Genomic DNA, 276630 nt, shown 5'->3' with positions numbered 1-276630 from the left:
CGGCGTTTAGAGCTTTAGCTGGCACAGGGCACCTCCGACTGAGATGCTTAAAAATCCTCCAGGCTTGTGAGGGTCTCAGAACTCTGGCTATGGGGGGATGTGCAGGTGGAAGAGGTGGGGGTAGCTTCCCAAAGGGGGGCTCCACCCACTGCCCATCACCCTCCCTTGGGAAATGGTGGCAGTGATTAGTTCATAATGGCAGGTGAGATGTCACCCAGCCACATTAATGGGGAGAGCTCCGCAGCCAGCCAACATGATGGGCCCAGCCACTGACCTTTCTCGCTGGCCAGGGCAGATCGCAGGGTCTCTAGAGGGAGAGAAAAGGGCAAGAGGTGAGATGGCACCTTTGTGTTTGTTGTGTGGTTCCTTCTGTTAATGTACCTGGGCTGTAAGGCTGTGTCTACACTGTGCATTGTTGCACAATAAGATATGCAAATGAGGCGCAAGGATGAATATTTCTGTGCCTCATTTGCATACCTAATGAGCTACCATTTTTGCGGAAGAATTTTTTGTACAAGAAGGAGCTGTCTATACTGCCCCTTCTTGTGCAAAAAAACCCTCTTGAGCAAAGCTGTTTCACTGCTTATTTTCAGGAAGAACGGCTCTGTGCAAGAGGGTTTTTTGTGCAAGAAGGGTCAGTGTAGACAGAGCCTTCTTGTGCAAAAGCCCATGCCACAAAATGGCAGCTCATTAGGTATGCAAATGAGACACAGCAATATTCATCCCCTTGCCTCATTTGTATATCTTATTGCACAACAATGCTCAGTGTAGACACAGTCTAACTGTGGAAGCGAGGTTGACAGACTCAGTATTCATTAATTTAAACATTGTCCCTGTTCCTGTAGCAGGATCTCAGGCAGGCAAATCTCAGTATAGATAAGTGCTAACCTTTTCATCTGCACAGCCCCTGCCTTGCCCTGCCACAGCTCCTGCTCATTAGCCAAGACTGGGGGGCAGAATCGGGCCCTAAGAATCCCCCTTCTCTTCTCCTACTTTGTGTTCTGGTTTCCCTGCAAACAGCCAAGGTGGGTATGTTAGAGCCAAGCCCAGCTCACTGCGCCCCACAAGAGTGTTTCAAGCAGAGCCCTACTGATCCCCAGGGAACAGTTCAGCCTCGCTTGTGATTGGGAACTGAAAGGCAAAACCCCTTGACAGTTCTTGGTTCAGACATGATCATAATTTCTTCAGCTTCCCCTTTCATCCTCAGCCCAGCTCCTGCTGCTGACACTTCTCCCAACATTGAGCCAAACACCCCTTAATCCTGTGTCTTTGCTTCTGGTTTGGTTTTAAATCTCGTCGGTCCCCCATCGAGTTCCCCTCCCCCTTCTTGTCACATCACCTTTTCCTCGATGCTGCGTCCAGTAGCAGTAACTGGCCAGGGCAATGAGACCAGCCAGGAGAGGCAGGATCACCCCCAAAGCCACTATCCAGGGGTTGTCCTTCGGGAAAAACAGCTCTGCAAGAGAAAGAGCCATTGACATGAGAACAAACACACATGGCACAAAGGCAGGGCACTGACAGCAGGTCTCTGTGACTGGTTAGCAGGGAGACGTGGCTGCTTTGTAGGGTTGCCAAGTCTCCCTGACTGGATGCCATTTGCAGTAATGGTGTCCGGCCCGGGAGAGTTGGCAACCCTAGTGCTTTGTGCTTTATTATTAGGCCAATGAAAGCCCAAGCTCTTGTCTGGCTACTGAACATAGTTAATTAATAGGAGAAAGCATGTTGGGGTAGGATGCCACTCCATTATACTATACCTATCAGGTATTTAAAAGGGTGTCACGGAGAGAGAGGGGGCAATGGGCTTACACTGCAGCAAGGGAGGTTGAGGTTGGACGTTAGGAAAAACTTCCTGCCTGTCAGGGAGGTGAGACACTGGAATAAGTTGCCTGAGGAGGTTGTGGAGTCTCCATCCCTGGAGATATTGAAGAGCACGTCAGACAGACACCTGTCAGGGACGGTCTAGATGGTGCTTGGTCCTGCCGTGAAGGCAGGGGACTGGACCCGATGACCCCTCAAGGTTCCTTCCAGTTCTAGTGTTCTAGGATTCTATCTCCCCCTTCATCCACATAAATCCAAGCAATCCCTAGGTTACTCTAAGTCAGGGTGCAGAACCTAAAGCCCAGGGGTCAGATGTAGCTCCTGATTTGCCTGGATCCAGCCCCCATGGCTTGGGATTCCCTTAGCATTGGGGAGATCACATTGGTACTTCAGCCCCACCACCATCTTCCCATGGGGCTGGCACACACAAAATCTGCTAGGCTAGGACCTCCGAAAAATTCAACCAGAGTCCTCTTCCCTGAACCCTGACTAGAGAGTCCTTGTTATGCTATTAGTGGGTTGTATTGAAACTGTGTAAAAATTACAAGCTACCCTTGAAATCCTGAGGCGATGAATTCCTGGTCCTGCTTACAAGCTAGGGGACTCTGCAGGGAGCATGCATCTGGGTCCTCTGCAGTCAGTCTGCATAGAGCCAGCCTAGGGCAGGGTGGGCTGGGGTCTGCCTCTTTGCCTTAGGCTCTGTCTACACTGCAAGGTTATTTCAAAATAACTAAGTCTGGAAATAACTATTTCAAAATAGCCCGTCCACATTGCAGGGAAGCCTCAAAATTAGTCCGAGGAGGCTTCCCTAATGTGAATGTGATACCTTGATTTAAAGCCGCTGGGGAGTAATTACTCTGAATGGCCCTGGGGAGGAGCTATTTCGAAACAGCAGCAGTGGAGTGTCCACACTACTGCTATTTCGAAATAACTATTTTGCAATAAGTGTTATTCCTCGTGCAATGAGTGTTTATTAATTAAAAATAAAAGGCCCATTATTTTGAAATAATTTCGAAATAATGGGCTTGCTGTGTGGATGCTCGCCTTGTTACTTCAAAATACCCTTGGGCTATGTCTATATTGCGCTCTCTTGCACAAGAAGATATGCTGCTTATTTTCAGGCAGAAGGGCTCTTGTGCAAAAGGGGGTTTTGCACAAGAAGGAGCAGTGTGACCTGCTCCTTCTTGCGCAAAAGCCCCTTGTGCAAAATGGCAGCTCATTAAGTATGCAAATGAGGCATGGCAATATTCATCGCCACACCTCATTTGCATATGTTCTTGCACAATGTAGCTGTAGCCTTGTAGTGTAGACATACCCTTAGGAAGCAGCCTGCTTTGTTTCTCTCTGTATTTGGCTGTGGCATGTTAGAGGTCTGGAGTCTTAGAAATAAACTAGTGTTACATTGCAGCCTTTCGGGAAGAGTATATGTTTTGTGACTCTCTGTATGCACTGTGAACACCACAATCATGTAATAGTGAGCATCTCATAGACTAATCAGCAGGTGTAGCACTATGAGACCTCAGATGAACAGTGTTTTACAAATATAACACACTTATTATTATAGTGATGAAATACTCATTCGGTATTGGCCAAGTGATTTGGTAGAAAAAAAACACATAAAATCACAACCTTTTATTTTCTAAAATTTAAGATGCCTTCAGGTAAGATTTTGTTTCTGACTACATTGGGCTTCAACTTTTACTGCTGGTATTTTCCGATGTATTCTAACTAGCGATGCTCAGATCATACTCAGGGCTCTCTTCTGCTCTTCAGGAAAAATGACTGTTAATCAGATTCTTATATAAACACTCTGTGCCCAGGAACTCATTCTGAGAATGAAGGAGAATTTCCTTCCCCTCCCGCACTGAGGTCTGTGACCTTCACAGCACACACACCAAGGCATTACAAATGTAAGTAGTAACTGGCTGTGTGCACCCTGCTGCCAACTGACACATGTGCATTGGGCTCACACCTCCCACGGTCCTAAAGCCTGGTCTGCACACCAAGCCCAAACATCTACGGGCTGCCAGCAGGTGACTAACTGCGCTGTACAGAGATCCCAAGAAAACTGAGGTTGCTTAGGCAGGGGTGGCCCTAGACTAGCTGCCAGCAACTGGTGCCCTAGGCGAACCCTGCAATCAGTGCTCCCCCCCCAACCCCAAGGGCAGATATCGACTGAGGGTTTTGGTTCTGTGCTGGGGAGAGGGAGGCTGGGGATGGAGTTCTGGGGCTGGGGGCTGGGTGCCGGGGGCTGAGTGGCTGGGGATGGAGTTCTGTGGCTGGGGGCCAGGGAGAGGGAACAGGATGCTAGTTGGGGGAGTCCCCTACACCCGCCTCCTCCCAAGATCCCACCCCCCCAGAGAGAAGCTGGCATGTGCCTCTCCCAGGGCGACCCCCCCTCCCGCGGAGCAGGGAAACCACCCCCCCACATTCCTCCTCCCCCGGGGCCAACCGGCAGGGGAACCCCCCCTGCATTCCTTCTGCCCCGGGGCCAACCCCTTCCCTCCCATGGGGAAGGGGAAACCCCTCATTCCTCCTCCCTTGGGGCCGACACCTCCTCCCGCAGCACAGGGGAACCCCCCCCCATGTTCCTCCTCCCCTGGGACTGACTCTCCCCCCCACCCATGGCACAAGGGAAATCCCACCACATGCTGCCTTTCCCAGGACTTACCCCCTCCTGGCCGCAGGGAAGCTGTGCTCCAAGTAAGGCATGGGAAATGGAAGGGGCAGGGTTGGGAATTTGGCACCCCATGCAACTTGGCACCCTAGGTGGCTGCCTAGTTTGTCTATAGGCACGGGCCGCCCCTGTGCATAGGACTTTCCAAGGCTTGCTTAGCACCTAGAAGTTCCAGGCCAATGAATGGGAGACACGTTGATAAATACTTTCTCCCCATGTCTGCAGCATCTCAGTCTGTCCCTGTGCAGCACGGACGGGCACTGACCTGCTACGGTAACCGCTGACTCTCTGCCTTGGTCAAGTCGGGGGTTCCTGACATGGCAGGACACTTTCTGGTTGGACACGTCTGTTAAAACAGTGGCAATCTCTGTTTGAAACAGGCCACCAGCTGCTTGGGTGCTGCTTTCTGAGGCTGATGGTAAGAGCTGCCCTTGCTGGTCTCTCCACTCAACCTCGGGTTGTGGGTACCATCCAGATGATTGACACACCAGCCGGACTCCTCCATCCTGATGTCCCTCCAGAGAGATGTCAGGATCAGATCCCAGACCTACAGAAGAAATAAATGAACTGGTGATAATCCTACAATGCCCAGTAATGAGCCAAAAACTTTATTACACTGTTATCGAAAACCATTTCCTGTTAAACTAGTAAACAAATGTGAGTCCATGAATATGGTTGCTCATTTAATCTGATTAGTTTTATTTGACATACGGGAAAATTAATGTTAATGTTGCGACTTTTCTTTGCACAATTTTTCTCCAGTTTAGTTAAACTGATTTAGTTCTCATAGACTCATATACTCATAGACTTTAAGGTCAGAAGGGACCATTATGATCATCTAGTCTGGCCCCCTGCACAGTGCAGGCCACAAAATCTCACCCACCCCTCCTAGAATAATCCTCTCACCTATATCTCAGATATTGAAGCCTTCTAATACTTTGAAGACCCCAAGATGCAGAGAATCCTCTAGCTGTGATCTGTGCCCCATGCTACAGAGGAAGGCGAAAAACCTCCAGGGCCTCTGCCAATCTACCCTGGAGGAAAATTCCTTCCCAACCCCAAATATGGCGATCAGCTTAACCCTGAGCATGTGGGCAAGACTCATCAGCCAGACACCCAGAAAGTTCTCTATAGTGACTCCTATCATCCCTCCATTGACCTATTTCCCACTGATAATGAATGGTCAATTAGTTACCAAGATCATGTTATCTCATCAAACCATCCCCTTCATAAACCCATCTAGTTTAATCTTGAAACCAGATAGATCTTTTGCCCCCACTACTTCCCTTGGAAGGCTGTTCCAGAACTTCACTCCTCTAATGGTTAGAAACCTTCGTCTAATCTGAAGTCTAAACTTCCTTCTAGCCAGCTTATATCCATTTGTTCTTGTTAATGAAGTGCAGATTCCTTGGTGGACACTTTTAAATAAAGAAGCAATTGACTCAAGCTAAATCAATATAAGCCATTTCCAAACCCATTTAGGTGACCATACAGAGGTCTGCACTAGTTCATTGAAAGCAGTGCCCTTGTACGTGTAGACAAGCCTTGAATTCATTCACAAATCAATAGCCTTGTAATAGGAGATTTGGGGTTGCCTTGCATCTCCCAGATTGCTGAAGAGAGCAGCACAAACACACACATAAGAAAGAAGGAAATTAAGGGTTAAGGTCTTGTATCCCACACCACTTCACTCTTTGATTTTTTTAGTACTGATAAGCTAAATTGAAATAAAATGTTCCTAATCTGAAGCAAGTGACTTGTACCTTAACCAAAGATTTCATTATTGCAGGTTCTGTGTGTCTGCAGTGAGGCCCACAGGGCATTTGGAAATTTCATACAGACTGGCCTAGAGAGGGAAACAATCTCCCAGGAAAGACAGAGGAGGGATGGGTGTGTAGAGCCTGCCCTGCTTGGGATTCCTGACTAGAAGAGCCCAGGCTATGGAATTCTCTCCCAGAAGCAGAAATCCCCAGCCCCGCATTCCATCTAAATTACATTTGTAAGCATAGAAGTGGCAGGTTTGCAGTACTGACTCTGACCACCCGTTAGCCTCCTGTGTCTTCTAGTATCCCCGCCTGGGCGCCTTTATTTTCACACAGCACTGATGGGCCTTCCTGGTGTACCCTTTCTCCAGCTTCCCCTGTGTGATCTTGGCATTGATGTCAGCATTTATTTTGCTGCATTGCCTTAGAGCAGGCCTTATTCAGATCATCAAGCAAAACACCTTTCCTCGTCTTCTCTCCACTGTGATCTGGCATCAGACTCTCCTGCTTAGTCTGTGCATTTCAGCTGAAGGAGATGCCCTCAATCAGAACAGGGTAAGTACATTTCTGATGCCCTTTATTCACGCAGTAAGAGTAAGAACATTTTGTTACCTGGCATTCACTTGTTTTGTAACCCCACAGCAGATCACTTGGGAAACACCACATTCACATAATTTCTAATCCAGAACAGATCACTTGGGGGAACACACTGATATAACAAGTTGACAGCTGGAGAGGGGGACTGGGGAAATCTTTATTGGGCACTGCACACAAATTGGAGTGGACATAATGCTGAGCTGGAGGGACTTCTTACTCCCACTCCTGTAACCCTCATTTCACAAGGGCTGTGTCTAGACTGGCGCGATCTTGCACCAGAGCTATGCAAATGAGGCTCAGCGTGGAATATCGCCAAGCCTCATTTCTCATAGACTCATAGACTTTAAGGTCAGAAGGGACCATTATGATCATCTAGTCTGACCCCCTGCACAGTGCAGGCCACAGAATCTCAACCACCCCTCCTAGAATAATCCTCTCACCTATATCTCCGATATTGAAGCCTTCAAATACTTTGAAGGCCCCAAGATGCAGAGAATCCTCCAGCTGTGATCTGTGCCCCATGCTACAGAGGAAGGTGAAAAACCTCCAGGGCCTCTGCAAATCTACCCTGGAGGAAAATTCCTTCCCGACCCCAAATATGGAGATCAGCTAATCCCTGAGCATGTGGGCAAGACTTACCAGCCAGACACCCAGAAAGTTCTCTATAGTAACTCCTATCATCCCTCCATTGACCTATTTCCCACTGATAATGAATGGTCAATTAGTTACCAAGATCATGTTATTTCATCCAACCATCCCCTTATCATAGAATCATAGAACTGGAAGAGACCCCAGAAGGTCATCAAGTCCAGCCCCTCGCTCCAGGCAGGACCAATCCCATCTAAATCAACCCGGCCAGGGCTTTGTCAAGCCGAGACTTAAACACCTCTAGGGATGGAGACTCCACTACTTCCCTAGGTAACCCATTCCAATGCTTCACTACCCTCCTAGTAAAATAGTTTTTCCTAATATCCAACCTGGACCTCTCCCACCACAACTTGAGACCATCGCTCCTTGTTCTGCCATCCGTCACTACTGAGAACAGCCTCTCTCCATCCTCTTTGGAACCTCCCTTCAGGAAGTTGAAGACTGCTATCAAATCCCCCCTCACTCTTCGCTTCTGCAGACTAAACAGACCCAAGTCCCTCAGCCTCTCCTTGTAGGTCATATGCTCCAGCCCCCTAATCATTTTGGTTGCCCTCCGCTGGACCCTCTCCAATGCGTCTGCATCCTTTTTGTAGTGGGGGGCCCAGAACTGGACACAATACTCCAGATGTGGCCTCACCAAAGCCGAATAAAGGGGAAAAAATCACTTCTCTGGATCTGCTGGCAATGCTTCTCTTAATGCAACCTAATATGCTATTAGCCTTCTTGGCTACAAGGGCGCACTGTTGACTCATATCTAGCTTCTCATCCACCGTAACCCACAGGTCCTTTTCTGCAGAACTAATACTTAACTGGTTGGTCCCCAGCTTGTAACTATGCTTGGGATTCTTCCGTCCCAAGTGCAGGACTCTACACTTGTCCTTGTTGAACCTCATCAGATTTCTAGTGGCCCAATCCTCCAATTTGTCTAAGTAATGAGCCGCCATTTTGCGGAAGAGGGTCTTGGGCAAGACAGAGCTGTCTACACTGCCCCTTCTTGCGCAAGAAAAACCCTCTTGCGCAAAGCCGTTATGCCTGAAAATAATCAGCAGAACGGCTTTGCGCAAAAGGGTTTTTCTTGCGCAAGAAGGGGCAGTGTAGACAGCTCCGTCTTGCGCAAGACCCTCTTCCGCAAAATGGCGGCTCATTAGTTATGCAAATGAGGCTTGGCGATATTCCACACTTAGCCTCATTTGCATAGCTCTGGCTCAAGATCGCGCTAGTCTAGATGCAGCCAAGGAGTAAGGGAAGTGGACAGAAGAACACTCCCTGCTACATTTTCCTGTGATTTCCTAAGCAGGGACAAGGGACTGGTTGCCCCTTTCTGGAACACAAACGGTGCCTCTCAGCAGACACTGCGCAGCTCGGACAAAGGGTTGAAGCAAAAGAAGCATTTGAAGGATCTGAGCCCTGCAGCTCAACTGATGGGCGGGGAGGCCAAACTCTTCTACTGCTTTCACTTACAAAGGTCATTTTAGAAACACACAGGATCTCCATGGGGTTTAGAGAGCATGGCACCTTTAAACTTGTCCTGGAGCAGGGGAAGCACTGGGTGCTCCAGGAGGAGGAGAGCAGTACATGTCTATAGCTCCCAACAAACAAGAAGCCCTCATGCAGTGACTAAGGTTGCCAATTCTCCCAGACCAGATAGACTGGACCACATCACCACAAATAGCATCCTATCTGGGAGAGCAGGCAACCTTAATAGTGACAGTGTTTGAAAAATTGCCTAGAGCCCAGGAGGGACAGAGGAGCCCACTGAGTACATCCCAGGACAGGAGCCAGGAGGAGCACAGTTCCAGGGAGGAGTCCCCCAAGAAGAACAAACCGGAGCTGGTCCCACTATCCCTGTCCCCCAGAGCTGCATGGGGCTGGGAGTACTGGGACCTTGTGCTGGGAATAAAGAGAGAGGCTGTTAGCTAGCTATGTAGGTAAGTTGTTGCTTCATAGGTCTTAGAGAGAGGCAGTAGAGGGCATCAGAGGAGTTTGCTGGGGAAAGTTCACTGTCACTGAAGGCAAGCAGAAGTACCCCAGAACTCTGAGTCTAGATACAGTGGTTAGTTACTTCTGCCCTTTAACTTTGTGGTATCACTGGGCATGTGAGGCCTTGTGTTGGCTCTGTGTGTGTTTTATCACTCTTCCATCTTCTACCCTTTTGTTCCTCTACCTTCATTCCTCTGTAGATAAGCATTTCCCCATCCTCGCTTGTTGTACTATTCTGATGTGTGTGTTGACATTTGAGGATTTGGAACAGGCAGGGGCACCCTGTGCATGGTGGTGGAGGGTTGGGGGCCAGGCAGAGGGAGGGCAACTGGCTTCAACAGTACAATCCATACAGCAAATCTGGTGGAACATGTAACACTGTATGGCCTACTACCATCATCACCTGTGGCCTGAGGTGGAAGGCAATTACCTCACTGTGCTCCAGGTTGTGCCAGTTCTTGGCCAGAGCTGCTCTGCGGAGCAGACTCCATCTCAGCCACAAGGGCTTCTACAGTTACACACAACTGTCCACAAAGTACTTCCAGAGCAGAATTAAGGCTGGCCAGCGGGGCCTGGTGCCTTCCCAAATGCTGAGCTCGCACTGGGGAGTGACTGGGCATGGTTCAGTGGAGGTGGTGCCACACACTGCAGCTAACAAGGGATGTGAAGAGTAACAAGAAAGGTTTCTACAGGCATGTTAGCAATAAGAGGGTGATCAGAGAGGGTGTGGGGCCCTTAATGGATGAAGGAGGTAACCTAGTGACAGATGATGTTGGAAAAGCTGAAGTACTCAATGCTTTCTTTGCCTCTGTATTCACAGACAGGGTCAGCTCCCAGATTAATGCACTAGACAACGCAGTATGGGAAGGAGGTGGGCAGACATCAGTGGAGAAAGAACAGGTTAGGAACTATTTAGAAAATCTGGTAATGCATCCGAGGGTACTGAGGGAGTTGGCAAATGTCATTGCAGAGTCTGTGGCCATTATCTTTGAAAACTCATGGAGATTGGGAGAGATCCTGGATGACTGGAAAAAGGCAAATGTAGTGCCCATCTTTAAAAAAGGGAAGAAGGCAATCCAGGGAACTACAGACCAGTCAGCCTTCTTGAGTCTCCAGAAAAATCAAGGAGGGGATCTTCAAGGAATGCATTTTGAAGCACTTAGAAGAGGGGAAAGTGATCAGGAATAGTCAACATGAATTCATGAAGGGCAAGTCGTGCCTGACCAATTTGATTACCTTCTGTGATGAGGTAACTGGCTCTGTGGATATGGAGAAATCAATGAGGCTATGGCTGTGTCTACATTGGGCTACTTATTCTGGAAAAGCAGCTGCTTTTCCAGAATAAGCTGCGAGCTGTCTACACTGGCCCTTGAATTTCCGGAAAAGCAGTGATGCTTTACTGTAAGAAATCAGCTGCTTTTCCAGAAAAACTATGCTGCTCCCACTCGGGCAAAAGTCCTTTTTCCGGAAAACTGTTCCGGAAAGGGGCCAGTGTAGACAGCACAGTAGCCTTTTCCGCAAAAAAGCCACAATCGTGAAAATGATGATCGGGGCTTTTTTCCGGAAAAGCACGTCTACATTGGCCACGGACGCTTTTCCGGAAAAAGGGCTTTTCCGGAAAAGCATCCTGCCAATGTAGATGCTCTTTTTCCGGAAATACTTATAACGGAAAACTGTTCCGTTTTAAGCATTTCCGGAAAAAGATGCCAGTGTAGACACAGCCTGGCTACGTCTACACTGGCCCCTTTTCCGGAAGGGGCATGTTAATTTCAACTATCGTAGTAGGGAAATCCGCGGGGGATTTAAATATCCCCCGCGGCATTTAAATAAAAATGTCCGCCGCTTTTTTCCGGCTTTTAGAAAAGCCGGAAAAGAGCGTCTACACTGGCCCCGATCCTCCGGAAAAAGCACCCTTTTCCGGAGGCTCTTATTCCTACTTCAAAGTAGGAATAAGAGCCTCCGGAAAAGGGTACTTTTTCCGGAGGATCGGGGCCAGTGTAGACGCTCTTTTCCGGCTTTTCTAAAAGCCGGAAAAAAGCGGCGGACATTTTTATTTAAATGCCGCGGGGGATATTTAAATCCCCCGCGGATTTCCCTACTACGATAGTTGAAATTAACATGCCCCTTCCGGAAAAGGGGCCAGTGTAGACGAGCCCCCTATGTGTACACTGCAGTTCTTTTGGAATAAGCTCTTCCGGAATAGTTATTCTGAAATAACTTATTTCAAAATAGCAGGTCTACTCTGCTTTGAAGCCTCAAAATTAGCCCGAGGCAGGCTTCCCTAATGTAGACGCATTATCTTGATTTAGATCCTCAAGAGGCACTGGGGAGGAATAATGGCCCTGGGGAGGGGCTATTTCAAAATAGCATCAAAGGAGCATCTACACAGTCCCTATTCCCAAAGGACTATTTTGGAATAGACTTAATTCTTCATACAGTGAGGTTTACAGAAGTCAGAATAAGCCGTCCGTTATTCTAAAATTATTTCTGAATAATGCTATTGCTGTGTAGACGCTTGCATAGTTATTTTGGAGTAACAACCATTATTCCAAAATAACTTTGCTGTGTAGACACACCCTGAATGTGATATTATCTTGACTTTAGCAAAGCTTTTGATATAGTTTTCCACAATATTTGTGCCAGCAAGTTAAGGAAGTATGGATTGGATAAATGGACTGTAGGGTAGACAGAAAGCTGGCTAGACTGTCAGGCCCAATGGGTAGTGTTCAATGGCTTGATGTCATGTTGGCAGTTGGTTTCAAGCAGAGTGCCCCAAGGATCAGGTCTGGGGCTGGTTTTGTTCAATATCTTTATTAATGACCTGGATGAGGGGATGGATTGCACCCTCAGCAAGTTTGCAGATGACACTAAGCTGGGGAAGAAGTAGATATGATGGAGGGTAGAGATTGGCTCCAGAGTGGCCAAGAGAAATTGTAGGATTGAGCCAAAAGAAATCTGATGAGGTTCAACAAGGACAAATGTAGACTCCTGAATTGGGGCCGGAAGAATCCCAAGCATTGTTACAGGCTGGGGACCAACTGGCTAAGTAGCAGTTCTGCAGAAAAGGACCTGGGGATTACAGTGGACTCAGAAGCTAGATATGAATCAACAGTGTGCCCTTGTAGCCAAGAAGGCTAATGGCATACTGGGGTATGTGATGGGGCAGTCAAGCTCCGCACTTTTGCTGCATGGGGCAAGAGTCCAGTGCAGTGGACGCTAGTGGACGGCCTGAACCCAGGGGTGGCCAACACATTAGGAGTGGTCATGCTGGCTGGCGCCGAATGCGTAGGGGCGGAGCCTGCCATCAGGCAGTGTGCTCCCAGATGCTGGCATGGGATGAAAGGGGAGGCACGCCCCTTTTAAAAGGGCAAGAAGCCTCTAGAATGGGGGAGGAAGGAAGTGGGGAGGCGGAGGCACAAGCAGACCCCCAGCCACCAGGAGGAAAGGCTGCAGAAGGGGACCCTGGACGAGCCATCCAGTGGTGCCCCGCCGCAGAGGAATAGGGGGAAGGAAGTGGCCCAGGGCGGAACTAATTTGGGCTGGTGCATTGTGAGTGAAGGCCCCATCAGCCAAGACATCCCTGTCTGGGTGACTGAGTTGGGGCTGGTCCTGCTTTGGGCAGGGAGCTGGAGTTGATACCTCTTGAACTTTCTTCCAGCCCTGGGATTCTATGATACACAGGCTCTTAGACCAGGCTCAGGGCTACAGGACTTTGTATCAACCACTGTTACTTTGTAGGTGCCAGACACAAGCTGAGATCAATCCCAGCAGGTGACATCAGTGTGGGGAGGCCCAGCCATTGTCCCCAGGTGTGCCCAAAAAGGTGTAATAACAACCACATGCTGATATCACCTGACTTCTCAGGAGTATTTGTGTATCTTATTAATTCCTTGCACTAATGACCTGAAATGTAGCCCATCAAACTCCAATGTGTCACAGCAATTTTCAACACAATCTGAGTATGTTTTTGGATTGTAGAGCCCAAAGAAAAACCTGTTGATCAATAAACCAGAGTAAACTTGAACCAGAGCAGAGTTACTGCCTCACTATAATGAGACAAGTCAGCCTTCATCTCACAATGATCTTTCAGACTTCACTTTTTATGCTGTTGAAGATGTCAGAGTATCAGTAGAAGTTACTGACCTGCCACTTGTAGTTCCAATAAAGCTTCTTCAGAAGAGACACTGGACTGAAAAAGACACGTGTACTGCCCTTGGTCTGAGGGTCGGACACGGTATATTCTCAGGGAAATACTCCCAGTGGTGATGTTGCCCTTTAAGAGCTCAGTTCTCCCGTCATATTCCGGCATCTGCTCCCCGTAATGATCCTGCCCGTCGCGGTACAGGTGCACAAACTCAGAGAACTGGGACCGGAACCATCTCACCTCCATGTTCTCAGCACTCATGCTGGGGGAGAGGTGGCAGGACAGGACTGCCTCCCCATCCAGGGGGGCAGTGACTGGGCGGTCAGGTCCCCTCACTGTGAACTGTTCTGTGAAATGAGCCAGAGGGAGAAAAAAATTGAATTGGAGAAGAACCAAGGGAGACAAGAGTGTGAGTGTACAATTGGGGCTATTCTCTGCCTTCGGATTTCAGAATCTTTAAAAATTACTTGGAAATGTGACCCAAGCACTTATCTGTAACCAGGAGGGACAGAAGCTTGCTTTAAAAGAAAACTAAAGTCGAGATTCTCACCTAATCCCGGTGTGATGGACCTCCTTCCCATGCCTTATGAAATGGAGTTATGGACACAAATATGCATAACTCAAAGATGGTTGGGACAAATTCCCGCATGTAATCTAGGGCTGCGTCTAGACTGGCATGATTTTCCACAAATGCTTTTAATGGAAACGTTTTCTATTAAAAGCATTTGTGGAAAAGAGCATCTAGATTGGCACAGATGCTTTTCCGCAAAAGCACTTTTTGCGGAAAAGCGTCCGTGCCAATCTAGATGCGCTTTTCCACAAAAAAAGCCCCGATCGCCATTTTAGCCATCGGGGCTTTTTTGTCCAAAACAGTACTGTGCTGTCTACACTGGCCCTCTTGCGCAAATCATTTGCGCAAGAGGGCTTTTGCCCGAACGGGAGCAGCATAATATTTCCGCAAGAAGCACTGATTTCTTACAGTAGGAAGTCAGTGTTCTTGCGAAAATTCAAGCGGCCAGTGTAGACAGCTGGTAAGTTTTTCCACAAAAGCAGCTGATTTTGCAGAAAAACTTGCCAGTCTAGACACAGCCTATCAGTCTTCATGTGTGGGGCTATATGTCTTATATTGGTGAATGTATCATTCTTGGGTGTAAAGTTAGGGTAGGTCTACATTTGCTCTCTAGTTTGAACTAGGGATGCAAATGTAGTGTGCTGAAATTGCTAATGAAGTGTGGATTTAAATATCCCATGCTTCATTAGCATAATCTCACCGGCACGCTATTCCGCTTGCCAGCTGATTCGAACCAGGAAATGTGTGCTGGGATGTGTTAGTTTGAATCAAACCCCTTGGTTCAAACTAATGTTACTCCTCAAAAAATGAGGAATAGTGCATGGGCAAGATTATGCTAATGAAGTGTGGGATATTTAAATCTCCGCTCCATTAGCAATTTCGGTTGCCTACATTTGCATCCCTAGTTCGAACTAGGGAGCAAGTATAGATGTACCCCCACAGACTAACAACTATATAGAATCATGGGCTTTCATGGATAAAAGCCATCTGGGGATGAGAAGTTCATGCTCCTGTATATTTTGCACATTGCAGCTCATGATTCTGTATATTTATTTGTCAGTTTCTAAGGTGCCATGGGACTACTCATTGTGCACACCCAAGTGCAAATGAGCAGCGGACCAGGTTCCCTGTTCACGGCAAGTATTCTGATCATCCCAGTATGGGAATACATCTTGGAAATAGAGTGAATCCCTGGAGGGCACAAGGAGATTTCTGCTAGTGTTCATGTAACCAGGAAAAAGGCCGGGTTTGAGTGGGACGGAGCCACAAACTGCCTCCGAACAAGCCAAGGAGGCGATTTGCATATCCAGCCCCTTAGGGCCTATACACAAAGGACTGCCCTTTGATTGCATGTTTCTGTGGCTAAGGCTGGGGCCATGCAATGATTACTAACTCCTAAAATCCACTGGGACTTAGGTAGGAACAATTGAATATGTGTGTGGGGATGGGGGAGGATGATGGACAAAACAGAATGGAGAGTGGGTAGCATTCTGTGTCCATACCATTGTCCCTACCCCATTTTAGACCTCTGCTACAGAAAGGGTGTGGACACATTGGAGAGGATCCAGTGGAAGGCAGCCGAAATGAAGAGGGTGCTGGAGCACACGACCTATAAGGAGAGACAAAGGGTATGTCTACACTACCCCCCTAGTTCGAACTAGCGGGGATAACGTAGTCATATGGAGTTGCAAATGAAGCCCGGGATTTGAATTTCCCGGGCTTCATTTGCATGAAGCCGGCTGGCGCCTTTTAAATGCCGGCTAGTTCGGACTCCGTGCCCGCGGCTACACGCGGCATGGACTAGCTAGTTCGGATTAGGCTTCTATTCCGAACTAGCTATACGCCGCGTGGAACTAGCTGTACGCCTCCGAGACCCAAACTACATTTTCCTTGGACTGAAGAGGTTCAATGTCTGTACTGCTCCTTGGGGCGGAGGGAGGGGGGAAGGCAGGGATCTCAGATCTGTGCCTTGGCTGGAGAAACCAGGTGAGCTGGCCCAGCAGGATAGGGGAGTGGAGAAGCCCCAGGGAGTAAGAAGGTGAGTGGCAGTGACTTTGTTGGCATGATGGAAAGCCCCCTGAAGGGGTCTTCTGTGACCTCTCCCCATCACACACAGGCCTCCAAGAGCTGTGGTATTAAGAAACACATCTAATAACCTGAGACATATGATAAAATTATGTGAGCAAGTAACACTAAGGGCAGATCTACAGCTTGAGGTGCAGGTGTAACTGCACCCCCTAGCTTTGATTGAACTAGTGTGAGAAGGTGCAGCTGCTGTGATGTGAGTGGGGGACAGGTTAGCTCCCCAGATATGATTTTGCCCAGGACCCAAGATACATATTCAGGGAAGTTGCTCATGCCCCTGTAACTTCACTGCCATTCATAGCACAATAGCTTGATCAGAGCTAGTGCAGGGATGTCCACCCCATTAGGAGAGGGCACAGAACAGCATCTTATGTATAAAAGGGTTCTACAGCACTAAGTAATGGCCCCATGGTGAGAGAGGGGGAGGAAGCGCTGGACTGTTGGAGGAGGAAGCAGGGGCTACATGTTGCAATAGATGGTGGGGTAGGGATCAAACTCAGTAGTTTTCTCTCACACTTACAGCCACCATGAGAACCGTGGAACTGTCCAAATGCTGTATCTCAGGTTTCTCCCGCCCACCCAGTTAGCAGCTATACACTCCAAACCCTTCAAAACACAACCCCATTACTCCTATTGCACTGTAACAGAGTGTACAGGCTGGGGGAGGTATGCTAAGGAATGACCTAGCAACTGTGTAGTCTAGAATATGCCACTGGACTGGGACTAGTCCTGCCTCTGCCATTGGCCTGCTGAGTGACCTTGGGAAAGTCTCTTCACTGCTCTGTGCCTCAGTGTCCCCATCTATAAAATGGGGATAATTAATACATTTCCTTGAGTTCTACTGATGAGAAGCACTATACCAACCCTAGGACTTGGGGGTGGTATCAAGCCGCACTCATGTATCAATTACAAACCAAAATGAGAACTACAAGTGCATAACTGACACTGATGCAAAGAGTGCTCTTTTTGATCCAGACACTAGGAAAGTCACTGAAAAACTCTTTGTTAATGCGGAGCTAAAGTTCTCAGAAGTATCTGAGGCCTGGTCTACACTACACCCCCATTGATCTAAAATATACCACTTCAGCTACGTGAATGGCGTTAACTGAAGTCAACATACTTAGACCTACTAACTGTGATGTCTTCTATGCGGTAAAATTGGTGCTGACGCTTTCCTGTCAACTTCACCCAGGGTATGTCTACACTACAAAGTTAGTTCGAACTAACGGACGTTAGTTCGAACTAACTTTCATAGGCGCTACACTAGCGCTCCGCTAGTTTGAATTTAATTTGAACTAACGGAGCGCTTAGTTCGAATTAGGAAAACCTCATTTTACGAGGATTAAGCCTAGTTCGAACTAGCTAGTTCGAATTAAGGGGTGTGTAGCCCCTTAATTCGAACTAGTGGGAGGCTAGCCCTCCCCAGGTTTCCCTGGTGGCCACTCTGGCCAACACCAGGGAAACTCTATGCCCCCCTCCCGGCCCCGGACCCCTTAAAGGGGCACGGGCTGGCTACGGTGCCCGTGCCAGGTGCAAGCCTGCCAGCACCCAGCCAGCAGACCCTGCACCTGGCACGGCTCGAGCCACCCACCCGATGCCCCCCAGTCCTCCCCCTCTTCCCGGGACCAGGCTGGCGGCTCCCGGGAGCTTGCCCGGGATCACAAGAGGCGGGCACCCATCTGGGCTAGTGCAGACATCGTGGACCTTGTCCACGATCTCTGCACTAGGCACAGGAAAGTGGCCGTCTAGGGCAGGAGAGCTGCCAGCCTGGCCACCCAGGAGCAGGTGTGCAAGAGAATCAAGGGGGTCCACTGAGACCCCCGACCCTGAGCCCTGAGCTTACAATGGCCGTACTGAGTCAGACCAAAGGTCCATCTAGCCCAGTAGCCTGTCTGCCAACAGCGGCCAACCCTAGGGACCCTGGAGGGGATGGACTGAAGACAGTGACCAAGCCATTTGTCTTGTGCCATCCCTCTCCAGCCTTCCACAAACTTTGGGCAGGGACCCCACTCCTACCCCGTGGCTAATACCACTCCATGGACCCAACCTCCATGACTTGATCTCACTTCTCTTTAAACTCTGTTCTAGTTCTAACCTTCATAGCCTCCTGCAGCAAGGAGTTCCACAGGTTGACTATTTGCTTTGTGAAGAACAACTTTCTCTTACTAGTTTGAAGCCTGCTACCCATTCCTTTCCTTTGGTGTCCTCTAGTCCTTCTTTATGGGAACTAATGAAGAACTTTTCTGTATGCACCCTCTCCACCCCACTCATGCTTTTAGAGACCTCTATCCTGTCCCCCCTCCGTCTCCTCTTTTCTAAGCTGAAAAGTCCCAGTCTCTTTAGCCTCTCTTCATATGGGACCTGTTCCCAACCCCTGATCATTTTAGTTGCCCTCCCCTCTCCCAGCCTCTTTCTTCCCCTCTCCCACCTCCTTTTCCCAGTCTCCCCCAGTTTTGTTCAATAAAGACAGATTCCATTTTGGAAGACACGTTATCTTTATTTTATACATCAAGAAGAGGGGCTAGGGAGGGGTAAGTGGAAGGAGGTGAGGGAGGAATGGGGCACGAGCCCCCGATGGGGAGGACTGGGCTGGCTCTGCGGGCTTCTGGGGGTGGAAGCTCTCCTGCAGCCCCCCAATTGCCCCCTCTCCTCAGATGGCAGCTTGCGGCTAGTGCAGCAGGGCTGATGGCCGAGTGGTGTGATGTGCCCAGTGTGGGTAGTCCGGGCACTCCAAGCCAGGACTGCTTTGCAAGCGGGGCACCCCTGAGAACTGTCTGTCCGGGGTCGGGGTCGGGACCCTTTGGGTGTGTCTAGACTACCTAGTTTTGTCGACAAAAGTGCCCTTTTGTCGACAAAACAATACCAGCGTCTACACTACCGCGGAGTTCTGTCGACATAACGTCAACAGAACTCCGCGGTTTTGTCGACGCTGGTATACCTCATTTTATGAGGCAAAACACCTTCTGTCGACAGAAGGTGTTATTGCCTGTAACACTGCGTCCAGACTACGGAGTTCTGTCGACAAAGTGGCTGGCTTTGTCGACAGAACTCAATGTGTCTGGACGCTCTTTGTCGATGGAAGTTTTGTCAACAGATACTGTCGACAAAACTTCCGTCGACAGAACGCGGTAGTCTAGACGTACCCTTAAAGCACAGCCCTCGGCTAGCCTGAGACAGCATCTCCACGCTCTAAGTCCTCCTCTGATGCCCTGCCGGCACTGCTTCCGGCTATCCTTAAGCCCGGTTCAGGGTCCACTTAATGTGGACATGCTAGTTCGAATTAGAAAAACGTTAATTCGAACTAGTTTTTTAGTCTGGATGCGTTAGTTCGAATTAACGTTGTAGTGTAGACATACCCCCACTCTTCTCACCCTGATGGAGTGCCAGAGTGAATGGGAGAGTGCTTGGAGATTGATTTATTGCGTCTAAAGAAATCATTTGCTGAGGGATCAGTCACTGCAGTGTCAATCCACAGTGTAGTGGACACAAGCCCTCAGGTCCTTCCAGAAAGCAGTTCAGCAAAACTCATGGCTCTGAACACCAGCAAATGCAAAGTTAAGGGACAGGCCAAAGCAACCTTAACTCTGCCCTCTGTGAGAGCTGATTCCATACACTCACTGCACACAAACCTGCACTCTGCGTGTGCAGATTGTGCACATCAGGCAGGGATCAGGGCCCATAACTACTGCAGTACTGATGCAACCTCACTGATCAGTCCTGAAGCAAGGGATGCAGGATCCTCAAGGCACACACATAGATTTCTCTCCTTTCAGCACATGCTTGGAGAAGATCAGACCCAAATCTGCTCCCGAAATAGCCACAGCTCCACCCAGGTGCTCCAGCAAATGTCTCCACCGGTCAGTCCAGCCACACCTTGCACTGAGATGTAAAAACCAGATAGACGGGTGGCGCTTAACCGTTCCAGTACCTCTGTCAGGAGTCTGATTTGTCTTGCCTATTCTCAGGTATCACCTAACTTGAAAACAACTTGCTTACAAAACCAGACATAAAAATACTAAAGTTTCACAACCATATGCAGAATAAATTTTATGATGTGCACAAGGCACGTGCAGATGTGCACCACCAGTAGAAACACAAGCTTCTGGCTGTGAGTGTTTTGTGTGAGAACAGGCAGCAAACCCAGTGAGGAGGCCATACTCCTACCTGAGGCCAGTCTGTGAACTTGTAGAGCAAGGCAGAGCGTGAGGTATCCAGGCAGAGCAGAGCTCGTTACAGAGCCAGGGGAGAATGAGGGAATCTTCCCCATCATTGTCGCTGGGTCTGGGCACAGAAGAAAGAAACAAAATCAGATGTTAAGTGACTGGCACCAGAATCATGCTGGTGTGCAATGCATGGAATGGGGAAGGGATTGTCACCAGAGCTCTAGTTTGTACTAGCTCTGAGCAGGGTCAAACGTCACTGGGGCTAAGAGCAGCTCGTCTGTACTGGCGCTTGCCCCTTGGAGCTGCACCTGTGCTACAGCAGCCCTAGGAAATAAATCCATATGTGGACACACTAATTCTGGCGTAGGAGTGGCTTGTTTCTGTTAGCCCACTTCTGCCATGCACTGGTTCAACAGCGACATGGCAATCCTCTTCTGGAAGAAGATTGTTGTATTAATTCCACTGCAGTATAGGGTATGCCTTCACTTTCTGTTGACCCAGACTCAGGGTACGTCTACACTGCAGTGTTTTTCCAGAAAAACAATACTTACGTCCACAATTGCAATTGCGTTCTTTCAACAGAAAGTCGAAAGAGCACAGGGGGTTTTCTGATGGTGGTAAACTTCTTTCTACGAGGAAGAAGCCTTTTTCTGAAAAAGCTTTTTTGGAAAAGGGTGTGGGTGGACATGGAAGAGAGTGTTTTTTTGAAAGAGGCCTCCAGGAAAAAGCACAGGTGCCCCAGTGGCCACTCTGTCCACGGTAATGACAACTGAAATGCGAGATAGCGTCTACTCAATATGGATCTATCTTTCGAAAAAGCAGATGGTTTTTTGATGTGCTTTGGCAGTGTGGACACTCTCTTTTGAAAGTTTTTTCAGAAGATCTCTTCCGAAAAAAGCTTCTTCTGAAAGAAGCCTGCAGTCTAGACAGAGCCTCAGAGACTTACTGCTGCAAGTCTTTTTGCTGTGCCAATGTACCTATCGGGGCCCAAAAAGCCAAAGGTATTAACACAAGCCCGTCACTGTCTATCAATTCAATGTTAAAGAGGGCCTTTGGGGTACAGAGACCTGCTTAGCACCATGGTAAATACTCCATAACACAAGTTTTCAATCTTTTATTGAAGACCTCAAAAAAGAAGGAAAAACAGTTAAAGCATTTTAATATAAAATACAAAATTAGACTTTCATTTAGCAACATCCCTGTTTCCCTTCTCTCTAGCTGGAGAGATTTTAGAAGGAAAAGCCCTGTTACTTGACAGTATTTTAGACGGCAATACATTATTGTAATAAGAACCTGAAGAACAGCTCTGTGTGGCTCAAAAGCTTGTCTCTTTTGCCGACAGATATTGGTTTAATAAAAGATTCTGTCACCTGCTTGCTAAAGCCCTGAGACTGACACTACAAAATACATGGGAATAAGGGAAAGAGAAGCTGTTAGTCAAGAGGGGCTGAATCTGTTCTTCTTGCTCGTGTCAATAAAGCCCAGTGTTGGTTGAAGGAAAAACAAGACAAAGACACAAAGAAGGGGAGAGACAAGACCAGTAAAGATATAAAAGTCAGCTCCTGTCTCTGGTGCTGATCCTAGGGATGCTAAAGACTAATCAACTAGCCAACTATCCAATAAGCAAATGCTTATCAGATAGTCAGTCGACTAGTCGACTAGTAAATTCCCTCATCAGATAGAGGCAGCAAATGGGGAGGGGGAAGAAGGGGAACTTCCAAGTGGCTGCCTCCACGCATTTCAAAGGGGAAGCTGCTGTGGAGCCAGGGGTCAGCTGGGGACTCCCCAGATGATCTCGGGCTCTTAGCAGCATACAGCGCAGCATGGAGCTCGGGGTCAGCGCAGGACTCTGAGTCTCCCGCTGATCCCAGACTCCATGGCCCCTGCTGGGGACTCTTGTGCATTTCAAAGCAGGCACCTGCATGCAGCCCGGAGTCATTGGGACTTCCCGCTGGCCCTGGACTGTACAATGAGTTCCACAGGCCTTCTTTGAAATGAGCAAGAGCCCTGGGGGGGGAGGGGGACTCTTGTACATTTCAAAGGAGGAATGCAGAAGTGCCTATCAACTAGTCAATTAACCACATTTTAGCATCCCTTGCTGATCTTCACTTCCCATCTCACTGTGGCAGAAACACAGGCCCAGCACATGGTGGGCCTTAGGCTCTGAGACGTGGCAACTTGTCCCTGCAGCAGGCTGATTAGGGAATTGCTCTAAGGTGCCTCTTTCCTAAGCAGGGCTGCCCTTAGGATTATAAAATGATGCCCCACTGACCCCAGTGTGTCAAGGGGCACAGCCCCTCGACAAAACCTGATTGCTCCACACAACCCTGTCTGCTCACTTGCCCCACAGGCAAAGCCCCTCAGCTGCTGGCCTGGACCAGTCCCCCACAGCCTGTGCAGAGATAGCTAGGCTAGGTAAGTGGAGTGAACCCATCCTGCCCTGACTCACTGCCATGCTCCCCTCCTTCCTGGCCCAGCTCAGCTCCTCCACCCACTACCATCTACATGCTGACAGCTGGTAACCATTCCCAAAAAAGTAGTTATCAGTGGTTCACAGTCCTGCTGGAAGGGTTCTGTAGGGATCAGTTTTGGGACTGTTTCTGTTCAATTCTTCATCAGTGATGTAAATATTGGCATAGCAAGGATGCTTATTAAGTTTGCAGATGATCCCAAGCTGGGAGGGGTTGAGAGTGCTTTGGAGGATGGGTCTTAATTCAAAATGATCTGGACAAATTGGAGAAATGGTCGGAGGTCAATAGGATGAAGTTTAATAAGGACAAATGCAAACTACACCACTTAGGAAGGAACAATCAGTCTCTCACACACAGAATGGGAAGCAACGGTCTAGGAAGGAGTCCTGCAGAAAGGGATCTAGGGGTCAGAGTAGGCCACAAGCTAAATATAAGCCAACTGTGAGATGCCGTTGCAAAAAAAGCAAACATGATTCTGGGATGCATTAGCAGGAGCATTGTGAGCAAGACACGAGAAGTCATTCTTCTGCTCTACTCTGCACTGATTAGGCCTTAACTGGAGTATTGTGTCTAGTTCTAGGTACCACATTTCAAGAAAGATGTGGAGAAACTGGAAAGGGTCCAGAGAAGAACAACAAGAATGATGGAAGGTCTAGAGAACATAAGCTATGAAGGAAGATTTAAAGAATTGGGCTTGTTTTGTTTAGAAAAGAGAAGATTGACATGAGAGCGGTTTTCAGGTATCTAAAAGAGTGTCACAAAGAGGAGGGAGAAAAATTGTTCTCCTTGGCCTCTGAGGTTAGGACAAGAAGCAATGGGCTTAAACGGCACCAAAGGAGGTTTAGGCTGGTCATTAGGAAAAACTTCCTGTCAGGGCGGTTAAACACTGGAATAAGTTGCCTAGGGGGATGGTGGAATCTCCATCCCTGGAGATATTTCAGAGCAGGTTGGACAGACACCTGTCAGGTATGATCTAGATGTTGCTTAGTCCTGCTGTGAGGGCAGGGGACTGGATTTGATTACCCCTCAAGGTTCCTTCTAGTTCTAGTGTTCTAGGATTCTATAATTCAGAGCAGTTTCACATCTTCCCTCAGGTCTTCTCTTTTGGATGACTCTAGCAGGATGCATAGGGAGGAGGGGGTGTTCGTGGGCTTCTTTGTTCTCCTAATACCCTGAGGGCTGAAACAGACTAGGTCTACACTGCTTTGTTACATCAGAAAAAGATACACGAATTGCGAGATGCAAAAAGAGTCTTTCAAAATTTGGCACGTCTACATGGCACCAAAGTGAAAAAGAAAGTGCTCTTTCAAAACATCCCTTATTCCTCTTAGAACAAGGTTTACAGTGATGGTGAATGAGCATGTCCGCTTTTTTGAAAAAGCAGACACGTTCCATGGATGCGGCATGGCTTTTCCAGGATAACTCCAGTATCCTGGATAAGCAATGCAGTCTAGACATAGCCTGAGATGGGAATCTGCCACTACCCCTTCCCATTCATCTTTCAGAGAATGAGGAGTGCTCTGAACCCACCGTGCTCCATGTCAGCTGACTTGACTGCAGATTTGGGGTGTCTTTACCCTTATGTTGGGATAAGGAGTGACCCTTTGAGCACGTAGGACCCTCAAAGTAGGGAAAAGGCTTAGAAAAATACATGTCTGTATGCATTGCTGGGTTTGGCCACAGATGAGCAGGTTTTTGTGAAACCCAGTGTGTCCTGACTGGGATTTGGTTTAGGTACTGTGGCAGGGCATTGCCCTGCTCTGGCCCTTTAAGGGGCTGAGAGTAGGGAGTCAGGGGAAGCCCAACTGAAGCAAATGAGGAGGGTCCAGCTGGAGGTAATAAGAACAGCTCCTAGGAGAGGGAGATCTACCTGCCTGCTGCTCTGGAGGGAGAGCAGTGGAGTCCTGACTGCTGGGAAAGCAAGAGGCTCCCTGGAAGAAGGCAAGACTGGGGAGGCTATGGCAGGATGAACCCAGGCTACCCGGCCTGAGGCCCAGCGCTGCAAGGAGGCAGTCACGAAGGGCCGGGGGTAGCATGGAGGCATCCCTAAAAGGCTGGGCTGCAAAGGAGGCAGCTGTGGCTAGCATGGAGGCAGCTGCGGTAGACAGAGGGAGTTCAAGCCAGGGAAGCCCCAGGCCGTAAGACCAGGAGGCAGTGTTGCAGGAGGCAATCAGGCAGGCAGAGGCGCGCCCGTGGCCAGGGAGGAGGGGCCTGGAGATACTGTGGTCTGCCAGAAGGGGCTATTAAGGGACTGGCAGTGGATCACTGAGGCCAGGATGGCGTGGAGGGAACTGGGTGTTCCCAGGGCAGAAGAACTGGGGGTCCTAGGGAGGACCCTGAACTAAAGAACAGCAATGACTCCCCCCGGAAGGGGGCATGGACTAAGAATGGAGTGGTCACTGCTGAAGGGCAGTGCCCCGAAGACCAATACCACACCTAAAGGGGGTGCATCAGTGGCAGAACAGCCAGCTACTTCCCCCAAAAGCCACCCTGAGGGAAGAAGCCATGTGGAAAAAGTGAGCAAACACATTACAGTATTGAGAGTGGCAGGGACCTAAATCCTCTTATGAAGCCAGCCATGTTAAGGGAAAGGAGCCACCCACTGCCAAAAACATACTGGGCTCGTCTACACTGGCCCCTTTTCCGGAAGGGGCATGTAAATTTCACCAGTCGTCGTAGGGAAATCCGCGGGGGATTTAAATACCCCCCGAGGCATTTAAATAAAAATGTCCGCCGCTTTTTTCCGGCTTTTAAAAAAGCCGGAAAAGAGCGTCTACACTGGCCCCGATCCTCCGGAAAAAGTAGGAATAAGACCCTCCGGAAAAGGGCACTTTTTCCGGAGGATCGGGGCCAGTGTAGACGCTCTTTTCCGGCTTTTTTAAAAGCCGGAAAAAAACGGCGGACATTTTTATTTAAATGCCTCGGGGGGTATTTAAATCCCCCGCGGATTTCCCTACGACGACTGGTGAAATTTACATGCCCCTTCCGGAAAAGGGGCCAGTGTAGATGTAGCCACTGTGTGGAAGCTATTCACTAACTACAGCTCACATTACACAGCAAAAGCAAACGAGCTCTGTTGCAGTCCCTGGCTCTGCTGAAGTGCAATGGACTAGCCAAGGGAAAAACCTCCCCTCAGAGTTAGGTCAGCAGCTCTGTGGAGCGGAGACTGCCCCATTGTGTGATTGGAATGGGCTAAGCACACTATGCTGTTACCAAAACCAAACCCACACCAATCATCGTGTGTGTGTGTGGTTCTGCAGTAGGAGAGCAGCAGCTTATCCCTGACAACGTTGGGAGAAGGGTCCTGTGACACTAGTAGCTCCTCCGAGTAAGTGCGTGGACAAGAAAATATCAAACTAGCCTGTAATTCCGGGGATGGAAGCCCCTCTTACCTGCTGTATCCTGCAGAGGCACTTCCACACCTTGTCAGGGCTCCTGGAAAGCTCTCAGGTTCCCTACCATCCACAGCCATCCCCTAAGGAGAGATCCTCTTCTCTGTGAAACCTCCCTTTGCTGAGGTAGCTTTGTCCATTCAGCACCAGAGTCCCACAGGCCAGGAGCCTGACTTTGTCCAGTTCATTTCTGTTTGGTGTTGATTTGCTGCATTTTTCACTGAATGGAATCGCTGCCTGTTTCTGCCGCTCCCACCAGTCTCAGAAATGAAAGTAACAAAACTGCTGGGACGTTATTGGAGCAGGAATCCTTCTCACATGCTGAGTAACCTGCAAGGATCAAAGTCCTCTTAAAGAAACCTCCCCAGCAATGCCCGTGAGTGACAACTTTGGAGCTGACCCACTCGCTTTGGCAGGTGACACTCAGCTCGGCACTGTTTCTCCTGCTTTCTGAGAATCAGCAACCTAACAAGCAATTGCAGGTAAAGGCACCATTCTCCAAGGCTTCCATCCCCTGGTGCAGGAAGGAAAGTCTCCCACTTCCCGATTGTAAAAGGCATGGAAGGGCCAGGCCCTGAACCAACTCTCAGCTAGAGATCTGACAGTCGAAAAGGAAACCTGCAAAAAGTAAACAGAAGAATAGCACAGGCATGTTGGGACAAAATCAGAAAGGCTGAGGAACAAAGGGAGACACACCTGGCATGGGAAGATATAAAAGGCAATGAAAAGAAGTTCTATAAACAAGTCATATCAAGGGAAAGATGAAGGAAATGGAGATTCTCTACTTAGTGATGAAAAAGAGCTAAGAACAGATGACATCATGGAGGCTCGAGTTTTTAATGCCCATTTTACGACAACCTTGACTAAAAAAGGTTATTTGTGACCAGATGCTTAAAGTAATTCATATTACCAACGGCGGGGGGGGGGGGGGGGGGGGGGGGGGGAAGGAGTGCCAGCCAAAATAGGGAAAGGAGAGGTTAAAAATATTTAGATAATTTAGGTGCATTCCAGGAGGCAGGGGCTGACAACATTAACCCTAGATTACTTAAGGAACTAGCTGAATCATTCTCTGAACAACTGACAATTATCTTCAAGAATGAATGGCTGGCGTCCCAGAGAACTTGAGAGGGCAAACACTGTATCTATCTTTAAAAAGGGGGAAAGGACAATGCAGGGGATTATTGACCAGTCCACTAACTTTAGTACTCAGAAAGATAATGGAGTAAATAATCTGTTTGTAAGCACCAAGAAGAAAATAAATTGATAATGTGGCAGCGCTCTGCTAGTGCCCCCTGAGTCCTGCACTTTCTAGCAGATTTTAAGATGCCTCAGAGACTCAGGGTGACCCTCCCATTGCCTCCTGGTTCTTTCAGAGGCAAGTACCCTGCTTAATGAACCCTTTTCATCACTGGCCAGTCGCTAGTTTGGAGGGGAAAAACCCTTCCACATTCCAAAAGTCCCTCTCCCCCACCCGGTGGCAGCCCATTGCACATCACTCCCAATCACTTACTCTGGGTTCTGGCCCAGGGACCCAAGGTAGCAGCTAGTCGTGGGGCTCTTGCCCTTATCCCCCCCATATAGGGGCCTTTCCCTGAGCCACTTCCCCAACCACCCCCACAATATCTTCCCCCTGGCATCTTGGGAGAAACCTTTTCTCCTTGCCTCTCACAGTTTGTCCCTCTCTGTTACAGACAACATGGATTTTTCAAGAACAAGACAGGCCAAGCCAATCTATTTTTCCTCCTTTGACAGGGCTCCTGGCCTAGTGAATTGGGAGAAGGAGAAGACAAGACGTCTTGATTTCAGTATGGCACCTGACCACTAACACATGACATTCTGATAAGCAAACTAGGGAAATGTGTTCTAGATTAAATTACTGTAAAGTAGGTGCACAACAGATTGAAAAAACATAGTCAGAATAATTACGAATGGTTCACTGTCAAATTAGGAGGTGCATACCTAGTGGGGTTTTTCAGAGGCCCCCTTGCCCAGAGCCCCTCCTCACCCCAACGCTGATTCCTGCATCCTCATACCCACAGCTTTCTGCCCTAAGCTCCCCCACATTCCCAAGCCTGGGCCTGATTCCTGCACCCCCACATCTCCAACCCCTGCCCTGAGTTCCCATACACCCTGTCCCTCCCCATTTCCTTGTCTTGAGCTCCCTGCACTCCACCCCACATTTACAACAATATCTGTAAGAAATGTATCCCAACCACCACCCTCCAACTTCCTGCCTTGTGCCCCTCCAAAGGCATCACAATATGACAGTACCTATATGAAATCTAAATTACTTGCTCTCTTGGACTGAACCAAGACGAGCCAGAAAAATAAGATGGAGCTAAAATAGGATTTCTTCTCAATAAACCTTACAGAACAGAGATAAAACAGAAATTTGGAGGAGTGCTCTGCTATCACACAGCTACATCTATGCTTAAGATTTGAAAACTCTTCCTAAATCATAAGAGCTATTCAGTATACAGCTTAAAGCAAGGTAACAGTTTGGTTGTGCCAGGACAATGGGATGTGCCTGGAATGGGATTGTTTCTCATAAAACCAAACAGAAAAGAGACAGAATTGCCAAGTCAAATACAGTCCTCAAAACTGACATAACTGAGCGAATGTTGAAAGACACTGAACTAAGATGAGCCAGGAAAATAGGATGAACTTGAAATAGGATTATTGCTCAATAAACCTTACAAAAAAGAGAGAAAATTGAGAAATTCGGAATGGTGCTCTGTTTTGGCTAAATCAAGTTAATTTTTTTCACTAAAAAAACGAAATGGACAAATTTTAATAATCCCCTTTTTAGCAAAACCTGAAATAAGAATTAACTTCCTAAAAATAACATGGTATTTTTGAAAAAAATACAATTATTTAAATAAAGCATGTACATTTTCCTTTTATTTCTTCCCTCTCCAAAAGATACCTTAATTGATTTAAGGAGCTGAGCAACACTGGGTAAATCTGCTAGTGGAAAATATGGGTCATGAACTACTCATAGTATGATGGTTCTAGGGAAGAAGCAGAAGAAGAAGCAGAAGAATCTTCAGTGCACTTGTAACTTCATAGTGAATATGTGTTGTACATCCCATTAAACTTACATGTGATTATATTATTGGATTTGTGCATTGTTTTAATAAATGGTTATAGGATACTTTACTCTGTGTAAAGGCTGGAAGAATATGGCCTCACTTGAAAAAGCAGAAAAATCCCCCAACTGCACTTGTAATTCTCTGGTGAATGTGTGTTATGCAGCCACCTCTGGCTCCCAGCCACGGAGTATATCCATCTTTTACAGCTTTCCCTACTTGTAGCTCTCCCCACCACCTGCTCTCTCTCCCGCCATTAAACAGGGTCATAAATTGTCATTGGCTCATAAATCACCCAGGCTGAGGGGAAAGTTCAGTTTCCCTGATTCTTTGCCTTGGGTGGGGTCAGATCAATCAGGTAAATTATTTACCAGGCACTGGAAGAACTAGCTGCCGGAATTGGTCCTGCCTAGAGCAGGGGGCTGGACTTGATGACCTTCTGAGGTCTCTTCCAGTTCTGTGATTCTATGGTTCTATAAGGTCTCTTGTCTTCATCCTTGGTAATCAAGCTATTTCTACGTTGGGGAGTATCTTGTAAACACTCAGCTGTTATGCAGCCCCATTTAGTAACCAAGTTTCAAAGCCTTGTTCTGTCTTAGCAGCCCTATTGACGTCAACTAAGTTTATATTTTCACCCCATGAAAATGGGACTGGGATTCACGGGCTTGAAGCATTTAGCTCAGGGGTGGTAATAATTTTGGGGGGGGGGCACTCTAAAAATTTGGAAAGTGGTTGAGGGCTGTACTCTCCCATGATAGTAATGGAGAAGGTGCGGGTATGGGTGGAGGATTTGGTGCAGAGGGGAGCTTGGGTGAAAGGGAGGGAATTTGGGTGATGGAGACAGTTATGATTTGGGGTGCTGGGCTGGTGTGCAGAGGGTTGGATTGTGACCTAGAACAGGGAATTGAGGTACAGGAGGGGATGCAGGTGTTTGAGTTGTGAGCTAGGGAAGAGGGGACTGGGGTGCCGGATCTGGGTACAGGAGGGGGACAGAGAATTTGGGTATGTGGAGTAGTGAGCAGAGGTTTGGGGAATGGAGGGGCTGGGGTGCCAGAGACAGGCTCTTGCCAGGAAACTTACTAGCCAGAATCCCCAGCACATTCCTGAATCAGCCTCCCTTCCCGCCCCACCCCTGCACAGGCTGCAGCCATGTGCTCTGTGAACAACTACAAGCCCCTTGTGTTTCGTGGCTGCCTGTTATTGAAACAGGCAGCTCCCACTGGCCAGTTTCTGGCCAGAAGCCGGCCAATGGGATTTTGCTGGGAGTGGGAGCAGCTCCTAAAGCTTCCCCCCTCCCCTCCAGGCTCAGCTTTTAAAGTGAAACCATTCCATAACTGCATTTCTGAGTGTCATGTGGGGGACAAGGCAAGTGGGGAGCCAGCCTGAGGCTCCCTGCAGCATCTGCGGGCAGGATCCAGTGGCCTGGCAGACTGGATACAGCCCGGGGGCCGTATTTTTCTAGGCCTGATCCAGCTGAGAAGTGTTGACTCCTTCTCCCAGTATCAGGAACAGATTCATATCCTGGGGGTACTTTGAGACTGGATCTGCCAGGCAGAAGAAGAGAACAGGCTAAGACAAGAGGTGAAGACTGGGATACTAAAGAGGACATTAGGGGCAGGTGGGTGGGTGCAGTATGAGTGGGGTGATTAGGGCAGGGTGAGAGGGTGCTCATGGAGGGGTTCTTGGTGGGAGCCAGTATCTGCCACTATGGCTACACTGTTCAATATTAAATGAAGTTTTCTAGCTTCCCTTCTCTTCTTAAGAATGAGAGAGCCAGACAGGTAACGTGTGCCTGGCCAGCCAGCAACCGTTGCCCTGATAAGGGAACGTTTTATGGTGCTACCCACATGATTCATTGTGTAAAGTCTGAAGGTTACAGTAATTCCTGCCTCCAGAGTCAAGGAGCCTTTCAGCACAAACTGGGGTGAAGAAAAGTTACCAAATGCAGGGGTGACTCATGTCCCCATGCCCAGGTCTGCTCCCAGAGGAAACCTCTGCACCATGGTGGTCTCCTGTTCCCATGCAAATGGGGCTCAGAAATCTATGTGGTCCATTCCCATCCCATCCGCCAAGCACACTTCATGGATCCTACAGCAGATGATGAGAGGAATTTGCAGGTGCTTCCAGTGCAGCAGGAATTCTGGGCAAGAGGTGTTACATAAATATTATGTCCTTTATTACACCCTGTTCCTCAATCCTTAGGCTGCAGAATTCAGCAATTGCTCCAGAGTCTCCACCTGAATCTTTGGTAATCACGGGTGGGATGGCCAAAACCGTTGGAAGAGTGGGATGCCCAGTTCCCATGTGATATTAATGGGAACTTGGCACTTAGTTCATTCACTCACAGGCTTCAAGGGGAGAAGAGCTCATCATGGTCATCTAGGCTACATCTAGACTGCAGAGTTTTTACGTAAAAACTCGCAGAGTGTCCACATTGCAAGCACATTTTTGCACAAGGAAATGTATAGCAAATCAGAAGAAGAGAGGGGGTTTTGTGCAAGAGTTATTCCTCTTTCTATGAGGAATAACCCTTTTTGCATAAGAGCTCTTGTGCAAAACAGGGTGTGTGGATGGGAAATGGGGATTTTGTGCAAAAACAGCCTATTGAAAGAAGTAAGGGTGCTCTGTTGGCTATTCTGTAAATGGCAATCAGAGTTTCCTTTTGAGAGAGTGTCCATGCAGTCTGGATGCTCTCTTGTGCAAAAGCACATTGCTTTTTCAATGCTCGTTTGCAGTGTGGATGTGCTCTTGTGCAAGAAGCTTTTGTGGAGGATCTCTTTGGCAAAAAGCTTCTAGCAGAAGCCTGCAGTCTAGACATAGCCCTTCTGACCTCCTGCACATCACAGGCCACAGTAACTCCCCCACCCACTCCTGTAACTGGCGCTTAACCTTGGCCTGAGTCACTGAAGCTCTCACATCATTTTTTAAAGGCTTTTAAGCAATAGAGAACCCACTGTTTACTCTACTTTCAAGTAGACGGTGAGCCATGTCCTGTGCTGCAAAGGAAGAAAATAACAAAAACAGTCGGATGTGAGGGAACATTCCTTCTAAATCCTAAAAATGGTGGTCATTTACACCATGAACATGTGGGCAAGACCCATCAGGCAAACAGCTAGTTAAAAGTTCTCCAGCATCAGGCTACCCATCCTAGGTCATTGTTTTTAGCTTTCCCTTCTGGCCACAGGCACACAGCAGTGTTACAAAACAGAAGGCAAAAAGGAGAGGGTAGGCCATGATGGTGAAGTTCACTCTTTCCAGTCCACACAGCTCCCAATTAGATAGAAGCTGCTAATTTTTCTCCCAAATTCCTTTTTAGAGGTCCCCAAGAGGGAGCCATGGGAAATAGTCTCTCCCCCTGTTATTTTCTTCATCAGCAAGACCTAATTTCAGACACACTCAGGGCACGTCTACACAGCAGAGCTAAACTCGAAATAAGCTACACAATCTGAGTTATGTCAATTGTATTGCTGAGGTTGAAATCACTTAACTCAGCTTTTGGCACTGTCTACACAGCAGTTATTTCAAAACGGGGAACTCTTCCCCTGACTTCCCTTACTCCTCGGACAAAGAAGTTTACGGAAGTTATTTTGAAATAACAGGCTTTCTGTGTGGATGTGCACTACGTTATATTGGAATAACTGACATTACTCTGAAATAACGCTCCTGTGTAGATGTGCCCTAACTGTGCTCCATTGATTTCCCATCCCATGCTCCTTGGCTACGTCTACATTGCGCATTGTTGTGCAAAAGGATATGCAAATGAGGCACGGGGATGAATATTGCCACACCTCATGCATACCTAATGAGCTGCCATTTTTGCAGCACAGGCTTTTGTGCAAGAAGGAGCTGTCTACACTGCTCCTTCTTGTGCAAAAAAACCCCTCTTGTGCAGAGCCGTTCCGCTGCTTATTTTCAGGAAGAACAGCTTTGCACAAGAGGGGTTATTTTGCACTAGAAGGAGCAGTGTAGACAGCTCCTTCTTGCGCTAAAGCTCATGCGGCAAAAATGGCAGCTCATTAGGTATGCAAATGAGGCACAGTGATATTCATTCCCATACCTCATTTGCATATCTTATTGCACAACTATGTGTTGTGTAGACCTAGCCTTCATGTATACCAGGCATGATCTGAACACAGTCCGAGAGTTAAATCAGGAGCCTGTCTGCTGGGATTCATTCAATCAGCCTGTCTCCCACCAGAGCGAGGCAAAAGCAGATGAAGCAGGGGGATTTGCAGTTCAATTATGGCAGCAGTCCACAGTGAGGGAATGTAGCATTTTGCCAGTATTCAGGTGCTATCTTATATTTTCTCTCCCTGCCCTGCTGGGGCCCCTTTCTAGGAGAACAGCAGAGCAGCCACAACCCTCCAGTAAAGAGGCTGTGAGCCAGACTGTCTGCATAACATAGCAGGCATGGAGGCCCAGGGAGCAGAGTTGGGTCACTAGGCTTTGTCTACACTACGATTTTTTTAGGTAGAAAATATACTAATGTGGGACTCAGTAGCATAAAATGCAATCTCATTAGCATGTTTTCTGCCATTTCTTTTTGCGCAAAGGGTTTTTGTGCAAAAAGAAGCAGTGTGGATGGGATTTCTGTGTGCAAAAAAACCATTTTGTGCAAGATCCTTATGCCTGTCCAAGACAGGAAAAAAGCCCATGTCCACGCTGCTTTTTTTTGCACAAAAACCCCTTCCACAAAAAGAAATAGCAGAAAACATGCTAATGAGATTGCAACTTATGCTAATGAGTCCCTCATTAGCATATTTTCTGCAGGAAAAAACTTGTAGTGTAGACGTAGCCCTAGGGAGCACAGACCAAAACCCTAAAAGTGTGTCCTAAGGAGGAGGGAGACAAATTATTCTCCTTGGCCTCTGAGGACAGGACAAGGAGCAAGGGGCTTAAAGTGCAGCAAGGGAGGTTTAGGTTGGACATTAGGAAAAATTTCCTGCCTGTCTGGGTGGTGAAACACTGGAATAAGTTACCTAGGGAAGTTGTGGAGTCTCCATCCCTGGAGATATTGAAGAGCAGGTTGGACAGACACCTGTCAGGGATGGTCTAGAATGGTGCTTGGTCCTGCCATGAGGGCAGGGGACTGGACTTGATGACCCCTTGAGGTCCCTGACAGATCTAATGTTCTTTCCTCCAAATAATCCCTGGTAAATTTTACATCAGGGGACTGGAGTAAATTAACATGGTCACTGAGTCTAGGGGCTGAAGCAATTATAGAAATTCATAGAGCGCCGCTCAAAAAGCCTGCAGAACTAGCTGTCATCAGGCAAACTGCAGAGCTGAGTCTGCTGGCCCCAAAGCTGCCCTCTTGCTAGCCCTAGGGTGTGTCAGAGGAATTTGATCTTTGTGCCACAACCGTCCTGTGAGGCGGTTCCAGTCACAGGAAGGTCCCAGACCCTTTTCTGCTTTCGGTTTTGAAGCTGGTGGATGTGCCAAGACAGGACAGCGCTTCCATTTCATATAAAATGTGTTAACTTTATGCATGCTGGAGTTAACCCGGTAGCTGACAGACCCCCCTGGCGGGATGAATGCTGCAGGCCGGGAAAGGGACGCCGTGCCTGGGAGCCCTGCCTAGCGAGAGTGGCTCTGGGTGCCAGCAAGCCCCTCAGAGAATCTGGAATGGCTCAGACGTGGCACTGCAGGACTCGGCAGGTAGGGGTCACTCGGCACGTCCCTCTGCTCTGCTCTCTGCCAAGTTCCTGGCTCGTGGTGATGGTCACGCAAGGGCACTGCTGCTATGAAAAGGATTTGGGGATAAAGTGTCACCGTCCCACTGGGAATGCAGCGGTGGCTGTAGAAACGCTCCCATGGATTCAGAGACCTGTCTGGTCGCACTTCCCTTACCAGGTTCTCCTTTGCTCACTGCTCTACGCTAGCCACTGGTGGGTGTGGGAACCAAGCACCATTTTCAGCACATCCAGGGAACACTGCTGGATTTGCAGGAGTTTCACCATCCTCTTGCTGCCATGAAGATACAGAGCCAGGGGCAGGGCCTCACCATGAGGCAAACTGAGGCAGCCGCCTCAGGTGCCAGACTGTGGGGGGCGCCACTAGGACCCAGAGTGTAGAACATGGTGTCTGCTGCCAGTGCATATGTAGGTAGCAGAGCAGTACAGGAGAGGGGTAGAACAGGAAGAAGGCAGAATTGAGACCTTGCAAAGTTTTGGCCCAAGTGAAGGAGCCTGAGGGCGTCATTTGAGCTCCTGGACTCAGGTGCCAAAATGTTGTGGGTCAGCCCTGCCAGAGGGCAAAAAACGGAAGGGAAATGCCTTGGGGGCAGATTAGGTTCAACTGATGTAGTGAGGGGAGATTTTCTAAAACTCATCCGGGACTTAGGTGTTACAGAGCAACTGAAAAAATAAAGCTTAAAACACAGAGAATTGCTTTCCTGGGATTCAGTTTGGAAAGTTACAGTGTAAGGGGGCAGTTACAAATGCTCAGCACAGAAAAGTCCAACAAAGCCCACAATAAAATAACCTGATTGCATCTGACTAAAGATTTTCTACCGGGCTGGCGTGATTATTTGCAGGGCCTGTTTGAATGAGGTGGGATGCTCACATCTCTGATGTTCCAAGGGACATCCTTCCCTAGGCATGGATGTCGCTGGATTCTCCTTGCCCTGCTCTCTGGCTCAGTTCATGTCTCCTGGCTTAAGGTCATTGTTTCCAGTTAATCACATACACAAAAAGATTTTGGGGCTGGAGCAAATGCTACCTAGTAGGAGACTGCAGGTTAGTCAGTTCGGTCTAGAAAAGAGAAGAGTGAAAGGTGATTTTTCTGGCACGGATTCACAAGGTCTGGTCTGTGCCTGGCCTTCATCCAGGCCCTTGGGAGTGACCCCTTTATTGTGCTGGACCCCACGACCCACACCATTGCACAGAGGCAATTCCCTGGCTTCAGTGGTGCAGAAGCTAAGCCTTTGAGAACCAGTGATCCCTGGCTGTCTCCATGGTTCCCGGCAGCAATTCCAAGGAAGCCAGAGCTCTGCAGGGGATTTGTTTGATCCCTTCAGGGCTGAATGGTGTCCAGGAGTATCTGCAGTAACATCAGGCACCCTTTTCCAAACCAAGTAATGGATGAGTTAGTCCCCTGGCCTATAGAATGTGAAAGCTCTCAGCTCAGCACAGAAAAGAGAATTGTGAGAGAGGGTCTAGCAAGCCCAGAGGTGAGCTTCACTGATCTGTACTTTGATCACTTGCTCCCTGTCCCCTTTTTGTGTCTCAGTCCCCAGTGAGTTCCTGTAATACTGAGGGTGACAAATCATTGGAACAAGCTACCCAGGGAATTGGTGAATTGTCCATCTCTTGCTATCATCAAATGAAGCAGTGTTTTTTAAATTTTTTAAGACTGAGGACCTCCAAACAATAATCTTTTTTATGAGAAACACCAAGGATTTTTTGTTGAGGAAAAAAAAAGGTTGCCTGTCCCTTTAAGGGTGACCATTTTGAATTTGAATTCTGTTGTTCTCCACGGTACACCTCTAACTGCCTCATGGCACACCGGTGTGCCGTGGAACACAGTTGTTTAAGAAACACTGAAATAAAGACTTGGTGACTTGCTGGAAGATGCTTTAGTCAAATACAAGTTTGGTTCAGTACTGGGGTAAATGGCTGAGAGACTTGGGCCTGTGGTGCAGATCAGACTAGATGATCTAATGGTCCCTCTGCCCTTAGCTTATGAATATAGGGAAGTGTGGTAATGTAAACATAACTGAGCCATGGGCCAGCGCAGTGAAAGTCAGACAGCTCTGGCGCTGTCACTGTCTCCCCTTCACTCACTGTCTGGTTTGTTTTTCCTCCTGTTCCCAGGCCCAGCGATGATGATGGGGAAGGTTCCTTCATTCTCCCGCGGCTCCGCAGTGAGCTCCATTCTGTCTGGCTACCTCACACTCTGCCTCACTCTGCAAGTTCTCAGGCTGGCCTCAGGTAGGCGCTCCAGCCCTCTTGCTGAGTTTGTTGTTGTTGCTATGGCTGGTCATCCCTGTCCATCTCCTGTCACTGCCTTGTCTTGTGTAAATCACGTCTGCTCAACCTGCCACCAACATGGAGAACCAACAGGGCACAGCTGAGTCCCCAGTAACCATGGTTACTATCTGCACCATGCTGTTAGTCCTGGATACTACATCCACCCCTCTGCTCCGGGGGCATGTTTACACTAGGAAATTATTTTGAAATGGCTAAATTTGAAATAATAACTCCCAAAATATCAAAATGGAACAAGCATGCCCATGCTATGGGGGAAGTCTCACAATTAGTGCGAGGGAGGCTCCGTTATTGTGGATGAGCCACCTCAACTTAAAGCTCCCGGAAGCTCTTTGAAATAGCAGGAGAAGAGTGTCCACAGTAACACTATTTCAAAATAACTATTTTGAAATTAGCATTATTCCCAGAGGAAAGCAGGAGAACAGATTTCAAAATAACAGGCTTGGTAGTGTGGGGACACTGCTTATTACTTTGAAATAAGAGGGTTATATTAATATAACTCCCTAGTGTAGACTGTGGCTGGCTGATTCTGGCAACTTCTAAAAAGCAGAACACAAGTGACCACCACAACAGGGCTGGCAAACTATTTAGAAAGACACTATCAATTCCTAGACTGTGCACCGACAGACCATGTGCATCACAAATCAGCCTCTTTAGTCAGGAATGGGCCCTGAATCCCAGACTCTCCACTTTGGAAGAAACCCACAGATTGTTTATGGACACTAGCCATGTCCGATGGGCTGAGAACTAGACCTCGTCTCACAGTGCGGATGTGAGGCCATTTACTGGCTTCTTCTTTCTGCACCTTCTGTGGCCCCCTTCTGGAGTTCCACTCCACCCCGGGGCTGCCTTCATGGCCACTCGGGCAGTTTAGTTCCCACCTACTGTGGTTTGCATCCTGCTAATGTAACCAGCTCTCTCTGAATGCTCAGTCTTAGTTCTGAGGTTCCCCCCACCTCCCCCAACCCTGTGCTGTTCCACAGTGACTGGTTCTCTGCTTCCTTCATTTTTATCTGCCTCCTTCTCTCTTTCTATTATCTGACCTCTGACTTTTCCTTGAAAGCCATCACCTGCTTCCTGATGATCATCTGCTTTTCTATTGTCACACCTTGTCAGCCTTTACATCATCCTCACTGTAGATGAGGAGGCCCCTGTGCTGGAGCAGCATGAAAAGGCCTTGGGGTATCGAAAAGGCCTTTATTCTCAGGGTGCCTATGAGAAGTGTCCTTCCCTATTCAGAGATAATAGGGACTGTGAGAGAGTGTGATTGTCTCCCTGGTGTACTGATCATGTCATTGACACCCACTTTCCTCCCCTCTGGGGCTTCCCACTACCCTGTCCTACTGGGTCACAACCCTCTGGTCTCCCCAAGACAAAGCACAGAGTCAGGGTAACCATCCCCCCTCCCCCAGAGCAATGTAGAAGTTGAACCAGTTCAACTCTGGGAGGATGCAGTTCTATGGCTCAGCAGGAAACCAACCCCCAAATGGGACCAGCCCCCTCTCCAAAATAAATAAATAAATAAATAAAAGTTTTACAGAGAGAAAACTCTTTGGGTTAGCTCTTTATCAATGAAAGAGAGAGATGCACAGTGGTTACTCCACACAGGTAACAAATATTTACACTGGAACTGATAATAAATAAAACTGTTTTAATTAAGGACAAACAGTAGGATTTCAGTGTTTGCAAGTGAAAATAGGCAGATCAAAGTAAGTTACTAAATTAAAATGAATAGAAAATACTTAGCTAGTTCTAATCCACTAAGCAACATGTTATATGCAAATTCAAAGCTGTTCTTATCTCAGGTGTAAGCTTCAAATAAGTATTTTTTACTCTGACTGAGGTCTATGGCTTTCTTAAAGTTCTTTTGTATCCTCTTAGGATGGGACAGGCTATTCCAAAAAAGCCAGCTGAAGACAAAAAGCTAATTGCTTTCCCTTGCTTAAGTAGACCTCCCTCCTGGGCAAGAATTCTTTGTTTTGCATGTTCTCTCCTTATGGAAAATTGTCAGGTTCAAATGGATTCCAGTAGCAAGTGGTGTATGGTCACATGACTTTTCAGGACCAACCACAATCTGGACTCACAGGACAAAAATGGTCGTTGAGTTGATCACTGAGTCATTACGTTTTCAGGGCACCAGTAAGGGCCCTCACTAGCCCATTTCGCCCATAAACAGATTTGCACTTCATATTTCTGACTTCACATACCAAAATGATGCATTCACAAAAATAGGATATACATGTTCAGCAGATGGTAACTGCAAAATTGATGTTACATGAGACATTTTGGCTGTGTCTACACTGGCATCCCTTTCCGGAAAAGGGATGCTAATGTAGACTTTGGAATTGCAAATTCCGCGGGGGATTTAAATATCCCCCGCGGGATTTGCATTTACATGGCTGCCGCTTTTTTCCGGCTTGGAGATAAGCCGGAGAAAAGCGCCAGTCTAGACGGGATTCTCCGGAAAATAAGCCCTTTTCCGGAGGATTCCTTATTCCTACTTGAAAGCAAATACTTTCACGTTCCCGCTCGGGAAAAAGCCCTCTTGCGCAAGAATACTTGTGCAAGAATACTTGCGCAAGAGTTCCAGTGTAGACAGGGAAAAACTGTTTTGTGCAAAAAAGCCCCGATGGCTAAAATGGTGATTGGGGCTTTCTTGCGCAAAATCGCATCTAAACTGGCCACGGATGCTTTTGAGCAAAAGCACTTTTTGTGCAAAAGCATCCATGCCAATCTAGACGCGCTTTTGCGGAAATACTTTTAACGGAAAAACTTTTCCGTTAAAAGTATTTCCACAAAATCATGGCAGTCTAGACGCAGCCACCATGAGTAACTGCTGGGACAAGTAACAGCTCCAGAGAAATACCACCCCCACAGAGAATTGCTTAAACAGATTAGACAGGGTAGGACTTGCCTGTGGGGTGGATGGTCTGATAGAGGCAGCAGTGTGTGTGTGTGGGGGAAGGGGGTGAGGTGGTACTGTGGAGACCATGTTGGGTCTCCTTTTAAGTCAGCTCTCCCCAGGCACCAGCTCCTGCTCCCCCCCCCCCCCCCCCCCGCCACTACCTCTGATGCAGCCTAGGCTTATCTGTTTGTCAACTACATCAGAATGGCCAGGCTGGGTCAGACCAAAGGCCCCTCTAGCCCAGTGTCCTGTTTGCCCACAGTGGCCAGTGCAGGTGCCCCAGAGGGAGTGAACGGAACAGGGAACCACCCAGTGATCCACCCCCAGTTGCCCAATCCCAGCGTCCTGCAAACAGAGGCTCAGGACACCCTCCCTGCCCATCCTGGCTAAAAGCCATTGATGGATTTGTCCTTGAACCCCCTTGCCCAAAGCTAGAGCTTCCCCCTTCCCTCCATGCTGGACAGCCCCATGGCCCCTGTTCCTCCCCACCCCCAGTCCTGCTCCAGCCCCCAGAACAGACGGCAGCTCCAGCTCTCCCCCAGGATTGTTCCAATGCCCAGAGCAGCCGGACAGCCAGGTTGTATCCCCAGCTCATCCAGAGCAGCCAGGCAGCTGCACTGCAGTCCCATCTCCAGCCTTCGTAGCCAGACAAGCAGCCACATGGTCCTGGCTCTCCTCCGACCTCTAGAGCAGCCAGGCAACTGCATGATCTTGGCTCTACTCTGGCCCCTGGAGCAGCTACAGCTCCTGGACGATCTGGGCAGCAGGGCCACATCTTCAGTCTTCCTGGACAGCTGGGCAGCCATGTGGCCCCAGCCTTCCCAGCCAGAGAGACCATGAGATCTACCCTCTTAGTCTTTTAGGGAAGGCCTTCCCTTGCCTCTGTTACCTGTCACCCATGTCAGAAGCCTGTTATAATTTGGGCCTTTCCAACATCCCCGGCAAAGAGTTCCACAGCTTCACTGTGAGGAAATAATTCATTTTGCTTGTTTTAAACCTGCTGCCTATAGATTTCTTTGGGTGACCTTCCTGCGGGATGTGATGAAGTAAATAACATTTCCTTAGCCAGGTTTTCCACACCATTCATGATTTAATAGACCTTGAACATGCCCCCTTTACTCATCTCTCTTCCAGGCTGAGAAGTCCCAGTCTTTTAATCTCTCTTCATATGAAGCTGTTCCTTTTACCCCTAATCATTTCTGTCACCCTTTCTGTACCTTTTCTAAACCCAGCAGATCTTTTTTTAGATGGGTGACCAGATTTGTATGCAGTATTTAAGATGTAGGCGTACCATGGTTTTATACAGAGGCAATATGATGTTCTCTGGCTTATTCTCTATTACTTTCCTAACAATTTCTAACTTTCTATTTGCTTTTTTAACTACCGCTGCCCACTGAGTGGATGCTTGCAGAGAACGATCCACAGTGACTTCAAGATCACTTTCTGGAGGGGTAACAGTTAATTTAGACCCCTTCATTTTGTATGTGTACTTGGGATTATATTTTGCCATGTGATTACTTTGCATTTCTCTACACTGAATTCTATCTGCCTTTGTGGTTCCCAGTCACCCAGTTTTGTGAGATCCCTTTGTAACCTTTTGCAGCATCCCACATTGCAGAGGCCTTAAGGAGCCATTCCTTGAGCATGCCATAGAAGAGGTTAGAGCTGCAGTTACCCCAAGCCTGTGACTCTTTGTGCTCACAGACATAGTTAGGACATTACATGGAGATGGGGGGTGTTCACTTCTAATGCAGGATGCTCTCTTACTGTGTGTGCTACTGCTGAGCTAACGCCACCCATAGCCCATTGCCGATTCAACTTCCATTTTTCATTGTGCATGTCACAGCACAGTTCACAGTGAGGGGACCTGACCGTCCACTCGCTGCCTCCCTACGTGGGGTGGCCATCCTGTCCTGCCACCTCTCCCCCAGCATGAGCGCTGAGAACATGGAGGTGAGATGGTTCCGGTCCCAGTACTCTGCAGTCGTGCACCTGTACCGCGACGGGCAGGATCAGTACGTGCAGCAAATGCCAGAATATCGAGGGAGAACGGAGCTCTTGAAAGACGATATCAGCAGTGGGAGAGTTTCCCTGAGAATATACGACGTCCGACCCTCTGACCATGGGCAGTACACGTGTTATTTTCAGTCCAGTGTCTCTTACGAAGAAGCTTTATTGGAACTCCGGGTGGCAGGTCAGTAACTCGTTGTGATATGTAGATGTCCTCAATGGGATAAGGGGAATCAGGGTGTCACTGTGAGATGAGACCTGATTTTGCTCATTAAAGTTGGTCTTTTCTGGTTAAGGCTTATTCTAGTTTAGTGCTAAAACACAGGGTTTTTTTTCCCTCTAAGGGCTCTAAAATTCACACTCATACACAGATTCTCTTGAACATTTTTGTGGCTCATTGGAATCTAAGGTAGGGAGATTAGGCTAAATTTGAGGTCATTAGACTGAGCAATGGTTCTCAACCAAGAATACATATACCCATGTGGTATGCAGAGATCTTCCAGGGGGTGCATGAACTCCTGCCTAGTTTTACAATCAATACGTAGATTTTAGTGTGCATCTGTTTGTGTGTCCATTTGTTCAAGAACTCCTCCTAAATGGTAAGAGTGGGGAACACCACATTTGGGAGGCAGTTTCCTCTTCTCCTATTGTATAGCAAGGTCAGGGTTTGGTTGTGCCAGGACAACCAGAAGCCCCGGGAAAAGGACAGTTTCCCATAACAGGCAAAGGGAGGAGCTGCTGTTTGGAGGGGCATGAGATAAGAGTGGCCACTGGGGGCAGTGAACCCACAGGGGTAAGTTATCCACTGGTAGAGACGAACCACCAAAGGAGTGGTGAGCAGGGCTGGTTCCATCCTCTTACCTACCAGCACACCAGTAAGTAACCCCCTACCCAGAACCTCCCCTCCCCCCACCAGCCCTTGGCCACAGCACTAGAGAAGTGGTTAAAAAAGCCCCCTGGCAACCAAAGGGTGGGGGGCAAGGGGGAGGGGGAAAAGAAAATGTCCCTGGAGGTCAGGCGGAGCGGAGAAAGAAAAAACAGTCTAGTGGCCAGGGTGGAGCTATAGGGAGAGAAAAGGCCCATTGCAGATGGAACCCCCTGCCCTGAGCCCTCTCTCACCCCAAGCCCTCTCACACACCCCACCTCCAGGCTATGTCTAAACTACATCTCTCTTTCAACAGAGGGATATAGATTAGGCAGGTCGACATTGCAAATGAAGCCGGGATTTAAATGTCCCATGCTTCATTTGCATAATGGTAGCTGCCACTTTTTTCCAAAATGAGGCTTTTTTGAAAAAAAGTGGCAGTTTAGACGCAGATCTTTCAAAAATAAAACCTTTTTTTGAAAGATCCTGTAAACCTCATTTCCACCTAAGTCTCATTTTAGAGGTCTCTTCACAGGTCCAGCCTCCTGCCTTTACCAGTCCTGGGGGGCAGGGAGCTTTCCCACAGTTAAATCAAACTCTGGGGCTATGTCTGGACTACAAACTTATATAGGAGAAAGGTATGCAAAGTGTGCTACACAATTTGTGTACCTTTTTCTGATACTTTTATTGAAGTAGGCTTTTCCAAAATTTGGCCCATCTACACTGCTCCAAATTTTGGAAAAGCCTCCTGTGACGGACCGGGCCGTGTCTGGGCACAGCTGAGGGTGTCCGCTCAGGGTGAATTGCTCAAATCCGGGGCTCCTTACAGCCCCCCTGACTGGTGACCTCTCCAAACAGGCCACAAACCAGTCCCACAGAGCGCTTCAGCTTCACGAGCAAAACCCCTCCGACACCCCAGAAATATCTGTGCCCCAGATGGCCCCGGGCCTCATACACAGGTGGGGGGGTCCTAGCACCCAATCCCACCTACCCCGAACAAGTCCTGTCCGGATCCAAGAAACCAGCCACAGATCCCCGGTCAATTTACCCTCTGGATCTTACCCACAAATCACGCTGGGCCAATCCTTTAGAATCTATAACTAAAGGTTTATTATGACAAGAAAGAAAAGCATGAGAGTAAGGTTGTTAAAGTACAGTACGTTACATGCACCGAATCTCCCAGTTCTCGATGCAGGCTCTAGCAGAGATGTTACAGCTGCTGGTTTAAAAGTTCTTATTGCACATCCTAAGATCAGGATGGGTTCACAGGTCTTCCAGGCTCTTCGATCCCTGCAATGCTGCCTCTGGGATGAAGTGCTGAGCTGAGAACAAAATGGCATCGACCACATGGCCTCTTTATACCCCCTTCCTGGCCTCTTCTGGTATGCAGCAGGTCACTGGTCCTCAGCCTCTCTCTGCTGCAGCTCTTAGGTGTCCGTCCTCATGCTTTAGGTGTGTCGTTAGCCCATTGAGTGTCATTGTCCCACAGGGCCTCGCTAATTAGCATGTCCACAGGCCCGGGCTCTGCCCAATGCTCAGCCACATGCAGAGAAGTACCGTATATACTCGAGTATAAGCCGACCCGAATATAAGCCGAGGCACCTAATTTTACCCCAAAGAACTGGGAAAAAATATTGACTCGAGTATAAGCCTAGGGTAGGAAATGAGGCAGCTACTGGTAAATGTAAAAAATGAAGATAGATACCAATAAAATTATATGAATATTTATTTCAAAGAAAAACAATAACCTAGCTCTGTAAGTGGAAAAGGGGGTCAACAAAAACAATATGGTTCTGCAGGCACGGCCACAGCTCAGCCCCCGCCGCCCCCGCCCCCGCCCCGCAGCTCCCACGTTCCGGCCCCCTCGCCTGCCAACGAGCCCCCTCTAAACGAGCCAGCGGGGGGGGGGGGCTGTGAGAGACCAGAGCCGGGCATCGATGGGCCAATGAGCCAGCGGGGGGGGGGGGGCTGTGCGAGACCCGGGCCGGGCGTCGATGGGCCAATGAGCCAGCGGGGGGGGGGGAGGCTGTGCGAGACCCGGGCCGGGCGTCGATGGGCCAGTGAGCCAGGGGGGGAGCGGGTGCCAGTGCTGGCTGGATTTTACCACGGGAGGGGAGGGGAGGGGAGGGGGAGCAGGGAGCAGCGGCTGGTCCTTGTGCACCTGCCCCAGAATCAGGCCCAAGCTCGTGATCAGGGCTCCCGGGCGCTTCCAGAACAGACGCCCACGGTGCCGAGTTGGCTCCTGGCCCAGCTGTTCCCGAGCTCAGCGCTGCACCCGAGCCTCATGGCGAACGGCCCCAAACGCCCTTCCTCCCACGCGGCAAGGGCCAATGGTGCCGGGCAGGCAGGGGCTGGGGGCCAGGAGAGCCAGGAGGGCAGGGGCTGAGGGGCCGAGGGGGCAGGGACTGGGTGGGCCAGGAGGGCAGGGGCTCGGGGGGACAAGGGGACAGGGGGGCCGGGAGGGCCAGGAGGGCAGGGGCTGGGGGGGACAAGGGGACAGGGGGGCTGAGAGGGTCAGGAGGGCAGGGGCTGGGGGGGCCGGAGCTCCGGGCTCACGCGTCTAGACCCGGCCGGCGGCAGAGACGCGCTGAGCCCGCCCGCGAGCAGGAGGCTGACTCGAGTATAAGCCAAGGGGGGCATTTTTCAGCACAAAAACTGTGCTGAAAAACTCGGCTTATACTCGAGTATATACGGTAATCAGTATCCACACAGACTACAGATTCCTAACTACACACACAGACATTATACAACCACATAAATAGCTTACATAGGCTTATCAGATAATAAGCTTCTATTCAGCACCCCACATGGTTCCCTTTTATACCATTGTTGGGGCCAGCACCCCCACCTATGGGTGCAGCCATGATCTGGCTGCTTCCCTCCAATTCGGTAATGTGACACCTCCTCTTTTGGCAGAGCCCTTTTTCTTCATGACACAACGAACTCCTCTGCAAAATAAAGCAGACGAGCAGACGCGTTCCCTGGATACGGCAGAGTTTTTCAGGATACCTCTGGTATCCCAAAAGATTCCATAGTGTAAATGTACCCTGGATTATGGGACTCTGCGGACCTCTTTCAGGAACTGGATTCCTCCTTTATACCTCCTCAAGTTTCCCTTCAGTTAAAAACTACTTGCTTATAAAATCAGACAGAGACGTACAAAAGTGTCACAGACACTAGGACTGACAAATACTGACTTCTCATTTCTATCAGATAATTATAAAGTAAATCAGTTGAATATAAAGATTGAATTTTCATTTCAGTTTACAGTATATAGGGGTATGTCTACATTTGCACCTTCTCTTAAGTGGGTCTGACCCACGAAAGCTCATCACCTAATGAACCATCTTGTTAGTCTTCAAAGTGCTACATAGTCCTGTCTTTTGTTTCAGCTAGACCAGACTAACATGGCTGCATCTCTATCACTATTCTGGATGCAAATGTAGACATTTGAAATTGTAAATTAAGCTGGGATTTAAATATCCTGCACTTCATTTGCATATTTGCGGACAGGCGCTATTTCAAAATAAAAAATGTTGTTTAGATGCAGTTATTTCAGGAGAAAACCCTTCTTCCGAAATAACTGGTAAGCCTTGTTATATGAGGAATAAGGGTTATTTTGGAGGAAGGGTTTTCTCCCAAAATAACTGCATCTACACAATATTTTTTATTTCAAAATAAAGTATTGCAAATAGCACCCATTCACAAATATGTAGAAAAGTTTTTTATACGTAGAAAATCCCTGACAAAAAAATTAAATTTACTAGATATCAAATATGAATTTGGCCAGATTAACTGACCAACCACACTCATGGACTCACATTTGCTTGCTAGTTCACAAGAAATGTATGTAGCTAACAGGGTGATAAAACTTTTGGTGTTCTTACCAGGCACTGTGGGATTATCACAAGTTCCTTTTATTTCTTCTCTAGATTTGGGCTCTGATCCTGACATCTCTGTGGAGGGACATCAGGACGGAGGGATCCGGCTGGTGTGTCAGTCATCTGGATGGTACCCACAGCCTGAAGCTGAGTGGAGAGACCAGCAGGGGCAGCTCTTACCATCAGCCTCAGAAAGCAGCTCCCAAGCAGCTGGTGGCCTGTTTCAAACACAGACTGCCATGGTTCTAACAGACATGTCCATCCAGAAAGTGTCCTGCCGCATCAGAAACCCCCAACTCAGCAAGGAGAGAGAGTCAGCGATTTCCATAGCAGGTCGGTGCCTGTCCATGCTGCACAGGGACAGACATGGGCAGAGAGTGTTTATCACTCTGGGTGGCTGTGTCTAGACTGGCAAGTTTTTCCGTAAAAGCAGTTGCTTTTGTGGAAAAACTTGCCAGCTGTCTACACTGGCCGCTTGAATTTCTGCAAGAACATTGACTTCCTACTGTCTGAAATCAGTGCTTTTTGCGGAAATACTATGCTGCTCCCATTCGGGCAAAGTCCTTTTGCGCAAAGCTTCTGCGTAAAAGGGCCAGTGTAGACAGCTCAGATTTGTTTTGCACAAAAAAGCCCAGATCACGAAAATGGCGATCGGGGCTTTTTTGCGGAAAAGGGCGTCTAGATTGGCATGGACGCTTTTCCACAAAAAGTGCTTTTGAGGAAAAGCGTCCGTGCCAATCTAGACGCGCTTTTCCACAAATGCTTTTAACGGAAAACTTTTCCGGTATGTCTACACTAGTTCCCTAGTTCGATCTAGGGAGGCTAATGTAGGCATTCAAAGTTGCAAATGAAGCCCGGGATTTAAATAGCCCGGGCTTCATTTGCATCTTCCCGGGCGCCGCCATTTTTAAATGTCCCTTAGTCCGAACTCCATGCCTGCGGCTACACGCGGCACTGAGTAGGTAGTTTGAATTAGGATCTCTAATTCGAACTACCGTTACTCCTTGTGGCGGCGCCCAGGAAGATGCAAATGAAGCCCGGGATATTTAAATCCTGGGCTTCATTTGCAACTTCGAATGCCTACATTAGCCTCCCTAGTTCGAACTAGGGGGCTAGTGTAGACATACCCTCTGTCTCCCATTCATTGGCCTGGAACTTTAAGGGACTGAGCAGGTCTTGGAAAGTGCTGAGCAACCTCAGTTTTCTTGGGGTCTGTCTACTCTGCTATTAAACACCTACAAGTTTTTGCAGAAGAAAATATGTTAATGAGGGACTCATTTGCATGAGTTGTGATCTCATTTGCATATTTTCTGCTGTTTCTTTTTGTGCAAGGGGTTTTTGCGCAAAAAGAAGCCGTGTGGATGTTTCCTTTTTTGTGCAAAAACCCTCTCCTGTGCCACCTGGCTCAGGCTAAGGAGCTTGACCTAAAAGGCTGTTAAATTGTGGTGCAGATGCTCAGGCTCAGGCTGGAAACCAGGCTCTAGGAACCTCTGAGGGTCCCATAAGGTGGGTGCATAACTGGCTGGAAAACCATTCTCAGAGAGCAGTTATTAATGGTCCACAATCATGCTGGAAATGTATAACTAGTGGGGTTCTGCAGGGGTCTGTTTTGGGACCGGCTCTGTTCAATATCTTCATCAACGATTTAGATATCGGCATAGAGAGTACGCTTAGTAAGTTTGCAGATGATACCAAGCTGGGAGGGGTTGCAACTGCTCTGGAGGAGAGGGTCATAATTCAAAATGATCTGGTCAAATTGAAGAAATGGTCTGAGGTAAACAGGATGAAGTTTAATAAGGATAAATGCAGAGTGCTCCATTTAGGAAGGAACAATTTGTTCCACACATACCGAATAGGAAGAGACTGTCTAGGAAGGAGCACGGCAGAAAGGGATCTAGGGGTCAGAGTGGACCACAAGCTAAATATGAGTCAACAGTGTGATGCTGTTGCAAAAAAAAAAAAAAAAAAAAAAAAAAAGCAAACATGATTCTTCCGCTCTACTCTGCACTGATTAGACCTCAATTTAGTTCGGATTAACTTTTGACGGCCACGTGTAGCTGCGGGCAGTCAGTTCGGACTAAGGGGCATTTAAAAATGGCGTCCGCACGGGAAGATGCAAATCAAGCCCGGGATATTTGAATCCCGGGCTTCATTTACAACTTCGAATGCCTACATTAGCCTCCCTAGTTCTGACTAGGAGGCTAGTGTAGACATAGCCTAACAGATTTATTTAGGCATAAGCTTTAGTGGGTAAAAACACTTCATCAGATGCACACACAAGAAGTAGTTTTTAGCCATGAAAGCTCATGCCCAAATAAATCTGCTAGTTTATAAAGTACCATAAGACTCCTCATTGCTTTTGCAGATACCTGGTTACCCCTCGGAGACTGTTCATATACAAAAATGATACATGCATAAGAATAGGATAACCATATTTAGTAAATTATAACCTTTCCAATGATACTTTACAGGATCCATCTTGCATAAAGTTAATCTCAGTTATGTCTTATTCATATTATAAGTGGCTTTTCATAAAGAATATGGAGTGTACATCAGACCAGCAATCATCAATGTTCTCAGTAGGGATGGAAGAGGGAATTTTTCTTTGTCCCTGTGCTGTAGTAAGGACTGGGTTGGAATTGCAAGTTGTCATTTTAAGAGAGGGGGGTTTCCAGGTCCTGTTTGCAGACCAGTGGGCTCTGTAACAAAGTCTGCAAGCAGAATCAGGGCTTGTCTACACAAACAGTCTGTGGCAAGCTTGAGTGTATATCTGCTTCTCACTAGCCTGCCATTCATGTGCAGCAGGTTGGTGCATGATGGATTTACATCCCAGTCTGCCCCACACCTAATTGTTCCTATAGCCAAGCCAACTTAAAGCCAGATGGGGTGAGTTTTGCCCATTGCCCTAAGGAGAAGCCTTGCCTGTCTGGTTTGGGTTCTTATGTGTTATGGCTCTGGATTCTCAGAAGTAATGTTGTGTTTGTGACACCCCATAGGGTACCATCTGGACTGTTGAACCACTGTGTCCCTCTAACTCTCCAGCCCAGGGTGCCTTTTACACTGGTGAAAAGCAGCCTCTGCTCACACTCAGCCATTAGCATGTAAATTCATTCCCAAAAAAGTGACATGAATGCTCTCGCAGCCACTCATGGACTACATACAGGGTGACACTCACAAGTTCCCCAGCCTACACTCTGAAAACATTCATTGGGTACTGTCCAGCACACTTCTGAACAATGCAAACTCATTAAGAGTCAATCATTTCATCAAAGGAAATTATTCTGCTGGTGTCTCTGTTAACCTGAGTTGAGATTTCCTCAATACTTCAACCAAAACACGCTGGTTTAGGTAAAACAATATAACAAGTTTATTAACAAGAGATGTTAAGTGATACTAAGTGATACTGCATAAAGGTCAGAACTGGTTACAAAAGAAATAAAAACTGAAACCAAACCTAATTCCTAAACTTTATTAAGCTAAGTAAGATTTGAAAGCAAAAAGGTTTCTCACATCCAAAAACTTACTGCAGACCATACTAACTGGAAAACCTTTCAGCCAGGACCATCTCTCTCTCTCCTCCTACTCACACACAGTTCAATGACGCTCTCATATTGATTTCCAAGCAATCTTAGTGCAGTGAGAAGAGATGGAGGAGGAGAGGTAACACAACAGTCGTTGTCTCTTATTTTATACCCTCCTTTCTGGAAGGCTGCAATGTAACACCGCTTTCCCCTCAAGAATCCAGAAGTCTAACACACAGCACCCAAATACAGAGAGCCAAATCAGGCTGCTTCCTGGGGCAGAGGCAGAACTCAACCCATCTTACCCTAGGCTAGCTCTAGGTCAGCATTGCTCCAGGGTCCAGGGAAGAGGAATGTGGAGGGATTTTTATTCTGAATCTCCAGGCTCAAGGTTTGCATGTAATCAAACCCTGCGTTAATATCATTTGGGCCAGAGTCTCTGATGTAGCTGAGTCCCTGTGAGCACAGGAAAGTCAGGGTTTCAGGGAGCTTATAACAGCTCCCTGATTCTGAGGGCAAGTTTGAGCTGGCTGCAGCTTGGGGATCAGTCAGAGCAGTCCAGAGACAGCAGCAACTTATGACAGGGGGAGGGGAATAGGTATAGCACAGCAGAGCTCCACCCTGCCCCCTCCCTACTCTCAACATGCCCCTCCCATTAATTAACTTTATTCAATAAGAAAACTGAAGCCTGGATGTTGATTGACTTAATAATAAAGTACCCTTCTCCCTGTGTATTTCCTGGTGAGATTCTTTTAACTGGTCACAGTGTCGCCACATCACTGTCCTATCTTCATGCTCCATGTGTCAATGGCACTTTCTCTTGCAGGGCTGTTTTTCCCGAGGGTCAATGCCTGGATGGTGTCTGTGTGGGTGATCCTGGCTCTCCTGGCTGGTCTCATTGCTGTGGCCAGTTACTACTTCTGGAAGGTGTACAGAGCAAAAGGTGAAGTAACAAAAAGGGAAATTTGAGGTGTGGGGGGAAGGGAGAGATAAAAATGAAACACAACAGTAAAGATACTGGGATGAAGGGGTTTTGATTCCACGTTCACAAACATTTCAGGCTGTGGGCGTCAGAAGGAGAGTGAATAGTGATTTCATATTAGTGTCAGGTGGCTTCAAGCCTTCAAAGCTCACTATAGGATCCCAACCAAATGTGATTCTGAACCGTTCCCTGGGGATGAGCAAGGCTCTGTTTGAAACACCGTGTGGCATACAGTGAACTGAGCTTGGAGCACTGACATATGGAACCTGGCAAGAAAATATTAACAGGAGGTAGGAGGAGAGGGATTTTCTTTGGTTCCAGTTCTGCCCACTCCAGTCTGTGCAAGCACCCTCCCTCTCCCGTGTCTGACCAATCTCATTAGCTTCTATGATGAGGTAACTGGCTCTATGGACTTGGGGAAGTCAGTGGATTCTTGCCAGCAAGTTAAGGGAGTATGGATTGGATAAATGGACTGTAAGATGGACAGAAAGCTGGCTAGACTGTCGGGCCAAATGGGTAATGATCAAAGCTCCATGTCAGGTTGGTGGTCGGTTTCCAGCGAAGTGCCCCAAAGATCTGTTCTTGGACTGGTTTTGTTCAACATCTTTATTAATGACCTGGATGAGGGGATGGATTGCACCCTCAGCAAGGGTATGTCTACACTAGCCCCATAGTTCGAACTAGGGAGGCTAATGTAGGCATTTAAAGTTGCAAATGAAGCCCAGGATTTAAATATCCCGGGCTTCATTTGCATCTTCCCATGCGCTGCCATTTTTAAATCCTCCTTAGCACGGACTCCGTGCCCGCGGCTACATGCAGCACGGAGTAAGTAGTTCGAATTAGGATCTCTAATTTGAACTACCGTTACTTCTCGTGGAACCCCCAGAGGGGATGGTCAGCGGGGGAGGGAAGTGAGGGATGGTCAGTGCAGGGATGTTGAGACGGGTCGGTCCGTATGTCCTGTGTGTCAGTTGGCCTCACTTACAGCCCAGGTACATTAATAGTGGGAACCACACCACAAACACGACGGTACCATCTCACCTCTCACCCTTCCTCCCTCTAGAGACCCTGCGATCTGCCCGGGACAGCGAGAAAGGTCAGTGGCTGGGCCCAGCACATTAACTGTCCCTGTTAACGTGGCTGGGTGACATCTCATCTGCCATTATGAGCTAACTGGTGGAAGAATTTCCCAAGAGGGGGTTTCTCCAGCCCTGGTGGTTTGGAAATCAAGACTGGGCTGATACATGAATGAAACAATTTGCAGGAGGGATTATTGGGGGGCAGGCCACAGCCAGGCTTGTGTAATTCAGGGCTCAGATGGGCGGGTCACAATGGTCACTTCTGGCCCGAGAATCTACCAATAGATGAGTCACTCCTGTCCTTCTCTCTCTAGAGACCCTGCTGTCTGACTGGAAGGAGGAGAAAGGTCAGTGCCTGGGCCGGGTACAAAATCCCCATTCTCCCCCAAAGTGTCACAGGATACAATCTCACCTCTCCCTCTCTCCTCCCACAGAGAAACTGCGCTCTGCCATGAAGCAGCAGAAAGGTCAGTGGCTGGGCCGGTGGGACGGGCCGAATATTTCATGTCATGCCAGTCGTGTCGGCTCGGTCGATTTCTTTATATAGAAAATGCACCAGATTGAACACGACCTCGCCCCCCTCCCTTCCCCTCCATCCCCTTTCTCACCTCCTCCCACCTCTCCCTCTGCCCCCAGTCCCATCCCTGTTCTCCCTTCTTCCCTCTCATCCCACACTCACCTTCTCTTTCACTAGCCTGCGCCTCTGCTCCAGCCCTTCCCCTTCCCACTGCAACATGGCTTAGCACCAGCTCGGGGCTGCCCCACTGCCTGTGCCCCACCAGCTCTCTCCAGCCCCAGGGTCTCAGGGCTCTTCCCTCACCGCCTTGGCTTTGCTTCCTCACAATAAAACTCTTTATCCAGAGCTCAGCGTATCAGCCACGTCCTTTCCCTTGAGCTGGGCTCTTCTGCAGGCCCCTGGCCGCCACCACGAGGATCACCCCTCCCAGGCCACCCATGCGCTAGAGAACAAGTTTTTTAAATAACTGCTGCTGTGTAGTTGCGGACTAACTTATTACATGCAAATTGTGCCTACTTATAGGCTGTGTCTACACTGGCATGAATTTCCGGAAATGCTTAAAACAGAATAGTTTTCGTTATAAGTATTTCCAGAAAAAGAGCATCTACATTGGCAGGCTGCTTTTCCGGAAAAGCCCTTTTTCTGGAAAAGCATCTGTGGCCAATGTAGATGCGCTTTTCCGGAAAAGATCCCCGATCGTCATTTTCGCCATCGGGGCTTTTTTCCGGAAAAGACTACCGAGCTGTCTACACTGGCCCTTCTCCGGAACAGTGTTCCGGAATAAGGACTTATGCCCGAGCAGGAGCAGCGTAGGTTTTCCGGAATAGCGGCTGATTTTGTACAGTAGAGCGTTGTTGCTTTTCCAGAAATTCAAGGGCCAGTGTAGACAGCTCGCAGCTTATTCCGGAAAAGCGGCTGATTTTCCAGAATAAGTGGCCCAGTGTAGACACAGCCATAATGAAAACTATTCTGTTTTAAGCATTTCCGGAAATTCATGCCAGTGTAGACACAGCCGCTGTGTCTACATTGGCACCCTTTTCCGGAAATGCTTAAAATGGAACAGTTTTTCCGTTAAAAGTATTTCCGGAAAAGCGCGTCTACATTGGCAGGCTGCTTTTCCAGAAAAGCATTTTTTCCGGAAAAGCGCCCGTGGCCAATGTAGATGTGCTTTTCCGCAAAAAAGCCCCAATCGTCATTTTTGAGATCGGGACTTTCTTGCTGAAAAGACTACTGGGCTGTCTACACTGGCCCTTTTCTGGAACACTTTTTCCAGAGAAGGACTTTTGCCTGAACGGGAGCAGCATAGTTTTTCCAGAAAAAAACACTGACAATTTTACATTAGATCGTCAGTGCTTTTCCGGAAATTCAAGGGGCCAGTGTAGGCAGCTGGCAAGTTATTCCAGAAAAGCGGCTGCTTTTCTGGAATAAGTGGCCAGTGTAGACACAGCCGCAGTGTCTGAGGTGTATCACTCAGCACATGTAACAGCAGGGGCAGGACAGCCTGGGTCTCTGTCCCTGTAGCAAACTGACTCCTGTGCTGTGCTCTGCTTAGCGTCTATGGACAGACCTTGCAGCCCATTTGTATCCCCAGCGAGGGAGACGCTGCTCTTAGCTTGACTGTTTTCCTGTAAGTCATGACACTCAACCCTAACCCGCCATGTCTTTTACTTTCCAGCTGACTACGAGGCAATGAAAGGTGAGGGCATGTCGACTGGTTTCAATTATGTTTTAATTGGAAAAGGGCCACTCAGAACAGCGTTAGTTACAAACTGATGTGTTACCAAACAGGTGATATACAGGACAGCAGGGAATACCCAGAAATAATGAATGGAAAATTTGTGGAATTGTAACATGAATTTTAACTAGTTACCAACTTTCTAATGGCACAAAACCAAACACTTTGTCCTGCCTCTTCCCAAGGCCCCCGCCCCTTCTCTGAGGCTCCACCCCTATTCACTCCCTTTCCCCTCCCTCCATCACTTGCTCTCTCCAACCTTCACTCATTTTCACTAAGCCAGGGCAGGGGTTGGCAAGTGGGAGAGAAGACGGCTCTGTCTGGGAGTGCAGGCAAGACAAGAAATGAGGGGTTCAGTGGGGACTCCAAGCTGGGGCAGGATGTGAAAGGGGGTGAAGGCTCTGGCTGGGGTGTGGAGTCTGGGATGGGGCAGGAGATGAAAGGTTTGGGATGCAGGAGAAGAGTCCAAGCTGCAGCTGAGGGGTGTGAAGTGTAGTAGCAGGACCAGGGCTGCAGCAGGGCTTTGGGGTGTAGGAGGGGGTGCCAGATCTAGGAAGGAGTGTGGGTGAGGAGGGTTTCAGGACTGGATTTGGGGTGCAGGAGGAGGGGGTGTGGGCTTCAGGGGAGAGTTTGTGGGCAGATGTGAGCTCAGGGCTGGAACAGGTGGGGGTGTGGGCTCTGGGAGGGAGTTTGCGTGAGGAGATGGCTCCAACCTGGGGCCAGAGATTGGGGTGCAGGAGAGGGCTTCAGGTGCAGGCTCCAACCTGGTGGTGCTTACCTCAGGTGGCTCCCAGTCAGCGGCTCACCAGGGCTAAGGAAGGCTCCACGTAGCTCCCATAAGCAGCCAGCATGTCTGGCTTCTAGGGGCAGGGTTGGCCAGGTTCCCCTAGGCCTGCAGGCCCTGCCCCTACAGCTCCAATTGGCCTAGACTTATGGGCAATGGGAGCTGCAGAGCCACCCCTCAGGGCAGAGACAGGCGCAGTATATGGAGCTTCTCATTGCCCCTGTCCTAGAGCCATCAGGGTCCCTTTTGGACTGGATGCTCCAGTCAAAAACCAGATGCCCGTCACCTCTAATATTAGTAGTTTTATTTTTCACAGTAACCTTTGGAAATGCTGCCTGCAACACAAACAGACTTCACGTACTGACCTCAGGGTGCGTCTAGACTACAGGGTTTTGTTGACAAAAGTGGACTTTTGTTGACAAAACTATACCTGCGTCCACACTACCGCTGAGTTCTGTCGACATAACGTCCACAGAACTCAGCAGTTTTGTCGACGCTGGTAAACCTCATTTTACGAGGCATAACACCTTCTGTCGACAGAGTTCTGTCGACAGAAGGTGTTATTGCATGTAAACTGTCCTTTGCGTCCACACTACCATGTCGACAAAGCAGCTTGCTTTGTCGACAGAACTCAATGTAGTCTAGACGCTCTTTGTTGACAGAAGTTTTGTCGACAGTATCTGTCGACAAAACTTCTGTCGACAGAAGCCTGTAGTCTAGACGTACCCTCAGAGAGACTCTGTAGGAAGAACATAAGAACACAGGAGTGGCATAAGAGCGGCCAGGCTGGGTCAGACCAAAGTCCCCTCTAGCCCAGTGTCCTGTCTGCCCACGGTGGCCAATGCGGGTGCCCCAGAGGGAGGGTACAGAACAGGGAATTGTCACATGATCCCTCTTCTGTCTCCCATTCCCTGCTTCTGGAAAATGGATGCTCAGGACACCCTCCCTGCCCAGCCTGGCTAATAGCTCTTTTTTAACCCTGTTAAAGTCCTGGTCTTCCTGTTAAAGTCTGGCAAGGAGTTCCACAGGTTGACTGTGGGTTGTGTGAAGAAAATCTTCCTTTGGATTGTTTTAAACCTGCTGCCTATTCATTTCATTTGGTGACCCCCTAGTTCTTGAGTTATGGAGAGGAATAAATAACTTTCCTTTATTCCCTTTCTCCACACCAGACATGATTTTATAAACCTCTATACATTCCCCTTAGTCTCCGCGTTTCTAAGCTGAAGTCTCAGTCTTTTTCATCTCTCTTCATACGGCAGCCGTTCCAAACCCCTATCATTTTTGTTGCCCTTTTCTGAACCTTCTCCAATGCCCAGAGATCTTTTTTTAAGATGAGGTGACCACATCTGAATGCAGTATTCAAGATGTGGGTGTCCTATGGTTTTATATAGCGGCAATAAGGTATTCTCCATCCTATTCTCTATCCCGTTTTTAATTATTCCTAACATTCTGTTTACTTTTCTGACTGCCACTGCACAAGGAGTGGATGTTTTCAGAGAGCTATCCACACTGACTTCAAGATCTCACTGTTGAGTGGTTATAGCTAATTGAGACACCAACTTTTTGTGGATATAGCTAGGATTATATTTTATGCATTACTTTGCCTTTACTAGCATTGAATTTCATCTGCCATTTTGTTGCCCGGTCACCCAGTTTTGTGAGAATCTTTTGACCGTATGCTTTGGTCTTTTCTATCTTGACCAGTTTAGTATCATCTGCAAATTTTGCCACCTCACTGTTTACCCCTTTCTCCAGATCATTTATAAATAGGGTTGGTCCCAGGACAGACCCCACTCTGAAAACCAACCATTTATTCCTATCCTTCGTTTCTCATCTTGTAACCAGTTATCACTCCCTAAGAAGCCTTCCCTCTTTTCCCAAGGCAACTTATTTTACCATTTTTGGCAAAGGAACAAAGGCTTTCTGAAAAAAATCTAAGTATACTACTTCCACTGGATTCCCACCCCTACCCACAGGTGGGGGGGGGGAAGCTCTACACACAGTCCCCCTGCCCTTCCACAGCAAGCTGTACACTCCTGCCAGCTCTAGCCCTGAGGAGGTTGGCCACTCAATCTACTGACCCTCAGCTGGTTCCAGTTACCCAGCTGCAGGGTTCAAACCCATAGCCCCACATTTGGAGGTTGGTGCATTGGCCATTAGGTTACCAGAGGACCTGCTCCAAACTCAGACTTCTCAAGTTTGCCAATGTATTCTCAAATGTTCTCTGTGACAGACAGCATGATAAACACCTCTTCTTCTGTAATAGTAGCATAGAGATTATGATCACTATTTCCAAACCATCCAACTATATTTACCTCTTGGACCAGAGCCTTTGCTTCGCTGAGGACGAAATCAAGAACTGTCTCTCCTCTTGTGGGTTCCAGAACCAGCTGCTGCAAGAAGCCGTCATTTAAGGTGTCCGGAAAAAACTATCTCTGCCTCGGATCCTGAGGCAACGTGTACCCAGTAAAGAATGGAATAATTGAAATCCCCCATTATTTTTATTTTAGTAGCCTCCCTAATCTCCCTTAGCATTTCACAGTCACTATCACCATCCTGGCCAGGTGGTCGGTAATATATCCCTGCTGCTATATTCTTGTTATTAGTGAATGGAATTACTATCCATAGAGATTCTGTGGAACAGTTCATTTCATTTCAGATTCGTAATTCATTTGATTCTTGGCTTACTTTCACGTATAGTGCCACTCCCCCACGAGCACCACCTGCTCGGTCCTTCCCATATATTTTATACCTTGGTATGACTGTGTCCCATTGATTGTCTTCATTCCACCAAGTTTCCATGATGCCTATTATATCAATAGCTTCTCTTAATATGAGGCACTCTAGTTCACCCATCTGAGTATTTAGACATCTGGGCTGTCTACACACTGGGCCACTTATTCTGGAAAAGCAGATGCTTTTCCGGAATAAGCTGTGAGCTGTCTACACTGGCCCCTTGAATTTCTGGAAAAGCAGTGACGATTTACTGTAAGAAATCAGCTGCTTTTCTGGAAAAACTATGCTGCTCCCACTCGGGCAAAAGTCCTTTTTCCGGAAAATTGTTCCGGAAAAGGGCCAGTGTAGAAAGCACAGTAGTCTTTTCCAGAAAAAAGCCCCGATCGCGAAAATGACGATCGGGGCTTTTTTCCGGAAAAGCGCGTCTACATTGGCCACAGACGCTTTTCTGGAAAAAGGGCTTTTCCAGAAAAGCAGCCTGCCAGTGTAGACGCTCTTTTTCCGGAAATACTTATAACGGAAAACTATTCCGTTTTAAGCATTTCCGGAAATTCATGCCAGTGTAGACATAGCCCTGGAGTTTGAATATAATCACTTTAAAAAGTTGTCACTATTTAGTTGTCTGTCATTTCCTGATGTGATTGAATGAACCTGTTTTTCATTTCACAGTTTCTCCTCAGTGCTTGCCCTCATCTTCCATCCTCTCCTCTTGATTAGAACATGGAGAATATGTATTAATAGACCCTCAGCTAAGAGATGTCTCTGTCAGATCCACGTGTTCCTCCACACCCATCGGCTTTTTCCTAGCTCTTAGTTTAAAACTACGACCGTTTTAATGTTAAGTGCCAGCTGTCTGGTTCCATTTTCATTTAGGTGGAGCCCATCCTTCCTGTATAGGCTTCTTTCCCAAAAGTTTCCCCAGTTCCTAATAAATCTAAATCCCTCCTCTCTATACCATCATCTCATCCACACATTGAGACTCTGAAGTGCTGCCTCCCTACCTGGCCCTATGCATGGAACTGGAAGCATTTCAGAGAACTCTGCATTAAAGGTCCTGGATATCAATCTCTTTCCTAGCAGCCTAAATTTGGCCGCCAGGACATCTCTCCTACCCTTCCCTATATCATTGGTACCTACATCTACCACGACCACCAGCTCCTCCCCAGCACTGCACATAAGTCTATCTAGATGTTTCAAGAGATCCACAACCTTTGTACCAGGCAGGCAAGTCACCACCTGGTTCTCCCGGTCATCACAAACCCAGCTCTCTGTTTCTAATGATCGAATCCCCCATTACTAACAGCTGCTTTTTCCTAATGACTGGAGTTCCCTCCTCCACAGACGTATCCTCAGTGCGAGAGGACACCATGACATCACCTGGAAGGAGGGTCCCAACTATGGGATCACATCCCTCTGCTCCATTTGGATGTTCTCCATCCCTGAGCCTTTCACCCTCCTTAACAGCACAGGAGCTGCCTGACTGCGGGAGGAATTGTTCTATTGTATAGAACCTCTGTGTCTTGTCTACGTACCTCTCTGCCTCCCTTGGCTCCTCCAATTCAGCCACCCTGGCCGCCAAAGCCTATACATGGTCTTTGACGGCCAGGAGCTCCTTCCACCAAATGCACACATATACCCCCTACCTCCAGGGCAGGGAATCATACATGCTACACTGAGCACAATAAACAGGATAGCCCTCACTCTGCTGCTGGGCTTCTTCCTGCATTTTTTTTCCGGAGCTAATTCCTTTCTTGATTTTTTTTTACATCAGGTGATTTTCATTTTAGCTTAAAAATGCTAAATGTTAAGTGGATCTAATTCCATTCACTCTCCCCCTCTAAATTCTTGCAAAACCCCTTTTAGCTGCTCCTGTTTGCTAGCTCAGGTGTGATTAAAACAGTATTTAGCTGATATGGATGGGGCCCACCTCTGAGCCCTCAATGATGTGCACCCACATCCCTTGGGGCATGATGGGACCCTATGAGCCCTGCTGGCTTTCACACCGCACAGCTCTATGGTCAGGCACATGGTCTGAGCCACTGAACCTGGCAGGAGTTGCAGATGCTCAGCACCCTTCGGTGTCACCCGGCATCACCCCGATGATGGAGACACTGGGGAAGGAAAAGGTCTTAGAGCTGCAGGCCAGGGTCTCTGCTGGGCCAGGATCTGCTTGGGGTGCACTTTGGGGGCAGTGAGGGGGCTGGTTGTGGCTCCCTGGTTCTCAGGCTGCCCAGGGGCTGTTCTATTTCACTCCAAGAGGCAGTGGTACCCGAGAACTGGGGATGTGCCCTGCTCTGCCCCGATACCCAGCCCTTCCCTCCCTGATGTGCCCCCTTCAGCAGGCACCAGGGGAGAAGTTGGCACTGACGCCAGTGATGCTGCTTTCCCCCAGCTGGGCTCCCCTGCACCAGGGGAATTCTCTGATCTCCCTGCCCGTCTGCACCATCCTGGCACACACCTCTGCCTTTATCGCTGAGACCCCATTCTGCCCCCCACCCAGACTCACATGAGTGTCTCTCACAGCTGCAGTCCCACTGGTTTCTGCAGGGAGGGTTCGCAGGGTCAGGGGTCATAAAGCAGATGCTGTGACTTCAGGAACCCAATTCAGGTGTCCCTTCTTAGGCTAAATTCCCACTGAAGCCGGAGATTGGGGGCAGAGGGGGGGGGGGGTCAAAACTGGACAGTTTTATTATTGAGACTCTCCCTATTAATTCATTTTTGTTCTTTTTTTCCTTTTTATTCCCCCCTCTCATTCCCATGGGCCCTCCGGCAGAGCTGGGTAAGTCCCGTTTCTGGTTTGTGTGGTTTGTTTTTCAGTGTGTGTCTTGCTGAGGCTGAATTTCATTTGTATAAATTCTTGTCTCTGATTATTACAGGACTCATGAGAGCCCGAGGATACGCAGGTAACTAACTCTGCTACTGCTGCAGTCCCTTTGTCTCTTTCCTTGGGGTTCCATCCCTGCTCAGTCCCCTTATAGTTGTCACACTAAGGGGTAGACAAAACATCATTGTCTATCTGAAACTTTGAGGCACTTGGTATTCACACACCATATTCCCCCTGAATACCTGCTGTGGAGGGGTGCACATGGGCATTGGTGTGACTGCTCCATTGCTATTTTATGGCCTGTAGTTAGTAGATTGCTCCTTTCCCTGCTTCCTGTGCTTGGCAGAAATGTCCAGCCCAGGAGCTTGTCCAGCTGGATGTGAAGGCAGATCGGGAGGGGGGGCAGAGGGGCAGCGGGTGGCTTGGCCGGGCTGCTGGGGTGAGGAAGACGGAATTCAAACCTCCTCTCCCCACACGGGGCTTGTCAGCACTAGAGCCAGGAAGGCCAAATGCTCCTTGTGGGTTAGTGCCCCCCCCCACCTCATTGACGCAACCCCAGTCGATGGCCATTGGGCCCTGGGCAGGGCTGGGCTCTGGGACACTTCACACCCTGGTCCCCTGAGGCCTTCCGGAACCTGAGACCAGCATCTTGGTGCCTCATTCTAGGGAATGACCAGTCCCTGCCCCTTGCGCCCCAGAGCTGCCCCCTCCTGGCCAGGGTCCCAGACACGAGTCACTCCCTGATGTGCCACAAACACCAGGCCCAGGGTGTCCAGAAGGGCCATTGGCAGGGGTGGCAGAGTTGCAGAAATGTCAATGGAGCCTCGAGTGCACCCCTCCCCCCCGGATCCAGCCTGAGCTGGAAGGTCTGTGCAGCTACTTTTGTGCTGTAACAGGAGCCCCACAAACCTCAGTCTGCCCCCCCACCTCGCCCTCTGGCTCTGGGATGCCCTGCCTGGCTGTGTAGCCAAACCTGCTGTGTCTGCAGAGCCGGGTGTGAGACCACCAGCGTGTCTGTCCCAGGGCTGGGCGGGAGGAGCCGGGGAGTGGCTGGGGCAGTCACTAGCTGGGGCCACCTGCACCCCTGGGTTCTGTGAGAGGGGCTCTGTGGCCAGCTCCCGCGCTGGGAGACTCCAGGGCAGCGGCAGAGGGTCTGTGCCGCTCGCAGGGCCCAGGGGACACGTCGTTCTGGGCAGAGAGTTCAGGCTGGAGCCGAGTCTCCACTGGCAGCCGGGTCTGTGGGCTGAGATCAGGGCTGGGGGGATTTTCCTGGCCAGGGCACATTTCACAGCCGCTCTGGAGTGTCCAGCTGGTGCCCTGAGCCCGGCCTGCCTGTCACCGCACTCACTCACCAGTCACTGGTGCCTGGGCACTTAGACAGCGTTGCAGTGGGGTTGGGTGAAATGCAACCCATTTGTTCTCATTTATACCCCCAGAATCCTCTCCTGCCATGCCCCTTCATGACAGCCCCAACATCCTGCGCTTGCCATGGAGGAGGGACTGGGCCAGGGCAGCGGAGGGGCTGGCTGTGGGGTTTGCCTGGCTGGCAGCTGGTGATTGTGGGGCCGGCTGGCTGGCAGGGAGAGTCCCAGCTGTGTCCCTGCCAGTGTGTGGGGGGCCGACACTGGCCCGCTCCTAGCAACAAACCAGCCACACATAGCCGCTAAGCCAAAGATTCCCTGGGGTTGCCCTGCCCCTCCCCCCTTCCTGGCTCTTGCCCCGCCCCTTCCCCACCCCTCTGACCATGTGTCCCTCTGCCTCTGTCCTCCCCTCACCCTTTCGCTACACCTCTGATGGTTGTGTCCTTTGGTGTAGGCCCTTCTCTCCCCCCATGTCTGCTGCATGGGTGCCTGCATCTCCTCGCCCCTCTGCCTCCCTAGGGCCTGCCCTTCCCCACACCCCTCTGTCTGCCCCTGTGCCCCTCTGCTCCCTTCCTCCTGCTGTGCCTCCTGGTGCCTGCCCCTCCCTCTCTGCCCTCCTTGCATCTGCCCCTCTACCCAGCCCCCAGCCCTCCTGGGGACTGCCCCTTCCCTCATGCCGCCTCTCTTCCTGGCACCCACCTTCATGTCCCTCTCTCTCAATAACTGCCCTTCACTCACTGCCCCGGTGCCTCCTGGGGTCTGCCCCACCCTTTCCCCTCTGCCTCTTTCTCTGCCCCGGCCCCTCTGACTCAGGCTCCTGCCTCACTTTGTCCCACCTGTGGCTACCTGCTCTCTCCCCACGTGGCCCTGGCACCTGCCCCACTGCTCATATCCTGGACACCATCACCTGTCCCCCTCTTGGTTCCCCTCTGCCCCGTTAGAGCTCCCCCATTGCCTCTCACCTTTCTGCCCCCTGGTGCCTGCCCTTTATCTGGCTCCCTGTGCTCGTGGGGTCTGTTCCATTCTCCCTTGTTCCTGCTGCTGCCCTCACACCCTTCAGCCCCCTTTCTTCACCCCCCTGTCCTCATGGAGCCGACTCCTCTCCCCCCAATATTGTACTTGTACCTGCCCCTCCCCTCTGCCTTCCACCCCCTCTGCCCCATCTCCTGCCCCTTCCCTTTGCTCTCCCAGCATCAGCCTGTCCCTACCCATCCCCCACAATCTCATTCCCAGCACCTTCCGCACCCCTCCTGCCCTTCCCCTGCTCATAGGCAGAGGGGCCCCTGATGTCCCTCAGGCAACACCCGCTCCCTATCCCCATACACAGACAGTGATTAATTTCCCTCTGACCTCAGTGACTAACCCCTGCCTCTCTCTCCCCAGTGGACGTGACTCTGGATCCAGACACGGCTCATCCCAACCTCGTCCTGTCTGAGGGTCGGAAACGTGCGACGTACGGAAACACGCGCCAGGCTCTGCCCAACACCCCTGAGAGATTTGATCCTTCTCCCTGTGTGCTGGGCACCGAGGGGTTCACGGGTGGGAGGCGTTACTGGGAGGTGGAGGTGGGGGACAAGACTGAGTGGTACCTGGGGGTTTGCAGGGAATCTGTGAGCAGGAAGGCATCGTTCAGACCCACACCCAGTGATGGATACTGGGCCGTGTGGCAGAGCTATGGTACATATCAGGCCTGCACCTCTCCTTTGACCCCCCTCCCCGTGAGTGCTAAGCCTGCCCGGGTGGGGATTTTCCTGGACTACGAGGCAGGCGAGGTCTCGTTTTACAATGTGACTGACAGGTCCCAGCTCTTCATGTTCACCGACACCTTCTCTGAGACGCTCCGTCCCTATTTCCACACTGGTTACAATGCAGCTCCTCTGACCATCTATCTGGTCCCAGCACAGACCGGAGAGACTGGCAGTACCACGAGCTGAATCTCTCACCTCCAGCTGCCCTGGGTCACATTACCACAGAGCTGCACCATGAGACACTTGCCCATTGACTCCTCTTGGTCTTCCTGTTGGGGTAGAGCACTGGGAGCAGCTGTAGAGCAGCCTGCACTCAATTTGGAGGTGGGGGGGGGGCATCACAAAACACTAAATCCACTGCCGGGGGGTCGTTCTTAGAGCATGGGACCAGGCTGTCATGTAGCTGGACCCAGCGACCACCGGGGCAAAGACTGTCCCCTCCCCCCCACCAGCACCAATCCTAATTGTGTTCCACTGGGGATGATACAACGGACATCAACTGCCTGCCCTCTCCCTCTCAGTTCCCAGACTCGGACCTGTGAGCTGGGGAGAGGAGAGGGGAAGAGATTGGACTGGAGACAGCCAGATGCAGGGGCAGAGGGTGCAGGGGCAGAGGCTTCAGCTGCCTGCCTGAAGCCTCACGAGCAAAACCCCTCCGACACCCCAGCAATATCCGTGCCCCAGATAGCTCCGGGCCTCATACACAGGTGGGGGGTCCTAGCACCCAATCCCACCTACCCCGAACAAGTTCTGTCTGGTCCCCAGAAGCCAGCCACAGATCCCTGGTCAATTTACCCTTTGAACCTTACCCACAAATCACGCTGGGCCAATCCTTTAGCATCTAACATCTAAAGGTTTATTATTACAATAAAGAAAAGCATGAGAGTAAGGTTGTTAAAGGATAGTACATTACATGCATCGAATCTCCCAGTTCTCGATGCACGCTCTAGCAGAGATGTTACAGCTGCTGGTTTAAAAGTCCTTGTTGCGCATCCTAGGATCCGGATAGGTCCACAGGTCTTTCTGGCTCTTCGATCCCTGCATTGCTGCCTCTGGGATGAAGTGCTGAGCTGAAGAACAAGATGGAGTCCACCACATGGCCTCTTTATACCTCCTTCCTGGTCTCCTCTTGGCTACAGCAGGTCACCTGGCCCACGGCTCATTCCTGTGTTCCCTGCTGGTAGCCTTTAGGTATGAGTCACCACTCATTCTTTAGGTGTGTCCTTGGCCCATTGAGTGCCATTGTCCCACAGGGCCTCGCTGATTAGCATGTCAGTAGGCCGGGCTCTGCCCACTGCTCAACCACATGCAGAGAAATATTCAATATCTACACAGATTACAGATTCCTAACTACACACACAGATATTAAACAATCACATGACTAGCGTACACAGGATTATCAGACAGTAAGCTTGTATTCAACACCCCACATAGCCCCCTTTTATACCATTTTTGGGGCCACCACTCCCACCTATGGGTGCATCAGTGATCTGGCTGCTCCCATCAAAATCCAGTAATGTGACAAGAAGTCAGTGAAAACAGAGTATCTTTTTTTTAATGGGAAGCAGTGATCCTATGACAGTCTCTGAGGGTATGTCTACACTACCCTCCTAATTCGAAGTAGGAGGGTAATGTAGGCATACCGCACTTGCAAATGAAGCCCGGGATTTGAATTTCCCGGGCTTCATTTGCATGAAGCTGGCCGGCGCCATTTTTAAATGCCGGCAGTTCGAACCCTGTGCCGCGCGGCTACATGCGGCACGGGGTTCGATCTGCCGGCATTTAAAAATGGCGCCGGCCGGCTTCATGCAAATGAAGCCCGGGAAATTCAAATCCCGGGCTTCATTTGCAAGTGCGGTATGCCTACATTACCCTCCTACTTCGAATTAGGAGGGTAGAGTAGACATACCCTGAGTGACTAGAGGAGAGCTACAGATATGAATTATGCCAGAAAACAAGCCATGGAATATTCATCAACATCCATGCCCAGGAAAAGACTAAACCTTGGAACAACAGCTATGTCAATAGAACAGGGAATGTTTAGTTAGACATGATCTGGTTATTGTTTTTATTATTAGGTGTGTTGCACTCCTCTGTGTTGAGCCCATGTACTACTCCACCTCCCATGGGACAGTGTAACCTTTAAACTGAATCTTAGGGAAGCAATGCTCTGAGTTTTTAATCTCCCTTGTTTTCAGTTGCTCTGTAACACCTAGCCACCAAGTATGTTTTACCACATTTGTTTTCTTTGTTTTGTTAATAAAATCACTGTGTAAGTCTGTGATCTGATTCCTGTGACCTAGAAGGCAGGAGGACTGAAAGATCACCTACTAAGGGTATGTCTACACTGCAAAGTTAATTCGAACTAACAGCCGTTAGTTTGAATTAACTTTGATAGGTGCTACATATGCAAACCACTAGTTTGAATTTAAAACGAACTAGCTGAGTGCTTAATTCGAATTAGATAAACCTCATTCTATGAGGACTAACACCTAGTTCGAATTAAGTAGTTCGAATTAAGGGCTGTGTAGCCACTTATTCGAACTAGTTGGAGGCTAGCCCTTCCCAGGTTGCCCTGGTGGCCACTCTGGGCCAAACCAGGGAAACTCTTCTGCCTCCCCCTCTCGACCCCGGAGCCCTTAAAGGGCCATGGTCTGGCTACACTGCTTGTGCCAGTTGCAAGTCTGCCAGCACCCAGCCAGCAGACCCTACACCTGGCACAGCATGGACCCAGGAACAGGTCCGGATGAAAGTGAAGGAGCTTCGCCAGGACAAGGGAGCTCAGCTTCTGCTCCAGGATAAAGCCTCACTCCTGCCCCTATTATTAAGACCTGCACCACATCCTGGGGGGTGGTGCAGCCCCTTCCCCACTCCTGGTTGTTGACTCAGGGCTGGAGACACCCATCCTCGCCCACTCGGGGGTCAGAGACGGGGAGGAGGAGGAGGAGGACACTGATGTGGCCAGCACCATGACCTTGATGAACCTTGAGCTGGCTTCCCAGGACAAGGGCGCATGCCTGTCTGCATGCAGACTGCGGCCCCTCCCCCGGCCAGTGGGATCCCAGTGTGGCTCGACACTTCCCTTGCCTGCTTGTCCGTGGGAGGAGGGGTGCGTTTGTGGAAGCAAGGTCCCCTGGAGACCTCTGGGCCCCTGTGAGGCAGGGCCCACTGAGCAGGCCTTGCTCCCAGGACATCACCTTCCTCTGGCCCAGGAACTGTCAGTCTCAGCTCACTGATGAGGGCAAGACCTCAGGGACAGTGTCTCCAAGGATGACTGAACACCTCTTCACTATCCCCAGCTGGGCCAGCAGTGAAGGGGGGCGATTGACTGAAGCCGAGCCAGCCACCTGGCACTGGGGGTGCCACAGGTGCCAAAGGACCCAGGAACACCTGATGCAGGAGCATGTCTCCATATCCCGGGCTCTGCATGAGTCCCTGGCCCTATATGTTCGGGAGGACATGCAGTGGCAGAGACACATGGATGGAATTGCTGCAGCAGGGACACAACATGTGTGCAATAGTCCAGACTCTCCTCACCCACCTGGAGCCAGTTCCTGGTCCTGCCCCAGTCCCAGTTCCCAGTCCTTTCCTCCCATGCCTGCTCCTGCCCCCCTGTCACTGGGGTTCTTGAGAGAAGCTCTCCCTCAGGGCCACCCAGATGCACACCCCTGCCTGATGGGTCTGCTGGAGGGCATCTGTGCATGGCTGCTAAAAGGCCCATTGTCGGCCTCTGCACCCCACCCTGGAAGGAACTCCTCTCCCTTCCTCTCCACGATGCTGTGGAGCACACATGTGGACACCACCTGGGGGTGTTCTGCTCCCCCATGTCCAGGCAGGTCAGGAGGCACCTGAACCACACTGTAGGGTGGCCCTCAGAGAACGGAGGGCACGCCCCCTTTTCTGTTGCCCCACCTCAAAAGGGGAGGGCACTCACATGGGGTTTCCTATGTCGTCCTTACAATATAATTATATTCCCCTCACCAGTGTCCCAATGTTCCATGCAGCTCCCCACTCCCATGAGTTCTGTGGCCTTGACTCTTTTGGCCACCTTGCTGTCCTATATATGTCACCCCCTTACCTGTTCCTGGGGGTCGTCATACACAGCCTTCGAACCACAATTCACGCAGTATAAATGAGCCCCTATTGCCGCCCTCAGATGCCAGGGTAGGGGGACCAGGCCCACCCTCTCCACCAGGTCTCGGCTCAGGGCCCTGGGGGGAAAAATGCACTCTCCCTTTGGCCACTACCCGTAACGTGTCAACCCATGGGCTCTAAACAAGGCCCCATCCCGGGCCATTTCCTACCCCTTTCTCCATGCTCTCGGCCCACTACCTGTGTAGCCTGTTGTTGGGGTCCTTAATCCTTTTGTATGCATACCTTGGGGGGCGGAGGGGAGGGCTTCCACACAGTGTATCCACCCTGGGTCCTCTGCTGGTCCTGCTTACTGTCAAGACCTTCTTCGCAGCATACATCTTCCCCCTCCAAGCCTCTACAGCTGGGGCTTGTACTCCCTCCATTCTCTTCCTTTCCTTCCTCTCCTTGACTGTGTGGTGCACCTTTTTTAAAGGTCGCACTGCAACACCACCGTGGCTCCTCCCCTGCCCCTCACATACTCCCTGCCACCACATCCAGGCAGTCTGGAGTGCCAGCACATGCGCTGTCGGGTGGCTGCCATACTGTTTTTCCCTCTGCTTGAGGAAGCGGCACTCCCATGGGAGTGCGGGGCTCAAATGCCCCATCACACACGCCTTGAGATGGCTGAAGATGCACTCCTCCTGCATGTGGGCTCTGACCAGGTGGCCATTGAAGCAGTCCTTGCTGGGGTCAAGGAGTCCAGTATATGGCTTCCAAGCCAGAGCATGAAGGGATAGGCCATATCCCTGATGATGCACTGTGGCATCTCAATGTCCCCGGCCCTGATTTTACACTAGGGGAAGAAAGTGATGACCTCCAGCTTGTGGAAGAGGCTGGAGTTGTGGAAGATGCTGGCGTCATGTGCCTTCCCCAACCAGCTGACGAACATGTCCGTAAACGGGCCATAGTGCTTAACCAGGGCCTGCAGGACCATAGAAAATGTCCCATTCAGTGTGCAGGTTGCTTTTTCAATGTGCTTTGGCAGCACGAACACTCTTTCGGAAGACATTTTTCTGGAAGATCTCTTCTAGAAAAGCTTCTTCCAAAAGAAGCCTGCACTCCAGACATAGCCTGACAGATTTCAGTCAGCTGACCTGCAGCAGCTCACCCCTCTCTCCATTGCTCAGGGAGCAGCTCCCTCTTCATAGCAAAGTTTGCAAGGCAGAGAAGCCCTACAGCAAGTCCTCGGCACTCTCACTCCTGTCCCGGCCGTGGCCTTTCCCCGCCCCACCATGAGCAGAGGCTCCCCCAGGGCAGGAAAGGCCGGGACATTCCCATCACTATGTATTCTGAATAAATCTCCCAAGTTCAATTATTGCTCTGTAAATGTTCACACTTCTTAAGGCTGTTTCCCTTTCTGGCACTTTGAGTTGGGGGCAAGAGATTTTTAAATATCCTGACACTAAAAGCTTCTGCTTAAAAACTCCCCAAGGTCACAGATTCCCTGAGCGTGGTTTGGCATTGTGGCCACCAACCAAATACAAAAATATTTTCAGATCTCAGGAAAATGCACTTGGGAATTTCCTCTTGTGGGGTATCCTCAAGTTCTTTAGCCCTCGCTCAGGAGAAAGCTTGAAATCAAACTGTAATATCTTAGGTGATCTTTCAGTTTCAGGTCCATGAACGAAGAGCCTCCTGCCTTCTAGGCCACAGGAATCAGATCATAGATTTAAACAGTGATTTTATTAACAAAACAAATAAAACAGATGTAGTAAAACATACTTGGTGGTTAGGTGTTAAAAAGCAACTGAAAACAAGGGAGATTAAAAACTCAAAGCATTGCTTCCCCAGGATTCAGTTTTAAAGTTACATTGCCCTGCGGGAGGTGGGGTAGGGTAGTACATGGGCTCATCACAGAGGAGTGCAACACACCTGATAATAAAAACAATAGCCAGCTCGTGTCTAACTAAATATTCCCTGTTCTATTCACATATTTGTTGTTCCAAGGTTTAGTCTTTTCCTGGGCATGGATGTTGATGAAAATTCCATGCTTTGATCTCTGGCTTAATTCATATCTGTAGACTGCCACAAAGACTGCTGTCGGATCACTGCTTCCCATTAAAAAAAAAGAGACTCTGTTTTTACTGACTTCTTACCAACGTTTCCTGGAGACTGTCAAGGACCCACTGTCTCTGGGTTTAACCCTTGCAGGAAATTTAGTTAAGTGAATGGCTGTGATGTGTAGAAAAGGAAAGCACCTTTCCCATGCACCACATCACTATAGAAAACAAAACAGCAAGTAGTCCTACCAACACTGTGTTATGCGTCTCTCCTCATACTTTGCTTATTCAGTACCTAGTAACTCACTTGAGAAATTAGACCAATTGCTACTATGATAAAGCATTCCAGAGGGCAGTGGGTGAAACCCAGAGCAATCTGGTTCAATTTCTTTTAGATATTGTATTTTCTTGATGCTCCAGATAAGCAAGGTAAGTACAGGGCACTCTGCCAGAAATGGCCTATTGTCACAATCTTCAGAACTGAATTGAACATGTTCATATTGCATCCAGTTTACAACAAGCAATCCCAGCTGTGACAGGTCATGTATGCGCGCCTTGGGACAACACTGTTCTGTAAACTAGAACATTGGTATTTCTCTCTGTGTGTTACACGCAGATCTCACTGGGGTAGAACATTTTGACAGGAGGGATCCCTGTTTGTTACCTTTTGCTGCCCTGAACCAGTGGGTGAGGTAGGGAAACAGGAAGAAAACTTGAGACAGGGCAGAACAAAACAGCCTATGACAAGAGGGGAAGACAATCTGCTGGGGCTCTGTCCTATGAGTGGGGCCATCGCTCACTCAGCCCTGGGGCTGGGGTCCCCCTGCCTTTGCCAGCTCCCCTCATTCCCTCCCCCCATTGTGCTAAAACCAGCTCCCCCCACACAGTTGATTTGCAGCACAGAATGCCCCGTGTGGCAGGGCCTTGACACTCTCACTCCTGCCCCCACACTGCCCCCTGTGGCTGTTTGAGTCCCCTCCATGGGCAGAGACCCCCCCGAGGGAGGGTAATGCCAAAATCTTCCTGTTGCTCACTGGCCCCATCGCCCTCACTGGGGGTATGTCTACACTACCCCGCTAGTTCGAACTAGCGGGGTAATGTAGGCATACCACACTTGCAAATGAAGCCCGGGATTTGAATTTCCCGGGCTTCATTTGCATAAGCGGGGCTCCGCCATTTTTAAATCCCCGCTCGTTCGAACCCTGTGCCGCACAGCTACACGCGGCACGAACTAGGTAGTTCGAACTAGGCTTCCTAGTTCGAACTACCGTTACTCCTCGTGGAATGAGAAGTAATGGTAGTTCGAACTAGGAAGCCTAGTTTGAACTACCTAGTTCGTGCCGCGTGTAGCCGCGCGGCACAGGGTTCGAACGAGCGGGGATTTAAAAATGGCGGAGCCCCGCTTATGCAAATGAAGCCCAGGAAATTCAAATCCCGGGTTTCATTTGCAAGTGCGGTATGTCTACATTACCCCACTAGTTCGAACTAGGAGGGTAGTGTAGACATACCCTGGGCTTCTCTGCCCTGCTCTGTTTCTGCCAAGGGCTCTTATCTCCCTCCCCTCCTTTTCATTAACCCTCCATCCCCGTGTGACCTTGGAACTTCCCTTCCTGCTGCTGCACCCGCTCCCCACCCTGGCCACTGCAGCTACCCAGACATTGTATCCTCCCATCTGTTGTTTCTGCACCCCACAGCCCAAATGCCTGCACCCCTCTGCCCCTGCAGCTGGATGTCTCCAGTCTAATCTCTTGCCCTCTCCTCTCCCCAGCTCACAGGCCTGAGGTTGGGAACTGAGAGGGGGAGAGCAGAGGGCAGGCAGTTGATGTTCTTTGTATCATCCCCATGGGAACACAATTAGGGTCGGTGCTGGGAGGGGACAGTCTCTTCTGAGGGGGTCACTGTTTCCATCTACACAACAGCCTGGTCCCATGCTCTGAGAACAACCCCCCGGCAGTGGATTTAGTGGGTTTTGTGTGATGCCCCCCCACATTGAGTGCAGGCTGCTCTGCCGCCACTCCTGGTGCTCTACCCCAACAGGAAGATCAAGAGGAGTCAATGGGCAAGTGTGTCATGGTGCAGCTCTGTGGTAATGTGACCCAGGGCAGCTGGAGGTGAGAGACTCAGCTCGTGGTACTGCCAGTCCCTCCGGTTTGTGCTGGGACCAGGCAGATCGTCAGGGGAGCCGCATCATAACCAGTGCGGAAATAAGGGCGGATCATCTCGGAGAAGGTGTCGGTGAAGGTGAAGAGATGGGACCTGTCAGTCACATTGTAAAACGAGACCTCGCCCGCCTCGTAGTCCAGGAAAACTCCCACCCGGCTGGGCCTGACGCTCACAGGGAGGGGGGTCAAAGGGGAGGTGCAGGCCTGATATTTGCCATAACTCAGCCACACGGCCCAGTATCCATCACTGGGTGTGGTTCTGAACGATGCCTTCCTGCTCGCAGATTCCCTGCAAACCCCCAGGTACCACTCAGTCTTGTCCCCCACCTCCACCTCCCAGTAACGTCTCCCGCCCGCGAACCCCTCGGTGCCCAGGACACAGGCACAAGTGTCAAATCTCTGAGGGGTGTCGGGCAGAGCCTGGCGCGTGTTTCCGTATCTCACACGTTTCCGACCCTCAGACAGGATGAGGTTGGGATGAGCCGTGTCTGGATCCAGAGTCACAGTCGCTGGGAAGAGAGAGGCAGGGGTTAGTCACTGGGGTCAGAGGGAAATTAATCACTGTCTGTGTACGGAGGTGGGGAGCGGGTGTTGCCTGAGGGGCATCAGGGACCCCTCTGCCTGTGAGCAGGGGAAGGGCTGGAGAGGTGGGGAAGGTGTTGGGAATGAGACAGTGGGTGAGAGGAGGGGAGGGGACAGACTGGTGCTGGGAGAGCAGAGGGGGCAGAGGAGGTGGAAGGAAGAGGGGAAGTACAGGCAGAAGTACAATGGGGGACAAGAGCAGTTGTCTCCATGAGGATGGGGGGGTGAGGTAAAGGGGCTGAAGGGCGTGAGGGCAGCAGCAGGCAACAAGGAGAATGGGACAGACCCCACGGGCAGAGGGAGCCAGGGAAGAGGCAGGCACCAGGGGGCAGAAAGGTGAGAGGCAATGGGGGAGCTCTAATGGGGCAGAGGGGAGCCAAGGGAAGGACAGGTGATGGTGTCCAGGATATGAGCAGTGGGGCAGGTGCCAGGGCCACGTGGGGAGAGAGCAGGTAGCCACAGGTGGGACAGAGTGAGGCAGGAGCCTGGGTCAGAGGGGCTGGGGCAGGGAAAGAGGCAGAGGGGAAAGGGTGGGGCAGACCCCAGGAGGCACCAGGGCAGTGAGTGAAGGGCAGTTATCAAGAGAGAGGGACATCAGGGTGGGTGACAGGAAGAGAGGTGGCATGAGGGAAGGGGCAGTCCCCAGGAGGGCTGGGGGCTGGGTGGAGGGGCAGATGCAAGGAGGGAAGAGAGAAAGGGGCAGGCACCAGGAGGCACAGCAGGCGGGAGGGGAGCAGAGGGGCACAGGGGCAGACAGAGGGGTGTGGGGAAGGGCAGGCCCTAGGGAGGCAGAGGGGTGAGGAGATGTGGGCACCAATACAGCAGAGATGGGGGAAGAGAAGGGCCTACACCAAAGGACACAACCATCAGATGTGTAGCCAGGATTTTATGTGCACAGGGGCAAGGGCAAAATTCCTGCTCCCCTCCCCCACACTGCTGCCACTGCCACCACCATCACCACCACGGCTGCACGGCAGGGCCCCAAACCTGGTGCACGGCTCAGCCTGTCCCTGGGCGCAGGGAGGCATGTTCCACATCTTCCCCTGCCCGTCTAGTTTGGGGCCAGGCCCCTTCATGCACTAACCCACTGGGGGATATAGAGGAGGGTGGGGCTGGGTGCGGAGAGGCAGGAAGGAGGCTCCAGCTGGCAGTAATGGGAAGAGGAGCAGGTGAGCTGAGGGATGATGGGGGGAGTGGAGAGAGATTAAACTGGCACCCCCCTAGCATGGTGCCAAGGGGCAAATGACCCCCCTGCCTTCTCTTGCTACACCACTGACAAAGGGGGGCAAGGGAAGGGACATCAGGCAGACAGTGGGGCAAAGGAAGAGGCAGGTACCAGGAGGCAGATGGGGTGAGTGCAGAGATGGGGCTCAAAAGGACAGAGGAGGAGTGAGGGGCTGACACCAGCGGCTGGGGGTGGGGTGAGGGGTGTAAGTGTCAGGGAGGCAGACGGGAGGGGCAGGGGAGAACTAGGAGGATGGTGAAGGGGTGAAAGGGAAGGGGGCAGACACCAGTGGGTGGCAGTGGGGAAAAGGGACTTGTGCTCAGAGGAAAGGAAGGGGCAGGGCAGGCACTGAGGGGCAAAATGGGGTGATACAAATGCCGGGGGCAGTGATGGGTTTGGGATGCGGAAGGCGGTAGGGGAAGGGACCATCAGTGTGAGGGAGGGCAGGGAAAGGGGCGGGTGCCAAGGGCTATGAGGGGAGGGGTGAAAGCTGGGGGCAGAGGAGGAGCAGATGGGCAGACAGCAAAGGGGCAGGTGGAGGTGCAGGCACCAGGGGGAGAGTGGAGGGACGGACATGGAAAGGGGCAGGCAGCAGGGCCATCAAGGGGCAAGAGGAGGGAGATATTGGGGGAGGGGAGAGGCAAAAGGAGAGGCAGATCCAGAGTGGGAGGGGGAGGGGCAGGGTCAGGTGAGGGGAGGTTGAGGCAGACTAAAGGAAGGGGGAGGGGAGGAGTAGGTGCCAGGGCAGGGGCAGTGAAAAGAAGTCCGGGCGTGAGGGAGAGGAGGGTTGGAATGCGTCATGGCTGTGGGGAGTGAGGAGAGCCGGGTCACTGGGCAGAGGACTGTGAGGGGGAGGCACTAGGGCGGGGTGGGGGCCCTGCAGCCAGAGGGGAAGGAGGGGATGGAGAGGGGCGTGTGCCAGGAGGCAGGCCCAGCACCAGAGGAGGGGAGCAAGTGAACAGTCACCCTAGGGCCTGGCATTTAAAGGGGCTGGAGGTTCCTGGCTGCCCCTGCTGCTATTGTAGCAGCAGCCAGAGCCGCAGGCCCTTTGAATTGCTGTCACAGTGCCCCCTGCACTGGGGACCCGCACTCCGGGCTCTCTGGGCACCATTGAAATTTCTGCAAACCTACTGCCCCTGCCAATGGCCCTACTGGAGACCCTGGGCCTGGTGTTCATGGCTCATCAGGGAGTGACTCGTGTCTGGGACCCTGGCCAGGAGGGGGCAGCTCTGGGCACAGGGGCGGGACCGGTCATTCCCTAGAATGAGGCACCAAGGAGCTGGTCTCGGGTTCCCGACAGCCTCAGGGCACGGGGTGTGAAATGTCCCAGAGCCCAGCCCTGCCCAGGGCCCGATGGCCATCGACTGGGCTGGGGGCAGTGAGAGGGGAGGGGGCACTAACCCACAAGGAGCATTTGGCCTTCCTGGCTCTAGTGCTGACAAGCCCCCTGTGGGGACAGGAGGTTTGAATTCCTTCTTCCTCACCCCAGCAGCACCTGCTGCCCCTCTGCCCCCCCTCCCGATCGGCCTTCGCATCCAGCTGGACAAGCTCCTGGGCCAAGCACGGGAAGCAGGGAAAGGACCAATATATACTAACTACAGGCCATGAAATAGCAAAGGAGCAGTCACACAAGTGTCTGTGTGCACCCTACACAGCAGGCACCCTGGGGGGAAATGCTGTGTGAATACCAAGCACCTCAAAGCTTACATTTTGTCTACCCCTTAGTGTAAGAGCTGTAAGGGGACTGAGCAGGGACAGAGCCCCAGGGCAAAGGGCCAGCGGGACTGCAGCAGTAGCAGAGTTAGTTACCTGCGTATCCTCGGGCTCTCATGAGTCCTGTAATAATCAGAGACAAGAATTTACACAAATGAAATTCAGACTCAGCAAGACACACACTGAAAAACAAACCAGAAATGGGACTTACCCAGCTCTGCCGGAGGGTCCATGGGAATGAGAGGGGGGAATAAAAAGGAAAAAAAGAACAAAAATGAATTAATAGGGAGAGTCTCAATAATAAAACTGTCCAGTTTTGAACCCCGCCCTCCGGCTTCAGTGGGAATTTAGCCTGAGTAGGGACACCCGGATTGGGCTCCTATAGTCCCAGCATCTGCTTTATGACCCCTGACCCTGCGAACCCTCCCTGCAGAAATCAGTGGGACTGCAGCTGTGAGGATCACTCAGGTGAGTTGGGGTGGGGGAACAGAACGGGGTCTCCGCAATAAAGGCAGAGTCACTGTGTGCCGGGATGGTGCACAAATAAATAAGTTTCCTTTATTCACCCTCTCCACACTCATGATTTTATAGACCTCTATCATATCCCCCCTCAGTCTCCTCTTTTCAAGCTGAAAAGCCCCAGTCTCTTTAGCAATCGAGGTGTACCGGTAGTTCGGACTAGGAAGCCTAGTTCGAACTACCTAGTCCATATCACGTGTAGCCGCGCTGCACGGGGTTCGAACCAGCGGGGTTTTAAAAATGGCGGCTCCCACTTATGCAAATGAAGCCCGGGAAATTCAAATCCCGGGCTTCATTTGCAAGTGCGGTATGCCTACATTACCCTCCTAGTTCGAACTAGGAGGGTAGTGTAGACATACTCTGGGAGAGGAAGGATGATGATAAAATAAGGGCAAGCACTGATGACTGTGAAATGAAAAACAGGTTTATTCAATCACATCAGGAAATGACAAACAACTAAATAGAGATACATTTAAGTGCTTATATTCAAACTCCAGAAGTCTAAATAATAAGATGGGTAAACAAGAGTGACTCGTATTAACAGAGGGTACTGATATAATAGGCATCATGGAAACTTGGTAACCAGTTAAAATTCACGTTACAATTCCACAAATTTTCCATTCATTATTTCTGGGTATTCCCTGCTGTCATGTCTATCACCTGTTCGGTAACACATCAGTTTGTAACTAACGCTGCTCTGAGTGGCCCTTTTCCAATTAAAACATAATTGAAACCAGTCGACATGCCCTCACCTTTCATTGCCTCGTAGTCAGCTGGAAAGTAAAAGACATGGCGGGTTAGGGTTGAGTCTCATGACTTGCATCAAAACAGCCAAGCTAAGAGCAGCGTCTCCCTCGCTGGGAATACGAATGGGCTGCAAGGTCTGTCCATAGACGCTAAGCAGAGCACAGCACAGGAGTCAGTTTGCTACAGGGACAGAGACCCAGACTGTCCTGCCCCTGCTGTTACATGTGCTGAGTGATACACCTCAGACATTGCACAGGTAAACCCAGACCAGTGGGCAGGGCTTCCTGACACCACATCACTGCTCTCTGTCCCCCCCATATCAATCCCTGAAACCTTCCCACCTGCCCCTCTTCACCGCCCCTCCCCCCATCCACAGCACAGACACACGCACTGGGAAGTCCCACCCAGGGTCATACCCCCGTAACCCTTTACCAATCTCCTGCCCATTGCACGTTATTAATTGCATCCACTTGCATCTAGGGATCTCACACAGCATTGGGCTCCACACTCAGGGCCTGGGCCAAAGATGCTAGGCCCTGTACACACACACTCAGGGCTGAGTTCCATTTTGCTAGTTCCTGTTCACACACAGTCCAGACTATAAGGCTATGTCTACACTGGAGGCTTCTTGCACAAGAATTCTTCTGCGGAAGAGTTCTTGTGTAAAAAATCTTCCACAAGAGCATCCATGGCAGTGTGGACACTCTCTTGCGCAAAAAAGCTCTGATGGCCATTTTAACCATAGGGGCTTCTTGCACAAGAAATTCATGTTGTCTGTCTACGCTGGCTTCTTCTGGAAGAGCTCTTGCACAAGAGGGCTTATTCCTTTTTGGGAGAGGAATAACTCTTCCGAAAGAAGCCCTGTTTTACAACGCTGTACTGTAAATTTACTTGTGCAAGAACACTCGTGCAGTGTAGACAGCAGGCAAGTTTTTGTGCAAGAACAGCTGTTCTTGTGCAAGAAGCTGCCAGTGTAGACATAGCCTAAAAGAGGGAGACAGGAAGAGCTGGATCCAGCAGAACAGGCAATGAAGAAGCAAGTAGAGCAGCAGGAGGAAGGGAGCTCGGAAAACCAAGGATTTAATGGAGATGCCTGGACGGGTCGAGGGTGTCAGAAGGAGGAGGAGGAAGAAGATAGAATGAGGATCACAGCGAAGCCATTGGACCAGGCCAGGAAAAGGTTGTTGGAAACTTTGGTGAGACCGGTTTAAGAGGAGTGCAGGGGGCAGAAGCCGGATTGCAGAGGGTCTAGGATAGAATGAAAAGAGAGGAACTCCAGATAGCGACTGCAGACAGAGCATTCACTGAGGGTACGTCTAGACTACAGGCTTTTGTCTACAGAAGTTTTGTCGACAGATACTGTCGACAAAACTTCTGTCGACAAAGAGCGTCTACACTACATTCAGTTCTGTCGACAAAGCAAGCTGCTTTGCCCACATGGTAGTGTAGATGCGAAGGACAGTTTACATGCAATAACACCTTCTGTCGACAGAAGGCGTTATGCCTCGTAAAATGAGGTTTACCAGCGTCAACAAAACTGCTGAGTTCTGTCGACGTTATGTCGACAGAACTCAGCGGTAGTGTAGACGCAGGTATAGTTTTGTCGACAAAAGTCCACTTTTGTCGACAAAACTCTGTAGTCTAGACACACCCTGAGGGTACGTCTAGACTACATGCCTCTGTCGACAGAGGCATGTAGATTAGACTACCCGGCATAGGAAAATGAAGCGGCGATTTAAATAATCACCACTTCATTTAAATTTACATGGCTGCCGCGCTGAGCCAATCAGCTGTGTGTTGGCTCAGCGCGGTAGTCTGGACTCTCCACGGTCGACATCAAAGGCATTTGTCTACCTTCCAGGTATGCCTCCTGGGAACGAGGAGTAAAGGTAGTTCGAATTAGAGAGCCTAGCTCGAATTACCTACTCCGTGCCATGTGTAGCCACGGGCACGGAGTCTGCACCAACGGGGATTTAAAAATGGCGGCGCCCGGCAAGATGCAAATGAAGCCTGGGATATTTAAATCCCGGGCTTCATTTGCAACTTTGATTGCCTACATTAGCCACCCTAGTTTGAACTAGAGTGGCAGTGTAGGCATACCCAGAGAGACTGAAAGTATGTCTACACTTCAAAGTTAATTCGGAATAACAGCCATTATTCCGAATTAAATTTCATAATGTCTACATAGGCAAACCGCTATTTTGAAATAAATTCAAAATAGTGGGGCGCTTAATTTGAGTTTGGTAAACCTCATTCTACGAGGAGTAATGCCAAACTTGAAATAGCTAATTCAGAATAAGTGCTGTGTAGACGCTTATTTCGAAATAGGGGGCCTCCAGCCCTTCCCAGTTTCCCCTGGTGGCCACTCTGGCCACAAGGTAACTCCTGACCTTATGTCCTGCCAGACCTGGTTCCAGCTGGCCTTAAATCTGAATCAGTGTCCACTCAGTGTGGACGCGGTATTTCGAATTAGCAAAACGCTAATTCGAAATGCATTTTGTGTGTAGACAAGTTAATTCGAATTATCTTAATTCAAATGAACTATTTAAAATTAAGATATCTCGAATTAACGTTGTAGTGTAGACATTCCCTAAGTGTCACAGGATGGCTGGTCCTTTAAGGCGAGTTGAGCGCATCTGAGACTAATCAGCTGGTGCTGGGGCTAGGGATCAGGTGACGGCTTAAAGATCTGCTGGTTTCCACAAAAGCCTGTCCAGCAAGTCCCTTAGCTAAGGGAGGGCAGCAGGAAGATGCCTGCGGGGCACCCTGGGGCAGGGGAAAGAGCCCCGTTCATGTTTTTGCAGAGGCGACTGGTGAGGAGTGACATGTTGATGGGGGAGGACATGTGACTGCCCCACATGACGCCCATCTATCCTGGTCCCCACTTTGCCCCTCCCTGCCCCTGCCCTGCCTCTCCCCATCATTGTTCCATCCCATCCTATTTCTTTACCCAAGTCTCCTGCCCCCGGCCATGCTGCCCAGGGGACTATGCTGGCAGGGGGAAGGCTGGCAATCAGAACAGGGGTCAGCTCCCCAGTTGTGTTGCTCCACTTCCCACGGATGAGTGCGGGATGGGACTGGGGACAGGGGGAGAGGCAGAAGGAGGCAAGAAAGGGGATGAAGGTGAATGAGGGGGCAAGGTCATGTTCAATTTGGTGCATTTTCCATATAAAGAAATCGACCGAGCCGACGCGACTGGCATGACGTGAAATGTTCGGCCCGTCCCATCGGCCCAGCCACTGACCTTTCTGCTGCTTCATGGCAGAGCGCAGTTTCTCTGCGGGAGGAGAGAGGGAGAGGTGAGATTGTATCCTGTGGTGTTCAGGGGGGGAATGGGGAATTTTGTACCTGGCCCAGGCACTGACCTGTCTCCTCCTTCCAGTCAGACAGCAGGGTCTCTAGAGAGAGAAAAGGACGGGAGTGACTCATCTATTGGTAGATTCTCAGGCCAGAAGTGACCTCTGTGACCCGCCCGTCTGAGCTCTGCATTACACAAGCCTGGCTGTGGCCTGCCCCCCACTAATCCCTCCCGTAGATCGTTTGATTCATGTATCAGCCCAGTCTTGATTTCCAAACCACCAGGGCTGGAGAATCCCCCTCGGCCCTTGGGAAATTCTTCCACCAGTTAGTTCACAATGGCAGGCGAGATGTCACCCAGCCGCGTTCACGGGGACAGTCAATGTGACGGGCCCAGACACTGACCTTTCTCGCTGTCCAGGGCAGATCGCAGAGTCTCTAGAGGGAGGAAGGGTGAGAGGTGAGATGGCCCCATTGTGTTTGTGGTGCGGTTCCCACTATTAATGTACCTGGGCTGTAAGTGAGTCCGACAGACTGACACGCAGGACACACGGACTGATCCGTCTCAACATCCCTGCACTGACCCTCCTTCACCTCCCTCCCTCACTGACCAACCCCTCTAGGGGTTCCTCTGAGTGTCACCCCCCAGCCTGGGCCCTGTCACCCTCCTGTCTGCTCTGACTGTTGATGGGGAGGAGAGAAACTCGCCTTTCTATCCAGGTCTCTGTCGGCTCCCTTCTGTGCCTGAACTCCCCCCGCTCCTGCCTGTGGGGGTGGTAAAGGGAGATGAGTGATGGGAATGGGCCATTGACCTGGGCTGGATAAGGGACAGGGTCTCACTGGTGACATCCTAGGCCAACACCTGACCATGTATCACTAGGATCGTGCCTGTTCCCTGGTCCTAGTGGTTCACAGGAACAGCTCTCCCTAGGGCCTGGATAGATGGGGGTGCCCCAGCTAAGAATGGGGTGGAGGGGCCTTTCTTTAGCTGGGTGCTGCTCAGGTCAGCAGGGGTGCGTCTACACAGCACAGTTATTCCGAAATAACAGTCCAAGTATCTAACTGTAATTTAGTTATTTCAAAATAAATTCAAAATACTGAGCAGATTATTCTGACTTCTGTAAACCTTCATTGCAGGAGGGATAACGCCTTTCCCGAAATAGCTATTTCGCAATAGCAGAAGTGTGGACGCTCCACTGCTATTTCGAAATAGCTCCTCTTCAGGGCCATTCAAAGTAATTACTGCCCAGTGCCTTCTGGGGCTCTACGTCCAGGTAGCACATCTGCATTAGGGGAGCCTGCCCCGGACTCATTTTGAGGCTTCCCTCCAGCGTAGACGTGCTATTTCGAAATAAGCTATTTTGCAAGATTTCTTCCGGAATAACTTATTCCGAAATAAATGTGCTGTGTAGACGTAGCCCAGGAGCCAGGGAGCAGGTGCAGATGGGCACCTAGAGACATCGCCTCTAAGATTAATTCTTTGCTCTTTGGAGCTCGTCCCCTTGGCGTGTCACCCTGGGGTCCCACCGCTGCAGGCAATGGAGGTAGAGTCATGTGTTCCAGTCACAGCCTGCGCTGGACCGTCTTGTGTCCAGTGTGAGCAGTGCTCTAGGACAGCTGGGCCATTCCTGGGTGTGTTTGTGCTGTTACAGCAGCCCCAGCCATGCAGCTGGTGCCGGGGGTTCTCTGAAAGGCCCAGGGAATGAGACTGTTGCAGTTAATTGTTCAGATTGTTCAGCACTTGGAAATGAGCCCAGCCTGGTTCTCTCTGGGCACAGAGACAAACTTCACACGTGACTGAAAATGAGTTAATGCCTGTGTGAGGGGGGGGTCTCAGCCCTGCACTGGCCCAGCAAGTGTTGGACGTGGCCTGTGGGTGCAAGAGGCCAGGCCACCTCACCCCTCCAGTGCACACTCCTGCTGGATGCTGGCTGTGCAGGGTGTAGTTCAGCCAGTCTGGGCTGGCAGGAATAGAGCAAACACACGCTGTGAGCTCCTTCCAAGAGACTGATGGCAGCTGAACACAGCGAATCCATGGCAGGCCCTCTGCTGAACACAGAGACAGAGTAAGACAGCTGGCTGGTGCCGGCGGAGGAAACACCAGAGCTGGAATCACGGTTGGGAAACAGCCCAGAGGAGCATTTGTTGAGGTGGGAACTTCCACCTCAAACCAGGATCCTGGGCTGGGACAAAGAGGGTTAGAATAGGCCTGGATCCCCCTACCCTTTCTTGCACTTCCCACTGGATGCAGCAGTCAATCAAAGGTTTGGGTGCTACTGCCTGAGATGGTGACTATTGAGTACTGCTACTGGAGACTAGAATCCCAGATTGATTGACTCTGGCCACTAGGCATCGCTGCCCTGAGGACAGAGGGGCAGCCCGTATTAAGTCTGGCCATGGGCAATGTTCCCTTTAACTTTTTTCATCCGTATGGGGAATAAATTTTGTTCTGTGCACCAAGGCATTTGTTGATGTGCACCACCACTAGAAACACGCACTGCTAGCTTTGGGTGCTCTGCTAATCAGCTGGACAGCACCTGTATCTCTCCTGGGTGACTGCCAAAGTGCAAGGCTTACAGGGAACACTGGCCATGGGGCCTCGCTGCCCCACGAGCTGCCCTATAAATAATGGCCATACAGCTGCTCTGCCCTGAGAGCAAAGGCATGTCCCAGATCTCCCACTGCTAGGTCTTGCTACTCCAACCACAAGGAGCCACACTCATGGAAAAGGGACATTTTCCTTCCTCGATGGCCTGAAATCCTACTACACCCTGTCACCTAACCAAGAGCCAACCCTCATAATGTAGCTGTCAAAACCACAAAGTAAACCAGTTCACACCTGGTGGTGCAGTGTGTGTAAGGGCGTAAGCAGAGTCTCAGTGAGCTCTCCCCTGAGGCAATACCATTACACCGCTTATTTTCAGGAAGAACCGCATTGTGCAAGAGGGTTTTTTTGTGCAAGAAGGGACAGTGTAGACAGCTCCTTCTGGTGCAAGAGCGTCTTCTGCAAAAATGGCAGCTCATTAGGTATGCAAATAAGGCTCAGAGATATTCCATGCTTAGCCTCATTTGCATATCTCTTGCACAAGAACCGGCCAGTGTAAACATAGCCTTAGTGTAGATAAAGTAATTGCCAACCTTTCCATTAGCACTACTTTCCCACTCACAGCTCCTATTCCACTGGATGGGGAGGGAGGGCACATGCAGAGGCTGGAGGGGACAGACCCGGAAGGGAAGAAATCCCCTCTCCTACTTGCTGGTAGCTTTTTCTTGCCAAGTGCTTTGTGTTGGTGCTCCAAGTCTAGCTCGCTGGACTCCACACGGGTGTTTCCATGTAAGCTGTGCTGATCCCAAGGGACAGTTCAGAATCACATTTGTTTGGGATTTTTTAGGGAGCTTTGAAGGGGTGGAGCCATTTGACACTTACATGACGTCACCATTCACCCTCCTTCCCACTGCCTGAAACTTTGTAAACATGGAATCAACCCCCCTTAATCCCAGTATCTTTACTGTTGTGTTTCATTTTTATCTCTCTCCCCTGCCCAAATCCCCCAGCCTGTTACATCACCTTTTGCATGGTACTGCCTCCAGAAGCAGAAACTGGCCACAGCAATGACAGAGACCAGGAGAGCCACGCTCACCCACACAGACACCATCCAGGCATTGACCCTGGGGAAAAAAAGCTCTGCAAGAGAAAGTGCCATTGATTTGGGAGCGAACACGTGCAGCACGGAGGCAGGACACTACGACAATGGTGACACTCTGACTAGGTACAAGAATCACAGGGAGAAGTGGCTCCTGGGTGCTTTATTAATAAGTCAATGAAAGTCCAGACCTTAGTCTTCTTGCTGAGGATGGTTAATTAATGGAAAGATGTGTTGAGGGTAGGGAAGGGGTGGGACAGAGTTCTTTGGTGCTCCCCCCATATGTTCAGGCAGTCTCTAGGGCAGTGTTTCTTAACTATGTTCTGTGGTACACTGGTGTACCACGAGGCAGTCGGAGGTAAGCTGGGGAGAACAACAGAGTTCAAAATGGCTGTTCTTAAAGGAACAGGTGACTTTTTTTCCCCTCAATAACTTTCTCCCCAACCCTTTTTTTTTCTCAATAACTTTTCTCTGGCCTCTTTTTTTTCCTCAACAAAAAGTCCTGGGTGGTCCTCATAAAAAAGATTATTGTTTGGTGTTCCTCTGTCTTAAAAAGTTTAAGAAACACTGCTCTAGGGCTTCCTGACACTCCCTCACAGGGCTTAGCCACGTGAGAGAGCCAGGCCCAAAATATGTTAATGCACAATTTTAATATAAACAAAACTTGAGTCTGGAGAGTCAGAGTAAAAATTCCTCCACGTTCCTCTTCCCTGGGCTCTAAAAAGGGGTGATATTGACAAGAGGGTCCTTGCTATGTGATTAGTGTGACATATTGAAAACAGCGTTAAAATCACAGACTGCCTCTCTGAATCCTGAGGGTTTTTCTGGTGTTGCTTGCAGGCTTGGGCTGTGCTAGGAGCTTTGTCTGCTGCTGTATTTGGCTGTGGGGTGTTAGAGCTCAGGATCTGGGGGACTAAAGCAGTGTTACACTGCAACCTCGCAGGAAGAATTTTTGTTTTGTTTCTAACTCTCTCTGGGTATGCTGCTTATCAGCAGTGCAGCACTATGAAACCTCAGATGAATAGTCTTGACAAATGCAACATCATTATTATTACAGAGGTGGACTACTCATTCTGTATTAACAGAGCTATTTGGTAGATAATAATACAGCCGCTCTCCAAGTTACGAATGAGTTACGGACCAACACTTGGTCTGTAACTCGAACTGTTCGTAACTCGGATCCCATAGAGTTACATGGCAACTGCGCTGTTCGTAAGCGCGGATCGCCATTCGTAACTCGGATCCGCATTTATGACCGCTTTGGTCATAAGTGCGGATGGTCATAAGTGGAGGTGTCCGTAAGTCGAGGAGCGGCTGTACAGAAAAAAATATGAACTTTTTTCTAAAAATTAAGATGCTTTTTGTTGAGTGTATATTTTGGCTGATCCTTTATTGGCTGATTCTTTATTGTAATTGTTAGCAATGCAAAAACTCTCATAAACCTCATTATGCAGGAAAGGTAGTTTATGCCTCTGTGGGTGCATCTACACTGCACCCTTAGCTAGAAATAAGATACATAATTTGCTCTATGCAAATTGAGTATCTTACTTCAATTTTATTTCGAAATAGGCTATTTCAAAATTTCGTGCAGCCTCAGAGAGTGGCCATGTTATTCTGTACCTGCAAAAACAACAAGGAGTCCTGTGGTACCTTAGAGACAAATTTATTTGGGCATGAGTTTTTATGGGTAAAAGCCATTTCCGATGCATCTGATGAAGTGGTTTTTACCCACAAAAGCTTCTGCTCAAATAAATCTGTTAGTCTTTAAGGTGCCACGCGATTCATCGTTTTTGCATATGAAGTTAGGAATATTAACTAATATAGCTGTAGTTTAGCTATGCTATGCTAATTTTGGTGATGTCCACTGCTAAAATGTCAGGTACAACAATGGAAAAGCCAGACAGGGATTGTGGTCTATCACGGAGGACAATGGACAATGAAAAGGAGTGACCTGATACTACTCCTCCATTTTGGGCAGCCAAACTTCTCCTCTAGTTGTTGGGTAAATCAAACAAAAGATTCCCGCCTATGTAAGGCAGGGAGGGAAACAATCAGGGTCTTTAGTTTGCTTGTCCTCCGCATCCCCACCCAAAGAGACACTGAAAAACACCTGGAAACAAGAACAGAGAGGCAGTAAGGATGGAAGAACTGCTTGACTGAGACTGGAAAGATATTTGGCCTGTGAAAAAAATCTACCTAAGACCTATGTCTGTCTAGGGTGAGGAGGAATCACAATTTATAACCAATTTCTTTAGTGAATCTAGCTTAGTTTGTGTGCTTTGTTTTATTTTCTTATCAATCTGCTTTGTTCTATTTGCTTCCTCTTTGACTTCTTAAAATCCATCTTTTCTAGACTTAGTTAACATATTTTTTGTTTATAATTGTTTATAATATAAACCAGTTTGTGTAATTTCTAATGGGGGGGGGGAGGGAGAAGTTGTGCATACCTTCTCCCACACTGAGGGAGGGGATGAATTTCATATAGTTTTGGGTTTGCACTTCAAGAAAGGTGAACTCTTGGAGCAGTGGCAGGTCCCTTAAGATGAGCCTTCCTAGGGTATCTGATATCAGTGTCTGTATCATTCTGCAGCGGGGTGTGGTCCCGCCTGCATGCTTGTGAGCTAGGCCCAGCAAGACCAGGTAAAGGGGGCCCAGGCTGGCAGAATAAGTTGATTCAATTGCTTTCCAGTATAGCAGGTAACATCCTGAAGGAATCCAACGTATCACAGCTGGGTACTGAACTATTATAAAAATCTTTCCAATGATCTCCCAGCCTGCAATGTGCTAAACACCCTCAGCTCCTATTGTGGTCAGAGTTTATTTCTATATTGATATTAGACGCCCACAACTGTCCCATGCCAAGTGACTCAGGGCACCGACCTGCTATGGAAATCACTGACTCTGTCTCTTGGTTGAGTCGTGGGTTCCTGATGTGGCAGGACACCTTCCGGTTGGATTCTTCTGTTAGAACAATGGCAGTCTCTGTCTGAAACAAGCCACTGGCCTCCTGGGACGTCTTTTCAGAGGCCGATGGTAAACGCTGTCCCTGGTGATCTCTCCACACAGCCTCGGGCTGTGGGTACCACCCGGATGATTGACACACCACCTGGACCCCTCCATCCTGATGTCCCTCCATAGAGATGGCAGGAGCAGAGCCCAAACCTACAGATGAAATGAATGAAATTGTGCTAATGCTACAGTGCCTAGTAATGAGCCAAAAGTTTTATTACACTGAGCTAGTGGAGCAGGGAAAGAGCTCACGGCTTCACCCCCTCCTCTGTTGCAGCTGGACAAGCCCCACTTCCCCAGTACCACTGCCCCAGCCCCACTCTCCAGACGGAGTGCTGAGCAGACCAGGCCAAGCCCCCAACCACACTGTCTGGAGTTTATAATTGTTTAACTGGCTGGAGTTCTGGGGTAGGAGACACTACTCCATTTTTCCAGGGCCCCTGGCCAAAACATCTATCACCCCCTATTACAAGTATCAGAGGGGTAGCCGTGTTAGTCTGAATCTGCAAAAGCGGCGAGGAGTCCTGTGGCACCTTATAGACTAACTGAATTGTTGGAGCATAAGCTTTCGTGGGCAAAGACCCACTTGACATGCATCTGATGAAGTGGGTCTTTGCCCACGAAAGCTTATGCTCCAACACTTCCGTTAGTCTATAAGGTGCCACAGGACTCCTCGCCGCCCCTATTCCAAAAAAGTTGTGAAACATCACCTGACTTTTCATTGATGTATCTCATTAGCCCCTTGCTCTAATTCAGTGGCTCTTAACCTTTAAGACTACTGTACTCCTTTCAGAGGTCTGATTTGTCTTGCATACCCCATTTCATCTCACTTGAAAACTACTTGCTTACAAAATTAGATACAAAAATTGAACAGTGTCACAGCCACTCTTACTGAGAAACTTCTGATTTCCCATTTTTACCACATAATTATAAAATAAATCAATTGGAATATAAATATTAAACTAACATTTCAGTGTAGAGTACATAGAGCAGTACAAACAAGTCATGGTCTGAATACATTTTAGTTTGTACTTACTTCATTAGTGCTTGTTATGTAACTTGTTATAAACCTAGGCAAATATCTAGATCTCTAAAAAACAACAATGGTCTGGTAGCACTTTATAGACCAGAGGCTCTCAAACTTGTGATACTGTGACCCCCCCTCTTAGTTGCTCGCAACCCCCTTCTAAGCCGCTCACGACAACCCAGGGGATCGGGACCAATAGTTTGAGAAATGCTGTTATAGACTAACAAAACAGCTACATGTTTTGTTAGTCTATAAAGTGCTACCAGACCATTTGGATTTTTTTTCTGTACAGACTAACTTGGCTACCTCCTGAAGCATCTAGAACTCTGCATATCCCCAGGGGAACACCTACCCCTGATTGAGAGCCATTGCTCTAATAACCTCAAATTTAGCCCACTACACACACCCCAGATTCCAATGAATCACAACCATTTTCGAGACAATCTGAGTATGAGTGTAAATTTTAGAACCCTTAGGACAGTCATTCTCAACTTGTTTCAGTCCACGGACCACCAGGCCAATCAAAAAAATGTTGTGGACCACCTCCTTTTTGAGACATGATAAAAAAAGAGCAGACAACTAACATTTTGGTTTGAAATTTATTTCTTACTAACAGATTTTTGGTGCCTGCCCATGCCGTGTGACTTTGGACAATGTTCCTATGGACCATCGAAAAAGTCACCATGGACCACCAGTTGAGAACACAGCCTTAGGGGAAAAAGTAATTGTTAAACAGCGAGCTAGAATAAACCTTAACCAGAGCAGAGCTACTGCCCTGCTGTACTGAGACAAGTCAGCTGTCATCTCACAATGACCCCTCAGATTCCTCTTATTACCCTGTTGAGGACATCCGAGTATCAGAACAAGTTACTGACCTGCCACCCGGAGTTCCAATAAAGCTTCTTCATAAGAGACACTGGACTGAAAATAACATGTGTACTGCCCATTGTCAGAGGGACGGATATTGTGTATTCTCAGGAAAACTCTCCCATTGGTTATGTCGTCTTTCAAGAGCTCAGTTCTCCCTTGATATTCCACCATCTGCAGCCCATACTGATCCTTCCCGCCACGATACAGGTGCACAACTGAGGAGAACTTGCCTCGGAACCACCTCACCTCCATATTTTCTGCGCTCATGCTGGGGGAGAGGTGACAGGACAGGACGGCCTCCCCACCTAGGGAGGCAGCGACTGGACGCTCAGGTCCCCTCACTTTGAACTGTGCTGTGAAATGTACAATGAAAAATGGAAATGAAATAAGCGAGAGGCTGGGAGTGGCATTAACTCAGCAGTAACACACACAAGCTGGCTGTGTCTACATTGGCACCCTTTTCCAGAAAAGGGATGCTAATGAGACACTTCAGAATTGCAAATCCGCGGGGGATTTAAATATCCCCCGCGGCATTGGCATTTACATGGCTGCCGCTTTTTTCCAGCTTGGGGATAAGCCAGAGAAAAGCGCCAGTCTAGACGCATACACGAGGCATACAGGATCTGCCAACGAAGGGTTCTGGGGTCGGCAGATCCCTGTCTAGGCTGCCACGCTGAGTCGACAATCAGCTGATCAGCACAGCGCGGCGGCCATTTTGATTTAAATGAAGCGGTGATTATTTAAATCATGGCTTCATTTCCCTTTGCCGAGTAAACTAATCTACATGGCTCCATCAATGGAGCTATGTAGTTTAGACACACTCCCAGAGTTCACATGTGAGTGTTTAGACACTGTCCTGACTATCTCTGAATGAGGCTCAACATTTCTCATGGGCACCCTGGGGCTAATGATATGGACAGGCCTGGCTCTCTGATATACCAAGGCCTTTCCATGCTGCTCCAGCACAGCGGCTTCCTCATCTGCAGGAGCAAAGGGTGTAACGCAGACAACGTGTGAAGACAGGAAAGCAGATGATCATCAGTATGCAGGTGGTGATTTCAGGGTAAAGTCAGAGGTCAGATAATAGAGAGGGAAGAGGCAGATAAAGTGAAGGAAGCAGAGAATGGGTATCTGTGGGCATGTCTACACTACAGAGAAGATTGAAGCTGCCACTGTCAATCTTCCAAGCTACGTCTACACTGCAGGCTTTTTGCACAAGAACAGCTGTTCTTGTGCAAAAATTTGCAGAGCGTCTCCACTGCACGTGCGTTCTTGCGCAAGTAAATTTACAATAAAGCGTCAGAACAGAGGGCTTCTTGTGCAAGAGTTATTTCTCTCCCCATGAGGAATAAGCCCTTTTGGGCAGGAGCTCTTGTGCAAGAGGGCAGTGTGGATGGGTGGCAGGGGTTTCTTGTGCAAGAAAGCCCTATGGCTAAAATGGCCATCAGAGCTTTCTTGTGCAAGAGAGCATCCACACTGCCATGGATGCTCTTGCGCAAAAGCACATGGAAGTGTGGATGGACTCTTGCACAAGTACTTTTGTGCAAAAACAGTTCTTGCTCAAGACGCCTGCAGTGTAGATGTAGCCCCAGGGTTTGAATTAGTGGGTCTAGTGAAGACAGCTAATTCAAAGTGAGAATTAGTCGACGCTGGAAGTCCTGCTTCCACAAGGAGTAAGGGACGTTAAAGAAAGTGTGTTCTCCCTTCAACTTCCTGCAGTGTGAACAGTGCCAGAAGTTGAGTTAAGATGTGTGACAGGGCGTTTTCCATGCACTGGCCCTTTAAACGTAAAACCCCAGCCCTGACCTAGGGCTGAGAGCAAAGCCCCAGCTGAGGCAGTTCTGGCTAATGAGGGCCCAGCAGGGGGCTATATAAAGAAGGACTCCTGGGCTATGTCTACACTGGCAAGTTCTTGCACAAGAATGGCCTTTCTTCCACAGAGCATCCACACTGCCCTCCCACTCTTGCGCAAAAAGATTTACAGTACGGTGTCAGAAGACAGGGCTTCGGAAGAGAGGGCTTGCGCAAGAGCTACCCTCTTTTCTAACAGGTGTAACCACTTTTGCGCAACAGCTCTTGCGCAAGAGGACAGTGTGAACACGCGGCAGGGGTTTCTTGCACAAGAAAGCCCAATGGCCATCAGAGCTTTCTTGCACAAGAGAGCATCCACGCTGCCATGCCTGCTGTTGCACAAAAGTGCATGGCAGTGTGGACGTGTTCTTGTGCAAGAACCCGCCAGTGTACACATAGCCCTGGAGGGAGAGGGGGAGCTGACTGCTGCTCTGGACAGAGAGCAGGAGGGACCTGGCTGCCAGGGAAAGCAGGAGGCTTCCTGGAGGTAGAGCAGGGCTGGAGAAGGCAGGCAGAGCTGGGGAGGCTCTGTCCAAGCAAGCCCCCAGACTGTAGGGCCTGAAGCAAGGCTGGAGGCCACTAGGGTTGTAGAGAGGCAGCCATGGTGGGTAGGGCCAGCAGGTCCACACCCCTTTGTTGGTGATGAGTGGCCATTACCAACTGCAGTTTGCCCCTGAGGCAGGGGCTCGATGAAGACTGTCAGGGGGTCACTGAGGCAAGGTGGGGACAGGGGAACGGGGTGTTCCCTGGGAGAACAGGGTGCCCTGGGGAAGGGAGGACCCTGAGTGCAAGCAGGATAAACACCAACCCCCTGCAGGGGGGCTCAGACACTGGTGTGGGCCCTGCCAGAGGGCAGTGTCCTGAAGAGGATGCTGTGGTCAAAGAGAAACATGGGTAGACGCCAGCTAGAGGGAGACGTCCAGCGAATCATCAAGCGAATTCCCAGGATTGCCAGCTGATGGTGAGTCTGCCCCATGACAAGGTACTTTGACTTCAGCTACGCAATTAATGTAGCTGAAGTTGCATATCTTAATTCGATATGAGTATCTTATCCTGTAGTGTAGACATGCTGTGTGTTTCCACATGGCAGGGGTGGGTGGGGAGAACCACAGAGCTAAGACTGAGCATTCAGAGAGAGCTGGTTACATTAGCAGGATGCAGACCACAGCAGGTGGGAACTAAAATGCCTGAGTGTCCGTGAAGGCAGCCCTGGGGTGGAGTGAAACTCCAGAAGGGGGGTCACAGAAGGCACAGAAAGAAGCAGCCAGCAAATAGCCTCACATCCGCACAGTGGGATGAGGTCTAGTTCTTAGCCCATCAGACGTGGCTAGTGCTTCATGAACAATCTGTGGGTTGTTCCTTCTAAAGTGGAGAGTCTGGGATTCAGGACCCCTTCCTGGCTCAAGAGTCTGATTTGTGAGGCAGACGGTCTGTCGGTGCCCTCTCTAGGAATTCATAGTGTCCTAAATAGCTTGTGACCCCTGTGGCGGTGCTCACTTGTGTTCTGTGTTTTGGAAGCTGCCAGAAATAGCCAGAGCAGTAGCATGGATGTGGTGTCCAGGCCTGACATGATGATGCAGATTGTAACCGTGGTTACTGGGTACCCAGCCGTGCCCTGTGGTTTTCCACATTATTGGCAGGCAGAGCACAAGTGGTTTACAACGCAAGGCAGTGAGGGGAGATGGCTGGGGATGACCAGCCATAGCAACAGCAGCAAACCCAGTGAGGAGGCCGGAGCGCCTACCTGAGGCCAGCCTGTGAACCAGCAGAGCGAGGCAGAGTGTGAGGTAGCCAGGTAGAGCCGAGCTCACTGTGGAGCTGCGGGAGAAGGTGGGAAACTTCCCCATCATTGTCGCTGGGCCTGGGAAACAGGAGACATAACAACAAACCAGACAATGAGTGAGTGGGAGGCAGCAACAGCACCACAGCTGTCTGGCTTTCACAGCCTTGGCCCATGGCTCAGTTATGTTTGTATTACCATGGGACGGGGTGTATCAACCCCGCACTGAAGTTTAGGGAGTTGCATTGGCCTACTTGGCTGAGAGCTACAGAAGGACTGGAGCTTGAGGGCGGAGAAGACTTCCCCCCCATACCTCCATGTGTGGAGGTTTTTCACTGACATATTGACTAAGGCCACTAGGCCGTAACACTCAGGTTAGAGGGACTTCCATATTGATTGAGGTCATTGGGCCATTTTGTACATCGACTTGGTGGCTGTCAAGTCACTCCATCAAAGCAAATAAGTTCAAGAGGCCTATGAGGGCCGCTCGCCCCTCAACATACCACACTTACCTGTAATCACAGACTAAGGGCAGAGGGACCATTAGATCATCTAGTCTGATCTGTGCCGCAAGTCAAAGGCTCTCACCCATTTACCCCAGTACTGAGTCAGACTTGTGTTTGACTAAAGCATCTTAAGAACATAAGAACAGCCGTACTAGGTCAGACCAAAGGTCCATTTAGTCCTGTGTCCTGTCTGCCAACAGTGCCCAGTGCCAGGTGCCCCAGGAGGGGTGGATTGAAGACAATGATCAAGCAATTTGTCTCCTGACATCCATCTCCAGCCTCTGACAAACAGAGGCCAGGGGCACCATTCCTTACCCCCTGGCTAATAGCCTTTTATGGACCTAACCTCCATGAATTTATCTAGCTCTTTTTTAAACTCTGTTATAGTCCTAGCCTTCACAGCCTCCTCTGGCAAGGAGTTCCACAGGTTGACAGTGTGCTGTGTGAAGAAGAACTTTCTTTTATTAGTTTTAAACCTTCTACCCACTAATTTCATTTGGCATCTTCTAGTTCTTATATTATGGGAACAAATAAGTTTTCTTTATTCACCCTCTCCACACCATTCATGATTTTATAGACCTCTATCATATTCCCCCTCAGTCTCCTCTTTTTCAAGCTGAAAAGCCCCAATCTCTTTAGCCTCTTCTCACATGGGACCTGTTCCAAACCCCTCATCATTTTAGCCGGCCTTTTCTGAACCTTTTCTAATGCCAAAATATCTTTTTTTGAGGTGAAGAGACCACGTCTTCCAGCAAGTTACCAAGAATTTATTTTACAATAGCAAGAGATGGACAGTTTATCTCTTCCTGGGATAATTTGTTCCAGTGATTTATCATCTTCATTGTTACAATTCTGTGCCTTAATTCTATTTACAATTTATCCAGTTTTAGCTTTGAGCCAATGGTGCTTGTTAAGCCTTTCTCTACTGTATTAAAGAGACTTTCAGTGTAGTGTATTTTATCCATAAGGTGACAGATGGGGAACTCCACTGTAAGGGTATGTCTACACTAGAAAGTTAGTTCGAACTAACGGACGTTAGTTCGAACTAACTTTCCTATGCGCTACACTAGCGCTCCGCTAGTTCGAATTTGAATCGAACTAGCGGAGCGCTTAGTTCGAACTAGGTAAACCTCATTTTACGAGGACTAACGCCTAGTTCGAACTAGCTAGTTCGAACTAAGGGCTGTGTAGCCCTTTAGTTCGAACTAGTGGGAGGCTAGCCCTCCCCAGGTTTCCCTGGTGGCCACTCTGGCCAACACCAGGGAAACTCTATGCCCCCCTCCCGGCCCCGGACCCCTTAAAGGGGCACGGGCTGGCTACGGTGCCCGTGCCAGGTGCAAGCCTGCCAGCACCCAGCTAGCAGACCCTGCACCTGGCACGGCACAGAGCCACCCACCCGATGCCCCCCAGCCCACCCCCTCTTGCCGGGACCAGGCTGGCGGCTCCCGGGAGCTTGCCCTGGACCGCAAGAGGCGGGCACCTTCCTGGGCTAGTGCGGACATCGTGGACCTCGTCCACGATCTCCGCACTAGGCACAGGAAAGTGGCCGTCTAGGGCAGGAGAGCTGCCAGCCTGGCCACCCAGGACCAGGTGTGCATGAAAATCAAGGGGGTCCACTGAGACCCCCGACACTGAGCCCTGAGCTTACAATGGCCGTACTGGGTCAGACCAAAGGTCCATCTAGCCCAGTAGCCTGTCTGCCAACAGCGGCCAACCCTAGGGACCCTGGAGGGGATGGACCGAAGACAATGACCAAGCCATTTGTCTCGTGCCATCCCTCTCCAGCCTTCCACAAACTTTGGGCAGGGATACCACTCCTACCCTCTGGCTAATAGGACTCCATGGACCCAACCTCCATCACTTTATCTCACTTCCCTTTCAACTCTGTTCTAGTTCTAGCCTTCACAGCCTCCTGCAGCAAGGAGTTCCACAGGTTAACTATTTGCTTTGTCAAGAACAACAACTTTCTCTTACTAGTTTCAAGCCTGCTACCCATTCCTTTCCTTTGGTGTCCTCTAGTCCTTCTTTATGGGAACTCAGGAAGAACTTTTCTGAATGCACCCTCTCCACCCAACCCCTGCTTTTAGAGACCTCTATCCTGTCCCCCCTCCGTCTCCTCTTTTCTAAGCTGAACAGTCCCAGTCTCTGTAGCCTCTCTTCATCTGGGACCTGTTCCCAACCCCTGATCATGTTAGTTGCCCTCCCCTCTCCCAGCCTTTCTCTTCCCCTCTCCCACCTCCTTTTCCCAGTCTCCCCCAGTTTTGTTCAATAAAGACAGAGTCAATGTTGGAAGAAACGTTATCTTTATTTTGTACATCAATAAGAAGGGGGGCTAGGGAAGGGCAAGTGGAAGGAGGTGAGGGAGGAATGGGGTACGAGCCCCCGATGGGGAGGACTGGGCTGGCTCTGCGGGCTTCTGGGGGTGGAAGCTCTCCTGCAGCCCCCCAATTACTCCCTCTCCCCAGATGGCAGCCTGCGGCAAGTGCAGCCGGGCTGATGGCCGAGTGGTGTGATGTGCCCAGTGTGGGCACTCAGGGCACTCCAAGCCAGAACTTCTTTGCAAGCGGGGCACCCCTGAGAACTGTGTGTCCGGGGTGGGGGTCGGGACCCTTTAAGCGCAGCCCTCGGCTAGCCTGAGACAGCATCTCCATGCTCTAAGTCCTCCTTTTATGCCCTGCCGGCACTGCTTCCGGCCATCCTTAAGCCCTGTTCAGAGTCCACTCAATGTGGACTTACTAGTTCGAACTAGCAAAACGCTAGTTCGAACTAGTTTTTAGTTCTAGATGCGTTAGTTCGAACTAGCTTAGTTCGAATTAACTAATTCGAACTAAGTTAGTTCGAACTAGCGCTGTAGTGTAGACGTACCCTAATATATTTATAAACTATTGTAGTGATTCCCTTGGCAAGTGTCTTAATATAAGAACATAAGAGCAACCAGGCTGGGTCAGACCAAAGGCCCTTCCAGCCCAGTGTCCTGTCTGCCCACTGTAGCCAATGCAGGTGCCCCAGAGGGAGGGATCACAACAGGTAATCCTCATGTCATCCCTCCCCTGTCACCCAATTCCAGATAAGCAGAGCCTAGGGACACCATCCCTACCCATCCTGGCTAATAGCCATTGTTGGGCCTAACTTCCATGAATCTTGCTCTTTTTTGAACCTTGTTATGCTCCTGGTCTTCACAACCTTCTGTGGCAAGGAGTTCCACGGGTTGACTGTGCACTCAGCGAAGAAAAACGTCCTTTGATTTGTTTGAAATGAGCTACCTATTCATTTCATTTGGTGACCCCTAGTTCTTACATTATGGGAATAAATAAATAACTTTTTCTTAGTCACTTTTTCCACACCACTCACGATTTTATAGACCTCTGTCCTATCCCCCCTTAGTCTCCTCTTTTCTAAGCTGAAAAGTTCTAGTCTTTTTAATCTTCCCCCACCTTTCTGTGGGGAAGAGGAGCAGCAGCCCAGAACTGGAGAGTAAAGGGAGAAGGTGGCAGGTGTCTGCGAAAGAAAGAACTGGGCTGACAGTCACAGGAACTTACGTGGGATGAAGACAAAGGAAGAGGAGAGAGGGAGCCAAATTGGGCCTTCTATTAATTGTTGCTGCTCTGTGTTGAACTAAGGTCTTTCAGGTTCTAGAGGCAGGGGACTAACACATTGCTACTTTGGAAAGGGCTGCCTGGTATCAGTGAAGATACTCATGGAGAGCATTCAGCTCTGAAGGGGTAGAACTTGCCACAGGGCACCATAGAGGCAGCTGGGGATCGCTGGTGCTCAAAGGCCCAGTTACTGCAACACTGAAACCAGGGACTCACCGCTGTGCAATGGTGTGGAGTGTGGGGACCAGCACAAGAAAAGGGGCCTGGCTGAAGGCCGGGCACAGACCAGACCAGGTGCACCCATGACAGGAAGTCACCTCTCACGCTGCTCTTTGCTGAACGGAACAGATTGACCTGCAGTCTCCTACTGTGCGGTGTTCGTTGCAGCCCCCAAATCGCGTTTGTGGCCCTTTTCAGTACTGTCTGGGCTATTTTGGGTGCAGTCCAGACCAGTGAGGGGTTGTATCACTGCCCTCCTGAGTGTGGCTGCTCAGAAACCTGCCCACGTCTGTAACCTGCTTCAGGCCAGGATGGCCAAGGAAACCAGAACAGCCCAAGGAGCAGCCACACTGGGGAGGAAGTAATTGAGAACAGGGCTGGTGTGTGAGTCATTCACTGAGGTAAAGCTACTCCAGCCCTGCCAGAAACCCCTGAGGACAGCAGTAACCTCACCTACCCTCCCTTGGGGTAGCCACCGGGGGGCATAGACAGGAGCAATTGCTACTCTGAGGGAGAGATGAGGGTCAACAGGGCTTGTGCTCCTAAATCCCTTCGTAACTTTAGAAAATCTCCCTCTCCCTGCCCCACTTGCACCCAGCCTGGACCATCTTCACTCTCTCATGTTGGAGCTTCACAGCAGAGAGCTGATGAAAACCCCTGATTCCCAACAGCACCTCTCCATCCTCCTCCCCTTCCAGGAGAGCTGCAGCTGGTGATTGGTTCCAATGCCTCTCAGCCCTGGTCTACACTAGGACTTTACTTTGAAATAACCCTCCCAAGGTCAAATTTATAAGCGGAGCATCCACACTGCCAAACCCGTTATTTCGAAATAATGGGCTGCGGAATTGGAACTCTGTGCTCCGGCTTTTCATCGGGAGTAACACTAATTCTGAAAGAGTTATTTAAAAGTATTGGTACTTGTACCCTCCACTGCTGCTATTTCAAAATAACCACTCCCCAGAGTCATTTGAACTAATTACTCCCCAGCGCTTCCTGGGGCACTAAGCTGAGGTAGCGTGTCCATATTAACGGAGCCTGCCTCGGACTCGTTTCAAGGCTTCCCTGTAGTTTGAATGCTAGTTTGCTAGTTTGAATTTTTTAAAATCTGGAGTGATTAAGTCAAATTTACTAATTTTGAAATAGTTTCCTAAAGTAAACAAGGCCTCTGTGACTAGAGCAGAGCAGCAAACAAAAGGGAAGCTGGCAGGGGAGCAGTGACTGGACAGCTCTCTACATCCGTGGGAGAGTTTTTACAGCCAGTGCTTAGATCCCAGTGGGAAAGTGACACTTTATCCCCAAATCCCAGGAGTAAGACTATTTCACAGCAGCAGCTTCCCTACTGGATTAGTGCCATGGGTTAGCAACCAGCCTGGGAGCAATGCAATGGGGCTTGCCAAGTGACCCCTACCTGCAGAGTCCTGTGGAGTCGTGTTTGCACCGTTCCGGTCTCTCCAGCGGGCCCCCTGCTTCCCTGGCGCCCAGAGCCATTCTCCCTAGGCAGAGCTCCCAGGAGCGGCTTCTCTTTCTCGGGCTTCAGCATCCATCCTGCCGGAGGGGACAGGAGCCACTGGGGGTAACCCCAAGCCTGCCCCTGCGCTCTGCAGGGTGCTAGCACATTTATATGAAATGGAAGCGCTGTCCGGTCTTGGCACATCCACCAGCTTCAAAACCGAAAGCAGAAAAGGGGCTGGAACGTTCCTGGGACTGGATCCGCCTCAGGACGGTTGTGGCACAGAGATCAAATTCCTCTGACACACCCTAGGGCTAGCAAGAGGGCGGCTTTGGGGCCAGCAGACTCAGCTCTGCAGTTTGCCTGGTGACGGCAGGTTCTGCAGGCTCGTTGAGCAGCGCTCTGCAAATCTCTGTAATTACTTCAGCCCCTGTGTAACGAATGGGACCAAACCCTGATGCAGTCGCTGCTAGACTCAGTGGCCATGTTAATTTACTACATTTCCCTGATGTAAAATTAACCAGCAATTATTTGGGGAGAGGGTTTTTATAGAATCATAGAACTGGAGGGGACTTTGAGAGGTCCTCAAGTCCAGTCCCCTGACTGCATGGTAGGACCCAGTACTGTCTAGATCAATGGTGCGCAACCTTTTTTGATCTGTGACCTCCACACCACTGGGGCCGCCAACTGCTGGGTCCAGCCCCTGGCCAGCTGGACCTTAGTGCCACGAGCTCCCAGGAAGACATCTGTGACCCTCTTGGGGATCGTGACCCATGGATTGCGCTGGTCTAGACCATCCCTGACAGGTGTCTGTCTAAACTTCTTTTAAATATCTCCAGAGATGGAGATTCCCAAGCCTCCCTGGGCAACTTATTCCAGTGTTTCATCCCCCTGACAAGCAGGAAGTTTTTCCTAATGTCCAACCTCAACCTTCCTGGCTGCAGTTTAAGCCCATTGCTGCTTGTCCTGTCCTCAGAGGCCCAGGAGAACAATTTTCCTTCCTTCTTCTTGTAACAGTCTTTCAGGTTTTGCCTTTTGCTGTCCAGTGGCCCAGCCCTACTCCCTGGGCCTCTATGTTGTTCAGATAGCCTGGCCCAGATCCTCTTTCTTGAGTCCTGACTGCTCCGCTCTGCTCCTAGGCACTGTCTAGATGGGGCCAAATGGCAGAAAAGCCTCCTTTTTTAGAGGAGTCCTTTTTCCTCGGAGCTGCAGGAGCGGTGTCTGCAGGCAAGGGCAGCATGTGGAGACCCCCTGCTCTGCCTCTCTCAGGGGCTGCAGGGCCATGCCAGCCTCTTCCAGGAGCAGCAATTACCATGGGGATTGTGACTCCAGCCACGACAGGTTCGGTATTTGAGAACTCACTGCTCAAAGAATTAAATGTGAGCGTAAGAGAGAACTGAAAATGATGCAATGCACAGACCAGTCAGAAATCAAAAATAACCCACTTTGCAAGCAGCAAAAGGAGACCCTGACATCAGCATCCTCCCCTCTTCTCCCTCTCACACCCTACACAGAAAGCAGGAGGCTCCCAAGGTCAGGAGCAGCATGTCAGTGGGTGGAGGGGCAACTGAAGTGCCAGCACTTGAGAGCTCCCTGGCCAAACTGGTCAGGATCCTCTGTCAAAGGCTCCAAGATCGACCAGTAGATCCCAATCGACTGGTTGGTGACCACTGATCTAGATGGTACCGGGTCCTACTATAAGGGCAGGGGATGGGACTTGACAACCTCTTGAGCTCCCTTCCAGTTCTGCAATTCTATAAGTTTGCTCTGTCCTCAGAGTCGTTGATCAGACTAGTGTCGATTGCTTTGCCCATGTTGATTACTGCTGAAGAATCGGGGTTTCTCTTATGAGTAAATCAAATATGAGGTTAGAATAGAAAAGTTATGGTGTTATATCTATAGTTACTGCTGTTCCCTTTTGAATATGTCACCTTCTTATGCTAGCCTAGTTTTTAAGAGATGTTCTTTTGTTGAAACCAAACCAAACTAAACACTGTGTATTTTTGTACCTGAATCACTCTTGGAAATAAAACATGGGTTTAAAATACATGAAAAAATGGGTTCCCATCCTGACTTTGTTTTGCAAAGCCTCTGAACCTCTGACCTCCCTCACCCAACAAGTTTGCAACACCTCTGATTCTTCAGGATTCAGCTATCCCTAATTAAAAAGATGATTTTTGATTGTTTTCACTGAACCAACACATTTAAACTTATTTGCATAATTTGAAGAGACTTAAATATGTGAAGTGCTATATTCTTTCACTAATGCCACACCCAACATGTCCCGGCATCAACCTGAAAGCAGTTAAAAGGAAGTGTATCAGTCAAATAAATGCCAAAGTCAATCTTTTGTAGCATAAGACGCTATCAGTGAATCAGGAAAAAAAATACAAGAACTATGCCAAGGAGGAGACATATGAGGGGTGCAGCTGTCTATGAGAGAGCAGCACAGATGAATGGAGCAGGGTGCTGGGTCACTCCAGATCCTGCTGCCATTGTGAGTGCAGTGTGTGTGTGTGTCGGGGGGAGAACAACCCCTGCTGCCATCCTGTGCCTGGCTCCCATAACCCCCTGGTTCCCTCCTATTCATAGGATGGTTGAGGCAGCTGGTGTGGGGCCCCCCAAAGTATGGGAGCTGGGGTGGCTGCCCCGGATCATACTTTGGTGGGGATGGCGCTGCACCCCACACAGTCTGATCAGCTGGGGGATGGAGTGGGGATCCCTACCATGAATAGGAATGTGCTGAAAATGTCATCCAGCCCCACGTGATGCTGCCTTTCCAAGGAACCTGTACTGGGCTGAGAGGGGAACGATGGGTGCCCCCTGCTGTGGCCCACCCATTCCCTTCACCATCGGCTGTAGGACCTCATGGAGTCTGCTGAGGCGGCAGGAATGGGAGCATGAGAACCTTCACATGGCAGCAGGAGACTTTGGTGCAGAGGTTTCCTGAGAGAGCAGATCTGGACAGGGGCACATGAGTCACCCCTGTATTAATTTCTCTTCACCCCCATTTGTGCTGAAAGGCTCCTTGTCTCAGGAGGCAGGAATTGTTGTAACCTTCAGACTTTACACAATACATCCAGTGGATAGCACCATAAATCGTTCCCTTATCAGGGCAAAGTTGCTGGCTGGCCAGACACTTTAAGGCTGAGTCTAGACTGGCAAGCTTTTGCACAAAAACTTGCCAGCTGTCTACACTTGAATTTGCGCAAGAACACTGATGATCTAATGTATGATCATCAGTGTTCTTGCGCAAATACAATGACTCTCCCGTTCGGGCAAAAGCCATTTTGCGCAAATGCTTTTGCGCAAGAGGGCCAGTGTAGACAACGCGGTATTGTTTTGCGCAAAAAAGCCCCTATGGTGAAAATGGCGATCGGGGCTTTTTTGTGCAAAACCGCGTCTAGATTGGCCATGGATGCTTTTGTGCAAAAGCACTTTTGCGCAAAAGCATCCATGCCAATCTAGATGCTCTTTTCCGCAAATGCTTTTAACAGAAAAACTTTTCTGTTAAAAGCATTTGTGGAAAATCATGCCAGTCTAGACATAGCCCAACTGTCTGGCTCTTTCATAATTAAGAGAAGGAAGGAAAGTTAGAAAACTTCATCTAACACTGAACAGTGCAGCAATAGTGGCAGATACTTACTCCTACAGGGGACAGAGATAAAAGGTCAGAACCCCTCTCCCTAAGGGTAACCTCTCAACCTGACCTAATCACTCCACTCCTGCTGCCACCCACCCATTTGATCCCTATGTCCCTCCAAATATCCCACCCTTCTCCTCTCATCTTAGCCTGTTCCCTTCTTTCCCTGGCAGATCCAGCTTTCTGATCCAATACCCTTCCTCAACACACATACATGGTTTGTCTGATCCTGATGCCAGAAGAGGGAATCAATACTCCTCAGATAGATGTTTCACACCTGCAAGCAGAGTAATGGTTGAAGTCTCCACTGATTCAGTGGGGCTGCAGCTGGGCCCCATGTGGTTGCCAGTGGCTCAGTATCACACTTGGCATCAGAGAGATGTTGGGGCAAAATCCAGTCCCCAAACTCCTCCCCAACTTTTAGGGCACAACCAAGCTTTAACATGTGGAATAGACAATGATATTTGCTCCACACCATGTTTAAAGTATGTTAGCAGTGACATGCAGGCTACTTTCCCCTGTAGAAATTCCCCAATTGCCAAGCTGGAGGACGGAAACTGCCATTGCTCCTGGTGTCTGGTAAATAATTTGCCTGACTGATCTAACCCCACCCAGCGCAAAGAAACAGGCAGACTGAACTTTCCCCTCAGCCTGGATCATTTATGACCCAACGACAATTTATGACCCTGTTTAATTGCAGAAGAGAGAAGAAGGTGGTTAGGAGAGCCAAAGGTGTGGAAAGCTGTAAAACAGGGGTAGCCAACCCATTTAAAAAAGAGTCAAAACTGCAGTGAAAAAAATGTGAAGAGCCGCACCAGAACTATCAAGGGGGGAAAAAGCCCCCCAGAACAGAATTGTCGAGCAAACAAATTTTTTTTATTTTTTTTTAAAGGTGGCTGCCCCTTTAAGATGGCTACCATCTTGGGTGCCATTTTTAAAACCCTGAACTTCTGACATGGTAAGCACAGGGAAGCTGGGGGCAGGGGGAGGGGAGCCAGCAGGAGCCGTGGAGGCGGAGGCAGGAGTGGCTGTGTGAGCCGCACTTTTGAGGGTCAAGAGCTGCATGTGGCTCATGTGCCGTGGGTTGGCCACGGCTTCTGTAAAAGATGGATGTACTCTGTGGCTGGGAGCCAGAGAGGGCTGCATGATACACATTCACACATACAAGTGCACAGAGGGGATTTTTCTGTTTCTTCAAGAGAGGCAGGGGTGTCACAAAGCTTCTGGCAGCAGCCAGGGGAGTGTAAGTGCTGGACATTTTTGTGACTATAAATCAGGCGTGGGCAAAATATGGCCTCTGGGCTGGATCACCTGCCAAGCCACCAGATCCGGCCCGCGGATGCTGTGGGGAGCCCTAGGCAGGCTCCCTGCTCACTTCACCCAACCTGCAATCACTCAGAAACGTGGCTGTGGGACAATTTTTCATTAAAAACTGTGAGTCCAGAGGAGAAGGAAAAATGCTTTAGGGGCTGCTCCTGCCCCCAGCACAATCCCATTGGCTGCTTTCTGGCCAGAAAGTGGACAATGGGAGCTGCCTGTTTCAATAACAAGCAGCCACAAAGCACAAGAAACTCCCGAGCACATGGCTACAACCTGTGTGGGGGTGGAGCAGGCAGCAGTGTTCCCTCCAAGCTGCATGGCAGCCCAGCTTCCCATGTGATTAATCAGCCCCACCCAGTCAGAGACTCAGGGCTCTGTGTATGGGGCTGACTGACTGGGGCAGGCCTCTTACCCAGGAGACAGCAGGACAAGGTCTTTCCTTCAAGGGGGAGGGAGCTGGGAGAGATGTTAGACTGGCTGTGTGGGGCCTGCAGCCATTACCAGGGGCGGACTTAAAGCCAAGAGTCAGACGAGCTTCTCCACACCTCAGAAGTAGGAGGGAGGAGTGAGGGCTGGGAACAAGGACTAACATCTCTCCCAGCACCCCCTTGAACACTGGCTGGCCGGGAGGCTGATTCAGGAATGGGCTGCTGGCTGGTAACTCTCCTGGCCGGACTCTGCCTCTGGCCCCCTCAGGCACCCTACTTCCCCAAACTTCTGCCCCCACTCCTGCTTCCTACTCCTCATATCCAAATCCTTTGCCCCCGATATCCCCTTCCAGATCTGGCACCCCAATCCTCTGCCCCAGATCACAGTCTCTTCCTACCCTAGCTCACAACCCAAATCTCCGCACCCCCTCTAATAACCCAATTCCCCGCTGTCAAGGCTATTCCTCATGCTGGCATGACAAATGCAGAAGTGGGGGCCCGCAAGACCACTCCAACACTTTGTCTCTACAGGCTTTAGTTCAAAAACTTCCCCGCAAAATCCTACTACCTGGACTTTGGGGAATCTGCTGCCACCATCAAGTGCTTTTGAACCCACAAACAGGGGTGGACACTTGAAACCAACCCATGGGGCACCCCAAGCTCTTTTCCCCCAAAAAGAGCTTGAAAAAGAGAAAAACAAGCTGCAGTCTGTGATAGCTGACTCCTCAGTCAGACAAACAGGCAGACCTTCCAGGACACAGAAATCAACCACTGCTGGTTAATTAAAAAAAAGAAAACAAACTTTTATTATCAAAACAAAACTACAGTTGAAGTGTAGTTGAAGTGGCTAGATGGAAAAGAGCCACCAATAGATACTCAGGGGAAAAGGCCCTGGGTTAAACTTAGTTACAGAGGAGAAAAAAACACTTAAAGAAAGCAAAAACATTTTTAACAGCACAGACCTCAGTTCCAAATTCCCAAACCAGAAAACAATAAAATCTGACGGGCTATCTAAACTTTGCACGACTTACACTCTATAAGAAGTCTTTTCTTGGAGAGAGATGGGCCTCCCATCTTCCTGTAACTTGGAAGAAACTGCTCTAACCCAGACAAAGAAGGGAAAAGATTAAAATCCATTTGTCCCAGTTTGAAATCCCTACCTGAATTGTTACTGGCTGACTAGATACCTGGCTAGGGTCAGAGTTAACCCCTTAGTCTCCAGGTGCTGGTCAGCCCTCCTGGTTATGACAACAGCCCTAGGTCACAATCCAACCTCCTGTACCCCAGTCCAGTGCTCCAGGTCACAACTGCCTTTCACCCAAACTCCCTCCGGGTACGTCTACACTGCAACATTATTTTGAAATAACTTAGTCTGTGTCTACACAGCAGGCAGTTATTTTGAAATAGTGTCAAAATACTGTTGAGCTGGAGGCTTTCTTACTCCGACTCCTGTAACCTCCATTATATGAGGAATAAGGGGGGTCGGAGGAAGAGTGCTCTATTTTGAAATAAGTGCTCTGTAGACGTTCCCTATTTTGAAATAAGATACACAATTGTCAACCTGTGGAACTCCTTGCCAGAGGAGGCTGTGAAGGCTAGGACTATAAGGGTACGTCTACACTACAATGTTAATTCGAACTAACTTAGTTCAAATTAGTTATTTCGAACTAAGCTAATTCGAACTAACGCATCTAGAACTAAAAACTAGTTCGAATTAGCGTTTTGCTAATTCGAACTAGCGCGTCCACATTAAGTGGACCCTGAACCAGGCTTAAGGATGGCCGGAAGCAGTGCCGGCAGGGCATCAGAGGAGGACTTAGAGCGTGGAGATGCTGTCTCAGGCTAGCCGAGGGCTGTGCTTAAAGAGTACCGACCCCCACCCCGGACAGACAGTTCTCAGGGTGCCCCACTTGCAAAGCAGTCCTGGCTTGGATTGCCCTGAGTACCCACACTGGGCACATCACAGCACTCGGCCATCATAGACTCATAGACTCATAGACTTTAAGGTCAGAAGGGACCATTATGATCATCTAGTCTGACCCCCTGCACCGTGCAGGCCACAGAATCTCGCCCACCCCTCTTAGAATAATCCTCTCACCTATGTCTCAGATATTGAAGCCTTCCAATACTTTGAAGGCCCCAACATGCAGAGAGTCCTTCAGCTGTGATCTGTGCCCAATGCTACAGAGGAAGGCAAAAAACCTCCAGGGCCTCTGCCAATCTACCCTGGAGGAAAATTCCTTCCTGACCCCAAATATGGCGATCAGCTAAACCCTGAGCATGTGGGCAAGACTCACCAGCCAGACACACAGAAAGTTCCCTATAGCAACTCCTATCATCCCTCCATTGACCTATTTCCAACTGGAAATGAATGGTCAATTAGTTACCAAAATCATGTTATTTCATCCAATCATCCCCTTATCATAGAATCAGAACTGGAAGAGACCTCAGAAGGTCGTCAAGTCCAGCACTCCGCTCTAGGCAGGACCAATCCCATCTAAATCAACCCGGCCAGGGCTTTGTCAAGCCGAGACTTAAACACCTCTAGGGATGGAGACTCCACTACTTCCCTAGGTAACCCATTCCAATGCTTCACTACCCTCCTAGTAAAATAGTTTTTCCTAATATCCAATCTGGACCTCTCCCACCACAACTTGAGACCATTGCTCCTTGTTCTGCCATCTGTCACTACTGAGAACAGCCTCTCTCCATCCTCTTTGGAACCTCCCTTCAGGAAGTTGAAGGCTGCTATCAAGTCCCCCCTCACTCTTCGCTTCTGCAGACTAAACAGACCCAAGTCCCTCAGCCTCTCCTCGTAGGTCATATGCTCCAGACCCCTAATCATTTTGGTTGCCCTCCGCTGGACCCTCTCCAATGCGTCCGCATCCTTTTTGTAGTGGGGGGCCCAGAACTGGACACAGTACTCCAGATGTGGCCTCACCAAAGCCGAATAAAGGGGAATAATGACGTCTCTGGATCTGCTGGCAATGCTCCTCTTAATGCATCCTAATATGCCATTAGCCTTCTTGGCTACAAGGGCACACTGTTGACTCATATCTAGCTTCTCATCCACTGTAACCCCCAGGTCCTTTTCTGCAGAACTACTACTTAACTGGTTGGTCCCCAGCCTGTAACTATGCTTGGGATTCTTCCGTCCCAAGTGCAGGACTCTACACTTGTCTTTGTTGAATCTCATGAGATTTCTAGTGGCCCAATCCTCCAATTTGTCCAAGTCACTCTGGACCCTATCTCTGCCCTTAAGCGTATCTACCTCTCCCCCTAGCTTAGTGTCATCTGCAAACTTGCTGAGGGTGCAATCTATCCCCTCATCCAGGTCATTAATAAAGATATTGAACAAAACCGGTCCTAGAACCAAACCTTGGGGCACTCCACTAGAAACTGACCTCCATCCTGACATCGAACCGTTGATCACTACCCGCTGGGCCCGGCCTTCTAGCCATCTTTCTATCCATCTTACCGTCCATTTATCCAATCCGCATTCCCTTAACTTGCTGGCAAGAATATTGTGGGAGACCGTATCAAAAGCCTTGCTAAAGTCAAGGTATATAACATCCACTGACTTTCCCATGTCCACTGAGCCAGTTACCTCATCATAGAAGCTAATCAGATTGGTCAAGCACGACTTGCCCTTTGTGAATCCATGCTGACTATTCCTGATCACTTTCCTCTCATTCAAGTGTCTCAAAATGGACTCCTTTATGATCCCTTCCATGATTTTTCCAGGAACCGAGGTAAGACTGACCGGCCTATAGTTCCCTGGATCGTCCTTCTTCCCTTTTTTGAAGATGGGCACTACATTTGCCTTTTTCCAATCATCCGGGATTTCGCCCGATCTCCACGACTTTTCAAAGATAATGGCCAAAGGCTCCTCAATGACATTTGCCAACTCCTTCAGTACCCTTGGGTGCATTAAGTCTGGACCCATGGATTTGTGTACGTTTAGTTTTTCTAAATAGTTCCTAACCTGTTCTTTACCCACCAAGGGCTGTCCATCTTCTTCCCATCTTGCGTCGCTTAGCACAGAAGTCCAGGAGCCGACCTTGTCCGTGAATACAGAGGCAAAGAAAGCATTGAGTACTTCAGCTTTCCCCACATCCTCTGTCACTAGGTTACCTCCTTCATCCATTAGGGACTGCACACCCTCTCTGATCACCTTCTTCTTGTTGACATGCCTGTAGAAACCTTTCTTGTTATCCTTCACATCCTTAGCCAGTCGCAACTCCATTTGCGCTTTCGCCTTCCTGATAACCCCCCGGCATTCTCGAACTATACATTTAAGCTCCTCCCTAGTCATTTGTCCAAGTTTCCACTTTCTGTAAGCTTCCTTTTTGTGCTTAAGTACACCAAGGATTTCCCCTGTAAGCCAATCCGGTCTCCTACCAGGTTTGCCTCTCTTGCTACGTGTCGGGATGGTTTCTTTCTGTGCCTTCAATAAGGCTTCTTTAAAATACTGCCAGCTGTCCTGGACTCCTTTCCCCTTCATGTTAACATCCCAGGGGATTCTTTCCATCAGATCTCTGAGGGAGTCAAAATCTGCTTTTTTGAAGTCCAAGGTGTGTATTTTACTACTCTCTTTCCTTCCTTTGGTCAGGATCCTGAAATCTACCATCTCATGATCACTGCTTCCCAGGTTGTCACCCACCTCTACGTCCCCTATTAGTTCCTCCCTGTTTGTGAGGAGAAGGTCAAGCTGTGCACGGCCCCTGGTCGGATCCTTCAGCACTTGTACCAAGAAGTTATCCCCAACATTCTCCAAAAACTTCCTGGATTGCCTGTGTACTGCCGTATTGGTTTCCCAACAGATGTCAGGGTGATTAAAGTCCCCCATGAGAACCAGGGCCTGCGATCTGGAAGCTTCGCTCAGTTGTTCGAAGAAAGCCTCATCTACCTCATCCACCTGGTTCGGTGGCCTGTAGCAGACACCAACCACAACATCACTGCTGTTTGCTCCTTTAAACCTGACCCATAGACTTTCAACAAGTTTTTCTCCCTCTTTATACTGGAGTTCAGAGCAATCATAGTGCTCTCTTACATATAGCAGGCTGCCATCTGGGGAGAGGGAGCAATTGGGGGGCTGCAGGAGAGCTTCCACCCCCAGAAGCCCGCAGAGCCAGCCCCGTCCTCCCCATCGGGGGCGCGTACCCCATTCCTCCCTCACCTCCTTCCACTTACCCTTCCCTAGCCCCTTTTCTTGATGTACAAAATAAAGATAACATGTCTTCCAAAATGGAATCTGTCTTTATTGAACAAAACTGGGGGAGACTGGGAAAAGGAGGTGGGAGAGGGGAAGAGAGAGGGTGGGAGAGGGGAGGGCAACTAAAATGATCAGGGGTTGGGAACAGGTCCCATATGAAGAGAGGCTAAAGAGACTGGGACTTTTCAGCTTAGAAAAGAGGAGACGGAGGGGGGACAGGATAGAGGTCTCTAAAAGCAGAAGTTCGGTGGAGAGGGTGCATACAGAAAAGTTCTTCATTAGTTCCCATAAAGAAGGACTAGAGGACACCAAAGGAAAGGAATGGGTAGCAGGCTTCAAACTAGTAACAGAAAGTTGTTCTTCACAAAGCAAAGAGTCAACTTGTGGAACTCCTTGCTGCAGGAGGCTGTGAAGGCTACAACTAGAACAGAGTTTAAAGGGAAGTGAGATCAAGTCATGGAGGTTGGGTCCATGGAGTGCTATTAGCCAGGGGGTAGGAGTGGTGTCCCTGCCCAAGGTTTGTGGAAGGCTGGAGAGGGATGGCACGAGACAAATGGCTTGGTCACTGTCTTCAGTCCATCCCCTCCAGAGTCCCTAGGGTTGGCCACTGTCGGCAGACAGGCTACTGGGCTAGATGGACCTTTGGTCTGACCCAGGACGGCCATTGTAAGCTCAGGGCTCAGGGTTGGGGGTCTCAGTGGACCCCCTTGATTTTCATGCACACCTGCTCCTGGGTGACCAGGCTGGCAGCTCTCCTGCCCAAGCCGGCCACTTTCCTGTGCCTAGTGCGGAGATCGTGGACGAGGTCCACGATGTCTGCACTAGCCCAGGCGGGTGCCCGCCTCTTGCGGTCCCGGGCAAGCTCCCGGGAGCCGCCAGCCTGGTCCTGGGAAGAGGGGGAGGGCTGGGGGGCATCGGGTGGGTGGCTCGATCCGTGCCAGGTGCAGGGTCTGCTGTCTGGGTGCTGACAGGCTTGCACCTGGCACGGGCACCATATCCAGCCCGTGCCCCTTTAAGGGGTCTGGGGCCGGGAGGGGGGCAGACGAGTTTCCCTGGTGTTGGCCAGCGTGGCCACCAGGGAAACCTGGGGAGGGCTAGCCTCCCACTAGTTCGAATTAAGGGTCTACACAGCCCTTAATTCGAACTAGTTAATTCGAACTAGGCTTAATCCTCGTGGAATGAGGATTACCTAGTTCGAACTAAGCGCTCCGTTAGTTCGAATTAAATTCGAACTAGCAGAGCGCTAGTGTAGCGCCTATGAAAGTTAGTTCGAACTAACGTCCGTTAGTTCAAACTAACTTTGTAGTGTAGACATACCCTAACAGAGTTTAAAGAGGAGCTAGATAAATTCATGGAGGTTAGGTCCATAAAAGGCTGTCAGCCAGGGGGTAGGAATGGTGTCCCTAGCCTCTGTTTATCAAAGGCTGGAGAAGGATGGCACGAGACAAATCACCATTGTCTTCGGTCCACCCCCTCTGGGGCACCTGGTGCTGGCCACTGTCGGTAGACAGGATACTGGGCTAGATGGACCTTTGGTCTGACCCAGTATGGCCGTTCTTATGTTCTTATTGATGTCGCTCAATTTGCGTAGCTTATTTTGAGTTAAGCCCTGCAGTGTAGATGCACCCTTCCTCACCACAAGTTCCCTTCTGCACTCAATCTCTATTCCAGATGTTGCTCCTCCTCCATTAATATGGAAGAGTGTGGCCTGGCCCTTCCATACTGTTGTCAGATGCTGCCATCGGTGCTCTGGTATCTGTTCTGCTTCCTTTAGCATTGATAACCATTTGGCTGTGTGAGGTGCATGTGCTCTTTCTGAATACTTGTGCTCTTTCCGAATGCTGTGCAGGCTCTGTGCAGGTAGCCAACACCTCAGACTTCTAAGAGTCCCCAATGACCACATATCAGACAAGGTGCAAAGGCATTGGAGCCAGGTTTATTGTCAAATAACTTACAGTCTCTAGAACCCTGGGCATCTAGACCAGATGTCAACACTTTACACTAGTACATATGCAAGCCCTGGCAATGAACTCAGCTCAGTTAGTGGCCAGGAGTTTCCCCTATCCCCTAGGCTGACAAGACAGCCCCTCTGAGACACACTTTTATACACAAACAAGTTACACATCACTTCTTACATATCAAGGTGCCACCTTTACACGTGTTTGGTTGACACCTCCAATGTACCGAGATACCTCCCATTACCTTGTACATGGTGGTTCAATCAAAACATCCCTGTCCATCAGGCTGTCATCCCGACCCGGTACTGAACCTGGGTCAGTACGTCCCTGTTAGCTATGGGAGTGTGCTGGTACCGAGCTGTTTCTGCAGTGAGATGTTCTGTGACCATCCTTCTGGAATGTTTATGTGCATGGCCTGTGCCTAGTATCTCCTAGGTCTGTGTGTTTCTGCAATACCAGCAGCCCTGTCCTTGCCAAGTTTCTGTGAGCAGGACCTGACTTTTGGTCACAACTTAGTTTTGCTTTAGGTAGCAAACCATCGACTGACGCTCAGGCCTTAGGCCTCACACCAGACTTCCTTTGTCAGGACCTCTTATTACTACACATTCGTCCCACAATAAGGAAAGTGGGAGACTTTCCTTCCTTCACCTGAAGAGGGAAGCCTTGGAGAACGGAGCCTTTACCTGCAATGGCTTGTTAGGTTGCTGATTCTCAGAGAGCAGGAGAAACAGTGCCTAGCTGAGTGTCACCTGCCAAAGCAGGCAGGTTGGCTCCCAAGCTGTCACTCACAGGCATTGCTGGGGAGGTTTCTTTAAGAGGACTTTTATCCTTGCAGGTTACTCAGCACGTGACCAGGATTCCTGTTCCGATAACGTCCCAGCCACCTTGTTACTTTCATTTCTGACACTGGTGGGAGCGACAGAAACAGGCAGCGATTCCATTCAGTGAAAAACACAACAAATCAACACCACACAGAAATGAACTGGACAAAGTCAAGCTCCTTGGCTGTGGGACTCAGGTGCTGAATGGACCTCAGCAAGGGAGGTTTCACAGAGAAGAGGAACTCCTCTTAGGAAATGGCTGTGGATAGTAGAGAACCTAAGAACTTCCCAGGACCCTGATGCTGCATGGAAGTGCCTCCGCAGGATTCAGCAGGTAAGCGGCTTCCATCCCAGGAACTACAGGCTAGTTTGATATTTCCTCACCCACAACTAACCCAGATGAGCTACTGGTGTTGCACAACCCCACTAACCCCCTCCCCATGCTCTGAATGCAAATTTGGCTGCAGAAGTCCACTTTTGTTGACAAAACCCTGTAGTCTAGACACACCCTAAGATTCTGTGCCTTGGCACGGAGGGAATGAATTGATTTTCCCCCTGGGACATGGGAGATTAAAGTAAGAAGCCCAGACGGAGCTGGTAGGACTTTCTGAGTGGGAATCACCACTTGGGAATGGCCGACCCTAGAGAGACAATGGAAACCCCAATGTCTAAATAACACCTGGCTGCTGGAGCTGCAGAACACAGGAGCACAGCATGACTCTCCCTGGAGAGGAGAGGAGACGTGTCAGGGTTGGGTTAGGAAGACTAGAGTACGTAGACTCACTGCACTGCTGGAATGGGGAGACAAAGGAGACAGGGTATGGAAGAATGGGCCTGGTGACAGCCTGGCTCCCACCCAGAGGACCCATTCTCTAGGCCTGCCTCTCTGCTCCTAACCCAAAGACTTTCAAAGTTTGCGTAACTGATGAATAAATAGTTCCCTTGTTTTGCCAAGGTGGCCTGTGTCACCAGAAATACTCACTGAGAGCTCTGAGCCCCGAAGGGGTCATGTACAAGCCTCCAGCAGGAGTCTGGCTGGGCTGGATTCACTGCAGCGAGGCACACAAAGAGGCAGGGATCACGGCTGCCCTACAGTCCAGCCTTGGAGCCTTGGAGGACATGAGACTGTGCCAGTAGAAGAGAGTGGGTGATTGGGAGACCTTGTAAGGACTCTGCCAGGAGACTGGTTACAGGCGGAGCATCTGTGGATCCCCAGTGATGCTTCCAGGTCTGTGCAAGAGTTTCTGCCCATATCTGGGTGTTTAATCTCCATGTCACTGCATTGAGCTAACAACAAGGCAGCAGCAGGTGATGAGGGAGAATCTTTGAACCAGGGAGTGCATGGAGTGATTACAAGCAATGAGGCAAAAAACTCTCAACTGGTTACAAGAAAATAAAAATAAAATGCAACTAATGCCTAGCTGAACCACCTAAGTGGATTCTCTCTTGCCACAAATGCCAGCAGTCTGACAGACTGAATTCCTATTAGTCAGGAGCCCTCCCTCCAGTCTAGGCTGCTTCTTTTGTTTTTGTCTGTTGAGGGTGTGGGTAGAGAAGGAAGGGTGCAGAGGAAGGAAGCACAAATGGCCAGGTTCTCTCTGATTTTGCTGGTGCCTGACCAACCCATTGGCTTGCCTTTTGTCCTCGGAGAACTAGTTTGTGACCTCCCTCCAGATTTGGACTATGTCTCAGTAATATCATAGAATAGAATCTTATAACCTTACATACAATCTTGTCAAAAGACATCTCACAAAGGATAGCCAGTACAAGTTTTGTTGTAGGCCTATGAAAGGAGCGAACACAGTGGTGGAGACTCTTACAGGTACCACTGGTGCAGTGAACTCGAGAGACAGCCTGGGTCACGGAGTGACTGACAGAGACATGGGCTATGTGTACACTGCAGGCTTCTTGCGCAAGAACTTTTTGTGGAGGAGATCTTTCACAAACTGTTCTTGCGCAAGAGCGCGTCCAAACTGTCATGTGCTTTTGTGAAAGAGCATCCACATTGCACAAGAGTGAATGGCCATCAGAGCACCTGTGCTTTTCCTGATAGGAAAGTCCACACTTTCCTTTTTGCTCAAGAACTCTTGCACAAAAAGGAGCTATTCCTCATCGAAAGAGGAATAACTCTTGCGCAAAAAGCCCTGTGTTCTGACCATCTACTATACTTGAGCAAAAAACGCACTTGTAGTGTGGATGCTCCGTGAGTTTTTGCACAAAAACTTTGCAGTGTAGATGTAGTCATGGAGGATGTGACAGGGCAGCCTCGCCCTGCACGGCGACTTCCACCGAGCAGGCGTTGCTCGGCATCAGGAGAGAGGCAGCCTGGCGGTGCGCAGCCTGTTTCTTTGCCACACCTTGGCTGACGGAGCCAACTAGCCCACTTTCGGCACATGATAGCATAGATTATATGGACCTATGGACCTAACCAAGTGAGTTATAAGATCAAGAACACATATTCCTGCGCATCCAGAAATATAATCTACGCTATCATGTGCCGAAAGTGTCCATCTGCTATGTACATTGGACAAACATCTCAGACACTTCGCCAAAGGATTAATGCCCACAAAACAGATATCAGACAAGATCACAAAGAAAAAACAGTTTCTTGCCACTTTAACCAGAAAGGACACTCTCTCAATGACTTAGCCACCTGCATTCTGCTACAAAGACCTTTTACATCTGCACTTGAAAGGGAATCCTCTGAACTGTCATTCATGTTAAAATTCGACACTTGCCAACAAGGACTTAATAAGAATTTGAACTATCTCACCCATTACCAAGACAGTTTCCCCAATTATCACCTGTAATACCATTAACTCACAAACATCCCACTCTCCCTACCTTTAATATCAGCAATTCACAGACACTTACCTTCCTTCCTCCCCCTCCCCCCCCCCCCCCCCGCATCCCCCTTCTGTTCTGCAACGTGATTTGTCCTTTTCATATTTGTTCATTTTTTTAATTGTATCCTTTGGTATATATGGTTGTGACTACTTTCTTCCACTATTTGATCTGAGGAAGTGGGTCTGGCCCACGAAAGCTCATCATTTAATAAACCATCCTGTTAGTCTTTAAAGTGCTACATTGTCCTGCATTTTGCTTCAACAGATCTTACAGAACTATTTGGGGCGGGGGGGGGGATAGAAATTGGCCAGTGGACTGAGCCACACCATCATAGCTGCTACCCCCAGTATCTCTTAGGATGCCAGACCTGTTTCATCTCAATCCTGAGAGAAGTTCTGACCAGAACAGAGTAGAGAGGGATCTTCATCTCCAGCTGAATCCCAAATACCACCTGGGATGTGTCTCTCACTTTGGCTGCCCCTTTTTCTTCCCTGCTTCATTTTTAATTGCTTTAGCGCTCTCCTTTTTCCTTCTGTTTCTGAAGAATTTGACTCAGCTGACCAACATTGCATCTTTTGCAATACTCTTGTGTGTCTGTTGTGAGCAGGGCAGGCCTTAGGCATATGTGAAATAACATAGCTGTGTAGGGCACCCAAAATATTGGGGGACTCCTATTCAGCCTGTGTGCTGTGTGTGCCTAGGGCTCAGAGGCTGCTCTGGGCTGGTGGAAGGGCATACCTGCCTCCTCCTTATCCCCCTGCCTCTCATTCCTTTTGGCCGGCAGCAGATCTGCCCTCTGTACCCCACTATCTTCTGCCCCTCCTGCTCCCCTTAGGCAGCTGTAGGGGGCAGCCTCTGCTTCTCTGCTCTGCTCCAGCCCCACCTCCTTCTCCCCAGAGTATTGTACCTCTTGGTGATGTGACTTGGAGAGGAGGGGATCTCACAGTGGCAGGACCAGAGGGTTCTGGGTGCTGGGCTTCCCATAAGAACATAAGAACATAAGAACGGCTATACAGGGTCAGACCAAAGGTCCATCTAGCCCAGTATCCTGTCTACCGACAGTGGCCAGCACCAGGTGCCCCAGAGAGGGTGGACCGAAGACAATGATCAAGCCATTTGTCTCCTGCCATCTCTCTCCAGCCTCTGACAAGCAGAGGCCAAGGACACCATTTTATCCCCTGGCTAATAGACTTTTATGGACCTAACCTCTATGAAATTATCTAGCTTCTCTTTAAACTCTATTATAGTCCTAGCCTTCACAGCCTCCTCTGGCAAGAAGTTCCACAGGTTGACTACACGCTGTGTGAAGAACTTTCTTATATTAGTTTTAAACCTGCTACCCATTAATTTCATTTGGTGTCCTCTAGTTCTTCTATTTAGTGAACTATTAAATAACTTTTCTTTATTGGCCCTCTCCGCACCACTCATATACCTCTATCATATCCCCCCTCAGTCTCCTCTTTTCTAAACTGAAAAGTCCCATTCGCTTTAACCTCTCCTCATATGGGACCCGTTCCAAACCCCTAATCATTTTAGTTGCCCTTTTCTGAACCCTTTCCAAGGCCAAAATATCTTTTTTGAAGTGAGGAGACCACATCTGTACCCAATATTCAAGATGTGGGCGTACCATAGTTTTATACAGGGGCAGTAAGATAATCTGGGTCTTATTTTCTATCCCTTTCCTAATAATTCCTAGCATCCTATTTGCCTTTTTGACCACCGCTGCACACTGTGTGGAAGTTTTCAGAGAACTGTTCACGATAACTCCAAGATCTCTTTCCTGATTTGTCGTAGCCAAATTAGTCCCCATCATACTGTACGTATAGTTGGGGTTATTTTTCCCGATGTGCATTACTTTACACTTATCCATATTACATTTCATTTGCCATTTTGTTGCCCAATCACTCAGTTTGGTGAGATCTTCTTGGAGTCCCTCACAGTCTGCTTCTGTCTTGACTATCCTAAACAGTTTGGTATCATCCGCAAACTTTACTACCTCGCTGCTTACCCCTTTCTCCAGATCATTTATGAATAGATTGAAAAGGATTGGTCCCAGGACTGACCCTTGGGGGACACCACTAGTTACCCCTCTCCAATCTGAAAATTTACCATTTATTCCTACCCTTTGTTTCCTCTCTTTTAACCAGTTCTCAATCCAAGAAAGGACCTTCCCTCTTATCCCATGGCCATGTAATTTACACAAGAGCCTTTGGTGAGGGACCTTGTCAAAGGCTTTCTGAAAATCCAAGTGTACTATATCTACTGGATCCCCCTTATCCGCATGCTTGTTAACCCCTTCAAAGAACTCTAATAGATTAGTAAGACAGGATTTCCCTTTACAGACACCATGTTGACTTTTGTCCAACAAATTATGTTCTTCTACATGCTTCACAATTTTATTCTTTACTATTGTTTCGACTAATTTGCCCGGTACTGAAGTTAGACTTACCGGTCTGTAATTGCCAGGATCGCATCTAGAGCCCTTTTTAAATATTGGTGTCACGTTGGCTACCTTCCAGGCATTAGGTACGGAAGCCGATTTAAAGGATAGGTTACAAACCACAGATAATTTGATGTTATGAGTAGTGGCAAACTAGCACTATGGGGAGAATCCCTTCCCAACTCCAGGGTGGACTCACCCTTGTGCCAGTCACTGCACATCTGATTTTGTTTGTTTCTCCTGTTCCCCAGGCTCAGTGACGATGATGAGGAAGGTTCCCACGTTCTCCCCCGGTTCTGCAACGAGCTCTGCTCTGCCCAGCTACCTTGCACTCTGCTTCACTCTGCTGGTTCACAGGTTGACATTAGGTAGGAACTCTGGCCTCCTCGCTGGGTTACCAGCACACAGTTTTCTTATATGTCTCATGCTATTTGATGTGTTTCTTAAAGCCATAGCTCCAGGAGGCCTGTAATAGGTGAGAATCTCAGCTTCCATTTTCTTTTCAAGTAAGTATCTAACCCCTATGATTACAGATAAACGCTTGGAAATGTGACACAAGTCAACTCTACAGGTTCTGAAATCAGAAGGCAAAATCCCACCCCAAGTGTGATATTTTTAAAAAAACAATCTCTTTGTTTTTAAACCAATCTCTTGATTTGGATGAGGGGCCTGATTCCTGATTTTTGAACACTTCAAGTTGTCAATATGCGTAGAATCATAGAATCATAGAGTTGGAAGAGACTTCAGAAGGTCATCAAGTTCAGCCCCCTGCCCAAGACAGGACCAATCCCAACCAAATCAACCCAGCCAGGGCTTTGTCAAGTCGAGACTTAAACACCTCTAGGGATGGAGATTCCACCACCTCCCTAGCTAACCCATTCCACTGCTCCACCACCCTCCCAGTGAAATAGTTTTTTCCAATATCCAACCTGGACCTCCCCCACTGTAACTTGAGACCATTGCTCCTTGTTCTGCCATCCGTCACTACTGAGAACAGCCTCTCTCCATCCTCTTTGGAACCTCCCTTCAGGAAGTTGAAGGCTGCTACCAAATCCCCCCTCACTCTTCTCTTCTGCAGACTAAACAAACCCAAATCCCTGAGCCTCTCCTCATAGGTCATGTGCTCCAGCCCCCTCATCATTTTGGTTGCCCTCCGCCGGACCCTCTTCAATGCGTCCTCATCCTTTCTGTAGTGGGGGGCCCAGAACTGGACACAATACTCCAGATGTGGCCTCACCTGTGCTGAATAAAGGAGAATAATCACATCTCTGGATCTGCTGGCAATGTTCCTCCTAATGCACCCTAATAGGCAATTAGCCTTCTTGGCTACAAGGGCACACTGTTGACCTTATGCAATTTCTCATCCACTGTAACCCCCAGGTCCTTTTTTGCAGAACTGCTACTTAGCCAGTTGGCCCCCATCCTGTAACAGTGCTTGGGATTCTGCACTTACATTCCTGTCTCTCTTGGTTCCTCTCCAATTTAATTTTCTTTTTCCCTGACTCATTTCACAGCACAGTTCACAGTGCAGGGACCTGACCAACCAGTTGCTGCCTCCCTAGGTGGGGTGGCCGACCTGTCCTGCCACCTCTCCCCCAGCATGAGCGCTGAGAACATGGAGGTGAGGTGGCTCCGATCCCAGGACTCCTCAGTCGTGCACCTGTACCGCGATGGACAGGATCAGTATGCGGAGCAGATGCCAGAATATCAAGGGAGAACAGAGCTTTTGAAAGACGAGATCACTGTTGGGAGAGTTTCTCTGAGAATACGCGACATCCAACCCCCTGACCATGGGCAGTACACATGTCTTGTTCAGTCCAGTGTCTCTTATGCAGAAGCTTTACTGGAACTCCAGGTGGCAGGTCAGTAATTTGTTCTGATATTTTGACATCTTCAACAGGGTAATAAGTGGAGTCCAAAGAGTCATTGTCAGATGCCAGTTGGTTTTTCTCAATATAGCGGGGCAGTAGCTCTGCTCTAGTTAAGGTTTATTCTAGCTCACTGTTTAACAATGACTTTTTCCTTAGGGTTCTAAAATCCAGAAACATATCTGGAGTATCTTGAAAGTTGCTGCAACACAGTGAAGTTTAGGATGGGATTAGTGAGCAAAATTTGAGGTTATTAGAACAAGGAATTAATGAGGCACACAGAGACCCCTAAAAGGCAGGTGATAATAGTTGTGGTTATTTCAACTTTTTTGTGAACATCTGGAGCTAGACAATGGCTGATCTTCCCCACGTTGATGTCACCAGCTGGGATTTATTTTGGCTTATGTCTGGCGTCTTGTATCCCCAGAGTCCTCTATTCCCAGGTATGGTGCAAGAGTGGGGAAACTGAGGCATTCACTCCAGCCCAGGGACTGGTAAAGCCAGAGGCCTGACCCCCCAAAGGTGCTGCCAGGCAGACCAGCCAAGGAACAGCTGTAGCTAGTTCTGCAGCCTGGACATGAGTGTCAAGTTAGGTGCAGCAAACACTAGCACACTGACAATCATGAAAGCTAGAGAACGCCTCTGTGCAGGTCATCGACACAACCTGCAACCCTCAGCACTGAAATGAGGCATGTGTGATGATCCCTCAGGGTGCATGCATTTTCTTCCTCATTTTTTCAGGCAGAACGGCTCTTGTGTAAGGGGGGAGCGGTTGTACAAAAAGGAGCCGTTTACACAGCTCCTTTTTGCGCAAAAGCCTCTTGCGCAAAGATGCTCCCTAATTAATTATGCAAATGAAGCATAGCAATATTCCACTCCACGCTTCATTTGCATAAGCTTTTGCGGATGAAGGCTACAGTATAGACGTAGCCCCAAAGCCCAGATGGCAGGGCTGAGCCAGCGTGTGCTGTTACTTTGTACATCTTGGGCTTCAGGCATTTGAGTTTAGCCGCTCTCTGCATTTTGGGAAGGAACCAGAATGTGCTGGGAAACCTCATTTCTGATCTTACAAATATTTTGTGTCTTGAAGGGGGAGCTGTGTTAGTCTGTGTGACACAGTGGGGGTGCAGTCTGCTCTGTAACCCAGGGTTCCCCTGCATTGTGATGTGTGACTCCCACTGACTCACCCACATGTGGATTGGCCCAGACACCTAGGCCCAGCCTGAGCAGATAACAAAGCTCTTCCTGGGGGAGATGGCCACCTGGTTGGGGGGCAGGGCCTGGGAACTGGGCAGTTTTTGGCTCGGATGCCATGAAGAGAACAGACTAAGCAGAGTGCTGGGAGGTTAGGGGCCTAGGCACCCCACCCCCAGGGGTCTACAGCTGCCTGTCCCTGACTCCTTATACCTACATCACTCCTACACTATCCTGTACCTCACAGAAGCAAAAAACCCTCTGGCTGTGTTTACATTGGTGTGATCTTGCACAAAAGCCGTCGTTTTTGCGCCAAAACTTGCTGCCTGTCTACACTGGCGGGGAGTTCTTGCTCAAGAACACTGACGTTCTAATGTATGAAATCAGGGCTTCTTGCGCAAGAACTATGATGCTCCTGCTCAGGAAGAAGCCCTCTTGTGCAACTGTTCTTGTGCAAGAGGCCAGTGTAGACAAACACCATGAATTTCTTGTGCAAGAAAGCCCTATGATTAAAATGGCCATCAGAGCTTTCTTGCTCAAGAGCATCTACACTGGCACGGATGCTCTTTTGCAAAAGCACATCTCTTGCGCAAAAGTACATGCCAGTGTAGATGCTCTCTTCTAGAAGAGTTTTTTCACAAGAACTCTTCCACAAAAGAGTTCTTGCGCAAAATCATGCCAGTGTAGATGCATCTCTGTTCTACTGACTGGAGGAGTCTCATAGTGTTGCAGACAGGGTGCAAGATCGGGGGATCAGTCTGTAACTAAAAAATGTCAAAAACAACAATGGTCCTATAGCTTAGACTAACAGAAATATGTAAATAGTATCATGAGTTTTGTGGGCACAACCGACTTCCTCAGATGACAAATACCAAGTATGTGATGATGACAAGTCTCTTGTGGGCATTAGTATGTAACTGTAGAGCTCTTCTGGCTGAGATAGTGTCTGCTCTGCAGAGCATCTGTGGCAATAACAGGCACAAACTGGAGCAGAGCGAAGTAACTCCCTTCCACCCGGGGGGATAGGTGCTGGCGGACAGAAAAATGAGAGGGGAGAAGACAGGTGCAGTGATCAAACACACTCAGGGTATGTCTACATTTGCGCCCTCTTTCAACAGAGGGATGCAAATGTAGACATTCAAAATTGTAAATGAAGCCGGGATTTAAATATCCTGCGCTTCATTTGCATAATTGCATTATGGCAATTACATTATGGCTATTTTGAAATAAAAACTTGCACAAAAACTAGCATTGTAGACAGATCCATTTTGCACAAACCCCCCCTTTTGCACAAGATCTGTCTACCTCCTTTTTTGGGCATAAGGATCTTGTGCAAAAGGGTTATTTTGCACAAAACTGATCCATCTATACGCCTAGTTTTTGTGCAAAAACCTCTTGTGCAAAAAGCCTCGGGCAGAGATTATTCAAATGAAGTGTGAGAAGTTGCTAATGAGCAGTTCATTAGCATGCTCTCTGCCAGCAAAAGCCAGAAGGGTAGACAGAGATTTGCCGTTGATTAACTAAACCAGTTTAGTTAAATTGGAGTGGCTACGTCTACAATGGCCCCTTCTCCGGAAGGGGCATGTTAATTTCACAAGTCGTAATAGGGAAATCCGCGGGGGATTTAAATATCCCCAGCGGCATTTAAATAAAAATGTCCGCCGCTTTTTTCCAGCTTTTAGAAAAGCCGGAAAAGAGCGTCTACACTGGCCCCGATCCTCCGGAAAAAAAGCCCTTTTCTGGAGGCTCTTATTCCTACTTTGAAGGATTTCCCTATTACGACTTGTGAAATTAACATGCCCCTTCCGAAGAAGGGGCCAATGTAGATGTAGCCGAGCAAGTTTGTGCCTAGAAAAGCCATAACATTAACATTAGTCTTACTGTGTAACAAATAAGAATATGATCAGCTGCGTTCATGGACTCACATTTGATTTTTTATTTAACAGGAAATGTATGTGTAACAAAACTCTTGGCTCATTACTGGACACTGTGGGATTATCACAATTTCATTTATTTCTTCTGTAGGTTTGGGCTCTGTTCCTGCCATCTCTGTGGAGGGACATCAGGATGGAGGGATCCAGGTGCTGTGTCGATCAGCCGGGTGGCACCTGCAGCCTGAGGCTGAGTGGAGAGATCATCAGGGGAAGCTTTTACCATCGGCCTCTGAAAAGATGTCCCAGGAGGCTGGGGGCCTGTTTCAGACAGAGATTGCCATCGTTCTAACAGAAGAGTCCAGCCAGAAAGTGTCCTGCCTCATCAGGAACCCCCGACTCGACCAGGAGAAAGAGTCAACGATTTCCATAGCAGGTCAGTGCCCATCTGTGCTGCACAGAGACAAACCAAAATGCTGCAGACACGGGCAGAGAGTATTTACCAACGTGTCTCCTGTTCATTGGCCTGAACCTTCCAGGTTCTGAGCAAGTCTTGGAAAGTCCTGAGCAGCCTCAGCTGTCTTGGGATCTCTCTACACTGCAGTTAGACACCTCTGGCGGCCCGTACCAGCAGCCTCTGGCTGAGGAGCTCGGGCAGAGGGACTGTTGAATTATGGTATAGATGTTCAGGTCTGGGGTGAAGACCAGGCTCTAGGACCCTGTGAGGTGGAGCGCCATAGGCCAGATTTTCATAACAGCTCGGTGCCCAGCAATCAGCTGTTCTTAGTCAGGGTGGGGAGGGAATGCTCCTTGTGGCACAGCGAGGAGGGGGTTGGAATTACAAGCGGCCCCTTAAGAGAGGGTAGGACTACTGTCTCCTTTCTAACAGGACAGTCCCTTATTCCCTCTTAAGCCCTCTTCCAGGCATCCCACCTTTTTCTGAAAAACAGACACATTGCCCCATATTTCCCTTGAGATCTGGTTAGGCTGAAGTGAGCTCAATGGCAGCCCCTGGCTAGGAAGGTAAAACCCCAGTTGCTGCCCACTCCCATGTGACTAAATCCCTGATCACTGGCACGGTTCACTTCCATTCCCAATGCCTGCTCCTTTTGCAGCATCAGGGAACGTTGCTTTTGTGCAAAAACTTGCCAGCTGTCTACACTGGCCACTTGAATTTGCCCAAGAACACTGACGATCTAATGTAAGATTGTCAGTGTTCTTGCGCAAATACTGACTCTCCCGTTTGGGCAAAAGCCCTCTTGCACAAATGCTTTTGCGCAAGAGGACCAGTGTAGACAACACGGTATTGTTTTGCGCAAAAAAGCCACGATGGCTAAAATGGCGATCGGGGATTTTTTGTGCAAAACCGCATCTAGATTGGCCAGGGATGCTTTTGTGCAAAAGCATCTGTTCCAATCTAGACGCGCTTTTGCGCAAATACTTTTAACGGAAAAATTTTTCCATTAAAAGTATTTGCACAAAATCATTCCAGTCTAGATGCAGCCTAATTGTGTAGCTTAAGTCAAAATAGCTGATTTTGCCTTTGGGCACGTCTATGTCACTAGAGGGCACTGTGATCCGGTTGATTAAGCCGCATCACAATACGAATATGGTTTAGAATTCACAGAACAAAAGAGTCTTTCACAGTATTTTAAACATACCTTTAACAAGTTTTATTGCACGCAATTCAGGAGCAGTTTTAAAAGCACTATATGTATATGTATATTTAGTACTAAGCAATTAAAACAACATTAAAAGACATTAAAAGGCATCACAAGCATTAAAAGCAATAATTAAATGGAATACTTAACAATTTAAATCCAATTCTTAGCCCAGTTTAGCAGCCTAATTCTTAATCCAATTTAACACATACTTACTCACACTCACACACACTCACCCTGTGGGGCTGGCCAGAGCCCAGATAATGTTGGTTAATTTGGTTGAGGTGGAAGTCCTATGTGCATGTCATCCCAATATGCCAAATCGATGGACTCCAACTTGTGGTGCAAAATGATGTGATATATATCCCTTTGGCAGGGGCCAGTCCAGTGAATTGCCATCCACTGGTAGCACACAGTCCAGGTGGAGTGATATCCGTTAGTGACACCCCCTTCTTCTTACTGGTGTGTCCATGACTGATCCAGAAATATCCGGGTTTTGCACTTCTTGCCTCACCAAGAGTGAGAAACAATGGTCTGTCCTTGTTTAGATTCTTCCCTTGTTACTTTTTCTTATCTAGAAATGCTGCCTCAGCACACATACACAGTTATTTTATTTCACACAGTCCTTCTTCTTCAAGTTGTAAACAAGTCGATGATCCTCCGGGGTTTTTGCCTGGACCAAACAAGTCCATAATCTTCTCTTCAGCTCACTTTCTGTTGATTTACTCATGCACTCGTGCTAACCATTCACACTACCCAGGATTCGTGACATCTACATAGCACTTATTTTGAAATAGAGCTGTCTTCCCCCTACTTCCTTACACCGCGTGCAGTGAGGTTTATAGAAGTCAGAGTAAGAAGCCTGTTTTTTCAAATTTATTTCAAAATAACGGGCTTGCTGTATAGACGCACAATACGTTATTTTGGAATAACAGACGTTATTCCAAAACACGCTCTTGTGTAGCCGTGCCCTCAGTGAAAGCTGCTGTGTGCTGAGTGTTTATGAAAATCTGGCTAGTGAAGTCATTTTTCCTGAAGAACAGAAGAGAGCTCTGGATATGGTCTGAGTACCGCTACTTAGATTATATCTGAAAATACCAGCAATGAAAATTAAAACCTCAAATAGGCAGAAACAAAAATATGACCTTATTAAAAAAATTTTAAAAATGTGATTTTATGTGTTCTTCTCTACCACATCACTTGGTTAATACTGAACAAATAATTCTTCACTATAAGTGTAAGAATTTTGTATTTGTAAAACACAGTTCATCTGAGATCTCCTAGTGCTACACCTGCTGATCAGTCTGTACTATGCCCAGTACTACATGAGTGTAATGTTCACCACACACATACAGAGAGTTACAGACAAAACATACATACTGCAATGTAATGCTGCTTTATTCCTAAGCAGTGTTGGGAATACAGCCAAATACAGCAAGAGACAAAGCAGGTTGCTCCCTAAGGCAGGGAGGCAGAGCCCTGTTCTAAGACGGCTCTTAACACACTGACTGCAGATGACCCAGATGCAAGCTCTCTACAGAGCCCTTTGGTCTGCAGGCAGAACCAGGAATTCATCTCTTGGAATTCCAAGTGTCAGCTTCTAATTTTACAGTTTTCAATAAACCCCCATAATCACATAACAATGACCCTCTAATTCATTATTTCCCCTGTTCCTTCTCCTCCCCCATACCCTATTTATTTTGGAACTGGACTTTTCATACTCCAGTCATCTGAAGAAGAGGGTTGTACCTATGAAAGCTCATGTTTTGTTAGTCCTTAAGGTGCTGCCAGACTAGTCACTGTGGGTATGTCTACACTAGCTCATTAGTTGGAGCTAGGTAGGCAAATGAGGGCAACCGGAGTTGCAAATGAAGCCCGGGATTTAAATATCCCAGGCTTCATTTGCATATTCCCGGGCACCACCATTAGTCCGAACTAACTGTCCGCGGCTAGACATGGCAGTTAAACATTAATTCAAACTAACTCCTTAGTTTGAATTAACTGTTACTCCTCGTGGAATTTTGGGCCGGATTCTCATGTAACTGAGCTCCAGAGATCACAGAGCATCTGGTCACAACTGTCAGCACCCTCCCTTCATGCTGCACATGGTTGCTCTCAAGTCAATGGCTCTTTCTCTTGCAGAGCTGTTTTTCCCAAAGGACAATCCCTGGATGGTGCCCATGGGGGTGATCCCAACTCTCCTGGTTGGTTTCATTGCCCTCTTCAGTTATGGCATCTGGAGGCAAAACCGAGCAAAAGGTGATGTAACAGGAGGGGGGAGGGGAACTTGATGGGGGACAGACAGATTTACTGGTTCCAACACCAGAAGCAAAGACACAGGATTAAGGGGTGTTGGGTTCAATGTTGGGGGAAGTGTCATCAGTGGGAGCTGGGCTGAGGGGGAAGGGGGAACTGATGAAATTATGATCATGTCTGAACCAAGAACTGTTCCTTGGGGATCAGCAGGGCTCTGCTTGAAATGCCCGGGTGAGGCGCAGTGAGCTGGGCTTGGCTCTAACATACCCAACTTGGCTGCTTGTAGGGAAACCAGAATGCAAAGTAGGAGAAGAGAGGGGGGTTTCTTAGGGCCCGATTCTGCCCCCCAGTCTGGGCTCATGAGCAGGATCTGTGGCAGGGCAAGGCAGGGGCTGTGCAAATGCAAAGGTTAGCACTTATCTACACTGAGATTTGCCCTGCCTGAGACCCTGGTGTACTTACACTGCTCCATTGCAGTATCAGTGCTCAGCTGTAGGGTTTTCTCCTGTTGCAAAGGACAGAACCGCCCTTGGCCAGGGTTCCCTGTAAGCTGAGTGCTTGTGCTGCTGCTCAGGAGAGATTCCAAGCTGCCTAGCTGAGTAGCAGAGTGCCCACAGCTGGGTTTGTGTTTCTCCTAGTGGTGCACCTCCACACGTCCCCAGTGCACATAAAAATTATATTCAGCACATGGATGGAAAAAATTAAAGGAACGTTGTCCTGCAGTGATCTACACGTTTATAGTGATGCTGGAATTTTCACAGCTGTGTAAGGGGTATGAATGTCCAATGCCTACCTTCTCAACGCAGATGTGACAGTCCCACCCAGAGGATTTTGTCACCTGAAGGACTGTGAAAATTACGTAGAAATGTGCAAGTGTCAAAGGGCTGGGAAGGGGAAATGCCTGTTATAGTGGTTTCCCAGATGGGATGGGAGCAGGTAATTCAGAGGAGCAGTGTGTTGTCCTTGTGAACATTGGAACTGGGCATTGCACCTTTAGAAGTGCCACCTTCACACTCTCCACACCGGGTGTGAACTGGGTTAGTTCATGGCTTTAACCAGGGGTCTCAAACTCAATTTATCTGACTGCTAGCTTCACACTGTTGCCAGCACAACCCTAGGGCCCAGGAGAGTGTGTGCAGAGCCACCCCAACTGTCATATGGAAGGGTCAGTGCCCCATCGTCAGCAGGCTGGGGCCAGTAGCAGGGGTCTCCCCACCACTGCAGCAGAAGCCACCTGGGCCCCTGGGGCTCATGCACGGGAAGCCACACGTGGTCTGGATTGTGGAAGTGCTTGGGCCATAGCTGGCCCTCAGGCCGGGAGTTTGAGAGGGTTGGTTTAACAGGTGCATGATGTGGGTTCAGTCCATGCTTAGATGACAGGGATACGCCTGTCTGAGTTGTATGTCAAAGGCATGTCTCAGCCCACAGAACGGAGAGTGCTGGTGGGCTCGTTTCCAAGCACTAAAAGTCAGAACAATTAACTGCCACTGTCTTGGTCCCTGGGCCTTTCAGAGAACCCACCGCACCAGCTACCCGGCTATGCTGCATGGCTGGGGCTGCTGAAATAACACAAACACAGCAAGGAACTACCCAGCTGGCCTGGGATGCTGCTGGCACTGGGCACAAGGTGGCTGTGCTCAGGCTGTGCTCAGTGGGGTTTGGCAGGCATGACGCTACCTCCGTTGCCTGAGGAAAGGTAGGGAAGTGAGAGATGGGAATGCGGCATTGACCCAGGCTAAGAAAGAGACAGAATTTAACTGGCTCCGTTCGAGGCCAGCTCCCAGCCTTGTGGCTGGTGTCTGTCTCCTGGTCCTAGCGATACCTGGGGCCAGTTCCCTCTAGGGCGTGGGTAAATGAGGGTGCCACAGCTAAGAACAGCGGGAAGGAGAGACCGTTCTTTAGCTGGGTGCACAGATCAGCATGAGCCAGGTGGTGGGCGGGGAGTGTAACTAGCCCCTCCAGGGTGGCTGAGTGGTTAAGGTGTTGGACTTGAGTTTCGATGGATGTGTGTTTGTCTGGGTTCAAACCCCACTCCTGCTATCTGCCTGTTTTGAAAGAATTGGGCTTGTTTAGTTTGGAAAAGAGAAGACTGAGAGGGGACATGAGAGAGGTTTTCAGGTATCTAAAAGGGTGTTATAAGGAGGAAGGAGAAAACTTGTTCTTCTTGGCCTCTGAGGCTGTCTACACTGGCGGCTTCTTGCACAATAACAGCTGTTCTTGCACAAAAACTTGCCAGTTGTCTACACTGAACATTCGTTCTTGCACAATTAAATTTACAGTCTAGCGTCGCAAAACAGGGCTTCTTCCAGAAGAGTTATTCCTCTCCCCACAAGGAATAAGCCCTCTTGCACAAGAGCTCTTCCACAAGAGGGCAGTGTAGACTGGCAACGTGAATTTCTTGCGCAAGAAACCCCTATGGCTAAAATGGCCATTAGAGCTTTCTTGCGCAAGAGAGCAACCACACTGTCATAGATGCTCTTGCGCAAAAGCACATGGCAGTGTGGACACTCTTGTGGAAGACTTTTTGCGCAAGAACTCTTCCGCAAAACAGTCCTTGCACAAGAAGCTGCCAGTGTAGACATAGCCACTGGAGGGTAGAACCAGAAGCAATGAGCTTAAATTGCAGCAAGGGAGGTTTAGGTTGGACATTAGGAAAAAGTTCCTGCCTATCAGGGTGGTCAAACACTGGAATAAATTGACCAGGGAGTTTTTGGAATCTCCATCTGTGGAGATATTTAAGAGCAGGTTAGATAAATGTCTATCAGGGATAGCTAGACGGTATTTGGTCCTGCCATGAGGGCAGGGGACTGGACTCGATGACCTCTTGAGGTCCCTTCCAGTCAAAGTATTCTTTGATTCTAAGATGGTCCCCTATAAATATCACCTCTAAGATCAGTTGTTTCCCATTGGAGCTTGTCCCCTTGGTGGCCAGTCAGTCTTGTTTCCACAGTAACCACCCAGGTACATGAATAGCGGGAACCGTACCACAAACACAACGGCGCCATCTCACCTGTCACTCTTCCTCCCTCTAGAGACCCTGCGATCTGCCCGGGTCAGCGAGAAAGGTCAGTGGCGGAGCCTGTCACGTTGGCTGGCCGCGGAGCTCTCCTTGTTAATGCAGCTGGGTGACATCTCACCTGCCATTATGAACTAATCACTGCCACCATTTCCCAAGGGAGGGTGATGAGAAGTGGGTGGAGCCCCCCTTTTGGGGAAGTTACCCCAACCTTTACCTCTTCCACCTGCACATCCCCCCATAGCCAGAGCTCTGAGACTCCCCCCCCCCCATGCCTGGAGGAGCTTCAAGCATCTCAATCGGAGGAGCCCTGTGCCAGCTAAAGCTGTAAACATCGACCCCCGACACCAGCCCAGATCTGTCCCAGACACCTGCAGCTGTTCAGTGGCTCCCCTCCCCCGTCCCCAAGCTGCCTGGGGGAAAACGTCTCTTGGATCTGGCCTGTTTTGCTAGCCCCCCCCCCCCCCATGCAGGTTCTGGGCTGCTGAGGAGGTGGCATGTGCTGCTCAGCTTCCTGGGGTCACTAATGCCCCGGGGTCCCCAGCCTTTGCCCCAGTCCTGGGAGAACAGTGAGGAACCCAGGAAGTGACTAGTACGAGCCATCTCCTCAGCCACCTGCAACCTGCCTGGAGCATAATAAACCACCAACTTCCCCCAAATCCCAGCAATCGCGGGTCCAATGGCTGCAGCAGAGCAAGGGGAAACTGAGCCAGCCCTGGCCTGTTGTACCTCCTGCTCATGCCCAGGGCCTTGGTGTGTCCTCTGGCCCTGGCCGTTGGGCAGTTTGTAAATCAAGCCTGGCTGTTCTTCTAAATCAGGGTTTCCCAACGTATGGGTCCTGACCCAAATACGGATCACCATTACATTTCAAAAAGGTTGCCAGGTGTCTCCTCAGGTGGCTCTGCCCCCCACTTCCCCCCGTTTTAGAATTGCCCTGGGTCACCAAGTCTTCCTGAATTGTCAAAATGGGTCCCATCTGGAAAAGGTTGGGAACCGCTGGTCTAAATGATCAGCTGTGGGAATTACTGTGGGGCAGCCCATGGGCCTGTGTTTTACAGGGGGCAGGTGGGGTGATCACAGGGGTTCCCTCTGGCCTTGGAACCCATGAACGGATGAATCACTCCCCCCTTTTCTCTCTATAGAGACCCTGCTGTCTGACCGGGACAGAGAGAAAGGTCAGTGCCTGGGCCAGGTACAGTAACTGATAGTAACGTTCTGCCCACGAACATGCCAGGATGAAATCTCACCTCTCCCTCGTTTCTCCCTCTAGAGGCCCTGCAGGCAGCGATGGAGAGGCAGACAGGTCAGTGTCCGGCACCGGGGGATGGGTTCAACGTTCTATGTCATGTCCATCGAGTCTGCACAGATGAGCCAATTTACCTCAGTAAAAAGTCACATTTAATGCCAGTGCAGTCGCTGGTTTCCACCTGGACATCAGCATTAGCGGGTGGAGTTACTGCCTGTGTGACGAGTGACGGGGAGCTCAGGGGCTATTAACAGGCTCTGAAGGGGAAGGGACCATTAATAAACCCCACAGGTATTACAGAAACAACACCCTGAGCCCTGGGCCCTACATACACCGGCTCAGCTCAGTCAGTCGTACTACCGGACAGCGAGTACGTCTGCAGTGCAAACAACCACCCATAGCAGCAACCCTCGGAGCCTGGGTCAGCTGGCTGGAGGTCTCACTGCAGGGCTAAATCTAGCAGCATGGACATCCCTGCTTGGACACGTCTCCTCACCGGGTGTTAGAGCCCAGCTTCCTGTCTGAGAGGGAACATCTGTCTTGTGGGAGCCCCCAAGCCTGTCAAGTGGGGCCTGGCCCTGAGTGTGTGTGTACAGGGCCTAGCGCTGTGGGACCCAGACTGGTCCTGAGCTGTGCTCTGCTAAAGTGTCTTATGGACAAATGGTTCACACCGTTGGTATCCCCAGCGAGGGACACACTTCCCTTAGCTTGACGTTTGTGCTTTACATTTTGAGACTCGACCTTAACTCAGCATGTCTGTTACTTTCCAGCGGAATACGAGGCAGCGAAAGGTAAGGGCAGTTCGACTGGTTCGATTATGAATTAAATAGGCAAATGAGCACTCAGAGCTGTGTTTGCAAGGACATGTTAGTGCCAAAAGAATTGTGTTGCTGAGACAGGTACCCCACATGCCAAGGGAAAATCCAGCTATTACACAAACAAAAAATGGATGGGAAATGTTGGCATTGAAATCTGAATAGTAACAGTTTGATATTTCACAGTTGGGACCCCAGGAAATAGCACTAAAAGGCAAACCAGCCTCACTCCGGGTATGTCTACACTAGAAAGTTAGTTCGAACTAACGGACGTTAGTTCGAACTAACTTTCCTATGCGCTACACTAGCGCTCCGCTAGTTCGAATTTGAATCGAACTAGCGGAGCGCTTAGTTCGAACTAGGAAAACCTCATTTTACGAGGACTAACGCCTAGTTCGAACTAGCTAGTTCGAACTAAGGGCTGTGTAGCCCTTTAGTTCGAACTAGTGGGAGGCTAGCCCTCCCCAGGTTTCCCTGGTGGCCACTCTGGCCAACACCAGGGAAACTCTATGCCCCCCTCCCGGCCCCGGACCCCTTAAAGGGGCACGGGCTGGCTACGGTGCCCGTGCCAGGTGCAAGCCTGCCAGCACCCAGCTAGCAGACCCTGCACCTGGCACGGCACAGAGCCACCCACCCGATGCCTCCCAGCCCACCCCCTCTTGCCGGGACCAGGCTGGCGGCTCCCGGGAGCTTGCCCTGGACCGCAAGAGGCGGGCACCTTCCTGGGCTAGTGCGGACATCGTGGACCTCGTCCACGATCTCCGCACTAGGCACAGGAAAGTGGCCGGCTAGGGCAGGAGAGCTGCCAGCCTGGCCACCCAGGAGCAGGTGTGCATGAAAATCAAGGGGGTCCACTGAGACCCCCGACCCTGAGCCCTGAGCTTACAATGGCCGTCCTGGGTCAGACCAAAGGTCCATCTAGCCCAGTAGCCTCTCTGCCAACAGCGGCCAACCCTAGGGACCCTGGAGGGGATGGACCGAAGACAATGACCAAGCCATTTGTCTCGTGCCATCCCTCTCCAGCCTTCCACAAACGTTGGGCAGGGACACCACTCCTACCCTCTGGCTAATAGGACTCCATGGACCCAACCTCCATCACTTGATCTCACTTCCCTTTAAACTCTGTTCTAGCTGTAGCCTTCACAGCCTCCTGCAGCAAGGAGTTCCGCAGGTTAACTATTTGCTTTGTCAAGAAGAACAACTTTCTCTTACTAGTTTCAAGCCTGCTACCCATTCCTTTCCTTTGGTGTCCTCTAGTCCTTCTTTATGGGAACTCAGGAAGAACTTTTCTGAATGCACCCTCTCCACCCAACTCCTGCTTTTAGAGACCTCTATCCTGTCCCCCCTCCGTCTCCTCTTTTCTAAGCTGAACAGTCCCAGTCTCTGTAGCCTCTCTTCGTCTGGGACCTGTTCCCAACCCCTGATCATGTTAGTTGCCCTCCCCTCTCCCAGCCTTTCTCTTCCCCTCTCCCACCTCCTTTTCCCAGTCTCCCCCAGTTTTTTTCAATAAAGACAGAGTCAATGTTGGAAGAAACGTTATCTTTATTTTGTACATCAATAAGAAGGGGGGCTAGGGAAGGGCAAGTGGAAGAAGGTGAGGGAGGAATGGGGCACGAGCCCCCGATGGGGAGGACTGGGCTGGCTCTGCGGGCTTCTGGGGGTGGAAGCTCTCCTGCAGCCCCCCAATTACTCCCTCTCCCCAGATGGCAGCCTGCGGCAAGTGCAGCCGGGCTGATGGCCGAGTGGTGTGATGTGCCCAGTGTGGGCACTCAGGGCACTCCAAGCCAGAACTTCTTTGCAAGCGGGGCACCCCTTAGAACTGTGTGTCCGGGGTGGGGGTCGGGACCCTTTAAGCGCAGCCCTCGGCTAGCCTGAGACAGTATCTCCACGCTCTAAGTCCTCCTTTTATGCCCTGCCGGCACTGCTTCCGGCCATCATTAAGCCCTGTTCAGAGTCCACTCAATGTGGACTTACTAGTTCGAACTAGCAAAACGCTAGTTCGAACTAGTTTTTAGTTCTAGATGCGTTAGTTCGAACTAGCTTAGTTCGAATTAACTAATTCGAACTAAGTTAGTTCGAACTAGCGCTGTAGTGTAGACGTACCCTCCCTGACACCAGAGACGCCCTGTAACAAGAACCACAAGTATTTTATACGAAGGGGGCCCGCACTGCTGAGTTCTCCATGGATGTTCACCTGCATCCCTAAGCTGTGTCTAGACTGGCATGATTTTGCGCAAATACTTTTAACGGAAAAGTTTTTCCATTAAAATGATTTGCACAAGAGAGTGTCTACACTGGCACGGATGCTTTTGCACAAAGCACATCTTTTGCGCAAAAGCATCCATGCCAGTGTAGACTCTCTCTTCCACAAGAAAGCTCCAATGGCCATTTTAGCCTTCGGGCTTTCTTGCGCAAGAAATTAACATTGCTTTCTACACTGGCCCTCTTGTGCAAGTATCCTTGCACAAGAGGGCTTATCCCTGAGCGGGAGCATCAGCGTATTTGCGCAAGAAGCACTGATTTTGTACAGTACAAGGTCACTGTTCTTGCGCAAATACTCGCGGCCAGTGTAGACAGGCAGCAAGATTTTGCGCAAAAGCGGCCACTTTTGCGCAAAATCTTGCCAGTCTAGATGCAGCCCTAGTGTCTTTGGAATAGGATTGCACCCTCTTGCCTGACACACACCATTGCTCTGGATCAGGCGCAGGCTCTGATTGCACTGAAGCCCCATGGATCCCCAGGGGAGGGTCTGCAAAATCTGAAGTCATAACTAGCAGTTAGGAGCCCGATACTACTGTCCTTACTCAGGCTAAATTCCCACTGAAGCCAGTGTAAGGGGGGTTCAGAACTGGGCAGTTTTGCTATTGAGAATCTCTCCTATTGATTCATTTCTCTTCTTTGTTCCCCTTTCTCCCCCCTCCCATTCCCATGGACCCTCCGGCAGAGCTGGGTAAGCCCCGTTCCTGGTTTGTTTTTCAGTGTGTGTCTTGCTGAGTCTGAATTTCGTTTGTGTAAAATCTTGTGTCTGATTATTTCAGGACTCACCAGAGCCCAAGGATACGCAGGTAACTAACTCTGCTGCTGCCGCAGTCCCACTGGCCCTTTGCCCTGGGGCTCTGTCCCTGCTCAGTCCCCACATTCCCCTCACACCCCAGAGCCTGGGGGGCCCAGGCTGGTAGATTTTGTGAGCTCCAGTCCCATGGGGGGACAGTGGGGAAGGGAGGAGGGACGGAGCACCAGCTCGGGCTCCCCACTGCTGAGGGGAGCTCTGAGACTTGGGCAAGCCAACGGTCACATCTGGCCTGTGGCCTTAGGTTCCCTACCCCTGGACTAAGGGGAAAGGTAAAGTGTCATTGTCTGCAGGAAACTTTCAGGAGTTTGTTTCTTCACAAACCCTTAGGGTATCCGCAGGGCAGAGGGGAGGGGAGGTGGCGCTGGTGCACACAGACCCTTGTGTAACTGCTCCCTTGATCTTTTATGGCCTCCAGTTAGTTGATTGGTCCTTTCCCATCTGGCAAAGTTTGGCAGAACATCCAGCCAAGGAGCTTGTCCAGTTGAATGTGAAGGCAGATCAGGATGGGGGGCAGAGGGGCAGTGGGTGGCTTGGCTGGGCTGCTGGGGTGATGAAGAAGGAATTCAAACCTCCTGCCCCACACGGAGCTTGTCAGTGGGTGGGAGGGGGAATCAGGGGAGAGCCCAGCGTCACTAGGGTGGAACAGCTGTTCTGCAGCTTAGCGGTGAGGGTGTGAATTTAAACCTGTTCCGCTCTCGCTCCTAGTGTGGACACTGTCCCTGCGCTCGTGTCCTTCCCACGCGGGTAACCCAGCCCCGGCACCCGTAGCGTGGAATGAGAGTGTCCACACGGGCAGCCTGAGCCAACTCGCTGCTCTGTACCAGCTCCTCCGGCCTCTCCCCGCGTAGACAGGTCTTAAAGTCACTTCCCAGGGAAAGAAAGGACAGTAAATAACCCCCTGGCCATTCCTGGGGCTCCCAAGCCCTGACAACCCGAACCTGGGCTCTTCTCCCACACTCGGGCCCAGGGTTAGTCCAGTTATGGCAGATCTGGGGACCCCACATGCCCAGCTGGGAGGATCCCCCTGCGGGACCCGTTCCTAGCAACAGACGGTTGATTAACCCCGTTAGTAGAGTCACCCGCCCAGCGCGGTGCAGTGGCCAGAGATGCAGAGAACTTCCCTCAGCTCAGCTAGGGACTTACATCGGTTTTGTAAAACAGGCTAAAACCTTCCCCTCTGTTCTATGTGATGGGCCAGAGACACGGGGGCGGGGGCTGGGAGGCAGGGTGGAGGGCTGTGGGGGCAGGGATCAGGGCAGAGCGGCAGGGCCAGGCTTGAGCCAGGAAGGCCAAATGCTCCTTGTGGGTTAGTTCAGACCCTCCCCGCCCTGCCCCCTCCCCCTCAATTGCCCCCAGCCCAGCCATTGGACCCCGGCCAGGGTCCCAGACAGGAGTCACTCCCTGATGCTCTATGGTGGCCGGGCACAGGGTCTCCAGCGGGGCCATTGGCAGGGGCAGAAGGTTTGCAGAAATTTTGCCCAGAATGCCCAGAGCTGTCCTCTTCCCCTCCCCCACTCCACCAGCCTAAGGCTCTGGGAGTTTTGGTGGGGGATGGGTGCAGGCTGGGAGGGGAGAAGGGTTAAATTGCCCGGAGGGAGGGGGTTACCCATGTGGGATTGCTCCTCCCCAGCTCCAGCCTTTTTGTGCAGCTTTTTTTGTGCTGTAGCGGGAACCCCACAAACCTCAGTCTTCCCCCACACCCGGCTCTGGGAGGTGCTGCCTGGCTATGTGGCCAGACCTACCGTGTCTGCAGAGCCGGGTGTGAGACCCCCAGCGGGTCTGCCCCAGGGATGGGCAATGGGAGCCATGGGGGGGTGGGCTGGGGCAGTCACTAGCTGGGGACACCTGTGCCCCTGGGGCTCTGGAGGGGCTCTGTGGCCAGTGCCCGCGCTGGGAGACGCCGGGGCAGCGGCAGAGGGTCTGTGCCGCTCGCAGGGCCCAGGGGACACGTCGCTCTGGGCAGAGAGTTCAGGCTGGAGCTGAGTCTCCACTGGCAGCCGGGTCTGTGGGCTGAGATCAGGGCTGGGGGGATTTTCCTGGTCAGGGCACATTTCACAGCCGCTCTGGAGTGTCCAGCTGGTGCCCTGAGCCCGGCCGGCCTGTCACCGTCTGGGGCTGGGGCTGGGGACAGTCCCTCGCTGCCAGTCACTGGGGCCTGGGCGCCTCAGCTGCTCAGGCAGGTTTGCAGAGGGGCTGGGCAATCGGGTGCTAATGGTTCATCGGCAGAACAATTCGATTTGGGGTCCAGTGAAACTGCTCCCGGCCCCAGGCTGAGTTTGCTGGCGAGTGTCCATGGACAGAGCCAGGTGCCGCCGCTTCCCCCGCAGCCTGTAGCCCAGGGGCGGGGACCCAGCTGGGAGCCCCAGGTCCCTTCCCTGTGTGGGGCGGGGCAGGGATGGGAATGTGGGGCCCCCCTCAGGTGGGGGCTGGGACCGCTGGGCTCCGGGGGTCTGACGTGGGGTCCCTCAGTCTCTGCTGCTAGAGATGCTCCCCATCTCCAAGCACAGCCCTGAGCAGAGCGTGGGGGTGAGACTGGCTCTGCAGCACAACCCCTTGCCCCAGTGACCTGCAGTTACTGACCCATAACTCAGTGAGGGGAGGGGCACGGCCCCGGCACAGCAGTGTCTGAGGCCGTGGGAGCCGGGTTCCCTTGCACCGATGCACCTGCCCCCGTGCAAACCCCCAGCGCAGCCACATGGGTGTGAACTGGGATTGGCCCCCAGGGCAGCTTCTCCCAGGTGGAGGGGGCAGGAAATGGGGAATTGCCCCCTTTCCTCCTCCGTACTGCTCTCATTAGCAACAGCCCATTGGCTTGTGTTTACTCCCCCTTCCCATCCTCCACTGCCCTGCCCCTCCTAAAAGCCCGGGAGGAGGGGCTGGTCCAGGGAAATAGAGGCCTGTCCCTCTGCTCCCTCCCTCCGTCTGTCCTGACGCTTCACCCCTCAATCCCCCTGGCACCTGCCCTTCCCTCACTGCCCTCTATTGCCTGTCCCCTGCCACCTTCTTCTCTGTGCCCACCCCTCACTGCCCTCTGCCCCAGTTCTCCTCACGTTCCTCTGCGCCCTCACATGTGACTTGTATCATTCCCCTCCTTCAGCCCCTCTGCCCCAGCATCCACCCCTCTCTCCCCTCCCCTCCCTTTTGTCTGCCCCTCCCTTCCCCCTTCTGTCCCCTGGCACCTGCCCCTCCCCCTGCCCTCTGGTGCCCTCCCTTCCCTTGCCCCCTTCAGCCTCCTGCTTCACACCTGGCCCCTTGTTGACTCTGGTGCCTGTCGCACTCCTGCTTGTACCCTGTAGCCCCTGGCATCAACCCCTTCGTCCTCCCGCACCTTGGCACCTGCCCCTTCTCCCACCCGTTGTGCCCTCTAGCTCCTGGCATGAGCCCTTCCCTCACCCTCCCTGTGCCTGCCCCTTCCCTCACACTCCCTCCCCCTTCTACCGTCCCCTTGGTTCTGCCCCAACATTTCCTGACCCCACATGGCACCTTGGTGGTTTGTGCCCAGCCCCAGGCAGAACGGATCCCGGGCAGCCCAGCTCTGTGGGCCGGGCCCCAGGCAGGGCAGGCGTGTCCCTGGCAATACAAGCTAGGCCTGGCGCCTCCCACACCCGGCTCCTCATGAGCTGTCAGGAGTAGGGGGGTGCTCCCTCAGACCCTGCTTACACACTAGTGGGTTGGCAAGGGCAGCCGGAGCAGCCCCATTGACACCGGCACAGACAGCAGCTGAGAGACCTTGTCCGGCCCTGCTGTCACACCTCTCAGGGGAGAGTCAGAAGCCTCCTAGCGGATTAGCAGAGTGTTCACGTGGCCACAGCCCGTGTGTCTCCTGGGCGCGCCTCAGTGCACGTCATAAAATGTATTCCGCACACGGCTAGGAACAACTGGAGGGAGCACTGGTGTACACCCCCACCCCTCAGAGTCCTAGGGAAACCTCGGCTGGAACCTGCCCCTCCCCTCACCCCCCTCTGTCCTCATGGTACCTGCTCCTCTTGCCCCCATGACCCCACTTCTGCTCCTCTCATCTGCCCCTCCCCTTCCCTCTCCCAGCATCAGCCTGTCCCCTCCCCCCCACCCCACTGACACCTTCCCACCCCTCCCCCACTCCTCCTGCCCTTTCCCTTCACTGTCTCCCCCTTGATCCCTGTTAGCCCTGGTGCCTGCCCCTCCCCCTACCCCATTGCTGCCATCCCACCTGCTTACCTCTGCCCCCTGCCTTTAACCCCTCCCCCAGTACCTCTCTAGCTCCCTGGCACCCTCCCTTCCCACCCACTGAGAATAAAAACTTCCCCCCCCACATCTGCCCTGGTGCCTTCCCCATCCCTGTCCCCCGGCATTTGTCTCTCCCCCACTCTGCCCTTCTTGCTTCCCCTTTGTCCTCCTGCCCTGCCCCCTCCCCTCAGCACAAGCCCCTTTCCTCACCCCCACCTCCATCCTGGTACCTGCCCCCTCCCCACACATTCCCTCCTCCTTCCCCTTAGTTCTCCCTGCCCCTCTCCCTCTGCCCCCCTGACCCTGCATCCCTCATCCCCCTCCAGCCTCTGGTACCAGCCCCTCTGGTCACTGCTCCTCTGCCTCCCTGAGGCCCCTCTCTGCCTTCACCTCCGTCAGAATCACAGAACTGGCAGGGACCTCGAGAGCCATCGAGTCCAGTCCCCGGCCCTCACGGCAGGGCCAAGCACCATCCAGACCATCCCTGACAGGTGTCTGTCCAACCCGCTCTTCAATAGCCCCAGGGATGGAGACTCCACAACCCCCCCCCCCCCCCAGGCAACTTATTCCAGTGTCTCACCACCCGGTCAGGCAGGAAGTTTTTCCTAATGTCCAACCTCAACCTCCCTTGCTGCAGTTTGAGCCCCTTGCTGCTTGTCCTGCCCTCAGAGGCCAAGGAGAACAATTTGTCTCCCTCCTCCTTGTGACACCCTTTCAGGTACCTGAAAACCGCTCTCATGTCCCCTCTCAGTCTGCTCCTTTCCAAACTAAACAAGCCCAATTCCTCCAGCCTCCCCTCCTAGCTCATGTTCTCTCGACCTTTCATCATTCTTGTTGCTCTTCTCTGGACCTTCTCCAATTTCTCCTCCTCTCTCCTGAAATGTGGGGCCCAGAACTGGACACAAGACTCCAGCTGAGGCCTGATCAGCGCAGAGCAGAGCGGAAGGACGACTCCTCGTGTCTCGCTCACAGCGCTCCTGGGAATCTGCCTCCCTGGCGCCTGCTCTTCCCTTTGCCCCTCGGCCTGCCTGGGGTCTCCTCCCTGGGCCCCCCTTTGGGTCCTGTGGTGTAGGCCCCACCCCATCTCTGCCCCCTGGTGCCCACATCTCCTCCCCACTCTGCCTCCCTAGGGCCTGCCCTTCCCCACACCCCTCTGTCTGCCCCTCTGCTCCCTTCCTCCCCCTCTGCCCCCTGGTGTCCACCCCTCCCTCTCTGCCCTCCTTGCATCTGCCCCTCCACCCAGCCCCCCAGGGGACTGCCCCTTCCCTCACCCCTCTGTCCCCTTGTGCCTGCTCCTCTTGCCCCACATTGGCCCTATGGTGGCTCCCTCTGCTCCACCCCTCCCCCTCTGCCCCATCATCTGCCCCTCCCCCTTCCTCTCCCAGCATTACCCTGCCCCTCCCCCACTGTCAGCTTGCCGCCCCTCCCCCGCTCCTCCTGCCCTTTTCCTGCTCTGTGTCTCCTCACGGGCAGAGGGGCCTGACTCCCCTCAGGTAATAAGCCCCCCCCCCCCCGCACAGCGATTAACGGGGGGGAGGAGGGTTAATTTCCCGCTGGCCCCAGGGACCCGCCCCTGCCCCTGGCCCTGACTCTGTGACTCTCCCCAGTGGACGTGACGCTGGATCCAGACACGGCAAATCGCTACCTCGTCCTGTCTGAGGATCGGAAACGTGTGAGAGACGGAGACACGAGCCAGGATCTGCCCGACAACCCCCAGAGATTTGAGAAAGATCCCATTGTCCTGGGCACCGAGGGGTTCGCGGGCGGGAGGCGTTACTGGGAGGTGGAGGTGGGAGACAAGCCTGAGTGGGAACTGGGGGTTTGCAGGGAATCTGCGAGCAGGAAGGGGTGGGTCACACTCACACCTGAGGGTGGATACTGGGTCGTGGTGCTGAGGTACAGGGGATACGAGGCCCTCACCTCCCCCCCGACCCCCCTCCCCGTGAGCGCCAGGCCCAGCCGGGTGGGGGTTTTCCTGGACTACGAGGCGGGCGAGGTCTCGTTTTACAATGTGACTGACAGGTCCCATCTCTTCACCTTCACTGGCACCTTCTCCGGGACGCTCCGCCCCTATTTCTACACTGGTTATGATGCGGCTCCCCTGACCATCTGCCCGGTGCCGGCCCAGGCGGGGGGGAATCCCTGCCCCTGACAGTGACCCCGCGGCACCGACTGGCCCCTCCCAGCGCTGCGGCTCTTCCCCCAGGGCAGGGCCGGTTACTGCAGGTACCTGGATGTTTTGTGCCAACCGGTCGCTGCCCCTTTCCCTTTGCAACTGGAGCCTCCAGTGGGAAACCGGACACCTGGCAGCCCAGCCCAAGCCGGGTGAATGGGACCCCCTGGTTGGAAAGGGCCCAGGCTGCCTTTCCCCCCCACCCCGGGTTTGCTCCACCCCAGCACAGGGTGATGCTGGTACGAAACACGGCCAGACAGTAGGTGAGGTTTGCTGCTCTCACCTTCCCTCGTCTCCTGCCCCAGGGGGAGCAGATGGTGGGGGAGGGAGAAGGGGACTTTCACACCTGTCAGAGTTTTCTAACACTGTGACATCTCAATGTCAAATATGAAAGAAAAAGAAGTCTTCTAATTTAAAAACTGTTGTTGTTGTAACCAGGTGGCGGCCCAACAACTTTTCCTTTATGTTTCAACAGCTTTTTATTAAAAATCTATTTTTAGAAATGGAATGATTGACCTTTATTCTTCCCTCACGTCAATATGGACATTTGTATACATCCTTTGCAATTTTCAACTTTCTACCATATATCGTTGGTAATCAAGATATGACCCCTCCCTGCCTGCTCCTGCATCAGTTAACACCGCTCTGCCCCATAATGTAAGAACTAGGAGTCACCAAATGAAATTAATAAGTAGCAGGTTTAAAACAAACCAAAGGAAGTTTTTCTTCATGCAGCACAGTCAACATGTGGAACTCCTCGCCGGAGGATGTTGTGAAGACCAGGATTTTAACATGGTTCAAGAAAGAGCTTAATAGATTCTTGGAGGTTAGACCCAGGAATGACTATTAGCCAGGATGGGCAGGGAGGGTGTCTTGGCCTCTGTTTGTTTGAGGCTGGGAATGGGCCACAGGGGGTGGGTCACTTGGGGATTCCCTGTTCTGTTCATTCCCTCTGGGGCACCCAAATTGGCCACTGTGGGCAGACAGGACACTGGGCTGGAGGGGCCTTTGGCCTAACCCTTGTTGCCATTCTGATGTTCTGTAGAGCAGTTAATCATAGAAATGCAGGGGAGGGCGACAGGTTTATTGCAGAGCAGGGACGTGCTCTCCTTGGTGAGGAAATGCTGCTGCCTGGTACCTGAGCCCTGCAGGAGGGACCGTCTCAGCTGTGCCTCATTGGCACTGATGGCCCAGCTCTCTCCTCCCTGAGCTGTGTTCGCTCCCAGCCTGCTGGCAGCTGTGAGAGCCCTGGGGCATGCTGGGGGGGCCTGGCCCACTCCAGCAGGGATCAGAGAGCCCAGGGGCCATGCACACACGTTGCAGCACCACCCGCCCAGGGTCCGCGCTCTCCGGGGTCTCTTACTGCCCAGAGCCCGGCACCCAGGGCACTTCACAAACACCAGCGGGGGGCCTGTGAGGGTCACCACCTTAGAGAGGAAAAAAAATCTGACTGCTCCAGGCACCTGCCTGCCCCCCGCCCCCCCGGGCTCTGTGTTTGCATCCCACACGGGCTCCTGTTCCTAGGGCTGCCTCAGGCCCCATCCTTGCCCCCACTTCCCTTCCACCCTCCACTGCCCTGCCCCCTCCTAGGGAGCCCTGGGGGAGGGGCTGGGCTGGGGAAGTGGAGGCCTGTCCCTTCCTTCTGTCTGTCCTTACACTCCACCCTCTCAATCTCCCTGGCACCTGCCCTTTTTCCTCCCCTCCCCACACCTCCTGGTGCCTCCCCCCCTTCCCTCACTGCCTTCTCAAGGCCTGCCCCCTGCCTCCTTCTCTGTGCCCACCTCCTCACTGCCCTCTGCCTCAGTTCTCCTCATGCCTGTCTGTGCCCCCACATGTGACTTACCCCCCCACCTTCCTTATGCCCCCCCTTTAATTCCTTCTGCCCCGGCGACCACTGCTCCCTCTCCTCCCCCTCCCTTTTGTCTGCCCCTGGCACTTGCCTCTTCTCCCACCCCTTGTGCCCTCTAGCCCCCGGCATCCACCCCTTCCCTTGTCCTCCCACCCCCTGATGCCCAGCCCCCCTCAGCCCAATTTGTCCCTTGTGCCTGTCCAATCCCTCACCCCACCACTGTCCTGCTGGCATTTCTCTCTCCCCCGCTCTGAGCCCCCCGCCACCAGCCACTCCCTTCCCCTTCCTTCTCTTGCCCTGGGTCCCACCTAGGCCTCAGCATGAGCCCTTCCCTCGCCCCCTGCCTCTGCCTGCCCCTTCCCTCACTCCCTCCCCCTGCCACCTTCCCCTTAGTTCTGCCCCTCCCCTCTCCTCTGCCTCCCTGTCACCTGCACCCTCCCCCTCCCCAAACCACTGGTGCCAGCTCCTTTGCGCTCCCCTCCCCTGCCCCCTGGGCCCATTTCTCCCAGCTACCTGCCCAATGCAAGTCTCCCCTCTTGGCCCCCTTTCGGCCCCCTGATGTTTGCCCCTTCCCGTCCCCCCTCCTCTAGCCCACTGGTGCCCTCTCCTCCCCTCTGGGCCCTGCCCCTCCACTCACCTTTCCTCTGCCTCCCTTATGCCCTCCCTTCTCCACACCCAACTGTCTGCCCCCTCCTGTGCTCCCCTGTTCCCTTGTCTCCACTCTGCCCCCTGGCGCCTGCCCCTCTGCTCTCCGCCCTGCTTGCCTCTGACCCCATCCTTCCCTAGGGACTGCTCCTTGCCTTGCCCATCTCTGTTCTCCTGGCACCCAACCCTCATGCCCCTCCCCCCTTGATAATCACCCTCCCCTTTCTGCCCTTTTGCCCCCTGGGGTCTGCCCCCCATCCCCCTCTCACCTCTCTCTTCCCCCTTGTCACCTGCCCCCTCTCCCACCCCCTCCTTGCCCCTGGTGCCACGTGAGGCCTGGAGAATGTGGGCAGGTGAGGAGAACGTGAGTCAGGAAATGTCATTTCCCCTTCACCGCACACAGGAGCCAGGGGCACCCAGTGATGTGACCAGGCAGCGAGACTGACCCTCCCACCCGGCAGCGTTTCCTCATGCAGCGCAGTCGGCCGGCGGGGCTCTGCTGGGGGTGGGGTGAAGGCCAAAGTGACAGCATGGTCAGAAAGGGCAAGATCCGTTCACGGAGGGTCGCTCCGTCAGTGGCTCTGAGCCAGGACGGGCAGGGATGCGCCAGCCTGATCTGAGTGTCCCCGACCTCTGTGCGCCGGACGCTGGGAGTGGGTCACAGGTTGGATAGTGGGGGAGGTCAGGGTTGGAGATGAGGAAAAACAATTTCCCTAGGTGGGTAGGGAAGCGCTGGGCTGGGTTCCCTAGGGAGAGGATGGAATCTCCATCCCTAGAGGTGTTTCAGTCCCACCTGGACCAAGCCCTGGCTGGGATGATTGAGTTGGGTGGGTCCTGCTTTGGGCCGGGGGCTGGACACGATGCCTCCTGAGGTCTCTTCCCACCCTAGGATTCTATAATTCTATGATCACTAGACGATTCCCTCCTCTGCTCATTCCCTCTGGCTGCTCCAGGCGCTGCAGTGGCAGGAGGCAGGACACTGGGCAGAGGGACCAGGGGTCTGGCCCAATATGGCTGATTTTGCATAAATATTAGTTATAATAATAACAACACAGTTGTAAAAACTGTAGAAACCATTTCATATTTAGCTAGAAGCCATCTTGTATAACAGAAACCATTTCAGGTTTTTGCTTTTGCACGTAGACCAGAGTGAACTTTCTATCACCCCATGTGCCAGGCCAAGACAGATGTGCTATTGGAATGTGTTCATTGGGCAGTTTCAAGGGAAGCCTTACTCCCTGCTACCTGCCTCCATCTTCTGCTGCTAAGGCTTTGCTTTTCCTAGTTTAATTGATGATTTCTGTAATTGGATGCCCCAAAGTCAGACTGTTTGGTTAATGGTATAAAGATACTAAGATCGATTGTATTAGCAGCCTCGCTGGGCCCAGCTCTGCTGGGATCACGTTTGGCTCACTTTGCTTTTATTGTCCAATCAAACCATCTGTTTAGCCACGTAAACTGAGTGAGGTTTTTGCTTCAACACAGTTAAAACAGAAACTCCCCCAGATACTGGCCTGTCATGCTGGTGATGTTGTCACACAACGACCTTGGGAAATGATGGATTTTCAAAGTCTTGGTCTCCTAGGAAACATGTTTTTGTATCCGGTTCCCAGGCACAAAGCAGGGCGCTGGAGTGAAGTCTTTGAAACACAGTCCCAGACCCGTGTTCTGGCTGCTGCTGTTTGCTGTGCAGCCATTCCTTCTACTGCTCCGTCCCCAAGGACCTGGCACCAGCAACTTCTGCTGCCCCTTCCCCGGTGCCCTCGGCCTGTCCCTCCAGGTCCCACCAGCTCTGGGCAAAGGCAGCTCCGAGTGGGGAACCTCACAGCTAGTGCAGGCCGGGCTGCCTCCCCCCCCCCACACACACACCCTGTCCCCAGCAGGGCTCAGCCCTGAGAGCTCCGTGACTGCAGCTCCAGCCGTCACTGACCCAAGCCAAGGGATCTGTCTGGCCCAGGCAGCTCTATCTGCTCGGGAGAGAGGGGCCAGCAAACGGGGTCTGTGGGGCTAGCAAACCCCTGGGCCACCCACCCTCTCTTCACCAGCACCTGGCAGCCCCACCCCTCCTCCCCAGTGCAGGGCGTGTCACGGGAGAGGTGCCGGACTCCAGCACGTTTGTTACTTTCCCAGCTGATGGGCCGAGCCCAGATAGGCTGGAGGTCCTGGGGCTGGGAATCGCCGGGCCCAGAGGTTCCAGAGGGCACCACGTGCAGTTGTATCTTAAAAAACCCTCAAAAACCAACGAGTGTTCCTATAGCGCCTGAGAGACCAACAACAAATGTATTGTTAGTCTGTGGAGCTGCAGGACTTTGTGAGCCGAGAGGTGCCGGGGCTGGGAATGGACACAGATTCGGTGCTGAGGGTCCCTCCCCCAGGCAGACCCAGCCCAGCTCTGCTGCTGCCCGTCACTCAGACACTAAAAGGGTCTCGGCATTTCCTGACCCCACATGGCACCTCAGTGGTTTGTGCCCAGCCCCAGGCAGAACGGATCCCCGGGCAGCCCAGCTCTGTGGGCCGGGCCCCAGGCAGGGCAGGCGTGTCCCTGGCAATACAAGCTAGGCCTGGCGCCTCCCCCACCCGGCTCCTCATGAGCTGTCGGGAATGGGGGTGCTCCCTCAGACCCTGCTGACAAACTAGTGGGTCAGCTAGAGGAGCCCCACCAGCACTACCATAGACACCAGCCATGAAAGCTCATCCAGGCCCTGCTGTCTCACCCGCCCTGCGCGCTCAGAGGAGATTCAGGAGCCTCCCAGCGGATCAGCAGAGCGTTCACATGGCCACAGCCTGTGTGTCTCCTGGGCGCACCGCAGTACACGTCATAAAATGTATTCCACACACGGATAGAGACAGTTGGAGGGCAGTGGTGTACACCTCCCCCCCGGGGGTCCTAGGGAAATCCTGGCTGGAATCTGCCCCTCCCTTCACCCCCCTCTGTCCTCATGGTACCTGCTCCTCTTGATCCCCCCCGCAATAATCCCCTTCTTCCGCTCCCGCTACCTCTCCCAGCATCAGTCTGTCCCATCCTTCCCACACCCACTGTTGTCTTCCCTCCCCGCCCTTGCATCTCCTGCTTTTCCCCCTAATTGTCTGCCCTTGCCCCCTGTTAGCTCCGGTGCCTGCCCCTCCTCCTGCCCCATTGCTGCCAGCCCATCTGCTCCTCCTCTGCCCCCTGCCTTTAACCTCTCCCCTGGTACCTCTCTAGCCCCCTGGAACCCACCCTTCCCTCACCTCCCCACCCACTGAGGATCAAACCTTCCCTCCCCCTCATCTGCTCTGGTGCCTTCCCCATCCCTGTCCCCCAGTATATGTCTCCCTCCCCCACCCCTAGGTGCTTCCCTTTTCTCCTCCTGCCCCACCCTTCTCCCTGCAGCACAAGCCCCTTTCCTTTTCCCACCCTCACCCCAGCTGCCTTCCCCCTCCCCTCACACTCCTTCCACCTTCCCCTTAGTTCTCCCCTGCCCCTTCCCTCTGCTTCCCTCATCCTGCACCGCACACCCCCACTAGTCTCTGGTACGAGCCCCTCTGGTCACCTCTCTGCCTTCACTTCCATCAGAACCACAGAACTGGCAGGGACCTCAAGAGTCATCGAGTCCAGTCCCCGGCCCTCACAGCAGGGCCAAGCACCATCCAGACCATCCCTGACAGGTGTGTGTCCAACCCGCTCTTCAATAGCCCCAGGGATGGAGATTCCACAACCCTCCTAGGCAACTTATTCCAGTGTCTCACCACCTGGACAGGTGGGAAGTTTTTCCTCATGTCCAGCCTCAACCTCCCTTGCTTCAGTTTGAGCCCCTTGCTGCTTGTCCTGCCCTCAGAGGCCAAGGAGAACAATTTCCCCCCTTCCTCCTTGTGACGCCCTTTTGGGTATGTCTAGACTACAGGCGTACAGATAGATCGGAATGGCTACATAGTTCGAACTATCTAGCCCGTGCCGCGTGTAGCCGCGCGGCACGGGGTTCGAACAAGCCGGCTTTTAAAAATGGCGGAGCCGGCTTTATGCTAATGAAGCCTGGGAAATTCAAATCCCGGGCTTCATTAGCAAGTTCGGTATGCATACATTACCCCACTAGTTCGAACTAGGGGGGTAGTGTAGACATACCCTGACTGGGAGACACTCCCAGCAGCCAAGCACAGAGAATTACAGGCCACACAGGCCAGAAAGCACTGCATCCAGCAGCCAAACTAGCTTAGTGGGGAGAGTGTTAGACTGAAGATCTAGGTCCCTGGTTCAATTCCAGGCTTTGGTATGCTCCAATAGGGGCTAATTGCTGCAAGTCGATGGTTTTGCTTAGAGCTGTTATCACAACCTGCACTGCAGGGGAAAAGGGGAGATGAGCTGCATCCTGGGGCTCTTCCTGCTTTCTCTTGGCCCTGGGTCTCTATCCTGCCACAGGGCAGGTACAAGGGCTACAGTTGGGGGGAATCAGGTGACACCACAAAAAACACTCCCTGTTGGCAGTGCTGGAACATGGCACCACATGAGCATGTTGCTAACACCCATGTCTCCCCCGCTCAGGACCACTAGAGATGTCCAACAGCTCTGTCCTTGCACCCTGGGGCTGTCTGTCTGGGCCATGCACTCACACACACTGGCCCCTCCCTTTCTAGGGCAGGGTTCCTGTTGTTCCTTGCTTTACTCAGCCTGGGAGTTGGGCTTATCCCAAGCAGCAGGGGCTGTGTTTACCTGGGGAGCCACAAATAGCAGCAGAACCCCCTGTTCCCACTTTTTGCTTGACTTTGAACCAGGAGCCTTTTGCACATTAAGCAAACATGATAACCACCACCCCACAGAAACATTCTTGTCAGTTTTTTTCTGTACATAAACTTGGACAATATTCTGTTACTAATTCTTTGCCCAAGGCAGAGCAAGAGCAGGGAACAAGACCCCCCCCCCCCCCCAATACTTCTCTAGACCCTTTCCTCCCAACATGGGGGGGGGGGCTGTGCGCCTCGGGAGGAGTGACCCACATCATATCCCCAACATTTCTGCCCTTCATGGATGGACCTTTGGGGGACGCCCAGACGCTCCATCCTCTCACTCAACTCCTATCACACACTGGAGCAGGGCAGCCCCCAAGGGTAGGGCTGAGCCATGGGCAGAGGCTGCAGGAGTTGAGCGTTTCCCTAGAGCCCAGGGACCCATAACGAGGCACCATGCGCCGTGTCTCTCTCGGAGAGGTGCAGAAAGGGATTGACTGGGGACAGGGAGAGTGGCTCAGGGGTTGTGCAGCTTGTTGCCTGGTTAGGGGTGTGGCCAAAACACAGGCCTCGCTGTGCGCAGGATTTGAACCTGCGCAGGGAAACCCTATTGGATTTCAAGTCCAACACCATAACCACTCGGCCACCACAGCTGTGGAGTCAGCAGTGTCCCAGGATCAGGGAAAGTGGTAAATAATCCCAGTGCCCAGGCCTGACCTCACCCGCCCCACAGAATTCACACAGCAAACCTGGCTTCCAGCGCACAGGGCAAGCTTGGGGGCTCATTGCTGGGCCCTGGGGTGAAGCATTAAACCAGCCCCCTCCTGCGGGGCCTGTGAGTGTTGCTGTCCCTGCTGTACAGACAGGGCCATAGAGCCAGGGAGAGATTCACTGAATGGGCCAAGGTCACCTAGCTAGTTAGAGTCAAAATCTGCCCCCAGATCCCTGCCCCAGCCACCGACGTGCTGACTCCCTCGCTGCCAGGGGGCTGTTTGCATTGGCCTCTTTTGCTGTCTTTTCTGCTGGGAGACATTGGGACAGTTGGCCAGAGCGTCCCACAGTTGCCATCTCCCTCTGTGCAGGTGCTGTCCAGAGCCCCGACTAGCAAACGCTGACACTGCTGTTAGGTCCAGACCAGAGGGGAGTTTTTAAGGGTAATTTCAGAAGAAGGGTTTTCTCCCCAAATAACTGCATCTAAACGTTGTTTTTTATTTCATAATAAAGTATTTTGAAACAGCACCTGGACACGATTATGCAAATGTAGCGCAGGATATTTAAATCCCGGTTTCATTTACAATTTTGAATGTCTCCATTTGCATCCCTCTCCTGAAGGAGACTGCAAGTGTCAACATGTCCTGGGTGTTGCAACCTCCCAGAACTCACCTGATGTTCCCTCCCCGCTGCCTGAAGCCGTTTGGGAGTCCTCCTGCATCCCCTGGAGCTGCAGGTCATCAGCGTTGTCATCCTGAAGCTGCAGCCGCTGCTTCCCAGGTGTCTCCATCCCAGACTCCACAACTCTCCCTGGAGACAGGGGCTCCCCACACCCCAGGATTCGGTCCAGTTCCTCACAGTATGCACAGTCCTGCGGTGCTTCCCTAGAGCGGGACCTGCCCTCACGGGCCCTCACACACCCCTCCCGCAATTCGTTGACCTTGGGTCTGACTTGGGCTAGGATGCTGGAGCGGGGAGGTGGCCTTTCTCTGCAAGGCCATCAGCCATTGGGCCATATGTTAGATAATTTCATGGAGGTTAGGTCCATAAAAGGCTAATAGCCAGGGGATAAAATGGTGTCCCTGGCCTCTGTTTGTCAGAGGCTGGAGAGGGATGGCAGGAGACAAATCGCTTGATCATTGTCTTCGGTCCACCCCCTCCGGGGCACCTGGTGCTGGCCACTGTTGGCAGACAGGACACTGGGCTAGACGGACCTTTGATCTGACCCAGTACGGCCGTTCTGATGTTCATATGTTCACAAATGTCCTGGACTGCCGGGCCTGCAGAGACTCCCCCTCGGATCACAGCTCCAAGAGGGTCTTTATCTCTGGCCCAGACACTGACAGTGCCCAGTGTTTCTGTCCCTTGCTTGGTCCTGTGACCAGGGCTGGATTAAGGCCTGGGCTAGCCGGGCAGCCGCCCTTTATAGCTGCCATCAGGTGCCGCATGCCCGACTCCTGGATTGCGGGCTGCAGTAGCTCCCAGCAGCCACCCTGCAGCGGCTGCCCGGGGCGGGGGCCACGTTAACCCCTGCAGCGCTGGCCAGCAGCGCCCTCCCCCCATGGCTGCGGGGCCCTGCATGGCCAAGCTCAGCCTGCCCCAGGTGCCCTAAGGATGCCCACCAGCAGCGGTAGCCGGGCTGGGCCAGGCATGTGCATCCTGCCACCGCCAGCTACATGCATGCGCCCTCCTCCAACCCGGGGCGCAATTGAACTGTCAGCCCGGGGCACCGGAATGGCTCGGTCCGGCCCTGCCTGTGATATGTCCCTGAAGGGGTCTCTGGGGGCTTGTGCCTGTGACATGGCTCTCCGGAAGGCAGAAGTGCTCCATCTTAGGCAAATGACCCAGAAACAACACTTTACAGCAGCAAACACGAGAACAGCTCTTGGTCCTCATCCCTGAGCCACACAGAGTATCCAGAAGCCACTTCCCCACCTCTCCCTTGGCTGCTCTAGAGCTTAGCCCAAAGTCCGATAAACTCTGCTCTCCCACCCAACAACCTCTGGGACTCCTCTCCCACCCAGCTCCTCATGCCACGGAGAGCACAGGGCAGCCACTACCCCAGAGTCACCACTTCTGGTCTCTGCCAAATGGCCAAGAAGTTCTGCTTTACCCAAACCACACAGGCACCCTCTCACCTCTGGCCTCTGGCCAGCCTCATGGCAGAAATGGGCTTCCCTCACTAATTTTCCCAGCATCTCTGCAGGTAGGCATTGGTGGTATAGTGGTGAGCATAGCTGCCTTCTAAGCAGTTGGCCTGGGTTTAATTCCCAGCCAATGCAATGTAAAGAGGGAGCATCAAAACTCCTTGCTTGGTTTTTACTTGAACCCTGAAAAAACAGGCACAAATGGGTCCTGCAGCTGTGGGCTTCCTCTCACAGCTCTTTATCCTCTCCGAGAGCATGCACAGTAATGTGGTTCCTCCCTCACATACCTCTGCTGTGATTCCTTGACCTTGGCTCTAGGATGCTCAGGGAGGTGGCCTTTCTTTGCTAGACCATTGGCCATTCTGCCATAAATGTCCACATTTCTCCGCATGGACTGCAGAGACTCCTCCTCGGACCACAGCTCCAAGACGGTCCATCCCAGACAATGACAGTGCCTGGCGTTTGCTGCCCCTTGCTTGATTTGATTCCCAGCCAATGCAAGGTGGGAAGGGAACAGGCAACCTCCTGGGGGAGATCTTATTTAACCCTGAACCACAGGCACAGGTGGGTCCCACAGCCAAGGGCTCCCTCTCACTGCTTTTCGTGGGGAGCAGCTCAAACAAAACTAATTCAGCTGTTGTAGGGTCTGCATGGGGCTTGTACCCGTGACATGGGCATTATTAGCATCAAGCTCTAAACAGCTGAGCCAGCAGGCCCATGAGTGGCCCCACAATAGAGGGAAGAGAAGAGTTTTCCCTGCTATTGGGGAAAGCCGGCCAGGTCAAAGGCCTTTCAGCCACTCAGTCTGGAGCCTCCTCCTACCAATTTTCTGGACTGTTTCCTGAAAAGCTCTCAGCCTTTTGCCTGTTTCTGCTTCCCTGTGCATAGCAGGCAGCTAAAGTAGAGGGGCAGGGGTAGAACAGTCACCCCAGCAAATATATCTGTGGCCAGCACAAGGATTGAACCCATGACCTTGCTAGTACCATGCACTAACCAACTGAGCTAGCCAGCCAACCGAAATATAGGTTCCAAATAGCCCTTTCAGAAAGGCACGTCCGGCAGCTGAAGGGCTGTCTCTGCAGCTGCCAATGGCTCTTCTCTGACAGGGCCACTGTGATGTGAGCTGGCTCATCCAGCTGGTTTGAGGGTTGGTCAAGGTGGCTGGCGGCTGGCATGGTGCACTGAGACCCAGGGCAAAGAGGCAGCTGGAATCTCTTGCTGCCAACACCTTGCCTCCCAGCTTCTTCCCTGTCGGCAGCAGCCGCAGCCCCTTTCGGCCCCTGGGTCAGCCCAGGAAGGGAGGCAGGAATGGGGCCAAGTAGGGAGTCAGGCTGAGGGGGGCAGGCAAAGCTCATCTTGCCTTCAAGGGCCAGTGGCAACAGCTTCTCTCTTGTGCGCTGCTGAGGAGAAAAATGCCCTGAGCAGGACCATAAAGACCAATTTAAAAGAGAATTTAGACGGGGGCACCAAGGGGACAAGAGTCAGAGTCTGGCAGCTTCTGGGACACAGGAGAGGCCTCCCCTGGCCACCCATGGAACTGCTGGCTCAGGAAAAGGCTGATTGGGGAGGAGCAGTGGGAAGAAGGAAACCACAAGCCTGGAGCAGGTGCAGAGGCTGCTGTGACTGGCACTGGCAAGGCAGGGCTCTGACTGCAATTGCTGGGACAGGAGAGCCAGCACCACATGCCCTTGTTATTCCCTGGGGGTGTCCGTGCTCAGAGAGTCTGAGGGTGCAACCTCTGCAGCTCCTGCAGCCATGGAGAGTGAGGGTCTGTGGGCATCAGGTGCTTAACCCGCAGTTCCATGGGTGGCCAGAGGAGGCCTCTTCTGTGCCCCAGAAGGACATAGGAAAATGCAAGCACGGGCTGCAATAAGACACCACCTGGCATAGAACCCAGGACCTTCTGTTTACAAAACAAACACTTTAGCCAGCTGAGCCATGGTGCCCTTCTCAGGGTGTTGGGTGAATCTCCTTTATGGTCCCAGACAACACCTTTGACTCCCAAAGTGCAGCAATTTCCTTCCAGCCCTGGCAGTGTCTGCGGCTGAGTTGCACAAAGGAAGATACAAGATCCCTGGGGGGGTCTTTGCCGGATGAACGTGCCTGAGGAAAGACGCCGGAAGCGCAACAGACACACAAAAGGGGACGTGGGACAGTTTGAGTCACACACACGGCAGGTGGTGCAGCTCAGCCAGGGACCTTATCCACTCACAGAGCTTCACAGCTTCTCCACCCCCCAAATCCCACCAGGCAAACTGCCCCATGGGCCTCGCCCGCACCATGCTCAGGGCCTGGGGATTGTCTGTCAGTTTGCCAGAGCAAATAACTAGCCCCCCACTGCTCTGGAGTCTCTGCCTCTCATGGGCCTTCTCATCCTCAGGCTCCGCTTTGTCTCCAGACAGACCCTTCTACAGCCACCTCCATCTGGCTGTCACTCCTGGGCCTTCTAGAGCAAAATGTGCCCCTTCATTCTGACTTTGGATACCTGGGCTTTTAGCAACCAGATCTGCACCTAACACCAGCACTTGCTAGTGAGGGGTCTGAACAGTTTCTGTAGACAAGGAGACAGCAACTGCCCATCACCCTTGCCAACTACTTCAGAGAGCAGAAGAACTCTTTGCCAGTGAAAGGAAACTGTCACCCCAGCTGGGAATTGAACCCACAATACCTGACTCAGGAAGCCAGTGCCTTGTCCATTAGGCCCATGCATCACACAGAAAAAACTGCCAGGGAAAGAAATTCACCCTCCTAAATGGCCCTTCTTCAACTTTTAGCTCCTGATTAAGCCCCTGTGAAGAAGCCAGATACACAGGAAGGACTGATCACACCCCTCTGAAAATCAGCTTTCCATGGGTATCTGTAGCTGGCTCCAAGTCATGGGCCTTGACGTCTCGTCTCCCTCCCGAAACCAGGGAAGTGTCTCCCACGGCTACAGCCTCCTGAGGCTCTATGGCCGTGTCTGTACAGCAGGACAGCAACACTCACAGGCCCCAATATGTCCCCGTGAGCAGCCTCTGATGTTCCCTGGTTGAGCCCCAGAACCAGCCCTGAGTGACGGGGGCTGAGGGGGAGCAGCTCACACATGCCAAGGGGCTGGCCAGGGGCAGGACATGAGCCCTGGGAGGCAGCAGTGACATCACAAGGGCCTTGTGCAGCACCTCAGCTCATTGGTTGGGAGGCAGTGACCTCACAGAGGGACCATGGCAACAGCCAGGTGGGACAGGCTGCAGGGCTGGGGCATCTCAGAGACCCCCATGGCCTGGCTGCCTGGAATCTCCTCTGTGAGGTTTCCCCTGAGCCTCAGTCCTGGCTGAAGCCTGGCTACAGAGAGAGGAGGCCAATGCGAACAGCCCTATGGAAAGCGGGAGTCAGTACATCGGTGGGTGGAGCAGGGAGCTGCGGGCAGAGTTCAGCTCTAACTCACTAGGGGTGCATCCCATAGTTCAAAATAATCAATGCGCCTATTTTGAAATAGCTTATTTTGTAATTTGGGGCTGGCTACACAGCACTTACTTCGAAATAAATCACAAGTGGCCCTTTCCGAAAGAAGCCTTGGGCATCTGCAGGAACCTTGTGGGCTCTGGAACAATGTGCATGGAGCAGGAGAGCTTTTTTTTTTTGTCCCAGCAGGGGAATTAGCTCAAGTGGTAGAGCGCTCGCTTAGCATGTGAGAGGCAGTGGGATCGATGCCCACATTCTCCAACTGCAGCTCAGTTCTTATCCCTTACTTTAAGGGTCAGGGGCTCAGTGGCCCCCTCCCTCTTCCTACCTGCTCTCCCAAATAGACGGACTTGGCTGCCCCTTTCTTTCCCCCCAGCAATTGCCATGCTGCAAAGCAGAGAGTGGAGATTTCAGATTCAGCTAACCAGCAGGCTCTGTGGTGCAATAGAAAGCATGTTGGACTTTTAAGCTGTAGTGGTTAACCTGAGCCCAGCAAGACATTTAAAGGCTTTGGGTTCAAGTCCCACCAGAGTCAGTTTAGCTGCTTTCTCATTTCCAGGGCACCTTTTACAGACCAGGCAGACCCCAGTTCCCAGCAGACCCCAGTGAGGGTGGAGGGAAGGGCTGGTTCTTGGGGCTGGGCTGAGGGTTGTTCTGAAAGGCTGCAGGTGCCGTTAGACCATTTTGTCCCTCCCTGTCTCCTACCAGTGCTGAGCAACACTCAGGCTGTGTCTACACTGCACTGCTCTTCTGGAAAAAGCTACGCACATTTCAAAACCCAATTTGTGCAGCTTTTTCTTCTGCTTTTTTTGGAAGAAGCTTTTCTGACATTTGGCCTGTTACAATGGGCAAGTCACACAAGGGAGGCAGCAGGCAGAACCTGCCCAATGCACCAGCCTTCCAGGGCAGGGGAGGCCAAGCCACAAGCCTCCAGTTGCTGCCTGGCCTGATTCATCTCCCTTCCCCAGGCTGGCACCAAGGGGCATTCTCAGCTGATGTCACTCCCCTGTCACGTGGGTGTTGGGCTCAGAAACAGGCTAGTAAGCAGCAGTTGCACTTACCTGGGCACCCAGGGGAGCAGCAATAAGAGCAGAGCCTGTCTTTCAACCAGGGACCTTTTGCATGTTAGGCAACAGCGAAAATCACTACATCACAGAAACACACTTTGGCTTTGGGGGAACTTGTCTGACTGTTACTCAGTCCTTTGAACACCCTGCTCTGTGGGGGAGGGGAATGCACCTTGTGAACACTCCACCACTTTTTCTCAGGGAAGCCACTAACTGGAACTGCCAGCTCCTCATTTCCTCACCAGCCCCTTGAGATTTGTAGCTCAAAGCTGGAGCTGCTGTGGAAGGAGGTGAAGCTACAGAAGCTGACAGGGGACAATCAGCAGGCCAAAGGTTATTTTTTCTCCTCCCTGGGCTGATGTGGAGAAGAAAATCCTCTTCCCTTCTCCTCAGAAAATGGAACTTGCAGCTTGTTTTTTCCTTGCTTCTACTAAAGCTGGACCCCAGGACTAGACTTTTTCTTTCTAAAACCCTGGTAAAAGCTGAGAGTGAATTGCTTGTAGGCTGAGAATGTGAGTTAAAGAAGGGCATCACCCAGCATGGGGATTGAACCCATAAACCTGAGATTAAGAGTCTCATGCTTTATCAATTGAGCTAGCCAGGCTGTGTGCAGCAGCTTTCCTTATATGCCATCATAGGGTAACAGGAACTGAGAGTTCTCAAGTGCCTGACTCAAGGCTCTTTCTTGCCCCTAATGGAGGGTTCTGGTCTGTGGGGAGGTTTGAGCACAAATCCCCCTCCTGACACACCCACTTCTTTCCCCACAAGGAACGGCTCCATTTCCATCTCTCCAGCGACAGGAGAAGGGGACGGTTTCAGGATTTCTTTTACCACTGCAGCATGGGGAGATGGAGGGAATTCAAACTCCTTTGCAAGCTTTGTTCTTCTGGCACCAAGTGTGACAGGAGGGTGACATGCCATGCTGACCGCCAGCAACCATGACCAAACCTCTGAGAAGGAAAATGTATTTTGTTAAAAGGAACAATGTGAAGTGTGTATGCAACTGACTGAACGTGACCTTGCGTTGTGTGTGAGGGTGTGTCTAGACTACTGAGTTTTGTTGACAAAAGTGGACTTTTGTCGACAAAACTATACCAACGTCTACACTACCGCTGAGTTCTGTCAACATAACGTCGACAGAACTCAGCAGTTTTGTCAACGCTGGTATACTTCATTTTACGAGGCATAACACCTTCGGTCGACAGAGTTCTGTCGACAGAAGGTGTTATTGCCTGTAGGGTTGCGTCTAGACTACAGGGTTCTGTCAACAAAGCAGCTTGCTTTGTTGACAGAACTCAATGTGCAAACTTCTGTCGACAAAACCCGGTAGTCTAGACGTACCTACTAAAACCAGCCTGATCTAGCTTTTCTGCTGCAAGGATGAGACTAACACCCATGTAACTAAGTTTATCTCTGCATATTGAGATAAAAGTAGCTTTAAGCATTAAGCCAATTGTAACGCTGTCACTAGCTTATGTGATGTCTATTCTATTTTGTGTGCAACCATGAATGTATATAAGGTTACCATGGACATTTGATTTTGGAAGTCTTTCTTTTGAAACTTCCCACAGCTCTTAATAAAAGTGTTTCTCTCCTTCCAACCCTGAGTCTGGATTTCCGTGACACCTCAAACCAGCTGGACTAGCCAGCCCACGTCACAGTGAGTCACTAGTGGCACTGTCAGAGAAGAGCCATTGGCAGCTCCAGTCATCCCGGCAACTGCTGGAGGTGCCTTTCTGAAAGGGCCATTTGTGAGCTGATTCTTGGCAGGCCGGCTAGCTCAGTTGGTTAGAGCGTGGTGCTAATAACACCAAGGTTGTGGGTTCAAGCCCCATGCTGGCCACTGAGATGTTTGCTCTGGTGATTGTCCTCACCAACCCTTTAGCTGCCTGCTATGGACAGGGAAGCAGAGACAGACAAGAGGCTGAGACCTTTGCAGGAAGCAGAGCAGAGAGCTCATAGGAGGAGGCTCCAGCCTGCACAGCCCCAGTGGCTAAAAGGGCCTTGGCCTGGCCTGCTTTCCCTAATGGCAGGGAAAACTCTTCTCTTCCCTCCATTGCCCCAGTGGGGTGACATGATTCCCAAATTCCTGCTGCTGCAGTGGCTGCCCTGAGGCTCCCTGCAGCCCAAGCCACAGAGGGAGGCTCTATATGTCCAGGAGGCCTGGGGCATGTGCCTGGCCCACAACACTGCAGCCAACCACCTGGTCACCTGCGTCAGCAGCCCACTGTGGCCGTGTTCCTGTGCAAGAAGCCACCAGTGCAGACAGAGCCTTTGTGTTTAGAGCCGTTCGGCTGCTTATTGTCATGGGGGTTCCTTGTGCATGAAGGAGCAGTGTGATAGTCCACGCTTAGCCTCATTGGCATATTGCTTGCTCAAGAACCCGTCAGTGTAAACATGGCCCCTGTGCTTTCTGTCTAAGCTTAAAAAATGTTGTGCAAAGCAGGAAGATTCTAGAGCCTTCCTCGGCAAGTGAGTCTGAATTCTGCACCACGACCTCAGTGGGACCCGCTGGCGAAATACTGGTTTGCTGCAAATCCTTGGTAATGCCAGTGTTTGGCTTCCTTGGCTATGTCTGCACCGCACATTGTTGTGCAATAAGATACGCAAATGAGGTGTGGGGATGAATATTGCCACACCTCATTTGCATACCTAATGAGCCATCATTTTTGCAGCAGAGACTTTTGTGCAAGAAGAAGCTGTCTACACTGCTCCTTCTTGCACAAAAAAATCGTCTTATGCAGAGCTGTTCCGCCGCTTATTTTCAGGAATCCTCGTGCCAGTTGGCAGAAAAACCCAGTTCTGAGCAATCTCTGAGTGGCCGGTGCCTGAGGGGATCCAACATGGATCCCTAGGTTACAGGTCACAAGCACCATTTAGTGGCCCCAGTTACTGACCTAAACACCATCATAACACGACGGCTACGTCAACACTGCAGCCTTCTTGTGTAAGAACTGTTTTGCGTAAGCGTTCTTGTGCAAAAGGTCTTCCACAAGAACACGTCCACACTGCCAAGTGCTTTGCACAAGAGATGTGCTTTTGTGCAAGAGCGTCCATGGCAGTGTGGTTGCTCTCTTGTGCAAGAAAACTCTGATGGGCATTTTAGCCATACAGGTTTATTGCACAAGAAATTCATGTTGCCTGTCTACACTGCCCTCTTGTGGAAGAGCTCTTGTGCAAGAGGGCTTATTCCTCATGGGGAGAGGAATAACTCTTCTGGAAGAAGCCCTGTTTTCCAACGCTGTAGTGCAAATTTACTTATGCAAGAACACTCATGCTGTGCTCTGCATGTTTTTGTGCAAGAACATTGAGCAAAAACCCTGCCATGTAGAGGTAGCCTACAGGTTTGTATTCATTCAAAGAGTTCACATACAAAGGAAGTGTCTCTATTAAATAGACACTCTTGCAGGGGGCACTTGGATTTGAACCAAGGACCATGTGATCTGCAGTCAAACACTCTGCCACTGAGCTACACCCCCATATGAAAAAAAGTGTCTGCAGCCAGTATTGAGAAGTGGGTGGGGAACAGGAGGCTTTTGTAGAACACACATCTCAGGTGGGACGGACCCTCACTGACCCCAGATTGTGACTGGTCCTAACATGGAGTTTGTCCAGAAAGCATCAGAACTGGGGTAGGACAGAGGTTCTGTCCACACAGAAAAGTTATTTTGAAACAATGGCCGTTATTCCAAAATAACAAGGCAAGAGTCTAGACAGCAATTCCGTTATTTTGAAATAACTCTGAAATAACGGACGGCTAATTCCAACTTCTGTAGACCTCGCTGTACACAGAAAAATGCCTATTCTGAAATAGCTATTTCAAAATGAGGTGCGTGTACATGCTCACTTCTGCTATTTCAAAATATCCCCCCCCCCCCGAGGGCCATTCTAAGTTATTCAACCTGGGGCTCTAAATCAAGGTAGCACGTCTACATTAGGGAAGCTTCCTCAGACTCATTTTGAGGTTTCCCTGCAGTGTAGACGTGCTATTTTGAAATAACTGTTCCAGAATAGCTTATTCCAAAATAAACGTGCCGTGTAGACGTAGCCAGAGAGTCCTGAGAGATGAAGCAGCCGGAGGGAAGCCAGGAGAGCAGAGGCCAGAATGAGAACTGAGTGTCCCAGGTGTCTACCCCAGACCTTCTGTCTAGGTCCCAGGTGTAAGGGGCAGCACTAATGACTCTGAATTCTCCACTCTGAGTTTAAATCTCAGTGGGACGGGCTGGGGTGGTTGCTGGGAGGTCCTTGTGCTTTTTGGCTTCCTTGCCCTGAGGTTCACTAAGGGGGGTTTTGCTTGTCTGAGGCCCATTAGAGTTTCGTGAGCAGACTTGTGCTCAGGTGCCTGATGCCATCACAGCTGCAGGGCAGGTCGCCCATCTGACCCCTGAGCTCAGCCCATGCTGGAGGCAGCCAGAGAGCGTGAGCAGAACGGGGGCGGGGGACTTGTATACTTTGGGAAGGGTCCTGGCTCCCAGCCACATGCCTTGCAATAAAGACCAACGGCCCCTGCACAAAGTGCATTGTGGGAATGAGAGTTGGGGCAGCAGGAAAGGGGCCAGCCCCTCAGCACCAGCGAGCAGGTGGGAGAAGATGGGAGTGAATCCTGCTACCTCTCACGTGCAAAGGGAGCACTAACCCACTTACAACTGATCTCTCGTGCTCTGGCCTCCAGCAGCTTTGTGCCCCACTAGGGTGGGTTATTTCAGAGAGCAGAGAGGAAGAGGGAGGGGTCTCTGGATGTGCGGAGTCCCCCGGCTCTGCCTGTGAAAAGAAAGAACAAGGGCTCAGCAGAAACTTCAATTCCACTTTGTGCATCTTGACTTTTTCAATCTAAGGACTTTGAAGAAGCACTGCAAATATCTGCTCCAGTGGCGCAATAGGTCAGCACACAGTACTTATAAGGCAGTACTTGTAGGAGACATGCTGAGGTTGTGAGTTCAAACCTCACCTGGAGCACTCACTTTTAGTCCCTGCTGGGTTGTCCCCTTGCAGTGGTTCCCAAACTTTTCGGCATCACTCCTCCCCGCTTTTTGATTTGTGAAAACCTTCATGCCCCCCCTGGAATTTCTTCACACCCTCTCTCCTCCCCGCTCCCCCCCCAGGCTGTCCCCATAGCCCAGGGCCTGGGAGTCTGGTCAGCAAGTGAGACTCACCCGTCAGTCCAAGCTGCTCTGTCCCAGCTGGCATTCCTGCCTGTCCCGTGCCAGCGCCGCACGCAGGCCAGTGGGGCAGGACGGGGGGTGTCAGTGGGGCCCTGCTCTCAGTCCGTCCCTCACAGGCCCTGTGGGCTACTGGAGGGCTGAGCCCGTCGCCCAGGCCTGGCGCGGGGATGGAACATGGGGCACGTTTCCCCCTGTGAGCGTGTGCGGGGGCAGGAGGGAGCCACACGGGCCCGGCTGAAGGTTTTGTGCTGGGGCTAGAGGCTTAAGCCCGAGCTGTCGGCCTCAGCGGGACTTGCTCCTCCCCCCTCTCCTGCCTTGCTGCCTCCTTTGGCCAGCAGCGCTCAGGGGGCAGCCGGGAGAGCCGGCACCAAGGGCAGAGGAGGCCGAGGCACAAGCCCCTCAGAGGGGACCGGCCTGAGGCCTCTGGCTTGCCCAGGCTCACGCCAAGGGGCTTTCTGTGGTGCCGGGCGGGGGAGGGAGGCCAGGCCCAGGCCGGTGGGAGAAGGGGCAGCGCCTGCCAGGGCAGCAAGGGGAGCTGCAGGGAGCGAGACGCGGCGTTTCTGCCTGGATCACTCAAGGGTCCTTCTGCGAGTGAAGCGCCTGTGACACCCCTGTGCTGCTGGGTTCTCCTGCCCCTCCCCTGGGAGGCCGTCCCCTTCGGGGGGCTCTTGCCCTGGCACTCGTCCAAGGGCCACCTGGGCAAAGCAGCCTGCCTCAGGCACCTTCCATAGCTCAGATGGCAGAGCAGAGGCCTGTAGCAGGAGAGATTCTTCTCCCTCCCCCTGGCTGCAGGCCCGGCATTAGGACCAGGCGGCTGCTTTGGGTCTGTCCCTTTGGGGCCTTATTCCTCTTAAAATAAGGAATAAGGGATCTTTCAGAAAAGGTTTTATTTTCCAAAAGATCCGCCTCTAGACTGGTGCTTTTTTCCAGCAAAGCTTCGAGCCTGCCTGCCTGTTGCACAGCACTGGTAGGAGACAGGGAGGATCTATCAGCACCTGCAGCCTCTCAGAACAACCCGCGTCCAGACCCCCAAGTCCTAGCCCAGCCCTTTCCTCCACCCTTAATGGGGTCTGTTGGGGATTGCCTGCATGCCAGCCCACCCCAGTGTCAGCCTAAGGATTGACTGGTCTGTAAAAGCAGCATCCTGGAAACGAGGAAGCAGCTAAGGCATCTCTGGTGGGACTTGAACCCACAGCCTTTGACTGTCTAGATGGGTTTATATTAACCAGTGCCACTTCAAAGTCCAACGTGCTTTCCACTGCACCACACAGCCTGATAGACTGCTAGGATTGATATCTCCACTCTGCTTTTCAGCATGGCAATTGCTGGGGGAAAAGAAAGGGGAGCCAGGTCTGTCTCTTTTGGGAGAGCAGGTAGGAAGAGGGAGGGGCCACTGAGCCCCCAACAGTGAAAACTAGGAACCAAGACAAAGCTGCAGCTGGAGAAAAGGGGCATCAATCCCACTACTCTTTGCATATAAAGCAAGGGGTTTCCCATTTGAGCTAAATCCTCTGCATGTGAGCAGCTCCTCTACCCCACCCACCTTGTTGTAGACCCTACAAGGGCTCTGTGGCGAACTGAGGCTCCTTTCCGAAAGGGCCACTTGTGGGACTGACACCCGTGGGCCGGCTAGCTCGGAGGTTTAGGACGTGGTGCTTGTATCACACTGACGCATCTTAAGAGCAAGCCCCTTGTTTCAAACCATAACGGGCTCCCTATTCTGACGTCCCTGCAAACCTCATGGAGTGAGGAGAGTTTCAGAACAGCCATTTATTTGCAACTAAGTGCTGTGTAGCCAGCACCGAATTACAAAATAAGCTATTTCAAAATTGACTTGAAATAAGCTACCCAATTGCATCGCTTATTCTGAGCTATGGGACGCACCCTAGTGAGTTAGAGCCCAGCTCTGCCCCCAGCTCCCTGCTCCACGCACCCACGTACTGACTCCCTCACTGCCATGGGGCTGTTTGCATTGGCCTCTTCTCTCTGTAGCCAGGCTTCAGCCAGGACTGAGACTCAGGTAGGAGAATGTGACCCGGCTCCCTGCACCTGGGCCCTGCATGTCTCATCCCTTCAGACACACTTGTTAGTGGAGGAATAAATCACAGTCACATGAGTGTAGATTATGAAACTTTGTAGTTGTTGTTGCCTTGGAAACTCCCCACAGACCTTCCTCTGGGGTCCTGGGCAGCCGCTCACACTGCACAGCTCACTTCGAGGTGAGGGTGCTGTGTAGATGCACCCAGCCTACTGAGGACCAGCCTGCTGGGGGGAGGTTCTGGCCACTTCCTTTCCTTGTCTGTCTCAGACTGTGTCTACATTCCAGGGCTACATCTACACTGCAGGCTTTTTGTGCAAGAGCAGATGTTCTTGCGCAAAAACTTGCAGAGCGTCTACACTGCAGGCACGTTCTTGCACATGTAAATGTATAGTACAGCATCAGAAAACAGGGCTTCTTGCACAAGAGTTATTCCTCTCCCCACGAGAAATAAGGCCCCTTGCCCAATAACTCATCCACAAGGAGGCAGTGTAGACAGGCAACAGGGGTTTCTTGCTCAAGAAAGCCCGATGGCTAAAATGCCCATCAGAGGTTTCCTGCGCAGGAGAACGTCCACACTGCCATGGGCGCTCTTACAGAAAAGCACTTCTCTTGTGCAAAAGCACATGGGAGTGTGGACACACTGTTGTGCAAGACCTTTTGCACAAAACAGTTCTTGAGCAAGAAGTCTGCAGGGTAGGTGTAGCCAGCCCCTCTCTCCAGGGAACTGCAGCCCCTCGACCCAGGCGGCTCCTCCCGGCATTCAGGAGGCACCAGGCTGAGAAGAAACCGTCTGACACGGTGCTGCCAGGGAGGGGCCTCACTGCTAGTTACTGTTCCTGTTCCAGGAGCAGAGCAAGTTTTGCCCTGGGCACCGATATTGAGGGAGTGTGCCCCTGTTTGTGTGTGAGCCCCCATGGCACCCATTGGTGCCTGCTGGGGGGTGGAGGGTCCCCTGGTGCCATAGCTCCTCCTGGGGAGGGGTGGATGGACCCCATACCCAGTATTTCCTGCTGGGGAGAAGTAGAGGTAGCCCATTCCCTATAGCTCCTGCCAGGAGGGACCGTGACCCCTTATCTCCTGATACAGTTTCAGTTTTTCCCTGGCGGATGCTGCAGACATGAGGGATGCCAGCGCACTGGCCCAGCCCGGGCCGGCAGTGATGGTTTTTACACATGCAGGGAAATTCCCCGGCTTCTCCCCCTCACAGAGTTGCCGCCTCTCCGGGAGGCGGATGAACTGCAGGTGCGGGACAGCTCCCTGCCAGCAGGGACAGCAGCCAAGGCACCAAATATCGCTGGGTCTGCAGCCAGGGTTGGGAACTGGGCAGGGAACAGGAGGCTTTTGTGTCACACATGTCTCAGGTAGGACGGACCCTCACTGAGCCCAGACTGTGACTGGTCCTAGCCAGGAATGTGTCTGGGGCTGGTTTGTGACACTCTAAGGCCGTGTCTACACTGGGCGTAAGAGCGATGCTGCCGCGATCGATGTTCCGGGCTCTAGGGAAGACCGGCTGATTGGAACTGAGATGTGCAGAGTCTTGTAAAGGGAACCACAACTTCTCTGGAGATTTGCTGAGTTTTATATGAGGGTTTATCACAAGTAACGTTGTGGGCTCTGGAACAAGGGGGGTGGGGCAGGAAAACTGCTCACAGGCAGGGGAATTAGCTCAAGTGGTAGAGCGCTTGCTTCGCATGGGAGAAGCAGTGGGATTGATACCCACATTCTCCAGTGATAGGTGTTTGCTGCTTCCTCTTTTTCACAGTCAAAGCCAGCCAGGGGCTAAGTGCTTCCCAGGGGCTTCTTCCATAAGGCAATGGGCTGGTTTCCGCAGTGCAGGTGGTGTCACATTTGCCTCACAGGGAGCAGTTCCCTGGCTAAAAGTCAGGCAGGCAAAGTCCAGCCTGTAACACCCAGTGGAGAGGATTTGCCAGCCTGGGGAGGGCAGGAACAGACCAGCACTTGGGAGCTTGGCTGCCAGCTGCTTAGCACATCTGGACACAGAAGAATCCCAAGACTTGGTTCTGCCAGGCTCCAGTTTCCCCTCTTCTGTTTCTTTTCAGCTCCCTGCAAACTTCCTCCCAGCTGTGGGTGAGGCTGAGTGTGTGTGAAACCAGCTGCGCTTTGGATGATTTTGTTAATTGTTTCAAAAGCCTCAGGCACCTCTTCTGCCTGGGGAGGTGACTGTAACCATCCTTCCCGTGTGTCTATACCAGAGTCTAAGGGTATGTCTAGACTACATGCCTCTGGCAACAGAGGCATGTAGATTAGGCTACCGGACATAGTAAAATGAAGCGGCGATTTAAATAATCGCCGCTTCATTTAAATTTACATGGCTGCCGCGCTGAGCCGACAAACAGCTGATCAGCTGTTTATCGGCTCAGCGCGATAGTCTGGACGCTCCCCTGCCAACATCAAAGGTATTTGTCAACCACCCAGGTATGCCTCATCCCAGGAGATCCTGGGTTCAAATCCCAGTGGTGCCTTGCTGTAGCCTTTGCTCAAGTTTTCCTGTCACCTTCTGGGACACAGAAGAGGCCTCCCCTGGCCACCCATGGAACTGCTGGTTCAGGAAAAGGCTGATTAGGGAGGAGTGTTGGGAAGAAGGAAACCACAAGCCTGGAGCAGGTGCAGAGGGTGCTGTGCCTGGCCCTGGCAAGGCAGGGCTCTGACTGCAATTGCTGGGACAGGAGAGCTTAGGTCCAAGTGCTCTTGTGATTCCCTGGGAGTCAGTGCCCAGAAAATCTGCGAGAGATGCAAGTGTAAACACTCAAAATTGTAAATGAAGCTGGGATTTAAATATCCTGCACTTCATTTGCATATTCTCATACTGGTGCTATTTCGAAATACTTTATTTTGAAATAAAAAACGCTGTTGAGATACGCTTATTTCGGGAGAAAACCCTTCATCAGAAATAACCCTTAAACCTCATGTCATAAGGCGTAAGGGTGATTTAGAATGAAAGGTTTTCTTTTGAAAGAACTGTGTCTAGACAGTGCCTGTTAGTTCAAAATAGGGTATTTCAAAATAGCGGCCAGATGTGATTATGCAAATCTCCGCTTCATTTGCACTTTCACTCAGCTGAATTTGAATTTCTGTCGCGAAAGAGGAATGACGTGTAAACAAACCCTTACATAGGGGAGATGCAAAGATCAGAATTTTCCTGCCTCCCTCAGCTTGTCTGGCTACTTTGCCCATTTCCTGAGTCCCTGCCTGAGCTGACCCAATGGCTAAAAGGAACAGCACCTGCCGCTGCTGCTGGGTGAGGGGAGAAGATGGGCAACAAGACCCTGGAAGCCACTTGGCCTTAGATCCTGGCCACCCACCATTCACTCTGATGAGGCCATAATACTTGAAGGAGGAATTTTGAGTTAGAGCCTCCTCTGAGCTGGAATCCCAGCTCCTACAGAGTTCACTGGAAGGGGACATCTCAGTAGGGACTGAAAACCACTGCTCCGGGTGACATTTGAACTCACAACCTCAGCATGTCTCCTATGCGCACTGCCTTATAAGTACTATGTACTCACCCATTGCACCACTGGGATAGTTTTATGTGAGTTTTCTCCAAAGTCCTTAAATTGAGAAAGTAGAATTGAGTGAGATCAATTCTCAAGGATTGACACAAACCAACATTTCACTAGCAGGTCCTACTGAGATTTGAACTCAGCTGGTAGGACTCAAAATCCAGAACCCTGCCCCTTATACTATGGGACCATCATGCTTCCACATGCTTGAGGTTCTCAGCTGGTAGCTGATACGCTGTTCTCCTTGCTTTTTCTATTCAGCTGTGTCACCTCTCCCGGCCCTTCCCCATCTGTATGTGGGCTCATGGGAATGAGCTGGCACCCTCTACAGCACAGGAAGAAGAAACATTGCCATGTCCCTCCTGCTTAGCTGGCTGGCCCCAGCTAACATCACATGAGATTGTTGCATAAATTGCAAGGTTTCGTCCCCTTGGAGGCTAGTCTGATTTACCCCAAGAAGAGAGTCACACTTTCAGGCTGGGTCCAACTCAAGTTTATTGGTTGCAACCACGGTACGGCTAAGGAACTCAATGTTCAAATCAGAGCCGACCCCCAACATCTCATATGCAGGGGTTTTTATAGGGTTAACATCCTTCCTGGTTTAGGTGCCTTAACATGATAGGTTACTTCATTTTTGACGTTTAGCATTCCTATAGGTCAGGTTAATTTTCCAAACGAGGTTAAATACAGTGCCTACTTGCTGACTTTGCGGTTACAGCTGTCTTACAGTCATTCACTTTTGCTGAACAATGGGCGAGCCATACTTCCCTTTTCCCTTTCCTGCTTGAGCCGGTCACAAGTTTAAAGGATGTGGAATCTATCCATATCTCTACTTAACAGAAGACTGGTTTCACTTCCCCTCGTCTCCTTATTATAAGTTATTACCTGTGACAGGCCTTGACCTTTGTCATGTCTTACTCCTATACAAATAGCAAATATATCTAAGCATTAGCAATGTATGTATATTGTACGTGCCCCTCATAGGGGAATCAATGGCTCCGCGGGATTTGACTTCCCTTTTACACATCAGGGTCTGTGGGCATCAGGTGCTTCTCACTTGTGGTTTCCTTCATCCGAACACTCCTCCCATATCAGCCTTTTCCTGAACCCGCAGTTCTATGGGTGGCCAGAGGAGGCCTCTTTTGTGCCCCAGAAGGACATAGGAAAATGCAAGCACAGGCTGCAATAAGGCACCACCAGGCATAGAACCCAGGATCTTCTCTTTACAAAACAAGCACTTTAGCCAGCTGAGCCATGGTGCCCCCCTCAAGCTTTTGGGTGAAACTGCCCTATGGTCCCAGACAACACCTTTGACTCCCAAAGTGCAGCAATTTCCTTCCAGCCCTGGCAGTGTCTGCGGCTGAGCTGCACAAAGGAAGATACAAGATCGCTGGGGGGGGTCTTTGCCGGATGAACGTGCCTGAGGAAAGATGCCGGAAGCGCAACAGACACACAAAAGGGGACGAGGGACAGTTTGAGTCACACACACGGCAGGTGGCGCAGCTCAGCCAGGGACCTTATCCACTCACAGAGCTTCACAGCTTCTCCACCCCCCAAACCCCACCAGGCAAACTGCCCCATGGGCCTTGCCCGCACCATGCTCAGGGCCTGGGGATTGTCTGTCAGTTTGCCAGAGCAAATAACTAGCCCCCCACTGCTCTGGAGTCTCTGCCTCTCATGGGCCTTCTCATCCTCAGGCTCCCCTTTGTCTCCAGACAGACCCTGCTACAGCCACCTCCATCTGGCTGTCACTCCTGGGCCTTCTAGAGCAAAATGTGCCCCTTCATTCAGGCTTTTAGCAACCAGATCTGCACCTAACACCAGCACTTGCTAGTGAGGGGTCTGAACAGTTTCTGTAGAGAAGGAGACAGCAACTGCCGATTATCCTTGCCAACTACTTCAGAGAGCACAGGAACTGTTTGTCAGTGAAAGGAAACTGTCACCCCAGCTGGGACTTGAACCCACAATACCTGACTCAGGAGGCCAGTGCCTTGTCCATTAGGCCAATGCAGCACACAGGAATAACTGCCAGGGAAAGAAATTCACCCTTCTAAATGGCCCTTCTTCAACTTTTAGCTCCTGATTAAGCCCCTGTGAAGAAGCCAGATACACAGGAAGGGCTGATCACACCCCTCTGAAAATCAGCTTTCCATGGGTATCGGTAGCTGGCTCCGAGTCATGGGCCCTGACGTCTCGTCTCCCTCCCGAAACCAGGGAAGTGTCTCCCACGGCTACAGCCTCCTGAGGCTCTATGGCCCTGTCTGTACAGCAGGGACAGCAACACTCACAGGCCCCAATATGTCCCTCTGAGCAGCCTCTGATGTTCCCTGTGTGAGCCCCAGAACCAGCCCTGAGTGACGGGGGCAGAGGGGGAGCAGCTCACACATGCCAAGGGGCTGGCCAGGGGCAGGACATGAGCCTGCAAGGCAGCAGTGACATCACAAGGGCCTTGTGCAGCACCTCAGCTCATTGGTTGGGAGGCAGTGACCTCACAGAGGGACCATGGCAACAGCCAGGTGGGACAGGCTGCAGGGCTGTGGCATCTCAGAGACCCCCATGGCCTGGCTGCCTGGAATCTCCTTTGCCAGGTTTCCCCTGAGCCTCAGTCCTGGCTGAAGCCTGGCTACAGAGAGAGGAGGCCAATGCAAACAGCCCCATGGCAGCGAGGGAGTCAGTACATGGGTGGGTGGAGTAGGGAGCTGGGAGCAGAGTTCAGCTCTAACTCACTAGGGGTGCGTCCCATAGTTCAAAATAATCAATGCGCCTATTTTGAAATAGCTTATTTTGTAATTTGGGGCTGGCTACACAGCACTTACTTCGAAATAAATCACAAGTGGCCCTTTCCGAAAGAAGCCTTGGGCATCTGCAGGAACCTTGTGGGCTCTGGAACAATGTACGTGGGTCAGGAGAGCTTTCTTTTTGTCCCAGCAAGGGAACTGGCTCAAGTGGTAGAGAACTGGCTTAGCATGTGAGAGGCAGTGGGATTGATGCCCACATTCTCCAGCTCAGTTCTTATCTCTTACTTTAAGGGTCAGGGGCTCAGTGGCCCCCTCCCTCTTCCTACCTGCTCTCCCAAAAGAGACAGACTTGGCTCCCTCTTTCTTTCCCCCCAGCAATTGCCATGCTGCAAAGCAGAGAGTGGAGATTTCAGACTCAGCTAGCTAGCAGGCTCTATGGTGCAATGGAAAGCATGTTGGACTTTTAAGCTGTAGTGGTTAATATGAGCCCAACAAGCCATTCAAAGGCTGTGGGTTCAAGTCCCACCAGAGTCACTTCAGCTGCTTTCTCATTTCCAGGGCACCTTTTACAGACCAGGCACCTTTTCTCCTCCCTGGGCTGATGTGGAGAAGAAAATCCTCGTCCCTTCTCCTCAGAAGATGGAACTTGCAGCTTGTTTTCTCTCTGGTTCTACTAAAGCTGGACCTCAGGACTAGACTTTTTCTTTCTAAAACCCTGGTGAAAGCTGAGAGTGAATTGCTTGTAGGCTCAGAATGTGAGTTAAAGAAGGGCATTGCCCAGCATAGGGCTTGAACCCATAACCCTAAAATTAAGGGTTGCATGCGCTACCAACTGAGCTAGCCAGGCTACTGCAATAGCTTTCCTAATATGCCATCATAGGGTAGCAGGAACCGAGAGTTCTCAAGTGCCCGACTCAAGGCTCTTTCTTGCCCCCAATGGGGGGTTCGGGTCTGTGGGGAGGTTTGAGCACAAATCCCCCTCCTGACACACCCACTTCTTTCCCCACAAGGAACGGCTCCATTTCCATCTCTCCAGCGACAGGAGAAGGGGACGGTTTCAGGATTTCTTTTACCGCTGCAGCATGGGGAGATGGAGGGAATTCAAACTCCTTTGCAAGCTTTGTTCTTCTGGCACCAAGTGTAACAGGAGGGTGACATGCCATGCTGACTGCCAGCAACCCTGACCAAACCTCTGAGAAGGAAAATGTATTTTGTTAAAAGGAACAATGTGAAGTGTGTATGCAACTGACTGAACGTGACCTTGCGTTGTGTGTGAGAGATAGTGAACCTACTAAAACCAGCCTGATCTAGCTTTTCTGCTGCAAGGATGAGACTAACACCCATGTAACTAAGTTTATCTCTGCATATTGAGATAAAAGTAGCTTTAAGCATTAAGCCAATCAACTCTGTTACTAGCTTATGTAACGTCTATTCTATTTTGTGTGCAACCATGAATGTATATAAGGTTTCCACGGACATTTGATTTTGGAAGTCTTTCTTTTGAAACTTCCCACAGCTCTTAATAAAAGTGTTTCTCTCCTTCCAACCCTGAGTCTGGATTTCCGTGACACCTCAAACCAGCTGGACTAGCCAGCCCACATCACAGTGAGTGACTAGTGGCCCCTCAGAGAAGAGCCTTTGGCAGCTCCAGTCATCCCTGATGCTGCTGGAGGCACCTTTCCAAAAGGGCCATTTGTAAGCTCATTTCTGTCAGGCCAGCTAGCTCAGTTGGTTAGAGTGTGTTGCTCATAACTGCAAGGTCATGGGTTCAAGTCCCATCTTGGCTGCTGTGGTGATTGCTCCCACCCACACTGTAGTTACCTGCTATGGACAGGAAAGAGCATGAGACCTTTGCAGGAAGTTTTCCAGAGAGCTGGTAGGAGGAGGTTCCAGCCTACACAGCCCCAGTGGCTAAACTGGCCTTGGCCTGGCCTGCTTTCCCTAATGGCAGGGAAAACTCTTCTTGTCCCTCCATTATCCCCAGTGGGGTGACCTGATGCCCAAATTCCTGCTACTGCAGTGGCTGGCCCAAGGCTCCCTTCAGGGGGCAGGTTCTGCCAGCCCAAGCCACAGAGGGAGGCAGAGGGAGGCATCATATGTCCTGGAGCATGTGCCCAGCCCACAGGGCTGCTGCCAACCTGGTCACCTGTGTCAGCGGCTCAGCTGCCCAGTGTGGCTGTGTTCTTAAGCAAGAAGCCACCAGTGTAGTGTAGACAGAGCCTTCGTGTGCAGAGCTGTTCTGCTACTTATTGTCAAGGGGGTTTCTTGTGCATGAAGGAGCAGTGTGATAGTCCATGCTTCATTTGCATATTGCTTGCGCAAGAGCCCACTAGTGTAAACATGGCCCCTCTGCTTTCTGCCTAAGCTTAAAAAAAAAAAATTGTGTGAAGCAGGGAGATTCTAGCATCTTCCTAGGCAAGTGAGTCTGAATCCTGCACCACGACCTCAGTGGGACCCGCTGGGGAGATGTTGGTTTGCTGCAAATCCTTGGTAATGCCAGTATTTGGCTTCCTTCGCTGTGTCTACACTGCGCATTGCTGCGCAATAAGATATGCAAATGAAATGTGGGGATGAATATTTCCACACCTCATTTGCATACCTAATGAGCCATCATTTTGCAGCACAGGCTTTTGTGCAACAAGAAGCTGTCTACACTGCTCCTTCTTGCACAAAAAAACCCTCTTGAGCAGAGCCGTTCCACCGCTTATTGTCAGGAACCCTCATGCCACTTGGCAGGAAAATCCAGTTCTGACCAGTCTCTGAGCGGCCAGTGCCTGAGGGGATCCAACATGGATCCCTAGGTCACAGGTCACAGGCTCCATTTAGTGGCCCCAGTTACTGACCTAAACACCATCATAACACGACGGCTACAGCTACACTGCAGCCTTCTTGTGTAAGAACTGTTTTGCGCAAGCATTCTTGTGCGAAAGGTCTTCCACAAGAGCACGTCCACACTGCCAAGTGCTTTGCACAAGAGATGTGCTTTTGTGCAAGAGCGTCCATGGCAGTGTGGTTGCTCTCTTGCACAAGAAAACTCTGATGGGCATTTTAGCCATACGGGTTTCTTGCACAGGAAATTCATGTTGCCGGTCTACACTGCCCTCTTGTGGAAGAGCTCTTGTGCAGGAGGGCTTATTCCTCATGGGGAGAGGAATAACTCTTCTGGAAGAAGCCCTGTTTTCCAACACTGTAGTGCAAATTTACTTGTGCAAGAATCCTCGTGCAGTGTAGATGCTCTGCACATTTTTCTGCAAGAACAATTGTTCTTGCATAGAAAGCCTGCAGTGTAGATGTCGCCTTAGGGTTTGTATGCATTTAAACAGTTCACATATAATGGAAATCCAAGAAAGGTGAATGTCTGCATTAAATCAACACTCTCTCAGGGGGCACTTGGATTTGAACCAAGGACCACTTGATCTGCAGTCAAACACTCTGCCACTGAGCTACACCCCCATGTGAGAGTTGGGTTTGCAGCCAGTATGGAGAAGTGGGTAGGGAACAAGAGACTTTTGTGTATCACACATCTCAGCTGGGATGGACCCTCACTGACCCTAGATTGTGACTGGTCCTAACAAGGAGTTTGTCCTGAAAGCAGCAGAACTGGGGCAGGACAGAGGTTCTGTCCACACGGAAAAGTTCTTTTGGAACAATGGCCGTTATTCCAAAATAACAATGCAAGAGTCTACACAGCAATTCCGTTAGTTTGAAATAACTCTGAAATAACGGACGGCTAATTCTAACTTCTGTAGACCTCACTGTACGCAGAAAAATGCCTATTCTGAAATAGCTATTTCAAAATGAGGTGTGTGTACATGCTCCATTTCTGCTATTTCAAAATATCCCCCCCCCCCTCCCCCAGGGCCATTCTAAGTTATTCAACCTGGGGCTCTAAATCAAGGTAGCAAGTCTACATTAGGGAAGCCTCCTTGGACTCATTTTGAGGTTTCCCTGCAGTGTAGACGTGCTATCTTGGAATAACTATTCCTGAAAAGCTTATTCCTAAATAAACGTGCCGTGTAGACGTAGCCAGAGAGTCCTGAGAGATGAAGCAGCCGGAGGGAAGCCAGGAGAGCAGAGGCCAGTCTGAGAGCTGAGTGCCCCAGGTGTCTACCCCAGGCCTTCTGTCTAGGTCCTAGGTGTAAGGGGCAGCACTAATGACTCTGAATCCTCCAATCTGAGTTTAAATCTCAGTGGGACGGGCTGGGGCGGTTGCTGGGAGGTCCTTGTGCTCCAGGCTTTTCGGCTTCCTTGCCCTGAGGTTCACTAAGGGGGGGTTTGCTTGTCTGAAGCCCATTAGAGCTTCGTGAGCAGACTTGTGGTCAAGTGCCTGAGGCCCATCTCACCCCCGAGCTCAGCCCATGCTGGAGGCAGCCAGAGAGTGTGAGCAGAACGGGGGCGGGGGAGTTGTATACTTTGGGAAGGGTCCTGGCTCCCAGCCACACACCTTGGAACAAAGACCAATGGTTCCTGCACAAAGTGCATTGTGGGAATAAGAGTTGGGGCAGCAGGAAAGGGGCTGGCCCCTCAGCACCAGCGAGCAGGTGGGAGAAGATGGGAGTGAATCCTGCTACCTCTCATGTGCAAAGGGAGCACTAACCCACGTGCAACTCATCTCTAGTGCTCTGGCCCCCAGCAGCTTTGTGCCCCGCTAGGGTGGGTTATTTCAGAGACCAGGGAGGAAGAGGGAGGGGTCTCTGGATGCACGGAGCCCCCTGGCTCTGCCTGTGAAAAAAAGAACAAGGGCACAGGCAGAAACTTCAATTCCACTTTGTGCGTCTTGACTTTTTCAATCTAAGGACTTTGAAGAAATGCTTCAAATGTCTGCTCTAGTGGCACAATGGGTCAGTGCACAGTACTTATAAGGCAGTACTTGTAGGAGACATGCTGAGGTTGTGAGTTCAAACCTCACCTGGAGCACTCACTTTTAGTCCCTGCTGGGTCGTCCTCTTGCAGTGGTTCCCAGACTTTTCAGCATCACTCCCCCCCCTTTTTGATTTGTGAAAAACCCTCATGCCCCCCCCCCCCAAATAGCAGCACAACTTGTTGAGCAAAAAAGAAAAAAAAATGATGAGGGGAGGGCTGGGTTACCTCTTCCCCCTCCCCTGGAATTTCTTCACACCCCCTCTCCCACCCCCTCCGGGCTGGCCCCAGAGCCCAGGGCCTGGGGGTCTGGTCAGCAAGTGAGACTCGCCCGTCAGTCCAAGCTGCTTTCTCCCCGGCTGCCGTTCCTGCCTGTCCCGTGCCACCGCCACACGCAGGCCAGTGGGGCAGGACGGGGGGTGTCAGTGGGGCCCTGCTCTCAGTCCGTCCCTCACAGGCCCTGTGGGCTGCTGGAGGGCTGAGCCCGTCGCCCAGGCCTGGAGCGGGGATGGAACATGGGGCACGTTTCCCCCTGTGAGCGTGTGCGGGGGCAGGAGGGAGCCACACGGGCCCGGCTGAAGGTTTTGTGCTGGGGCTGGAGGCTTGAGCCCGAGCTGTCGGCCTCAGCGGGACTTGCTCCTCCCCCCTCTCCTGCCTTGCTGCCCCCTTTGGCCAGCAGCGCTCAGGGGCAGCCGGGAGAGCCGGCACCAAGGGCAGAGGAGGCCGAGGCACAAGCCCCTCAGAGGGGACAGGCCTGAGGCCTCTGGCTTGCCCAGGCTCACGCCAAGGGGCTTTCTGTGGTGCCGGGCGGGGGAGGGAGGCCAGGCCCAGGCCGGTGGGAGAAGGGGCAGCGCCTGCCAGGGCAGCAAGGGGAGCTGCAGGGAGCGAGACGCGGCGTTTCTGCCTGGATCACTCAAGGGTCCCTTTGCGTGTGATGCACCTGTGACACCCCTGTGCTTCTGCCAGAAGGGGCTCTCCTGCCCCTCCTGTTTGGGCAGGGCCTCTTGCCCTGGCCAACATAAGCAAAGCAGCCTACCTCAGGCAACTTCCATAGCTCAGCTGGCAGAGCAGAGGCCTGTAGCAGGTGCTGGGCAAGTGTCCTTAGGTGGCTGATTCAATTCCAGCTGAAAGGAGAGATTCTTCTCCTTCCCCCTGGCTGCAGGCCCGGCCTTAGGACCAGGCGGCTGCCTTGGGTCTGTCCCTTTGGGGCCTGCTGCTACAATTGACAAAAAGGCTTTGGGTACCAGCTGCCAATCAAGTGTCTTAGGCTGCGCAGGCCTTGAGTCATGGCAAGAGCTGGAGGGGAATGGGGAACGGCTGCACTTTGGAATGGGAAGGGGGTGTCTGGAACCATAAAGTAGAACAGTTTTAAGGTTTGCTCCCAAGGAGGGCATCATGGCTTAGTTGGCTAACGTGCTTCCCTAGTAAGCAGGAGATCCTGGGTTCAACTCCCAGTGGTGCCTTGTTGCCAGGTCAATGGGTCTTTTCTTCCCACCATTCTTCAACATGTACCTGGAGTTGGTTTTACCTTCAGTTGAGCTTGGTGGTGCCCTCACAGTGGGAGTAGATTAGTAGCAAAGAGCAGGAGGTTCTCTAGGGGTTTGGTTTAGTGAGGCTTAGCTAGACTTGCTAAATCAAGCTCTGGAAGATGGATTGCAGCAGCCATCTCCACCTGAGTGAAGAGATGGCCTAATGGTGCAATTAGTTATGTGCCCACACTACCAGCCCCACTGCTGGTAACTCTCCTGCGGTGTCTACACTGGCCCCTTGAATTTCCGGAAAAGCACTGATGATCTACTGTATAATCATCAGTGCTTTTCCAGAAAAACTATGCTGCTCCTGTTCAGGCAAAAGTCCTTTCCTAGAAAACTGTTCCGCAAAAGGGCCAGTGTAGACAGCACAGATTTCTTTTCCGCAAAAAAGCCCCGATCACGAAAATGATGATCGGGGCTTTTTTGCGGAAAAGCACATCTACATTGGCACAGACGCTTTTCCGGAAAAAGTCCTTTTCCAGAAAAGCATCCTGCTAATGTAGGCACGCTTGTTCCAGAAATACTTATAATGGAAAACTTTTCTGTTTTAAGCATTTCCGGAAAATCATGCCAGTGTAGACGTAGCCACAGAGGCTACATCTAAACAAGAAGTTTTCTCCTTAAAAAAATATGTTAATGAGGGACTCGGTTGCATGAGTCACAATCTCATTTGCATATTTTCTGCCAATGGGATTTTTCTGCAAAAACAAACAGTGTGAACGTTTTTTTTGCACAAAACCCTCTTTCCCCACAAGATTCTTATGTCCTCCAAAAGAGGTATCCTGATTTTGCAGAAAAAGGGGGTTTTGCACAGAAAGAAAACTTCCATACTGCTTGTTTTTGCACAACAACACCAGCGCAAAATCAGTTTGGCAGAAAATATGCAAATAAGACCATGACTCATGCAAATAAGACCCTCATTAGCACATTTTTTTTGCCAAGAAAACACATAGGCATGTTCTTCTCAGGGGTTAGGTACCTTTCTGCCCTAGGACGACGTGTGGCCAAAACACAGGCCTCGCTGTGAGCAGGATTTGAACCTTGGTAAGTCATCCTTAGGTTGCTGGCTTGAAGAAGAGCCTTTTCCCTAGAGTTCACCTTTTGCACAAGCTGCTTGCCTGGAGTCCATGTTTTCAGAGCCCTGCACTCAATTGACAATAAGATTCTGCGTACCAGTTGCCAATCACGTTTCTTGGGCTGCACAGGCCTTGAGACCCTGGAAGGCTGGAGGGAAATGGGGAATGGCTGCACTTTGTTAGCTGCAACCATAAATTAGTTTTAGAGACACTTTTCTTTTTTCAGAAGAGGCTTTTCCGACATTTGGCCCATCTACAGGGATCCAAATGTGGGGATAACCTCCTCTTTTAGAAGAGTCCTTATTCCTAATAAAGTGAGGAATACAGGCCTTCCGCAAAAACATGCCCACTTTTTTGGAAAGTGGTGGGGAAAAGTGGACCGGTTCCTTGGATGTGGCACAGTTTTTCCAGGACACGAGAGTTATCCTGGAAAAACTTAGCAGTAGAGACATAGCCCCGTAGGGCGCCATGGTTCAGCTGGCTAAAACACCTACCTCATACATAGGAAATCCTGTGTTCAACTCCCATTGTTCCCTTGTTGTAGCCTTTGCTCACATTTTCCTATGCCCTGCTGGGACACAGAAGAGGCCTCCCCTGGCCACCCATGGAACTGCTGGTTCAGGAAAAGGCTGATTGGAGAGGAACGTTGGGAAGAAGGAAACCACAAGGCTGGAGCGGGTACAGAGGTTGCTGTGACTGATACTGATACTCTGACTTCCACTCTGAGCCCCTGGGTACCACAAACTGGCAACTGAATCCTGCTCCATGGTCGTCCCAGCGCTCTGGGAGCAAGCGATGTGCCTGTAACTGCCTGCTGGGATGTGGGCCCTACGCTGCCTGGTGGGGGAGGGAACAAACACAGTGGGACCGTCCAGCCCTTCCACTGGATTCAAACCAGGCCAGTCGGAGCCTCTCGTGCTCACCGAGGGGGATTCCCCACTTGCTGCCTTGGAAGCTGCAGTCACATCACAGAGCCGGAGGCATCTTTCTGAAAGGGCCGGTTGTAAAAGTGCCTCTTATAGGCCGGCTAGCTCAGTTGGTTAGAGCATGGTGCTAATAACGCCAAGGTCATGGGTTCAAGCCCCATGCTGGCCACAAGGGTGCTTGCTGTGGCAACAGCCCCCCTTTAGCTGCCTGCTATGGACAGGGAAGTAGAAACAAATGCAAGGAAAAGGCTGAAAACTTGGAAGCAGGCCAGAGAGCTGGTAGGAGAAGGCTCCAGCCTGCACAGACCTAGTGGCTAAAAGGGCCTTGGCCTGGCCTGCTTCCCCCAATAGCAGGAAAACTCTTCTCTTCCCTCCATTGTCCCCAATGGGGTGACCTGATCCCAAATTCCTGCTGCTGCGCTGGCTGGCCCAAGGCTCCCTGCAGGCAGCAGGTTCCTCCAGCCCAAGCCACAAAGGGAGGCTCCATATGTCCAGGAGGCCTGGAGCAGGTGCCCAGCACATAGAGCTGCTGCTGGTCACCTGCTTTAGCAGCCCTTCCCCTGATCCCCTGAACCCACAAAGACTCCTGCTCTTCTGACTTCAGAACGAGCCAGAACTAGCCAGCCCACATCTCAGTGAGTCGCCCGTGGCCCCATCAGAGACGAGCTCTGGGCAGCGGCAGAGACGTCCCTGCAGCTGCCTGTGGGGTCTTTCCCAAAGGGCCCCTCGTGGGCTGCTGGCTCAGCTGTTTAGAGCTTGATGCTGATAACGCCCAGGTCGTGGGTGCAAGCCCCATGCTGGCCACAGGGGTGTCTGGTTTGGTGACCTGCCTTTGTGTAGCTGCCTGCTATGGACAGAGAAGGAGAAAGAAGCCCTGGGAGGTGAAGCAGCGGGAGGGAAGCAAGGAGCAGAGTGTCAGCTGCCAGATGAGAGTCACAGGTGCCCTCTGCCTCCTGGGACCGCCCCTCCCTGAGCCGCCAGCCCCCTGACTCTCACCGTGCGCCCCTTGGGGAGTCCACTCGCTCTGGGCTCCGGGGGCCTCCCGCTCCCACAGGGAATGACACAGCCCTGTGCCCTAGCCCAGAGCCACTCCCAGCCCGTGTGAAACAGGAGGGTTCATTGAGCGTCTGACACAGCACAGGGACCCAGGCAGGCAGCAGGGGCTGCGGGTGAGGAGTGAGGGCACCAGAGGGGGCAGGGAAACAAGTAGCACCAAGACTCTTGCCACCAGGGTCTGGCCACCCGACTCCCTGCCCAGGGTCCTGGGCCCCCGACCACTTCAGTGCCTAGGTCAGTCCGTGTCACTGGCTCAGGGGTTTCTCCCCCCAGCATGCTGCAGAGAAAGCCCTTGTGTGTGAAAGGGTCTCACGGATCCCAGAAACCAAGTTAAAAATAAACCAAAAGGAAACATTTTTGCGCCCAGTGGAACTCCTTGCCAGAGGATGTTGAGAAGGTGAAATCTACAAGAAGGTCCAAAACAGAACTGGATAATTTAATGCAGGAAAGGTCAATCAATGGCATTGAACCAGGATGGACAGGGCAGGTGTCCCTAGCTGGTGTATTCTAGAAGCTGGAAATGGGCAACAGGAGGGATCACTTGACAAGTGTCTGTCCTGAGGATTCCCACTGGGCAATGAGATTGGCTGCTGTTGTGAGACAGGATCCTGGGCTAGTTGGGCAACTGGCATGGCCCAGTCTGTTTGCTTTGATGTTCTGTTTGGTTTCTGTTCTTGTCCCCTCTGGGCAAGGGAGAATGGACCTGCCACCCAATCATGAAGTGGACAGAAAATGGCCTGTGAAAGGCTAGTGTAGGTGAGCAAAGAGGTATGTTCCATGTGTCCCTGATGGTCTAGTGGTTAGGATCCAGCACTCTCACTGCTGTCGTCTGGGTTCGATTCCCACTCAGGGAAACCAGCCTACTGTTTCATGTGACAGCTGCCTTGTCACTTTTCTCACCTCAGTGTCACATGTGACAGCAGCTGTGACCCAAGAGGTTACCTTAGGCTCCTTCCCCCCTCTCTGGCACTGCTAAGACAACACTTGCCATTTTCAGAAGGAGCAGAACTGGGTGACTCAAATTGCCCCTCTCCTCTGCCATGTGGGCAGCACTGGAGGAAGTTCTGTGGCACACACAGCACTAGCCCAGCGGTTCAACTTTAGTTGTTGAAGGAGACAACACAGAACTGGCTCCAGCCCCCACTCAGTAACCAGGCCTGGGCCCCTCGGAGAGGCAACGATTCCCCACTGGTCACTGGCCAGGGCAAAGCCTCCCTCTCACACAGTCATGGAGCCTTCTCCCCCTGTTTTTACCTCTCCCCCCAACTCAGCTCTCACTGCTCGTTGCTTCCGGGGATGGGCCTCACCGCTAGTCAGTGTTCCTGTTCCAGGAGCAGGTGAGTTTTGTCTTGTGCCCCAATATTGCGGTCGTGTGTCTCTGTTCGGGGGTGAGCCCCCGCGGCACCTGCCAGTTACTAACAAATATCTTAGCTACACGTTATGGGAGAAAGACACTAACCCAAGGGATAATTAACACTGGGCTGCGGCTAGTCTCTGCCTCCCGCAGGGCCACTAGGGAACAGATGGGGGACAAGGCATGAGGCAGATCCAAGGGGCTGACTAAATCCAGTGTGAGAAGCACATGAAAAAGACCCAGCAGCAGGTGAGATAAAAGCATGAAAACATCAGGATCAGGACCAGAGCAGTTCGGCTATGTCTACATTGGCAAAATTTTGCGCAAAATCTTACCGCCTGTCTACACTGGCTGCGAGTATTTGAGCAAGAACACTGAGTTTGTAATGTACAAAATCAGTGGTTCTTGCGCAAATACTCTGACGCGCCCACTCACGGATAAGCCCTCTTGTCAAGTATTCTTGTGCAAGAGGCCAGTCTAGACAGCAACGTTAATTTCTTGCGCAACAAAGCCCAATGGCTAAAATGGCCATCAGAGCTTTCTTAAACAAGAGAGCATCTACACTGGCACAAATGCTTTTGCGCAAAAGCACATCTCTTGCGCAAAAGCACATGCCAGTGTAGGTGCTCTCCTGTACAAATGCTTTAACGCAAAAATCCTTGCATTAAAAGTATCTGTACAAAATTATACCAGTGTAGATGTAGCCAACAAGTAAATCCAGAAATTAAACAAAAGCCAAGACAAAACAATAAAATGAAATCCCCATTCTTCTCTACTGCAAAACTAATTTTGAACTGTTTCACAGTAGCCAATCACTCAGCCTGTGTTCTCTTCTTCCAGCTTCCCAACAGGAAAGAAGGAACAATCATCAACAACAAACAGCAATGACATTAAAGAAACACTGTCTGCTTGCTTCATGCTTAGAAGAGAACACTGTCATTCATTCTCATGGGTAGCAAGACCAACCACTTTCAGCTGCATTTCTCTAGTTACCAACTAGAGAAATGATTCCGGAAAGTACAGTCTTATTAGCACCTGCTTCCCTACACACCCACACTCATGTGCATTCACTTTCTCCTCATGGGGAATGTTTTCACACAACACTTGTGTGAAACAGAAATAATCTCAGCAAAATGCTTGTCCCATTCAAACACACTCCACCAGGTTTAGAAATCTGCATATTAGAATATAGAAGTGTGACCTGAGGGTTGATTAGGAACCACTGTCTTGATTTTCCCCCCATGGGAACTGAGAGATGGTTCCCCAAGAAGTGTCACATCCCATAGGACAGCAGCTGTCTAGTCCCACCAGCTCCAGGAGTGACTCAGACAGAGGGAGGGGGCTGGAGCAGGGTCTGTCTGGTGACAAGGCAGAGCCTGAGGAGGGGCAGCTCTGGCAGAGGCTCAGTAGGAGCAAGGGGGGAGCTACTTTGGCCTGGCCCTTTTACAAAGCCCTTGAGCATGGGGCTGGCATTGGGGGAAAGTTCCCTCAGCGATGGGATGGGGGGGCAGACTGGGCTAGGAAGGCGCCGTTCTCCCTGCTCTTGCCCCCAGATGACATGGCTGCCGGCAGACTGGCAGTTGCTGCACCAACACGGGCAGGAGGCCCGGCTGATGGGGAGAGGCAGCCCCAGCAGCAGGCACAAGGCTGGACCAGCATATGCGGGGAGCTGTTCGACTGCGTTTCCCTGCTGACATGGAGCTGGGTTGCCAGGTGTCTGGTTTTGAACCAGACAGTCCAGAATTTGAGCTTTCTGTTCAGGAAACAAACTGAGAAAATAGAAATAGAAATGTCCGGTATTTTCTAAATAACAATAATGTCGATTGTGATGTCATGTCAAGTGTCTCTGGTATTTTTGTAGAAACCATCTGGCAACCCTACATGGAGCCCAGGTGACAGGACACCTCCTAGTACTCACTGCTGCCAGCAACACCCTCACACCACTCCTCACAGCTCCCCCCACCATGGGGCAAGCAGGAGGGGATTGTTCCCCCCAACTGGCAGAGGGAAGGACAAAGGCTGAGAAGGGCAAAGGGCCTTGTCTGACCTCACACAGCCAGTCTGGGGCAATGCTGGGCACAGGACCCAGATGCTGAAACTCCCCCTCAGTCTGGAGTTTCACACCCTGACTGATCAGAATAACGTGACCTCCAGTGAGATACAGCCCCACAGCCCAGCCTAGGGATGGCTCAGCCAGTGGGTTAGAAGCACCGGGACACAGAGAGACTCAGGAGCTGCTCAGAGACAACCACTGGCGAGAAACAGAACAATTCCCCGAGCAGACAAGACGTTCTGGCTCATTTGCTGGGACTTAAGGAGAACAAGGAAGTCCTGAGTCTCCTCCCTGTGACTTCCTCCCAGCTCAGCCAATCAGAACTGGGACTAGAACTGGAAGGCTGTGTCCACACTGATGGGCTATGTCTACACTGGCGGGTTATTGTGCAAGAAGGGCCGTTCTTCCGCAGAGCATCCACACTGCCCACTCGCTCTTGTGTAAGAAGTTTTACACTAAAGCGTGGTAAGAAAGGGCTTCTTGCACAAGAGCTACGCTCTTTTCTAACAGGTGTAAGTCCTCTTGCGCAAGAGGGCAGTGTGGATGCAGGACAAGGGTTTCTTGCCCTATAGCTAAAATGGCCATCAGAGCTTTCTTGCAGAGGAGAGCAGCCACACTGCCATGGATCCTCTTGCACAAAAGCACATCTCAAGATGCTGCCAGACATAGGGTCCAGTGCTCATAGCAAGGTAAATCACCCTCTATATCAATGTCTCTCCAAAGCAGGGAGCTACCAGGAAGAGGGTTTGAACCCACCCAGGCAATCATCTATTGGATCTTAAGGCCAACACCTTAACCACTCGGCCATTCTGGTGACAGAGGAAAGGGCAGACGTGTGCAAGTTCTCTCCCCAAATAGTCCAGGGACTCACTCTCAGAATATCTGCCTATCCCATCTCTGTGCCAGGGCTTCCCACCAAAAGTGTGAGAGAGCTGCCCCCTCCTCCCCCCCCAGTGAGGAGGGAAGCAGGGAAAAGGGAAACTAAACAAGACAAAACCCAACGTCCCCAGGGATTCCGAGGGACAAAGGCCTGGTGGGAAAAATCCCCCCCACACACACATTCACCTAGGCTACGTCTACACTCCCAGTTTCTTGCATGAGAAATATGCAAATGAGCCTAAGTGTGGAATACCATGGAGCCTCATTTGCATACCTAATGAGACGCCATTTTTGCAGAAGACGCTCTTGCTCCAGAAGGAACTGTCTACACTGCCCCGTCTTGTGCGAGAAAACCCCTCTTGTGCAATGCCACTATTCCTGAAAATAATCGTCGAAGCGGCATTGCACAAGAGCTTCTTCTGGAGCAAGAGCCTCTTCTGCAAAAATGGCGTCTCATTAGGTATCTGCATATCCATTATGCAAATAACAAATCTGCAAATATGGAAATAAACTGTTGCCGGTCCCTAACAGATCAGTGTTTGCAGGTATCTACACTTAAAAATTCACAGAAACAATTCCCCTCAGGCTGCTGGGGGGGGGCAGCTCCTCCCCCAGGGGGACTGGAGCCTGCAGAGGGAGGGGCGCAGGGAGAGGCACCCACAGAGGCAGGGGGCATTTGGGACACCCTGGTTATAAACTTCAGAAATTTTGTCAGGGGCAGAGGAGTTGGTGCCCCCAAGTGCCACCACCAGGCACCTCTGCCCCCCCTCCTGCCCGATGGGGGTGGGGGAGCTGCCATTGTATCTCCCCCCTTCCTTCTGTACAAGCCCTGCCCTGTGTCTCCCCCTCCCTCAGCCAGGCAGCTCTTGCTCCCCCAGTCTCCTCCCAACCTCCCCTGCCCCCTTTCCCTTCCTGTGACCCCCCCCCCAGTTTCCCTCCATTGCACCCCTGCTCCCAGCCACCCCATGCCTGGCATGATCCAGCCAACCTCCCTTCAGCGCCTCCTGCCTCCCCTTCCTGCCCCACCTCCCTGTTCCCCTTCACCTCTCCTATCTGCCCCCATCTCTCTTGATCCCCCTCCCCACCCTCTCTGGGATGGCTCCCCCCGCCCCACACGAGCTGGTAGCAGCTTCCCTGGCCCCAGGCTGGGATCACAGCCCCCTCTGCTGAGAGCAGCCCTGGGCCAGATCCCCACACTGCCACCGTGGGGGGGGGGGGGGTCTGCTCTCTGGGAAGGGAACGGGGGGCCTCTCCTACCTACCCCCACAAATGCTGCCCACCCTGGGGTGGGGGCTGGGCTGGGCAGGGACTGGCCAGGCTGGGGGCGCTGCCGTGGGAAAGGTTCCCAGAGAGCAGCATTCTACATCCCACCGACCCTGCGGGAGATTCCCCCTCCTGGCTGCAGCCCAGGCTCCGGGGGCCCAGCAGTGCTGCACCCAATGCTGGGGCTCAGGGATCCGCCCGGAGCTGGCACCAGGGGCCCCGCAAGCAGAGGGCAGGAAAGGAGCCAGGCTGAGGCTTTGCAGGGAGCAGGCCGGGGACCTGGCAGGAGGAGGCTCCAGCGAGCACAGAGCCTGCGCAGGGCCAGCCTGCTGGGAGGGGAGCAGGAGCATCCAGCACCATTCAGGCCAGTGGCAGCCGACACTGGGGGAGCTCTGAGACTCCAGGGTAAAGGCCTCCGGCCCCCCAGCCCCTGGGGTTAGGTGGCCCTGGAACCAGGCCCCCTGGAGTAGCATTGTGGCCAGGGGGCTCTGACCCACAGGGGGGCTGGCCCCAGAGCCCAGGGCCTGGGAGTCTGGTCAGCAAGTGAGACTCGCCCGTCAGTCCAAGCTGCTTTCTCCCCGGCTGCCGTTCCTGCCTGTCCCGTGCCAGCGCCGCACGCAGGCCAGTGGGGCAGGACGGGGGTGTCAGTGGGGCCCTGCTCTCAGTCCGTCCCTCACAGGCCCTGTGGGCTGCTCGAGGGCTGAGCCCGTCGCCCAGGCCTGGCGCGGGGATGGAACATGGGGCACGTTTCCCCCTGTGAGCGTGTATGGGGGCAGGAGGGAGCCACACGGGCCCGGCTGAAGGTTTTGTGCTGGGGCTGGAGGCTTGAGCCCGAGCTGTCGGCCTCAGCGGGACTTGCTCCTCCCCCCTCTCCTGCCTTGCTGCCTCCTTTGGCCAGCAGCGCTCAGGGGCAGCCGGGAGAGCCGGCACCAAGGGCAGAGGAGGCCAAGGCACAAGCCCCTCAGAGGGGACAGGCCTGAGGCCTCTGGCTTGCCCAGGCTCACGCCAAGGGGCTTTCTGTGGTTCCGGGCGGGGAGGGAGGCCAGGCCCAGGCCGGTGGGAGAAGGGGCAGCGCCTGCCAGGGCAGCAAGGGGAGCTGCAGGGAGCGAGACGCGGCGTTTCTGCCTGGATCACTCAAGGGTCCTTCTGCGGGTGAAGCGCCTGTGACACCCCTGAGCTGCTGGGTTCTCCTGCTCCTCCTCTGGGAGGCCAGACCCTTCGGGGGGCTCTTGTCCTGACACTCGTCCAAGGGCCACCTGGGCAAAGCAGCCTGCCCCAGGCACCTTCCATAGCTCAGCTGGCAGAGCAGAGTCCTGTAGCGGGTGCTCGGCAAGTGTCCTTAGGTGGCTGATTCAACTCCAGCTGAAAGGAGAGATTCTTCTCCCTCCCCTGGCTGCAGGCCCGGCCTTAGGACCAGGCGGCTGCCTTGGGTCTGTCCCTTTGGGGCCTGGTGCTACAATTGACGCAAAGGTTTTGCGTACCAGCTGCTAATCAAATGTCTTGGGCTGCGCAGGCCTTGAGTCATGGCAAGAGCTGGAGGGGAATGGGGAACGGCTGCACTTAGGAATGGGAAGGGGGTGTCTGGAACCATAACATAGAACAGTTTTAAGGCTGCTTCCAAGGAGGGCACCATGGCTTAGTTGGCTAAAGCACCTGCCTAGTAAGCAGGAGATCCTGGGTTCAACTCCCAGTGGTGCCTTCTTGCCAGGTCAATGTGTCTTTTCTTCCCACCATCTTCAACATGTATCTGGAGTTGGTTTTACCTTCAGTTGAGCTTGGTGGTGCCCTCACAGTGGGAGTAGGATAGTAGCAAAGAGCAAGACGTGTCCTAGGGGTTTGATTTAGTGAGGCTTAGCTAGACTTGCTAAATCAAGCTGTGGAAGATGGATTGCAGCAGCGATCTCCACCTGAGTGAAGACATGGCCTAATGGTGCAATTAGTTAGATGCCGACACTAACAGCGCCACTCCTGGTGACTCACAGAGGCTACATCTACACTAGAAGTTTTCTCCTTAAAAAAATATGTTAATGAGGGATTCAATTGCATGAGTCACAATCTCATTTGCATATTTTCAGCCAATGGGATTGTTGTGCAAAAACAAGCCGTGTGAACATTTTTTTTGCACAAAGCCCCTTTTTTTCACAAGATTCTTATGCCCTCCCAAAAGAGGTATCCTGATCTTGCAGAAAATGGGGATTTTGCACAAAAAGAAAACTTCCATACTGCTTGTTTTTGCACAGCAACTCCAGCACAAAATCAGTTTGCCAGAAAATATGCAAATAAGATCATGACTCATGCAAATGAGACCCTCGGTAGCACCTTTTTTGCTGAGAAGCTTTGTAGCGTAGCCATAACTGGAGATTCTGGTGCTGATCATGCAATAGAAGCACATTATGTTTAAACAGCTGCCGTATGAATGTACCTGAAAGTCACAAGGATCAATGATCTGTGTGAAAGGCAGGTGGCCAGTAATTAGAGCCCCAGGTATGTTGTGTGCACAAGGGAAGGTAGGAATGTGCACCAGGCAGTCTGATAATGGTGTTTAGTGTGTGTTTGTAACAGGCTCCTGCCCATCTCCGGTAGATTTGGGCAACTCCTCCACCAATTGCAATACACACTAGGCCGTTCCTCCCCAGCTGGGTGTGGTTCTTGTTCTTCTGCACAGCACAGCCCATGGAGACCAAGGACCTGCTATTGGGCTTCCAAATCACACCCTTGTTGAAAGGATGGAAACAGAAACCAGACACACAGCGGGTTTGAGCTGGCTCCAGCTGAGGGACGGGTTTGCCTGGTTTACGTGCATTGGCACAGGACAGCAGTAAGGGTTCGTATTCATTTATAGAATCCAAAAAATAGAAACCTAGAATGTAATGGAATTGGAGAGAGAAATGTTTCCATTGAATGGTCAGTTGGATTCGAAGTAACGTTCATATAATTTGTAGTCTATCACTGAGCTACTCTCCCTGATGTTTGCACTGATAGGAGTTGAGAAGGGAACAAGAGTCTTTTGTAGCCCACACACCCATGGGCCTGTCTCCATCACTTCTGCCTCTGCCAGGTGAAGGGAGGCCGCTGGGCCCAGCATCTTTCTGCCCAACCAGGGCTGGCTTTTTGGGAGGTGGAGGCACTTGGTCCCCTGGCTGTGTCCATGGGGAGGTTGGCTCTGCTGAAAGCCAGACTGGTTTTCCTGTTGTTAGGCAGGACCCTGCAATCCATGTTCTCTCCTGCTTTTGTAGCCTCTGTAGGTGTCCCTTCTTGTCCTAGGAAGGGGTGTGGCCAAAACAGGTCTTGCTGTGAGCAGGATTTGAACCTGTGCAGGGAAACCCTATTGGATTTCTAGTCCAACACCTTAACCACTCAGCCATCACAGCTCTAAGTATCAACAGGCCACGGAAACTGGTAATTAAACCCAGTGCCAAGGCCTGACATCTCAACCGCAGAATTCCCACAGCAAAGCATTTCACAGGTCATACAAAGGAGTCCTGGGCGCTCTGGTCTGAGACTGGCTTAGAGGTGAGTTCAAGGGAAAACCTCACAAAGGAGATTCCAGGCAGCCAGGCCATGGGGGTCTCTGAGATTGCGGCTTTCCCACCTGGCTGTTGCCATGGTTGCTCTGTGACATCACTGCATCCCAGCCAATGAGCTGAGGTGCTGTAAAAGTTCCTTGTGATGTCACTGCTGCCTTGCAGGCTCATGTCCTGCCCCTGGCCAGCCCCTTGGCATGTGTGAGCTGCTCCCCCTGTTCCCCCCTCACTCAGGGCTGGTTCTGGGGCTCACACAGGGAACATCAGAGGCTGCTCAGGGGGCCACATTGCTAGGCCAGGGGCCCTCCTGTGGGGCTGTGAGTGTTGCTGTCCCTGCTGTACAGACAGGGCCATAGAGCCTCAGGAGGCTGCAGCGGTGGGAGACACTTCCCTGGTTTCGGGAGGGAGACGAGATGTCAAGTCCCATGACTTGGAGCCAGCTACAGATACCCATGGAAAGCTGATTTTCAGAGGGGTGTGATCAGACCTTCCTGTGTATCTGGCTTCTTCAAAGGGGCTTCATTAGGAGCTAAAAGTTGAAGAAGGGACATTTAGAAGGGCAAATTTCTTTCCCTGGCAGAGTTTTCTGTGTGCCCCAGTGGCCTAATGGACAAGGTACTGGCCTTCTAAGCCAGGGATTGTGGGTTCAAGTCCCACCTGGGGTGACAGTTTCTCTCATTGACAAAGAGTTTACTATGCTTTCTGAAACAGTTAGCAAGGATGCTGCACAGTTGCTGTTTTCCTCTCTACAGAAGTTGTTCAGACCCCTCCCTAGCCAATGCTGGTGTTTAGATGCAGCTCTGAGTGCTAAAAGCTCAGGTATCCACGGTCAGAGTGAAGGGGCACATTTTGCTCTAGAAGGCCCAGGAGTGACAGCCAGAGGGAGGTGGCTGTAGTAGAGCAGGGTCTGTCTGGAGACAAAGCGGAGCCTGAGGATGAGAAGGCCCCTGAGAGGCAGAGACTCCAGAGCAGTGGCAGGAGGACTAGTTATTTGGTCTGGCAAAAGGACAGAAAATCCCCAGGCCCTGAGCATGGTGTGGGCAAGGCCCATGGGGCAGTTTGCCTGGTGGGGTTTGGGGGGTGGAGAAGCTGTGAAGCTCTGTGAGTGGATAAGGTCCCTGGCTGAGCTGCGCCACCGGCCGTGTGTGTGACTCAAACTGTCCCTCGTCCCCTTTTGTGTGTCTGTTGCGCTTCCAGCGTCTTTCCTCAGGCACGTTCATCCGGCAAAGAACCCCCCCCCCCCAGGAATCTTGTATCTTCCTTTGTGCAGCTCAGCCACAGACACTGCCAGGGCTGAAAGGAAATTGCTGCACTTTGGAAGTCAAAGGTGTTGTCTGGGACCACAGAGCAGTTTCACCCAGCAGTCTGAGGTGGGCATCATGGGGCTCATGGGGTTAAAGCGCTTCCCTTATAAACTGAAGAGCCTGGGTTCAACTCCCAGTGGTGCCTTGTTGCGTCCTTTGCTCACATTTTCCTATTTCCTTCTGGGACACAGAAGAGGCCTCCCTGGCCACCCATAGAACTGCTGGGTTGACCCAGTGGCCAAAAGGGGCTGCGGCTGCTGCCGACAGAGCAGAAGCTGGGAGGCTAATAATGCCCAGGTCATGGGTACAAGCCCCATGCAGACCCCACAACAGCCAAATTAGTTTTATTTGAGCTTCTCCCCATGAAAAGCAGTGAGAGGGAGCCCTTGGCTGTGGGACCCACTTGTGCCTGTTGTTCAGGGTTAAATAAGATCTCCCCCAGGAGATCGCCTGTTCCCTTCTCACCTCGCATTGGCTGGGAATCAAATCAAGCAAGGGGCAGCAAACGCCAGGCACTGTCATTGTCTGGGCCACAGCTAAAGAACCTCTTGGAGCAGTCCATGCAGAGGAATGTGGACATTTATGGCCAAATGGCCAATGGTCTTTCAAAGAAAGGCCACCTCCCTCCTACCCCCGCATCCTAGACCAAGTCAGAGCCAAGGTCAAGGAATTGCAGCAGAGGTATGTGAGGGAGGAACCGCATTACTGTGCATGCTCTCAGAGAGGATGAAGAGCGGTGAGAGGCAGCCCCAAGCTGCAGAACCCATTTGTGCCTGTTTTTCAGGGTTCAAGTAAAACTTTAGTAGGGAGATTTGATGCACCCTCTTTACATTGCATTGGCTGGGAATTGAACCCAGGTCAACTGTTTGGAAGGCAGCTATGCTCACCACTATACCACCAATGCCTGCCTGTAAAGTTGATGGGAAAATTAGTGAGGGAAGCCCATGTCTGCCATGAGGCTGGCCAGAGGCGAGAGGGTGCCTGTGTGGTTTGGGTAAAGCAGAACTTCATGGCTACTAGGCAAAGACCAGAATTGGTGACGCTGGAGTAGTGGCTGCCCTGCACTCTCCATGGTGTGAGGAGCCGGGCAGGAGAGGAGTCCCAGAGCTTGTTGGGTGGGAGAGTTGAGTTTATCGGCCTTTGGGCTAAGCTCTAGAGCAGGCAAGGGAGAGGTGGGGAAGTGACTTCTGGATACTCTTTGTGGCCCAGGGATGCGGTTGCTTTGTGAGGTCACCTCCAGTTTCCCCTCTTCTGTTTCTTTTCAGCTCCCTGCAAACTGCCTCCCAGGTGTGGGTGAGGCTGAGTGTGTGTCCATCTCCACCTCAGGCCAAGTGTTCGCATGTTTCATATCTAAGGAACCATCCTCCTCCCTTTTTCCCTGCCAGTCCTTCCTGAGCGAGCTGAACCCTTCTGTGCCAAAATTCCAGTCTTGTATTATCCCACCAAGTCCCTGTGATACCAACTTCTTCCTGCTCATTACCCATAGTCCTGTGTGTCTATACCAGCATCTAAGACACAGATTAGATTTTGTTTCCCAGTGGTCCTGCGTCCCTACTTTATCTCTGCTGTTACAGCCCCTGCTCTCTCCCATTTCTGGCCCATCCCCCAGGTTTCCATGTTGTTCAGTTACCTGTGGGCTTTGGGCATCTGCCCCCATCAAACCTAGTTTAAAGCCTCCTCACTAGGTTAGCCAGTCTGCACCCAAATACTCTTCCCTTCCTCGACAGGTGAACCCCGTCCCTGCTGAGCAGCCCTTCCTGCAACAGCATCCCATGGGCAAGGAAGCCAAAGCCCCCTGCAGATGGAGCTGTAGCTTTCTGTGCCCAGGGGGCCAGACATGGCCTGGGCTCTATGGCTGGAGGGAAGTGGGGAATGGCTACATTTTGGGAGTCAAAAGTGTTGTCTGGAAACATAAAGAGCCATTTTAAAGACACTTTGGAGGAGGGCACCATGGCTTAGCTGGCTAAAGCACCTGCCTCATAAACAGGAGATGCTGGGTTCAACTCCCAGTGGTGCCTTGTGGCCTTTGCTCACATTTTCCTATGCCCTGCTGGGACACAGAAGTGGCCTCCCCTGGCCACCCATGGAACTGCTGGTTCAGGAAAAGGCTGACTGGGGAGGAGTGTTGCGAAGAAGGAAACCACAAGCCTGGAGCAGGTGCAGAGGCTGCTGTGACTGGCACTGGCAAGTCAGGGCTCTTGCTGCAATTGCTGGGACTGCAGAGCCAGTGCCAAGTGCCCTTGTGATTCCCTGGGGGTGTCAGCACCTAGAGAGCCTGAGGGTGCAACCTCGGCAGCTCCTGCAGCCATGGAGAGTCAGGGTATGTGGGCATCAGGAGCTTCTCACCTGTCAGGGAGAAACCTCTTGGGGCTTGTGGTTTCCTTCTTCCCCACACACCTCCCCAATCAGCCTTTTCCTGAGCCAGCAGTTCCATGGGCCAGCAGGCCTCTTCTGTGTCCCGGAGCATAAGTAACTGAACTGAGGAGCTGCTGTTTATTAGGCAAGTGCTTTACCCAGCTAAGCCACGGTGCCCTACTCAGATCCACCTGTAAACTGTTCTACTGTATGGTCCCAGACAACACCATTGTCTCGCAAAGTTCGGCCATTCCCCATTTCCCTCCTGCCTTCCCACCCTGGCAGTGTCTGGCTCCCTGGGCACAGAAAGCTACAGCTCAGTGGGCAGAGGCTCTAACATGCACATCTCCCCCAGCCGCTGGGACTGTAGAGTTGCCTTTGAGGTTTTGCAAGGTTTGGGGAGGGCAAAATGGATCAAACGTTGATCTGGCTTGTAAACCCCTTGGTGTCAGGGTTTAGGTTGGAGTCCCCAGGCCCGGCCTCCTTCAGTTTGGTCCCTTCCTGAGGGCACAAAATTGACAACAGAGAATTCCTTTGCCCCGCAGCAATCTCTGTTGGACAAAGGGTTAGGAATCTAATATTTGCCCAAGCTTAAGTGCAGTAGCAGAAAATATTTTTATGTGTGTTTCTGTGGTGTAGTGGTTATCACATTTGCTTAACACGCAAAAGGTTCCTGGATCAAAGCCAGACAGAAACACAGGGTCTTCTCTTATTGCCGTTCCCCTGGGTGCCCACAAGGCAGTTCCAGGGCCTGCCACCTGGTGCAGGGTTTGCCAGCATGTGTGCTGGCTTTCAGGAGCATGTGGGAGACAGCTCAGCAGGTTAAGCTGAGATAGGAGGATGCGGGGCTGGGGCTGAGACTTCTCAGTGGTGCCTTGCCTGAGACCAGGTCATTGCAGCCACACAGTGCAGGGCCCACCCTGGAAGTGCCGCTACTGTGGCTGTGCACCTTCTGGGCAGTGTGGCTCTTGCCTTTGGTGCAAGTGGACACAAAGCCACATAATGTCCTGCCTCATGCCAGACCCCAGCCACCCCATTCCCCTTGCTTTCTTCCCACCCAGCACCCCCAGCTTCCTTTGACACCCTCCCTTCTTCCTGCTCCGCCGCCCTGCTCCTTCATCCACATTCCTTCTGCACCCTTTTTCCTTCTGCACCCTTTCTCCTGGCCACACACGGCTCCTTGTTGCTTCTCAAGCCAGGCCCTGCAAGGAGCCACCAGGCAGGAACCAGCCTTGGAGCTCGGCTTGCACCGGATCTGGTAGTTTCCCACCACATCTCACCTGGGAAGAGGTGACTTGTTCTCCTTCCTTCTGACCTTACGTCTCCGCTCCCTTCAAAGGTCTCCGCTGCCTCGGGACCCGCCTCCTCAGGGCGCTGCCCCTCTGCCACTGGGCTGGGAGCGGGAGACTCCACAGTCTCTGCACTTGGGCTGAGAAGTCTCATGGGGACTCGTCTGTTGATGGGTTAGTCAGCCCGATGGCCAGCCGGATCCATTCTGTAGCGCTGCCCGAGAGGGAGCTTTACAAGCGCCCAGTGTCCATTGGTATTTTCTGGGGCTCTGTGTAGGGGATTGGTCTTGGGAAATTGGTCCACGGGAAATGCCTCTTCTTCGGAACAGCAGCTCACACGAGTTCATGGAACTTCTTCTTCTCAGCTTGGGAAAGGGACGACTAGGGTGATGGGAAAGATATTTGTGCTGTGAAAACAGCAGGGCCCCCAGGGAAACTGGTAAATAATCCCAGTGCCCAGGCCTGATGTTACCTGCCCCCACACAATTCCCTCAGCAAACCTGGCTTCCAGAGCACAGGGCGAGTCTGGGGGCTCATTGCTGGGCCGTGGGGTGAAGCAGCAAACCAGCCTCCTCCTGTGGGGCCTGTGAGTGTTGCTGAATCTGGGCCCCTGCACCTGGGGAAAGGCAAACAAAAGGTCTGGGGGCCACACAGAGACCCCGCTGGGCTTAGCAGGAAGTGGCTGGGACTTTGCTTTGTCTTTGCCTGTGGGCTTGTCTGTCTGCAGCCTGGAAACCTCCTGGCTCCTCAGACCACTGGTCTGGATGGAGCGTTACAGACGTCGGAATAATGGGATTGCTGTGTAGACGCTCCCATTGTTATTGCAGAGTAATGGCCGTTATGCCCAAATAACACTGCTGTGTAGATGCAGCCTGAGAAATGTTTTCATGAGCATGTGGGAGGAGCAAGGGCTCCTACAATGTCAGGGGAGATGGGGAAATGAGGTCACCTCTCTAGATATAAAACAGAAGATATGTCAGGAGTGGGATTTGAAGCCACATCTCCATTTGGGGACCAGAACACCCAACTGAGGGAAAGACAAGTCCTTGAGTCTGGCGAAGTGGTAGCCTCACAAGGGGGAATGGGGGGGCGGGGCTGTTAAGTGCCAAAGTAGCTCAGTGGGGAGAGCATTAGACTGAAGATCTAAAGGTCCCTGGTTCAATCCCAGGCTTTGGCAAAAGCCTTTGTCCTTGAGGCTTATCCCTTGTTTGGCTTCTCTGTGAAGAGCCCAGCTGTGCCTCCTGGAAGGGCTTTGTCTGCCCTGCAGCTCCACCTTGGAGCCAGCAAGTCCTGCCCCTCCTCTGCCAGGGAAGGAAAAAGCTCACTTTTGAGCAGCATCAAATCAAACCAGCCCCCTAAGAAGGCCAGCTGAGCTCCTCTCTCCTGCTGCTTTGTCCACCTTGGCAGGAACAGAATCCGGGACTCACCCAATCAGGCCAGTGCCCAGTAACCCCAGACAGACGTGCACATCCGCACGCTGGCAGCAGCTGTTGTGGGACTCTGCAAATCCACCACTGGACCTGAGTCCCCACATGCCAAGCAGCCCAAGGGAGGGCTCTGGGGTCTCAAGCAAACAGAGTCGGTGGGGGAGGGGCTCTCAAAGCAGGGGAAGTTCGGGGGCTTGTTGCTGGGCCGTGGGGTGAAGCATCAAACCAGCCCCCTCCTGTGAGTGTTGCTGAATCTGGGCCCCTGCGCCTAGGCATTGGGAAACAAAAGGTCTGGGGGCCACCCAGAGACCCTGCTGGGCTGAGCAGGAAGTGGCTCTGGGACTTCTCTTTGTCTTTGTCTGTGGGCTTGTCTGTCTGCAGCCTGGAAACCTCCTGGCTCCTCAGACCACTGGTCTGGATGGAGCGTTACCGAAGTCGGAATAATGGAATTGCTGTGTAGATGCTCCATTGTTATTGCAGTATAATGGCCGTTATGCCCAAGGAACGCTGCTGTGTAGATGCAGCCTCAGAGAAATCCTAAGCAAGCGCTTCTACAATGGCAGGGGAGACCCACATCTCCATTCAGAGACCATAGTACCACACTGAGGGAAAAACAGTAGCTTGAGTCTGGCGCCTTAGACCACTTGGCCATCCTGACACACACACTGGCTTTTTTAACTTTAGTTTTCTTATATGTGTGAGTTGCTCGGTGAGGCCAAGGGGGCCCCTCTCTTTCCCCATCTAACAGCTTCTCTGCAGCACAGCTGGGTTTATCCACTCTCACCCTCACTCACCGGTGTAAGGTGTTTTGCAGGGAGCTGACAAGGAGGCTATGGCTACACTTGCGGCTTCTTGCATGAGTAATATGCAAATGAGGCTAAACGTGGAATATCGCTAATGAGCCACCATATTTGTGGAAGAAGGTCTTGCACCAGAAGAAGCTGTCTACACTGCCCCTTCTAGTGCAAGGAAAACACTCCTGCGGAATGTCGTTACGCCGATTATTTTCAGGACGTCACAAGGGCCTTTTGCAGCCCCTCAGCTTATTGGCTAAAGGAGGTTGGGAGGCAATGACCTCACAGAGAGTCCATGACAATGTCCAGGTGGGACAGGCTGCAGGGCTGGGGCCATCTCAGAAATGCCCCCCTGACTTTGCTGCAGGGAGTCTCCTTCTTGAGATTTGCCCTTGAGGCCAGATAGAGAATGAGGGTCACAAGCACGAGTGTGAGGAGGAGCCTCGTTGGAGCCTTCTCCTTTCCCACGACTAACTGACCTAGAAGACAGACGTCCCTGTGGAGAAGGGAAGAGTCACCAAGAAGTTTGGCCTTTGTACACTAGGGGAATTAACTCAAGTGGTAGAGCGCTTACTTAGTATGCGAGAGACAGAGGGATCAAGACCCACATTCTGCAGCGTTGCGTGGTCCCTGTTTTTTTCACAATCAGAGCCATCCAGAGGGCAAAGAGCCTCCAGTCACCTCTCTCTCTTCCTACTCATTCACCTCAAAAGCCAGCCACGGCTTAGTTCCAAATCTGTAAACCTCATCGCACAAGGGATAACGCCTCTTCCGAAATAACTAGTTGAAATAGTGGTAGTGTGGATGCTCCACTGCTGCTATTTCAAAATAGCTCCTGCCCAGGGCCATTCAGAGTAATTACTCCCCAGCGCCTCCTGGGGATCTAAGTCAAAGTAGAGTGTCATTTTAACCATAGGGGCTTCTTGCGTAAGAAATTCATGTTGCCTGTCTACACTGCGCTCTTGTGGGGAGAGGAATAACCCTTCCAGACGAAGCCCTGTTTTCTGACGCTCTACTGTCAATTTACTTGTGCAAGAATGTGTGTGCAGTGTAGACACACTGCAAGTTTTTGCGCAAAAAGCCTGCAGTGTAGACATAGCCCCCAAGATGGATTGTGGCAGAAATCTCTACCTCAGTTAGATACTGACACTAACAGCCACACTGCTGGTAACTCAGCTGTTGCCCTAGGAAGGGGTGCGGCCAAAACACAGGGCTTGCTGTGAGCAGGATTTGAAACTACACAGGGTAACCCTATTGGATTTCAAGTCCAACACCTTAACCACTCGGCCATCACAGCTTTGGGCAATACTGAGACAGGGAAACTGGTAAATAATTGTTACATAGGACCTAATGTCAGCTGCCATAGAATTCACACAGCAAACCATTTCAACAACTGTGCAGAGGAGTCCCGGTTGTTCTGCTCTTAGGCTGCCTTGGAGGTGAGTTCTGCTTCAAGGTCTTCTCTCCTCCTTCTTGGTCTTCCTTTCCCTTTTCCTTCCTCTTCTCTTCTCCCCTTTTCTTCTTCTTGCTGGTCTCCTTCTGGGACCCAGGTTTATATAGAGAAACTCAATACTGCTTAGTTCTTCCTTAACCAATTATTTTAGTAAAATTTCACTAACCAATCTGAACATACTGTAACAGAATGACTTAACCAATCAGACCTCACCGCCTTAGTTGATTTACACCACACAAAGTCAATCACACAGCAGTCAGAAACAGACCCAAACCAGACTATCACACAGACAAACAATAGGAAAGTGAGGACAAGAATCATAGAATACCAATTGCACAAACACAGCTATTGGTAAGCAGTCTTATGCCAGACAAAACGCTGGTAATTAAGTTTTCTCTACCCACCTTGAGATCTCCTTCTTGCCTGGTGACAGTGGGTGCCACTAGGATAAGAGCCCTTCTCACAGCCTAGTGTGACACTATTTCAATGTCATTTAGATGGAATGTGAGCATGTGACTCCAGGCTTTACAGCTAATTGCTGCTGCTCTTCAGTCTGGCTGCAGAAGAAGGCTTTAGTTTAGAGCTACTGAATAGCTACAGGCCTTACCATAGGGTTACAGAAAAAACACATTGTTACATAGGACCTTTCCAGGCCAAAGACAGCAGGATCCACAAGCACCAATAAAGGAAGGTAAATGCAACTGTGAAGGGACTTGAACCCTCAATCTTCTGATCCGAAGTCAGACGCCTTATCCATTAGGCCACACAGTCTTGCTTTACATAGAACTGGACTTCCTGAAATGTGTGGGTAGGTAAAAGTCTCCCTGGTCCATCAGGTTTTATTATTTTCCTTGTTTGAAGGTTTAGAAATCACGTCTGAGCTGGTGAATTATTCTTATTTTGTGTAACTAAGGATTGCAGCCCAGGGATTTTTCCTGAGTCTATGTTAGTTCACGGCTATCTACCACCTAGGCTATCTCCATACTGCATCTTTCTTCCCCAAAAGCTCATGCAAATGAAGTACAGATTATCTTATTGCCATGCTCATTTGCATAATTAATTGGGACCCGTTTTTGCCCCCCCTCCCCCACCAGCAGCAGAAGAAAGCCAAAGGGAACAAAGAGCAGAAGTGCCGGAAGCTGGTGGGGGAGCCCTCTCCCTCTGAGTTTGATTTGGCGAGTCTCAGATGGACTTGCTAAATCAAACTCCAAAAGATGGATTGTGGCCATTCCTCCCCAGCTGGACGTGGTTCTTGTTCTTCTGCACAGCACAGACCATGGAGCACAGGCAGCACTTTTCCAATGCAGCTAATTCTGCTCCACCTGCAAGTTGTCTCTGGGATGTGGCCCAGGAGCTTTCTGCCCCAGTGGAGAGATCAAGTAGGAGAGGGAGAGGCCACAGGAGGCTCTTAGTCCCCTGGCCAGCTCTGCCTGTGAAAGGGGAAGTGAGGATTCCACTATCACTGGGGAATATGGATCCCCCTGCCTTGCACATGGTGAGTGAGAGCTCTGCCACTTGAGCTAATTCCCCCACCTGCGAGCTGTTTGCCTGCCCCACCCACCTTGTTCAAGAGCCCACAATGTGCCTTCAGCTGCCTGAGGCTCCTTTCTGAAAGGGCCATTCGTGTGGCTGTTTCCCGTGGCCGGGTGGCTCTGCTGGCCGTCGATGGGGGGAAGAGAACAGGCAGCGAGACCTGACTGGCAGGAGGGTCTGGCTGGCAGGGAGAGTTTAGCTGCTGCTGTAGCTGAGGCAGCTCCATGTGCAGAGTCCTGAGTCCCTGGCTGGGGAGGGTCATTAAGTAGCTGCCGGGATGCCACGCAGCTTAGAGGGAACCTGGGCTCTGGCTTGGGAGTGAGGGGTCCTGTGGGGCTGGGGGAGACTGTTATGCTTAAACAAAGCACATGAGATCTTTTATAGGGGCAAAGGCAGTATGCCACACTGATTGAGAACACAACAGTAGCATCTGCTATTCAGTCACCCAACCACCGACACACACACACAGTCCGGCCAGTCGATCTTATAGTCACCAGTCCAGAGTCGGAATCAATCTACTGGACAGCCAGACTGATCGCAGAGGGGAGCCGGGCTCTGTCGGTCACAATCCGATACTCCTGGAGTTGTTGGCAAGACGAACCTAAAGTTCCATGACAAGCACCCTGCTTTTATAACCCTTTTCTCTGTTGAAGTCCATGGATTTTGCTGTGTCAGTCTGTGTCCAGTGTCTTATCTTTTGCCCTAAATGAACTACTAGTTAAGAAGCTGGCAAAGGATCCCTTCCCATGGTATTATAGCGCCAGGGAAGGGTACACACCGGGGCAGAAGGCAAAGCAGCTGGGGCTGTGTGAGAGACTGGAGTGGGCCTGAGGGTGCAGAGAAGGAATTGAATGGAGAAAGAGGGGGGGCTCTTTCCACCTGGGTTTGACACATACCTTTTGCATGGCAGACAAATAGGATAACACCACAGAGCAGAAACAAAAGGCAGAGGAAATTTTTCAATGAAAGCTTCAAACCCCTCACTTGCAGGAACCGTTTACATCCATCGACATTTACAAAATGCTTCCCCACAAACATCTTTCCAGCCTGTGTGTCTCTGGGAAAGATTTCTGCCAAGCCCAGTCCCAGCCCACTGGTCAGAACCCCCTCAGAAACAGGACACCCTCACTCCCAGCCATGTCCCCGCCCAGGTGAGGAAGGTGAAATGAGCCAGAGGCTGCTGCCCGCTGGGTCAACAGAAGAGTGGGTTGACTGTTCTCAGGGACACCACAGCAACATCCCTGCTTCCCCTTCGGAGGGAGTTTCCTCAGGGCCAGACAGAGCCATTCCAGCACCCTGCGTTGGGGAAGGGCACAAGCATGGCCCAGCTCTTGCCCGGAATGTGGGAGAGGGCGCATGGAGCTGGCGGTGGCAGGAGGCATGTGCCTTGCCTGGCCACCGCTGCTGGTGCTCAGCCTGGTGCCACAGAGAGCAGACCGAGCCTGACCGTGCAAGGGCCTCGTAGCCGTGGGGGGAAGGGTGCTGCTGGCCAGTGCTGCGGGGGTTAACGCAGCCCCTGTCTTGGGCGGCCACTGTAGGGTGACTGGTGGGAGCTGCTGCAGCTTGCAGTACGGGCGCGTGGCACCTGAAGGCAGTTATCAGCTGTAAGGGTTGCACAGCACCCCTTATATCAGGCGCCCCAGGCAGCTGCCCAGCTAGCCCATGCCTTAATCCGGCCCTGGATTTCCTGCATAGAACGGCACAAGCCCCACCCTCCAGAAGAGGGGTTCCCAGTTGGGGATCTCCGGTAGCAGCCATGGGATGGTGGGAGCCAGTTACTGCAGAGCAAAGGACACCAGGGCTATGTCTACACTCGTGGCTTCTTGCACAAGTACAGCCGTTTTTGGGCAAGAATCAGCAGAGCGTCCACACTGCCTGCCTGCTCTTGCTCAAGGAAATTTACAGTACCGCGTGGTAAGAGAGGGCTTCTTGCGCAAGAGCGACGCTCTTTTTTAACAGGTGTAAGCCCTCTTTCGCAGGAGCCCCTACTCAAGAGGGCAGTGTGGACGCTCGGCAGGGATTTCTTGTGCAAGAAAGCCCTATGACTAAAATGACCACCAGAGCTTTCTTGCGCAAGAGAGCACCTACACTGCCATGGGCGCTCTTGCACAAAAGCACAGCTCACAGATGGCAGTGTGGATGTTTTCTTGCACAAGAACCCTTGCACAAGATGTTCTTGTGCAAGAAGCCATGAGTGTAGACATAGCTCAGGAGTGGGAGAAACTAACCATCTGCTTTATTTGCAAAGGAGAAACAAAGACAAACTCTTGTCCCCATCTCCACCCCCCTCAGCCTGGCACTTTGCACCCCAGCCAGGGCCGGATTAACGCATGGGCTAGCAGGGGTGCCAACCTATGAAAGCACCTGATTGAAGGGGTAAGGGATGCCGCATCAGGTGCCCCCATAGGTTGCCACCCTGGGGCAGAGATGTGCATGCAGCACGCACCCGCTGCCCAGGGTGCAAGAACCCTGCAACCAGCCCAACTCTCCCAGGCACCCCCAGAGAGCAGCACTCACATATGGGGGGCAGGAAAGTGGAGAGACTCCCTGAGACACCAACTCAAAAGGAATCTTTCTGGGTATGTCTGCACTGAGATAGCAGCCCAGTGGCCAGGCTGTAGCTAGCCCAGCTCAGCTGTACCTGGCCTGGAGAATTTTGGTTGGGAGATTAGAAACCTACAGACAGGGGCATCTCTGGGAGGTGGGGGGGATGTCACCATGTCAGGGCAACTGTCACGCCCCCCCATCTTCCTTTGCTCCAGCCCCACCACTGAGATATACTGACCATACTTGGCAGGTGCCTTGACCAGCTTTGCCATGGATCTTTTCTCCCAGCTGCTCCACATGTTGCGATTGCCCATCCCATGGGAGGGGAGAAGAGTCACCCTCCATGGCTGTAGCAGCTTTGCACTTGCAGGATCTCTGGGCGCTGACCCCCGCCCACTCCAGGGCATCACAAGGGCATGTGTTCCTGGCTTTTCTGTCCCAGAAATTGCAGCAAGAGCCCTGCCTTGCCAGTCACAGCAGCCTCTGTACCCGTTCCAGGCTTGTGGTTTTCTTCTTCCCAATGCTCCTCCCCAATCAGCCTTTTCCTGAACTGGCAGTTCGCTGGGTGAACAGGGGAGGCCTCTTCTGTGTCCCAGGAAGACATAAGAAAATGTGAACAAAGGCCACAGAAAGGGACCAATGGGAGTTGAACCCAGGATCTCCTGTGTACAAGACAGGTGCTTTAGCCAGCTAAGCCATGGTGCCCTCCTTGGAAAGTTTGGTGAAACTGTTCTATTCTATGGTCCCAGACAACACCTTTGACTCCCAAAGAGCAGCCATTCCCCATTTCCCTCCAGCCCTGGCAGTGTCTGGCGCCCTGGGCACAGAAAGCTACAGCTCAGTGGGCAGAGGCTCTAACATGCACATCTTCCCCAGCCGCTGGGACTATAGAGTTTACCTTGAGATTTAGTGTTGCTGGAGGGAGGGAAAAGTGAAGCAAACATTGATCGTCTGGATTAGAAACCCCCGTGTCTCAGGGTTTGGGTTGAAGTCTCCAGGACTGAAAACCACCCCTGAGATCTTATCTGCCCAGAGCAAGGGCAGCAACTGTGAGTGGGGTTCGGAGAAAGTTTGGGCACATGAGTGGGACACTTACATGGCTGGACTAACATTGCTGGCAAAGGATACTGCTCAATCCTCTTGAGCGGGTACTTACTTGTGGGTTGGTTCTGAACCCTGCTTGTGCCCAGGCCTGACATAACCTGCCCCACAGAATTCACACAGCAAACGGGGCTCTCAGAACACAGGGGAAGTTTGGGGGCTTGTTTCCGGGCTGTGGGGTGAAGCATCAAACCAGGCCCCTCCTGTGGGGCCTGTGAGTGTTGCAGAATCTGGGCCCCCTGCGCCTGGACAACAGCAAACATGTCTTGGGGCCCCACAGAGACCCACCTGGACTGCCTGGGCCTGGGCCATGAAGCAGGAAGTGGCTGAGGCTGCAGCCAGCCTGGGAGCTCCCTGGCCCCTGCGATTGCCGGCATTAGAGTTGCCAGATGGTTCCACAGAAATACTGGACTCACTTGAAACTACCTCGCAATCTACATTCCAGCTTATTTAGAAAATACCCGACATTTCTATTTCCTCATTTACACTTTCTCAGTTTGTTTCCCGAACAGAAAGCTCAAATACTGGACAGTCCGGTTCAGAACTGGACACCTGGCAACCCTAGCCAGCATGGAAGCAAAGCGTAAGGCACTGAGAAGAGGCCTCCTGTCGCCTCCCTCGGCCTGAGGCAACAGGGCTTCTTCCTCCCCTCTGAGGAGGGAGCAACAGAGGCCGGGCTGAAGGTTTTGTGCTGGGGCTGGAGGCTTAAGCCTGAGCTGTCGGCCTCAGTGGGACTTGCTTCTTCTCCCCACTCCTGCCTTGCTGCCTCCTTTGGCCAGTAGCGCACAGGGGGCAGCCGGGAGAGCCGGCCGCCATGGGCAGAGGAGGCCAAGGCACAAGCCTCTCGGGGGCGACAGGTCTGGGGCCTCTAGCTTTCCCAGGCTCATGCCAAGGGGCTTTCTGTGGTGCTGGGAGGGGAGGGATGCCAGGCCCAGGCCAGTACGACAAGGAGCAGTACCTGCCACGGCAGAAATGGTTGCTTCAGAACGTGAGACATGGCATGTCTGCCTGATTTTACTCAGGGGACCTTCCCTTGCTGCTACGGACTCTTCTCCTGTTACTTGAGAGACTGAAATGGGGCCATTCTTGTGGTAAAAGAGACCAGGGTGCCTAGGCCTCCCCACACAGACCAGAGCGCCCCACTGGGGACAGGACAGAGCCTTGAATCAAGCATTTGAGAACACGCTGATCCTCTATCCTGTGACAGAGTATTGCGGGAAAGACACTGCACACAGAGTGGCTAGCTCAGTCGGTAGAGTATGTGACTCTTAATTTCAGAATCATAGGTTCAAGCCCCATGCTAGACAATGCCCTCCCTTCAATTACGTGTTCTGTATAAAAGGCAATTCAGTCTTAGCTTTCTCCAGCTCTCAGATAGGAAAAATCTCTGATTTCTCTAGTAGAACCCAGGAGGGAGGATACTAACTGACACTTCCAGCCTCAGAGGAGAGCAGAAGCAAATTCTCCCAACCAAGAAAGAAGGGAGAAAAACCGCTCAGTATCTGATTACTCCCCTTCAGCACTCTGTAGCTTCCTGTCCTTCAGCATCAGCTCTGTAATGGGACAATAAGAGCATATCTACACCGTAGTGTTGTTTGGAAATAAAGTGCCTGTCTACACAGCAAGCTGTTATTTCCAATTAAGTACAAGTTGGCAGACTTCCTACTCTGACTCCAGTAACCCCCATTTCATGAAGAGTAAGGGAAGTCAAAGGGAGAGTTCTCTGCCTTCCACTACCTGCTGTCCATAGCACCAAAAGCCAAGTTAAGCTATTTTGACTTCAGCTACACAAACAAGTAGTTGAAGTTGTATATCTTAGTTTGACTTTTGCCCTGCTGTGTAAACATGCCCTAAATGAGCTACTAGTTAAGAAGCTGGCAAAGGATCCCTTCCCATGGTATTATAGTGCCAGGGAAGGGTACACACCAGGTCAGAAAGCAAAGTAGCTGGGTCTGAGAGAGACTGGAGCAGGCAGAGAAGGAATTGAATGGAGAAAGAGGGGGGGCTCTTTCCACCTGGGTTTGACACAGACCTTTTGCATGCCAGACAAATGGGATAAGACCACAGAGCAGAAACAACAGGACAGAGGAAATTTTTAAATGAAAGCTTCAACCCTCCCCCCCCACTTGCAGGAACAGTTTACATCCATCAACATTTACAAAATGCTTCCCCACAAACATCTCTCCAGCCTGTGTCTCTGGGAAAGATTTCTGCCAAGCCCGGTCCCAGCCCACTGGTCAGAGCCCGCTGAGAAACAGGACACCCTCACTCCCAGCCGTGTCCCCACCCAGGTGAGGAAGGGGAAATGAGCCACAGGCAGCTGCCCCCTTGGTCAACAGACAAGTGGGTTGACTGTTCTCAGGGACACCACAGCAGCATCCCTGCTTCCCCTTGGAGGGGGTTTCCTCAGGGCCAGACCGAGCCATTCCGGCGCGCTGGGCTGGGGAAGGGCACATGCGTGGCCCAGCCCCTGCCCGAAATGTGGGGGAGGGTGCAAGGAGCTGGCAGAGGCAGGAGGCATGTGCCTTGCCCAGCCACCGCCACTGGTGCTCAGCCTGGTGCCGCTGGGAGCCTAATCCGAACTATCTAGTCCGTGCCGCGTGTAGCCGCGCGGCACGGGGTTAGCACTAGCCGGCTTTTAAAAATGGCGGCGCTGGCTTTCTGCTAATGAAGCCCGGGAAATTCAAATAGCAAGTTCGGTATGCATACATTACCCCCCTAGTTCGAACTAGGGGGGTAGTGTAGACATACCCCTACAGACAGGGGCATCGCTGGGAGGTGGGGGGGATGTCACCATGTCAGGGCAACTGTCATGCCCCACCATCTTCCTTTGCTCCAGCCCCACCGCTGAGAGATACTGACCACTGTCATTGCTTAAACTGTACACAGAGCTTGTGGCAAAGGCTAGCATATGGTTAAAATACAATGAACATTCTGGTAAGTTATCAGAGGGGTAGCCGTGTTAGTCTGAATCTGCAAAAGCGGTGAGGAGTCCTGTGGCACCTTATAGACTAACTGAATGGTTGGAGCATAAGCTTTCGTGCGCAAAAACCCACTTCGTAAGATGCATCTGACCAAGTGGGTCTTTGCCCACGAAAGCTTATGCTCCAACCATTCAGTTAGTCTATAAGGTACCACAGGACTCCTCGCCACTTTTATTCTGGTAAGTTCTCATTTGTATTGTGTTGTCTGCACATCTAACTAACCAGAGATCAAAGTGCATGACCCGATGGCTTTCACAGAGAAAGAAAACCCACAACACAGGGTAGGTTATTCAACATGTTCACATTTATAAGAGTGAAACATAAGGAAATCTTTTAAGCCTCAGAATCTAGGAAATAAATAAACTTACTCATTTTCTTCTGCAGTGGCTAAACCTGCTTTATTTCTTGCCTCATTACATGTCTGTGTTAGTTAAAAAGTTCTATATGTCATTGTATTAAAACAAAAACACAAGTTCACCTGAACAAATGATCTGGAGTAGTCCAGAAAAGCCCAGCAGGAACTATACCCAGAGACAGAACCAGAGCTCTGAGATGGGACCAGTCACGCTCTGCTGGGAGGTTCATTGGGATTTCCCTGTCCACACCAGGTCTTTCTCCTGCAGCCCTCAGAAGCCGGACTTAGGACCACAGAAACCACACTGCGATTCCTGAGTACGGGGAGCCCAGGCCACTGGTCAGTGACCCTTGGGGTGCATCTACACAGCAGCCTTATTTCGGAATTACAGTGCATGTCTACACAGCAAGCCGTTATTTGGAAATAACATCCACCTGGAGGACTTGATCTTTTGGCTGGGCTGCATCTGAAGGAAGGAGCCAAAGACCCCAGGGTGGGGGAGAGCCCTGGTTTGGAGGGGCAGCTGGGAAAGAGGTTTTAGGGGGAGTTTGTAAAAGTTTGTACTGAAGTTTCAGTGGAGCACTAACAAAACATTTTTTGTTACCTTTGAGTTTGTAATCTGCTTTGCTCTGCCTGTTCTCACTTATCACCACTTAACTCCTACAGCTTGTACTTAATAAAACCACTTTTACTTACTATCAAGCCCAGTGTAAACAATTACTACCTATGGGAGCAATCGGTGTACACATTCTGCTTTCATTGCTAAATGGGGCTTACCCCATTCTTTGGGGTTTGATCCCATTTGGGGAGTGCTATCCCAGGAAGCTGGGCCCTAAACTGCTCTCTTCTCAGACCTGAAGAGGTTCAGCATCTGTACCAATGCTCAGAGGCAGGGGTGGGGGTGGGGACAGGAATCTCAGCTCAGGGCCTTGGCCAGGGGAGACTAAGGAGCTGCCCCAGGAGGACCGGGTGGTGAGAAGCCCCAGAGAGTAGAAAGGTGAGTGGCAGTGGCCAGGTCAGTAGCCCAGGAGGCCCTCCCCAAGTGGTCCTCTGGGACCACAGCCACCTGGCCAGGCAGCTTAAAGGGAACTCAGGTTATATGTTTCTCCCCTCTGTGGCTCCTCCAAAGGCTAAGAAGATTTGAGCTCTGACTGAAGCTTTCCCCACAGACAGAATAACTGAATGGTTTTCTCCCCTCTGTGGACTGTCTAATCTTTAACAAAGTCTGACCTGTGTTTGAAGCCTTTTCTGCAATCAGAGCTTTTATAAGGCGACTCTCGTGTATGTATTCTGATAGCTAGTAACGCAGGAGCACTGACTGAAGCTTTTCCCACAGTCAGAGCAATTGAAAAGTTTCTTTCCTGTGTGGGTTCTCTTATGGTATAAAAGGCTTGAGCTGCGACTGAAGCTTTTCCCGCAGTCAGAGCAACTGTAAGGTTTCTCTCCTGTGTGGATCCTGCTATGGATAACAAGGTCTGCGTTTCTTTTGAAGCTTTTCCCGCAGTCAGAGCAATTGAAAGGTCTCTCTCCTGTGTGGGTCCTTCTATGGGCAACAAGAATTGAGCTACTACTGAAGTTTTTCCCGCAGTCAGAGCAAGTGAAGGGTTTCTCTCCTGTGTGGGTCCTCCTATGGTTAAGAAGGTGTGAGCTTCTTCTGAAGCTTTTCCCACACTCAGAGCAGCTGAAGGGTTTCTCTCCTGTGTGGGTAATCCTATGTCTAACAAGGTCTGAGCTGAAACTGAAGCTTTGTCCACAGTCAGAGCAATGGAAAGGTTTCTCTCCTGTGTGGCTCTTCCTATGGGTAACAAGGTTTGACTTCTGACTGAAGCTTTTCCCGCAGTCAGAGCAATTGAAAGGTTTCTCTCCTGTGTGGATCCTGCAATGGTTAATAAGTTCTCCATTACTACTGAAGCTTTTCCCACAGTCAGAGCAGTAGAAGGGTTTTTCCCCTGTGTGGGTCCTGCTATGTCTAACAAGGGTTGAAATCTGACTGAAGCTTTTCTCGCAGTCAGAGCAATTGAAAGGTTTCTCCCCTGTGTGGCTCCTCCTATGGGCAACAAGGTATGAGCTACTACTGAAGTTTTTCCCACAGTCAGAGCAAGTGAAGGGTTTCTCTCCTGTGTGGCTCTTCCTATGGGTAACAAGGTTTGACTTCTGACTGAAGTTTTTCCCACACGCAGAGCAATTGAAAGGCTTCTCTCCTGTGTGAGCCATCCTATGGATAACCAAGTGTGAGTTTGTACTGAAGTTTTTCCCACAGTCAGAGCAGTTATGGGGTGTGTCTCTTGTATGTATTTTCTGATGGTTTGTAAAGTGTGAGTGCTCACTGAAGCTTTTCCCAGAGTCAGAGCACTTGAAGGGCTTCTCTCCCGTATGGACCCTTTGATGTTCAGTAAGAGTTTCACAGTCACTACACGTGCAGGGTGACTGTTGATGGGGGATTTCCTGTTGGACGGTTTCTGTATTTCTTTTCTCCCGTGTGCTCCTGGAGGTACCCTGTCCCTCTCCTAGATGATTTCCCTGCTGCTTTTCTGGGCTATGCTGACTCTCACAGCTCTCTCCTTGCTCACGTATCTGGAAAACATATCCTTCAGATCGTCTCAATAATAGTCCACATGGAGACACTTGCTCCAGTTCTTCCTGCTGAAGACTCTTTTCATGGTTCTCAGTCAGTGTCCCGCCACCTGTTGGAATAGAGGAATGATCCAGACAGGAGTTATTCTCCACGATGAACTGCAAGGAAACTCTAAAAGAGGAATAGAAAAGGGGACACACGCTCAAATAATGGTCAAATTATCATGAGCTGAGTTCGTTGTCCTCCTTCACAACCTGTCCACAGAGAAGAGAACCCAGCCTTTCCTCGCTCACCACACTCTTACTGGAGTTGAAGACAAGCTGAACAGTCAGTCAGACTTCATGAAAACACACAAGTTACGTCTGCTATAAGGAGACAGAAATTGGTTTCTGAGTCAGTTTAACTGATTGCTCACCTGTCTGGGTGTTGCTGATGATCTCCCCTTCCTCACAGCTCGGAGGATCTGGGATCCGCAGCTCCTCTTGCTCCACCCAGGAGATCACATCAGTTTCAGAGACTGGAAATGCTGTTTGAAGAACAAAAAACCAAGTGCTGATCTTGTTCATTAAGGTCTTTGCCATTCCTGCTTTCAGAGCCAGGATCCGAGTCACCGACCCAGAGAGGCTCCGTTCCCCACCTTGCAGAGACTGGGGTCTGGCTGGTACAAGATCCCAGGACACACTCACCTGCAGTAAAGATGCATCACTCACCCATCTTGGGAATGGCCCAGCTCATTCCCCAGGGCAGCTAAGCGCTCTGCTGCACTCTCTAGGGTACAACTCAGACCCCCTCACAGCCCGGTCTATCTGCCCGGAATCCCACAGTTGGACAGGAACACACTGCTCAGAAGGGGAGCTCTAGTGAGGGCATGAAGGTGTGACACCAAGGTCCCCAGGTAGGGCTCAGACAGCAGCTGCCACATGGCAGGTCACTAGAACTTGGAGATGAAGGACCCAGCAGTTCTCTAGCTCCCCAAGCTCTGCCCACAAAACCCCTGGCTGGTGGGCTGGGCTTGCCCTGATCTTTGGCTCAGATGTTCTACTTGGGCCAGGAGGAGGCAGAGGAAGTTGCCTGAGCATCTAAGTGAATCCTTGGCTGGTTGCTTCACGCCCTGCCTATGTGTCACACTCCTGATCCCAACGGCCTGTGTATGGGTGGGCCCTGCCAGCTGCCCACAACAGTTGCCATTCCCATGGCTGCCCAGGGTGGCGCTGGGCTTCTGTTGGGGCAAGCCAGGGCGGAGCTGGGCCGTGCTGCTTCCCTGGTGCTTGTGACTGTTGCTCAGCTCCCCCTCTGCAACCTCCATTCTACTCTGCCAGCAGCAGCCTTTGTGTGGTTTCCCAGTCTGGCTCTTGTGGCCAGCCTGGCCTTTGATTTGGTGCCCCTCCAGGGTTGCACTGAATCTATCACCTTTACACCTTGTGAGTGTGTTTCCCTCGGCTTTGGCCCACCCCTTCTTGGAACTTCATTTTCTGTTCAGAAGATCCACCTGGGACATGGCCATGGAGATCACTGTGCTACTGCTGTTAAATAAGATAATCATAGTCATCACATCAGAACATTCCCATTGACGTGGCACCCAGCACACTTCGCAAAAGGTTTATTGCAGCTGTGTATGTCCATTCTTTTTTAACTAGAACAGGCTGGGCTTTGGCAGAATGGTGGAACACTGGGGACCAACTAACCAGGAAAGAACATTCCTGAGCAGGAAGAGGCCAATCAACACACATCTCCACAGTAGCTGGAAAAACAGTCCTAAGAGATGGCTCAGAAAGACACTGACCCTTGTGCACAAGAGCGGGATGAGGGGATAATGGATACGGATGTTTTGTTCAAAATAAACAGGCAGGAGGCTAAGGGGGTAGAACACATGGAACATGCATGTTGTTTGTGTCAATGTATGAGAAGTCACAAGAGGGGCATGTTGATGCTGGCTGAGGGGCAGCATTCTCACTGCTGACTTATTGGTACCGTTATTGGGTTGGGACAAGTCTCACTATACCTGTGCCTAAGGAGCTGGGACACTAGCATCCTGCTCCTTTTCACAATAAACTTGGCCGAGTGCCTTAGCCTCCAAATGGAGCCTGAATCTTTCTTAGCAGCAACCCTGAGCTGTGCTGCATGGATAAGCCGCAGGCTCTGACAGTGCTGCTGGCATCAGAGCTCCAGAAAGAGCCACACTGAACAGCCATAACAACGCTCTGTGGCATTAGCAGAAATTCTAATGGCACTGCAGTCACTGTGGGAAGAAAAATTATCAATCACAGCAGCACTGGGGAACTCTGGTGTAAATCAGGACCTAACTGTGCTATTGGGGTGCACATATGAAGCTAAGCATTATCACTCTTTAATGTAGGTATCTTTCCCAGCTCTGAGAAACAGCTCTCTCTTTAATAGCTATTAAAGAGAGAGGTGACTGCACACAGAGGCTGCGTCTAGATTGGAATGATTTTCCGCAAATACTTTCCAACAGAAAAGTTTTTCCGTTAAAAGCATTTCTGGAAAAGAGCGTCTAGATTGACACGGATGCTTTTGCGCAAAAGCATGTGTCAATATAGACGCGGTTTGGCACAAGACAGCTCTGGTGGCCATTTTCGCCATCGGGGCTTTTTTGCGCAAAACAGTTTTTACCTATCTACACTGGCCCTCTTGCGCAAAAGCATTTGTGCAAGAGGGCTTTTTCCCGAGCGAGAGCATCAGTGTATCTGCGCAAGAAAGCTGACAATCATACATTAGATAGTCAGTGTTCTTGCACAAATTCAAACGGCCAGTGTAGACAGCTGGCAAGTTTTTGCCAGCCTAGACACAGAGAGAGAGTTTGAGGGACTTGATTAAGGTCACACAGGAAGACTGTGACGGCCAGAGAACTGAACACAGGTTTCCTGAGCATGAAGCCAGACATACACACAGGAAGAAAAAGTCCCTACTCGAAAATATTTCACTCTAAAAACACAACACAGATGATGTGATTTATCTCCACTGCACACAGAGGCAAGTGAGCCCCAGAGAGAATAAAGCTGAACTCTTGAAAGGAAACCCAACCTGTGCCTGAAATGCAAGAAGAGCTCTGCTCACGTTTCTCTACTACAGAGCTACTTCGGACAAAATACTCACAGAGCGTGAACTGCCTCATCCACCCTCCCTCAGCCCCAGCATCCAGCCCCTGTCACTGACAAGAACAGCATGTCACAGAGATTAGCTACAGGCAGAAAGGACTTAGGGAACTGCACCCACCTTATACTGGCTCAGTCCACTGCCACAAGGGGAACCTGCAGGCACAAAGATCAGACAAACCAAGAGCCAGACCCAGATCTCTAGTACCTGCTGTTCCTGCCTGAGCCCTTCTACTCACACCTCCAGTCAAGGCACAAGATGGGCAAGATAGGGGGGGAAGCGCACTGAGACCTTAGCTGTGGGAAGAGCAGCTCCACTCTTACGTCCCTCAACCTGCTTTCCCTGGGAGGCAGTATGGAGGGGACAGTCTTTCACAGAAGAGCCAGGATTATTGGGGCAGATACTCATGATATTGGGGGCAAAGACAATGAATGATATTGAACCAAACCCAACCCAGCTACTCCAGAGCCCACCCAGCTTCCGATACCCGAGGGGACAGGAATCCTTACTCAGCCAGTTCACAGCCTCATAATTCTCCTGCATCACATCCCTGTAGAGGGATCTCTGGCCTGGGTCCAGCAAAGCCTATTCCTCCTCAGAGAAATACACAGCCACCTCTTGGAAGCTAACCAGCTCCGCCATGGCCATCTCCTGTGCCTGGCTCTGAAGGCCAGGGGCTGAGCTAGAGACAGACATGGGTGTTCTGCAGCCTGGCAGGGGGAGAAGGTGAATTGGAGACATTTCAGAAGGGGCTTTAATCCTTTCCACACCCCCATTCTCCCCACACTCTGTCCCTAGTGACGTGACACACGTGTTAAACTTTTGTCCACAGTGGTAGAATCTTAGTCTAGATATTCCATTAACAGCGCACGGGATTTAGATCCCAAAACCATATTCATTTCTCTCTGCACCTGGCTTGAGTTACAAGATTACTGCATCTGCAACAATGGGATATAGTTCTCAGCACCCAGTGTTTCTGATAACAAGCCACATATTCATCTGCCTGAACATGGACATAAGCCAAATGTAGGCTGTTGTATTTGAAAGCCTTAGTCTTCATTCACAGATTTGCAGCATAAACATTGCTCTCATCTCAGAGACGTTATAATCCCTTTCCAAAATAGAGAATCAGTGAAGGTAAGCATCTGAATGGTGGTGTTATTATTAAATACGTGTGCTTATTATTAAACACTTGTGCTGAGTGTTTGCAGGATGAGATCTTAAGATTCAGAAGATATCCTCAGTTATGCAGTCTGACCCCCTCTGTGGCACAAGCCATTACACTTAGTCCAGTTACCCAGGCACAAAGCTCTGTTTTCCCACAGAGTATTTTCTAGAAAGCCCCCAGTGATTTGAAGACATCAAGAGATGGGAGAATCCACCAGCTCTTTGTTCATTTGTTTCAGCAGCTAAACCGCTTCCCTATCAAACATTTGTGCCTCTTTTCTTGTCTAAAATAGTCTGGCTTCAGCTTTCAATTATTGGCTCTCACTGAGCCGTATCCACTCGACAGGGTGGGTAATTCATTTTCATGGGGTGGCCAAATGGAAAGTGGCTGAGAGCTGCACTCTTCCGTGACATAAATGCAGGAAATGGAGGAACCGAGACGGGCATTGGGAGTAGGAGGATGCTTGGGGTAACGGTTTGGGATACAGGACAGATAGAAGGGTCTAGGAGGGAGTTTGGGTGAAGGAGCCTTTCAGCCTATTTATTGTTTGAAACCAACCTTATATTGCAACTGACTGAGCAGTGAAATCTGAGCCTGAAGGTGCCGTCCGTTTTGTGCTTTAACTTCACCCCTTTAGCATCACAAACCTATAGACCAGTGTTTCTCCAAATGTCCACAGGACCCCATGCAGCACCCCTGGGGCTCCTCACTGATCACTGGGTGATTTAGGGCTGTGTGCACCGTGGTCACTGGGTTTGGTTGGTAACTCCAATGACAATCCCATGAAGATGTTTTCACAGGAATTCTCACATCACTTAAAGAATTTCCACCAGCAAACTCACCTTGTCTGAAAGCTCCAAGGGATTTTCCTCTTGCTCTCTCCAGTGCAGAGGGCAGAGTGTCTAGTGGGGGAAGGGATAAGAGAGGTGAGATTCCAGGCTCTCCTATTCATAACAATGTCCCACTCTGAACTCTGCATTTCAATTCTATCAGAGACACACTCAGGTATTTAGTATGAAAGAGTCTGAAACTTTCATTTCCTCTCTCACTCGGGCACCTTCCAGCAATGGAGCCAACATCCCTGCAGCCTCACACCTGTCCCAGGAGAGACAAGCTGAAAATGAGATTTACTCTTCCCTCCTCAGCCCCTTCCACTTGGTTTCCCATTCACTTACTGCCTCTTGTCATAAACTGGAGCTGTGGTGGCGGAACACGTGGCCATCACAGTAACTTAGCCATTTTGATCTCTGAATGGGAGGTTCAGTGTTTGCAAACCCCTGGTTCTATCTGCAAGCAGTTGGGTCTGTTCGCTCAGTGTCTCTAAGGAGAGCAGACTGACAGGGCCATCATTCTCCACGTGGGAATTGAGGCAGGGGAAGTTTGGCTTCAGAGGCCAGATTCAATAGTCTCAGATATTTGAACTACTTTCCCCTCATCCATCCCTTCCAGGTACCTTTGAACTCCCTCAGAGTCTCCGACAGAGCAATCGTTTTCTGGGAGAAACCTCTGACTTGTTCTTCCAGTTCAGGGGAAATCTCTTCCGGCAGCTGAAATTGCCCCGTCTCACACCTGGACAGAAATAATTCAATGTGATTGTATGTCATTTGCAGCTGATAAGTTCTGGCTAGTAAGTCTCAGCTCTAACAGGCCTGGAGTTAGAATTCCTCCAATTCTCGCAGCCTGAGAACAGGGACAACACATCCCATGGCCATGCAACCTTCCCCTCAAAGGTCCCATTTCTGTTCTTTACTTCTGTCCTGTGGAGACTGGCTGGGGGAGTAAAGGGGAATAGAGTCTCCATGGCCAACTCACTCCTTGGCCTCTAGATGCTGAGGGACAGGAGTTCCCATGTGAAGGGCTGAAGGAATCTGACCACTAGGGATTAGATTGAAACATCAGCTCCCCTCAACCCAGCTCCATCCACACAGGTCTCCAAACAGCCCTCAAGTGGGACAGACTCTTGATCCCTGCTGTCCTGGGCTGAATGTGCTCAGTGCCCAGCAGTGACAGGCCCATGTTCCACCCCACAGTCCTGCGGCAACCAATCCCCAGGGAGGTGACAGTTCTAAGAAACACTTGATCCTGAATGGGGAATTCCAGAGTCTAAAGTGCGAGGATGAGACCCTCAGAATTAAATGCGTCAGAGATATTCATGTCTAACATCTGGCTGTAGAGCTCTGGGGAGATGTGGTGCTAACATCTGCTCCAAGCCTTTTCCCTGCTCTGTGCAGTGTGAGGGGAGTGAGAGCCACGTACCTACTCAGAGTGCCTCTGACGTCCTAGAAAAAAAAAAGACACAAAAAAGAATCTCAGCCCCATTGGACACACACAGGGGACCTCTGAGAAGGGATATTGAAAACCTGGGAAGAGAGGCCCTGCCCTGGCCCCAGGAACATGGATCCCCTGAGTGAATGGGGCTTTGCCATCTCTAATAGATCTGTGCCTGTAACTCTACAAAGGACAAGAGTCATTCACATGGCAGCAATGCACAAGATGTTACACTGAGATCTGACAACTGGGACTGAGCACTTGTGATTCAGGAGCCCCTCTTCCCTGTGTGAGGAGCTGGGATGTCTGTCCCTCAGTCTCACCTGCAAGAATTCACTTGCTGGCTTCTGACATGTCCCCTCCAGCTCACCAATCCCCTCGCTGATACGGGAAATCTGCACAGAGAGGTTCCTGACAGTGTCAATCTGGAACCTCAAAACCGCCTCATCTAATTTCTCCAGCTGCACTCATGCACTGACACGGATGCTCAAGGCCTTTTTACAGCCAGCGATTCATAATCCAGGAGAAACGCAAACAAGCCCAACCTCACCAAGCCCACACAGGAGTCTGCCTCCTAACACAGCCCTCCCACTGCCAGTCCCTGCTGGTCCATAGCCACAAGCACTTACCAGATGCTCCTGGCTTTTCCCTTCTGCTGTTGTTTTCCTTCTCAGCAGCTTTTCTCTCTCCTCCTTCAGAGTCTTCAAATGAGTCTCCAGTTTTTCCTGAAGAAACAGATATAAGCACGAGGGCAAACCACATTAGATGTTGGGAGCCTATTTGTCTGCCTTTAGGAGAGTCCCAGTTTTGTGGAGCTCTGCCTCTGTCCAGTAGGGAGTCAGCCCTGGACATGGCTTTGTCCATAGAAAAATACACAGGAGGAGACTGCGGATGCAGCAGGACACCTACGAGCATGGGGGACAGATTGGTGGTGGCACCTTCATAAAGAATGATGCAGGTGGTTAATAATACTAATCACGTAACCGATTACAATTTTATCAGTGACAGTATTTTTTAACCTGCTGACAGGCAGGGTTGGTAGCGGAAAGGGGCTCTCCTGGGGCCAGGGATCTCTTGCGAGGTCTGCCGGGGTGGCCACAAGAACTGCTGGCCAATGGGAACTCCCAGCAGCTGCAGGCTGATGTTAGCTGCCAAAGGCAAGTGGGCACTTCAGGGGCAGTGGGGAGTTTAACCAGTAACTGGTACAGATAAACATTAGCTCATCAGTTAACCAGCTTGAACTCTTGCTACAATCCAGTTGAATCCCAGTTCTGCCTGGCATATACCTGTGCTTCCTGAAACCCTGCTATGGGTGGAGTGAAGGTGCTCGGGGCCCCACACAGCATCCAGCCCAGCAACCTCATCTAGTGCCAGCTGCTGCATCAGAGTTTAACCCCTCATGGAGCAGCCCTGAAGTTCAGCATCCCAGTGGGAAACCTCTTCTCCCTGCTGAGCCTAGGGCTTTATCGAGGCATCTTTTTCTCCTAAGAGCCACACTTCATCACTGTTCAGTGATGCTGAGGGACAGGGAGCAGTGCAGTCTATCAATTGGACCAGGGTTCAGGACCAAACTCTATCCCTGATCTGTTTGGCGACTATGAGCAACTTGCTGCCCCACCTTCCCTTTCCACAGTTTGTCTAACTGGACTGTGACCTGCTCAGAGCAGGGACTTCCCCGTGCTGGGTATTGTGCAGGGTCACTGCAGATCTGTAAGGCAAATGACAGCTTATTATTCCTGTTCATCCAATCAGTAACAGCTTGTAACCTCCACTTCTCCAGTCCCAAGGCAGATCACTGACAGAGTGGCCTGTAGCTCCTGTAATCTAAACCTCTCTGATTATTAACACCTTCCCTTGTGCAAACACCCTTCCTGTCACCAGTGAGGGCTGGGTTTAAGGATTTAGAGCCTCAGAGAAACATTTCCCACATCAGGTATCTGTGAAGACTTGACATAAGTTGCCACAAAGCCAGAACATTTACTTTTTACTGCATCTCTTGAATCATGAAGGCTTTACAGAAGTGGTCACCAACCAGAAGATTGGGATCTACAGGTAGATCTTGGAGCCTCTGACAGGTGATCTTGACTGATTTGGCTAAGAGACTATCAAGTGCAGCACTTCAGCTGCCCCCTCTCCCTCCTGCTGCACATCTCCTGCCCTTTGCCTTGGAGCTGTTTCCTTCTCCCACCCTGCATTCTATCTCCACAAACAGAGGGAGTCTGTAGGCTGCTTTTGAGAGTGGTGCAGGGGCGAGCCTTCCTTAGTCCCACTGCACCACCACAGAGGAGCCACCTGTAGCAAGCAGTGTGCAGCTGGAGCCTGTATCCTGAATCCCTGTTCTAGTCATGTACCTCTCCTGCACCCCAAGCCTCTTCTCTAACCCTGAGCCCCCTGAGCTCAAACTCCCTTACAGAGTGTGAACCCCCTCCTGCACTCCAACCCTCTGCCCCCTGCTTGAAGAAAGGGAGAAAGGATGGGGAAGGGAGAAGGGATGCAGTGAGCAGAGATGGGGCCCCAGAAAAGGGTCACAAAGGAGGTGGGGCAAGGGTATTTGGGTTTGAGGTAGATCCTGGATTGCACTTAAATTCAAAAAGTGATACTTTAAAAGGCTGGAGACCACTGCTTTACACTGGTTGGTTCACATCTGTGGCCGGTAACAGTCAGTGAAATTAGCCTGTAATTAAAACCCAATGTTATTTCCCATCACACTGGACAGTCACTCTGTACCTTGTACTCCTGGGCAGCTTCCTGTAAGGGCACCACCATGTGAGCCTGGGATCTGTCACACACCACACAGATGGGAGTTTGATCCGCTTCACAGAACAGCTTCAGAGCCTTCTGGTGCTCCCCGCACACCCCGTCCCATCTTGCTCTCTTTGATGACTGGAAACTCAGCGGCTTGGCTAGTTCCACCATGTTTGCCAGCTGCCGGTTGGGCTGGAGGGGTTCCTGCTGCTCAGTGTCTCTGCCTTGAGGGCTGAAGGGGACCTGGCAGGAATTGTGCCCACACTCCAGAGTGACAGGGGCTGTGAAATCCTCCAGACAGACGGGACGCGGCGCTTCCTCCCGGACACTTTCCACAGAGCTCTCTGCAGCCATGGCTGCCTCTGGGCTGAGGGTCGTGTCACTCTCCTGAGCTCAGCAATGGAGGAGCAGGTCCGGGGGGGGCATCAGCACTGAGGACAAAAAAACCCATCAAATTTAAAAATCAAAAAAGCCCCAAAAGCTTCGCCCCCCCCCAGCAGGGTCTCCATTGGGCCTCCCCCGCCCCCCCATCGCTGTGCCCCTCATGGCAGGGCCCTCCCCACCCTGTGTTCAAATCCCCCCCCCCGCACACTCTGCAGCCCCCTCACAGCAACAGGAAGCGCCAACAGCCTGGGGGGGGGGGCGACCGCAGCGGCGGGAGAGGCCATCGCCCAGCCGGACCCGCCCCCAACGGGCGCGCCCCAATACCCAGCCCCTCCCCCACCCCGCAGCGAGTAACGGTCCCAACAGCCTCTCACAACGGCTCCCGGCTCAGGGAGCGCGGCGCATGCGCAGTAACCGCAGCGCAGTCTGGTCCCTTTCCCTGCCCGCGCGCGGAGCGATGGGCGGGACCCGCCGAAAACCCGACCGCGGCGAGAAGAACGGGGCGGCCCGTCAGACCGCGCATGCGCAACAGCTCCGTGACTCCGACTAGACTCCAGCGCCAGGGCTTAGCTCAGACCTGGCGCCGCTTGGCCCCGCCCCCCCGGCCTGAGGCTACTTCCGCTTCTCGGAGCCCGGGCCGGTGTATAGGCAAAAAGTGAACCCTCTGTTTTTGTGACCGTCACAGTTTCTGTCAAACATACATGACATTCGGTACAACTGCTCAGGAATTGCTACCTTTGCTCCCCCTCCCTAAACGGGGGTTTTGTCCGCGCACAGGGTCTGGCAGTGTCCCCCCGCCCAGGGTTAACCAAGGCTACCACCCCCCCACCCCCCTGATTTTTCAAATTTCGCCCCTCTTCTGCAGCTAAAAAAAGAAGATTGATGCCTCCAGCCGGTAAATATCTGCCCCATGATCAGAACCTGACACACCCCCTGCAATTTGCCCCCCTTCATCATTTTAAACACCTCCGAAGAGGAGGGAGCAAAGCTGAGGAGGCAGTGAGGGCAGAGAGAGGGCAGCGGCTACAGCGAAGGCTACTGAGTTTGCTCAGTTCGGTGCGCATGCTCAGTGCACCCAAAGTAGCAAATCCTGAGAAGTTAAGTGTTCCGGTCGCACGCGCACCCTCGGCCCCACGTGGCCCGCACTGGCCGGCGCCGGGGAATTTCGAAAGTGCGGCACAATCCTCCCCCCCCCCCCCTCCTCCTCCTCCTCCAGCCGCCGCCCCATCCCGCTGGCGCGGGGCATGTTGAAGCCTCCCCGAGTCCCCGCTCGCCCTAGAACCCACCAGACCCGAGTCCACGTGGAGCCGCGTCCCCCTCGGGACACTCACCGCGCGCGGGCAGAGACGGGCCAGGGCTGCGCCAGAGCCGCTGCGCATGCGCAGTGCCCGGGCAGGAGCCCACAGTGGCCCCGCCTCTCAGGTGAGCATCCCCCGCCCCCTCCGCGCGCCGCCCCGGGACCAACCAGACGCGCCGGGCAGAAGCCGGGAGTGGCCCACGTGGGCATCTCTCGGCCCCGCCCCCGCAACAAAGGGCCGGTCCCAGCCTCCCCCCGCCCGCGCAGCCACGTGGGGCCCAGAGCGAACCTGCAACCCCAGCAGCTCGCGCCGGCCCCGCCCACCTCGGGACACCCCCCCAGCTCCCAGCCCGGCAGGGAGGGAATCCCCCGGGTCGCTCCACGCGCTGCAAAAGCCCCGCCCCACCTGCGAGCCGGCCCGGGCTCCCAGAAGCGGAAGTAGCCTCTGGCCGGGAGGGCGGGGCCAAGCAGCGCCCGGTCTGAGCTAAGCCCTGGCGCTGGAGCCTGGTCGGAGTCACGGAGCTGCTGCGCATGCGCGGTCTGACGGGCCGCCCCGTTCTACTCCGCCGCGGGCAGGGAAAGGGACCAGACGTCGCCGCGGTTACTGCGCATGCGCCGCGCTCCCTGAGCCGGGAGCCGTTGTGAGGGGCCGTTGGGGCCGTTACTTGCTGCGGGGCTGTGACCCGCCCTCCTGCGCTGCTGGTGGGTCCGGCGCTGGGTATCGGGGCGCTTCCTGATTCTCGCGCCGGCCTGGCGGGGGTGGGGAGCTGGGTGGTGCCGGGCGCACAGCGGGGCTGAGGGGGCTGCAGAGTGTGCGGGGGGGGGCCTGAGGGGCGCAGCGATGAGGGGGCGGTTCTGGCCGGGGCGGTTAGCGGGGGAGGCCCAATGGACCCTGCAGGGGGGGAGCGAAGCTTTTGGGGCTTTTTCGGTTTTTAATTTTGATGGGTTTTTTGTCCTCAGTGCTGGCACCTCAACCCCCCCCCCGCCCCGGACCTGCCCCCCCACTGCTGAGCTCAGGACAGTGACCCGGCCCCGGTCCCCCAGCCCAGAGGCAGCAGTGGTCTCCAGCTTTTTAAAGTATCACTTTTTGAATTTAAGTGCAATCCAGGATCTACCTCAAACCCAAATGCCCTCGCCCCACCTCCTTTGTGACCCTTTTCTGAGGCCCCACCTCTGCTCACTGCATCCCTTCACCCTCCCCCATCCTATCTCCCTTTCATCAAGCAGGGGGCAGAGGGTTGGAGTGCAGGAGGGGGTTCACACTCTGTAAGGGAGTTTGAGTTCAGGGGGCTCAGGGTTAGAGAAGGGGCTTGGGGTGCAGGAGAGGTACATGACTAGAACAGGGATTCAGGATACAGGCTCCAGCTGCACACCGCTTACCACAGGTGGCTCCTCTGTGGTGGTGCAGTGGGGCTGAGGAAGGCTCGCCCCTGCACGACTCTCAAAAGCAGCCTACAGACTCCCTCTGTTTGTGGAGATAGAATGCAGGGTGGGAGAAGGAAACAGCTCCAAGGCAAAGGGCAGGAGATGTGCAGCAGCAGGGAGAGGGGGCAGCTGAAGTGCTGCACTTGATAGTCTCTTAGCCAAACCAGTCAAGATCACCTGTCAGAGGCTCCAAGATCTACCTGTAGATCCCGATCTCCTGGTTGATGACCACTTCTGTAAAGCCTTCGTGATTAAAGAGATGCAGTAAAAAGTAAATGTTCTGGCTTTGTGGCAACTTATGTCAAATCTTTACAGATACCTGGTGGGGGAAATGTTTCTCTGAGGCTCTAAATCCTGAAACCCAGCCCTCACTGGTGGCAGGAGGGGTGTTTGCACAAGGGAAGGTGTTAATAATCAGAGAGGTTTAGATTATAGGAGCTACAGGCCACTCTGTCAGAGAGTTGCCTTGGACTAGAGAAGAGGAGGTTACAAGCTGTTACTGACTGGATGAACAGGAATAATAATCTGTCATTTGCCTGATAGATCCACAAGGACATCTGGGCCCTGCACAATACCCAGCACGGGAAAGTCCCTGCTCTGAGCAGATCACAGTCCAGTTAGACAAACTGTGGGAAGGGAAGGTGGGGCAGCAAGTTGCTCATAGTCGCCAAACAGATCAGGGATAGAGTTTGGTCCTGAACCCTGGTCCAATTGTTAGACTGCACTGCTCCCTGTCCCTCACCATCGCTGAACAGTGATGAAGTGTGGCTGTTAGGAGAGAAAGATGCCTTGATAAAACCCTAGTCTCAGCAGGGAGAAGAGGTTTCCCTCTGGAATGCTGAACTTTTGGGCTGCTCCATGAGGGGTTAAACTCCGATGGAGCAGCTGGCACTAGATAAAGTTGCTGGGCTGTGTGCTGTGTGCAGTGCCCCCCCACATATCCAGGCAGGGCCGAGTGCTGTGTGCAGTGCCCCCCATCCCCGGGCAGGGCCCAGTGTTGTGTGCAGTGCCTCCCATCCCCAGGCAGTGCTGTGTGCAGTGCCCCCCATTCCCGGGCAGGGCCCAGTGCTGTGTGCAGTGCCCCCATTCTCGGTCAGGGACCAGTGCAGTTCACTCATAGTAGGGCTTCAGGAAGTGCAGGTCCATGCTAGGCACAACTAGGATTCAACTGGATTGTAGCAAGAGTTCAAACAGGTTAACTGATGAGCTGTTTATCTGTGCCAGTTACCAGTTAAACTCCCCACTGCATGTGCAGTGCCCGCTTGCCTCTGGCAGCTAAAGTGAGTCTGCAGCTTCTGGGTGTTCCCATTGGCCAGCAGATCTTGTGGCCACCCTGGCAGACCTCACAAGAGATCCCTGGCCCCAGGAGAGCCCATTTCCGCTACCAACACTGCCTGTCAGCAGCTTAAAAAATACTGTCACTGATAAAATTGTAATTGGCTAAAATGATTAGTATTGTTAACCACCTGCATCATTCTTTATGAAGGTGCCACCACCGATCTGTCCCCCATGCTCGTAGGTGTCCTGCTGCATCCGCAGTCTCCTCCTGTATATTTTTCCATCGACAAAGCCGTGTCCAGGGCTGAGTCCCTACTGGACAGGGGCAGAGCTCCACAAAACTGGGATTCTCTTAAAGGCAGACAAATAGGCTCCCAACATCTAATGTGGTTTGCCCTCGTGCTTATTTCTGTTTCTTCAGGAAAAATTGGAGGCTCATTTGAAGATTCTGAGGGAGGAGAGAGAAAAGCTGCTGAGAAGGAAAACAGCAGCAGAAGGGAAAAGCCAGGAGTATCTGGTAGGTGCTTGTGGCTATGGACCAGCAGGGACTGGCAGTGGGAGGGCTGTGTTAGGAGGCAGACTCCTGTGTGGCCTTGGTGAGGTTGGGCTTGTTTGTGTTTCTCCTGGATCATGAATTGCTGGCTGAGATCCATGAGTAGAAAGGCCTTGAGCATCCGTGTCAGTGCACGAGTTAATGTCCAGCCTTTGTGGTTTTCCCAGACATCCTCCCCAAGTGAGCTGAATGTGCCCCTGAAGGACTGTCTGCTCACTTGGTGCATTTATATGTTTGCTTCTTTTTCCTCCCTGGGTATCTCTGTCAGGCTGGTGCTGAGTCCTGCCTCCTGGTGCTCTGGATATGAATTCCCAGAGCCCATGAATAACAAAGGACATGTTTTCCAGATACGTGAGCAAGGAGAGAGCTGTGAGAGTCAGCATAGCCCAGAAAAGCAGCAGGGAAACCATCTAGGAGAGGGACAGGGTAACTCCAGGAGCACAGGGGAGAAAAGAAACACAGAAACCGTCCAACAGGAAATCCCCCATCAACAGTCACCCTGCATGTGTAGTGACTGTGAAACTCTTCCTGAACATCAAAGGGTCCATACGGGAGAGAAGCCCTTCAAGTGCTCTGACTCTGGGAAAAGCTTCAGTGAGCACTCACACTTTACAAACCATCAGAAAATACATACAAGAGACACACCCCATAACTGCTCTGACTGTGGGAAAAACTTCAGTACAAACTCACACTTGGTTATCCATAGGATGGCTCACACAGGAGAGAAGCCTTTCAATTGCTCTGACTGCGGGAAAAACTTCAGTCAGAAGTCAAACCTTGTTACCCATAGGAAAAGCCACACAGGAGAGAAACCCTTCACTTGCTCTGACTGCGGGAAAAACTTCAGTAGTAGCTCAAGCCTTGTTGCCCATAGGAGGAGCCACACAGGGGAGAAACCTTTCAATTGCTCTGACTGTGAGAAAAGCTTCAATCAGATTTCAACCCTTGTTAGACATAGGAGGACCCACACAGGGGAAAAACCCTTCTACTGCTCTGACTGTGGGAAAAGCTTCAGTAGTAATGGAGAACTTATTAACCATTGGAGGATCCACACAGGAGAGAAACCTTTCAATTGCTCTGACTGCGGGAAAAGCTTCAGTCAGAAGTCAAACCTTGTTACCCATAGGAAGAGCCACACAGGAGAGAAACCTTTCCATTGCTCTGACTGTGGACAAAGCTTCAGTAACAGCACAAGCCTTGTTAGTCATAGGATTACCCACACAGGAGAGAAACCCTTCTACTGCTCTGACTGTGGGAAAAGCTTCCGTAGAAGCTCAAACCTTGTTACCCATAGCAGGAGCCACACAGGAGAGAAACCTTTCAATTGCTCTGACTGTGGGAAAAGCTTCAGAAGAAACTCAGACCTTGTTATCCATAGCAGGATCCACACAGGAGAGAAACCTTACAGTTGCTCTGACTGCGGGAAAAGCTTCAGTCACAGCTCAAGCCTTTTATACCATAAGAGAACCCACACAGGAAAGAAACTTTGCAATTGCTCTGACTGCGGGAAAAGCTTCAGTCAGTGCTCCTGCGTTACTAGCCATCAGAATACATACACGAGAGTCGCCTTATAAAAGCTCTGATTGTAGAAAAGGCTTCAAACACAGGTCAGACTTTGTTAAAGATTAGACAGTCCACAGAGGGGAGAAAACCATTCAGTTATTCTGACTGGGGAAAGCTTCAGTCAGAGCTCAAATCTTCTTAGCCTTTGGAGGACCCACAGAGGAGAGAAACGTATACCCTGAGTTCCCTTTAAGCTGCTTGGCTAGGTGGCTGTGGTCCCAGAAGACCCCCTTGGGGAGGGCCTCCTGGGTTACTGACCTGGCCACTGCCACTCACCTTTCTGCTCTCTGGGGCTTTTCACCCCCCGGTCCTGCTGGAGCAGCTCCTTGGCCAAGGCCCCGAGCTGAGATTCCCGCCCCCACCCCCGCCTCTGAGCAGCAGTACTGATGCTGAACCTCTTCAGGTCTGAGGAGAGAGCAGTTTAGGGCCCAGCTTCCTGGGATCGCACTCCCCAAATGGGATCAAACCCCAAAGAATGGTGTAAGCCCCATTTAGCAATGAAAGGGGAATGTGCACACCGATTGCTCCCATAGGTAGTAATTGTTTACACTAGGCTTGATAGTAAGTAAAAGTGGTTTTATTAAATACAAGCTGTAGGAGTTAAGTGGTGATAAGTGAGAACAGGCAGAGCAAAGCAGATTACAAACTCAAAGGTAACAAAAAATGCTTTGTTAATGCTCCACTGAAACTTCAGTACAAACTTTTACAAACTCCCCCTAAAACCTCTTTTCCAGCTGCCCCTCCAAACCAGGGCTCTCCCTCACCCTGGGGTCTTTGGCTCCTTCCTTCAGATGCAGCCCGGCCAAAAGATCAAGTCCTCCAGGTGGATGTTATTTCCAAATAACGGCTTGCGGTGTAGACATGCACTGTAATTCCGAAATAAGGCTGCTGTGTAGATGCACCCCAAGGGTCACTGACCAGTGGCCTGGGCTCCCCATACTCAGGAATCCCAGTGTGGTTTCTTTGGTCCTAAGTCCGGCGTCTGAGGGCTGCAGGAGAAAGACCTGGTGTGGACAGGGAAATCCCGATGAACCTCCTGGCAGAGCGTGATAGGTCCCATCTCAGAGCCCTGGTTCCGTCTCTGGGTATAGTTCTTGCTGGGGTTTTCTGGACTACTCCAGATCATTTGTTCAGGTGAACTTGTGTTTTTGTTTTAGTACAATGACATAGTTAAAAAGTTCTATAACACAGACATGTAACGAGGCAAGAAATAAAGCAGGTTTAGCCACTGCAGAAGAAAATGAGTAAGTTTATTTATTTCCTAGATTCTGAGGCTTAAAAGATTTCCTTATGTTTTACTCTTATAAATGTGAATGTGTTGAATAACTTACCCTGTGTTGTGGGTTTTCTCTCTCTGTGAAGGCCTTCGGGTCATGCACTTTGATCTCTGGTGAATTAGATGTGCAGACAGCACAACACAAATGAGAACTTACCAGAATAAAAGCGGCGAGGAGTCCTTTGGCACCTTATAGGCTAACTGAAATGTTGGAGCATAAGCTTTCGTGGGCAAAGACCCACTTGGTCAGATGCACTTCAGTTAGTCTATTAGGTGCCACAGGACTCCTCGCCGCTTTTGCAGATTCAGACTAACATGGCCACCCCTCTGATAATTTACCAGAATGTTCATTGTATTTTAACCATATGCTAGCCTTTGCCACAAGCTCTGTGTGCAGTTTAAGCAATGACAATGGTCAGTATCTCTCAGCAGTGGGGCTGGAGCAAAGGAAGATGGGGGGGCATGACACTTGCCCTGACACTGTGACATCCCCCACCTGCCCTCCGGAGATGCCCCTGTCTGCAGGTTTCTATTCTCCCAACCAAAGCCCTCCAGGCCAGGTACAGCTGAGCTGGACCAGCTACAGCCTGGCCACCGGGCTGCTATCTCAGTGCAGACCTACCCAGAGCGATTCCTTTTGAGTGGTAGTCTCTCCACTTTCCAGCCCCCCATGTGTGAATGCTGCTCTCTAGGGGTGCTTGGAAGAGTTGGGCTGGGGGCAGGGCCGGCCCGAGCCATTCTTGCACCCTGGGCAGTGGGCGCGTGCTGCATGCACGCTTCCGCCCCATGGCGGCAACCTATGGGGGCACCTGATGCGGCATCCCTTACCACTTCAATCAGGTGCTTCCATAGGTTGGCACCCATGCCTTAACCTGGCCCTGGCTGGGGGTGCAAAGTGCCAGGCAGAGCAGGGTGGGGTTTGTCTTTGTTTCTCCTTTGCCAATAAAGCAGATGGTTAGTTTGTCCCACTCGAGAGCTATGTCTACACTCATGCCTTCTTGCGCAAGAAAATGTCCACACTGCCATGTGCGCTCTGTGCTTTTGTGCAAGAGCGCCCATGGCAGTGTAGGCGCTCTCTTGCGCAAGAAAGCTTTGATGGCCATTTTAGCCATAGGGCTTTCTTCCGGAAGAAATCCCTGCCGAGCAGCCACACTGCCCTCTTGCGTAAGAGCTCCTGCGCAAGAGGGCTTACACCTGTTAAAAAAGAGCATAGCTCTTGCGCAAGAAGCCCTCTCTTACCACGCCATACTGTAAATTTCCTTGAGCAAGAGCAGGCGGGCAGTGTGGGAGCTCTATGGATTCTTGCCAAGAACGGCTGTACTTGCTAAGAAGCCGCAAATGTAGACATAGCCCTGGTGTCCTTTGTCCTGCAGTAACTGGCTCCCACCATCCCATGGCTGCTGCCGGAGATCCCCAGCTGGGAACCCCTCTCCTGATCTGTGGGGCTTCGGTCGTTCTATGCAGGAAACCCAGGGCCGCATTAAGGCATGGGCTAGCCGGGCAGCTGCCCGGGGCTCCTGATATAAGGGGTGCTGTGCACCTCTTACTGCTGATAACTGCTATCAGGCACCACATGTCTGTATCACAAGCTGCAGCAGCTCCCACCAGCCACCCTGCAGTGACCACCCAAGGGGCCGCGTTAACCCCTTCAGCGCTGGCCAGAAGCACCCTTCCCCCCGTGGCTGCGGGACCCTGCTCGGCCTGCTCCCGGCGGCACCAGGCTGAGCACCAGTGGCGGTGGCCGGGCAGCAGGAGGCATGTGCCTTGCTGCCAGCTCCGTGCGCCTTCTCCCACGTTCCAGGCGGGGGCTGGGCCGTGCATGCGCCCTTCCCCAACCCAGGGTGCAATTAAGCTGTCTGCCCAGGGCACCGGAATGGCTTGTTCTGGCCCTGAGGAAACCCCCTCCGAGGGGGAAGCAGGGATGTTGCTGTGGTGTCCCCGAGAACAGTCAACCCACTCGTCTGTTGACCCAGGGGACAGCAGCCTGTGGCTCATTTCCCCTTCCTCACCTGGGCGGGGACATGGCTGGGAGTGAGGGTGTCCTGTTTCTCAGGGAGCTCTGACCACTCGGCTGGGACCGGGCTTGGCAGAAATCTTTCCCAGAGACACACAAGCTGGAGAGATGTTTGTGGGGAAGCATTTTGTAAATGTCGATGGATGTAAACTGTTTCTGCAAGTGGGGGGTTTGAAACTTTCATTGAAAAATTTCCTCTGTCCTGTTGTTTCTGCTCTGTGGTGTTATCCCATTTGTCTGGCATGCAAAAGGTCTGTGTCAAACCCAGGTGGAAAGAGCCCCCCTTTTTCTCCATTCAATTCCTTCTCTGCTCCCTCAGGCCCACTCCTGTCTCTCTCTCTCAGCCCCAGCTGCTTTGCTTTCTGCCCAGGTGTGTACCCTTCTCTGGCGCTATAATACCATGGGAAGGGATCCTTTGCCAGCTTCTTAACTAGTAGCTCGTTTAGGGCATGTTTACACAGCAGGGCAAAAGTCAAACTAAGATACACAACTTCACCTACTTATTTGTATAGCTGAAGTGGAAATAGCTTAACTTGGCTTTTGGCAGGAAGAGACCTTTCCCTTCCCTTACTCTTCATGAAATGGGGGTTACTGGAGTCAGAGTAGGAAGTCTGCCAACTTGTACTTAATTAGAAATAACAGCTTGCTGTGTAGACAGGCACTTTATTTCCAAATAACACTCCAGTGTAGACATGCTCTTATTGTCCCATCACAGAGCTGATGCTGAAGGACAGGAAGCTACACAGTGCTGAAGAGGACTAATCAGATACTGAAGTGTTTTTTTTCCCTCCCCTTTTTTTCTTGGTTGGGGGAATTTGCTTCTGTTCTTCTATGAGGCTGGAGATGTCAGTTAGTGTCCTCCCTCCTACTAGAGAAATCAGAGACTTTTCCTACCTGAGAGCTGGAGAAAGCTAAGACTGAATTGCCTTGTATGCAGAGAATGTAACTGAAGGGAGGGCATTGTCTAGCATGGGGCTTGAGCCTATGCCTCTGAAATTAAGAGTCACATACTCTACCGACTGAGCTAGCCACTCTCTGTGTAGTGTCTCGCCCCCAATACCCTGTCACAGGATAGAGGATCAGCGTGTTCTCAAATGCTTGATTCAAGGCTCTGTCCTGTCCCCAATGGGGTGCTCTGCTCTGTGTGGGGAGGCCTAAGCACACTGGCCTCTTTTACCACAAGAATGGCCCCATTTCAGTCTCTCAAGTAACAGGAGAAGAGTCCGTAGCAGCAAGGGAAGGTCCCCTGAGTGAATCCAGGCAGAAACGCCACGTCTCATGTTCTGCAGCAACCCTTTCTGCCCTGGCAGGCACTGCCCCTTCTCGCACTGGCCTGGGCCTGGCATCCCTCCCCTCCCAGCACCACATAAAACCCCTTGGCATGAGCCTGGGAAAGCTAGCGGCCTCAGTCCTGTTGCCTCTGAGGGGCTTGTGCCTTGGCCTCCTCTGCCCATGGCGGCCGGCTCTCCCAGCTGCCCCCTGAGCGCTGCTGGCCAAAGGAGGTAGCAAGACAGGAGTAGGGAGAAGCAGCAAGTCCCACTGAGGCCGAGAGCTCGGGCTTAAGCCTCCAGCCCCAGCAGAAAACCTTCAGCCCGGCCTCTGTTGCTCCCTCCTCAGACAGGAGGAAGAAGTCCTGTTGCCTCAGGCCGGGGGAGGCAACAGGAGGCCTCCTCTCACAGCCTTACGCTTTGCTTCCATGCTGGCTAGGGTTGCCAGGTGTCCAGTTCTGAACCGGACTGTCCAGTATTTGAGCTTTCTGTTCGGGAAGCAAACTGAGAAAGTGTAAATGAGGAAATAGAAATGTTGGGTATTTTCTAAATAAGATGTAATGTCGATTGTGAGGTATTGTCAAGTGAGTCCAGTATTTCTGTGGAACCATCTGGCAACCCTAATGCCTGCAATCGCAGGGGCCAGGGAACTCTCTGGTTGGCCGCAGCCTCAGCCACTTCCTGCTTCATGACCCAGGCCCAGGCAGTCCAGGTGGGTCTCTGTGGGGCCCTGAGACATTTTGTTTGCTCTTGTCCAGGTGCAGGAGGCCCAGATTCTGCAACACTCACAGGCCCCACAGGAGGGGGTCTGGTTTGATGCTTCACCCCATGGCCTAGCAACAAGCCCCCAACCTCCCCCTGTGTTCTGAGAGCCCCGTTTGCTGTGTGAATTCTGTGGGGCAGGTTATGTCAGGCCTGGGCACAAGCAGGGTTCAGAACCAACCCACAAGTAAGTCCCTGCTCAAGAGGATTGAGCAGTGTCCTTTGCCAACAATGTTAGTCCAGCCATATAAGTGTCCCACTCACGTGCCCAAACTTTCTCCATACCACACTCACAGTTGCTGCCCTTGCTCTGGGCAGATAAGATCTCGGGGTGGTTTTCAGTCCCAGGGACTCCAACCCAAACCCTGAGACCCAGGGGTTTATAATCGAGAGGATCAATGTTTGCTTCACTTTTCCCTCCCCCCAGCAACACTAAATCTCAAGGCCAACTCTACAGTTCCAGTGGCTGGGGGAGATGTGCATGTTAGAGCCTCTGCCCACTGAGCTGTAGCTTTCTGTGCCCAGGGAGCCAGACATCACCAGGGCTGGAGGGAAATGGGGAATGGCTGCACTTTAGGAGTCAAAGGTGTTGTCTGGGACCATAGAGTAGAATGGTTTCATCAGCCTTCCTGAGGAGGGCACCATGGCTAAGCTGGCTAAAGTGCTTGTTTAGTAGACAGGAGATCTTTGGTTCAACTCCCAGTGGTACCTTGGTGTAGCCTTTGCTCACATTTTCTTATGTCTTCCTGGGACACAGGAGAGGCCTCCCCTGGCCACCCATGGAACTGCTGGTTCAGGAAAAGGCTGATTGGGGAGGAACATTGGGAAGAAGGAAACCCCAAGCCTGGAGCGGGTACAGAGGCTACTGTGACTGGTACTGGCAAGGCAGGGCTCTTGCTGCAATTGCTGGGACAGAAAAGCCAGCAGCACATGCCCTTGTGATTCCCTCCTGTGGGTGGGGGGTCAGCACCCAGAGATCCTGCAAGTGCAAAGCTCCTACAGCTATAGTAGCTGCTCCAGTGGTGCAAAAGGCCTGTGCACAGTACTTATGGGAGACATGCTGAGGATGTGAGTTTAAACCTCCCCTGGAGTAGTGGTTTCTAATCCCTGCTGCTCTGGCCCCTTCTGGAGGAGCTGTGATTCCAGCTCAGTGGAGGGTCTTTGTTGCCCATTTTCTCCTCTTGCTACCATCCCTTTCAGCCATTGGAGAAGCTCATGAACAGAGACAAGCTACTTTGTCTCTTTTCCTGGGCTGACCCAGTGGCTGAAAGGGGCTGCGGCTGCTGACGGGGTGGGGAAGATGTGCAACAAGACCCTGGCCACCCAGCATTCACTCTGATGAAGCCATAATATGTGCAGTGGGAATTTTCACTTATCCCATCCTTTGGGGTGGAATCCCAGCTCCCCCAGCGTTCACTGCAAGGCCTGGGTTCCCAAACTGGGGAGGGAGAGGGAGATGCCCCCCAGAGTGGGCATGAAGAAATTTCGGGGGGGGGGGGGGGGAATGAGGTGACCCAGCTGTTTTTTTTCTTTTTTTCTCAACAAGTTTTGCTGCTATTTTGGATATTTGCTCAGATTTCTTGAGGCAGTTGCCAAAGTAGCTCAGTTGGGAGAGCATTAGACTGAAGATCTAAAGGTCCCTGGTTCAATCCCGGGCTTTGGCAGAAACCTTGGCTAATATGGCATAGTCTGTTTTGGCACCTCTCCATCTCTGGTAAGCAAACATCTGCAGTCAGAGTTCAAAGCCGAACCAAGAGGCAGGAATTACATCATAAAGATGATCATATTTCAGGTATAGAAACTAGAAAGGGGATTTCATGACACCTCAGAGGTTGTTGACACAGGAGAACAGAGCTCTTGGCTTCAGCTGCTCCCAGCCTTGCAACTCTGTTTTTAATTCCATGCCCCCAGAAAGGAACAGTAACAGAGCCTGCCTCGGACTAATTCTGAGGCTTCCCCATACGGAGGACACACTATTTCTGTTTTCTTAGACTGTAAGTTATTCAGTTGATTTAAGCAACTTCAAAATAGTTTCCAAGTATAGACATGCCCTTATAGTCCTGGTCTTCACAACATCCGCTGGCAAGGAGTTCCACAGGTTGACGCTGTCTACGCTGTCCCTTCTTGCGCAAGAAAAACGCTTTTGTGCAATGCCGTTACATCTATTACCTTTCAGGAAGAACGGCATTGCACAAGAGGGTTTTTCTTATGCCAGAAGGGGCCGTGTAGATGCTCCTTCTGGCACAAGAGCCTCTTCTGAAACAAATGGTGGCTCATTAGGTATGTAAATGATGCTCAGCGATATTCCATGCTTAGTCTCATTTGCATATTACTCACGCAAAAAGCCGCGAGTGTAGACATAGACCTAGGCAGGTTAGGCTGAGATGGGAGGAGGCAGCGCTGGGGTTGAGGCTCCTCAGTGGTGCCTTGGCAGGGACCAGGGCATTGCATCCACATAGGCCAGGGGTCTCCAAACTTTTCAGCCCGAGGGCCGCATTAACTATCAAACAGCAGTTCGGGGGCCGACTACACACTTGAGGTCCAAATAAAAAACAATCAAAACATGGATGTTGTTTTTAATTATTTATTTAATATTATTTTATTCAGTTATTATTTAATAACACATTCATACACTACACATGAACACCTGTATTAGTGTGAATGGTGAAATTGTTTCCTGGATGCCAAAATAGCAGACATTTCTGGCTTTAGATTTGTTGTCCCTAACATCAACAGTGACCTGAGATTATCATCGGACAAGTTTGTTCTCAAATTGTTCTTCACGTATTTCATTCTTGAAAATGTTTGTTCACACAGGTATGTTGTTCCAAAGATTGAAAGGTACCTTGATGCAAAAGTTTTGACATTAGGAAAGTCTTCCTTGGGCAAAAACTGGTAAAAACCCACCAGTCCTATTTTGAACTTGTCCCTAAGGAGGTCATTTGCTTGCAACTCAATGACTTCCAGCTGCAGTTCATCTGGGCAACTGGCCACATCTGCTTCAAATGGGTTTTGAAACAATCTCACTTCTTCTGCCTTTGAATCCAAAAAGGTCTCCACGGGCCGGATGAGAGGGCCTCGCGGGCCGCATCCGGCCCCCGGGCCGTAGTTTGGAGACCCCTGACATAGGCGAAGGTCAATGGCAGCACCTCCAGCCTCTGGGACATCTGTGGCCTTTGCTGCAAGGGGACACAAAGCCAGGTAAGGTTCCCCCTGATGCCCAGATCCCTCACGACCCGGCAGCCCCAGCTTGCTCCAACACCTTCCGTTCTCCCCACCCGCTCTCCTGGCCACACATGGCACTTCTTGGTGTGTGTCAAGACAGGCCCTGCAAGGAGCCACCAGGGCAGGAACCAGCCCTTGGAGCTCGGCTTGCACCGGAACCGGCAGTTTCCCACCACGTCTCCCTTTAGAAGAGGTGACTTGTTCCCCTTCCTCTCACCTCACGTCTCCCTTGTCTCCATTCCATAGCGCTGCCCGAGAGGGAGCTTTCCCAATCTCCACTGGTATTTCCTGGGGCTTTGTGTTGGGGGATTGGGCTTGGCATCTTCTCTGCTGGAAATGCCTCTTCTTTGGAAAGCAGCTCCCAGGAGCTCATGGAACTTCTTCTTCTCAGCTTGGGAAAGGGACAAGCAAGGGGAGACGGGACAAGGGTTTATGTGATGATGACAGGGGTGCCAAAAGCAAATAAATTATTTTTTCGCCTACTTAAGAACCAGGGTGACAGAATGAAACTGGTAAGTAACCGAGTTAAAGAGGAAGCATTTTTGCACCCAGTGGAACTCCTTGCCAGAGGATGTTGCGAAGGTGAAATCTACAAGAAGGTCCAAAAAAGAACTGGATAATTTAATGCAGGAAAGGTCAATCAATGGCATTTCACCAGAATGGACAGGGCAAGTTTCCCTAGCTGATGTATACCTGAAGCTGGGAATGGAGGGATCACTTAATAACTGTCTGTCCTGAGGATTCCTTCCGGACAATGAAATGGGCTGTTGTTGTGAGGCAGGATCCTGGGCTAGTTGGACAACTGGCATGGCCCAGTCTGGCTGCTTTGATGTTCTATTTGGCTGTTCTTGTCTCCTCTGGGCAAGGGAGAATGGATCCCCCCCCCTCATCCTGAAGTGGACAGAAAATGGCCTGTGAAAGGCTAGTGTAGGTGAGCAAAGAGACTTGTTTCATGTGTCCCTGATGGTCTAGTGGTTAGGATCCAGCACTCTCACTGCTGTGTCCTGGGCTCAATTCCCAGTCAGGGAAACCAGCTGCAACTTTCCCAAAACATGTCCCTAGTCAATCTTCTTGCCACATGTTACAGCAGCTGAGACCTAGCATGGGGCTAGCCCTAACCCCTCCCCCTTGGCTGGGCACTGCCTGGATTCAGGCCTCCCCAGTGCCAGCCTAAGGGCTCTGGAGAGGACAGGGCAGCTCCAGGGGCAGAGTCCTATTTTCTACAGTAGTTCAAACCCAGCCCCTTGGTTCCAACTAACTAACATTACTCCTCATTTTTTGCCCTCTGTGCCTCCCTCCCAACCTCAACATACTCCAACACATCCCCTTCCCTCTCCCTCTCCCTCTCCCTCTCCCCCTCCCCTTGCTGGTAACACAAACAGGACTTTTCCCTGTTGAAAGAACAAACTCTCTGGTTTTTATGTGGGGAATGTAGAACTGGGGAGGGGCTGGGGAAAGACCCTGGGAGGGGGAGGAGGCTGGGAGGAAGGGCTAAGGCTGGCACCTTCCTCTGATGGTCCCACTGCCTCATGTCAGGGGCCTCAGCAGCACTGGGGGGTGGCTCCAGGGGGAGAAGCTGGTTCAGAGGAACATGAGCTGCTGGGCCACTGAAGCAGGCCCCCAGCAGCAGCCTCTGTGCAGGGCTCACACGCTCCAGGCCTCCCGGTCATATTGAGTCTCCCCGTGTGGCTTGGGCTCCAGAGCCTGCCCCCCAGCTGGTGCCTTGAGGTAGCCACTGCAGCAGCAGGAATTTGGGCATCAGGTCCCCTGCTTTTGGGGACAGGAAGCCAAGCCCTTTTAGCCACTGGAGCCTGCCCTGCTTCCTGCAAAGCTCTCAGCCTTTTGCTTGTTTCTGCTTCCCTATCCATAGCAGGCAGCTAAAGGAAGGGAAGTCAGAGACCCAAACACCCTTGTGGCCAGCATGGGGTTTGAACCCATGACCTTGGCGTTATTAGCACCACGTTCTAACCAGCTGAGCTAGCCGGCCAACAAAAGTACAGCTCACCAGTGGCCCATTCAAGAAAGGCGCCTCAGGCAGCTGCAGGGACGTCTCTGCTGGCTAGTCCAGCTGGTTTGAGGGTTGGTCAAGGTGGCTGGCGGCCGGCAGACCCAGGAAAAAGAGAAGCCAGAATCTCTTGCTGCCAGCAACTTGCCTCACAGCTTCTTCCCTGCCAGCAGCAGCAGAGTCCTGAGCGCTGCCCTTGACACCATGGGACCAACCTCCCCTAACTCAACTGGGCCAAGCTGGTGCCCAGTTCATGCCCACCAGGACCTGTTTTACTTGGGTTCCTTCCACCCAGAGCCCCCTTCTTATCCTGGGCTGCGAGGAGCATCACTGGGATACTCTCTCATATCCCAGCACAGGGCCATCTCTCCACTGACAGGAGAAGGGTCCGGGTTCAGGATTTCTTTTAGCGTAGAAGCAAGCAAGAGGAGATGCAGGAAAATCAACCCCGTTTGCAAGCTTTGTGTGACAGGAGGGATGTGAGCTGGGGAACCTGCCACCCCAGAAGGGCATTTGGGTGCACCCAGGGGCAGGAAGAATTCAGGCCCTCAGGCGAGTGCATTGGGGACAATCTGTGAGCCCTTCCATGAGCATTTTCTGCTCCCACTGGGGAAGGCAGCTAGGCAGGACCAGCCTGCAGCCCACGTCCCTTTCAGCCCCAGGTGCAGGAGGTAACAGAGAGGGGAGGAAAGTCCATGGCCAGAGCCTCCTCTCAGCAGTCTGGCCCTGCGCAGAGTCTGTGCATGATGGAGCCTCTCCCAGCAGGGCGATGGCCTGTTTTCTGCAAAGTGCTCAGCTGTTTCATTTTTTTGCAGGCCCATTGCATGTGTCCCTGGTGGCTTCATTTACAGTTTTCAGTCTTTACATTTGCATCCCTTCTTGGAAAAGAGGGTGCAAGTGTAAACATACCCTACATAGCGAGAGTTGGCCTCCGTCAGTTGAGCCTGGCTGTGTCCCTACTGCAGGAACCCAAAGGGAGCAAAGAAAAGAAGTACTGGAAACTGGTGGGGTACCCTCTGAATTTGATTTAATGAGTCTTAGTTGGACTTGCTAAATCAAACTCCAGAAGATTGAAAGATAGTGGCCATTCCTACCCCACTGGGTGTGATTCTTGTTCTTCTGCACAGCGCAGCCCAGGTAGACCAAGGACTTTCAGATCACACCCTTGCTGAATTGATGGGAATAGAAACTAGACACACAGCAGATTTTAACTTGTTTCAGTTGAGATGGGTTTGCCTGGTTTATGCGCATTGACACAGAAACACATTAGGGCTACGTCTACATTGGCACCCTTTTCCAGAAATGCTTAAAATGGAACAGTTTTCTGTTATAAGTATTTCTGGAAAAAGCGCGTCTACATTGGCAGGATGCTTTTCCAGAAAAGCACTTTTTCCGGAACAGCGTCCGTGGCCAATGTAGACGCGCTTTTCCGGAAAAAAGCCCCGATCGTCATTTTTGCGATCGGGGCTTTTTTGCGGAAAAGACTACTGGGCTGTCTACACTGGCCCTTTTCTGGAACAGTTTTTCCGGAAAATGACTTTTGCCCGAACAGGAGCAGCATAGTTTTTCTGGAAAAACACTGACAATTTTACAGTAGATCGTCATTGCTTTTCTGGAAAAGCAAGTGGCCAATGTAGACAGCTGGCAAGTTATTCTGGAAAAGCAGCTGCTTTTCCGGAATAAGTGACCCAGCGTAGACACAGCCCAGAGGTTTGTAGTAATGTCTGAACATCAGAAATGCAGAGTGAGATGCAACTGGAGATGCAAAGGTTTCAAAGAAGTTGATCAATCTTTCAGGGGGCACTTGGAGTTGAAACAGGGACCCTTTTGCCTATAATCAAACACTTTACCACTGAGCTACACCCCCATTACACTTGCTTGTTTGCATCCAGTGTTAGGAAATTAGCCGCTGGCAGCACTGTCTGCAGGAGCAGGTGGTGCCTTGCACACATGGCGGGGGGAGGACGGCCCTCTATGGGGTCAGACATGTGTGGTGTCCCCCCACCTACAATCAGCATGACACATCACGATAGCGCATCATCCCCTGTGCTCCCGCCTGCCCTGTGTGTGTTGCAACCTCACAGCACTCACCTGATGTTCCCTCCCCGGTGCCCGAGGACATTCAGGAGGCCTCCTCTATCTGGGGGACCGGTTCCAGGGTGAGGGTCACGACGTTCCTGGAATCCTCCTTCTCCTCATCCTGGAGCTGCTGGTCAGCAGGGTTGTCATCCTGAAGCTGCAGCCGCTGCTGCCCAGGTGTCTCCATCCCAGACTCCACAACTGTCCCTGGAGACAGGGTTCCCCAACCCCCAGGACTTGGTCCAGTTCCTCATAGTATGCACACTGCTGCGATGCTTCCCCAGTGCGGGAACTGCGCTCACAGGTCCTCACATACCCCTCCCGCAATTCCTTGACTTTGGCTCTGACTTGGTCTGGGGTGGGGGGAGGTGGCCTTTCTTTGCAAGGCCGTCAACCATTCAGCCGTAAATATCTGCATTCCTCCGCCTGGACTGCAGAGACTCCTCCTTGGACCACAGCTTTATCTCAGGCCCCTACCATGGGAGTGCCCAGCACTTGCTGCCACTTGCTTGCTCCTGCGATGTATCCCTGGAAGGGCCAGAGGGGTCTCTGGGGGCTTGTGCCTGTGACAGGGCTCTCCAAGAGGCTGGAAGCGCTCGATCTTAGCTGACTGGATAGTGAAATTATACTAAAATAATTGGTTAAGGTAGAACTAAGCGGTACTTGAATTTCTCTTTATAAACTGGGGTCCAAGAAGGAGACCAGCAAGAAGAAGGAAAAGGGGAGAAGAGAAGAGGAAGGAAAAGGGAAAGGAAGACCAAGAAGGAGGAGGGAAGACCTTGAAGCAGAACTCACCTCCAAGGCAGCCTAAGAGCAGAACGGCCGGGACTCCTCTGCACAGCTGTTGCAATGGTTTGCTGTGTGAACTCTGTGGCAGGTGACATTAGGGCTGCGCACTGGGGTTATTTACCAGTTTCCCTGGTTCCCCTTTGCCCAGAGCTGTGGTGGCCGAGTGGTTAAGGCGTTGGACTAGAAATCCAATAGGGTTTCCCTGCGCAGGTTCAAATCCTGCTCACAGTGAGGTCTGTGTTTTGCCCACACCTCTTCCTTGGGCAGCAAGGGCCTCTGTGAGTTACCAGCAGTGGGGCTGTTACTGTTGGCATCAGGACTGGATTAAGGGTTGAGCTAGTGGGGCAGCTGCCATCAGGCACTGCCTGCCTGGCTCCTGGCAGACTACAGCAGTTCCCTGGGGCTGCATTAACCTCCACAGCACCTGTCAGCAGTGCCCTTCCCCATGCAGCTGTGGGGCTCTGCATGGCCTGCCCCAGGGGACCCTGGGTTGCACGCCAGCGGTGGTGGCAGGGCCAGGCTGGGCAGCACAAGAGCATCCTGCCACCACAAGCTCCCTGCATGGAGGGGGAGGGGCTGTATATGCACTGTGCACCCAGGGTGGAGCAGCACATGCACCATGAGCCGGGGGGCAGTGCCACATGCCCAGGGTGCTAGAATGGCTCAGGCTGGCTCTCGTCAGCATCTAACTAATTGCACCATTAGGCCATGTCTTCACTCAGGTGGAGATTTCTGCTGCAATCCATCTCCCAGAGTTTGATTTAGCAAGTCTAGATAAGACTGTCTAAATCAAACCCAGAGGGCACCTGCACCAGTACACACTGCTCCTGCTCTTTGCTGCCATTCTACTTCCACTGTGAGGACACCAGCAAACAGTAAAACCAACTCCAGATATGTGTTGGGATATGGTGGAAAGAAGAGACACAGTGGCCTCACCACAAGGCACCACTGGGAGTTGAACCCAGAATCTTCTGCTTATAAGGCAGCTGCTTCAGCCAACTAAGCCATGGTGCCCTCCTTTCAAACAACCCTCAAACTGTTCTACTTTATGGTTCCAGAGAACATGTTCCCATTCCAAAGTGCAGCCGTTCACCATTCCCCTCTAGCTCCTGCCGTGTCTTGAGGTCTGCACAGCCTAAGACGTTAGATTGGCAGCTGGAACCCAAAACCTTTTTGGCAATTGTAGCCTCAGGCCCCAAAGGGACAGACCCAAGGCAGCCGCCTGGTCCTAAGGCCTGGCCTGCAGTCAGTGGTAGGAAGAAGAATCTCTCCTTTCAGCTGGAGTCAAATCAGCAGGCCAGCTACCTCAGTTGATTAGCGCCTGGTGCTAATAATACCAAGGTCATGGGTTCAAGCCCCATGCTGACTACAGAGCTGTTTGGGGAGGGATAGCTCAGTGGTTTGAGCATTGGCCTGCTAAACCCAGGCTGTGAGTTCAATCCTTGCAGAGGCCATTTGGGGGCAAAAATTCATTAGGGGATGGTACTTGGTCCTGCTGAGAAGGCAGGGGTCTGGACTTGATGACCTTTCAAGGTCCCTTCCAGCTCTAGGAGATAGGCAATCTCCATTACTTAAAAAAATAAAATAAAAGCAACCTAAGGGGACTTTGCTGATCCCCCAGCCACAGGCCTCTGCTCTGCTCTATCAGCTCAGCTTTGGAAGGGGGCCTGGGGCAGGCTGCTTTGCCCAGGTGGCCCTTGGGTGAGTGTTGGGGCAGGAGAACCCAGCAACACAGGGGGCTCTAATGGGCGCTTCACCTGCAGAAGGACCCTTGAGTGAAATCAGGCAGAAACACAGTGTCTTGCTGCCCCTTCTCCTGCCTGGGCCTGGCGAGGCCCTGAGCGCTGCTGGCCAAAGGAGGCAGCAAGGCAGGAGAGGGGAGAGGGGAGGAGCAAGTCAAGTCCAGCAGCAGAGGCATCCAACAGCTCTGGCTCAAGCCTCCAGCCACAGCACAAAACCTTCAGCTGGGCCAGCGTGTGTCCCTCCTGCCTGCTCACAGGGGAAAATGTGCCCCATGGTCCATATCTGTGAGGGGCTCAGCCCTCCAGCAGCCTGCAGGGCCCCACTGGCCTGCACGGGACAGGCAGGAACGGCAGCTGGGGAGAAAGCAGCTTGGACTGACGGGCGAGTCTCACTTGCTTCCCAGACTCCCAGGCCCTGAGCTCTGGAGCCAGTCCCCCTGTGGGTCAGAGCCCCCCGGCCACAATGCTACTCCAGGGGGCCTGGCTCCAGGGAACCTAATCCCTGGTGTTGGGGGGCTGGAGGCCTTTACCCTGGAGTCTCAGAGCTCTCCCAGTGTCGGCTGCTGCTGGCCTGAATGGTGCTGGATGCTCCTGCTCCCCTCCCAGCAGGCTGGCCCTGTGCAGGCTCTGTGCTCACTGGAGCCTCCTCCTGCCAGGTCCCCGGCCAGCTCTCTGCAAAGCCTCAGCCTGGCTCCTTTCCTGCTCCTTTCCTGCCCTCTGCTTGCAGGGCCCCTGGAAATGGGCGGATCCCTGAGGCCCAGCATTGGGTGCAGCACTGCTGGGCCCCCGGAGCCCGGGCTGCAGCCAGGAGGGGGAATCTCCCGCAGGGCCGGTGGGATGTAGAAAGCTGCTCCCTGGGAACCTTCCATGGCAGCGCCCAGCCTGGACAGCCCCTGCCCGGCCCAGCCCCCGCCCCAGGGTGGGCAGCATTTGGGGGGGGGGCAGGTAGGAGAGACCCCCCTCCCCTTCCCAGAGAGCTGACCCCCCAGGGCTGCAGTGGGAGGATCTGGCGGCTGCAGTGGGAGGATCTGGCCCAGGGCTGCTCTCAGCAGAGGGGGCTGTGATCCCAGCCTGGGGCCAGGGAAGCTGCTACCGGCTCTTGCAGGGCAGGAGGAGCCATCCCAGAGAGGGTGGGTAGGGGCCTGAAGAGAGTGGGGGCAGGTAAGACGGGTGAAGGGGATCAGGGATGTGTGAGGTGGGGGCAGGATGGGGAGGCAGGAGGTGCTGAAGGGAGGTTGGATGGATCATGCCAGGCATGAGTACAGGGGTACAATGGAGGGAAACTTAGGGGGGGGGGTCACAAGAAAGGAAAGGGGGCAGGGGAGGTTGGGAGGAGACTGGGGGACCAAGAGCAGCCTGGCTGGGGGAGGGGGAGACACAGGGCAGGGCTTGTACAGAAGGAGACGGGGAAAGATACAACAGGAACTCCCCCACCCCCGTGGGGCAGGAGGGGGGGCAGAGGTGACTGGTGGTGGCACTTGGGGGCACCAACTCCTCTGCCCCAACAACATTTCTGAAGTTTATAACCAGGGTGTCCCAAATGCCCCCTGCCTCTGTGGGTGCCTCTCCCTGCGCCCCTCCCTCTGCAGGCTCCAGCCCCCCCCGGGGGAGGAGCTGCCCCCTCCAGCAGCCTGATGGGAATTGTTTCTGTGAATTTTTAAGTGTAGATATCTGCAAACACTGATCTGTAGGGACTGGTAATGGTTTATTTCCATATTTGCATATTTGTTATTTCCATAATGTATATGCAGACATGTAAATATGTTACCAGTCTGGCAAAAGTTTGTGAATGGGTTTGGCCATCCATGGTATTAAAAAAAGGTTAGCAATCACTGGCCTGATCCATGGGAGGTGGCCAAATGCAAGGCAGGGAAAACACTAGGGCTGTGTCTACACTCACAGATTCTTTCATGAGAAATATGCAAATGAGGCTAAGCGTCAAATATCGCCGAGCCTCATTTGCATACCTAATGAGCCACCATTTTTGCAGAAGAGACTCTTGAGCCAGAAGGAGCGTCTACACTGCCCCTTCCTGCACAACAAAAACCCTCTTGTGCAATTCCTCTACGACGATAATTTTCAGGAATAGCGGCATTGCACAAGAGGGTTTTTCTTGCGCAAGAAGGGGCAGTGTAGACAGCTCCTTCTGGAGCAAGAGCCTCTTCTGCAAAAATGGCAGCTTATTAGGTATGCAAATGAGGCTCCATGATATTCCACGCATAGCCTCATTTGCATATTTCTTGTGCAAGAAGCTGGGAGTGTAGACATAGCCCAGTGAATGTGTGTGTGTGGGGGGGTATTTTCCCCACCAGGCCTTTGTCCCTCGGAATCCCTGGGGACGTTGGGTTTTATCTTGTTTAGTTTCCCTTTTCCCTGCTTCCCTCCTCACTGTGGGGGAGGGGGCGGCTCTTTCACCCTTTCGGTGGGAAGCCCTGGCACAGGGATGGGACGGGCAGATACTCTGAGAGTGAGCCCCTGGGGTATTTGGGGAGAGAACTTGAACGTCTGCCTTTTCTTCATCACCAGGATGGCCGAGTGGTTAAGGTGTTGGACTTAAGATCCAATAGATGTTTGTCTGCATGGGTTCAAACCCCACACCTGGTAGCTTCTTGTTTTGGAGAGACATCGATCTGGATGGTGCTTTGTCCTGCTGTGAGGAAGGGGACAGGACTTCATCTCTGAAAGTCCCTTTGGCTATGTCTGCAGTGGCGGCATGTTGAGCAAGAACAAGTCCACCCTGCCATGTGCGAGATGTGCTTTTGCTCAAGAGCATCCATGGCAGTGTGGACACTCTCTTGTGCAAGAAAGCTCTGATGGCCATTTAAGCATTGGGCTTTCTTGCACAAGAAACACCTGTCCCGTGTCCACACTGTAAGAGCTCAAGAGGACTTACACCTGTTAGAAAAGAGCGTAGCTCGTGCGCAAGAAGCCCTCTCTTACCACGCTTTACTGTAAAACTTCTTGCCTAAGAGCAAGTGGGCAGGGTGGATACTCTGCGGAAGAACGGCCCTTCTTCACAATAACCCGCCAGTGTAGACATAGCCCATCAGTGTGGACATATCCTTCCAGTTCTAGTCCCAGTTCTGATTGGCTGAGCAGGGGCCAGTCACAGGGAGGAGACTCAGGACTTTCTTGTTCTCCTTCAGTCCCAGCAAACGAGCCACAACCAATCGTCTGCTCTGGGAATTGTTCTGTTTCTCGCCAGTGCTTGTCTCTGAGCAGCTCCTGAGTCTCTCTGTGTCCTGGTGCTTCTAACCCACTGGCTGAGCCATCCCTAGGCCGGGCTGTGGGGCTGTAGCTCCTTTGAGGCACTTTAGTCTGATCTGTCAGGGTCTGATCTGAGGGTGAGCTTCAGCATCAGGCTTCTGGGTCCTGTTCTTCAATCCCCACCCCACTCAGTCGCCCACCCCCAGCCTCTTCCAGCACAGCCTGCCCCACCCCCTCCCCACAGGGCTTCTACAGGGGCCTCTGTCCCAGGGGGAATGGGGAGCCCCTGCCCCAGGCACCCACCTACCCTGCTGCTGCTCCCACCAGAGCAGAGGATTCACCCCTCACAAGTAAGTGCCTCTGTCCCCCCTGACCTTGGCTCCTGGGTTCCCTCCTGTTTAGCTGCCAGGCCCCAGGTAAGGTCATATGAGACCTTTCTTCCCACCCAGACCCTGCCCCGCTCCCCCCCTCTCCCGGGGCTTGCTTTGACACCCTCCCATGTTCTTGCTCCTTCATCCATGTTCCTTCTGGACATGCACATGCACAGCACTCCTTGGTGTTTCTCAATCCAGGACCTGCAAGGAGGAACCAGCCCTTGGAGCTCGGCTTGCACCGGATCTGGTAGTTTCCCACCACATCTCACCTGGGAAGAGGTGACTTGTTCTCCTTCCTTCTGACCTTACGTCTCCGTTCCCTTCAAAGGTCTCCGCTGCCTCAGGACCTGCCTCCTCAGGGCGCTGCCCCTCTGCCACTGGGCTGGGAATGGGAGACTCCACAGTCTCTGCACCTGGGCTGAGAAGTCTCCCTGGGACTCTTCTGTTGACGGCGTTAGTCAGCCCGATGGCCAGCCGGATCCATTCCGTAGCGCTGCCCGAGAGGGAGCTTTACAAGTGCCCAGTGTCCATTGGTATTTTCTGGGGCTCTGTGTAGGGGATTGGGCTTGGCCATCTTTCCACGGGAAATGCCTCTTCTTTGGAACAGCAGCTCCCAGGAGTTCATGGAACTTCTTCTTCTCAGCTTCGGAAAGGGACGACTAAGGTGCGATGGGACAGAGTTTTATGTGATGATGACAGGGGTGCAGAAAGCAAATAAGAATTTTTATTCTCCTACTCAAGATCCTGGGTGACAGAATGAAACTCGTAAGTAACCAAATTAAAAGTGAATCAAAAGGGAGCATTTTTGCGCCCAGTGGAACTCCTTGCCAGAGGATGTTGAGAAAGTGAAATCACAAGAAGGTCCAAAACAGAACTGGATCATTTAATGCAGGGAAGGTCAATCAATGGCATTTAACCAGGATGGTTAAATGGCCCTGCTGCCTCACCCACCTAGTTCCAGAGCCCACAACATCCCTGTGGCTGCCCAAAGCTCCTTTCTGAAGGGCCACTTGCGAGACTGACACCCGTGGGCCGGCTAGCTCGGAGGTTTAGGAGACGTGGTGCTCATATCACACTGACGCGTCTTAAGAGCAAGCCCCTTATTTCAAGCTATAACGGGCTCGCTATTCTGACGTCCCTGCATGGCAGGAGGAGGGAGGGGTTTGGGAATAGCGATTTATTTCGAAGTAAGTGCTGTGTAGCCAGCACCAAATTGCAAAATAAGCTATTTCAAAATAGGCGCATTGATTATTTTGAAATATGGGATGCACCCCTAGTGAGTAAGAGCCCAGCTCTGCCCCCCGCTCCCTGTTTCACCCACCCACGTACTGACTCCCTCGCTGCCATGGGGCTGTTTGCATTGGCCTCTTCTCTCTCTACCCAGGCTTCAGCCAGGACTGAGACTCAGGCAGGAGAATGTGACCCGGCTCCCTGCACCTGGGCCCTGCATTTCTCATCCCTTCAGAGACACTTGTTAGTGGAGGAATAAATCACAGTCACATGAGTGTAGATTATGAAACTTTGTAGTTGTTGTTGCCTTGGAAACTCCCCACAGACCTTCCCCTGGGGGCCCTGGCAGCCGCTCACATTGCACAGCTCACTTCGAGGTGAGGGTGCTGTGTAGACGTGCCCGTCCTGTTGAGGACCAGCCTGCCGGGGGGAGGCTCTGGCCACTTCCTTTCCTCGTGTCTCTCAGGCTGTGTCTACACTGCAGAGCTACGTCTACACTGCAGGCTTTTAGCCCAAGAGCAAGTGCTCTTGTGTAAAAACTTGCAGAGCGTCTACACTGCAGGTACCTTCTTGTGTAAGTAAATTTATAGTTCAGCATCAGACAACAGGGCTTCTTGCACAGAAGTTATTCCTCTGCCCACAAGGAATAAGCCCTCTTGTGCAAGAACTCGTCCACAAGGAGGCAGTGTGGATGGGCAACAGCAGTTTCTTGCTCAAGAAAGCCCTATGGCTAAAATGTCCATCAGAGCTTCCCTGCGCAGGAGAACGTCCACACTGCCATGGACGCTCTTACAGAAAAGCACTTTTCTTGTGCAAAAGCACATGGCAGTGCAGAGACACTGTTGCGCAAGACCTTTTGCACAAGAACTCTTGCACAAAACAGTTCTTGAGCAAGAAGCCTGCAGGGTAGATGTAGCCATGGGGTGTTTGGGTTTGTTACCAGCACTGAGCTTTGTACAACAGCCCAGGGAACATTGTGAAAAGCCAAAACCTTCCAGCCCTGGGGGTCCCTGGCCAGTCAGCAAGTGGCAGAAAGATTCCCTGAAGCACTGACTTCAGGTGATTTGAAACAAAGCTGTACAGTTCAGATGAGGTGGCTGAGTGGTTAAGGCGATGGACTGCTAATCCATTGTGCTCTGCACGCATGGGTTCAAATCCCATCCTCATCGGGTGTTTGCAGTCCTCTCTCTCTTGCTTCTCCCAGAAGTTCAGTACCAGCCCCTCCCACTGCAGCCTGGGGAAATCTCCACAGAGACACTCCCAGCTGGGACCCTCAATCCCTTCTGCCCTCAAGGGGAAACCTCACAAAGGAGATTCCAGGCAGCCAGGCCATGGGGGTCTCTGAGATGCTGCAGCCTGTCCCACCTGGCTGTTGCCATGGTCCCTCTGTGAGGTCACTGCCTCCCAGCCAATGAGCTGAGGTGCTGAAAAAGTTCCTTGTGATGTCACTGCTGCTTTGCAGGCTCATGTCCTGCCCCTGGCCAGCCCCTTGGCATGTGTGAGCTGCTCCCCCTCTGCCCCCCTCACTCAGGGCTGGTTCTGGGGCTCACACAGGGGCTCACACAGGTAACATCAGAGGCTGCTCAGGGGGACACATTGCTAGGCCAGGGGCCCTCCTGTGGGGCTGTGAGTGTTGCTGTCCCTGCTGTACAGACAGGGCCATAGAGCATCAGGAGGCTGCAGCGGTGGGAGACACTTACCTGGTTTTGGGAGGGAGACGAGACGTCAAGGCCCATGACTCGGAGCCAGCTGCCAATACCCATGGAAAGTTGATTTTCAGAGGGGTGTGATCAGCCCTTCCTGTGTATCTGGCTTCTTCTTCAAAAGGGCTTAATCAGGATCTAAAATTGAAGAAGGGCCATTTAGAAGGGTGAATTTCTGTCCCTGGCATTTTTTTCTGTGTACGCTGGTGGCCTAATGGACAAGGCACTGGCCTTCTAAGCCAGGGATTGTGGGTTCAAGTCCCACCTGGGGTGACAGTTTCCTCTCACTGATAAAGAGTTTACATTCCTCTGCTCTCTGAAGTAGTTGGCAAGGCTGCTCCACAGTTGCTGTTCCCCTTTCTACACAAGCTGTTCAGACCCCTCACTAGCCAATGCTGGTGTTAGGTGCAGATCTGAGTGCTAAAATCCCAGGGATTCAAAGTGAGAATGAAAGGATGCATTTCCCTCTAGAAGGCCCAGGAATCACAGCTGTAGGGAGGAGGTGGCTGTAGCAGAACAGGGTCTGTCTGGAGACAAAGCGGAGCCTGAGGCTGAGAAGGCCCATGAGAGGCAGCGACTCCAGAGCACGGGAGGTGGGGGGCTACTTATTTGGTCTGGAAAACTGACAGAAAATCCCCAGGAAATCCTCAGGCCCTGAGCTGGGTGCGGGCAAGGCCCATGGGGTAGTTTGCCTGGTGGGGCTTGGGGGGTGGAGACTCAAACTGTCCCTCATGCCCCTTTTGTGTGTCTGTTGCGCTTCCAGTGTCTTTCCTCAGGCACGTTCATCCGGCAAAGACCCCCCCCCCCCCCAAGGGCTCTTGTATCTTCCTTTGTGCAGCTCAGCTGCAGACACTGCCAGGGCTGAAAGGAAATTGCTTCATTTTGGGAGTCAAAGGTGTTGTCTGGGACCATAGAGCAGTTTCACCCACCAGCCTGAGGAGGGCACCATGGCTTAGCTGGCTAAAACACCTGCCTTGTAAACATAAGAGCCTGGGTTCAACTCCCAGTGGTGCCTTGTTGCTTCCTTTGCTCACATTTTCCCAGGTCCTTCTGGGACACAGAAGAGGCCTCCCCTGGCCACCCATGGAACTGCTGGTTCAGGAAAGGCTGATTGGGGAGGAGTGTTGGGAAGAAGGAAACCACAAGTGAGAAGCACCTGATGCCCACAGACCCTCACTCTCCATGGTTGCAGAAGCTGCAGAGGTTGCACTCACAGGATCTCTGGACACTGACAACCCAAAGGAATCACAAGGGCGTGTGGTGTTTGCTCTCCTGTCCGGGCAATTGCAGTCAGAGCCCTGCCTTGCCAGTGCCAGTCACAGCAGCCTCTGCACCTGCTCCAGGCTTGTGGTTTCCTTCTACCCAACACCCTCCCCAATCAGCCTTTTCCTGAACCAGCAGTTCCATGGGTGGCCAGGGGAGGCCTCTTCTGCGTCCCAGAAGCTGCCAGGCTCTGACTCTTGCCCCCTTGGTGCCCCCCTCTAAATGCTCTTTTAAATTGGTCTTTATGGTCCTGCTCAGGGCGTTTTTCTCCTCAGCAGCGCACAAGAGAGACCACCAGCCACCTTGACCAAACCTCAAACCAGCTGGGTGAGCCAGCCCACATCACAGTGAGTCGCTAGTGGCCCTGTCAGAGAAGAGCCATTGGCAGCTGCAGAGACATCCCTTCAGCTGCCGGATGCGCCTTTCTGAAAGGGCTATTTGTGAACTGTGTTTCACTTGGCTGGCTAGCTCAGTTGGTTAGTGCGTGGAGCTAGTAATGCCAAGGTCATGGGTTCAAGCCTTGTGCTGGCTAAAGAGATGTTTGCTGTGGTGACTGCTCTACCCCCCTCCTTTAGCTGCCTGCTATGGACAGGGAAGCAGAAACAAGCCAGAAAAATGGTAGGAGGAAGCTCCAGTCTGCACAGCCCCTGTGGCTAAAAGGCCCTTGGTCTGGCCTGCTTTCCCCAATAGCAGGGAAAACTCTTCTCTTCCCTCTATTGTGGGGCTACTCATGGGCCTGTTGGCTCAGCTATTTAGAGCTTCATGCTAATAATGCCCAGGTCTCTGCAGTCCATGCGGAGGAATGCCGACATTTTTGGCCAAATGGCCAATGGTCTTGCAAAGAAAGGCCACGTCCCTCCTACCCCCGCATCCTAGACCAAGTCAGAGCCAAGGTCAAGGAATTGCGGCAGGGGTATGTGAGGGAAGCCCTGCATTACTGTGCATGCTCTTGGAGAGGATGAAAAGCCGTGAGAGGCAGCTGCAGGAGCCATTTGTGCCTGTTTTTGCAGGGTTCAAATAAGGGCTCAGCAAGAAGCTTTCATGCTCCTTCTTTACACTGCATTGGCTGCGAATCAAACCCAGGTGAACTGCTTCAAAGGCAGCTATGTTCACTGCTATACCACCAATGCCTGCCTGGAAAGCTTTTAGGAAAATTAGTGAGGGAAGCCCACGTCTGCCATGAGGCTGGCCAGAGGCGAGAGGGTGCCCGTGTGGTTTGGGGAAAGCAGAACTTGGCCATTAGGCACAGACCAGAAGTGGTGACGCTGGGGTAGTGGCTGCCCTGCACTCTGCGTGGTGTGAGGAGCTGGGCAGGAGAGGAGTCCCAGAGGTTGTTGGGTGGGAGAGTAGAGTTTATCAGACTTTGGGCTAAGCTCTAGAGCAGCCAAGGGAGAGGTGGGGAAGTGACTTCTGGATACTCTCTGTGGCCCGGGGATGCGGGCTAAGAGCCATCCTTGTGTTTTTTGCCGTAAAGTGTTGTTTCTGGGTCCTTTGCCTAAGATCGAGCACTTCTGCCTTCCAGAGAGCCATGTCACAGGCACAAGCCCCCAGAGACCCCTTCAGGGACACATCACAGGACCAAGCAGGGGGCAGCAAACACCAGGCACTGTCAGTGTCTGGGCCAGAGATAAAGTCCCTCTTGGAGCTGTGATCCAAGGAGGGGTCTCTGCAGGCCCGGCAGTCCAGGTGGACGAATGCAACATTTATAAACATAAGAACATCAGAACGGCCGTACTGGGTCAGACCAAAGGTCCATCTAGCCCAGTGTCCTGTCTGCCGACAGTGGCCAGCACCAGGTGCCCCAGAGGGGGTGGACCGAAGACAACGATCAAGCGATTTGTCTCCTGCCATCCGTCTCCAGCCCCTGACAAACAGAGGCCAGGGACACCATTTTATCCCCTGGCTAATAGCTTTTATGGACCTAACCTCCATGTAATTATCTAACATATGGCCCAATGGCTGATGGCCTTGCAGAGAAAGGCCACCTCCCCCCTCCTGCATCCTAGACCAAGTCAGACCCAAGGTCAACGAATTGCGGGAGGGGTATGCGAGGGCCCGTGAGGGCAGGTCCCGCTCTGGGGAAGCACCGCAGCACTGTGCATACTGTGAGGAACTGGACCGAATCCTGGGGTGTGGGGAACCCCTGTCTCCAGGGAGAGTTGTGGAGTCTGGGATGGAGACACCTGGGAAGCAGCAGCTGCAGCTTCAGGATGACAACGCTGATGACCTGCAGCGCCAGAAGACGCAGGAGGACTCCCAAACGTCTTCAGGCAGCGGGGAGGGAACATCTGGTGAGTGCTGTGAAGTTGCAACACCCAGGACATGTCGACACTTGCAGTCTCCTTCAGCAGAGGGATGCAAATGGAGACATTCAAAATTGTAAATGAAACCGGGATTTAAATATCCCGCGCTCTATTTGCATAATCGTGTCCGGGCGCTGTTTCAAAATACTTTATTATGAAATAAAAACCACCGTTTAGATGCAGTTATTTGGGGAGAAAACCCTTCTTCTGAAATAACCCTTAAACACTCCCCTCTGGTCTGGACCTAACAGCAGTGTCAGCGTTTGCTAGTCGGGGCTCTGGACAGCACCGGTGCAGAGGGAGATGGCAACTGCGGGACGCCCTGGCCAACTGTCCCAATGTCTCACAGCAGAAAAGAAAACAAAAGAGGCCAATGCAAACAGCCCCCTGGCAGCGAGGGAGTCAGCACGTCAGTGGGTGGGGCAGGGAGCTGGGGGCAGAGCTGGGCTCTAACTCGCTGGGTGACCTTGGCCCATTCAGTGAACCTCTCCCTGCCCCCATGGCCCTGTCTGTACAGCAGGGACAGCAACACTCACAGCCCCACAGGAGGGGGCTAGTTTAATGCTTCACCCCAGGGCCCAGCAATGAGCCCCCAAGCTTGCCCTATTTTGGAGCCATTTCTGCTGTGTGTAATATGTGGGGCGGGTGAGGTCAGGCCTGGGCACTGGGATTATTTACCACTGTCCCTGATCCTGGAGCACTGCTGACTTCACAGCTGTGGTGGCCGAGTGGTTAAGGCGTTGGACTAGAAATCCAATAGGGTTTCCCTGCGCAGGTTCAAATCCTGCTCACAGCGAGGCCTGTGTTTTGGCCACGCCCTAACCAGGGCAACAAACTGCACAACCCCATAGACACTCTCCCTGTCCCCAGTCAATCCCTTTCTGCGCCTTCCGAGAGAGACACAGAGCATGATGCCTCCTTATGGGTCCCTGGACTCTAGGGAAACGCTCAGCTCCTGCAGCCTCTGCCCCTTGCCCAGCACCCCATAGCTCAGCCCTACCCCTGGGGGCTGCCCTGCTCCAGTGTGTGATAGGAGTTGATTTAGAGGATGGAGCGTCTGGGCCTGCCCCCAAAGGTCCATCCATGAAGGGCAGAAATGTTGGCGATATGATGTGGGTCACTCCTCCCGAGGCACACAGCGCCCCCCACCCGCCCCCCGTGTTGGGAGCAAAGGGTCTAGAGAAGTATTGCGGGGGGGGGGGGGAGGTCTTGTTCCCTGCTCTTGCTCTGCCTTGGGCAAAGAATTAGTAACAGAATATTTGTCCAAGTTTATGTACAGAAAAAAACTGACAAGCATGTTTCTGTTTCTGTGGGATGGTGGTTATCGTGTTTGCTTAATGTGCAAAAGGCTCCTGGTTCAAAGCCAAGCAAAAAGTGGGAACAGGGGGTTCTGCTCCTATTTGTGGCTCCCCAGGTAAACACAGCCCCTGCTGCTTGGGGATAAGCCCAACTCCCAGGTTGAGCAAAGCAAGGAACAACAGGAGCCCTGTCCTAGAAAGGGAGGGGCCAGTGTGTGTGAGTGCATGGCCCAGACAGACAGCCCCAGGGTGCAAGGACAGAGCTGCTGGACGTCTCTAGTGGTCCTGAGGCGGGGAGACATGGGTGTTAGCAACATGTTCATGTGGTGCCATGTACCAGCACTGCCAACAGGGAGTGTTTTTTGTGGTGTCACCTGATTCCCCCCAACTGTAGCCCTTGTACCTGCCCTGTGGCAGGATAGAGACCCAGGGCCAAGAGAAAGCAGGAAGAGCCCCAGGATGCAGCTCATCTCCCCTTTTCTCCTGCAGTGCAGGTTGTGATAACAGCTCTAAGCAAAACCATCAACTTGAAGTAATTAGCCCCTATTGGAGCATGCCAAAGCCTGGGATTGAACCAGGGACCTTTAGATCTTCAGTCTAATGCTCTCCCCACTGAGCTACTTTGGCTGTGAAAAGAGTCTTGTGTGGCCTGTAATTCTCTGTCCAGGATGGTTTGCCGCATGTCGTCATGCCCTGCCCAGGAAGGCGAGACTGGCCTTTCCACAGCGCCCCTCCCCCACAGCCAGAGCCAGGGTTCCCTCTAAGCCAGGCCTGGGCAATACAGGCCAGCGGGCTGGATCCAGCCCATGAAGCCACCCAACATGGCAGCAAGAAGCCTCAGGCAGATCCCCTGCTCGCCCTGCCCCCACGCACAGCTGAGAGAAGGGGCTGCTGGGCCCTTTGTGTCTCTCAGCTGTAGAGAAAAAGGCTTCATGCCTGGTCCCTGCTCCAAGCTTGTTTGTGGCCAATGGGAGCTGCCTGCTTGAAGCCCTGGCCAGTCCCCACAAGCTCTTATTCACCCAGGCGTGTGACCTGTGCCCCCTGGGCAGGGAAGGGGCTGCCTGAGAAATGTGCTTGGCTGCTGGGAGTGTCTCCCAGTCAGAGCCTGCCTCTGGCACCCCAGCTTTGTGGGAGGCCAAGTAGGAAGGGGCCTCTGGAGGCTCATAGCCCCCTGGCCTGCTGTGTCTGTGGAAAGGGGGGAAGAGGACACATACCTCTCACTGGGGAACAGGGCGCATGGATCCCTCTCGTTCCTGCAGAAAATGAAACAGGTTGAGCATTTTGCAGAGAACGGACCAGTCCCTGGAGAGATGGAAATGGGGCCGTTCCTTGTGGGGAAAGAAGTGGGTGTGTCGGGAGTGGGGTTCGAGTTCAAACCTCTCCACAGACCAGAACCCCTCCTTTAGGGGCAAGAAAGAGCCTTGAGTCAGGCAGTGGAGATCACTTGGCTCCTGTTACTCTGAGATGGGATATTAGGAATTTTTTTGCAGGCAGCCTGGCTAGCTCAGTTGGTAGAGCCTGAGACTCTTAATCTCAGGGTCATGGGTTCAAGCCCCATGCTGGGCGGGGCCCTTCCTTAACTCACATTCTCAGCCTGTGAGCAATTATTGGCTCTCAGTTTTCACCAGGGTTTTAGAAAGAAAAAGTCTAGTCCTGGGGTCCAGCTTTAGTACAACCAAAGAGAGAACCAACTGCAATTTCCATCTTCTGAGGAGAAGGGAGGAGGATTTTCTTCTCCTCAGTTCTAGCCACATCAGCCCAGGGGGGAGAAAAAATAACCCTCCGCCTGCTGATTGTCCCCCGTTAGCTTCTGTAGCTTCACCTCCTGCCACAGCAGCTCCAGCTTTGAGCTACAAATCTCAAGGGGCTGGTGAGGAAATTAGGTGCTTCCCTGAGAACAAGAGGTGGAGTGTTCACAAGGAGCATCCCCCTCCCCTGCAGAGCAGGGTGTTAGAAAGAGCTAGAAACAGAACAGTCAGACAAGTTCCACCCCTCAAAATGTGTTTCTGTGGTGTAGTGGTTATCATGTTTGTCTAACACGCAAAAGGTCCCTGGTTCAAAGCCAGGCAGAAACACAGGGTCTTCTCTTATTGCGGTGCCCAGGTAACTGCAGCTGCTGCTGACCAGCCTGTTGATGAGCCCAACGCTCATGTGACAGAGGGGGGGTAACGTCAGCTGATAATGCCCCTGGGTGCCAACCTGGGGAAGCCAGATAAATTAGGCCAGGCAGCTGCTTGTGCCTTGGCCTCCCCTGCCCTGGGAGGCTGGTGCATTTGGCCCGCTCTGCCTGCTGCCTCCCTTGTGTGACTTGCCCAGTGTAACAGGCCAAATGTCGGAAAAGCCTCTTCCAAAAAAAAAAAAAAAGCAGAAGAAAAAGCTGCACAAACTGGGTTTTGAAATTTGCGTAGCTTTTCCCAGAAGAACAGTGTAGGGCAGACATAGCCTGAGTGTTGCTCAGCACTGGTAGGAGACAGGGAGGGATAAAACGATCTCATGGCACCTGAAGCCTTTCAGAACAACTCCCAGCCCCAGCTGCAAGAACCAGCCCTTCCCTCCATCCTCACTGGGGTCTGCTGGGAACTGTCTGGACTCAAGCCAACCCAGTTTCACCCTAAGGATTGCCTGGTCTGTAAAAGCTGCGCCCTGGAAATGAGAAAGCAGCTAAAGTGAGACTTGTGGGACTTGAACCCACAAACTTTGAATGTCTAGCTGGGCTCACATGAATCACTGTAGCTTAAAATAGTGATAGAAAAGTAGCCATGTTAGTCTAGGGTAGCTGAAACAAAATACAGAAAAAAACCAGTTTCTTGCCATTTTAACTCAGAAAGGACATTATCTCAATGACTTAATTACCTGCATCCTGCTTCAAAAGCCTTTTAAAACTGCACTTTAAAGGGAATCCTCTGAACTGTTATTCATGCTAAAATTCAACACTTTACGGCAGGGTCCTAACAAAGACTCTAGTTATCTTACCCATTACAAAGATAGCTTCCCCAATTATCACCTCTAATATCATTAGCTCACAGACATTTACCTTCCCCCCCGCATCCCCGTTCTGTTCTGAAATTTGATTTGTCCTTTTCATATGTGTTCAGTTTTTTTTAATTGTATCCTTCGATATATATGGTTGTGACAATTTTCTTCCACTATTTGATCTGAGGAAGTGGGTCTGGCCCACGAAAGCTCATCATCTAATAAACCATCTTGTTAGTCTTTACAGTGCTACACAGTCCTGTATTTTGTTGCAGCTTAAAAGTCCAACATGCTTTCCCTTGCACCACAGAGCCTGATATCGCCACTCTCTGCTTTGCAGCACAGCAATTGCTGGTGGCAAAGAAAGGGGAGCCAGGTCTGTCTCTTTTGGGAGAGCAGGTAGGAAGAGGGAGGGGGCCACTGAGCCCCTGACAGTGAAAATAAGGGATAAGAGCTGAGCTGCAGTTGGAGAACGTGGGCATCGATCCCACTGCCTCTCACATGCTAAGCAAGCGCTCTACCACTTGAGCTAATTACCCTGCTGCAATTACAGAGGCCTTATTGGAGGCTCTTGCCTTCTCCACAGCGACGTCTGTCATCTAGGTCAGTTAGTCGTGGGAAAGGAGAAGACTCCGAAACGGCCTCAAGGGCAACTCTCAAGGAGACTCCCTGCAGCAAAGCCATGGGGGAGGGCGGGGGGGCTCTGAGATGGCCCCTGCCCTGCAGCCTGTCCCACCTGGCCACTATCATGGACTCTCTGTGAGGTCACCGCCTCCCAACCTCCTTAAGCCAATAAGCAGAGGGGCTGCAAAAGGCCCTTGTGATGTCACTACCACACCCACCCCTGCCCTCCAGGGCTAATGTCCTGCCCCAGGCAGCCCCTTTCCATGGCTGAGCTGCTCCCAGGGGTGAAAGTGACACATTTCTTACAGGGAGTCCTGGGAGATGAAGCAGCTGGAGAGAAGCCAGGAGAGCAGAGGCCAGCCTGAGAGCTGAGAGTCAGAGGTGCCCACTGCACTTTTACACCACAGGTCAAGGGTAAGGGTGTAAGGGGCAGCACTCAGGACTCTGAATCCTGCAATCTGAGTTCAAATCTCAGTGGGACCTACTAAGACTCAGGTGGTTGTTACAAGGTTCAGGTGCTTCAGCTTCCATTCCCTGAGTTTCAATAAGAGAGTTTTGTTCCTCTCGCTGGGTGTCTGAGGTCACTGGAGCTCCATCTCCAGATGGAGCTGGCTGGCCGGAAGGGCCTGATGCCATCACAGCTGCAGGGCAGGTCACCCACCTGACCCCTGAGCTGAGCCTGTGTTGGAGGCAGTGAGACAGTGTGAGCGGGTCAGAGCGGGGATTGGGGGAAGGGTCCTGAGTCCTGGCTCCCAGCCACGCACCTTGGCAGAAAGACCAATGGCCCCTGCACAAAGTGCATTGTGGGAATAAGAGTTGGGGCAGCAGGAAAAGGCCGGCTCCTCAGTACCAGGGCACGGGCAGGAGAAGATGGGAGTGAATCCTGCTACCTCTGGGGTCTAGCAGCTTTTCACCCCAGCTTTGTGGGAGGCCAGAACCCCACATTAGGGGCAAGAAAGAGCCTTGAGTCAGGCAGTGGAGAACACTTGGCTCCTGTTACACTGAGATGGGATATTAGGAAACTTTTCACATGCAGGCTGGCTAGCTCAGTTGGTAGAGCATAAGACTCTTAATTTTAGAGTCATGAGTACAAGCCCCACGCTGGTCGGTGTCCTTCCTTAACTCCCAGACTCTGGTGCTGATCAAGCAATAGAAGCACATTATGTTTAAACAGCTGCCATGTGAATGTACCTGAAAGTCACAAGGATCAATGATCTGTGTGAAAGGCAGGTGGCCAGTAATTAGAGCCCCATGTATGTTGTGTGCACAATGGAAGGTAGGAATGTGCACTGGGCAGTCTGATAATGGTGTTTAGTGAAAATTAATAGGTGTAATCGCAGTGCGCAAGAGGGTTTTTCTTGTGCAAGAAGGGGCAGTGTAGACGCTCCTTCTTGTGCAAAAGTCTCTTCTGAAAAAAGTGGTGGCTCATTAGCCATGCAAATGAGGCTCAGCAATATTCCACACTTAGCCTCATTTGCATATTACTCATGCAACAAGCTACAAGTGTAGACATAGCACAGGTGTCCCTTCTGATGGGACAGGCACGTTCTTCTCAGGAGTCTCAGAGTTTGGGTACCTTGTTGCCCTAGGAAGGGGTGTGACCAAAACACAGGTCTCACTGTGAGGAGGATTTGAACCTGCACAGGTAAGCCCTATTGGATTTCTAGTCTAACACATTAAGCACTTGGCCATCACAGGCTGTGTCTTAATAGCTTAGGGAAAATGGTAAATAATCCCAGTGCCCAGGCCTGACGTCACCTGACAGAATTCACACAGCAAACAATTTCAACGGTCGTACAGAGGGGTCCTGGGCGCTCTAGTCTGAGGCTGCCTTGGAGGTGAGTTCTGCTTCCAGGTCTCACTCCTCCTTCTTGGTCTTCTTCCTTCCTTTCCCTTTTCCTCCTTCTTCCTCTTCTCGTTTCCCCTTTTCCTTCTTCTTCCTGGTCTCCTTCTTGGACCCCTGTTTATATAGTGATAATTTAGTCCTGCTTAACCAATTATTTTAGTATAATGTTACTAACCAAAGCTAACATACTATTATGATTTACCTAACCAATCATACTTCACCACCTTTGTTGATTTTCCCCCAGCAAAATTAATGATATAGCAGACAGAAACAGTTACAAACCAGACAGCGATCACACAGACAAACAATAGGAAAGTGAGGATGATAATTATAGAATGCCAATTGCACAAACACAACTATTGCTAAGCAGTTTTTTTTCTGAACAAATGCTGTTAACTAAGTTCTCTCTACCCACCCTGAGATCTGTTTCTTACTTGGTGACAGTGGGGGTCAATAGGATCACACCCCCTTCTCACAGCCTAGTGTGACCCTATTGAAATGCCATTTAGGTGGAACATGAGCCCAGGCTCTATAGTTAATTGCTGCCACTCTGCGTGCAGAAGGTTTTAGTTTAGATCTGCCAAATAGCTAGAGGGCTTCCAATGGACACACGTTGTTACAGAGAACCATTCCAAGCATAAGACACCAAAACCCACAAGCACAATCAACACAACTGCAAAGGGACTCAACCCTTCAGTCTTCTGACCCAAAGTCAGATGCCTTTTCTTTTAGGCCACACAGTCCTGTTTAGCAATGGACATTTCAAAGTGTGTAAGAAGGGAGCAGTCTAGCTAGCCAAAGCCGGTTGTTCTGCCAAAGCCGGTTGGGTGGGGTGGGGCTGGTTATGGGGAGGCAGAGCCCTGTGCCTGTCTCAGGGCATCCCAGGGAGGCTCCTTGCAGCCCAGGAGAAGAAGGGGGCTCTGGGTGGAAGGAAACAAGCAAAGCTGGTCCGAGTGGCCATAAGCCAGAACTCCAGTTCAGCCTAATTGAATCACTACTGGCTCATGTAGGTCCCATGGGCTGTGTCTCGACGGGCCAGTTTTTCCAGAAAATCAGCTGCTTTTCCAGAAAAACTTGCCAGCTGTCTACACTGACCACTTGAATTTCTGCAAAAGCGCTGACTCCCTACTGTAAGAAATCAGTGCTTTTTGCGGAAATACTTTGCTGCTCCCATTCGGGCAAAAGTCTTTTTCCAAAAGACTTTTGCACAAAAGGGCCACTGTAGACAGCAGAGATTTATTTTTTGCAAAAAAGCCCCGATTGAGAAAATGGCGATCGGGGCTTTTTTGCAGAAAAGCGCATCTAGATTGGCCACGGACGCTTTTCCACAAAAAGTGATTTTGCGCAAAAGTGTCCTGCCAATCTAGACACTCTTTTCTGAAAATGCTTTTAACGGAAAACTTTTCCGTTAAAAGCATTTCCGGAAAAACATGCCAGTGTAGATGTAGCCATGGTGTAAGAGGCAGCACTCAGAACTCTGAATCATGTGATCCGAGTTCAAATCTCTGTGGGACTTGCTGGGGTTGGGCTGGTTGCTGCAAAACCCTCCAACTTTATGAGCTTTGGGCTCCTTATCTGCAGGCTCCCCAGAGAAAGAGTTCTGTGCCTCCTGCTGGGTGTCTGATGCCCCTGGAGCTCAGTCTGATGCTATGGTCTGCCTGGCTGAGATGGGCTGGGCCCTAAAACGTAACCTGCCTGGAGCTTGCTGCTTACCCTTGTGGTCTCTTGTGTGGTCCCCAGGAGCTGCCAGGCTCTGACTCTTGCCCCCCTGGCGCTAGCAGGTGCCCCCCCCAAACAATCTTTCAAATTGGTCTTTCTGGTCCCTCTCAGGGTGTTTTTCTCCTCAGCAGCAGCGCACAAGAGAGAAGCTGTTGCCAGTGGCCCTGCAATACAAGACGAGCTTTGCCTGCCCCCATCAGCCTGACTCGTTACTTGGCCCCATTCCTGCCTCTCTTCCCAGTGGCTGAAAGGGGCTGCGGCTGCTGCCGACAGGGAAGAAGCTGGGAGACAAGGTGCTGGCAGCAAGAGATTCCGGCTGCTTCTTTGCCCTGGGTCTGCCGGCCGTCAGCCACCAGCCACCTTGACCAAACCTCAAAGCATCTGGACTAGTGACCCCACATCACAGTGAATTGCTAGTGGCCCTGTCAGAGACGAGGCGCCTTTCTGAAAGGGCCATTTGTGAACTCAGCTTCTGAAGGCCAGCTAGCTCAGTTGGTTAGAGCGTGGTGCTAATAACGCCAAGGTCATGGGTTCAAGCCCCATGTTGGCCACAAGGTTGTTCACTGCAGTGACTACTCTCCCCCACACACACTCTTTAGCTGCCTGCTATGGACAGGGAAGCAGAAACAGGCAAAAGGCTGAGAGCTTTGCAGGACTAAGGCCAGAGAACTGGTAGGAGGAGGATCCAGCCTGCACAAACCAAGTGGCTAAAAGGGTCTGGCCAGCTTTCCCCTAATGGCAGGGAAAACTCTTCTCTTCCCTCCATTGTCCCCAGTGGGGTGACCTGATCCCAAATTCCTGCTGTAGCAGTGGCTGGCCCATGGCTCCTCCAGCCCAAGCCACAGAGGGAGGCTCCATATGTCCAGGTGATGGGACCATGTGCCCAGCCCACAGAGCTGCTGCCAACCACCTGGTCACCTGCTTCAGTGGCCCAGCAGCCCCTCCCCCAAACCTGCTCCTGCTCAAGGCCCCCTGAACCCACACAGGCTCCTGCTCCTCTGACTCTGCACTAGCCAGCCCACATCTCAGTGAGTCACCCGTGGCCCCATCAGAGATGAGCTCGTGGCAGCGGCAGAGACGTCCCTGCAGCTGCCTGTGGGGTCTTTCCCAAAGGGCCACTCGTGGGGCTGCTGGCTCAGCTGTTTAGAGCTTGATGCTGATAACGCCCAGGTCGTGGGTGCAAGCCCCATGCTGGCCCCAGGGGTGTCTGGTTTGGTGACTGGCCTTTGTGCAGCTGCCTGCTATGGACAGGGAAGGAGAAAGAAGCCCTGGGAGGTGAAGCAGCGGGAGGGAAGCAAGGAGCAGAGTGTCAGCTGCCAGCCGAGAGTCACAGGTGCCCTCTGCCTCCTGGGACCGCCCCTCCCTGAGCCGCCAGCCCCCTGTCTCTCACCGTGCGCCCCTTGGGGAGTCCACTCGCTCCCACAGGGAATGACACAGCCCTGTGCCCTAGCCCAGAGCCACTCCCAGCCCGTGTGAAACAGGAGGGTTCATTGAGCGTCTGACACAGCACAGGGACCCAGGCAGGCAGCAGGGGCTGCGGGTGGGGAGTGAGGGCACCAGAAGTGGCAGGGAAACAAGTAGCACCAAGACTCTTGCCAGCAGGGTCTGGCCACCCGACTCCCTGCCCAGGCTGCTGGGCCCCCGACCACTTCAGCTGCCAGGTCAGCCCGGGAGCTAAGGCAGGAATGGGGGGAAGGAGCCAGTCAAACTGCAGGTGGCAGGAAACACCAGTCTCGCCTTCCTGGGCCGGCACGACGGCATCATGTTTGTGACACGGCTGCCAGACATCCCGGACAGTTAATAACCAGCTAGAGGGGTTTATGGGTAGCTCAGTGTGGGGTGCCTAAGATGAAATATTTAAAGGTCCCTGGTTCAGTCCCAGGCTTTGCCATGTCTCTCGGTGCAGCAGGGCCCTCTCTGCTCCCCTTGCTGTGCTAGTGCCCTGTGACACCCCTCGTCTATCTTAGCCACAGCCCAGCACTGGAAACTCCCGTCCATCTGATTAACCCCCTTCACTTCCAACCCTTCCTCAGAGTCCTTGCTTTCTTGGCTAAAGTCCCCTCCCTTGTGCGTGTGGCTGGCAGTCATTACTAAATGGATCCATTTACATGTAGCTTCACTGAAACCCCCCTTGGTGGCCTGCGCCTAGGTCAGTCCGTGTCACTGGCTCAGGGGTTTCTCCCCCAGCACACTGCAGAGAAAGCCCTTGTGTGTGAAAGGGCCTCAGGGAGCCCAGAAACCAAGTTAAAAATAAACTAAAAGGAAACATTTTTGCGCCCAGTGGAACTCCTTGCCACAGGATGTTGTGAAGGTGAAATCTACAAGAAGGTCCAAAACAGAACTGGAATATTTAATGCAGGAAAGGTCATTCAATGGCATTTAACCAGGATGGACAGGGCAGGTGTCCCTAGCTGGTGTATTCTAGAAGCTGGAAATGGGCAACAGGAGGGATCACTTAATAACTGTCTGTCCTGAGGATTCCCTCCGGACAATGAAATTGGCTGCTGTCATGAGACAGGATCCTGGGCTAGTTGGACAACTCACATGACTCAGTCTGGCTGCTTTGATGTTCTGTTTGGTTTCTGTTCTTGTCGCCTCTGGGCAAGGGAGACTGGACCTGCCACCCCATCCTGAAGTGGACAGAAAATGGCCTGTGAAAGGCTAGTGTAAGTGAGCAAAAAGGCAAGTTTCATGTGTCCCTGATGGTCTAGTGGTTAGGATCCAGCACTCTCACTGCTGTGGCCTGGGTTCGATTCCCGGTCAGGGAAACCAGCCTGCAGTTTCATGTGACAGCTGCCTACTCTCTTTTCTCACCTATGTGACAGCAGCTGTGACCCAAGAGGTTACATCAGACTCCTTCTCACCTCCCTGGCACTGCTAAGACAACACTTGCCATTTTCAGAAGGGGCAGAGCTTGGTCACTCAAACTGCCCTTCCCCTCTCCCATGCAGGCAGCCCTGCAGGAAGCTCTGTGGCACACACAGCACTAGCCCAGTGCACAGTCAGGTTGGCACAAGATCCATTGGTTCAGTTTGGCTGTTGAAGGAGACAACCCAGAACTGGCTCCAGCCCCCACTCAGTAACCTGGGGAAATGACCCAGCAGGCCTGGGCCCCTCGGAGAGGCAATGATTCCCCACTGGCCAGGGCAGAGCCTCCCTCTGACACAGTCATGGAGCCTTCTCCCCCTGGGCCTGCCTCCCCCTTCACTCAGCTCTCACTGCTCGGTGCTGCCAGGGAGGGGCCTCACCGCTAGTCAGTGTTCCTGTTCCAGGAGCAGGTGAGTTTTGTCTTGTGCACCAATATTGAGGTCGTGTGTCTCTGTTCAGGTGTGAGCCCCTGCGGCGCCTGCCAGTTACTAACAAATATCGTAGCTACACGTTATGGGAGAAAGACACTAACCCAAGAGATAATAAAGGAAGAAGCCTTTTAATAGCTGCTCCAACACCTTGTCATTCAAACCCAGTATCCCTGCAGGCCCTGCCAGCCTGAGACCTGAGCGAGCAGGGCGGCTGCCCAGGGCTCCGTGCTGAGGGGGTGATATGAGCAGTCTCATGTGACCTTACCTGGGGCCAGGCAGCTAAACAGGAGGGAACCCAGCAGCCGGGGTCAGGGGGGACAGAAGCACTTACTTGTGTCGGGTGAATCCTCTGCTCTGGGGGGAGCAGCAGCAGGGTGGGTGGGTGCTGGGGGCAGGGGCTCCCCATTCCTCCTGGGACAGAGGCCCCTGTGGAAGCCCTGTGGGGGGGGCAGGCTGTGCTGGAAGAGGCTGGGGGTGGGCGGCTGAGGGGGGCGGGGATTGAAGAAGCGTCTGTGAGGGCACTTGGGCAGCCAGCTCGTCAGTGGGCAGCAGAGCACACGGGCCCGTCGCCCCCCAGCCGAGCCCCCCAGCTGCTCTCCCAGGGCTGTGGCCGACCAGCCTGCACTGCTGCCAGCCCGGGCTCAGCTCTGCCAGCGACCTGCCCAGCCGCCTCTCTGCCAGGGGCTGCAGACGTGTCTGCTGGGGTAGAGGGGAGGGACGTGTCTGCCCAGCCAATGTGAGGGGTGAGCCTTTGGGACAGAGAATTTCTGTCCCTTCTCCTTGCTCCTTGTCTGGCCCCAGTGGCCTAATGGACAAGGCACTGGCCTCCAGGGTTGTGGGTTCAAGTCCCACCTGGGGTATAGAACTGTGACCTTCTGAGGGTTGATTGGGAAGCCCTGGCTTGACTTTTCCCCATGGGAACTGAGAGATGGTTTCCCAAGATGTGCCACATCCCATAGGACAGCAGCTGTCTAGTCCCACCAGCTCCAGGAGTGACTCAGACGGAGGGAGGGCGCTGGAGCAGAGCAGGGTCTGTCTGGTGACAAGGCAGAGCCTGAGGAGGGGCAGCTCTGGCAGAGGCTCAGTAGGAGCAAGGGGGGAGCTACTTTGGCCTGGCCCTTTTACAAAGCCCTTGAGCATGGGGCTGGCATTGGGGGAAAGTTCCCTCAGCGATGGGATGGGGGGGCAGGCTGGGCTACGAAGGCGCCGTTCTCCCTGCTCTTGCCCCCAGACGACATGGCTGCCAGGCCTGGGTGCAGGCAGACTTGCAGTTGCTGCACCAACACGGGCAGGAAGCCCCACTGATGTGGGGGGAGGCAGCCCCACCAGCAGGCACAAGGCTGGGCCAGCATATGGGGGGAGGTGTTCAACTGCGTGTCCCTGCTGACATGGAGCTGGGTTGCCAGGTCTCCGGTTTTGAACCAGACAGTCCAGTATCTGAGCTTTCTGATCAGGAAACAAACTGAGAAAATAGAAATAGAAATGACCGGTATTTTCTAAATAACAATAATGTCGATTGTGGTGTCATGTCAAGTGTCTCCGGTATTTTTGTAGAAACCATCTGTCAGCCCTACATGGAGCCCAAGTGACAGGACACCTCCCAGTACTCACTGCTGCTAGCGACACCCTCACACCACTCCTCACAGCTCCCTCCACCATGGGGCAGGCAGGAGGGGATTGTTCCCCCAACTGACAGAGGGAGGGACAGAGGATGAGAAAGGCAAAGGGCCTTGTCTGACCTCACACAGCCAGTCTGGGGCAGTGCTGGGCACAGGACCCAAATGCTGAAACTCCCCCTCAGTCTGGAGTTTCCCACCCTGACTGATCAGAATAAAGCGTCTCAAAGGAGCTACAGCCCCACAGCCCAGCCTAGGGATGGCTCAGCCAGTGGGGTAGAAGCACCGGGACACAGAGAGACTCAGGAGCTGCTCAGAGACAACCACTGGCGAGAAGCAGAACAATTCCCCGAGCAGACGAGAAGTTCTGGCTCATTTGCTGGGACTTAAGGAGAACAAGGAAGTCCTGAGTCTCCTCCCTGTGACTTCCTCCCAGCTCAGCCGACTAGAACTGGAAGGCTATGTCCACACTGATGGGCTGTGTCTACACTGGCGGGTTATTGCACAAGAAGGGCCGTTCTTCCGCAGAGCATCCACACGGCCCACTCGCTCTTGTGCAAGAAGTTTTACAGTAAAGCGTGGTAAGAAAGGGCTTCTTGCACAAGAGCTACGCTCTTTTCTAGCAGGTGTAAGTCCTCTTGCGCAAGAGGGCAGTGTGGATGTAGGACAAGGGTTTCTTGCCCTATAGCTAAAATAGCCATCAGAGGTTTCGTGCACAGGAGAGCATCCACACTGCCATGGATCCTCCTGCAAAAATGCACATCTCGCACATGGCAAGATGCCACCAGACAGACCTTCAGAGATGAAGTCCAGTCCCCTGCCCTCATAGCAGGGCAAATCTCTATCCAGATGGATGTCTGTCCAAAACAGGAAGCTACCAGGAGTGGGGTTTGAACCCACGCAGATAAACATCTATTGGATCTTAAGTCCAACGCCTTAACCACTCGGCCATCCTGGTAATAGATAAAAGGCTAGACGTGTGCAAGTTCTCTCCCCAAATAGGCCAGGGACTCGCTCTCAGAGCATCTTCCTGGCCCATCTCTGTGCCAGGGCTTCCCACTGAAAGGATGAGAGAGCCGCCCCCTCCCCCGCAGTGAGGTGGGAAGAAGGGAAAAGCGAAAAAACAAGAGAAAACCCAACGTCCCCAGGGATTCCGAGGGACAAAGGCCTGGTGGGGAAAATACCCCCCCACCTTCACCAGGCTATGTCTACACTCCCAGCTTCTTGCACAAGAAATATGCAAATAAGCCTAAGTGTGGAATATCATGGAGCTTCATTTACATACTTAACGAGCCACCATTTTTGCAGAAGAGGCTCTTGTGCTAGAAGGAGCTGTCTACACTGCCCCTTCTTGCACAAGAAATCCCCTCTTTTGCAATGTCGCTATTCCTGAAAATAATCATCGTAGTGGCATTGCGCAAGAGGGTTTTTCTTGTGCAAAAAGGGGCAGTGTAGACAGCTCCTTCTGGAGCAAGAGCCTCTTTTGCAAAAATTGCAGCTCATTAGGCATGCAAATGAGGCTCAGCGATATTCCATGCGTAGCCTCATTTGCATATTTCTCATGCAAGCATCTGTGAGTGTAGACAGAGCCCTAGTGTTTTCCCTGCCTTGCATTTGGCCAGCCCCCATGGATCAGGCCAGTGATTGCTAACCTTTTTTTTAATATACCATGGATGGCCAAACCCATTCACAAACTTTTGCCAGACCGGTAACATTACATTTACATATCTGCATAACCATTATGCAAATAACAAATCTGCAAAAGGAAATAAACTGTTGCCAGTCCCTACAGATCAGTGTTTGCAGATATCTACACTTAAAAAAATCACAGAAACAATTCCCCTCAGGCTGCGGGAGGGGGCAGCTCCTCCCCCGGGGGGACTGGAGCCTGCAGAGCGAGGGGCGCAGGGAGAGGCACCCACAGAGACAGGGGGCATTTGGGACACCCTGGTTATAAACTTTAGAAATTTTGTCATGGGCAGAGGAGTTGGTGCCCCCAAGTGCCACCACCAGGCACCTCTGCCCCCCCCTCCTGCCCCATGGGGGTGGGGGAGCTGCCATTGTATCTCCCCCCTTCCTTCTGTACAAGCCCTGCCCTGTGTCTCCCCCTCCCCCAGCCAGGCTGCACTTGCTCCCCCAGTCTCCTCCCAACCTCCCCTGCCCCCTTTCCCTTCCTGTGACCCCCCCAAGTTTCCCTCCATTGCACCCCTGCTCCCAGCCACCGCATGCCTGGCATGATCCCCCCAACCTCCCTTCAGTGCCTCCTGCCTCCCCTTCCTGCCCCACCTCACACATTCCTGTTCCCCTTCACCCCTCTTATCTGCCCCCACCCTCTCTGGGATGGCTCCCCACGCCCCGCACGAGCTGGTAGCAGCTTCCCTGGCCCCAGGCTGGGATCACAGCCCCCTCTGCTGAGAGCAGCCCTGGGCCAGATCCTCCCACTGCAGCCCTGGGGGTCTGCTCTCTGGGAAGGGGAGGGGGGTCTCTCTTACCTGCCCCCCCAAATGCTGCCCACCCTGGGGCGGGGGCTGGGCTGGGCAGGGACTGGCCAGGCTGGGGGCGCTGCCGTGGGAAAGGTTCCCAGGGAGCAGCTTTCTACATCCCACCGGCCCTGTGGGAGATTCCCCCTCCTGGCTGCAGCCCAGGCTCCGGGGGCCCAGCAGTGCTGCACCCAATGCTGGGCCTCGGGGATCTGCTCTGAGCCGGCCCCCAAAGGCCCGCAAGCAGAGGGCAGGAAAGGAGCCAGGCTGAGGCTTTGCAGAGAGCAGGCCAGGGACCTGGCAGGAGGAGGCTCCAGCGAGCACAGAGCCTGCGCAGGGCCAGCCTGCTGGGAGGGGAGCAGGAGCATCCAGCACCATTCAGGCCAGCGGCAGCTGACACTGGGGGAGCTCTGAGACTCCAGGGCAAAGGCCTCCAGCCCCCCAGCCTGGGATTAGGTGGCCCTGGAACCAGGCCCCCTGGAGTAGCATCGTGGCCAGGGGGCTCTGACCCACAGGGGGGCTGGCCCCAGAGCCCAGGACCTGGGAGTCTGGTCAGCAAGTGAGACTCGCCCGTCAGTCCAAGCTGCTTTCTCCCCGGCTGCCGTTCCTGCCTGTCCCGTGCCAGCGCCACGCAGGCCAGTGGGGCAGGACGGGGGGTGTCAGTGGGGCCCTGCTCTCAGTCCGTCCCTCACAGGCCCTGTGGGCTGCTGGAGGGCTGAGCCCGTCGCCCAGGCCTGGCGTGGGGATGGAACATGGGGCACGTTTCCCCCTGTGAGCGTGTGCGGGGGCAGGAGGGAGCCACACGGGCCCGGCTGAAGGTTTTGTGCTGGGGCTGGAGGCTTGAGCCCGAGCTGTCGGCCTCAGCGGGACTTGCTCCTCCCCCCTCTCCTGCCTTGCTGCCTCCTTTGGCCAGCAGCGCTCAGGGGCAGCCGGGAGAGCCGGCACCAAGGGCAGAGGAGGCCGAGGCACAAGCCCCTCAGAGGGGACAGGCCTGAGGCCTCTGGCTTGCCCAGGCTCACGCCAAGGGGCTTTCTGTGGTGCCGGGCGGGGGAGGGAGGCCAGGCCCAGGCCGGTGGGAGAAGGGGCAGCGCCTGCCAGGGCAGCAAGGGGAGCTGCAGGGAGCGAGACGCGGCGTTTCTGTCTGGATCACTCAAGGGTCCTTCTGCGGGTGAAGCGCCTGTGACACCCCTGTGCTGCTGGGTTCCTCTGCCCCTCCCCTGGGAGGCCGTCCCCTTCGGGGGGCTCTTGCCCTGGCACTCGTCCAAGGGCAAACTGGGCAAAGCAGCCTGCCCCAGGCACCTTCCATAGCTCAGCTGGCAGAGCAGAGGCCTGTAGCGGGTGCTCGGCAAGTGCCCCTAGGTTGTTGATTCAACTCCAGCTGAAAGGAGAGATTCTTCTCCCTCCCCCTGGCTGCAGGCCCGGCCTTAGGACCAGGCGGCTGCCTTGGGTCTGTCCCTTTGGGGCCTGGGGCTACAATTGACAAAAAGGTTTTGGGTTCCAGCTGCCAATCTAATGTCTTGGTCTGCGCAGATCTTGAGTGTAATTTTACAGTTGCTTTCAAGGAGGGCACCATGGCTTAGTTGGTTAAAGCACTTGAATACCGCCCTCTTGCTTATTACAGCACCTATCTTGACCCCGTTGCGGCCTCATTTCCACCGTGCCTCCGTGCAATTGCGGCGGCAGCATGGATTTTAGAGCAAGCAGAACCTTTGGTTTTACAATCTCCATTAACACTGGCTGTTTCTCATTCGGTGTCAGCATTACTTTTAAAAGGAAAAACCCAGCACCTTTCTAATGCCCGTCTTGTTAAATATGAACGGCTTCTCTTTGCTTCTCCCAATGTCTCTGTAATTCGCTGTGACTCTTTAAATCCCGCTACACTGCTCCCTGCACCCCATGAGGGGGAGCCTCATGACTGTTTGCAGGTTGTGCAAGCCGTCACCTCTCCAAGACCAGACCTGTCTGAAATGCCTTTAGATAACCCTGATTTTATACTGTATACAGACGGTTCTTGCTTTTATAATTCTAGTGGAGTTTTAGTAGCAGGCTATGCAGTTTGTACTGTCTGGGATGTCATAGAATCTGCTCCTCTACCTGCTGTTTCTTCCGCACAGGTGGCAGAATTAATAGCTCTAACAAGGGCTTGTCACATTGCCGCAGGAGCGTCTGCTACTATCTACACTGACTCCCGGTATGCTTTTGGCGTAGTTCATGATTTTGGTACGCTCTGGAAGCAGCGAGGTTTCCTTACTTCCTCTGGCCACTCTATAAAGAATGGGCCTTATGTAGCCGCTTTACTTGATGCAGTACTTTTACCTTCAGCTCTTGCTATTGTTAAGTGTGTAGCTCATTCCTCTTCCTCTAATGAAGTTGCATTAGGAAATGACATGGCCGATCGGGCTGCTAAGGCAGCCGCCCTATGTCCTCCTCGGGCTGAAGCATTGTACCCTTCTCTCCCACCACCGCCAGCTCCTTTGCCATCTCTGTCAGAACTGGCCCTCCTGCAGGACCAAGCCCCAGAATCAGAAAAGCAGGAGTGGAGACTGGCAGGGTGCACCTTGCACCCAGACCATTTGTGGCGCAGCTCTGACGGCCGCATTGTTGCCCCAGTGGTCTTGCTACCTCACCTTGCCTCCGTGCTCCATGGATTGTCGCACGTTGGCAAAGGGGGGATGGTGGCAATCCTAAAGCAAAATTGGTTTGCTCCCAAATTCTCCCAAGCAGCAAAAGATTACTGTCTGGCTTGCCCTGTCTGCCAAGCCCACAACGTGGGTAAACCTATAAAGACAGTTCCGGCAACCAGACCTCCACCTTTAGGACCATTTCTGAATTTACAAATGGACTTTATTCAATTGCCTAAATGTCAATCCTTTGAATATGTGCTGGTTATTGTTTGTTTGTTTTCGGGATGGGTAGAAGCTTATCCCTGCAGGAAAGCGGATGCCATCACAGTAGCTAAGAAACTTCTAAATCATTACATCCCATCATGGGGAATACCCCTGGTGATCTCCAGTGATAGAGGTACCCACTTTACTGGACAAATTGTTCAAAAGCTGACAAAGTACTACTCTATCAGACAAGCACTGCACTGCCCGCGACATCCGGAGAGCGCAGGAGCAGTAGAGAGACGGATTTTAAAGAACAAACTTGCTAAGATATGTGAGGACTCTGGTTTAACATGGGTAGAAGCACTCCCGATTGCCCTAATGAGCATGAGAGCCACTCCTAATCGGAAAACTGGACTCAGTCCACATGAGATTGCATGTGGCCGACCTATGAGACTGTTAAGCAGCCCAGACATTAACTTGGCTGATGCCATACTCATTAAAGGAAGCATAGTCAAGTACTGTCAGGAACTTATGAGGTGTGTACAGTCCTATCATTCACAGGTTAAGGACGCCTTCCAAGAGGCCCCGACTGAGCCGTGCCATAAACTACAACCAGGAGACTGGGTTTGCGTGAAAGTTCACCAGCGAAAGACTGCCCTGGAACCCAGGTGGAAGGGTCCCTACCAAGTCCTTCTGACCACTCATACTGCTGTAAAGTGCGAAGGATTGCCCACCTGGATTCACACATCCCACTGCAAACCCGTCCTGGCCCCTACAGAAGTCGGCCCCAACAAGGAGCACCGCAGACCTGGTACCGGAGACCCAGGTCCAGAAGCAGACGAGGATCAGCGCAGGCCTGGTACCAGAAATCCAGGTCCAGAAGTAGACGAGGATCAGCGCAGGCTTGGTACCGGCAATCCAAGCCCTGAAGCAGACGATCCTGAAAGACCGAGGCCAAGGTACCAGCTGCGGCCCAGAAGGACCTGCCAGCGATAGGTGAAGCAAACTACGAAGTCCTGAAGAACAGCCAGCATGAGGCTGGACAAACAATTCATGTTGAGCTTATGCTTAGTTTTGTTTTTAATACCTAGTAGTTATAACCTATATGGTTCAAATGTGTTTATGCTTTTAATGAACCAAGTTTCCCAAGAATTTAATTCCACAGGTTGCTGGATATGTGCTCACAGTCCTGTACATTCAGAAGGAGGCATCCCAATGATTCCAGTTCCACTGAACAACACTCAAATGAATGGCCCATTGTTTAATGAGCTAAAGCCAAATGATACCTGGCAGGATAAAGGGTTTACTAGCCCAGGGTACATCCGCCTAGCTCTGACACCAGTTGGAGAATACTGCTGGACATGTAATGGTACAGGAGCCCGAGTGGGGAAAAGCAGGTGTGAGGTAAACATTGTCCTGAATGGAGTATGGAACAGAAATAACACCTGGGAAAATAACAAAGGCCCTTATGACTTTGGAATCAATGGGTACTATTTGCAATGGATGATGAAGCCCCAATGCCAAAGGACCTTAACAGCGAAGGTTGGCCATTACTTTATATGTGGTCGCCAAGCATACAAAACACTGCCCAAGGGCTGGAGTGGAACCTGCTACATTGGAGCAGCCTTCCCAGCCATTCGAATCACTAACCATCTCCCTGGGAGTAGAATCCGAAATTACCGAGAGATAACAGAAACACAGCGGTTTTGGGGAATTGCGTTCCCAGGATTGGGTGTGGCCTATGCAGTAAGAGAAATTCGGAGGCTGGAAGTAGCTTTCGAGAAAGTAGCTAATGCCACAACCAAAGCTCTCCGTGCCATTAATATGGAACTAGGAGAAGTGAGACAAATGGTTCTCCAGAACTGGATGGCCCTAGACTATGTCCTAGCTAGTAAGGGCGGGGTTTGTGCCTTAGTAGGAAAGGAATGCTGTGTGTATATCACCGACACCAGCAAAGAAGTGGAGGAAGATGCCTCAGAGATTGAAAAAGCTGTGGAACGCTTAGGGCAGGGGGAAGACTGGACCCTCTGGGATTGGTTAAGAGGCTGGTTTGGACATGTGGGAACTTGGATTTTGCAAGGTGTAGTTTTAGTATTGGCTATATTCTTTTGTGCTTATTTTTGTTTCTTGTTAATCAAATGCTGTATTTCTTGTATCCTAGAAAACAAGGGACAGACCCTTACTAAAGGGAATGTGGAAGTAATGATGTTAAAATATGATGAGCAGAGAGAGGAACAAGAAATGTATATAAAGGCTTTGATGAAAATGGAGATGTAAAATGGTTTCATGGTTAGCCTTTAAAAGGCTAAAAGGGGGGAATTGATGAAGTTAGTTTATGTTTAGCTAGAAGCCATCTTGTATAACAGAAACCATTTCAGCTTTTTGTCTTTGCACGTAGGCCAGAGTGAACTTTCTATCACCCCATGCACCAGGCCAAGACAGATGTGCTATTGGAATGTGTTAATTGGGCTGGTTCACAGAGGAGAGGTACTCCCTCGTACCTGTCCGCCATCATGTTGATAAGGCTTTGTTTTTCCTAGTCTAATTGATTATTTCTGTAATTGGATGCCCTGACGTCAGACTGTTTGGTTAAGGGTATAAAGATACTAGGATTGATTGTATTAGGTAGCCTTACTGGACCCAGGCTTTGCTGAGACCACGTTTGGCTCACTTTGCTTTTATTGGCCAATAAAACTGTCTGTTTAGCCGCGTAAACTGAGTGAGGCGTTTGCTTCGACACTAGTAAGCAGGGGATCCTGGGTTCAACTCCCAGTGGTGCCTTGTTGCCATGTCAATGGGTCTTTTCTTTCCACCATTTTTCAACATGTATCTGGAGTTGGTTTTACCTTCAGTTGAGCTTGGTGGTGCCCTCACAGTGGGAGTAGGATAGTAGCAAAGAGCAGGAGGTGCCCTAGGGGTTTGATTTAGTGCAGCTTAGCTAGACTTGCTAAATCAAGCTCTGGAAGATGGATTGCAGCAGCAATCTCCACCTGAGTGAAGACATGGCCTAATGGTGCAATTAGTTAGATGCCGACACTAACAGCCCCACTGCTGGTAACTCACAGAGGCTACATCTACACTAAGGCTGTGTCTAGACTGCATCCGTAAAAGGGATGTAAATTAGACACATCGCAATTGCTAATGATGCGGGGATTGAAATACCCCTCGCTTCATTTGCATAAAAATGGCTTCCGCTTTTTTCCAGCTTGGAGCTTTGCCGGATCCTTCAGAAAATAAACCCTTAAAATAAGGATTAAGAGATTTTTTGGAAAAGGTTTTATTTTCCGAAAGATCCGCGTCTAGACTGGTGCTTTTTTCCAACAAAGCTCGGAGCCTGCGTGTTGCACAGCACTGGTAGGAGACATGGAGGGTCTATTGGCACCTGCAGCCTCTCAGAACAACCCCCAAGTACCAGTCCTTCCCTCCACCCTTAATGGGGTCTGCTGGGAATTGCCTGGATGCCAGCCCACCCCAGTGTCAGCCTAAGGACTGACTGGTCTGTAAAAGCTGCAGCCTGGAAATGAGGAAGCAGCTAAAGTGACTCTGGTGGGACTTGAACCCACAGCCTTTGAATGTCTACCTGGGCTCACATTAACCAGTGCAGCTTAGAAGTCCAACATGCTTTCCATTACACCACAGAGCCAGATGTACTGTGGCTGTTGATATCGCCACTCTCTGGGACCAATGCAAACAGCCCCATAGCAGTGAGGGAGTCAGTACACGGGTGGGTGGAGCAGAGAGCTGGGGGCAGAGCTCAGCTCTAACTCACTAGGGGTGTGCACCTGTGTGTGTGTGAGCCCCCATGGCACCCATTGGTGCCTGCTGGGGGGTGGAGGGTCCCCTGGTGCCATAGCTCCTCCTGGGGAGGGGTGGATGGACCCCTGACCCAGTATTTCCTGCTGGGGAGAAGTAGAGGTAGCCCATTCCCTATAGCTCCTGCCAGGAGGGACCCTGACCCCTTATCTCCTGATGTGGTTTCAGTTTTTCCCTGGCGAATGCTCCAGACATGAGGGATGCCAGTGCACTGGCCCAGCCTGGGCCAGCAGTGATGGTTTTATACACAGCAGGGAAATTCCCCGGCTTCTCCCCCTCACAGAGCTGCTGCCTCTCCGGGAGGCGGATGAACTGCGGGTGCGGGACAGCTCCCTGCCAGCAGGGACAGCAGCCAAGGCACCAAATATCTCTGGGTCTGCAGCCAGTGTTGGGAACTGGGCAGGGAACAGGAGGCTTTTGTGTCACACACATCTCAGGTGGGACGGACCCTCACTGAGCCCAGACTGTGACTGGTCCTAGCCAGGAATGTGTCTGGGGCTGGTTTGTGACACTCTAAGGCCGTGTCTACACTGGGCGTAAGAGCGACGTTGCCGCGGTCGATGTTCCGGGCTCTAGGGAAGACCGGCTGATTGGAACTGAGCTGTGCAGAGTCTTGTAAAGGAACCGCAACTTCTCTGGGTATTTGCTGAGTTTTAGATGAGGGTTTATCAGAAGGGACATTGTGGGCTCAGGAACAAGGTGGGTGGGGCAGGAAAAGCTGCTTACAGGCAGGGGAATTAGCTCAAGTGGTAGAGGGCTCACTTCGCATGTGAGAGGCAGTGGGGTTGATGCCCACATTCTCCAGCAATAGATGTTTGCTGCTTCTTCTTTTCCACAGGCAGAGCCAGCCAGGGGCTAAGTGCTTCCAGGGGCTCCTTCCCTCTTCCATAAAGCAAGGGGCTGGTTTCCGCAGGGCAGGGGGTGTCATGTTTGCCTCACAGGGAGGAGTTATCTGGCTAAAATCAGGCAGGCAAAGTCCAGCCTGTAACACCCAGCGGAGGGGATTCACCTGCCTGAGGACGGTGGGAACAGACCAGCACTTGGGAGCTTGGCTGCCAGCTGCTTAGCACATCTGGATACAGAAGAATCCCAAGACTTGGTTCTCCCAGGCTCCAGTTTCCCCTCTTCTGTTTCTTTTCAGCTCCCTGCAAACTGCCTCCCAGCTGTGGGTGAGGCTGAGTGTGTGTGAAACCAGCCGTGCTTTGGATCATTTTGTTAATTGTTTAAAAAGCCTCAGGCACCTCTTCTGCCTGGGGAGGTGTCTGTAATAGATGCATAGTGTGACATCCCCTGGGGTTTTACCCCTTTAACCTCACCCAGAGACTCCTGAGAAGTCTATCTGCTGTGTCCAACTCTGCCTCAGGCCAAGTGTTTGCATGTTTCATATCGAAGGAAACTCCTCCTCCCTTTTTCCCTGCCAGTCCTTCCCGAGCAAGCTCTACCCTTCTGTGCCAAAATTCCAATAAAGTGTATTATTCCACCACGTCCCTGTGATACCAACTTCTTCCTGCTCATTACCCATCGTTTCCATGTGTCTATACGAGCATCTAAGACACAGATTAGATTTTGCTTCCCAGTGGTCCCTCGTCCCTCATTTATCTCTGCGGTTACAGCCCCTGCTCTCTCCCATTTCTGCCCCATCTCCCAGGTGTCCATATTGTTCACTTACCTGTGGGCTTTGGGCACCTGCCCCCATCAAACCTAGTTTAAAGCCTCCTCACTAGGTTAGCCAGTCTGCACCCAAATACTCTTCCCTTCCTCGACAGGTGAACCCCGTCCCTGCTGACCAGCCCTTCCTGCAACAGCATCCCATGGGCAAGGAGGCCAAAGCCCCCTGCCCACTGAGCTGTAGCTTTCTGTGCCCAGGAGGCCAGAAACCGCCTGGACTCCATGGCTGGAGGGAAATGGGGAATGGCTGCACTTTGGGAGTCAAAAGTGTTGTCTGGAAACATAAAGAGCCATTTTAAAGAGGCTTTGGAGGAGGGCACCATGGCTTAGCTGGCTCAAGCGCCTGTGTCATAAACAGGAGATTCTGGGTTCAACTCCCAGTGGTTCCTTGTTGTAACCTTTGCTCACATTTTCCTAGGTCCTTCTGGGACACAGAAGAGGCCTCCCCTGGCCACCCATGGAACTTCTGGTTCAGGAAAGGCTGACTGGGGAGGGATGTTGGGAAGAAGGAAACAACAAGCCTGGAGCCAGTGCAGGGGCTGCTGTGACTGGCAATAACAGGGCTCTGACTGCAATTACTGGGACAGGAGAGTCAGCACCACACACACTTGTGAATGCGTGAAGGAGTCAGGGCCTAGAGAGCCTGAGGGTGCAACCTCTGCAGCTCCTGCAGCCATGGAGAGTCAGGGTCTGTGGGCATCAGGAGCTTCTCACTTGTGGGGGAGAAACCTCTTGGGACTTGTGGTTTCCTTCTTCCCAACACATCTCCCCACTCAGCCTTTTCCTGAGCCAGCAATTCCATGGGTGGCCAGAGGAGACCTCTTCTGTGTCCCAGAAGGTCATAAGTAAATGTGAGCAAAAGCTGCAACAAGGCACCAATGGTAACTGAACCCAGGAGCTGTTGTTTATTAGGCAAGTGCTTTAACTAGCTAAGCCACGGTGCCCTACTCAGACCCACCTCTAAACTGTTCTACTGTATGGTCCCAGACAACACCATTGCATGGCAAAGTTCGGCCATTCCCCATTTCCCTCCTGCCTTCCCACCCTGGTGGTGTCTGGCTCCCTGGGCACAGAAGGCTACAGCTCAGTGGGCAGAGGCTGTAACGTGCACATCTCCCCCAGCTGCTGGGACTGTAGAGTTGCCTTTGAGGTTCTGCAGGGTTGGGGGAGGGCAAAATGGAGCAAACTTTGATTCTCTGGCTTGTAAACCCCTTGGTCTCAGGGTTTAGGTTGGAGTCCCCAGGTGGGAGCCCGGCCTCCTTCAGTTTGGTCCCTTCCTGAGGGCACAAAATTGACATCAGAGAATTCATTTGCCCCACAGCAATCTCTGCTGGCCAAAGGGGTTAGCAACTGAATATTTGCCCAAGCTTAAGTGCAGTAGCAGAAAACACTATTGAGCGTGTTTCTGTGGTGTAGTGGTTATCACATTTGCCTAACACACAAAAGGTCCCTGGTTCAAAACCAGGCAGAAACACAGGGTCTGCTCTTATTGCACTTCCCCTGGGTACCCACAAGGCAGTTCTAAGGCCTGCTTCCTGGTGTAGGGAGGGGTGGCCTCTGTGCTGGCTTTCAGGAGCATGTGGGAGACAGCTCAGCAGGTTAGGCTGAGATAGGAGGATGCAGGGCTGGGGCTGAAACTTCTCAGCTGTGCCTTGCCTGGGACCAGGTCACTGCAGCCACACAGTGCAGGGCCCACCCTGGAAGTGCCAATGCTGTGCACTTTCAGGGCAGTGTGGCTGTGGCCTTTGGTGCAAGTAGCCACATAATGCCCAGCCACCCTGTTCCCCTCGCTTTCTTCCCCCCCAGCTCACCCAGCACCCCCAGCTTCCTTTGACACCCTCCCTTGTTCCTTGTTCCTGCTTCCCCACCCTGCTCCTTCATCCATATCCCTTATGCTCCCTTTCTCCTGGCCACACACGGAACTACTTGGCGCTTCTCAAGCCAGGCCCTGCAAGGAGCCACCAGGAGCCATCAGGCAGGAACCAGCCCTGGGAGCTCAGCTTGCACTCAATCTGGGAGTTTCCCACCACATCTCACCTGAAAAGAGGTGACTTGTTCTCCTTCCATCTGACCTTACGTCTCCGCTCTACGTCTCCGCTCCCTTCAAAGGTCTCTGCTGCCTCGGGACCCGCCTCCTCAGGGCACTGCCCCTCTGCCACTGGGCTGGGAGTGGGAGACTCCACAGTCTCTCTGCACTTGGGCTGAGAAGTGTCACGGGGACTCGTCTGTTGATGGGTTAGTCAGCCCGATGGCCAGCCGGATCCATTCCGTAGCGCTGCCCAAGAGGGAGCTTTACAAGTGCCCAGTGTCCATTGGTATTTTCTGGGGCTCTGTGTGGGGGATTGGGCTTGGCCATCTTTTCCACGGGAAATGCCTCTTCTTTGGAACAGCAGCTCCCACAAGTTCATGGAACTTCTTCCCAGCTTGGGAAAGGGACGACTAAGGGGTGATGGGAAAAATATTTGTGCTGTGAAAACAGCAGGGGCCCCAGGAAAACTCAGGCTTGATGTTACCTGCCCCCACACAATTCACACGGCAAACCTGACTCCCTGTCAGCCGACGGTCAGGGCAGTGTGTGTGTGTGTATGCTTCCGAGAAAAGTTTTAACGTCCTTGTCTTTACTGCTAGGACCGGGGTCCCATCGCAGAGGGTGGCCAGCAGGCCAACAGATGCCCCGTTATATAGGAAGAGCTTATTACACCTTAGATTTTAACTGCTAGAACACAAAGTTCCTTCGCAGCGGGCAGCCTGGGAAAGGCTGGAAAGGTGCCCAAACGGATCTTCAAAAGCGACGAGGAGTCCTGTGGCACCTTATAGACTAACTGAAGTGTAGGAACATAAGCTTTCGTGGGCAAAGACCCACTTCGTCAGATGCATGTAGTAGAAATTTCCAGAGGCAGGAATAAATATGCAGGCCAGGATCAGGCTGGAGATGACCAGGTGGATCCAATCAAGGAGGATGAGGCCCACTTCTAGCAGCTGATCTGGAGGTGTGAATTCCAAGAGAATAGAAGCTGCTTTTGTAGTTAGCAAGCCATTCACAGTCTTTGTTTAATCCAGAGTTGATTGTGTCAAACTTAAAGATGAACTGTAGCTCAGCAGTTTCTCTTTGAAGTCTGGTCCTGAAGTTTTTTTGCTGCAGGATGGCTACTTTTAGATCTGCAATTGTGTGTCCAGGAAGATTGAAGTGTTCCCCTACAGGTTTTTGTATGTTGCCATTCCTAATATCAGATTTGTGTCCATTGATTCTTTTACGTAGGGACTGTCCTGTTTGGCCGATGTATATAGCAGTGGGGCATTGTTGGCACATGATGGCATATATTACGTTGGTGGATGTGCAGGAGAATGTACCAGTGACAGTATGGCTGATCTGGTTAGGTCCTGTGATGGTGTTGCTGGTGTATATATGTGGGCAGAGTTGGCACCGAGGTTTGTTGCAAGGATTGGTTCCTGAGTTTGAGTTATTATGGTGCGGTGTGTAGTTGCTGGTGAGAATATGCTTCAGGTTGGCGGGTTGTCTGTGGGCAAGGACCGGCCTACCTCCCAAGGCCTGTGAGAGCGAGGGATCATTGTCCAGGATGGGCTGAAGATCACTAATGATGCGTTGGAGAGGTTTTAGCTGGGGACTATAGGTGATGGCCAGTGGTGTTCTGTTGGTTTCTTTCTTGGGCTTGTCCCATAGCAGGAGGCTTCTGGGTACACGTCTGGCTCTGTCAATCTGTCTCCTCACTTCCTCGTGTGGGTATCGCAGTTTACAGAATGCTTGTTGAAGGTCTTGTAGGTGTAGGTCTCTGTCTGAGGGGTTGGAGCATATGCGGTTGTACCTCAGTGCTTGGCTGTAAACAATGGATCGTGTGGTGTGTCCGGGATGGAAACTGGAGGCATGCAGGTAAGTATAGCGGTCGGTAGGTTTTCTGTATAGGGTGGTATTGATATGACCATCACTTATTTGTATCATGGTGTCCAGGAAATGGACCTCCCGTGTAGATTGGTCCATGCTGAGGTTGATGGTGGGGTGGAAGCTGTTGTCACCTGGGAGTGACACAGATCCAAACTCCCAAGCTCTCCCTATGTCTGTCCCTTTATGACCGGCTGAAGTTCTTTTAAATTGTGCTTGGTTCTGTTACAGCAACTGAAGGAGTCAGGTTAAAGCTTAAACAGTTACAGGTTTATTAAAGACTTATAAAAGCATATGGTTACAATGGCTATTGCTCTATTTCTTAAATGCTAACAAATACAGATTTTAAAAATGGTTACAAAGAAAATAAAGATAGAAAATAGAAATAATGGTACCAAGTGACAGCTTAATCTTTAAAGAGCTCTAAGTCTATGTATATATATACTTAAGCAAAGGACCACATCCAGGTACAATTTTTACCCCTTTCTGTGCCTCTCGACTCCAGCGTGTCAGGCCAGGCCCGGTCTCTTAATTCCTAGGAAAGACGAATACGAGGT

At 51.7% G+C, this 276630-nt stretch overlaps 8 protein-coding genes, 1 long non-coding RNA gene and 36 other non-coding genes across 46 annotated transcripts in view; 28 read left to right on the top strand and 17 right to left on the bottom strand.

Moving 5' to 3' along the window:
• LOC102459489 (butyrophilin subfamily 1 member A1-like) overlaps positions 1-20561 on the bottom strand; it is a 30039-nt gene extending 9478 nt beyond the window's left edge. Inside the window, exons 1-5 of the mRNA XM_089771205.1 lie at positions 20448-20561; positions 13627-13974; positions 4761-5042; positions 1340-1456; positions 275-307 (exon numbers count right to left, since the gene is read on the bottom strand). Of these exons, the coding sequence (XP_089627331.1) occupies positions 275-307; positions 1340-1456; positions 4761-5042; positions 13627-13974; positions 20448-20553 (886 nt within the window). The 5' untranslated portion in view covers positions 20554-20561. The remainder of the gene's footprint in view (positions 1-274; positions 308-1339; positions 1457-4760; positions 5043-13626; positions 13975-20447) is intronic.
• A 21677-nt stretch (positions 20562-42238) lies between these two features.
• Positions 42239-64982, top strand: LOC102459961 (butyrophilin subfamily 1 member A1-like). Its single transcript, XM_089770513.1, has 4 exons — positions 42239-42485; positions 47099-47380; positions 51395-51511; positions 63979-64982. The coding sequence occupies exons 1-4, from the start codon at positions 42239-42241 to the stop codon at positions 64518-64520; spliced, it is 1188 nt and encodes a 395-aa protein (XP_089626639.1). The 3' UTR covers positions 64521-64982.
• On the top strand, positions 52576-54877 carry LOC149522835 (uncharacterized). The gene is made up of 4 exons (XR_016347375.1): positions 52576-52646; positions 52944-52976; positions 53064-53096; positions 54822-54877. It is a non-coding gene; the product is annotated as an uncharacterized LOC149522835 (long non-coding RNA).
• Positions 64983-71921: 6939 nt separating the features above from the next.
• LOC106732022 (butyrophilin subfamily 2 member A1-like) lies at positions 71922-92972 on the bottom strand. The gene is made up of 11 exons (XM_089771202.1): positions 92859-92972; positions 89269-89616; positions 87238-87519; positions 84282-84398; positions 81119-81151; positions 80782-80814; positions 80661-80693; positions 77422-77442; positions 76362-76367; positions 76247-76273; positions 71922-73139 (listed from the first exon to the last, which is right to left on the bottom strand). The coding sequence occupies exons 1-11, from the start codon at positions 92962-92964 to the stop codon at positions 72589-72591; spliced, it is 1557 nt and encodes a 518-aa protein (XP_089627328.1). The 5' UTR covers positions 92965-92972; the 3' UTR covers positions 71922-72588.
• A 25872-nt stretch (positions 92973-118844) lies between these two features.
• Positions 118845-140842, top strand: LOC102463559 (butyrophilin subfamily 1 member A1-like; the record flags this gene model as incomplete). Its single annotated transcript, XM_089770512.1, has 10 exons — positions 118845-119199; positions 122425-122706; positions 126074-126190; positions 129220-129252; positions 130346-130378; positions 130474-130506; positions 131220-131240; positions 134209-134214; positions 134303-134329; positions 140151-140842. Coding segments are annotated over 10 exons (1452 nt in total), but the record flags the coding sequence as incomplete, so codon positions are not given.
• Positions 140843-148479: 7637 nt separating this feature from the next.
• Positions 148480-148561, bottom strand: TRNAS-UGA (transfer RNA serine (anticodon UGA)). The gene has a single exon. It is a non-coding gene; the product is annotated as a tRNA-Ser (tRNA).
• A 2268-nt stretch (positions 148562-150829) lies between these two features.
• Positions 150830-150901, top strand: TRNAG-UCC (transfer RNA glycine (anticodon UCC)). Its single transcript has one exon. It is a non-coding gene; the product is annotated as a tRNA-Arg (tRNA).
• Positions 150902-154395: 3494 nt separating this feature from the next.
• Positions 154396-154468, top strand: TRNAA-AGC (transfer RNA alanine (anticodon AGC)). The gene has a single exon. It is a non-coding gene; the product is annotated as a tRNA-Ala (tRNA).
• Positions 154469-157043: 2575 nt separating this feature from the next.
• Positions 157044-157117, top strand: TRNAI-AAU (transfer RNA isoleucine (anticodon AAU)). The gene has a single exon. It is a non-coding gene; the product is annotated as a tRNA-Ile (tRNA).
• A 1564-nt stretch (positions 157118-158681) lies between these two features.
• Positions 158682-158753, bottom strand: TRNAC-GCA (transfer RNA cysteine (anticodon GCA)). The gene has a single exon. It is a non-coding gene; the product is annotated as a tRNA-Cys (tRNA).
• Positions 158754-160136: 1383 nt separating this feature from the next.
• Positions 160137-160230, top strand: TRNAI-UAU (transfer RNA isoleucine (anticodon UAU)). Its single transcript has 2 exons — positions 160137-160174; positions 160195-160230. It is a non-coding gene; the product is annotated as a tRNA-Ile (tRNA).
• Positions 160231-172117: 11887 nt separating this feature from the next.
• Positions 172118-172189, bottom strand: TRNAC-GCA (transfer RNA cysteine (anticodon GCA)). The gene has a single exon. It is a non-coding gene; the product is annotated as a tRNA-Cys (tRNA).
• Positions 172190-173559: 1370 nt separating this feature from the next.
• On the top strand, positions 173560-173653 carry TRNAI-UAU (transfer RNA isoleucine (anticodon UAU)). The gene is made up of 2 exons: positions 173560-173597; positions 173618-173653. It is a non-coding gene; the product is annotated as a tRNA-Ile (tRNA).
• A 3572-nt stretch (positions 173654-177225) lies between these two features.
• TRNAI-AAU (transfer RNA isoleucine (anticodon AAU)) lies at positions 177226-177299 on the top strand. The gene has a single exon. It is a non-coding gene; the product is annotated as a tRNA-Ile (tRNA).
• Positions 177300-178968: 1669 nt separating this feature from the next.
• TRNAE-CUC (transfer RNA glutamic acid (anticodon CUC)) lies at positions 178969-179040 on the top strand. Its single transcript has one exon. It is a non-coding gene; the product is annotated as a tRNA-Glu (tRNA).
• Positions 179041-180351: 1311 nt separating this feature from the next.
• Positions 180352-180567, bottom strand: LOC149522829 (small nucleolar RNA U3). The gene has a single exon (XR_016347493.1). It is a non-coding gene; the product is annotated as a small nucleolar RNA U3 (small nucleolar RNA).
• Positions 180568-185360: 4793 nt separating this feature from the next.
• On the top strand, positions 185361-185434 carry TRNAT-AGU (transfer RNA threonine (anticodon AGU)). Its single transcript has one exon. It is a non-coding gene; the product is annotated as a tRNA-Thr (tRNA).
• A 1590-nt stretch (positions 185435-187024) lies between these two features.
• On the bottom strand, positions 187025-187106 carry TRNAS-AGA (transfer RNA serine (anticodon AGA)). The gene has a single exon. It is a non-coding gene; the product is annotated as a tRNA-Ser (tRNA).
• A 745-nt stretch (positions 187107-187851) lies between these two features.
• TRNAR-UCU (transfer RNA arginine (anticodon UCU)) lies at positions 187852-187924 on the top strand. Its single transcript has one exon. It is a non-coding gene; the product is annotated as a tRNA-Arg (tRNA).
• Positions 187925-189395: 1471 nt separating this feature from the next.
• TRNAG-UCC (transfer RNA glycine (anticodon UCC)) lies at positions 189396-189467 on the bottom strand. The gene has a single exon. It is a non-coding gene; the product is annotated as a tRNA-Gly (tRNA).
• A 1040-nt stretch (positions 189468-190507) lies between these two features.
• On the top strand, positions 190508-190581 carry TRNAM-CAU (transfer RNA methionine (anticodon CAU)). The gene has a single exon. It is a non-coding gene; the product is annotated as a tRNA-Met (tRNA).
• A 2730-nt stretch (positions 190582-193311) lies between these two features.
• TRNAF-GAA (transfer RNA phenylalanine (anticodon GAA)) lies at positions 193312-193384 on the top strand. Its single transcript has one exon. It is a non-coding gene; the product is annotated as a tRNA-Phe (tRNA).
• Positions 193385-195643: 2259 nt separating this feature from the next.
• TRNAS-UGA (transfer RNA serine (anticodon UGA)) lies at positions 195644-195725 on the bottom strand. Its single transcript has one exon. It is a non-coding gene; the product is annotated as a tRNA-Ser (tRNA).
• An 854-nt stretch (positions 195726-196579) lies between these two features.
• On the bottom strand, positions 196580-196652 carry TRNAR-UCG (transfer RNA arginine (anticodon UCG)). The gene has a single exon. It is a non-coding gene; the product is annotated as a tRNA-Arg (tRNA).
• A 7756-nt stretch (positions 196653-204408) lies between these two features.
• LOC149522825 (uncharacterized) lies at positions 204409-207679 on the bottom strand. The gene is given in 3 exon segments (XM_089770511.1): positions 204409-205694; positions 205696-207147; positions 207663-207679. Coding segments are annotated over 3 exon segments (1554 nt in total). The 3' UTR covers positions 204409-205609.
• A 5341-nt stretch (positions 207680-213020) lies between these two features.
• LOC149522824 (zinc finger protein RFP-like) lies at positions 213021-216786 on the bottom strand. Of its 2 annotated transcripts, none has more exons than XM_089771191.1 (3): positions 216254-216782; positions 214156-214251; positions 213021-213537 (listed from the first exon to the last, which is right to left on the bottom strand). In XM_089771191.1, exons 1-3 carry the CDS (start codon positions 216623-216625, stop codon positions 213415-213417), a joined length of 591 nt encoding a protein of 196 aa, XP_089627317.1. In that variant the 5' UTR covers positions 216626-216782; the 3' UTR covers positions 213021-213414. The 2 variants fall into 2 exon arrangements, with proteins under 2 accessions (XP_089627317.1, XP_089627316.1); XM_089771190.1 differs by lacking the exon at positions 213021-213537 and adding an exon at positions 213600-213921 and having other exon boundaries at positions 216254-216786.
• Positions 216787-221042: 4256 nt separating this feature from the next.
• LOC149522823 (uncharacterized) lies at positions 221043-226830 on the top strand. The gene is made up of 2 exons (XM_089771179.1): positions 221043-221172; positions 221556-226830. The coding sequence occupies exon 2, from the start codon at positions 221712-221714 to the stop codon at positions 222780-222782; it is 1071 nt and encodes a 356-aa protein (XP_089627305.1). The 5' UTR covers positions 221043-221172; positions 221556-221711; the 3' UTR covers positions 222783-226830.
• Positions 226831-229682: 2852 nt separating this feature from the next.
• On the top strand, positions 229683-229755 carry TRNAF-GAA (transfer RNA phenylalanine (anticodon GAA)). The gene has a single exon. It is a non-coding gene; the product is annotated as a tRNA-Phe (tRNA).
• Positions 229756-232273: 2518 nt separating this feature from the next.
• On the top strand, positions 232274-232345 carry TRNAE-CUC (transfer RNA glutamic acid (anticodon CUC)). The gene has a single exon. It is a non-coding gene; the product is annotated as a tRNA-Glu (tRNA).
• An 884-nt stretch (positions 232346-233229) lies between these two features.
• Positions 233230-233303, bottom strand: TRNAI-AAU (transfer RNA isoleucine (anticodon AAU)). Its single transcript has one exon. It is a non-coding gene; the product is annotated as a tRNA-Ile (tRNA).
• A 3035-nt stretch (positions 233304-236338) lies between these two features.
• TRNAS-UGA (transfer RNA serine (anticodon UGA)) lies at positions 236339-236420 on the top strand. The gene has a single exon. It is a non-coding gene; the product is annotated as a tRNA-Ser (tRNA).
• Positions 236421-237129: 709 nt separating this feature from the next.
• On the bottom strand, positions 237130-237203 carry TRNAI-UAU (transfer RNA isoleucine (anticodon UAU)). Its single transcript has one exon. It is a non-coding gene; the product is annotated as a tRNA-Ile (tRNA).
• Positions 237204-240452: 3249 nt separating this feature from the next.
• TRNAL-UAA (transfer RNA leucine (anticodon UAA)) lies at positions 240453-240535 on the top strand. Its single transcript has one exon. It is a non-coding gene; the product is annotated as a tRNA-Leu (tRNA).
• Positions 240536-243829: 3294 nt separating this feature from the next.
• Positions 243830-243911, top strand: TRNAS-GCU (transfer RNA serine (anticodon GCU)). The gene has a single exon. It is a non-coding gene; the product is annotated as a tRNA-Ser (tRNA).
• Positions 243912-244645: 734 nt separating this feature from the next.
• Positions 244646-244718, top strand: TRNAK-UUU (transfer RNA lysine (anticodon UUU)). The gene has a single exon. It is a non-coding gene; the product is annotated as a tRNA-Arg (tRNA).
• Positions 244719-248725: 4007 nt separating this feature from the next.
• On the top strand, positions 248726-248807 carry TRNAS-UGA (transfer RNA serine (anticodon UGA)). The gene has a single exon. It is a non-coding gene; the product is annotated as a tRNA-Ser (tRNA).
• A 1056-nt stretch (positions 248808-249863) lies between these two features.
• Positions 249864-249936, bottom strand: TRNAF-GAA (transfer RNA phenylalanine (anticodon GAA)). The gene has a single exon. It is a non-coding gene; the product is annotated as a tRNA-Phe (tRNA).
• An 866-nt stretch (positions 249937-250802) lies between these two features.
• TRNAK-CUU (transfer RNA lysine (anticodon CUU)) lies at positions 250803-250875 on the top strand. The gene has a single exon. It is a non-coding gene; the product is annotated as a tRNA-Lys (tRNA).
• Positions 250876-251311: 436 nt separating this feature from the next.
• TRNAV-AAC (transfer RNA valine (anticodon AAC)) lies at positions 251312-251384 on the top strand. The gene has a single exon. It is a non-coding gene; the product is annotated as a tRNA-Val (tRNA).
• Positions 251385-256948: 5564 nt separating this feature from the next.
• On the top strand, positions 256949-257022 carry TRNAI-AAU (transfer RNA isoleucine (anticodon AAU)). Its single transcript has one exon. It is a non-coding gene; the product is annotated as a tRNA-Ile (tRNA).
• Positions 257023-259167: 2145 nt separating this feature from the next.
• On the top strand, positions 259168-259239 carry TRNAE-CUC (transfer RNA glutamic acid (anticodon CUC)). The gene has a single exon. It is a non-coding gene; the product is annotated as a tRNA-Glu (tRNA).
• A 3022-nt stretch (positions 259240-262261) lies between these two features.
• TRNAL-UAA (transfer RNA leucine (anticodon UAA)) lies at positions 262262-262344 on the bottom strand. The gene has a single exon. It is a non-coding gene; the product is annotated as a tRNA-Leu (tRNA).
• A 5058-nt stretch (positions 262345-267402) lies between these two features.
• On the top strand, positions 267403-269164 carry LOC149522817 (endogenous retrovirus group PABLB member 1 Env polyprotein-like). Its single transcript, XM_089771155.1, has 2 exons — positions 267403-267520; positions 267569-269164. The coding sequence occupies exon 2, from the start codon at positions 267727-267729 to the stop codon at positions 268969-268971; it is 1245 nt and encodes a 414-aa protein (XP_089627281.1). The 5' UTR covers positions 267403-267520; positions 267569-267726; the 3' UTR covers positions 268972-269164.
• Positions 269165-270232: 1068 nt separating this feature from the next.
• Positions 270233-270337, bottom strand: TRNAR-UCU (transfer RNA arginine (anticodon UCU)). Its single transcript has 2 exons — positions 270301-270337; positions 270233-270268 (listed from the first exon to the last, which is right to left on the bottom strand). It is a non-coding gene; the product is annotated as a tRNA-Arg (tRNA).
• Positions 270338-273576: 3239 nt separating this feature from the next.
• TRNAV-AAC (transfer RNA valine (anticodon AAC)) lies at positions 273577-273649 on the top strand. Its single transcript has one exon. It is a non-coding gene; the product is annotated as a tRNA-Val (tRNA).
• The last annotated feature ends 2981 nt before the right edge of the window (positions 273650-276630 follow it).

The sequence above is a fragment of the Pelodiscus sinensis genome, chromosome 19 (assembly GCF_052426305.1).
Source record: "Pelodiscus sinensis isolate ZL-2025 chromosome 19, ASM5242630v1, whole genome shotgun sequence".
Lineage (NCBI taxonomy): Eukaryota > Metazoa > Chordata > Testudines > Trionychidae > Pelodiscus > Pelodiscus sinensis.
The sequence above is the reverse complement of the archived record's forward strand: the minus strand, read 5'-3'. Positions and strand labels throughout refer to the sequence as shown.

Excerpts from the sequence above, each read along its gene's own strand:
- LOC149522823 (XM_089771179.1), top strand. The coding sequence starts at position 221,712 with ATGTGTAGTGACTGTGAAACTCTTCCTGAACATCAAAGGGTCCATACG.
- LOC102459961 (XM_089770513.1), top strand. The coding sequence starts at position 42,239 with ATGGAGGTGAGATGGTTCCGGTCCCAGTACTCTGCAGTCGTGCACCTG. Across the intron at positions 47,381-51,394 it reads GTCAGCGATTTCCATAGCAG|GGCTGTTTTTCCCGAGGGTC; the intron begins GTCGGTGCCTGT and ends TTTCTCTTGCAG. Across the intron at positions 51,512-63,978 it reads GAAGGTGTACAGAGCAAAAG|CTCTGGATCCAGACACGGCT; the intron begins GTGAAGTAACAA and ends CAGTGGACGTGA.
- LOC149522817 (XM_089771155.1), top strand. The coding sequence starts at position 267,727 with ATGAGGCTGGACAAACAATTCATGTTGAGCTTATGCTTAGTTTTGTTT.
- LOC106732022 (XM_089771202.1), bottom strand. The coding sequence starts at position 92,964 with ATGATGGGGAAGTTTCCCACCTTCTCCCGCAGCTCCACAGTGAGCTCG. Across the intron at positions 81,152-84,281 it reads GAGGCAGTACCATGCAAAAG|AGACTCTGCGATCTGCCCTG; the intron begins GTGATGTAACAG and ends TCCTCCCTCTAG. Across the intron at positions 80,694-80,781 it reads TGACTGGAAGGAGGAGACAG|AGAAACTGCGCTCTGCCATG; the intron begins GTCAGTGCCTGG and ends CTCCTCCCGCAG.
- LOC149522824 (XM_089771190.1), bottom strand. The coding sequence starts at position 216,625 with ATGGCTGCAGAGAGCTCTGTGGAAAGTGTCCGGGAGGAAGCGCCGCGT. Across the intron at positions 214,252-216,253 it reads AAGCTGCCCAGGAGTACAAG|GAAAAACTGGAGACTCATTT; the intron begins GTACAGAGTGAC and ends CTGTTTCTTCAG. Across the intron at positions 213,922-214,155 it reads GGAAAAGCCAGGAGCATCTG|ATTTCCCGTATCAGCGAGGG; the intron begins GTAAGTGCTTGT and ends CTCTCTGTGCAG.